The sequence below is a fragment of the Oncorhynchus tshawytscha genome, linkage group LG07 (genome assembly GCF_018296145.1).
Source record: "Oncorhynchus tshawytscha isolate Ot180627B linkage group LG07, Otsh_v2.0, whole genome shotgun sequence".
Taxonomy (NCBI): domain Eukaryota; kingdom Metazoa; phylum Chordata; class Actinopteri; order Salmoniformes; family Salmonidae; genus Oncorhynchus; species Oncorhynchus tshawytscha.
Window position 1 is genome coordinate 42,546,253 of NC_056435.1, and position 288,358 is coordinate 42,834,610.

Genomic DNA, 288,358 nt, shown 5'->3' on the forward strand with positions numbered 1-288,358 from the left:
GAAGCTGTCCCTGTTCTTCCATGGCCTGCATACTACATCAGGCAAATGGTGGTCACACCAGATACTGACTGGTTTTCTGATCCACACCCCTACCTTTTTTTAAGGTATCTGTGACCAACAGATGCATGTCTGTATTCTCAGTCATGTGAAATCCATAGATTAGGGCGAAATTAATTTATTTAAATGAACTGATTTACTTATAGGAACTGTAACTCAGTAAAATCTTTGAAATTGATGCATGTTGCGTTTATATTTTTGTTCAGTATAGCATGTGATGTCCTTTGTTAAACTTTCAAATAACTTCTGTTCTAATGAATCACTGTGAGTTTGACTCCAGTATGAGGATAAGACCCATTCACTTTCTGTAAAGAATGGATGTGTACACTCCATTCAGTATTTATTTGGAGTGAAGCAACATTTTTAAAATTTGGCTCTATAGTCCAACATTTTATATTTGTTATAAAAGGTTTCATATGATGCAACAGTACAAAAGGTCAGTTGAGAGTATTTTCATACATATATCATGACACAAGGCGAGTGAGCCATGTTTCCGTGAAGCAAAGAACGTTACAGTCTCCAGAGGGACATCAGAGACTGTAACGTTCTTTGCTTCATGGAAACATGAGAGACGCTCACTCGAGAGACGCTAACGGAATTGGTACAGCCAGCTGGTTTCTTCACGCATCGCGCCGACAGAAAGAAACATCTTTCTGGTAAGAAGAGGGGCGGGGGCGTATGCCTTATGGTTAACGAGACGTGGTATGATCACAACAACATACAGGAACTCAAGTCCCTCTGTTCACCTGATTTAGAATTCCTCACAATCAAATGTCGACCGCATTATCTACCAAGGGAATTCTCTTCGATTATAATCACAGCCGTATATATTCCCCCCCAAGCAGACACATCGATGGCCCTGAATAAACTTTATTTGACTCTTTGCAAACTGGAAACCACATATCCTGAGGCTGCATTCATTGTAGCTTGGGATTTTAACAACGCTAATCTGAAAACAAGACTCCCTAAATTGTATCAGCATATCAATTGCGCAACCAGGGCTGGTAAAACCTTGGATCATTGCTATTCTAACTTCCGCAACGCATATAACGCCCTCCTTTCGGAAAAGCTGACCACGACTCCATTTTGTTGCTCCCTGCCAACAGACAGAAACTAAAACAAGTACCTACCTCGCTCAGGTCTGTTCAACGCTGGTCCGACCTATCTGATTCCATGCTTCAAGACTGCTTCGGTCACGTGGACTGGGATATGTTCCGCATTGCTTCCAACAACAACATTGACAAATACGCTGATTCGGTGAGCGAGTTCATTAGAAAGTGCATTGAAGATGTCGTTCCCATAGCAACGATTAAAACATTCCCAAACCAGAATCTGTGGATTGATGGCAGCATTCGCATGAAACTGAAAGCGCAAACCACTGCTTTTAACCAGGTGACCTGAAACATGACCGAATACAAACAGTGTAGCTATTCCCTCCGCAAGGCAATCAAACAAGCTAAGTGTCAGTATAGAGACAAAGTAGAGTCACAATTCAACGGCTCAGACACAAGATCAGACACAAGATCACAAGACCAGGATGTCTTGCTCCCAGGCAGACTAAATAACTTTTTTGCCCGCTTTGAGGACAATACAGTACCACTGACACGGCCTGCAACCAAAACCAGCATCCCCAGCCGCGCCCTCAGAGCATGCGCAGACCAGCTGGCTGGTGTGTTTACGGACATATTCAATCAATCCTTATCCCAGTCTGCTGTTCCCACATTATTCAAGAGGGCCACCATGGTCCCTGTTCCCAAGAAAGCTAAGGTAACTGAGCTAAACGACTACCGCCGCGTAGCACTCACTTCCGTCATCATGAAGTGCTTTGAGAGACTAGTCAAGAACCATGTCACCTCCACCCTACCTGACACCCTAGACCCACTCCAATTTGTTTACCGCCCAAATAGGTCGATGCACAGACGATGCAATCTCAACCACACTCCACACTGTCCTAACCCATCTGGAAAACAGGAATAACTATGTGAGAATGCTGTCCATCGACTACAGCTCAGCATTTAACACCATAGTACCCTCCAAACTCGTCATCAAGCTCGAGACCCTGGGTCTCGACCCCGCCCTGTGCAACTGGGTACTGGACTTCCTGACGGGCCGCCCCCAGGTGGTGAGGGTAGGAAACAATATCTCCACCCTGCTGATCCTCAACACTGGGGCCCCACAAGGGTGCGTTCTGAGCCCTCTCCTGTACTCCCTGTTCACCCACGACTGCGTGCCATGCACGCCTCCAACTCAATCATCAAGTTTGCGGATGACACTACAGTGGTAGGCTTGATTACCAACAACGATGAGACGGCCTACAGGGAAGAGGTGAGGGCCCTCAGAGTGTGGTGTCAGGAAAATAACCTCACACTCAACGTCAACAAAACAAAGGAGATGATTGTGGACTTCAGGAAATAGCAGAGGGAGCACCCCCCTATCCACATCGATGGGACAGTAGTGGAGAGGGTAGTAAGTTTTAAGTTCCTCGGCATACACATCACGGACAAACTGAATTGGTCCACCCACACAGACAGCGTCGTGAAGAAGGCGCAGCAGCGCCTCTTCAACCTCAGGAGGCTGAAGAAATTCGGCTTGTCACCAAAAGCACTCACAAACTTCTACAGATGCACAATTGAGAGCATCCTGTTGGGCTGTATCACCGCCTGGTACGGCCACTGTTCCGCCCACAACCGTAAGGCTCTCCAGAGGGTAGTGAGGTCTGCACAACGCATCACCGGAGGCAAACTAGCTGCCCTCCAGGACTCCTACACCACCCGATGTCACAGGAAGGCCATAAAGATCATCAAGGACAACAACCACCCGAGCCACTGCCTGTTCACCCCGCTATCATCCAGAAGGCGAGGTCAGTACAGGTGCATTAAAGCAGGGGACGAGAGACTGAAAAACAGCTTCTATCTCAAGGCCATCAGACTGTTAAACAGCCACTACTAACATTGAGTGGCTGCTGCCAACACACTGACTCAACTCCAGACACTTTAATAATGGGAATTGATGGAAATTGATGGAAAATATATCACTAGCCACTTTAAACAATGCTACTTAATATAATGTTTACATACCCTACATTACTCATCTCATATGTATATACTGTACTCTATATCATCTACTGCATCTTTATGTAATACATGTATCACTAGCCACTTTAAACTATGCCACTTTGTTTACATACCCTACATTACTCATCTCATATTGTACTCGATACCATCTACTGCATCTTGCCTATGCCGTTCTGTACCATCACTCATTCATGTATCTTTATGTACATATTCTTTATCCCTTTACACTTGTGTGTATAAGGTAGTAGTTTTGGAATTGTTAGGTTAGATTACTTGTTGGTTATTACTGCATTGTCGGAACTAGAAGCACAAGCATTTCGCTACACTCGCATTAACATCTGCTAACCATGTGTATGTGACAAATACATTTGATTTGATTTGACCCAGAGGCAAACAGAGGAGGCAGATGGTTGGAGTCGTACAATATGTATTAATCCAGTAGGGGAAGGCAAGAGAATGGTCGTGGACAGGCAAAAGGGTCAAAACCAGTTCAGAGTCCAAAAGGTACTGAAGGGCAGGCAGAATCAACGTCAGGGCAGGCAGGATGATCAGGCAGGTGGGAAAGTAGTCCAGTAGAAGAAAAAGTACAGTAGAAGTCCTCAACTGGCAGCTTCATTAAATAGTACCCGCAAAACACCAGTCTCAACATCAACAGTGAAGAGGCGACTCCGGGATGCTGGCCTTCTAGGCAGAGTTACAAAGAAAAGGCCATATCACAGACTGGCCAATAAAAAGAAAAGATTAAGATGGGCAAAAGAACACAGCCACTGGACAGAGGAACTCTGCCTATGAGGCCAGCATCCCGGAGTCGCCTCTTCACTGTTGACGTTGAGACTGGTGTTTTGCGGGTATGATTCAGAGACTTGTCCTGAAGCCACTCCTGCATTGTCTTGGCTGTGTGTTTAGGGTTGTTGTCCCGTTGGAAGGTGAACCTTCACCCTAGTCTGAGGTTCTGAGCACTCTGGAGCAGGTTTTCATCAAGGATCTCTCTGTACGTTGCTCTGTTCATCTTTACCTCAATCCTGTCTCCCAGTCCCTGCCGCTGAAAAACAACTGACCCACTGGGCACACACGTCTTTTGGCACTCTGGTCTTCCGGTGGAAATCGTTTCCGATCGTGGCCCCCAGTTCAAATCGCGGGTATGGAAAGCCTTCATGGAGAAGCTGGGGGAGGAGGATCCATGAGAGGAACACCCTGACCTCACTTCGTCACTCTTCCACTGGGCTTGACTCCCTTCCAGTGTGTCCTGGGGTATCAGCCAGCCGTGGCCCTGTGGACCTAGAGCCAGACCAAAGACCCTTCGGTGGATGAGTAGTTCCTGAGCACAGATGAGGTTTGGAGCACTGCCCACTTGAGGCTCCACAGCATGCCGTCCACCACCAGAAGGAGCAGGCAGATCGCCACCGCAGTGAGGCTCCTGTATTACATCTCGGTGTTTGCATCTCGCTCCCCACCAGGAACCTCAAGCTCCAACTGCCGTTCCAGAAGCTGAGCCCCCAGTTTGTGGGGCCCTTTAAAGTCCTCCAGTGGATCAATGAGGTAACTTATCGCTTTCAACTCCCCACCAACTACCGGACTTTACCCTCTTTTCATGTTTCCCTCCTCAGGCCAGTGGTTCCTGGTCTCCTGGCTGGTGCCAGGGGACCAGGAACACCCCACCACCTCCCCTGGACATTGATGGGACCCCCCCACGAATGCTGTCAAGTCCCTCCTGGACTCCTGATTTCATGGGGGTCGGATCCAGTACCTGTTGGACTGGGAGGGGTACGGCCCAGAGGAGCTCTGTTGGGTCTCGGGGGGCGACATCCGGGACACCAATATCATCCGGGATTTCCATCTACACCATCCGGACCGGCCCGCTCCTCGCCCTCGGGCCATCCTCCTGGCCGGCGTCGTCCCGCGGCTGGGGGGTTTACTGTCACACCTACCCCCGCTCCGTTGCTCGACGTCGCCGGTCTACTAACCAGCAATCACCTTGATTACTCTCCCTTTATTTAGCCCTCTGTAGCCTAAGTCAAGAAGTATTGGTTTGTGTTCACGTTCAGTACGCTTCTACTATTTTGCTTAACAGTCTTTTCTTATCATTAAATATTCTGCACCTGCTTCCTGTCTCCCAGCGTCTTCGTTGCTCCCTCCTCTCAGACTGGCTGCCAGATGCAAATCAAATCAAAGTTCAGTTCAAGAAATAGAGTTAAGACAATATTTATTAAATAAACTAAAGCAAAAAATGGTTTATTTAAAAAAAAAATTTAAATGACAATATTGAGGCTCAATATGTCAATATGCGCGGGTACAGGTTAGTCGAGGTAATTTGTATAGTGAATATGCATAGATAATTAGCAGCGAGTAGCAGCAGTGTAAAAACAAAGAGGGGGGTCAATGTAGCTAGTCCTGGTGGCCATTTGATTAATTGTTCAGCAGTCTTATGGCTTGGGGTAGAAGCTGTTAAGCCGTGCGGTAGCAGAGAGAACATTCTATGACTTGGGTGACAGGAGTCTTTGACCATTTTTTGGGCCTTCCTCAAACACAGCCTAGTATATACAGTAGGTAATGGATGTCAGGAAGCTTGGCCACAGTGATGTACTGGGCCGTCCACACTACCCTCTGTAGCGGCTTACGGTCAGATGGTGAGCAGTTGCCATATGAGGCGGTGATGCAACCGGTCAGTATGCTCTCGATGGTGCAGCTGTAGAACTGTTTGAGGATCTGGGGACCCATGCCAAACCTTTTCAGTCTCCTCAGGGGAAAAAGGTGTTGTCATGTCCTCTTCACCACTGTCTTGGTGTGTTTGGACCATGATAGTTTGTTGATGATGTGGACAAATAAGGAACTTGAAACTCTCGACCCACTCCACTTCAGCCCTGTCTATGTAAATTTGGCCCTCCTTTTCCTATAGTCCACATTCAGCTCCTTTGTCTTGCTCACATTGAGGGAACGGTTGTTGACCTGGCACCACACTGCCAGGCCTCTGACCTCCTCCCTATAGGCTGTCTTATTGTTATTGGTGATCAGGCCTACCACGGTTGTGTCGTCAACAAACTTAATGATGGTGTTGGAGTCGTGCTTATCCACACAGTCGTGCGTGAACAGGGAGTAAAGTAGGGGACTAAGCACGCACCCCTGAGGGGCCCCAGTGTTGAGGACCAGCGTAGCAGATGTGTTGTTGCCTAACCTTACCACCTGGGGGAGGCCCGTCAGGAAGTCCAGGGCCCAGTTGCAGAGGGAGATGTTTAGTCCCAGGGTCCTTAGCTTAGTAATGAGCTTTGTTGGTACTATGGTGTTGAACGCTAAGCTGTAGTCCATGAACAGCGTTCTCTCATAGGTGTTCCTTTTGTCCAGGTGGGAAAGGGCAGTGAGGAGTGCGATTGAGATTGCGTCATCTGTGGATCTGTTGGGGTGGTATGCAAACTGGAGTGGGTCTAGGGTTTCCGGTATGATGGTGTTGACGTGAGCCATGGTCAGCCTTTCAAAATACTTAATGGCTACCGCCCCGAGTACTATTGGGTGGTAATCATTTAGGCAGGTTACCTGTCAGTGAAGACACTTGCCAGTTGGTCCATGCATGCTTTGAGGACATGTCCTGGTAATCCGCCTGGCCCTGCGGCTTTCTGAATGTTGACCTGTTTAAAGGTCTTGCTCACATCAGCCTGTAATCCATGGCTTCTGGTGGCATATGTACGTATGGTCACTGTGGAGATGACGTCGTTGATACACTTATTGATAAAGCCGGTGACTGAGGTGGTGTACTCCCCTCAATGCCCTTGGATGAATCCCAGAACTTATTCCAGTCTGTGCTAGCAAAACAGTCCTGTAGCGTAGCATCCACGTGATCTGACCACTTCCGTATCGAGCTAGTCACTGGTACTTCCTGCTTTAGTTTTTGCTTGTAAGCAGGAATCAGGAGGATAGAATTATGTTCAGATTTGCCAAATGGAGGGTGAGGGAGAGCTTTGTATGTGTCTCTGTGTGTGGAGTAATGGTGGTCTTAAGTTTTATTTCCTTTGGTTGCACGTGACATGCTGGTATAAATGAGGTAAAACGGACTTAAGTTTGCCTACGTTGTCACAACAGGTTAAAGCCAGCCAGCTCTATATTATCCGTGTCGTCGTTTATCCACGTTTCGGTGAAACATAAGATATTACAGTTTTTTATGTCCTGTTGGTAGGATATTCTTAATCGTAGATCATCCAGTTTGTTTACCAATGATTACATGTTGGCCATCAATGCGGAGGATAGTGGTGGTTTGCCTACTAGTCTGCGAGTTCTTACAAGGCGCCCCGCCCTCAGCCCCCTTTTTCTCCGTCTATTCTTCATGCGGATTATGGGGATTTAGGCCTTGTCTCGACGAAGTGGTATATCCTTTGCGTCGCTCAATAAATAAAACATCTTTGTCCAGTTTGAGGTGAGTAATCGCTGTTCTGATGTCCAGAAGCTCTTTTCGGTCATAAAAGATGGTAGCAGCAACATTATGTACAAAATGAGTTACAAACAATGCAAAAAAACAAACAAAATAGCACAGTTGATTAGAAGTCCGTAAAATGGCAGCCATCTCCTCCAAGACCATTAGTCCAGTAAAAAAAACTAAAAAGCAAATGATTATGCTCAGTCAGCTGTGCCACACAAGTAATACAAAAATGTATCTATTACCACTGTGATCATATACCAAACACTTTTTAAATATACTTTCAAAATGGCTGTAGAAGAACATCATTGGCAGGGCAATTCAAGCATAGCCAATATGCAGTGACAATGTATTGGGCCTATAGCCTACTGCACAAACCTCATTCCTACAGAACTGTTTTAGTTGGTTAACATTCCACTGCATTGGGCAGTAAATCAGTGTCACACAGTGTTTCTAGGTAGTCTTAAACAAATCCATTTTGAAACAAAGTATACACCTCACACACATGGTTAAGGACGGAAAAAAAGGCACCATGTCAGATATTGAGTTGAAATGTATTCAATTTTGAGTTTGCCTCCCAATATTACACTTTATATGTATCACAGAAAAATGACATATAACAAAAACGTTTGCCGTAGAAAAAAATATGTTGATTCATTATGAAATTATGAAAAATATGAATAAGATTCCATCCATGAGGCCGCTAGATGGCGATTCGGTAATTTGACTGCAAGAAAGGGTTTTAATGTTGCATAGGCTTACATTTTTAAATAATATTTGATAAAAATATGAACTTTAGATCTCGGTTTGCGTTTTGACAGTAATCTTGACTCAGAAAAGGTTGGTGACCACTGTTGTAGAGGAATGTATGTGTGTCTGTGTACGCGGTAGGGTGCGTGGGTGGTTATGTATGTGTGTGCCTGTGTATTCTGGAGGATGTGTTGCATTTAACCCAGCTCCAGCACTGTTTGATACCACACGTCTCACCTTATGATAAGCACCTCAAAATATCTCTCTTCCCCCTCTCCTCTTTCCCCTCTCTCTTCTGTTTCCATATACTCTCTTCTCCCTCTTCTCTCTTCTCCATCGCTCCAGATTGTTGAGGAGCTGTCATCTTTCCCGCGCATCTGCAGGGGCGGATCAAAGAGGGGCGGGTGGAGAGAGAGAGAGGGAGAGGAAGTGTGTCTGTTTTGGGATAAGAGAGAGGACACAGTGTCTCTCTAACACAGATTCAAATCTCAACAGCAGATGTGTATTGAAGAGTAGCTTCAGCTTCTATAAACCTGTTCCTTTGTACCTTCGTATCCCAAACTAAGGGAACACTTGATTTAAAAATGGGGTCACAAAAGAAACTAAACTAAACATTTTAAATCGTGCTTGGTTCATAGACCCTTGTTACGTCAGAAACCTCAGGTAGCCGCTAGAAGCGGTTGTAATAAACAGAGTGGTTTCTGTTTTCTTCCTACAAATATGGCTCTATCCGCTGAATGGTTTAAGCTACAAAATTGTATGACCTCATCACTGAAAGATAGGACTCTCAGGAATACGCATGTGTGTTCTGTTTCCCTTTAAAATGTCCACACGTTGCACAGGGTCTATTAGAACAGAGTGGAAAAGACCAGGCACTAAATCAGACTGATCATACAAAATGATCTTCTGAACTTCCCAAAACCTTTCTGGTTCGGATTTTGTCGTGGAAATATTCAGTCAATAATATTTCCCAAATACCGGAGTTTGTGAGTTCAAATGGACTTTATTACAAAGTAACATGAAGCAACTGCCTCTCCAGCCTCGGAACACACTTTTTATACAGTTTTCATCCTTACGTCACACACATAGTAACTCCTCTTTATGTTAATGATTCATCCCCTCTGGCATTTAGCCACCATTATCTTTTTGTCTTGCACCAATTTTTAGCTTGGTTTCACATTAGGGCATAGATTCCATTGATGGCGTAACCATAGCAACAGTAAACAGGCCATAGCAAGGGTACAAAAATAAACAGACATGCACACTCCCAAGGCAGGTGCATGTCTAATGGTGCTTAAGTAATACAAACCTATGCTCCTAATGTACGTCTAATGAACCTCACTGGACTAGGTAATGACTTCCTTAGCCCAATGACCTAGACACACATAGACTGCACTTATTCTGCTTACTACTTACTCTAAGATGTATAATGTGCACACATGTAATGGAAAATTCCCAATAATTTCAGTCATTTAAAACCATACTTCCTTCAGATTGAAATACTTTCAAAAGTATTGTCAGACTGATTTGTAATAGACTGTCATAGCTCCAATTTTAAAAAAGTATTTAAATCTGAAGGAAGTATGGTTTGAAGTGACTAAAATCAAAAGGTATTGCATAGTTATTTTTACATGGTGGGGTCAGAATTTGTTTTTAATATCAAAATGGGGTCGAGGACATAGCCAGGGGAAGTAGGGGTGCTGAGGGTGCTGCAGCACCGCCTAAATGACAATACAAAGATAAATAATATGATTTTTTTTAAATGTCACCAAATTAGTGCACTAGGCCTTTATTATTCCTGCATGAGCATGGAAAATAATAGACATCAGAGCAAAGTATCACCCCCCCACCCACCCTCCAAAAATACTCATCAGCAGAAAAATTCCCTTCAGGAGAACCAACCACATAAAGCTGTCTGTTGTTGAGTGTTCCGATTGATCCTGATTTATGACAGTGGGAAGCTAACCCATGTCCTTATGGATGTATAGAGGTTTGGGATAAAACACCGAACTCCATTTCAGCAGTTCTTTATTGATGTTACGGTTTTCTTCCGTCGAAGGAGAGTCGGACCAAAATGCAGCGTGGTTAATAATATACATCTTTAATGAATATGGAAACGAATGATACAAAAACAACAAACGGACCGTGAAAACCTATACAGCCTATCTGGTGAAATACAAAACACTGAGACAGGAACAATCACCCACAAACACACAGTGAAACCCAGGCTACCTAAATATGGTTCCCAATCAGAGACGACGATAATCACCTGACGCTGATTGAGAACGCCTCAGGCAGCCATAGACTATGCTAGACAACCCTACTCAACCACAATCCCAGTACCTACTAAAACCCCAATACAAAAACACACCACAAAATAAACCCATGTCACACCCTGGCCTGACCAAATAAATAAAGAAAACACAAAATACTAAGACCAAGGTGTGACAATTGAGAAACTTTAAATAACATTAAATAACCACACAAGTATGATCTTCGTTAAAAACAGTGTTGAGTGTTAAAAACAGAACAGCGCTTTAAAAGATAAAAGCATAATCTATAGTGAACTGGGGAAGAAGAAGGGGAATAGACAGTAGAGAGAGAGAGAGAGAGTACAGAGGGAGGAGATGGAGAGGAGGAGGACCCTTCAACTATACAGCTTTGATATATTAACGATTCAGACTAACATGAATCCTGTTAACTAAACAAACAATGCAACAGCAATCCTCAGTGGGGGGCCATCATAGATGGATGATGGATCTCGTTTCTCTCTTTTCCCCTAAATGCTGCTAATTCACCCATCCATAAATCCTACCTGCTGAGCACAAACTGGTTGAATCAACATTGATTCAATGTAATTTGTCAACAAATTGTGACATGGAATCTACTTGGAAAATAAATAAAAATAAAATAAAATGTTATTTGTCTCATGTGCCAAATACAACAGGTGAAATGCTTACTTACAAGCCCTTTACCAACAATTTTTGAAATATAACAAATAATTAAGGAGAAAAAATAAAGTAACAGTAGTGAGGCTATATACAGAGTCAATGTGCGGGGCTACCGGTTACCCGAGGTAATTGAGGTAAGATGTACATGTAGGTAGAGGTAAAGTGACTATGCATGATAATAAACAGAGAGTAACAGCAGCGAAAAAATGGGGGGACAATGCAAATAGTCCGAGGTAGCCATTTGATGAACTGTTCAAGAGTCTTATGGCTTGGGGGTAGAAGTTGTTAAAGAAAAAATCTTTGTCCAGTTCGATGTGAGTAATCTCTGTTCTGATGTCCAGAAGTTATTTTCAGGCATAAGTGACAGCAGCAGCAACATTATGTACAGAATAAGTTTAAAAATAAGTTGCAAACTATGCAAAATGTTTTACAAAATAGCACAGCTGGTTAGGAACAAGTAAAACGGCAGACATCCGTTCCGGCACCAATACATTGGATTTGTAAACATTTGTATTTTGAGGGTGAAATTTAAACCACAGGATTATGTAATCATGGTAACCAATTTTCAACATAGAGAGACCTTGTATAAAATGTTGAATTTGTACCTTTGAAGCTATGTCATATCTTCAAAATTACATCCAATATCAGAAAAAAATTATAGACTGGGCAGACCCTCCTACTGGAGAGTTGATCTATCTACAGCTATCCCTTTGGTCTCCCATTCAGGGTTTTAACCTAACACAACCCTGCTTAGCTTTGATAATTGTCACTCACTAATACCAATGTGCTGTCATAACCAATGTGCTATCACTTAACACATAAATAGTTTCACTGTTGCTATCGAAGCCATTCCAAAGGGGTGAGAAGTGGGTGCGAGGGTGGTGCTGTGGGCTTATTTAAGATACTCTTTGAAGAGGTAGGGTTTCAGATGTTTTCGGAAGATGGGCAGGGAAGGTGGTTCCACCATTGGTGTACCAGGGCAGAGAAGAGCTGGGCTCAGCGGGAGCGGACCCTCCCATATGGGTGGGATAGCTAAGAGATCAGAGGTGGCTGAACGGAGTGCACAGGTTTATTATTTTTTTAAACATTTATTTAACTGGCTGGGGTGTAGGGCTTGAGCATAACCTGAAGGTAGGGAGGGGCAGTTCCATAGGCAAGTACTATGGTCTTGTAGTGGATGCGAGCTGCAACTAGAAGCCAGTAGTGTGTGGAGGAGTGGGGTGACATCTGAGAACTTGGGAAGGTTGAACCCCAGGCGGGCTGTTTTGGATAAGCTGCGGGGGTTTGATGACACAAGCGGGGAGCCCAGCGAAAAATGAGTTGCAGTAGTCCAGACGGGAGATGACAAGTGCCTAGATTAGGACCTGCACCACTTCCTGTGTGAGATAGGGTCGTATACTATGGATGTTGTAGAGCTTGGACCTTCAGGAGTGAGTCACTGCTTTGATGTTTGCAGAGAACAACAAGGTCTTGTCCAGGGTCACGCCAAGGTTCTTTCTTACTCTGGGAGTGGGACACCATGGAGTTTTCAACCGTGATGGAGAGGCAGGCCTACCCGGGGAGGAAGAGCAGCTCCGCCTTGTCGAGGTTGAGCTTGAGGAGGTGGCCGACACCCAAGTTGAGATATCTGCCAGGCATGCGGGTCACCATCTGGGTGTCAGAAAGGGCGAACGAGAAAAGTAGTTGAGTGTCATCTGCAAAATAGTAGAGACCATGTGATGATATGACAGAGCCAAGTGATTTGGTGTATAGAGAGGAGAGGACCTAGAACCGAGCCCTGGGGGACACCAGTCATGAGAGTACGTGATACTGACACAGATCCTCTCCAAGTCACCTGGTAGCAGCGGCCTGCCAGGTAGGACGCAATCCAAGAGTGTGCTGAACATGAGACGCCCAGCTCTGAGAGGGTGGAGAGGAGGATTGGATGGTTCATTGTGTCTAAGGCAGCGAATAGATCTAGGTGGATGAGAACAGAGGAGAGAGATTTTGCTTTGGCAGTAAGGAGAGCCTCTGTGACACAGAGAAGAACAGTCACGGTTGGGTGACCCGCCTTGAAGCCTGACTGAACGGGATATGATAGTAGGTGCCAGGCGCACCGGTTTGAGTGTCTCAAGAACTGCAGTTTCCAGTGTGTATCAAGAATGGTCCACCACCCAAAGGAAATCCAGACAACTTTACACATTTGTGGGAAGCATTGGAGTCAGCATGGGCCAGCATTCCTGTGGAACGCTTTCGACACCTTGTAGTCCATGCGCCGCTGAATTGAGGCTGTTCTGAGGGTTAAAGGGTTGCAATTCAATATTAGGAAGGTGTTCCTAATGTTTTGTACACTCAGTGTATTTGGGTAGCATGTGAGATGGAGGAGGAGATGTTGTTTGTGTAGTGTAGTGGTCCCTGGTGCCACTAGGTGTCATCCTTGGAGTTGTTCACTGGAACTAAAGGATCATTACCCCTTTCTGACTGACTTGGACTGCTGTGCCTTGGTCAGGATGATTATTCAATATCTACTTAAAAGGGGATAGAGGAAGTTTTCACTGTATTAGCAAAACATAGAATAGGAAACAGATACAAAGAGGAATTAAAATCCTTTCTATAATCTGGTGTTCAGAGTTAGCCCCAAGCTCTTTCCTGGCTGACTCACTGTTCAAAGAATGAGTTAGCAAAGATGTCACATTTACCCTTACACAAACTCACACAGTTTGACAGTCAGCTACTGTAGCACACTAGAGCTAGGTTAAAAAAGATGTAAAAAGGACAGTATAACTGTCTAAATCAGTGTGTCCTATATAAGAATACTGTGTCTTATATCACTATACAGGTATGTATACCATAGCAAGCCATGGATCTGTATAGGGTGAGTGCATCCTGGCCATGCATCTGCTCACTCCTGGGGGATGAGTATGGATCCCAGACACCTACTGTATATACTGTAGGTCTCGCTCTCTCTCTCTGTATGTGTGTGTGTGTGTCTGTGTGTCTGTGTGTGTGTGTGGAGTCACACAGACTCAGATACAATCCATCTCCACTGTCCTGCAGTGTGTGTAATTATAAATGGCCTCCTCCACAGATTTCATCATCCCGTTGTGAGTTTGTGTACTTGTGTTTGTGTGTCTTAAAGAGGGTGAGGTGAGGAGGAAAGAAGAAGGGATGACTCCTCTCTCTCTCTCTCTCTCTCTCTCTCTCCTCTCTCTCTCTCTCTCTCTCTCTGCAGCTTCCTTACCCTCTGTTATTCCATTTAGCTCACCCTGCCTCTCTTGTCTTTCTTTCCCTCCCTATTCCACCCTCCCATCCCTCTCCACTTTTAATAGCTTTTTTGTTGTTGCCTAAAACAGACACTATCAGTCAGTAATGTCTAAAGAGACAGTCTGTGAGAGTGTGTGTGCCCTGTATCAAGCTGCTCTGCATGTTTACCTAGGCAGTTACACTGTCATTATGTCTCTTGCATACCTAGACTGTGTGATGGTGTGTGTGTGTGCAGGGGCATCATGCACGCCAAAATACTAAGGGGGCACAAAGTAAGTGAGGATAGCTGAGGGGTGGTTCATAGGGGGGCTATGCCCCCTGTCCGTAACTTGGAGAATTTTGCAACATCCTTTTCCTGCAATCTAGAGCCATAATCATTATGCTTAATTCTATTTAAAAAATATATGTATATTCTTCTGCATATCTAAGTATATCTACCTCTTGAGCTGTCTGTATCCTCCTGACTGGTGATCCTTTTTTTAAAAGAAACTAAATATGCTTCTCTGCATCTCTGCTGAAATCTGGGTAAAATATTCAACAGAATGTGGATCTTATTCAGTACATTTAGCTATTGCTTGCTTTTCAAAAGTCTACCAAACTTGCCAGCAGGTATTCCAGCTAAGATAATTAGACAAGCTAGCTACTTTAACTTGACTGATACCCTGAAATAGCTTCTTGGTAGCTAGTTATGAGGTTGGGAGGTTGGGAACCTATCTGGGCTGGTTAAAGACAACTTGATAAAAGTGGCTAGTAGGATTGCAGAGAAAAACAAACAATCCTCAAAAATGTAATGCCCTGTGTGTGTGTGTGTGTGTTGTGTTTAGTAGAAACACATGCAGAGACAGCACTCAAACTCTTCAGTTCACATAGATTGTATGTGGAAGGTTTGATAGTTACTCAATTGGAGAGTGTGAGGAGTGGGGAAATGTAAAAAAAAGATGAAACATTCTCATTTGCTCAATACAGAAAAAAGTCCTGTCAGAACAACTGTCATACCTTCGCTGTCACAAAATGTTTTCGTGATTATGAAGTCATGTAGGAACCAGAAGGAATTACAAGTCAACATGACACACTGTCCATCATTTAATAACGTTGAAGTCATACTTCTGCTTCAAAAGTAGGAAACGTTAATGAAGAACAAGTTCCGTCAGCTAGATACATCCATCAATGTAGCTATCAGATTCAGTTATTGCATGTTCAGTGTGCTGGAACTCACACTACAGGCATCTCTGCTTCTACTGCTTGGAGTAGTTTGAGAAATAGCAGTATTGTGTGTGTGTGTGCATGTGTGTGTGTGTGTAGCGTGCACTGAGGGAGTTTTCTCATGGAGCTAATATAGTGCAATAAAGAAAGTCTGCTTGCCTGTATTTGCATAGAGGAACAGCCCTTATTTTATCTGCAGATCTATTATAGGCAGATAGGACTCTACCGTGTAGTTCATTATAACTCTCTGTGTGTGTGTGTGTGTGTGTGTGTGTGTGTGTGTGTTTTGCTCAGAGAGTGATGTATCGAACCAATCGCTGAGTGACGTCTCATACATCATTTTTATTGCAGCATATTGCCCCCAATCCTCTCCTTCCCTCTTTCCCTTTCTCTCTCTTGTTCCCCCCTCTCTCTATTTCCCTTTTCTTTCGCTATTTATGGAGCACATTGTAGAAAATAATTTTCATGACACTTTGTAATTCTCAGAGACAAAGAGGTTCCGTGTCACTTTTTTGATAAGTCTGGAATGTGTTAGGTGGGAAAACAGTCTAGCACATCCAATTCTTTATTATTATTATTTTAACCTTTATTTAACTAGGCAAGTGAGTTAAGAACACATTCTTATTTACAATGACGGCCTACCCTGGACAAACCCGGAATACACTGGGTCAATTGCGCGCCGCCCTATGGGACTCCCAATCACGGGATTTGAGCTAGGGTGTCTGTAGTGACACCTTTAACACTGAGTTGCAGTGTCTTAGACCACTTCGCCCCTTTATACTGAGTATAAAAATATATTTTGGCAAGTCACCTCTACAGTATTGTGTTGTATGTTATAAGCTCCCACACAGACTTAGATACTGAAAGAAAAAGAGAAATCAGGAAAAGTGGATGCATTTCACTTCTGTGGTCAGAGTGAAAATCGGATACTATTTTGTTGATGTTGGAAACAGAATAATGACAGGACGTAGCTTTAGGTTCAGTATCAACCAGTTATCAATTGCTCTGCTGGCCTTGCTGAATGAGGTGAATCAGGTGAATCAGGGGAATCAAGTGCTGGATTGGAACAAAAAGTCGCCCATTGCGTAGCGCTCCAGTGCCGAGTGTTTAGAGTGTTGGACTTGTAACCGAAAGGTTGCATGATCAAATCCCCACGCTGACAAGGTAAAAATCTGTTGCTCTGCCCCTGAACAAGGCAGTTAAACCACGGTTCCTAGGCTGTCATTGAAAATAAGAATTAGTTCTTAACTGACTTGCCTATTTTTTAAAAATCAACACATAGCAGCAGCTCAGTAGCAGGTTCTCCTAAAAGCTCCAGAGTAGACTTATAAGAACTGAAATCAATTTGGACTGTAGACAGAGCCAGCTGAGACATTGATTACTGCTATTTATAACACTGACAGTATCTTAGTGGAGGGACAACCTTATCTCTCTCTTTCCCTCTTCTCTCTCAGGGAGCAAAAATAACTCACAGACAATGCTATCCCACTGGGCACAGTCTTCAATCTCTATTCCATGTTGGTTGAATGCAATTTCATTGAGATGACGCGGAAGAAAGTTGATTCAACCAGTGTGTGCTCAGTGGGATGTGATCAAGAGCACAGAAGGACACATGGAATTCCCATGTGTGTTTCTGTTATGTTGAACAGCATACACCTTAGAGTTTGAGAAAGGCATTAGAGCAGACAGAACAAAAGGCCCTCATACCCAGCTGGACATTCTTAGGGATTAGCTTCCAGATCGGTATGCCTGGACAGGTTTCACCAAGGAAAGAGGAGGCCTCAAATCTATTTCCAGGCTTCAGCCCCACTAGGCTGAGACAAGAGGGTCATTATAGCCTGCTCTAGCTCCCATAGGGTCGGAGTCGAGATAAAGAAGAGGAGAGAGAGGAATGAGGGGTGGGGTAATGAGGGGTGGAGGAATCTGCTAGCCCCGGCCCGCTAGCTTTCTGAATGCCGTGTCCACCGCTCGCCTAGTAGCAACTACCGAACGGCTCCCTGATTCACCTATTGCTGCTCATTGGACCCTATGATCAATCGGCAACACAGCTGATGCCTGCTGGACCGTTCATTAACACTGTACCTTATTTTGTTTATCTGTCGGCCCCAGCCTCAAACTCAGGTCCTGTGTGTACCTAACTGACCCTCTCTGCCCATTCATTGCCATTTACCCGTTGCTTTAGCTCTCCCAACCAACACCGGTGATTGCTTTAGGCCTCTTTCTAATGTCAAAATGCCTTGTCTACTTCTGTTTCGGTTAGTTCTTATTGTTTTATTTCACTGTAGAGCCCCCAGTCCCACTCAACATGCCTTAGATAGCTCTTTTGTCCCACCCCCACGCATGCGGAGACCTCACCTTGCTTAACTGAAGCCTCCAGAGATGCAACCTCTCTCATCGTCACTCATTGCCTAGGTTTTTCTCCACTGTACTCACAACTTACCATACCATTGTCTGTACATTATACCCTGAATCTATTCTACCACACCCAGAAATCTGCTCCATTTATTCTCTGTTCCCAATGCACTAGACGACCAGTTCTTATAGCCTTTAGCCGTACCCTTATCCTACTCCTCCTCGGTTCCTCTGGTGATTGTAACGGCTGTTGGAAGGAGAGGACCAAGGTGCAGCGTGGTATGTGTCTATTTTGGTAAATGAACACAGAAATAACAAAAACAACAAAGCGGAACCAACGAAACAGTTCTGTCTGGTGCAGACACACAAAGACAGACAGAACAGAACAAAGACAGACAGAACAGGCTACCTAAGTATGGTTCTCAATCAGAGACAACAATTGCCAGCTGCCTGGTATGGTTCTGATTGGGAACCATACCAGGCCAAACACATGGAAATACAAAACCTAGACTACAAAACATAGAATTCCCACCCCAACTCACGCCCTGACCAAACTAAAACAGAGACATAAAAAAGGAACTAAGGTCAAGACGTGACAGTGATGTAGAGGTTAATCCAGGCCCTTTAGCCACCAGGATTACACCAGGATTCCCCAGGTGCTCTCATTTGTTGACTTCTGTAACCGTAAAAGCCTTGGTTTCATGCATGTTAACTTCAGAAGCCTCCTCCCAAAGTTTTTTTTATTCACTGCTTTAGCACACTACGCCAACCCGGATGTCCTAGCCTTGTCTGAATCCTGGTTTAGGAAGGCCACCAAAAATTCGGAACTTTCCATCCCCAGCTACAACATTTTCCGTCAAGATAGAACTGCCAAAGGGGGCGGAGTTGCAATCTACCACAGAGATAGCATGCACAGTTCTGTCTTACTATCAGGTCTGTGCCCAAACAGTTCGAGCTTCTACTTTTAATAATCCACCTTTCCAGAAATAAGTCTCTCACCGTTGCCGCTTGTTATAGACCCCCCTCATCCCCCAGCTGTGCCCTGCACACCATATGTGAATTGATTTCCCCCCCATCTATCTTCAGCGTTTGTACTGTTAGGTGACCGAAACTTAACACGGAGACCATTCCTACGATCTAGGCCAGATGCCCTCAATCTCATACAAATTATCAAGGAACCTACCAGGTACAACCCCAAATCCGTAAACATGGGCACCCTCATAGATATGATCCTGACCAACATGCCCGCCAAATACACCTCTGCTGTCTTCAACCAGAATCTCAGCGATCACTGCCTCATTGTCTGCGTCCGTAATGGGTCCACGGTCAAACAACCACCCCTCATCACTGTCAAACACTCCCTAAAACACTTCAGCGAGCAGGCCTTTCTAATCGACCTAGACCAGGTATCCTGGAAGGATATTGACCTCATTCCGTCAGTAGAGGATGCCTGGTTATTCTTTAAATGTGCTTTTCTCACCATCTTTAATAAGCATGCCCCATTCAAAACATGTAGAACTAAGAACAGATATAGCCCCTGGTTCACTCCTGACTTGACTGCCCTTGACCAGCACAAAAACATCCTGTGGCGTACTGCATTAGCATTGAATAGCCCCCGCAATATGCATCTTTTCAGGGAAGTCAGGAACCAATAAACACAGTCAGTTAGGAAAGCAAAGGCTAGCTTTTTCAAACAGAAATGTGCATCCTGTAGCACTAATTCCAAAATGTTTTGGGACACTGTAAAGTCCAAAGAGAATTAGAGCACCTCCTCCCAGCTGCCCACTGCACTGAGGCTAGGAAACACTGTCACCACCGATAAATCTAAGATCATCGAGAATTTCAGTAATATTTCTACGGCCTGCCATGCTTTCCACCTGGCTACCCCTACCCTGGGCAACAGCTCTGCATGCCCCGCAGCAACTTGCTCCTCCTGTCTCAGCCTCCATTATTTATGCTGCAGTAGTTTATGTGTCGGGGGGCTAGGGTCAGTTTGTTATATCTGGAGTACTTCTCCTGTCCTATTCGGTGTCCTGTGTGAATTTAAGTGTGCTTTCTCTAATTCTATCTTTCTCTCTTTCTTTCTCTCTCTCGGAGGACCTGAGCCCTAGGACCATGCCCCAGGACTACCTGACATGATGACTCCTTTGCTGTCCCCAGTCCACCTGGCCGTGCTGCTGCTCCAGTTTCAACTGTTCTGCCTTATTATTATTCGACCATGCTGGTCATTTATGAACATTTGAACATCATGGCCATGTGCTGTTATAATCTCCACCCGGCACAGCCAGAAGAGGACTGGCCACCCCACATAGCCTGGTTCCTCTCTAGGTTTCTTCCTAGGTTTTGGCCTTTCTAGGGAGTTTTTCCTAGCCACTGTGCTTCTACACCTGCATTGCTTGCTGTTTGGGGTTTTAGGCTGGGTTTCTATACAGCACTTTGAGATATCAGCTGATGTACGAAGGGCTTCTATAAATAAATTTGATTTGACATCAATTATGTCGCTCTTGCTGCTGGTGATTCTCTGATCCACCTCTACGCAGACGACACCATTCTGTATACATCTGGCCCTTCTTTGGACACTGTGTTATCAAACCTCCAGACGAGCTTCAATGCCATGCAACACTCCTTCCGTGGCCTCCAACTGCTCGTAAATGCAAGTAAAACAAAATGCATGCTCTTCAACCGATCGCTGCCCGCACCTGCCCGCCCGCCCGACTAGCATCACTACTCTGGACGTTTCTGACTTGTGGACAACTACAAATACCTAGGTGTCTGGTTAGATTGTAAACTCTCCTTCCAGACTCACATTAAGCATCTCCAATCCAAAATTAAATCTAGAATTGGCTTCCTTTTTTACAACAAAGCCTCCTTCACTCATGTTGCCACACATACACTCATAAAACTGACTATCCTACCGATCCTTGACTTCGGCGATGTCATTTACACAATAGCCTCCAACACTCTACTCAGCAAATTGGATGTAGTCTATCACAGTGCCATCCGTTTTGTCACTAACGCCCCATACACCACCCACCACTGCGACCTGTATGCTCTTTTTTTTGTTGCTATTTTGCACCCCAGTATCTCTACTTGCACATCATCATCATCATCTGCACATCTATCACTCTAGAGTTTAATTGTTAAATTGTAATTATTTTGCCACTATGGCCTATTTATTGCCTTACCTCTCTAATCTTACTACATTTGCACACACTGTATATAGATTTTTTTATTGTGTTATTGACTGTACATTTGTTTATCCCATGTGTAACTCTGTGTTGTTGTTTTTGTCGCATTGCTTTGCTTTATCTTGGCCAGGTCACAGTTGTACATCAGAACTTGTTCTCAACTGGCCTACCTGGTTAAATAAAGGTGAAATAAAATAAATACAAATAAATACACACACAACACCACTGAGAATGGAGAAAGAGAGAAAGAGAGAGGCGGAGGAGAGTGGGAGATGGAGAGAGAGAGTGGGAAAGAGAAGAGAGAAGCACAAAGAGAGAGAGAGTGAGTAGGAGAGAGGGAGAGAGCTAAAGGGGAGAGAGAGAGAGAGAGAGAGAGTGCAAGAGAGAGAGAGAGAGAACAGGTACCTGGCATCAACCACCACTGAGGTACACTAATTGGAGACAGGGTGGCGCATCAATTACTGAACACCAAAACATCCTGAACCTTTCTATGAGAGCACTTTATTCTTTAAATAACACTGAGCATCACTTCCAATCCAGATAGGCCGTTCGCTCATTATAGTGCTTATGTTAAATTCCCCCTCCAAACCCTCTACCCCCTCTTCTATCTTATCTGGGGATAAAAATAAGTGTGGGAACAAGCCTCCATGCTGCTGATCAAGCCTCATGACAAACACACAAACGTACACACAGAGCCCCTTCATCTCAAAACCAGCACGAATCCTCCTCAAGAAGAGGTGGAGAGAGTGATGGAATGATGGAGAGACGGAGAGACAACGGCTTTATGTCTGCACTCTCACACGTCACAATCAAGGGTCACAGTGACAGATTTTTTTCTCCTCCTTTCCCTCCTCTTCCTTCCTGCTTTCACAGGCCTGCTGTGTCCCCTCTCAAATCAAATCAAATCAAATGTATTTATATAGCCCTTCGTACATCAGCTGATATCTCAAAGTGCTGTACAGAAACCCAGCCTAAAACCCCAAACAGCAAGCAATGCAGGTGTAGAAGCACGGTGGCTAGGAAAAACTCCCTAGAAAGGCCAAAACCTAGGAAGAAACCTAGAGAGGAACCAGGCTATGTGGGGTGGCCAGTCCTCTTCTGGCTGTGCCGGGTGGAGATTATAACAGAACATGGCCAAGATGTTCAAATGTTCATAAATGACCAGCATGGTCGAATAATAATAAGGCAGAACAGTTGAAACTGGAGCAGCAGCACAGTCAGGTGGAAGTTGAAACTGGAGCAGCAGCATGGCCAGGTGGACTGGGGACAGCAAGTAGTCATCATGTCAGGTAGTCCTGGGGCATGGTCCTAGGGCTCAGGTCAGTTGAAACTGGAACAGCAGCATGGCCAGGTGGACTGGGGACAGCAAGTAGTCATCATGTCAGGTAGTCCTGGGGCATGGTCCTAGGGCTCAGGTCAGTTGAAACTGGAACAGCAGCATGGCCAGGTGGACTGGGGACAGCAAGGAGTCATCATGTCAGGTAGTCCTGGGGCATGGTCCTAGGGCTCAGGTCCTCCGAGAGAGAGAAAGAAAGAGAGAAGGAGAGAATTAGAGAACGCACACTTAGATTCACACAGGACACCGAATAGGACAGGAGAAGTACTCCAGATATAACAAACTGACCCCAGCCCCCGACACATAAACTACTGCAGCATAAATACTGGAGGCTGAGACAGGAGGGGTCAGGAGACACTGTGGCCCCATCCGAGGACACCCCGGACAGGGCCAAACAGGAAGGATATAACCCCACCCACTTTGCCAAAGCACAGCCCCACACCACTAGAGGGATATCTTCAACCACCAACTTACCATCCTGAGACAAGGCTGAGTATAGCCCACAAAGATCTCCGCCACGGCACAACCCAAGGGGGGCGCCAACCCAGACAGGATGACCACAACAGTGAATCAACCCACTCAGGTGAAGCACCCCCTCCAGGGACGGCATGAGAGAGCCCCAGCAAGCCAGTGACTCAGCCCCTGTAATAGGGTTAGAGGCAGAGAATCCCAGTGGAAAGAGGGGAACCGGCCAGGCAGAGACAGCAAGGGCGGTTCGTTGCTCCAGAGCCTTTCCGTTCACCTTCCCACTCCTGGGCCAGACTACACTCAATCATATGACCCACTGAAGAGATGAGTCTTCAGTAAAGACTTAAAGGTTGAGACCGAGTTTGCGTCTCTGACATGGGTAGGCAGACCGTTCCATAAAAATGGAGCTCTATAGGAGAAAGCCCTGCCTCCAGCTGTTTGCTTAGAAATTCTAGGGACAATTAGGAGGCCTGCGTCTTGTGACCGTAGCGTACGTGTAGGTATGTATGGCAGGACCAAATCAGAGAGATAGGTAGGAGCAAGCCCATGTAATGCTTTGTAGGTTAGCAGTAAAACCTTGATATCAGCCCTTGCTTTGACAGGAAGCCAGTGTAGAGAGGCTAGCACTGGAGTAATATGATCACATTTTTTGGTTCTAGTCAGGATTCTAGCAGCCGTATTTAGCACTAACTGAAGTTTATTTAGTGCTTTATCCAGGTGGCCGGAAAATAGAGCATTGCAGTAGTCTAACCTAGAAGTGACAAAAGCATGGATTAATTTTTCTGCATCATTTTTGGACAGAAAGTTTCTGATTTTTGCAATGTTACGTAGATGGAAAAAAGCTGTCCTCGAAATGGTCTTGATATGTTCTTCAAAAGAGAGATCAGGGTCCAGAGTAACACCGAGGTCCTTCACAGTTTTATTTGAGACGACTGTACAACCATTAAGATTAATTGTCAGATTCAACAGAAGATCTCTTTGTTTCTTGGGACCTAGAACAAGCATCTCTGTTTTGTCCGAGTTTAATAGTAGAAAGTTTGCAGCCATCCACTTCCTTATGTCTGAAACACATGCTTCTAGCTAGGGCAATTTTGGGGCTTCACCATGTTTCATTGAAATGTACAGCTGTGTGTCATCCGCATAGCAGTGAAAGTTTACATTATGTTTTCGAATTACATCCCAAAGAGGTAAAATATATAGTGAAAACAATAGTGGTCCTAAAACGGAACCTTGAGGAACACCGAAATTTACAGTTGATTTGTCAGAGGACAAACCATTCACAGAGACAAACTGATATCTTTCCGACAGATAAGATCTAAACCAGGCCAGAACATGTCCGTGTAGACCAATTTGGGTTTCCAATCTCTCCAAAAGAATGTGGTGATCGATGGTATCAAAAGCAGCACTAAGGTCTAGGAGCACGAGGACAGATGCAGAGCCTCGGTCCGATGCCATTAAAATGTCATTTACCACCTTCACAAGTGCCGTCTCAGTGCTATGATGGGGTCTAAAACCAGACTGAAGCATTTCGTATACATTGTTTGTCTTCAGGAAGGCAGTGAGTTGCTGAGCAACAGCCTTCTCTAAAATTTTTGAGAGGAATGGAAGATTCGATATAGGCCGATAGTTTTTTATATTTTCTGGGTCAAGGTTTGGCTTTTTCAAGAGAGGCTTTATTACTGCCACTTTTAGTGAGTTTGGGACACATCCAGTGGATAGAGAGCCGTTTATTATGTTCAACATAGGAGGGCCAAGCACAGGAAGCAGCTCTTTCAGTAGTTTAGTTGGAATAGGGTCCAGTATGCAGCTTGAAGGTTTAGAGGCCATGATTATTTTCATCATTGTGTCAAGAGATATAGTACTAAAACACTTGAGCGTCTCTCTTGATCCTAGGTCCTGGCAGAGTTGTGCAGACTCAGGACAACTGAGGTTTGGAGGAATACGCAGGTTTAAAGAGGAGTCCGTAATTTGCTTTCTAATAATCATAATCTTTTCCTCAAAGAAGTTCATGAATTTATCACTGCTAAAGTGAAAGTCATCCTCTCTTGGGGAATGCTGCTTTTTAGTTAGCTTTGCGACAGTATCAAAAAGGAATTTCGGATTGTTCTTATTTTCCTCAATTAAGTTAGAAAAATAGGATGATCGAGCAGCAGTAAGGGCTCTTCGGTACTGCACGGTACCGTCCTTCCAAGCTAGTCGGAAGACTTCCAGTTTGGTGTGGCGCCATTTCCGTTCCAATTTTCTGGAAGCTTGCTTCAGAGCTCAGGTATTTTCTGTGTACCAGGGAGCTAGTTTCTTATGAGAAATTTTTTTAGTTTTTAGGGGTGCAACTGCATCTAGGGTATTGCGCAAGGTTAAATTGAGATCCTCCGTTAGGTGGTTAACTGATTTTTGTCCTCTGGCGTCCTTGGGTAGGCAGAGGGAGTCTGGAAGGACATCAAGGAATCTTTGTGTTGTCTGTGAATTTATAGCACGACTTTTGATGTTCCTTGGTTGGGGTCTGAGCAGATTATTTGTTGCAATTGCAAACGTAATAAAATGGTGGTCCGATAGTCCAGGATTATGAGGAAAAACATTAAGATCCACCACATTTATTCCATGGGACAAAACTAGGTCCAGCGTATGACTGTGACAGTGAGTGGGTCCAGAGACATGTTGGACAAAACCCACTGAGTCGATGATGGCTCCGAAAGCCTTTTGGAGTGGGTCTGTGGACTTTTCCATGTGAATATTAAAGTCACCAAAGATTAGAATATTATCTGCTATGACTACAAGGTCCGATAGGAATTCAGGGAACTCAGTGAGAAACGCTGTATATGGCCCAGGAGGCCTGTAAACAGTAGCTATAAAAAGTGATTGAGTAGGCTGCATAGATTTCATGACTAGAAGCTCAAAAGACGAAAACGTCATTTTTTTTTTTGTAAATTGAAATTTGCTATCGTAAATGTTAGCAACCCCTCCGCCTTTGCGGGATGCACGGGGGATATGGTCACTAGTGTAGCCAGGAGGTGAGGCCTCATTTAAAACAGTAAATTCATCAGGCTTAAGCCATGTTTCAGTCAGGCCAATCACATCAAGATTATGATCAGTGATTAGTTCATTGACTATAATTGCCTTTGAAGTAAGGGATCTAACATTAAGTAGCCCTATTTTGAGATGTGAGGTATCATGATCTCTTTCAGTAATGACAGGAATGGAGGTGGTCTTTATCCTAGTGAGATTGCTAAGGCGAACACCGCCATGTTTAGTTTTGCCCAACCTAGGTCGAGGCACAGACACGGTCTCAATGGTGATAGCTGAGCTGACTACACTGACTGTGCTAGTGGCAGACTCCACTATGCTGGCAGGCTGGCTAACAGCCTGCTGCCTGGCCTGCACCCTATTTCATTGTGGAGCTAGAGGAGTTAGAGCCCTGTCTATGTTGGTAGATAAGATGAGAGCACCCCTCCAGCTAGGATGGAGTCCGTCACTCCTCAGCAGGTCAGGCTTGGTCCTGTTTGTGGGTGAGTCCCAGAAAGAGGGCCAATTATCTACAAATTCTATCTTTTGGGAGGGGCAGAAAACAGTTTTCAACCAGCGATTGAGTTGTGAGACTCTGCTGTAGAGCTCATCACTCCCCTAACTGGGAGGGGGCCAGAGACAATTACTCGATGCCGACACATCTTTCTAGCTGATATGCACGCAGAAGCTATGTTGCGCTTGGTGATCTCTGACTGTTTCATCCTAACATCGTTGGTGCCGACGTGGATAACAATATCTCTATACTCTCTACACTCGCCAGTTTTAGCTTTAGCCAGCACCATCTTCAGATTAGCCTTAACGTCGGTAGCCCTGCCCCCGGGTAAACAGTGTATGATCGCTGGATGATTCGCTTTAAGTCTAATACTGCGGGTAATGGAGTCGCCAATGACTAGAGTTTTCAATTTGTCAGAGCTAATGGTGGGAAGCTTCGGCGTCGCAGACCCCGTAACGGGAGGAGTAGAGACCAGAGAAGACTCGGCCTCTGACTCCGACTCGCTGCTTAATGGGGAAAACCGGTTGAAAGTTTCTGTCGGCTGAATGAGCGACACCGGTTGAGCGTTCCTACAGCATTTCCTTCCAGAAACCGTGAGAAAGTTGTCCGGCTGTGGGGACTGTGCCAGGGGATTTATACTACTATCTGTACTTACTGGTGGCACAGACGCTGTTTCATCCTTTCCTACACTGAAATTACCCTTGCCTAACGATTGCGTCTGAAGCTGGGCTTGCAGCACAGCTATCCTCACCGTAAGGCGAGTACAGCGGCTGCAATTAGAAGGCATCATGTTAATGTTACTACTTAGCTTCGGCTGTTGGAGGTCCTGACGAATAGTGTCCAGATAAAGCGTCCGGAGTGAAAAAGTTGAGGAAAAAATGAATAAATATATGAACGGTAATTAAAAAGTGAAAACCGTAAAGTTGTCAGGTAGCAAAACAGGTTGGCAACAAAACACACAGCAACTTGAAAACAAGCCTCAAACTCTCCTGTGATAAGTGTGTGTTGTGTTACAATTGTGTGTTAGTGTGTATGCAAGTTAGATGAGAGGTGGGTGTGTGTGTGTATGAGTGGTGTGTCTTTGTGTGTCTGTGGGAATGTGTGTATGTCTATCTGTGCGTGTGTGTGTGTGAACAGAGAGAGTGTGAGCTGTCAAATCTGATGTTCTCTGCAGGTTCATGCTGAGGTTAGGTGTTAGAATGAAATATCATAAAACAGAGAGAGAGGAGAGGAATGGAGAGATCAACACTGCACTGGCATCCCACCCTCCCCGCAGGGTACGTACATGTGTAACCTCTTCCCTTCCAGGTAGCATTGTTCAGATACTTTCTTCTCCCATTTCAGATGTGTTATAGAGCAGTGGAGGCTGGTGGGAGGAGCTATAGGAGGATGGGCTCATTGTAATGGCTAGAATGGAATGAAAGGAATGATAACAAATGCATCAAACATATGGAAACCACATTTGACTCCGTTGTGAGAGAGAAAGCGAACTCACACACTGGCAATGGTGTATCAGAAACCCAAGGTTATTCTGAAAATAGCTTCACTACTACAGCTTTGCTATAATAGTGAGTGTTGCAATTACACCAGAGTCTGTGTGTGTGCACATGCGTGTGTCACTTAAAACTCTATTATGTGTGTGTCATTAAAGCTATAATCCTTAGTTGTTACATCATTTTTGGACTTATAAATTAATGGTATATACCCATTGATTCTTGAAGAATATAATTTATAAATATCACACTGGCATAAATTAGTCAGGAGACAGGCACAGGAATGCGTAATATGGGTCTTTATTTCACCCAAATCACAGGAACGCCATCACAGGAACGCCATCTCAGGAATGCAGTGCGAGTCGATCAGGGCCCGATGCAGCTGCCAAAGTTGCGGCGGTGTCGGATGGACCAGTTGCTGAAGTTGTGTTGTCAGATGGACCCATTGTGGCGACGTCAGACGGGCCATTCCCGCTGTCTCCCTTAATGGTCAATTATTCTGTCATGCTGGCATGAATGATTCGGGAGACAGCTGCAGGAATGCGTATCAGTTATTATTTTATTTCTTACCCAAATTACGGCATGCTGTGTAAAGGCAAGGGGACGAAGACCAAACAAACACTATACAAAACACAGGGTAGAAATCCAAGACAAAAGAGTGAGGAGTCCCTCGAATAAATAACACAAGCGCCCAATGATTAACCCACGGGAGGAGATGCAATCCACAATGGCATGAAAGCCAAAACACACAGCACAGGTACTCACACGCATCAACGGACATTGTAAATACTTCCGGCGCCGACAGAGATGGCCGCCTCGCTCCGCGTTCCTAGGAAACTATGCAGTTTTTTGTTTTTTTACGTGTTATTTCTTACACTAGTACCCCAGGTCATCTTAGGTTTCATCACATACAGCCGAGAAGAACTACTGAATATAAGATCAGCGTCAACTCACCATCAGTACGACCAAGAATATGTTTTTCGCGATGCGGATCCTGTGTTCTGCCTTACAACCAGTGTAACGGAGTGGATTACGTGCAGCGACCCGAAAAAACGACTCAGAAAAAGAGGGAAACGAAGCGGAAACGAGACGGGCACATCGTGCACCACTCCCTAGCATTCTTCTCGCCAATGTCCAGTCTCTTGACAACAAGGTTGATGAAATCCGAGCAAGGGTAGCATTCCAGAGGGACATCAGAGACTGCAACGTTCTCTGCTTCACGGAAACATGGCTAACCGGAGAGACGCTATCCGAAGCGGTGCAGCCAGCGGGTTTCTCCACGCATCGCGCCGACAGAAACAAACATCTTTCTGGTAAGAAGAGGGGCGGGGGCGTATGCCTTATGACTAACGTGACATGGTGTGATGACAGAAACATACAGGAACTCAAATCCTTCTGTTCACCTGATTTAGAATTCCTCACAATCAAATGTAGACCGCATTATCTACCAAGAGAATTCTCTTCGATTATAATCACAGCCGTATATATCCCCCCAAGCAGACACATCGATGGCTCTGAACAAACTTTATTTAACTCTCTGCAAACTGGAAACGATTTATCCGGAGGCTGCATTCATTGTAGCTGGGGATTTTAACAAGGCTAATCTGAAAACAAGACTCCCTAAATTTTATCAGCATATCGATTGCGCAACCAGGGGTGGAAAGACCCTGGATCATTGTTACTCTAACTTCCGCGACGCATATAAGGCCCTGCCCCGCCCCCTTTCGGAAAAGCTGACCACGACTCCATTTTGTTGATCCCTGCCTACAGACAGAAACTAAAACAAGAGGCTCCCACGCTGAGGTCTGTCCAACGCTGGTCCGACCAAGCTGACTCCACACTCCAAGACTGCTTCCATCACATGGACTGGGAGATGTTTCGTATTGCGTCAGACAACAACATTGACGAATACGCTGATTCGGTGTGCGAGTTCATTAGAACGTGCGTTAAAGATGTCGTTCCCATAGCAACGATTAAAACATTCCCTAACCAGAAACCTTGGATTGATGGCAGCATTCGTGTGAAACTGAAGGCACGAACCACTGCTTTTAATCAGGGCAAGGTGTCTGGTAACATGGCTGAATACAAACAGTGCAGCTATTCCCTCCGCAAGGCTATCAAACAAGCTAAGCGCCAGTACAGAGACAAAGTAGAATCTCAATTCAACGGCTCAGACACAAGAGGCATGTGGCAGGGTCTACAGTCAATCACGGACTACAGGAAGAAGCCCAGCCCAGTCACGGACCAGGATGTCTTGCTCCCAGGCAGACTAAATAACTTTTTTGCCCGCTTTGAGGACAATACAGTGCCACTGACACGGCCTGCAACGAAAACATGCGGTCTCTCCTTCACTGCAGCCGAAGTGAGTAAGACATTTAAACGTGTTAACCCTCGCAAGGCTGCAGGCCCAGACGGCATCCCCAGCCGCGCCCTCAGAGCATGCGCAGACCAGCTGGCCGGTGTGTTTACGGACATATTCAATCAATCCCTATACCAGTCTGCTGTTCCCACATGCTTCAAGAGGGCCACCATTGTTCCTGTTCCCAAGAAAGCTAAGGTAACTGAGCTAAATGACTACCGCCCCGTAGCACTCACATCCGTCATCATGAAGTGCTTTGAGAGACTAGTCAAGGACCATATCACCTCCACCCTACCTGACACCCTAGACCCACTCCAATTTGCTTACCGCCCAAATAGGTCCACAGACGATGCAATCTCAACCACACTGCACACTGCTCTAACCCATCTGGACAAGAGGAATACCTATGTGAGTATGCTGTTCATCGACTACAGCTCGGCATTCAACACCATAGTACCCTCCAAGCTCGTCATCAAGCTCGAGACCCTGGGTCTCGACCCCACCCTGTGCAACTGGGTTCTGGACTTCCTGACGGGCCGCCCCCAGGTGGTGAGGGTAGGCAACAACATCTCCTCCCCGCTGATCCTCAACACTGGGGCCCCACAAGGGTGCGTTCTGAGCCCTCTCCTGTACTCCCTGTTCACCCACGACTGCGTGGCCATGCACGCCTCCAACTCAATCATCAAGTTTGCGGACGACACAACAGTGGTAGGCTTGATTACCAACAACGACGAGACGGCCTACAGGGAGGAGGTGAGGGCCCTCGGAGTGTGGTGTCAGGAAAATAACCTCACACTCAACGTCAACAAAACTAAGGAGATGATTGTGGACTTCAGGAAACAGCAGAGGGAACACCCCCCATCCACATCGATGGAACAGTAGTGGAGAGGGTAGCAAGTTTTAAGTTCCTCGGCATACACATCACAGACAAACTGAATTGGTCCACTCACACAGACAGCATCGTGAGGAAGGCGCAGCAGCGCCTCTTCAACCTCAGGAGGCTGAAGAAATTCGGCTTGTCACCAAAAGCACTCACAAACTTCTACAGATGCACAATCGAGAGCATCCTGGCAGGCTGTATCACCGCCTGGTATGGCAACTGCACCGCCCTCAACCGTAAGGCTCTCCAGAGGGTAGTGAGGTCTGCACAACGCATCACCGGGGGCAAACTACCTGCCCTCCAGGACACCTACACCACCCGATGCTACAGGAAGGCCATAAAGATCATCAAGGACATCAACCACCCGAGCCACTGCCTGTTCACCCCGCTGTCATCCAGAAGGCGAGGTCAGTACAGGTGCATCAAAGCTGGGACCAAGAGACTGAAAAACAGCTTCTATCTCAAGCCCATCAGACTGTTAAACAGCCACCACTAACACTGAGTGGCTACTGCCAACACACTGTCAATGACACTGACTCTACTCCAGCCACTTTAATAATGGGAATTGATGGGAAATGATGTAAATATATCACTAGCCACTTTAAACAATGCTACCTTATATAATGTTACTTACCCTACATTATTCATCTCATATGCATACGTAGATACTGTACTCTATATCATCGACTGCATCCTTATGTAATACATGTATCACTAGCCACTTTAACTATGCCACTTGGTTTACATACTCATCTCATATGTATATACTGTACTCGATATCATCTACTGTATCTTGCCTATGCTGCTCTGTACCATCACTCATTCATATATCCTTATGTACATATTCTTTATCCCCTTACACTGTGTATAAGACAGTAGTTTTTTTGGAATTGTTAGTTAGATTACTTGTTCGTTATTACTGCATTGTCGGAACTAGAAGCACAAGCATTTCGCTACACTCGCATTAACATCTGCTAACCATGTGTATGTGACAAATAAAATTTGATTTGATTTGATTTGATTTTAACAATAATCGACAGCCCAATGGAAACCAAAGGGCACATTTATACAAGTACTAATCAGTGGGAATAGGGGACAGGTGTGCGTAATGAAAGTTCTGGAGGGATCTGTGACAATAAACGCCTCATGAGCTTAGTTCAACTGTCGTACCCCATCAGAACCTAAAGGGTGCATTGCAAACAACAGGCAGAATGTAGCGCTGTGCTACGCATTACCACTGGATTTCTTAAAACACCACTAACGGGAGATTACATGCACCTGCGTGTTAAAGCGAATGTGCTTGCAAACAAAAACCAACAAGAATAATCAGCAGGGCCCAGTTTCTCAAAAGCAGCTTAAGGCTGCGTTCATCTTTAGAACCTTCATAGCAGCGTTGTTACATCTCAGAGCTGTTTCCCAAATCCATAGTTGCTAAAGTTGCACTTGAAAACGCTTGTTATTTAATCAATGTCTCAGACCACTCGTAGAACATCTAAGTGCGTCTTTTGAATCTTAGAATCATGTTTATCTGTGATTGCGGATAACTTTAGAATGAAGTTGACCACAAATATAAAGTTGCCTATGTATTTGCAATTGTTACAAACAAGTGAATGATAAAAATATTAAATGAAAACCGAGATGACTGCGTTAAAAGATAAATACTACAGTATAGGATATCAATTTCATGTTCAATCATTTGAGTTGTATTTTGTTAATTTCATCCTGTCTTTTAATATTTGGCCTCAATATATTTCATGATGCGTGCACAATGATGTGAATTTTTCAGAGAGATAACTGTAGATTCAAGTCAAAATGTTTCCATTTTTGCAGGTCCCCAGGACACCAGGAGCCACTGTCAAACCCATCGACCAGGGGCAAAAACAAGAAAATATAGCCCATAGCTGGGATTGAACCCCAGTATATAGACCATGAGTTACTGCTTAGACCACTGCACCATTCATCCACAATGAAGTGACAAGGCCAGTCTTAATTAATCGTTAAACTTAACCACAGAGTTGTTTTCATGTTTTCATCCCATCCCAAACCTTAATCCTTAATTTAACCAATCAAAATGAATGCCTGCATTTAATTGACCCTATCCCGAACCTTAATCCATAGTTTAACCAATCAGAATTAATGCCTGGACATGATCCTAGAGTTGTTTCTGTTTTAACCCTATCCCAAACCTTAACTTAACCAAGTCGGAAGTAATGCCTTAATTAATTGAACTGTAGAGTTGTTTCTGTGTGCCCAAATACAAGATGTCGGGAGATGAAGTCAGTTTACTAGTAAAAAATAGACAATGCTTATAAGCATTGGAATAAGCTGCCTCAATATTTGCAGCCATAGGTGATAATATCTCTCTAGAAGCTGATCTGTTGTTGGTATTGTGGAATCATTCTATTGTTAAAACCTGTTGGGGCAAGGAGTTCCCCTCAGCTGAAAAGGTGGCGCAGGGAATTCAAAAATATTCTTTAGAAATATTTAACTTTCACACATTAGTCCAATACCTCAAATGAAAGATAAACACCTTGTTCATCTACCCATCATGTCAGATTTTTAAAATGTTTTACAGCGAAAACACAACATATATTTATGTTAGACCACCACCAAACCAAAGAAAAAACGCAGCCATTTTTTCCAGCCAAAGATAAAATCACAAAAGCAGGATTAGAAATAAAATGAATCACTAACCGCTTGAAAATCTTCATCAGATGACAGTCATATGACATGTTACACAGTACATTTATGTTTTGTTCGATAATATGCATTTTTATATCCACAAATCTCGGTTTACATTGACGCCATGTTCAGAAATTCCTCCAAAATATCCGGAGGAATTATAGAAAGCTACGCCAGATAACAGAAATACTCATCATAAACTTTGACTAAAGATACATGTTCTACATATAATTAAAGATACATTGGTTCTTAATGCAACCGCTGTGTCAGATTTTTTAAAAACGTTACGGAAAAAGCCTAACATTTCAATAATCTGAGACAGCGCTCAGACGTAACCGCCATGTTGGAGTCAACAGAAATACGAAATTACAACATAAATATTCCCTTACCTTTGATGATCTTTCATCAGAATGTAGTGCAACGAGTCCTAGTTCCACAATAAATCGTTGTTTTGTTCCATAATGTCCAATACTAGTGTCCAAGTAGCTGCATTTGCTATCACTTTCAACTCACGTGCCCAAAAACTGACTGCTGGTCCAAGATAACTCGCACGAAAACTTCCAAAAGATATATTCCAGGTCGAATAAACTGGTCAAACTAAGTAGAGAATCAATCTTCAGGATGTTATTATCATATATATCCAATAACGTTCCAACCGGATCATACGTTTTCATCTGGGGCCAAATGGAACAGCCGTAGCACCCACAGAGAAATGCGCCACAGCAAAATGGATTCTGTTGGGACACTGACTATTTTCCCTCCCATTAGGTCAAAGTTCACAGCAAATGCTCCCTTACACTTTCTACTGAATGAGGACATCTAGTGGAAGGCGTAGGAAGTGCTTCCAGATCCATATCTTGTTGGGAAAGGAGGGGGCAATGACGTCAAAGTTGCCCCAACTTTCAGAATTTCACTTCATGTTTGGAAGATTGCATGCCCTATGAGTTCTGTTATACTCACAGACATAATTCAAACAGTTTTAGAAACTTCAGAGTGTTTTCTATCCAATAGTAATAATACAATGCATATATTAGCAATCTAGGACAGAGTTTGATGCAGTTCACTATGGGCACGCAATTCATACAAAGTGAAAATACTGCCCCCTATCCCCAACAAGTTTTAAGGTAAGATTTTCATGGAAAAAGCTGATCCAAGAGTAACGCTGCTTTTCTTGTTGACTCCATGTTGACTCCAATACTTCCCACAGTTGTGTCAAGTTCAGTGGTGTAAAGTACTTAAGTAAAAATACTTTAAAGTACTACTTAAGTGTTTTTTTGGGTTACCTGTACTTTAATTGACTATTTACATTTTTTTTTACAACTTTTAGGGTTACTTCAATACATTCCTAATGAAAATAATGTACTTAAAAAATATATATATATTGTATTTCGATCTTGTCTCATCACTACAACTCTAAACGGGTTCGGGAGTCGAAGGTCAAGTCATGCATCCTCCGAAACATGACCTGCCAAACCACGCATCTTAACATTCGCCCGCTTAGCCCAGAAACCAGCCACACCAATGTGTTGGAGGAAACACCGTTCAACTGACAACCGAGATCAGCCTGTAGGTGCCCGGCCCGCCATAAGGAGGCGCTAGTGCACAATGAGCCAAGTAAAGCCCCCCCAACCGAACCTTCCTATAACCCGGACCACCCTGGGCAAATTGTGCGCCGCCCTATGGGACTCCTGATCACAGACAGTTGTGAAACAGCCTGAAATCAAACCCAGGCCAGTAGTGATGCCTCTAGCAGTGTGATGCAGTGCCTTAGACCAATACGCCACTCGGGAGGCAATAATGTACATTTTCCCTGACACCCAAAAGTACTCGTTACATTTTGAACGCTTAGCAGGACAGGAAAATGGTCCAATTCACGCACTTATCAAGAGAACATCCATGGTCATCCATCCTGCCTCTGATCTGGCGGACACACTAAACACGCTTCATTTGTAAATTATGTTTGATTGTTGGAGTGTGCCCTAAATAATTTCAATGAAATACACATTTTTAAAGATACATCAAAATGTTGCCGTCTGGTTTGCTTTAATATAAGGAATTTGAAATGATACATTTTAACAAATATTTGAGGAATTGACTTTTGATACATAAGTACATTTAAAACCAAATACTTGGACTTTTACTCAAGTAGTATTTTACTGGGTGACTTCCACTTTTACTTGAGTCATTTTCTATTAAGGTATCTTTACTTTTACTGAAGTATGACTATTGGGTACTTTTTCCACCACTGGTCAAGTTGGCTGGATGTCCTTCAGGTGGTGGATCATTCTTGATACACACGGGAAACTATTGAGCTTGAAAAACGCAGTAGCATTGCAGTTCTTGACACAATCCGGTGTGCCTGGCACCTACTATGATACCCTGTTCAAAGGCACAAATCTTTTGTCTTGTCCTTTCACCCTCTAAATGGCACACAAACACAATCTATGTCTCTATTATTTCAAGGCTTAAAAACGATTCTTTAACCTCCCCTTCATCTACACTGATTTAAGTGGATTTAATGAGAGACATCAATAAGGGATCAAATCTTTCACTTGGATTCACCTGGTCAGTCTGTGTCATGGAAAGAGCAGGTGTTCTTAATATTTTGTCCACTCAGTGTGGAAGTAGTAGTAAGCCTATATTTCATTCAAACATTTCACCTTAAATGGCTAAATAATATATGTAATTTGAAATACTTTATTAGCCTACATTGACATTTCATTAAACAAAATATAGATTATATAATCACGATTGACTTGATTTAGTCCTGGGATATATTACCCCCGATCTTGATAAGAAATGATTGTACCAGACCATTTTCTTTTAAAGACAGTTGTATTTAATTATATCAATTGGAAACAAATCAAATAATAAGAGCAGGCTATTGTACTGCAACGTTAGTTTTCCATTAATACAATGTGTAGGTTAAATTACCACAGTAGATTTGCCGTGGTAAACAAGGAAATACTGTATTTCAGTTGTACAGAATGATTGTCAAGTAGATTAATCGCCTTTAGTCTGCTCAAAAAGTAGGACTATGCTGTACAGATGATAATACCCACCAGAGGGCCAACATATCTTGAAAGACTTTGGTAGCAAGCAGGACTAAGGTAACACAAACATCAGCTTTAAGGGAGTGGTAATGAGGTGACCAATAATGGATGCAATTGAGATCAGTTGTGGAGCAGGGTTGGGCTCAATTCGAATTGAAGGCAGTCGATTCACATTGAAGGCAGTCAATTCACTAAGTGATCTGAATATACAATTCAGAAATGTAACCTTTGAATAAATAACTTATTCTTTTCAGTTTAATGAGAAGTCATTGAAAATAAATGCACTTTTTCTATTATTGAATTGTAATTTTAGTTTACTTTCTGAATTGACTGCCTTAAATTCAAATTGAGCCCAATCCTGCTTTGCAGGTGAATTTAGCACTTGATCATCTGGTGGCAATCGATGGTTGCAATGTAAGCTTGTTTTATTCCAATTTTTGACAACATTGTAAATGTGAACACTGTATAGCCTAGGCTACATTTGATATCATGGATGGTCAGTGCTTGCATCCATAGTTCTGTCTATGATTTGGATTGAGTGGTTATATTTCTCCAGCCCCATCCCTTAGCTTTTTAGCAAAACAGGGGGGCAGGCTTTATTATTGTTTCAAATAAGGATTCTAGCTTTAAAACTAATGATTACAAAACCAGTGGATTCTCCCAAATAGACATCTCTATAAGTAAACTGAAGCATCTCATCAAAGTTCTACGTTAAGAAACATGAATGTTTGAGAATAAAAGATAAAACGATGGAGAGAGCTTTAATATATAACATGTTTTTATATAGCATGCCAAAAGAAAGCCTGTAGGGACTAGAGGGGAATTACAGAAAAGACTATTGCTCACAGAACCTCCCACAGAGACAGTCAGACACCAGGGATTTAGAATAATCATCGCAACTCTAAAACATATATTCAGTATATGTGGCCCAAGAGGGATTAAAACTACCACTTTGTAGGTTTAAACACCATTCTACCAACTGAGCTATGGGAACCGAGTTTATACTTTATCTACACTTCCCATGCTCATATATGTAACTGTAAGTTCTACTCTTCATCTCCAGCGCAAAAAAGGTGCTGCAAGTATCCAATTAGCAACCAACAACCCAACAAACCAGTCAAAGTGGACTAGTTCCGACAATGCAGTAATAACCAACGAGTAATCTAGCTAACAATTCCAAAACTACTACCTTATAATCTAGCTAACAATTCCAAAACTACTACCTTATACTACCTTATACACACAAGTGTACCCCACATATACAATGATGTACTGTATTTCCCTCAGCAGAGCAGTGAATTTCAAACACAGGTTCAACCACAAAGACCAGGGAGGTAAAAAAAAAAACAGGCATTGAATATCCCTTTGAGTATGGTTATGTTATTAATTACACTTTGGATGGTGTATCAATAAACCCAGTCACTACAAAGAGACAGGCGTCCTTCCTAACTCAGTTGTCGAAGAGGAAGGAAACCGCTCAGGGATTTCACCATGAGAGAAATGGTGACTTTAAAACAGGTACCGAGTTTAATGGCTGTGATAGAAGAAAACTGAGGATGGATCAACAACATTGTGAAAAGAAGGAAGCCTCTACAGAATAAATACATTCCAAAACATGCATCCTGTTTGCAAAAAGGCACTAAAGTAATAATGCAAAAAATGTGGCAAAGCGATTAACTTCTTGTACTGAATGCAAAGAGTTATGTTTGGGGTAAATTCAGTACTACACATGAATGAGTATCACTCTCCTTATTTTCCCAAGAATAGCGGTGGCTGCATCATGTTATGGGTATGTTTATAATCGTTAAGGATTGGGGAGTTTTCCAGGACAAAAAACAAACGGAAATAGAGCTAAACACAGACAAAATCCCAGAGGAAAACCTGGTTCAGTCTGCTTTTCAACAGACACAGGGAGATTAATTCAACTTTCAGCAGGACAATAACCTAAAACCCAAGGCCACATCTACTCTGAGTTGGTTGCCAAGAAGACAGTGAATGTGGCCGAATTACAGTTTTGACTTAAATCTACTTGAAAAACTCTGGTAGGATCTGAAAAGGGTTGTTTAGCAATGATCAACAACCAATTTGATAGAGCTTGAAAAATGTAGAAAATAATAATTTGAAAATGTTGCACAATCCAGGTGTGATGCTCTTGGAGACTTACCCAGAAAGACTCACAGCTGTAATCACTGCCAAAGGTGCCTCTACAAAATATTGACTCAAGGGCATGAATATTTACACAACTTAGATATTTCTGTATTTAATTTGAAATACATTTGTAAATAAATAAATAATAATAATTGTCTTGATGGTGTATTGTGTGTAGATGAGTGAGGAAAAAACATATATTTCATCTATTTTGAATTCAGGCTGTAACAACAAAATATAGGATAATTCAAGGTGTATGAATACTTTCTGAAGGCTCTGTATGAAGCGATATAACCCTTTTTCTTATAGGGGTACAGTGATAAATACTGCCGTTCTCTCTCACATGTGTGCATGAACTCACACGCACACACACACACACACACACACACACACACACACACACACACACACACACACACACACACACACACACACACACACACACACACACACACACACACACACACACACACACACACACACACACACACTGTCAAGGGGTGCGTAACTGGTGGCATGGAAGTCAAACGCAGTAGAGCAGAACTTGGTAAATGGCCGGAGCCGTTTAATGCACGTAACTACCGGCTTACAAAAATCACAAAAAACACATGGGCACAAAACCCGTCTCGCACCAGTCACAAAAGGCACACATACTTACAATGAACAATTCCCGACAAGGACATGGGGGAAACAGAGGGAACATATACAACATGTAATTAGGGAATTGAAACCAGGTGAGTGTAACAATCAGACAAAACAAATGAAACATGAAAAATGGATCGGCGATGGCTAGAAGACCGGTGACGTCGACCGCCGAACACCGCCCGAACAAGGAGGGAAACCACACACACACACACACACACACACACACACACACACACACACACACACACACACACACACACACACACACACACACACACACACACACACACACCCTGTGCAATTAACTCTGCAACTCATCACATCACATTAAATTGCACCGCACTGAAGCCCCACTGTAGAGTGATGGGTGATGATGAACACAGATGCCTCAGCGGCTCTAATTGAGCCAAGATGGTTGCCAGGTGCCAGTCTCCAGCATGCTGAAGTGTCACGTATTGTGAAGCTGTGAGAGCTCGTTCCACAGATGGCACACAGCGTTGTTGTCTATAGTTATGTGTTAATAACGAGCAGCAATAATCATTATCTCTAATTCACCTGGAGATGCTGCCAATTTGGCACTTAGAGACTAAGATCACCAATGCTTCTCCAAAAGTACCTTTGTTATTACACTCCTATGTAAAGATTTGTGCAGTTTAAAATACCTTAAGATGAATCATCTCATTTCCAAGGGTCCCTGACAACAATGTATACATCTGATAATACAAATAATAAACAGTTATCATGTAGCTATAAAATAATAATGTATACAATGTATAGAATAAATAATGTATACATAGCGTTATAGTATCTGTTGCATTGGTGTTGTGTTGGTGGTGTGTTAACCACAGTGATGATCTAATAAGATCCCAGAGCAGCAGAGACCGTGAGACAGTCTTCACCAGCCAGCTCATCAATAATGAGGTCACACTGATTAAACAGAGAGCTGTGTTTGTGCATGTGTGTGTGTGTGTGTGTGTGTGTGTGTGTGTGTGTGTGTGTGTGTGTGTGTGGTCAGTTTAGTTGTTTTCCTGAATCAGGATAATTAAGGAGTGTTTTTCAGCCTCAAGCCTCCTCTCACAATGAGGAAACACTGTACATCTAACAGGAAAACAAAGTGGAGACTGATGTAGGCCGACTCTGTTTGGGCTTCCTAACAAGCTCATACAATATAGGCACTTTGAGAAGCAAAGCAATGCATTATTTATAATCCTCATTATGTGTTTTCTATCTAAACCTTGATCTTGTTTTAAATCAATTCTTTAGATGACATTTCAATAAAAAAGAACGGGATATCAGACAACATTTCCATATAGGACACACAGTACCAAATTATGGTAGGAGAGAGAGCTGTTATCTTGTCAAGTAGAAAACACTGGTGACTTGCCTTGACTTGTTTTGAGACCCTGAAAGTTGACAGACTGACAGAGAGTTATCCATAGAGACTGTGCCTGTGTGTGTGTGTGTGTGTGTGTGTGTGTGTGTGTGTGTGTGTGTGTGTGTGTGTGTGTGTGTGTGTGTGTGTGTGTGTGTGTGTGTGTGTGTGTGCTAGTGTGTGTGTTATAGGGAGGTTCTGGGTTGGAAGATGTGGAACTGAGGAGAGGATAATGGGAGAAAGCATGTGTCACTTTACCCTTGGGTTCCGCACTTTCGGAAATAGCAGCATTATATAATTTTTAAGGTGTTATAAAACTCCCATTTTCAACACACACACACACACACACACACACACACACGAACACACACACACACACGAACGAACACACACACACGAACGAACACACACACACACCTTTATGGGAGAATAAAGGGAGACTGAAATAGATTGCTGGATTCCCTGACAGACAATCTGTCATTAAGGAGCAATACACTGCTGAGGAGACAGCTAGGATGTACCTTTGATCTGTCTACAGGTGTAGGATCTTAGTTTGAGCCAGTTTTCTACATCAGGAAAATAATCCTGCAGCACCAGGAAATGTGAAATATTATGTGTATTATAATTCATAGGGGTTGATACATTTTTTGTTACGGCAGAAACAAGTCTGACATTTTAAAGTGGAAATTACAAACTTTAGAAGCCTTTTTAAATGTTGAATACACTACAAATTTGCATTTCCTGTTGTGCAGGAAAATTCTCAGCAACAAAAGAGTGATCAAATTAAGATCCTACATCTGTGCCTATATACCGCTCTCTCTCTCTCGGTCTCTCTCTCTCTCTCTCTTTCTCTTTCTCTAGCAGGACCCTTTATCGCTGACACTCTCCACAGAGAGAATTTAAGGGAACAGGAGCAGAGGAAGGAGAGTGCAGAGTGAGAAAGAAGATAGAAACGGAGGTGGGAGAGAGGAGGAAAGGAGGAGGATATTGGGTAAAAAGAACTGTCACTATGCTGCTGGGCTCTTTGTACTATGAGAGTAAAGCGATTCTGGAGAGAGAGGGGCGGAGGGGTGTGCAGTGAAAGCAAGTGGGGAGTAAGAGATTATGGGTAACCGTGGGAGGCTAGAAACTGGGAGTGTGGCATCATGGGAAGTGGGTTGAGAGAGAGTTCAGCCTGGTAGATCACTGTAGTATGTTCATGGGATCAGGGATGAGTCCACAGTTTGTCATTCCAGCACAGGGATAGCCACAGTCTGATAATCCACAGACTGCACGCACGCACGCACGCACACACACACACACACACACACACACACACACACACACACACACCTACTCGGACCACAGCTAGTGGGCTTATCTATCTATGTACTCATTTATCTGTTTCCTTGTTTCTCTATGAATGACAACTTTGGAGATAATGCGTCTTTTGAAAAGCAGAGGGACATAAAACACCATACACTAAAAAACTGTGTGTGGTTGGCGATGGTCCATCTGCATGGTCAACTCACTATAATGATTCAGTACTACCCAGAAAATCCTAAAACACACACACACATATACACCTGCACACATCAACACACACTGCCAAACACAAACATCTTTCCAAGCATATCAAGGTTCTAGACTAATGTTGCTAGGGTCAACTTTGCTAAAATAACATTATTACCCAGAAGCATATTCCCATTCACACTTTCATTGGACAATGTCTTTAGCAGCAAAGAGTGACGGACCATGATCATTTAACATGCTTTACCTGCTCAAATAAGGACAGCGTGACATCTTAAGTAACACACTCAAACACATCTACACATTATTTTTTGTGCATTTAGGTGCATGTGTCTGACCGTGTGTGTGAGTGTGTGTCTGTCCATGTGTACGTGTGTGTGTGTGTCTGTCCGTGAGTGTGTGTGAGCATGGCAGGAACAGTGGAGTAATGTTCCTCAGCACACAGCTGCTAACTGACAACAAAAGCCCTGTCAGTGTGATTAATAGCAGAGGAAGTCTCTGTGTGTGTTTTCTGTTCACTACTGTACAGGAGGAGAGGAGGGGAGAGGACAAGAGAGGTTTAGGAACTACAATAATACATCTGATTCAATAATCTTCCAACTAATGGGAAAAGAGTTAACTATCAGATAAGAGAGAGCGAGCAAGCGAGAGAGAGAGAGAGAGAGAGAGAGAGAGAGAGAGAGAGAGAGAAAGAAAGAAAGAAAGAAAGAAAGAAAGAAAGAAAGAAAGAAAGAAAGAAAGAAAGAAAGAAAGAAAGAAAGAAAGAAAGAAAGAAAGAAAGAAAGAAAGAAAGAAAGAAAGAAAGAAAAAAAGAAAAAAAGAAGAAAAAAAGAGAGGGGGTAGGTGGGTGAGAAGAGAGGTAATAAGAACCTAAATTAAGACCAAAATGTTCTCTCTGGCTAAACGTGCTAAATGCGTTATATAAAACCTGAATCCCGGTGACATCAGCAACCTGGGTCGTGTTCATTAGGTACAAACAGGAGAACAGAAGTTTTTGCTACCTTTTCTATCTGAATGAAAAACCCTCACTCATAAACACACACACTCATTAAATTTTTAAACAAAGGTCACAAGTCCCTGTTGGCATTACCTACGTGAGGGAGAAATAGCAGCATAATAACAGCTGTTGTTGTGAATGTGTACCAAGTGTCTGGTTGAACACAGCATGTATGTGTTACTGAGGTTGAACATGGCGTGTGTGTGTGTGTGTGTGTGTGTGTGTGTGTGTGTGTGTGTGTGTGTGTGTGTGTGTGTGTGGGGTGGAGGGGGTATTGTGGTTGAACAACGCAAGCGGATGTGTTTGTGTGTGCGTTATTTTGGTTGGTTATATTAGCTATGTTGACTATGTTACTTTAGCTAAAATGGTGAGAACGATGTAGGCTGTGTGTAGCGGTTATGATATGGTTTGGCTTGGATATTTTTTTTGTTGCCTGGTCACATACAGCTGATGTGTTGTGCATTGAAGTCCACAAGCAAAGGGAAAAGGAGAGGAGGAGAGCACATATATGCGAGAAGGAATACAACGTGGCTGCTATGAAAGTGAACTGTGTTTACATGTGACAGGTGGTATATTTATTCTGCTAATTCTGTTGAATTTGTCCAATAGAAACTCTTGTTTGCAACTGTTGGACTAATTACTACACCTAGATCAGCTAGATGCAGGCAAGAGTGTGCAAGGCGGTATTGAATGTGTCACCGTCTGTCCAAATGTTTCTCCCGACCTGCGTGCATCTACGTTGTAAACTTTGATTCATAGGCTATGTTGTAGAAACCTCATGACGGGTATAGGGAAAATTTGAATGTCATGTACTTGCCTAAACCTATCACTGTTACATTGAACTGGGTGAATGGAGTATGAATGGCAGTCATCCAATATGCTGCAACAGAAATAAGGCCATGCTCATGAAAAAATAAACCACCCTCCCTCATCTTAAACGTCACCGACTGCCACTGTTGTGTGTGTGTGTTATTGCGCGGAGGAGAAGAGCTTGGCGAGAAACACTACAGTGTCCCAGTCCCTCTCCTGCCTGCCCTGAGCACTGGGGAGACTGAGCAACAAGGTTGTTATAGTTTTGTGATTTAATATTCATTTTAATTTCTATATGCTTTTTGATTATTATTTGAAATTCAGTTTTAGTTTCAGTTATTTTTCAGACTTGATTTACTCGTTTTTACTTAGTTTAATTTTGATAAAAACATTTCTATGAAATGTTTTATATTATTTCGTTATAGTGTTAGGGACACAAAGTAACCTATGTGTCCAAGGCTAGGAGCCATTTATGTGTTGAAGTCCAATAGTTCCTTTTTTTTGGGATGTCACTTCTTGCCACTGGGGGGCAGTAATACACAAGGTATTGGTCAGGACCATAGACTTGGATAGACATAACATCTCTGTATCTGTGTCATGATGGCATCTCTGAGAGCATGTGTAGTGCCACAGAGGCCATCTCAATCTTAAAATAGTAAATGTTCTTCTTCACAAGTAACATTATTTTTTTATTTTATTTAACCTTTATTTAACTAGTAACTAGTAAAATTCATTAGCTGAGCCCTTCTGATGACCTGGCTGTCATGACTCCAACCGGGTCGTCAGGGGGATCAGCCAATAAAGTTGGAAATCCCGCCCAATTGACTAAATCAAAATGGCGAAAGTCCTCAATGGCACCACACATGCTAACACAGGCTTTTGGCCACTAGAGGACTCCATACAACTCCATGGTCAGGACATAGGTTTGGTTCGGTTTAAATTATAAATCAATCCCAATGTGACTTGGATTTAAAGGATAAGCATCTAGACTGGTGGAAAAATAATGGTGGAAAAAGTTCTCTTTCCCATGTTTACACTAATCCAACTGTTAGTAGTAGATGTAATAAGAATCAAGTACCTTTAATCTTACCTGACACCAAATGAAGTCATGGCAATTTGACATGTTATGTTTATGTAAAAAACAATCATTGACTTACACCTTCAAAAGGGTTAAAAGACTCTGCTTCCCTCATCAGCTCCATCTCTGTTGAGCGAGGTGCAGTGGCGGTTCTGGGGGGGGGGGGTGTCTGTGACAACAATTTTGGACCCCCTTGTGGCTCCCCTAAATGTGGAGTATGAAATTATTTTTACATAATTCATATTTCATTTTCGCTATTGTTCTTTTTTTACATCCGTTATTAGACAGTGGCAACGATGATGATTATGAACATGGTGACAACAACGATGACAACAATAACGTCTAATGTAACTGGCCCCTCTAACAGTACAACTGGCCCCAGCTTGGCCCCCCCAGTTGAAATGGTCTAGAACCGCCACTGGTGAGGTACCAGAGACACACTTGTGTCCATCAGGCCAGCTGCTGCAGGGGTTGGATTGAAGTTGGCTTCAGAGGATTCAGTATGTATGTGAAGCACTCATGCAGTGACTTCAGGAAGACCTGGGCCAACTATTTTGCAACAGTAGTTACAGTGCCTTGCGAAAGTATTCGGCCCCCTTGAACTTTGCGACCTTTTGCCACATTTCAGGCTTCAAACATAAAGATATAAAACTGTATTTTTTTGTGAAGAATCAACAACAAGTGGGACACAATCATGAAGTGGAACGACATTTATTGGATATTTCAAACTTTTTTTAAAAATCAAAAACTTAAAAATTGGGCGTGCAACATTATTCAGCCCCTTTACTTTCAGTGCAGCAAACTCTCTCCAGAAGTTCAGTGAGGATCTCTGAATGATCCAATGTTGACCTAAATGACTAATGATGATAAATACAATCCACCTGTGTGTAATCAATTCTCCGTATAAATGCACCTGCACTGTGATAGTCTCAGAGGTCCGTTAAAAGCGCAGAGAGCATCATGAAGAACAAGGAACACACCAGGCAGGTCCGAGATACTGTTGTGAAGAAGTTTAAAGCCGGATTTGGATACAAAAAGATTTCCCAAGCTTTAAACATCCCAAGGAGCACTGTGCAAGCAATAATATTGAAATGGAAGGAGTATCAGACCACTGCAAATCTACCAAGACCTGGCCGTCCCTCTAAACTTTCAGCTCATACAAGGAGAAGACTGATCAGAGATGCAGCCAAGAGGCCCATGATCACTCTGGATGAACTGCAGAGATCTACAGCTGAGGTGGGAGACTCTGTCCATAGGACCAGAATCAGTCGTATATTGCACAAATCTGGCCTTTATGGAAGAGTGGCAAGAAGAAAGCCATTTCTTAAAGATATCCATAAAAAGTGTTGTTTAAAGTTTGCCACAAGCCACCTGGGAGACACACCAAACATGTGGAAGAAGGTGCTCTGGTCAGATGAAACCAAAATTGAACTTTTTGGCAACAATGCAAAACGTTATGTTTGGCGTAAAAGCAACACAGCTCATCACCCTGAACACCCTATCCCCACTGTTAAACATGGTGGTGGCAGCATCATGGTTTGGGCCTGCTTTTCTTCAGCAGGGACAGGGAAGATGGTTAAAATTGATGGGAAGATGGATGGAGCCAAATACAGGACCATTCTGGAAGAAAACCTGATGGAGTCTGCAAAAGACCTGAGACTGGGACGGAGATTTGTCTTCCAACAAGACAATGATCCAAAACATAAAGCAAAATCTACAATGGAATGGTTCAAAAATAAACATATCCAGGTGTTAGAATGGCCAAGTCAAAGTCCAGACCTGAATCCAATCGAGAATCTGTGGAAAGAACTGAAAACTGCTGTTCACAAATGCTCTCCATCCAACCTCACTGAGCTCGAGCTGTTTTGCAAGGAGGAATGGGGAAAAAATTCAGTCTCTCGATGTGCAAAACTGATAGAGACATACCCCAAGCGACTTACAGCTGTAATCGCAGCAAAAGGTGGTGAAACAAAGTATTAACTTAAGGGGGCTGAATAATTTTACATGCCCAATTTTTCAGTTTTTGATTTGTTAAAAAAGTTTGAAATATCCAATAAATGTCGTTCCACTTCATGATTGTGTCCCACTTGTTGTTGATTCTTCACAAAAAAATACAGTTTTATATCTTTATGTTTGAAGCCTGAAATGTGGAAAAAGGTCGCAAAGTTCAAGGGGGCCGAATACTTTCGCAAGGCACTGTAACTGCAAGTGTGCCTCAAGGTTGAGAAGGCAAAGCACCACATCAGGCAGCGACTGGCTGTATGTTTGAAGTTGGTCAGTGTGCATTGAGAACAGCTCCACCAACTTCACAAGCTGTTCCATCTTGGCCCAGTCACTGGTCAACAAGTTGGTCAGTGTGGATTGAGAACCTCTCCAGAAACTTCACAAGCTGTTCCAGCTTGGCCCAGTCACTGGTCAACAAGTTGATCAGTGTGGATTGCAAATAGCTCCACCAACTTCACAAGCTGTTCCACACAAGCTGTTCCAGCTTGGCCCAGTCACTGGTCAACAAGTTGGTCAGTGTGGATTGCAAATAGCTCCACCAACTTCACAAGCTGTTCCACACAAGCTGTTCCAGCTTGGCCCAGTCACTGGTCAACAAGTTGGTCAGTGTGGATTGCAAATGGCTCCACCAACTTCACAAGTTGTTCTAGCTTGGCCCAGTCACGCTCCGTGGTCCCCCTTGGATTTCTTCCCTTTTAGTTAGTGACAGCTAGTGATAGTGATGCACAAACTAGGCCTATTTGAAACTATTTGAAACGAATCTACTGGCAACATTTACCCACCAGATTCAGAAGCTCAAAAACTCCATGAGAGCAAAAGCTTGAAAACCCCATTTGATTTTTGTCCAAAGATAAGAAAAAAAGAAGCATAACTTATTATGTATTTTATTTTAGTTCCTTTGCAGTCAAGATAATATTTTCGGTATAGTTTTAGTTTTTCAAATGTTTTCCATTTTTATTTTAGTTTACTAAATAGACTTTACAATTGTATTTTGTATTTTAGGTTCAGTTTTCGTTTACTATAATAACCTTGCTGAGCACAATTAAAACAACCCAGCTGCAATTATTAGAAGCCTCTTTTATTCCTTCCTTCCCTACTTCTCCTCTCTCTCCTCCTCTGTCCAAAACAGAGAGATAAAGACTAGCCCCTGATGCCTGTAATCTTAGGCCGAGTTACTTTCAGAACTGGTGAAATTACAGAAGGGAGAGAGGGAGAGAGGGACTGGGAGAGTTTGACATCCAAGCTGAAGGGAGGAGAGGAGGCTGGGTGTTCCTAATCTTAGCTGGCGGCGCGCAGTTCTGTCGATGTAACAGTGTTTAGGAGAGGCTTATCTCAAACTCCAGCTCTAACGCTACACACACCGGCCCGCCACACACACAAATGCACAAACACACACGGCAAAGGGTGCAGAGACAAAAAGCAGAAATGGAGAGAATGAAGATGAATATAAATTGTAGCTGTAAGACATCAGACAGCCAGACAGAGAAGCCATGGAGAGGAAGAGGACAGGAGGCAGTAGTCATGGTCAAGTCTATACCCTGGAGGGTGCTTGACTCTCTGCTCTACTCTCTCTCTCTCTGCTCTACCCTTCTTGCCATAGCATCTTCTTCCACGCCTCAACCCCATCTATATTCTGCTTGGTACCTCTTTCTCTTGCTCTATCTATCTATCTTTCTTTCTCTCTAGGTCAGTTACTGACAGAGCCCAGCTCCTCACAGAGTCCCTACTGACCTGCACTAACACCCAGCTCTCCTAACGCTGTCCTGCCCCCCCTCTTTCCTTTCTGCCCATCCATCATGTCAACCCTCTCCAGCCCCTAACCTACCCTTCACTCACCTTTCACCCCTTTCACTCACCCCTCACCCCTTTATCTTATCCCTCAACGTCTCATTTCACCCCTCACCCATTTCCTGCCATGTCACAGGCTCTCTCTAGGCAGCAACTGCGATTTCCACCCCAGAGTCGAAAGTTTGTGTTTCCAACATGTCCGTGTGATTCTTGCATTTGATGTGTTCATATGTCGTTTACATGCATGTTTCTATGGGTTTGACATGCATGTTTCTATGGGTTTGACATGCATGTTTCTATGGGTTTGACATGCATGTTTCTATGGGTTTGACATGCATGTTTGAGGATGGGTGACACGTGTGATTATGATCATATGGCGAGCAGCAGGGGTGTGGCAGAGAGCTCATGGATTGCCGCCCCTACCCCTTCCTTCCTGGTAGGATTGAGTACAGTTCATTAGTTCAGCTTACATAACTATGCTAATGAGTCGCTGTTTTTATTGGCCTAATTGTACCGGTGGGGATTAAAGCAGATAAAAAGTGAATTACATAAGAGAGCAGAGAGATGAGAGCTTTAACATCTGCTCTGCCACATCGTTAGCTCCGCCAGCAAAGCGGCGTGTTGCTATCACACAGACGCTATCTCAACATCACAGTGGGAGGTGTGTGTGTGGGGGTGTGTGTATGTCTGTGTGTGAATGCACACGCATGCGTAGGCCTAACTCAAGTCTTATTTGAGAGTTTTTCTAACCCATTAGAATGTGTTCAGTTTTCAGTCTGAATAAATGACAGTTGAGCTCAGTTTGTCATATAGCAGTCCTCCTGTAGACTTAAATAGATACGGTTCCTTCAGAAAGTATTCATACCCTTTGACTTATTCCACATTTTGTTGTTACAACCTACATTTAAAACATCTCACCCATCCACACACACCCCATAATGACAAAGTGAAAACATGTTTTTAGAAATGTTGGCAAAATTATAGAAAATCAAATACAGAAATATCTCATTTACATGTTATATTCACCTTTGGCAGCAATTACAGCTGTGCGTCTTTCTGGGTAAGTCTCTAAGAGCGTTACACAACTGGATTGTACAACAGTTGCATATCATTCTTTTTAAAATTATTTAAGCTATGTCAATTGCTTGTTGATCATTACTAGATAGCCATTTTCAAGTCTTGCCATAGATTTTCAAGTTGATTTAAGTCAAAGCTGTAACTTAGGCCACTCAGGAAAATTCACTATAGTCTTGGTAAGCAACTCAGGTGTATATTTGGCTTTTTGTTTTAGATTATTGTCCTGCTGAAAGGTGAATTTTTCTCCAAGTGTCTGTGGGAAAACAGACTGAACCAGGTTTTCCTCTAGGATTTTACCTGTTTTGACATTTCTTTTTATCCTAAAAACTCCCTAGTTCTTGCTGATGACAAGCATACCCATAACATGATGCAGCCACCACCATGCTTGAAAATATGAAGAGTGGTACTCAGTGATGTGTTGTGTTGGATTTGCCCCAAACATAACACTTTGTATTCAGGACATAAAGTTAATTTCTTTGTCACATGTTTTACAGTTTTACTTTAGTGCCTCATTGCAAACATGATGCATGTTATTGAATATTTTGATTCTGTACAGGCTTCCTTCTTTTCACTATGTCATTTAGGTTAGTATAGTGGAGGAACAACAATGTTGTTGATCCATCCTCAGTTTTCTCCTATCATAGCCATTCAACTATGTTACTGTTTTCAAGTCACCATTGGCCTCATGGTGAAATCCCTGAGTGGTTTTCTTCCTCTCCGGCAACTGAGTTAGGAATGATGCCTGTATCCATGTAGTGACTGGGAGTATTGTTACGCCATCCAAAATATAATCAATAACTTCACCATGCTCAAAGAGACTTTCAATGTATTTTTTAAATTCTTATTCTTTTACCAATCGGTGCATTTCTTTGCGAGGCATTACAAAACCTTCCTTATCTTTGTGGTTGAAATTCATTACTTCACTGAGGGACCTTACAGATAATTGTATGTATTTTTTAAACCTTTATTTAATTCGGCAAGCCAGTTAAGAACAAATTCTTATTTACAAATCCAGCCTACCAGGGAACAGTGGGTTAACTGCCTTAATCAGGGGAAGAACGACAGATCTTTACCTTGTCGGCTCTGGGATTTGATTTCCTTCTCAAGCCACGGACAGCTGCCCTTTAATTTACTACAATATCACCAACAAAAAATGAAATGATTGCTCTGTCTCGTATCTTGAATAAAATTTGCTTTAAACACAGAGAGAATCGATTGGATATGTTTATGAGAGGAGATTGCTAAACATATCAATTAATTGGTTACTTCATTACGGTTGGCTTTGTGTGTTTCATCTAAGACAAACCTTGGGACTGGGACAGTAATTACCTGGGATGATGGAGTCATTCATACAGCCACACTGGCAGAATAACTCCACACATACAGTTGAAATCGGAAGTATACATATACCTTAGCCAAATACATTTAAACTCAGTATTTCACAATTCTTGACATGTAATCCTAGTACAAATTCCCTGCCTTAGGACAGTTAGGATCACCACTTTACTTTAAGAATGTGAAATGTCAGAATAATAGTAGAGAGAATTATTTATTTCAGATTTGATTTCTTTCATCACATTCCCAGTGGGTCAGTAGTTTACATGCACTCAATTAGTATTTGGTAGCATTGCCTTTAAATGGTTTAACTTGGGTCAAACATGTCGAGTAGCCTTCTACAAGCTTCCCACAATAAGTTGGGTGAATTTTGGCCCATTCCTCCTGACAGAGCTGCTGTAACTGAGTCAGGTTTGTTGGCCTCCTTGCTCTCACATGCTTTTTCAGTTCTGCCCACAAATGTTCTATGGGATTGAGGTCAGGGCTTTGTGATGGCCACTCCAATACCTTGACTTTGTTGTCCTTAAGCCATTTTGCTTTGGAACTTTGGAAGTATGCTTGGGGTCATTGTCCATTTGGAAGACCCATTTGCGACCAACCTTTAACTTCCTGACTGATGTCTTGAGATGTTGCTTCAATATATCCACATCATCCACCATCTATATTGTGAAGTGCACCAGTCCCTCTTGCAGGAAAGCAGCCCCACAACATGATGCTGCCACCCCTGTGCTTCACGGTTGGGATGATGTTCTTCAGCTTGCAAGCCTCCCCATTTTTCCTCCAAATATAACGATGGTCATTATGACCAAACAGTTCTATTTCTGTTTCATCAGACCAGAGGACAATTCTCCCAAAAAGTACGAACTTTGTCCCATGTGCAGTTGCAAACCGTAATCTGGCTTTTTTATGGCGGTTTTGGAGCAGTGGCTTCTTCCTTGCTGAGCGGCCTTTCAGGTTATGTCGATATAGGACTTGTTTTACTGTGGATATAGATACTTTTGTACCTGTTTCCTCCAGCATCCTCACAAAGACGGGGCGGCCGGGTAGCCTAGTGGCTAGAGCATTGGACTAGTAACCAAAAGGTTGCAAGTTCAAATCCCCAAGCTGACAAGGTACAAAATCTGTTGTTCTGCCCCTGAACAGGCAGTTAACCCACTGTTCCTAGGCCGTTATTGAAAATAAGAATTTGTTCTTAACTGACTTGCCTGGTAAAATATATATATATTTTTTAAAAGTTCCTTTGGTGTTGTTCTGGGATTGATTTGCACTTTTCGCAGTACATTCATCTCTATGACGGCTGCGTGGTCCTATCGTGTTAATACTTACGTACTATTGTTTGAACAGATGAACATGGTACCTTCAGGCGTTTGGAAATTGCTCACAAGGATGAACCAGACTTGTGGAGGTCTACAATTTATTTTCTGATGTCTTGGCTGATTTCTTTTGATTTTCCCATGATGTCAATTAGCCTATCAGAAGCCTCTAAAGCCATGACATCATTTTCTTTAATTTTCCAAGCTGTTTAAAGTCACAGTCAACTTAGTGTATGCAAACTTCTGACCCACTGGAATCGTGATACAGTGGATTATAAGTGAAATAATCTGTCTGTAAACAATTGTTGGAAAAATTACTTGTGTCATGCACAAAGTAGATGTCCTAACTGAATTGCCAAAACTATAGTTTGTTAACATGAAATTTGTGGAGTGATTGAAAAACTAGTTTTAATGACTCCAACCTAAGTGTATGTAAACTTATGATTTCAACTGTATGTCTGTCTCTGTGTGTAATTTAAATAAGCCTTCCTTCAGGGCTATATGGGTTCCAGAACAGGGTCAATGCTTTGCTTCTATTTGGGATGTAACAATGTGTCGTTGTAGGGTTAAGGGGAGGTAGTGTGAAAGGGAGGGACAGTTATTCCTTGGCTAATTCGAGCCCTGGTCTAACGGTAACCCTAGCTTAAGATATTTTTGTGTGGATAAAAGCCTTTATGATTGCTTCATCTGTACATCTGTCCTTTAATGGTTCATATAGAATATCAAATATGGGGGCCTCCCGAGGGGCGCAGTGGTCTAAGACACTGCATAGCAGTGCTCGCTGTTCAACTAGAGATTCTGGGTTTGAATCCAGGCTCTGTCGCAGCCGGCCGCGACCGGGAGACCCACGGGGCGGCGTGCAAATTGCCCTGCGTCGTCCGGGTTAGGGAAGGGTTTGGCCAGCAGGGATGTCCTTGTCCCATCGTGCACTAGCAACTCCTGTGGCGGGCCGGGCGTGGTGCACCCTGACACGGTCGCCAGGTGTACAGTGTTTCCTCTGACACATTGGTGCGGCTGGCTTCTGGTTTAAGTGGGCATTGTGTCAAGAAGCAGTGCAGCTTGGTTGGATTGTGTTTCGGAGGACATACGACTCTCGAAATTAAAACAATTCTCTCATTGTGCCCAAAAATGTAATTGAAAAATAAGAAAAAAATGGGATGTGTGCAGGGCTTTAAAGTGTGGCCATTTTGGTCACATATGCTCCTTAATATTTTCTTGTGTGTCTTGGAATTGAAATTTGGGAGCACCTGTGCACATTGAAAAATAAATCACGCAGATAATAATTATTGTAATAATTAGGTTTCCCTGAACCTTTGTTTCCGAGTGTCTTAGAGAAAAAATCCAGCACAGATTCGTTATGGTTGCACCACGAGCTGATTGTGGTCTCTCATATGAAGGGGAGAAAGGGTGAGGATGGTTGAAAACTAGACTCTGTGTCACCGTCCGGATAAATAAACAACACAAGTTGGAAAACATTCTTACAGCCCCCTCTGGAATAGGATTCCGTAACATCTAGGCTACATTGAAAACGGATTGTTTCTAGCCCGAACAGTTCCAAAAATTAATGAATTGCCCAAGTATATCATAAGACATGAACATAATGCATCAGTTCAAGATGCATTTGCATCAGTTCAAGATGCAACGAAGGGCAATTCCGCTGTCTGTCTGTATGTGCTGAGTGCAGTTTGCGCGTATGTGTACCACTTTCTGTAGAAGTTAGCTATGATATTGATAACTGCCTTCTGGTAGATGGAAAGGCTTTCCCAAAAAACTTCTCAATTAAATGTTGACTACAAAGTAGCCTATGCCTACCTGACAGGAAGATATCGTGATTATTGGCATAAATCCACTGGGCATTTGTTTTGCAAAATCTGTGGTCTACAGAAACACTGCTAACTCAACGACAGTATATTGCTATAGGTGGATGGTGTGCACTTGAATTAAAGGGTAACTACACTCAAAAATACAAATGTCCTCAAAAGCAGTCTCCTGATTTGGTTTAAGCATTGTTTTGGACTTAGAACATCAAATTTTGTAGTTTTTCAAAAAAAAGAAAAGGTGATTTTGAGAGAACAAACCTGGAAATAAAACCTGGAGAAAATCAGAAACCGGAATTTATTTTACAGAGAAAAAAAGATTTGGCACAAAACAAAAATATATAACATTTCAATTCGCATTTTATTTGTCATATGCTTCGTAAACAACAGGTATAGACTAACAGTGAAAGAAATAGTTACTTATGGGCCCTTCCAAACAATGCGGAGAGGAAGAAAATAGAGAAATCATAGAAAAGTAAGTAGCACATAATAATAAAAGTAATAATAAATATACAATGAGTAAAGATAAGTTGGCTATATACATGGGGTACCAGTTCCGAGTCGATGTGCAGGAGCACAAGGTTATTGAGACATTGTAGATTTTAACATATAACTAGAATAGATAATAAACAGTAGTAGCAGCATATGTGATGAGTTAAAAACTATTTAGGGCCTTCCTCTGACACCGCTTCGTATAGGGGTTCTGGATGGCAGGGAGCTTGGCCCCAGTGATATACTGGGCCATATGTACAACCCTCTGTAGCACCTTGCGGTCGGATGCCAAGCAGTTGCCATTACAAGCAATGATGCAGCCAGTCAAGATGCTCTCAATGGTGCAGGTGTATATCTTTTTGAGGATCTGAGGGCCCATGCCAAATCCTTTCAGTTTCCTGAGGGGGGAAGAGGCATTGTTGTGCCTTCTTTATGACTGTGTTGGTGTGTGTGGACCATGAAAGATCCTTAATGATCTGTATACAGAGGAACTTGAAGCTCCCGACCAGCTCCACACAAATACTTATTTTCCACCATAAATTGCAAATAAATTAATAAACAATGTGATTTTCTGGATTTTTTTTCCTAATTTTGTCTGTCATAGTTGAAGTGTACCTATGATGAACATTACAGGCCTCTCTCATCTTTTTAAGTGGGAGAACTTGCACAATTGGTGGCTGACTAAATACTTTTTTGCCCCACTGTATATACAGTGCCTTGCGAAAGTATTCGGCCCCCTTGAACTTTGCGACCTTTTGCCACATTTCAGGTTTCATCTTCCATCTTCCCATCAATTTTAACCATCTTCCCTGTCCCTGCTGAAGAAAAGCAGGCCCAAACCAGGATGCTGCCACCACCATGTTTGACAGTGGGGATAGGGTATTCAGGGTGATGAGCTGTGTTGCTTTTACGCCAAACATAACGTTTTGCATTGTTGCCAAAAAGTTCAATTTTGGTTTCATCTGACCAGAGCACCTTCTTCCACATGTTTGGTGTGTCTCCCAGGTGGCTTGTGGCAAACTTTAAACAACACTTTTTATGGATATCTTTAAGAAATGGCTTTCTTCTTGCCACTCTTCCATAAAGGCCAGATTTGTGCAATCTACGACTGATTGTTGTCCTATGGACAGAGTCTCCCACCTCAGCTGTAGATCTCTGCAGTTCATCCAGAGTGATCATGGGCCTCTTGGCTGCATCTCTGATCAGTCTTCTCCTTGTATGAGCTGAAAGTTTAGAGGGACGGCCAGCTCTTGGTAGATTTGCAGTGGTCTGATACTCCTTCCATTTCAATATTATCGCTTGCACAGTGCTCCTTGGGATATTTAAAGCTTGGGAAATCTTTTTGTATCCAAATCCGGCTTTAAACTTCTTCACAACAGTATCTCGGACCTGCCTGGTGTGTTCCTTGTTCTTCATGATGCTCTCTGTGTCACACCCTGACCATAGTTTGCTTTGTATGTTTCTATGTTTGTTTGGTCAGGGTGTGATCTGAGTGGGCATTCTATGTTGTGTGTCTAGTTTGTCTGTTTCTGTGTTTGGCCTGATATGGTTCTCAATCAGAGGCATGTGTTAGTCATTGTCTCTGATTGGGAACCATATTTAGGTAGCCTGTATGTATAGTTTAATGTATAGTATCTTCATTAAAGAAACATGAATAGCACCACGCTGCGTTTTGGTCCTCCTCTCCTTCACCACAAGAGAACCGTGACAGAATCACCCACCACAACAGGACCAAGCGGCGTGGTAACGGGCAACGGCAAAAGCAGCAGCAGGAGAAGCAACAGATGCAGAAGCAACAGGAGCAGCAGCAGCAGCAGTGGGAGAGGCTGCACTACTTGGAAGAATGGACATGGGAGGACGAATTGGATGATAAAGGACCCTGGGCTCAGCCAGGAGAATATCGCCGCCCCAACGAAGAACTGGAGGCGGCGAAAGCGGAGAGGCGCTGGTATGAGGAGGCAGCGCGGCGTCGTGGATGGAAGCCTGAGAGTCAGCCCCAAAAATGTATTGGGTGGGGGGGCTCACAGGGAGTATGGCTACGCCAGGTAGGAGACCTGAGCCAACTTCCTGTGGTTACCGGGGGGCGAGAGAGACCGGGCAGGCACCGTGTTATGCTGTGAAGCGCACAGTGTCCCCAGTGCGGGAGCATAGCCCGGTGCAGTACATACCAGCTCCGCTTATCGGCCGGGCTAGAGTGGGCATCGAGCCAAGTGCCATGAAGCCGGCTCTATGCATCTGGTCTCCAGTGCGTCTCCTTGGGCCGGCTTACATGGCACCAACCTTGCGCACGGTGTCCCCGGTTCGCCTGCATAGTCCAGTGCGGGCTATTCCACCTCGCCGCACTGGCAGGGCGACCGGGACCACTCAACCGGGTAAGGTTGGGCAGGCTCGGTGCTCAAGAGCTCCAGTGCGCCTGCACAGTCCGGTCTATCCGTCACCACCTCCACACACCAGCCCTCCGGTGGCAGCCCCCCGTACCAGGCTGTCTCTCCGGTCCATCCTTACAGGGGCTCCCTCCTCTCCAGCACTGCCGGAGTCTCCCGCCTCTCCGGCGCTACCAGAGCCTTCCTCCTCTCCAGCGCTGCCGGAGTCTCCCGCCTCTCCGGCGCTACCAGAGCCTTCCTCCTCTCCGGCGCCGCCTGAGCCACCCGTCTGCCCAGGGCCACCTGAGCCACCCGTCTGCCCAGCGCCGCCAGTGCCGCCCGTCTGCCCAGCGCCGCCAGTGCCGCCCGTCTGCCCAGCGCCGCCAGTGCCGCCCGTCTGCCCAGAGCCGCCAGTGCCGCCCGTCTGCCCAGCGCCGCCAGTGCCGCCCGTCTGCCAGGGCGCCGCCAGTGCCGCCCGTCTGCCAGGGGCCGCCAGTGCCGCCCGTCTGCCAGGGGCCGCCAGTGCCGCCAGTCAGCCAGGGGCCGCCAGTGCCGCCAGTCAGCCAGGGGCCGCCAGTGCCGCCAGTCAGCCAGGGGCCGCCAGTGCCGCCAGTCAGCCAGGGGCCGCCAGTGCCGCCAGTCAGCCAGGGGCCGCCAGTGCCGCCAGTCAGCCAGGGGCCGCCAGTGCCGCCAGTCAGCCAGGGGCCGCCAGTGCCGCCAGTCAGCCAGGGGCCGCCAGACCCCCTCTGCCCAGAGGCGCCAGACCCCCTCTGCCCAGAGGCGCCAGACCCCCTCTGCCCAGAGGCGCCAGACCCCCTCTGCCCCGAGCAGCTGCCCCTCTGTCCCGAGCAGCTGCCCCTCTGTCCCGAGCAGCTGCCCCTCTGTCCAGTGGGGTCATGTAGTAGGGTCGCCGTAGTTAGGAGGCCAAGGAAGCGGACAAGGTGGCGGACTAAGACTATGGTGAAGTGGGGGCCACGTCCAGCACCAGAGCCGCCACCGCGGACAGATGCCCACCCAGACCCTCCCCAATAGGTTCAGGTTTTGCGGCCGGAGTCCGCACCTTGGAGGGGGGGGGGGTACTGTCACACCCTGACCATAGTTTGCTTTGTATGTTTCTATGTTTGTTTGGTCAGGGTGTGATCTGAGTGGGCATTCTATGTTGTGTGTCTAGTTTGTCTGTTTCTGTGTTTGGCCTGATATGGTTCTCAATCAGAGGCATGTGTTAGTCATTGTCTCTGATTGGGAACCATATTTAGGTAGCCTGGGTTTCACTGTGTGTTTGTGGGTGATTGTTCCTGTCTTTGTGTTTTGCACCAGATAAGGCTGTTTTGAGTTCTCACGTTTATTGTTTTCATTAGTTTATTCATGTATAGTGTCTTCATTAAAGAAACATGAATAACCACCACGCTGCGTTTTGGTCCTCCTCTCCTTCACCACAAGAGAACCGTGATACTCTGCGCTTTTAACGGACCTCTGAGACTATCACAGTGCAGGTGCATTTATATAGAGACTTGATTACACACAGGTGGATTGTATTTATCATCATTAGTCATTTAGGTCAACATTTTGTTGTTGATTCTTCACAAAAAAATACAGTTTTATATCTTTATGTTTGAAGCCTGAAATGTGGCAAAAGGTCGCAAAGTTCAAGGGGGCCGAATACTTTCGCAAGGCACTGTAGGCTCAATGTAGGCTATAGGCTATATCTCAATCAGTAATTTCTAAATGTTAAGTTTTGCTCTTTTTAATGTGTTCTTTTTAATTTCACTTTTTAATGTTAGGAGCACCAGTGCTACAATTATTTTTATTTGGAGTCCTGGATGTGTGGCAAGGTAATGAAATGGAGCCATTGAGTGACATTAAAGTAGATCTTTTAACAAAACCAATTGTAAAATGTGAAGTTTTAAAATAAACCATTTCTTACAGATGTTTATAGCCATTAAGCCATTGAGTTTTACTGCCATTGAGAGTAAGTAATTAGACTAGTGCAAGACTATATTTAGGGCAGAGTCAAGTACAGCGGATCCTCTAAGGATACAGCATTTACTGTAGAATACCAGTGACCTTTAAAGCATCCCAGCATGCACTATGCTATCCCCTGTGAAACAGATGTTAACGAACAGGCACCAGCCGCGCCGTCCTCTCAACTCCGCTCCACAAACTACTATATCCTCGAAAAGTCAACTTTTTAAGAAAAAGTGGGTACATCACGTGCACTGTTAGATTCACATACATTTTATGATTGCAAAATTTAGTATATTCAAAAGTAATACATTTTTGGAAAAAAAATTTAAACATTTTTCATGAGTAGCTCCTATTTGGTGACCAATGCAATGTCATCGACACAAACATAGGGACACCCTGTCACCTCTAAGAGTCGGTGAGGTGTGTGTGTCTGTGAGACTGTGTATGCTCGCGTGTCTGCGTGTTTACAGAGTAAAAACAGAATTCTACGTAGTCCTAATGAACTTCAGCCCAGTAGCCTCTCCATGACTCTGTCCTCACTGCGGGCACAGCCATTGTCCCAGTTCACTGTGCCTAAAGTCCATTATGAACGCAGCTCCCAGGCAGTCTGTCCCCATGGAACACTCACATAAACAGCATAACAACAGACAGTACAGCTGAAATGATTTCACACAAGAAGTTCACTTAGGATCTAAGGAAATCCAAGAATACATTTTTTCAAAGTTCACTATATATGGGTTATAATAGTATTTGGGGACCAAGGTTGCTGTTTTCTTAGGCTACTATGCAACTACAGTCTGACTGGGGATTGAACCTAGGTTGCTGTTTTCTTAGGCTACTATGCAACTACAATCTGACTGGGTATTGAACCTAGGTTGCTGTTTTCTTAGGCTACTATGCAACTACAATCTGACTGGGTATTGAACCTAGGTTGCCAGTCACAGTATAACAGAGAGATGGTGCAATGAACTACTTTCGCATGATGAAAAACCTTGCCTGTTTGTGTGTGCTTGTGTGTCTGCTTTGGAAGTGTGTGTGGAGATAGCTCACCCTCAATTAAAGCTTGACAACTGCAGTATCACATCATTATCTATCTTACAGTGAGAGGGAAACAGCTGCGTGTGTGTGTGTGTGTGTGTGTGTGTGTGTGTGTGTGTGTGTGTGTGCGTGCGTGCGTGCGTGTGTGTTCATCTCAGCTTGAACTCGTTAGCAGGCCGGAGAGAGATAGTACAAAATGATGATGATGAATATTCAAACTGCTGCAGCAGAAGAACTATGGTTTTGGAACTTTACTGCAGTGGTTCTCTAACTTATTTTATTATGCTTTAGCCCACTTAAGAGGCCTTTCACAAAAAGAAAAACATTGTCTTACATCACATCCTGGTGTCTAAAAAGAGTACATTCAAACAGTGGGTCACAATTCTGGCCTCAGTCTTTTAGGGCATGGCATGGCTCTATGCCATCTATAAGAAAAACAAGTGCTCTTAAGCCAGTAGAGAGGCTTCCCATTCAAGGGCAGGGACATAGCACATTAGACTAGAGTTAACGGTGAGGTAACACTGTAGTCATTCTGCAATCAGAAGACTTGATTCCTGCTTGGACAAAGGCTTTGTGTGTTACTGTGCGTGTGTGTGTGTGGCTACCTTTCTGCATATGTGTGCATGTACTGTATGTCTGAGCAGCTGAATTGTTACACAGGCCTTAATTCTTCTGTCAAACAAAAAAACAGCCCTGTCACCTGTAGTACAAGTGAGTATTTGAAGTCCATCCATGTCTGAGGACGTCTGGGGATGACGTGGAAACCGGCCGCTAGGGGCAAAAGTGAGCATTGTTACCTTCAAGTTGGTTTTGGTTTTGCTAGTGTGGTGGATGGGGAAGGTGGATGAGCGTAAGCATCTGCCTCTGATTGCAAAGATTGCAAGTTTGAATTTTTCTTTTAAGCCTATCCCAAACCTTAACCCTTACCTTAATAACCATTCGGAGTTAATGTCTAACCTTAACCATTCTGAGTTAATGTCTAACCTTAAGGATTTGGAGTTAATACCTGAACTTAACCATAACCTTATAAATTCAGAATGAATGTCTGAATTTAACCTTAAACACTTAAAAATGTGATGTCTGGAACAACTAATTCTGACGTGAGACAGTGAGAGCTGGTAGAACAAAGCACTGCTCACACACCGATAACGCATGGCACACACAAGACATATACTGATGACGAAATTAGTGACTATACAGGGACCACCAAGCTGCTTCCTTCCTACTTGGGCCACTGCACTCCAAGGCCCAGTTTTTCAAAAGTTATCTGGAATTTGCCTACTGGATAGGACTACATGTGTAGAAATGGAATGAATAGATTGGACAAATCATTGACTTGAATGGGGACCCCAGTTCTATTAATTATATTTCTATGAATTGAATCCTCTCTGAAAGGGGAAAAGCTCAAAGAAGTGTGTGTGCAGCCAGGTCGCTCAAGATTCACTTCGAAATTGGACATATGTCCCTGTCTTGAGGACGTTGAGAGATGCCTTCAAAACCCACCATTAGGGGCAACTTGAGCACTATTACCATCAAGAAGGTTGTGTGTGTGTGTGTGTGTTTGTATGTGTCTCTCTGTGTGTGTGTGTGTTTGTGTGTGTGTGTGTTTGTGTGTGTGTGTGTTTGTGTGCATGTGTGTGCCTCTCTCTCTCTCTCTGTGTGTGTGTGTGTGTGTGTGTCTGTGTGTACGTGTGTGTGTGCATGTATATGTGTGTGTGTGTGCATGTGTGTGTGCATGTCCGTGTGTGTCCGTGTCTGTGTGTGTGTGGGTCTCTGTGTGTGTGTCTGTAAGTCTGTGTGCTTGGGTATGATGTGATAGGTTGTGTTTGTATTTACAGTATGACAGTATTTGCAAGAATAAAATGCATACTGTATGTATAGCTTGTGTATGTGGGTGTGTTTGTTTTGAGATCTGGCATGTGTGTGTGATGTATTGCTAGCGTGAGTGAGCCTGTGTCCTCGTTGCTTCCGTGACTTGCCAGGGAGCCCCCTGCTGTGCTACTGAGTGCCTCCCCTTCAGATGCATTAAAATATGATGGGTGAGTGTGTGTGAGTGTGCGTGAGTGTGTGTATGTGAAAAAGAAACATTTCAAGTGCACATACAGTATATCGTGAGTTTATTTACACACACGTCTGCCAGTGTGCATGCGTGCCTCTGTGTCTGTGATCGTGTGTGTCTCAGGGCCATTAAAGTAAGATGAGAGCCATGAGGGAAAGGAGGAAGAGAGGATAGAGGAAGGGAGGAGGATTGTACTTGGTGGGTAATTGTCTCTTAAGTGCTGCACATGCCTTTACCCAAGAGTCTCTTCTCCACTGCTCTCATGGCCGCAGAAAACTCCAACCACTTATCCTCTCCACTGGCAGTCACTACAACACACACACACACACACACACACACACACACACACATAGACACATAGACACACCCACCCACAGACACACACACATAGAAACATAGACACACCCACCCACAGACACACACACACACACACAGACGCAGACACTGCTGAGACAGCCGCTGAGGGACTAGGGGAGATGCAGTGGGGCTGATAGAGAAGTCAGAGGAGGGCCATGGGAGGAGCACTTGAAGGACACTAGGGAACATTAAACTGACTGTTACTGTCTAAGCTACTAGACCTCTCCATTCATATTTATACTATCCGAAATAGGGCTGTGGCGGTCATAACATTTTGGCAGCTGGTTATTGTCATGCAAATAACTGCCGGTCTCAAGGTAATTGACCTTTGATGAACATAAACAGTTTGAGCATCTCCAGGCCTCCTGGACATCTTTGGAACATCTACATTTTATATACAGTATCACAATAAATCCATTATTTAATTTAGGCAGGTCTAAAGAAACAGTATGATATGAAGAAAATGTATTTCAGTAGAACAGAATTTGAATCGGCCTACTGTGTGTTATCTGTCAATGTGCCGTGAGATAGGCTGTAGGCTAGTTCAGTTAGTAGGCAAGACATGCTTATAACAGGGACCCAAACCGGCTGTGCGAGTGCACCATCTTGCATACATTTATTTTGCCCCCCTACAACAGACGCGATCACGACATGCAGGTTAAAATATCAAAACAAATTCTAAACCAATGACATTAATTTGGGGACCGTTCGAAATGCATTAAACATGTATGGCTAGTTAGCTTGCACTTGCTAGCTAACGTTAATTTGTCCTATTTAGCTAACATTAGCTTGCTGTTGCTAGCTAATTTGTCCTGGGATATAAACATTGAGTTGTTATTTTACCTGAAATGCGCAAGGACCTCTACTCCGCCAATTAATCAACACATGAAACAGCCAACAATCGTTTTTAGTCATCTCTCCTCCTTGCAGGCTTTTTCATCTTTGAATTTATAGGGTTATCGCATCTAAACTTTCATTGTATTACCACGGCAACTGGCAACAAAGTTCGTCTTTCAATCACCCACGTGGGTATAACCAATGAGGAGATGGCACGTGGGTACCCGCTTCTATAAACCAATGAGGAGATAGGAGAGGCAGGACTTGCAATGCAATCTGCGTCAGAAATAGGAATTACTTTTATTTTAGTCCTTGGTGTCGCAGATGCTCGTTGCCGTGCGCGAGCAGTGTGGGTTTAATAATTGAATAACATGGATTTCTAAATTTATTTTGCGACGCTCGAGCACGCGACATGTCCGGTCTGGTCAGTATGTGAGTCCAGTTCCATTATTTTATATAGTAAGAAGAATATACTTATCTGAATTATAACTTATCTGAATAAAAAGTGTGCATATGAAGAGGCTATATTGAGCTTAAAAGTGAACATTTGAAACAGGTACTACACACTAGATTTAGAGTTACTTGGCAACTTTATTTGTTTAATAATACAAACTGTCACACCAGCCTTCGCTGGTGGACAGCTGTCTATCATTGTCTCTGATTGAGAACCATACTTAGGTAGCCCTTTCCAACCTGTCTTGGTGGGAAGTTGACTTTGTTTATGGCACATAGCCTTTAGCTTCATGGTTTGTTTTGTAGTGTTTATTGATTTGTTCGGCGTCTTTTCTAAATAAAATAATATGTCCACTCACCACGCTGCACCTTGGTCCTCTTCATTCAACGGCTGTGACAGTGATGAGTGATCCATTTATTAAAGTGTCCAGTGATTGGGTCTCATAACAGTATATACATGATATACATGATATGAGTAATGTAAGATATGTAACATTATTAAAGTTGCATTATTTAAAGTGGCAATGTTTAAAGTGACTAGTGATCCATTTATTAAAGTATCCAGTGATTGGGTCTCAGTGTAGGCAGCAGCGTCGCTGAGTTAGTGATGACTATTTAACAGTCTGATGGCCTTGAGATAGAAGCTGTTTTTTAATCTCTCTGTCCCATCTTTCATGCACCCGTACTGACCTCGCCTTCTGGATGATAGGGGTGTGAACTGGCAGTGGATTGGGTGGTTGTTGTCCTTGATGATGTTTTTGGCCTTCCTGTGACATTGGGTGTTGTAGGTGTCATGGAGGGCAGGTAGTTTGCCCCCGGTGATGCGTTGTGCAGACCGCACCACCCTCTGGAGAGCCTTGCGGTTGAGGGCGGTACAGTTGCGTACCAGGATGTGATACAGCCCGACAGGATGCTCTCGATTGTGCATCTGTAAAAGTTTGTCAGGGTTTTTGGGTGACTGGCCAAATTTCTTCAGCCTCCTGAGGTTGAAGAGACGCTGTTGCGCCTTCTTTACCACACTGTCTGTGTGGGTGGACCTGTTACGGCTTTCCTCTGTCGAAGGAGAGTCGGACCAAAATGCAGCGTGGTTAGTTCGATACATGTTTAATACATGAATAAACACGACAAAATACAAAAACAAGAAACGGAACGTGAAAACCTATACAACCTATCTGGTGAATACAAACACACAGACAGGAACAATCACCCACAAAACCCACAGTGAAACCCAGGCTACCTAAATATGGTTCCCAATCAGAGACAACGAGAATCACCTGACTCTGATTGAGAACCGCCTCAGGCAGCCATAGACTATGCTAGACACCCCTACTCAGCCACAATCCCAATACCTACTAAAACCCCAATACAAAAACACAACACAAAATAAACCCATGTCACACCCTGGCCTGACCAAATAAATAGAAAACACAAAATACTAAGACCAGGGCGTGACAGAACCCCCCCCAAGGTGCGGACTCCCCGCCACACAGTAAAACCCATAGGGGAGGGTCCGGGTGGGCGTCTGTCCACGGTGGCGGCTCCGGCTCGGGACGTGGACCCCACTCCAACCAAGTCTTAGTCCCCCTGTAACGCGTCCTTTGATTGGCGACCCTCGCCGCCGACCTTGGCCTAATAACCCTCACCAAGGACCCCACTGGACTGAGGGGCAGCTCGGGACTGAGGTGGAAGCTCGGGACTGAGGGGAAGCTCGGGACTGAGGGGTAGCTCGGGACTGAGGGGTAGCTCGGGACTGAGGGGTAGCTCGGGACTGAGGGGTAGCTCGGGACTGAGGGGAAGCCCAGCACTGAGGGGAAGCCCAGTACTGAGGGGAAGCCCAGTACTGAGAGGAAGCTCAGCACTGAGAGGAAGCTCAGGCAGGTAGTTGGATCCGGCAGATCCTGGCTGACTGGCGGATCTGGAAGAGTCTGGCTGACTGGCAGATCTGGAAGAGTCTGGTTGACTGGCAGGTCTGGAAGAGTCTGGCTGACTGGCAGGTCTGGAAGAGTCTGGCTGACTGGCAGATCTGGAAGAGTCTGGCTGACTGGCAGATCTGGAAGAGTCTGGCTGACTGGCAGATCTGGAAGAGTCTGGCTGACTGGCGGATCCTGGCAGACTGACGGATCTGGCTGCTCCATGTAGACTGGCAGCTCTGGCTGCTCCATGCAGACTGACATCTCTGGCTGCTCCATGCAGACTGGCAGCCCTGGCTGCTCCATGCAGGCTGGCAGCTCAGGCTGCTCCATGCAGGCTGGCAGCTCTGGCTGCGCTGAACAGGCAGGAGACTCCAGCAGAGCTGTAGAGGAGGAAGGCTCTGGCAGCGCTGAACATGCGGGAGACTCCGGCAGCGCAGGAGAGGAGGAAGGCTCTGGCTGCGCTAAACAGGCGGGAAACTCCAGCAGCGCTGTAGAGGAGGAAGGCTCTGGCTGCGCTGAACAGGCGGGAGACTCCGGCAGCGCAGGAGAGGAGAAAGGCTCTGATAGCGCTAAACAGGCGGGAGACTCCGACAGCGCTGGAGAGGAGAAAGGCTCTGACAGTGCTAAACAGGCGAGGCGCACTGAAGGCCTGGTGCGTGGTGCTGGAACTGGTGGTACTGGACCAAGGACATGCACAGGAAGCCTGGTGCGGGGAGCTGCCACCGGAGGACTGGTGTGTGAAGGTGGCACAGGATGGACCGGACCGTGAAGGTGTACTGGAGAGCCTGAGAGCAGGGCTGGCACAGGACGTGCAAGGCTAGGTAGGTACACAGGAGGCCTAGTGCGTGAGGCTGGCACAATTTTCACCAGCCGACTAACACGCACCTCAGGACGAGTATGGAGCGCTGACCCAGGTGCCATCAAATCCCGACTCGCTCCGTCGGACGAATATCGTACCTAAAGCACCAAACTAGCAACTCCCTCATTACTCTCTCCTCCAATTTCCCCATTAACTCCTTCACAGTCTCTGCTTCGCTCACCTCTAACACCGGCTCTGGTTCTGGTCTCCTCCTTGGCTCCTCACTATAAACAGGGAGAGTTGGCTCAGGTCTGACTCCTGACTCTGCCACTCTCTCCCTGAGCCCCCCCCAATACATTTTTGGGGCTGACTCTCGGTCCTTCTCCGAACAATTCATCCTCCCATGTCCATTCCTCTCTTTGTTGCTTCTGCTGTCGCTGCCTGTCACCACGCTGCTTGGTCCAGTTGTGGTGGGTGATTCTGTTACAGCTTTCTTCCGTCGAAGGAGAGTCGGACCAAAATGCAGCGTGGTTAGTTCGACACATGTTTAATAAATGAATAAACACGACAAAATACAAAAACAAGAAACGGAACGTGAAAACCTATACAACCTATCTGGTGAATACAAACACACTGAGACAGGAACAATCACCCACAAAACCCACAGTGAAACCCAGGCTACCTAAATATGGTTCCCAATCAGAGACAACAAGAATCACCTGACTCTGATTGAGAACCGCCTCAGGCAGCCATAGACTATGCTAGACACCCCTACTCAGCCACAATCCCAATACCTACTAAAACCCCAATACAAAAACACAACACAAAATAAACCCATGTCACACCCTGGCCTGACCAAATAAATAGAAAACACAAAATACTAAGACCAGGGCGTGACAGGACCATTTCAATTTGTCTTTGATGTGTACCCTTAGGAACTTAAAACTTTCCACCTTCTCCACTGCTGTCCCTTCGATGTGGATAGGGGAGTGCTCCCTCACTGTTTCCTGAAGTCCACGATCATATCCTTTGTTTTGTAGACATTGAGTGAGAAGTTGTTTTCCTGACACCACACTCCGAGTGCCATCACCTCCTCCCTGTAGGCTGTCTCGTTGTTGTTGGTGATCAAGCCCACTACTGTTGTGTCGTCTGCAAACTTGATGATTGAGTTGGAGGTGTGCATGGACACACAGCTGTGGGTGAACAGGGAGTACAGGAGAGGGCTGAGCACACACCCTTGTGGGGCCCCAGAGTTGAGGGTCAGCTAAGTGGAGATGTTGCTTCCTACCTTCACCACCTGGTTTGGCCCGTCAGAATGTCCTGGAACCAGTTGCACAAGGAGGTGTTGAGACCCAGGGCCTCCAGCTTGATGATGAGCTTGGAGGGTACTATTGTGTTGAATGCTGAGCTGTAGTCAATGAACAGCGTTCTTACATAGGTATTATTTTTGTCCAGATGGGATAGGGCAGTGTGCAGTGTGATGGCGATTGCGTCATCTGTGGACCTGTTGGGGCGGTATGCAAACTGAAGTGGGTCCCGGGTGGCCGGTAAGGTGGTGGTGATATGATCCTTGACTAGCCTCTCAAAGCACCTCATGATGACAGAAGTGAGTGCTACTGGGCGGTAGTCATTTAGTTCAGTTATCTTTGCCTTCTTGGGAACAGGAACAATGGTAGCCATCTTGAAGCATGTGGGGACAACAGCTTGGGATAGGGAGCAATTAATTATGTCTGTAAACACACCAGCCAGCTGCTCTGAGGACACGGCTGGTGATGCCGTCTGGGCCAGCAGCCTTGTGAGGGTTAACAAGTTTAAATGATTTACTCACGTCAGCCACTGAGAAGGGGGGTGGCACAGTCTTTGTTAGCGATCCACTGTATTATCCTCAAAGCATACAAAGAAGGTGTTTAGTTTGTCTGGAAGCATGAACTGGGGTATCCGTGACGTGGCTGTTTTTGTTTTAGTATTTTGTAGTCCGTGATTTCCTGTAGACCCTGCCACATACGTCTCGTGTCTGAGCCGTTGAATTGAGACTCCACCTTGTCCCTGTACCGGCATTTCACTTGTTTGATTGCCTTGCAGAGCAAATAACTACACTGTTTATATTCAGCCATATCCCCAGACCTCTATCCATGATTAAATGGATCGCGCTTTCAGGTTTACGCGAATTCTGCCATCCATCCGTGGTTTCTGGTTAGGGTAGGTTTTAATGGTCACAGTGGGTACGACGTCTCCAATGCACTTATTTATAAACGCACTCACCGAGTCAGCGTATAGGTCAATATTGTCCTATATTGTCCTATTGCAAGATGGCGTCGTGGTAGGATATGCCGAAGGGAGGGTGGGGGAGGACTTTGAATGCATCGCAGAAGTTAGAGTAGCAGTGGTAGAGAGTATTAGCCCTACGTGTTGTGCAATCAATATGCTAATAAAATGTAGGTAGCATTGTTCTCAAATTTGTTTTGTTAAAATCCCCAGCTACGATAAATGCAGCCTCCGGACATATAGTTTCCGGTTTACATAGAATCGAATGAAGTTCATTGAGGGCCGTCTTGGTGTTCGATTGAGCGAGGATTGTAAGGAAATCTAGGTCAGGTGAGCAGAAGGACTTGAGTTCCTGTATGTTGTTATGATTACACCAAGAGTTGTTAATCATAAAGCACACACCCCGCCCTTCCTCTTCCCAGAGAGGTGTTTATCTCTGTCGGCTGAACCGATTCCAACCACATATCCTGAGAGAGCCATGTTTCTGTGAAACAGAGAACGTTACAATCTCTGATGTCTCTCTGGAAGGCAACCCTCACTCGAATTCCGTCTACCTTGTTGTCAAGAGACTGGACATTGGCGAGTAGTATGCTCTGGAGCAGAGAGCGATATGCCTGTTTTCAAAGCCTGACCAGAAGACCGCTGCCCTTCTGCGCCACCGTTGTTTTCGGTCAGCTGCTGGGATTAGATCCATTGTCCTGGGTGGTGGTCCGAAGAGAGGATCTGCTTCAGGAAGTCGTATTCCTGGTCTCAATGTTGGTAAGTTGATGCTGCTCTTATATCCAATAGTTCTTCCCGGCTGTATGTAATTAGACTTAAGATTTCCTGGCGTGACATTGTAAGAAATAATTAATTAAAAAAACAAATACTGCATAGTTTCCTAAGAATGCGAAGCGAGGCGACCATCTCTGTCGGCTCCATCAACTCCACAGGCCACAATCAACAACCTGATCAACTCTATGCGAAGGAGATGTGTTGCGTTGCATGAGGCAAATCGGGGTCATACAGATACTGACTGGTTTTCTGATCCACACCTCTACCTTTCTTTTAAGTTATCTGTGACCAACAGATGCATATCTGTATTGCAAGTCATGTGAAATCCATAGATTAGGGCCTAATTAATATATTTCAACCTACTGATTTCGTTACAGGAACAGTAACTCAGTAAAATATTTGAAATGGTTGCATGTTGCATTTATATTTTTGTGCAGTGTAGCAAAAGATATCAACAATATAAAACAAATTCCAATAATCTCTCATACAATGACCATTTATCAATATTCTACAGCAATCTTTACATTATAGCTTTAGTTTCACTACTTCCATGCACAAAATTGTGCCTCTCATGTAAAGTCCCTAGCAATAACACGCTAATGCACACACATAAGCACACACATAAGCACACACACACATACACACACACACACACACACACACACACACACACACACACACACACACACACACACACACACACACACACACACACACACACACACACACACACACACACACACACACACACACACACACACAGTCTATGCATCAAACACAATCTCTTTCTCTCTTTATGTCTCTTTCTCTCTCTTTTCACTACTGGTTGTATCTAGATTTCACCCTTGATGGGGCAGTGTCTAGAGTCACAAATGTGTGAGGAGGTGCCTTTACAAACTGTACCTTGCAGCAAGTTACCACACATGAGTCCTCCCCTTCTCCGGTCACACACACAAACACATACCCACACAAAGCCAACTCCCTACATTGGGCTCAGCAGGGGTTACACACACTCTCTCAGGCAGCACGAGACCCTTGCACGCCAGACAAGCATCAAAGTTCTATGCACTTAAAACACACACAGCCCTGCACACTTGTCAGCAAAATTGCATACACACTCATCCTGCAAACCAGACAGTAAAGTCGTCCACCCTGCAGCCTTTTAGTTAATCAGTGAAATAGGGCATGTTTAAAGTGTGTTGTCTCATCCTTAGCAAACATTCCTTTCCTTTGCACTTACATGTTATATGCCAAACCCTGTTTCATCTGAGCAGCATGGGTTATGCAATGACATGCAGACTACAGGCTTCAGGGACACGCTGCATGGAGAGGGCAAACGTAACAAGGAAACGTCTATGATAACACGCAAATGATTGTGTGTATGTGTGTGTGTGTTTGCGTGTCTGTGTCTGAGTTTCCGTGTCTCACAGTCAATAACCCCCATGCCACCCCGACAACACGACTCATGAATGATTCATGATTTAGCAGAAATCAGGTCCAACTCTGCACATGCAATCGCTTTTACTCTCCTTCAAATCTCTCTGCCTCATTCCATCTCTCCTTCCCTCCCAGACAGTAATAACAGCTTTAGACTTGACTACTTCCTTAGAATTCAATGACAGATAAGCTGCTCTAGTTTGCAGTCTGTACTGATAAATGGCTACTGGAAATTTTTCCTCAACAGTGCAGGAGAAAAGCTTGTGTTTATGATTTTTCAAAAACAAGTTTATTTCTGACCTCTCGAAAATCCTCGGAAATCCTTTCAATTAGAGAATGGGGAAGTTCTCCCATTACTGGAAACTCCAGTCTAAGGCAAGTGCAGGCAGAAGCAGGGAGTGGGAGATAATTGGCCAATAAAAATGTAAATAGGGGAGCGGAGTAAACCAGAGTGTTGTGATGTGTGTGCGTTGGGGGATTGTCGGGCTAAGCCATTTTGACAGGTTGTTGGTTGCTAATTGGATCCTAGCAGCCCCTTTTTGCACTATTTCACTAATACTGTACAGACATCATTATTGATAGGAGCCATACAGACGGAAATATGCAGGAAACCTTGATAATGTGTGTGTGTGTGTGTGTGTGTGTGTGTGTGTGTGTGTGTGTGTGTGTGTGTGTGTGTGTGTGTGTGTGTGTGTGTGTGTGCGAGCACATGTATAGGTGGGTGTTGACTCCTGTACAGTTGAAGAGTAGAACTTACAGTTACGTATATGAAGCATGGGAAGTTTAGATACAATATAAACTTGGTTTCCATAGCTCAGTTGGTAGAATGGTGTTGTCAAAACCCCAGTCTCAGGTGGAACATAATTAACCAATAAAAATTAAAATGGGGGAGTGGAGTGAACCAGCATGTTGTGATGTGTGTGTGTGCATGGATGCGTTCGGGGGCACGAGCTCTGGGTACACGTCATCTTACACCTAAGTCTAAATTGTATTTGTTTTATTTCAGTAAACAATTTTGACAGTAACTATTCTTTTTAAATGTAGCAAGTGAAGTGTAGCAAGTGAAGTGTTTGTGTTGTCCAATTTACAGTACATGGTAGTAGGTGAGTCAGACAGACAATATATAGTTGTTATACTTCTAATTGGCGTATTTTGCAGTGGTGCCGGCGCCAGCCCGCCTAGGACTCATCACCTAATTGGCTATCAAGTTGAAAAAAGTTAGGTGAATCAGGTCGTATTGTATGGAGAGTGAGTGAATCGTTCAATATGGATAAACAAAAGGCAAGACCAAATGGTGCACAAAAACACTAAAAAAAGCTTTATCAGATGAAGCTTGTGTCAAATTACAGAAGATAACCACATCAGCAAAGCAACTGCCTTGTCCTCGACAAACAAAACACCATCACAGGGGGAAGCTAGTAGACCAACTTATGCAGCAGCTAGCACCAGCAGCCTCCCAGTTCTGACAGAGACCTCACCGCATGGGTCCGACAATGACAGTGGTCTTGTTCCTCCTCTTCTTCCTCCCCTCAAATATAGTAGCAGTTCCTCGAGTGAGAGTGCCGACCGTCCTTCTCCTCCTCCTCTCCCAGAAAACCAAGATGATGACTGCCAGAGACCCAGCAGTACTCATGAGAGCAACCCCCTTCTGTGAACACTGGTAAGCCTACAAGTGATGAGACGGATAGCCCCGACAGCGTGGAGTTCCAATGTGTAATATAAATATAGATAGGCTAGTAGTCTAGACTGCATTGTCTGTATAATGAAACAATCCCTAGTAAGCTACTGTTTTGATGATGGACTGATGACTTTATTTGGCATTAATAACCTGATTTTATGCAGCACAATCGTTCTATCCAAGATGTGAGACAGCACGAGGACGGCTAAGGTAGACTATATTTTTTTTTAAATCTATTCGTTACTGATTAGTATGCGTGTGCATATTGCATCTGAAATTAATTTTACAATCTGCAATGTTTTAATTTCCCACTTTAATTACTGAAGTAAATACATTATTGCCTCCAGCTAGCATTCTAATTAGCAGCGTTGTGACACCGTAGGCCTATAGCTTCATGAAACATAAAGAATATGACCAAATAAATGACGACCAACTAAAAATAAACATGTATCAATTAATTAATGTTATGCTACTAAAATATAAAAAACATACATTTGTCTAAACTAATCCAATCTGTTACTTGGACTTATTGCACCCGTTACTGAAATGTTTTTTCCAGTTTACATGCTTGAGGTAGTCTCATATCTTATTCTTCTCAGCGATGGCAGTCATTCTGAATGCAGGTTGCGGGTGAGTACAAATTCCAATTTTTGAATATCTGTCACGACTTCCACCGAAGTCGGTCCTTCTCCTTGTTCGGGCGGTGTTCGGCGGTCAAATGTCAACGGTCTTCTAGCCATCGCTGATCCAGTTTTCATTTTCCATTTGTTTTGTCTTTGTTTTCTACATTCCTGGTTTCATTCCCCAATTACATGTTCATGTATTTAACCCTCTGTTTTTTGTGCGTGATTGTTTCTATGTTCATTCGATATGTTATGGCTGGTTTTCGACGGGTGCTGTTTTCACCCGTGCGTAATTGATTACCGTTTATTGTTGGTCAAGTGTATTGTTACCTTGTGCCTTTATGTTGAGTAAAGTACGTTGCTCAATCATTCTACTCTCCTGCGCCTGACTTCATGCACCAGCTACACCCACCTTCTGACAATATCCACATTCTGTCTGGATTCCCATAGGAATTACACATAATTTTGCAAGCCAGCATAATATGACTTTCAGTTCTGATGTGGCCGGTAAACTATGGGTTTCAGACCACTCTATTAGGGTAAAACTAGACCCTCAAAATAAGAATGAAAGTTTTAGTTGCAAGTTTTATTAGTCATATGTATGGGATATGCATGGTATGCATCGTCCAATGACAGGCTTACTTGCAGGTTCCTTCCTGATAATGCAACAACAATAATCAAATATAAGCATAAGAACATAAAGTAAATGGCTCAGTAGAATATAATAAACATTTTACCATAAGTATAATACAGGAAGGATACACTACCGGTCCAAAGTTTTAGAACACCTACTCATTCAAGGTTTTTTCTTTATTTTACTATTTTCTACATTGTAGAATAATAGTGAAGACATCTAAACTATGAAATAACAAATATGGAATTATGTAGTAAAAAAGTGTATTTGAGATTCTTCAAATAGCCACCCTTTGCCTTGATGACAGCTTTGCACACTCTTGGCATTCTCTCAACCAGCTTCACCTGGAATGCTTTTCCAACAGTCTTGAAGGAGGTCCCACAAATGCTGAGCACTTGTTGGCTGCTTTTCCTTCACTCTGCGGTCCGACTCATCCCAAACCATCTCAATTTGATTAAGGTCAAGGTGATTGTGGAGGACAGGTCATCTGATGCAGCACTCCATCACTCTCCTTACACAGCCTGGAGGTATGCTGGGTCATTTTCCTGTTGAAAAACAAATGATAGTCCCACTAAGTCCAAACCAGATGTGATGGCGTATTTCTGCAAAATGCTGTGGTAGCCATGCTGGTTAAGTGTGCCTTGAATTCTAAATAAATCCCAGGCAGTGTCACCAGCAAAGCACCCCCACACCATAACACCTCCTCCTCCATGCTTTACTGTGGGAAATACACACGTGGAGATCATCTGTTCACCCACAACGCATCTCACAAAGCCACGGCGGTTGGAAAGGACCAAAGGACAAATTTCCACCAGACTAATGTCCATTGCTCATGTTTCTTGTCCCAAGCAGGTCTCTTCTTCTTATTGGTGCCCTTTAGTAGTGGTTTATCTGCAGCAACTTGACCATGAAAGCCTGATTCACACAGTCTCCTCTGAACAGTTGATGTTGAGATGTGTCTGTTATTTGAAGTCTGTGAAGAATTTATTTGGGCTGCAATTTCTGAGGCTGGTAACTCTAACGATCTTGCATGCTGACCACACTGTCTTGTTTAACACGCTTTGTACAAAATAATAAAATGCAGTACGACAGGATATTTCTTAATGTAACTCTTTATTAGCTAGTTATAACTGGCATGTTCACGTGTCTCATACCATGATCAACTGACCATGACCTCACCACATGGGTGGTCTTAACCAATCATAGCGCAGTATGATACGACGGTAAAATGCATCCAATTATAATTCAGTATGTTCACACATATGAATTTTATATCCCCCTTCTTTTAATACCAAAATAAAAATGTTTTACATATCATAAGCTTTTGTTTTGAATACAAGCTCTGTCGTTTGAACTAAAGGTAAGTAACCATTTATACTGCACCAACTAAATCAACATAACAGACTCTGAAACAATGATTCATCATACTGTTACTTTCAGAACAAGGGATTCTCAGCAACTCAGTTTTCACTGTAGCAATGACATCTTAACATTTCAAACAAATACAATACCAAATAATTTCATGTCAACTTTTCAATAACAAGTTTACAGTCTGGAACTCTTTTAGGGCAGTGATCCATCTACACCCTTTGACATTTCACAAGTCTACGACAGCTCTGGGTGTGACCTCTCTTCCTGACCTTGTGTGATATGGTACTGAGCATGCTTCTGTGTCAGGGGAACAGTTAATCTCATCAGTGTGTTGTTCTTTTGCGTTCAGTAGGTAACTGAGGTGTGGACGTGATATGAACGTTCAGTGTCAGTTGGCTGGATGACGACTGCTGGCTTCCAGGGGCCATGCTCCTGGATTCTAACTGACTCTCCATTGATCAGTGGTGGCAGTGGTCTAGCTGACCTGTCATAGTATAGCTTTTGTTGTTGTTGTCTCTGTGCATGTTTTTCATGCATTTCCTCGTAGCTCAACCTCAGGTTGCAGCCGCTGGATGGTACTGGGAAGGATTGGGCGATGTCTGTGGCTCATCAACAGCTGGGCTGATTTAAAGTTGTCAACTGGAGTGCTGCGGTATGTCTGCTTTTGCTTTGTCCATGAGTGATTTAAGCAATCTGCACAGATTTTTCAACAAGGCCATTACTTTGAGGGTAATGTGTGAACTCCCATGCTTTTGTGAAGGGTTCAAACTCATTTGATTTGTAACAGGGGCCATTGTCAGATATTAAAGTCTATACAATGCCATGCCTGGCAAAGATTGCTTTCAGCTTGTGTATCACAGCTGCAGATGTGGTGCTGTGAAGCTTGTCGAGTTTGAAGTATCTGCTGTAGTAGTCCACTGTTACGATGTAGTCCTCGATGTTCCAGGTGAACAGATCTTTGGTGTTTTGCCAAAACAAAATGTCCCGTGCCAAAACAAAATGTCCCGTGCTCTCTGTTTGCACTTTTCCATGCCCATGTGTCCAGCATGGATCTTTGTCAAAATCTCTTCTTTGAGACATGTAGGAATGATGATTTTCTCTTATTTGAAAATGATTCCATTGATCTGTGATAGTTCATCACGATGGTTCCAGAACTCAGATACTCTGAGGGCATTTTCTTCTCTACTCAGGCCATCCGTCCTGTATGACTTTCCTCAGCTGTGTGAGTTGTGAGTCCTTTTCTGTTTCTGCTCAGATCTCTTTCAGTTTTGTGTCACTAACTGGTAAGTTGCTGTACACAGTGTGCACTTACATGCACATGCCTTCACTGAGGCTGCTGTCCTTGTAGGTAAGAAACTTCCTGGAGAGTGTGTCTGTGACAGGGATGTCTTTGCCTGGACGGTGAGTGATTGTGAAGTTGTTTTTTTGTAGTTGAAGGATCATTCTCTGTAGCCTTGGTGGGGCTGCGGCTAGCAGCTAGTTTCCTCAGGATTGACTCGAGGGGCTTGTGGTCGGATTCCGCAATGACTTGTTGTCCATATACGTACTGATGGAAACGCTTACATCCGAACAGAATGGTGTAGAGTGCCTTTTCGATTTGAGCGTAGTTGATTTCACAGTCTGTGAGAGATTTGGAAGCGTAGCCGATGGGCTTTCCTTCTTGCAGCACTGCACCTAGTCCATACTTCGAAGTGTCCACTTGTTGTCTGAGCTCTTTGTTGGGGGTCGTAGTAGGCAACGATTGGTCCTGGCTCTCTCGTGATCAAGTCTTTCACTCTCTGGAATGCAATGTTGTGTTGCTTGTCCCAGAGAAACTCACTGGACTGCTTTAGCAGCTGACGCAGGGGGCATTAGCATTGGAGAGGCTGGGTGCAAACTTGGCTAAGTAGTTGACCATGCCAAGCACTGTTTCCAGCTCTGCATGGCTATTTGGTGGCTCCATTTACTTTATGGCTGAGATCTTCTGTGGATCTGTCTTGATTCCATTTGCTGTGAGAAGATGTCCGAAGTAGCTGACCTCTGTAGCTCTGACTATGCTCTTCTCGGGGTTGAGCCAGACTCCTCTCTCGCGGGACCTTTGCAGCACCATGTGCAGGTTTCTGTCACATTCCTCTTTGGTGCAACCATAGACAAGGATGTCGTCCACAATTGCCACAACTCCGTCGAGGCCTTCGTACACTTCGTCAATCTTTCGCTTAAACTCATCTTGGGCTGAGATAATCCCAAAAGGCAGGCGATGGAACCTGTAGCGACTAAATGGTGTGTTGAACATTGTGAGCTTTGATTGCTCTTCTGTGAGCTTGGTAGACCAGTGGCCTGATCTGGCGTCAATGACACTGAAGTAGCGTGCTCTCGCTAGCTTGTGTGTGATGCCATCTAGCATTGGTAAAGGGTAATGGGGGCATTTGATAGCCTTGTTCAAGTCTCTTAGATCTCCACCACCACTAACCACTAACGCGTTTATCAAATCTGTCGGTTCTGTAACTTTGTTGATTATGTCAGATTGCTCCATGCTCTCTAACTCTTTCTTCAGACGGGCATGGAGAGCAAGGGGAATCTTTCTCGTGGGTAGACCACAGGGGTTGCATCTTGATCAAGGTGAATGGTACATTCTCCTGGGAATAGTCCTATTAATGTAAAAATATAAGCAAACTCCTCCATTACATGTTCTGTCTCTACTGGTGCTGTCACTGATAAAACTAGCTTGATGACGTCCATGTCTAAACATGCTTTAACCTCTCTAGGATCGTTCGGGACGTTAGCGTCCCACCTCGCCAACGGCCAGTGAAATTGCAGGGCGCCAAATTCAATGGTGCTGGCTAAAGCTAAAACTGCCGAGTGTAGAGAGTATAGAGATATTCTTATCCACGTCGGCACCAACAATGTTAGGATGAAACAGTCAGAGATCACCAAGCGCATAGCTTCACATAGCTTCTGCGTGTAAATCAGCTAGAAAGATGTGTCGGCATCGAGTAATTGTCTCTGGCCCCCTCCCAGTTAGGGGGAGTGATGAGCTCTACAGCAGAGTCTCACAACTCAATCGCTGGTTGAAAACTGTTTTCTGCCCCTCCCAAAAGATATAATTTGTAGATAATTGGCCCTCTTTCTGGGACTCACCCACAAACAGGATCAAGCCTGACCTGCTGAGGAGTGACGGACTCCATCCTAGCTGGAGGGGTGCTCTCATCTTATCTACCAACATAGACAGGGCTCTAACTCCTCTAGCTCCACAATGAAATAGAGTGCAGGCCAGGCAGCAGGCTGTTAGCCATCCTGCCAGCATAGTGGAGTCTGCCACTAGCACAGTCAGTGTAGTCAGCTCAGCTATCACCATTGAGACCGTGTCTGTGCCTCGACCTAGGTTGTGCAAAACTAAACATGGCGGTGTTCTCCTTAGCAATCTCACTAGGATAAAGACCTCCTCCATTCCTGTCATTATTGAAAGAGATCATGATACCTCACATCTCAAAATAGGGCTACTTAATGTTAGATCCCTTACTTCAAAGGCAATTATAGTCAATTAACTAATCACTGATCATAATCTTGATGCGATTGGCCTGACTGAAACATGGCTTAAGCCTGATGAATTTACTGTGTTAAATGAGGCCTCACCTCCTGGCTACACTAGTGACCATTTCCCCCGTGCATCCCGCAAAGGCGGAGGTGTTGCTAACATTTACGATAGCAAATTTCAATTTACAAAAAAAATTGACTTTTTCGTCTTTTGAGCTTCTAGTCATGAAATCTATGCAGCCTACTCAATCACTTTTTATAGCTACTGTTTACAGGCCTCCTGGGCCATATACAGCGTTCCTCATTGAGTTCCCTGAATTCCTATCGGACCTTGTAGTCATAGCAGATAATATTCTAATCTTTGGTGACTTTAATATTAACATGGAAAAGTCCACAGACCCACTCCAAAAGGCTTTCGGAGCCATCATCGACTCAGTGGGTTTTGTCCAACATGTCTCTGGACCCACTCACTGTCACAGTCATACTCTGGACCTAGTTTTGTCCCATGGAATAAATGTTGTGGATCTTAATGTTTTTCCTCATAATCCTGGACTATCGGACCACCATTTTATTACGTTTGCAATTGCAACAAATAATCTGCTCAGACCCCAACCAAGGAACATCAAAAGTCGTGCTATAAATTTACAGACAACACAAATATTCCTTGATGTCCTTCCAGATTCCCTCTGTCTACCCAAGGACGCCAGAGGACAAAAATCAGTTAACCACCTAACTGAGGAACTCAATTTAACCTTGCGCAATACCCTAGATGCAGTTGCACCCCTAAAAACTAAAAGCATTTCTCATAAGAAACTAGCTCCCTGGTACACAGAAAATACCCGAGCTCTGAAGCAAGCTTCCAGAAAATTGGAACGGAAATGGCGCCACACCAAACTGGAAGTCTTCCGACTAGCTTGGAAAGACAGTACCGAAGAGCCCTTACTGCTGCTCGATCATCCTATTTTTCTAACTTAATTGAGGAAAATAAGAACAATCCGAAATTCCTTTTTGATACTGTCGCAAAGCTAACTAAAAAGCAGCATTCCCCAAGAGAGGATGTCTTTCACTTTAGCAGTGATAAATTCATGAACTTCTTTGAGGAAAAGATCATGATTATTAGAAAGCAAATTACGGACTCCTCTTTAAATCTGCGTATTCCTTCAAAGCTCAGTTGTCCTGAGTCTGCACAACTCTGCCAGGACCTAGGATCAAGAGAGACGCTCAAGTGTTTTAGTACTATATCTCTTGACACAATGATGAAAATAATCATGGCCTCTAAACCTTCAAGCTGCATACTGGACCCTATTCCAACTAAACTACTGAAAGAGCTGCTTCCTGTGCTTGGCCCTCCTATGTTAAACATAATAAACGTCTCTCTATCCACCGGATGTGTACCAAACTCACTAAAAGTGGCAGTAATAAAGCCTCTCTTGAAAAAGCCAAACCTTGACCCAGAAAATATAAAAAAAACTATCAGCCTATATCGAATCTTCCATTCCTCTCAAAAATTTTAGAAAAGGCTGTTGCGCAGCAACTCACTGCCTTCCTGAAGACAAACAATGTATATGAAATGCTTCAGTCTGGTTTTAGACCCCATCATAGCACTGAGACTGCACTTGTGAAGGTGGTAAATGACCTTTTAATGGCATCAGACCGAGGCTCTGCATCTATCCTCGTGCTCCTAGACCTTATTGCTGCTTTTGATACCTTCGATCACCACATTCTTTTGGAGAGATTGGAAACCCAAATTGGTCTACACGGACAAGTTCTGGCCTGGTTTAGATCTTATCTGTCGGAAAGATATCAGTTTGTCTCTGTGAATGGTTTGACCTCTGACAAATCAACTGTAAATTTCGGTGTTCCTCAAGGTTCCGTTTTAAGACCACTATTGTTTTCACTATATATTTTACCTCTTGGGGATGTCATTCGAAAACATAATGTTAACTTTCACTGCTATGCGGATGACACACAGCTGTACATTTCAATGAAACGTGGTGAAGCCCCAAAATTGCCCTCGCTAGAAGCATGTGTTTCAGACATAAGGAAGTGGATGGCTGCAAACTTTATACTTTAAACTCGGACAAAACAGAGATGCTTGTTCTAGGTCGCAAGAAACAAAGAGATCTTCTGTTGAATCTGACAATCAATCTTAATGGTTGTACAGTCGTCTCAAATAAAACTGTGAAGGACCTCGGCGTTACTCTGGACCCTGATCTCTCTTTTGAAGAACATATCAAGACCATTTAAAGGACAGCTTTTTTCCATCTACGTAACATTGCAAAAATCAGAAACTTTCTGTCCAAATATGATGCAGAAAAATTAATCCATGCTTTTGTCACTTCTAGGTTAGACTACTGCAATGCTCTACTTTCCGGCTACCCGGATAAAGCACTAAATAAACTTCAGTTAGTGCTAAATACGGCTGCTAGAATCCTGACTAGAACCAAAAAATGTGATCATATTACTCCAGTGCTAGCCTCCCTACACTGGATTCCTGTCAAAGCAAGGGCTGATTTCAAGGTTGTACTGCTAACCTACAAAGCATTACATGGGCTTGCTCCTACCTATCTCTCTGATTTGGTCCTGCCGTACATACCTACACGTACGCTACGGTCACAAGACGCAGGCCTCCTAATTGTCCCTAGAATTTCTAAGCAAACAGCTGGAGGCAGGGCTTTCTCCTATAGAGCTCCATTTTTATGGAATGGTCTGCCTACCCATGTGAGAGACGCAAACTCGGTCATATGATTGAGTGTAGTCTGGCCCAGGAGTAGGAAGGTGAACGGAAAGGCTCTGGAGCAACTGTCTCAGTCTGGCCGGTTCCTTGCTGAACGGAAAGGCTCTGGAGCAACTGTCTCAGCCTGGCCGGTTCCCCTCTTTCCACTGGGATTCTCTGCCTCTAACCCTATTACAGGGGCTGAGTCACTGGCTTACTGGGGCTCTCTCATACCGTCCCTGGGAGGGGTGCATCACCTGAGTGGGTTGAGTCACTGATGTGATCATCCTGTCTGGGTTGGCGCCCCCCCTTGGGTTGTGCCGTGGAGGAGATCTTTGTGGGCTATACACAGCCTTGTCTCAGGATGGTAAGTTGGTGGTTGAAGATATCCCTCTAGTGGTGTGGGGGCTGTGCTTTGGCAAAGTGGGTGGGGTTATATCCTTCCTGTTTGGCCCTGTCCGGGGGTGTCCTCGGATGGGGCCACAGTGTCTCCTGACCCCTCCTGTCTCAGCCTCCAATATTTATGCTGCAGTAGTTTATGTGTCGGGGGGCTAGGGTCAGTTTGTTATATCTGGAGTACTTCTCCTGTCCTATTCGGTGTCCTGTGTGAATTTAAGTGTGCTCTCTCTAATTCTCTCTTTTTCTCTTTCTTTCTCTCTCTCGGAGGACCTGAGCCCTAGGACCATGCCTCAGGACTACCTGACATGATGACTCCTTGCTGTCCCCAGTCCACCTGGCCGTGCTGCTGCTCCAGTTTCAACTGTTCTGCCTTATTATTATTGGACCATGCTGGTCATTTATGAACATTTGAACATCTTGGCCATGTTCTGTTATAATCTCCACCCAGCACAGCCAGAAGAGGACTGGCCACCCCACATAGCCTGGTTCCTCTCTAGGTTTCTTCCTAGGTTTTGGCCTTTCTAGGGAGTTTTTCCTAGCCACCGTGCTTCTACACCTGCATTGCCTGCTGTTTGGGGTTTTAGGCTGGGTTTCTGTACAGCACTTTGAGATATCAGCTGATGTTCGAAGGGCTATATAAATACATTTGATTTGATTTTGATTTGATTCAATACAACAGAAATCTCATAATTTAAATTCCTCAACCATACAAGTATTTTACACCATTTTAAAGATACACTTCTCTTTAATCCAACCACAGTGTCCGATTTCAAAAAGGCATTTCGGCGAAAGCAGAACATATCATTATGTTACTTCAGCAACTAGTCACAGAAAGCATTCAGCCATTTTCCAACCAAAGAGAGGTGTCACAAAAAGCAGAAATATAGATAAAATTAATCACTAACCTTTGACGATCTTCATCAGATGACACTCCCAGGACTCAATGTACATGTATGTTTTGTTCGATCAAGTTCATAGTTATATCCAAAAACCTCAGTTTACATTGGCGCCATGTTCAGAAATGCCTCCAAAACATCCGGAAAAATTGCAGAGAGCCACATCAAATAACAGAAATGCTCATCATAAACTTTGATGAAAGATACATGTTGTACTTATTCAGAGGAATAAAGTTTACTCGTGCACCAGTGTCTAGTTTGAACTTTAGCTCTGTGCCTTGTGTTCCTATCTCAATGTCAGCAAAGGCTTGCTCTGTCTCTGACATTCGATTTTTCTGTGTCAATGGATCAATAAACAGTTCATCAGTATTTGACTCTTTGATTAACATTTCATCTTCACTTACTGCATGTACTGTTTTTCCAAGGTAAGCTCTGCACACTTTTGCAAAGTGATTCCATTTTCCACATGTAGTACACTGTTTGCCTTTAACTGGGCAATTTCCCTGTTTGCCATGCACTTTGTATCCAAAATATCCACATGTTTTGGGACATTTTGAGTCTGTGTCGCTCTGTTTTGGAGTTATGTTTTCAGCCTCGGAAAGTGCCCATGTGCTGTAAATATCTCTCCCTTTTTCACAGATCCAGAGGAGCAGGTAGCTGCACTTTTCCTCTTCTCCTGTTTCCTTCAGAGGACCCGTGAACATTGAACTTGCACCATGCACCGGGTAAGTTTGTAGACTCCCAGTCCATTCGAGGTGATGGAACTCCAGAAAAATCCATCTTTTAGTCCTTTTTCTCTGACACCATGTCTTGATTTGCACGCTTTGTACAAAATAATAAAATGCAGTACACCAGGATATTTATTAATGTAGCCCTTTATTAGCTAGCTATAACTGGCATGTTCACGTGTCTCATACCATGATCAACTGACCATGACCTCTCCACCTGGGTGATCTTAACCAATCATAGCACAGTATGATACGGCAGTAAAATGCATCCAATTATAATTCAGTATATGAATATTACACACACCACTCGCGTTGCAAAATGAATTTAAACATACATGTTATTCAATTATTGCACCCACACTGCTCGCCCGTGCCAACGAGCATCTGCGTTGCCAAGGGCTAAAACAGAAGTCAGTTCAATTTGTGACGCTGATCGCGGTGCAAGTCCTGCCTCTCCTATCTCCTCATTGGTTTATAGAAGCAGATACCCACGTGCCATCTCCTCATTGGCTATACCCACGTGGGTGATTGAAAGATGAGCTGAGTTCGGTCGGTTGCCGTGGTAGCTATTAGATGCCAATTGCAATATAAAGTCCAAAGAAGAACAAGCCTGGAAGGAGAAGAGATGTCTAGAAATTATTCGGTTGACCATTTTTGTGTGGATTACTTGTCGAAGTAGAGGAGCAAGTGCATTTCAGGTAAAATAACAACTCAACGTTTATTTCCCAGGACAAATTAGCTAGCAACAGCAAGCTAGCCAAATTGGACAAATTAGCTAGCAACTGCAAGCTAGCTAGCTAAATTACCATAAATGTTTAATACTTTTCGACCTGTCCCCAAATTAATAGAATTGGTTCAGAGTTTGTTTCAATATTTTAACCTGCGTGTCGTGATCACATTTAGTGTGGGGGGGGCAAAATTAAATTGCGCACGCGTGCAGCCAATTTGGGTACGGTGTTAACTTCTGCAGCACAGTTAACTCAGGTTCTTCCATTCCTGTGGCGGTCTTCATGAGAGCCAGTTTCAACATAGCGCTTGATGGTTTTTGAAACTGCACTTTAAGAAACTTTCAAAGTTCTTGAAATGTTCCGTATTGACTGACCTTCATGTCGTTTCTCTTTGCTTATTTGAGCAGTTATTTGACCTGTAAAAGACCAAGTCCATAATATTTTACCAAATAGGGCTAACTTCTGAATACCCCTCCTACCTTGTCACAACACAACTGATTGGCTCAAACGCATTAAGAAGGAAAGAAATTCCACAAATTAACTTTTAACAAGGCACACCTGTCAATTGAAATGCATTCCAGGTGACTACCTCACAATCTGGTTGAGAGAATGCCAAGAGTGTGCAAAGCTGTCATCAAGGCAAAGGGTGGCTATTTGAAGAATCTCAAATATAAAATATATTCTGATTAGTTTAACACTTTTTTGGTTACTACATGATTACATACAGTGGGGCAAAAAAGTTTAGTCAGCCACCAATTGTGCAAGTTCTCCCACTTAAAAAGATGAGAGAGCCAGAAATCTTGCTTGTTTGTAGGTGACCAAATACTTAAACTAGACTTAAATACTTATTTTGCACCATAATTTGCAAATAAATTCATTAAAAATCATACAATGTGATTTTCTGGATTTTTTTCCCTCATTTTGTCTGTCATAGTTGAAGTGTACCTATGATGAAAATTATAGGCCTCTCTCATCTTTTTAAGTGGAAGAACTTGCACAATTGGTGGCTGACTAAATACTTTTTTGCCCCACTGTATGTGCTACTTCATAGTTTTGATGTCTTCACTTTTATTCTACAATGTAGAAAATAGTCAAAATAAAGAAAAACCCTTGAATGAGTAGGTCTTCTAAAACTTTTTACCAGTAGTGTAAATTTGGGAATGGGCGATGTATAAACTGAGCAGCATAATAAGAGTCTGGTAGCAGCAAATGTGACCCCCCGCTGGAGGGCCTTGCAGACGTGGCGGAGCAATTCTCATACCAGACCGTGATGCAACCAGTCAGGATGCTCTCAATGGTGCAGTGGTAGTATTTGGAGAGTATTTTTACAGCCGCCTTAGGAGGTAGATATGTTGTTGCGTACGCTGTTGTGTACTCGAAATACAGGAAACTGCAAAAATAATGGAAATGCTTCAGTAAACGAGGGATACAACGTTTATTGAAAGCAGGTGATTCCACACAGGTGAGGTTCCTGAGTTATTTAAGCGATTAACACACGATCATGCTTAGGGTCATGTATAAAAATGCTGGGCAGGCCATTATTTTGGCCAGTATTTTGGCTACAATGGCTATGCCCCAATAGGATTTCAATGCCCCCATCGACAGGGCACGAATGGTCACTGAATGGTTTGATGAGCATGAAAACGATGTAAACCATACATATGGCATGGTCATCTCAGTCACCAGATCTCAACCCAATTATACCCTTATGGGAGATTTTAGAGAGGCGCATGGGACAGCGTTTTCCACCACCATCACAACACACCAAATTAAGGAATTTCTCATGGAAGAATAGTGTCACATCCCTCCAATAGAGTTCCAGACACTTGTAGGTTCTATGCCAAGGTGTATTGAATCTTTGCTTGCTCATGGTGGCCCAACATACTACTAAGACACTTGTTGGTGTTTCCTTTATTTTGGCAATTACCTGAATGTACTGTATTGTCTTAAAGACTATACTTTTAATGAAAAGATATTCACTTACGATCTCACTTGGTGAAGGTCACAGAACTGAATGTTTATAAATGCAACAACCCATCCCAGCAAAACAGGAACATTCCCAGAACATTAGCTAAGACTCCCATTAAGTTGTATCTAACATTAGCATGTGTCAGCGATTGGGTGCAGAGTGAAAGCGGAGTCAGGCGCAGGACACGGGTATGGAGTAATCCAACTGAGTTTACTCAAAGAATAAAGCAAAATTCCAAAAATGGAACATACAACAAAACTCTAACACAAACACAACCACTAACGACATAAACAATCACGGACAGAACAGAAATGTATGTCAGATGGTTAAATAGGGGATGTAATGAGGGAATGTAAAACAGGTGTGTATGTAATCAGACAAAACATAACGAAACAGAAAAATGGATCGGTAGTGACTAGAAAGCTGGTGACGTCGACCGCCGAACACCACCCGAACAAGGAGAAGGGCCGACTTCGGCGGAAGTCGTGACAGCATAATAACATCCCAACAACATTTAAATAAGGTTTTTGAAAACACATTTGTTTTATTCAGAAAATGTTTTCAATGAAATGTCCTTTGAATGTTCTCCTAACATTCACTAAAATCTATTGCTTAACATCCGTAACAACTACCACAGAACATTCTCCAAATATTCTCTTTAGGTTTCCAGGTAATGTTAAAACACAATGTACCAGTCATGTTTTTAGAACATTCTGCCACAACAAAATGGGAGAGCAACATTCCGGGAATGTTCTTGCAACATCAGGTGAATGTTTTATACAAACACTGGACAGTTTTCGTGTTATGATAACATTTTCCGCAACCTAACAAATGTTCTACAAAGTTTCACAGAACCAGTTTTGGTTTGCTGGGATGTGTCTGTCACTTACAAATACAGCCATGTGTGGTAAACTCTACAATTCACTCAAAAGGCAAGACAACCTGGGAAATATGCGAATAAGGCTTTACACTTAACAGGGTGTTAATTTAACACTGAAAAGTGCAGACCATTATAGACACTGGAACAGCATTAAATTTAACACTCCCAGTGTTGATTTAACACTGAATCATTTGCTGTGTACTTTCCTTGTACAGAGTGTGTGTCACTAACAGTGTAAATCTCATGGTGTCTCTGTCGCTGAGAGTGAGTGTTTCTCATAGTGTGTGAGTATCTCTAAGAGTGTGTCACTTGTCGTGTAGTACATCACACCTCTGGCCCAGCACTATGTTTAAGCTGCAGCTACCTGATAAGTGTGCCACTGACCCAGTATTTAAGAAAGGAGCAGAGGAGAGAGGGACATAAGAAAAAGTAGTTTAGAATGACTCCTGCTGAGATTACAGGAGAGAGGGGGAGGACAGGGGGGGAGAGGGGGAGGAGAGGTAGGAAGGAGGAAAGGAAGGAAAGGAAAGGAGTGGAAAGGAATGTGTTTGTCAGAATTTTACATACACCTTAGCCAAATACATTTAAACTCAGTTTTTCACAATTCCTGCCATTTAATCATAGTAAAAATCCCCTGTCTTAAATCAGTTAGGATCACCACTTTATTCTAAGAATGTGAAATGTCAGAATAATAATAGAGAGAACGATTTATTTCAGCTTTTATTTCTTTCATCACATTCCCAGTGGGTAAGAAGTTTACATATACTCAATTTATATTTGGTAGCATTGCCTTTAAATTATTTAACTTGGGTCAAACATTTTGGGTAGCCTTCCACAAGCTTCCCACAATAAGTTGGGTGAATGTTGGCCCATTCTTCCTGACAGAGCTGGTGTAACTGAATCAGATTTGTAGAGCTCCTTACTCGCACCCGCTTTTTCAGTTCTGCCCACAAATGTTCTATAGGATTGCGGTCACGGCTTTGTGATGTCCACTCCAATACCTTGACTTTGTTGTCCTTAACCTCTAGCGTCGAGCAATCCTGTATCCGGGAGCGTAATCATAGCCTCAAGCTCATTACCATAACGCAACGTTTCCTATTCATGAAAATCGCAAATGAACTGAAATAAATATATTCAAACACAAGCTTAGCCTTTTGTTAATGACTCCAACCTAAGTGTTTGTAAACTTCTGACTTCAACTGTATTTCCAAAACGATTCCTGGTGCTATGAATTTATCAGAAAAGGTCAAGGACATGCCAGTAGTCTAATAGACAACAACTTACCCTAACCCCTAAGGAAGAATGATATATTTATCAGAAAAGGTCAAGGACATGTCAGTAGTCTAATGGACAACAACTTACCCTAACCCCTAAGGAAGAATGATATATTTATCAGAAAAGGTCAAGGACATGTCAGTAGTCTAATGGGCAACAACTTACCCTAACCCCTAAGGAAGAATGATATATTTATCAGAAAAGGTCAAGGACATGTCAGTAGTCTAATAGACAACAACTTACCCTAACCCCTAAGGAAGAATGATATATTTATCAGAAAAGGTCAAGGATATGTCTGTAGTCTAATGGACAACAACTTACCCCTAAGGAAGAATGATATATTTATCAGAAAAGGTCAAGGACATGTCAGTAGTCTAATGGACAACAACTTACCCTAACCCCTAAGGAAGAATGATATATTAATGGACAACAACTTAACCTCTAAGTAAGCGGTTTGCACCATGGCAATTTTATTGAATGTTTTGAATTGAACAAAAGGCAGAGAAGAATAGTGATACATTCAGTTGGTGTGCTCTAAACACTGGTTATATTTAGCCAACAAAACACCAGCAAGCACAGAAACAAATTGACCCCTACCATCTGCCCCCCACCACACACACACCACCACACACACACACACACACACACACACACACACACACACACACACACACACACACACACACACACACACACACACACACACACATTTGTGAACAAAATTGGAGAGAAATAAGATTTTTGTGTATATAGAAAATGTATGCAATCTTTTCTTTTGTTTCAGCTCATGAACTTTACATGTTTTTTAAATATTTTTGTTCAGTATATATACACTATGTATACAAAAGTATGAGGACACAGTGGATTTATAAGTGTTAGTGGATTTGGCTATTTCAGCCACAACTGTTGCTGAGGGGTCTATAAAATCGAGCACATAGCCATGCAATCCCCATAGACAAACATTGACAGTAGAATGGCCTTGCTGAAAACGTCAGTGACTTTCAACGTGGTACCGGCATGGGATGCAATCTTTCCAACAAGTCAGTTTGTCAGATTTCTGCCCTGCTAGAGCTTCTCCGGTCAACTGTAAGTGCTGTTATTGTGAAGTGGAAACATCTAGGAGCAACAATAGCTCAGCAGCGAAGTAGTGGACAACACAAGTTCACAGAATAAGGCCGCTGATTGCTGAAGCGTGTAGCGTATAAAAATTGTCTGTCCTCGTGTACATTACTCACTCCTGAGTTCCAAACTGCCTCCGGAAGCAACATCAACCCAATAACTGTTCGTCAGGAGCTTCATGAAATGGGTTTTCATGGCCGAGCAGCTACACACAAGCCTAAGATCACAATGTTCAATGCTAAGCGTCGGTTGGAGTGGTGTAAAGCTCGCCACCATTGAACTCTGGAGCAGTGGAAACACGTTCTCTGGAGTGATGAATCACGCTTCAACATCTGGCAGTCCGATGGACTAATCTGGGTTTTGGCAGATGCCAGGAGAACGCTACCTGCCAGAATGCATAGTTCCAACTGTCAAGTTGGTGGAGGAGGAATAATGGTCTGGGGCTGCTTGTCATGGTTCAGGCTAGGCCCCTTAGGTTCAGGGAAGGGAAATCTTAACGCTACAGCATAGTGACATTCTAGACAATTCTGTGCTTCCAACTTCATGGCAACAGCTTGGGGAAGGCCATTTCCTGTTTCAGCATGACAATCCCCCATACATAAAGCGAGGTCCATACAGAAATAGTTTGCGGAAATCGGTGTGGATGAACTTCACTGGCCTGCACAGAGCTCTGACCTCAACCCCATCGAACAGCTTTGGGATGAATTGGAACGCTGGCTGCGAGCCAGGCCTAATTGCCCAACATCAGTGCCCGACCTCACTAATGCTCCTGTGGCTGAAGTCCCCTCAGCAATGTTACAACATCTAGTGGAAAGCCTTCCCAGAAGAGTAGATGCTGTTATAGCAGCAAAGGGGGACCAACTCCATATTAATACCCATGATTTTGGAAAGGATGTTTGACGAGCAGTTGTCCACATACTTTTGGTCATGTAATGTATATGTGTAGGGTACCTGTTAGATATTTGGGGCTTCGTGTGATGTGCTTTTGTATGTATGATTGCTGTGCAAGGTAGTTGGTCAGCATGTTCAAGATGCAATGGTCGCATTAGCCCCTGCTAATATGCTTCCTTGTGTGTATTGTCAGGAATAAACACCAAGAGGATGCAAGATGTGAGGGTGAAAGATGTGTTTTGCTGGTCGAATCACCCATTCGACCTTGAGAGCTGCTCACCACCAGTTGAGACTGATGCCTGTGACGTGATCATAAACTACCAATCCACCTCATATCCTCATGCTATATCAGATGACCAAGAGTCCACTGTCAAAGAAGACATACCAGTATGCAGTGCCTACCTCCACGATGACGCCGGTCATCGGGGGCAACAGCAGACGTTGTATCCGAAGAGACAGAGGTTCTTCTGGCATGGTCAGGAGAATGAGAGAGAGAGTATAATAAAGTGCTGCATGTGTTCAGTAAGGCCCCAGTGCCAGATGCCAGAGCTCCACTGAAGAACATAATCATGACTGAACCCCTCAAGTTGGTTTGTGTGGACTTCTGGTCCACACAACTGTACAACCGTACAGTCCATGAAACCACAAGCCATGTTCATTATATTGACATTATATTTACGTATTTACAGTGTGTACGAGGTCACCACCTACGGTGGTCGTAGATGAACAGGATAACTGTAATGATAGCTCAGTTAGGCCTGACAGGTCAGGGGATGGTTGGCTCATAGAGATGATGCAGACACAGAGGGTGTTTCATAATGAGTTCATTAGATTATCTGTGTGGGTATAGGATGGGAATCCAGGTTGACCTTCAGGTTATTTCTAGTCCTTTAGGTATTTTCTTTCTCTCTCACTTTCAAGAGGGCTCTACGGGGGTAATGGGTCAGAAGTCAAGTAGGTCCAGGCTTTTATTTTCTTTGTATTATGTAACAATTGTCACTGAGTGGACTTAACATGTAACAGGCATGTTTGCCTTTGGAGTCTTTAAATTCCCTAATTCTCTTTAGAGAATAGTCTTTCGACTGGAATATTTGGTGACATATATTGCAAGGTATTACATTACTCATATTTTGTTTACAGTGTGCAAGTGTAATTCATCAGGGAAGAATATGACAGGGCTAGTTATGTTTCCACTTGCCAGTGCAGAAATTTATATTGAATGTTTAGGTATTCCTATGGGTTGGTTCAAGTCAGATTTCAATAAGGTGTCATGTCATTGGCTTCACTTGCAGATAGGGGGAAATCGTAAATGTAAATTCTTCCCAGTCTGATAATTCATGCAAGTGGTAGGTCCCGTTTTGAAATAGTTCTTTATATATACAGTTGAAGTTGAAAGTTTACATATACTTAGGTTGGAGTCATTAAAACTCATTTCTCTACCGCTCCACAAATTTCTTGTTAACAAACTATAGTTTTGGCAAGTCGGTTAGGACTACTTTGTGCATGACACAGGTAATTTTTCTAACAATTGTTTACAGACAGATTATTTCACTTATAATTCACTGTATCACAATTCCAGTGGGTCAGAAGTTTACATACACTAAGTTGACTGTGCCTCTAAACAGCTTGTAAAATTCCAGAAAATTATGTCATGGCTTTAGAGGCTTCTGATAGGCTAATTGACACAATTTGAGTCAATTGGAGGTGTACCTGTGGATGTATTTCAAGGCCTACCTTAAACTCAGTGCCTCTTTGCTTGACATCATGGGAAAATCTAAAAAAATCAGCCAAGACCTCAGAAAAATAATGGTAATTTTTACAAACAATAGTATGCACGTAAAAAAACAAAAAGCATTCTTCTTGCTAATGTCCAGTCTCTTGACAACAAGGTTGATGAAATCCGAGCAAGGGTAGCATTCCAGAGGGACATCAGAGACTGTAACGTTCTCTGCTTCACGGAAACATGGCTCACTGGAGAGACGCAATCCGAAGCGGTGCAGCCAGCGGGTTTCTCCACGCATCGCGCCGACAGAAACAAACATCTTTCTGGTAAGAAGACGGGCGGGGGCGTATGCCTTATGGCCAACGTGACATGGTGTGATGAAAGAAACATACAGGAACTCAAATCCTTCTGTTCACCTGATTTAGAATTCCTCACAATCAAATGTAGACCGCATTATCTACCAAGAGAATTCTCTTCGATTATAATCACAGCCGTATATATCCCCCCAAGCAGACACATCGATGGCTCTGAACGAACTTTATTTAACTCTCTGCAAACTGGAAACGATTTATCCGGAGGCTGCATTCATTGTAGCTGGGGATTTTAACAAGGCTAATCTGAAAACAAGACTCCCTAAATTCTATCAGCATATCGATTGCGCAACCAGGGGTGGAAAGACCCTGGATCATTGTTACTCTAACTTCCGCGACGCATATAAGGCCCTGCCCCGCCCCCTTTCGGAAAAGCTGACCACGACTCCATTTTGTTGATCCCTGCCTACAGACAGAAACTAAAACAAGAAGCTCCCACGCTGAGGTCTGTCCAACGCTGGTCTGACCAAGCTGACTCCACACTCCAAGACTGCTTCCATCACGTGGACTGGGAGATGTTTCGTATTGCGTCAGACAACAACATTGACGAATATGCTGATACGGTGTGCGAGTTCATTAGAACGTGCGTTGAAGATGTCGTTCCCATAGCAACGATTAAAACATTCCCTAACCAGAAACCGTGGATTGATGGCAGCATTCGTGTGAAACTGAAGGCACGAACCACTGCTTTTAATCAGGGCAAGGTGTCTGGTAACATGACTGAATACAAACAGTGCAGCTATTCCCTCCGCAAGGCTATCAAACAAGCTAAGCGCCAGTACAGAGACAAAGTAGAATCTCAATTCAACGGCTCAGACACAAGAGGCATGTGGCAGGGTCTACAGTCAATCACGGACTACAGGAAGAAACCCAGCCCAGTCACGGACCAGGATGTCTTGCTCCCAGGCAGACTAAATAACTTTTTGCCCGCTTTGAGGACAATACAGTGCCACTGACACGGCCTGCAACGGAAACATGCGGTCTCTCCTTCACTGCAGCCGAAGTGAGTAAGACATTTAAACGTGTTAACCCTCGCAAGGCTGCAGGCCCAGACGGCATCCCCAGCCGCGCCCTCAGAGCATGCGCAGACCAGCTGGCCGGTGTGTTTACGGACATATTCAATCAATCCCTATACCAGTCTGCTGTTCCCACATGCTTCAAGAGGGCCACCATTGTTCCTGTTCCCAAGAAAGCTAAGGTAACTGAGCTAAACGACTACCGCCCCGTAGCACTCACATCCGTCATCATGAAGTGCTTTGAGAGACTAGTCAAGGACCATATCACCTCCACCCTACCTGACACCCTTGACCCACTCCAATTTGCTTACCGCCCAAATAGGTCCACAGACGATGCAATCTCAACCACACTGCACACTGCCCTAACCCATCTGGACAAGAGGAATACCTATGTGAGAATGCTGTTCATCGACTACAGCTCGGCATTCAACACCATAGTACCCTCCAAGCTCGTCATCAAGCTCGAGACCCTGGGTCTCGACCCCGCCCTGTGCAACTGGGTACTGGACTTCCTGACGGGCCGCCCCCAGGTGGTGAGGGTAGGCAACAACATCTCCTCCCCGCTGATCCTCAACACTGGGGCCCCACAAGGGTGCGTTCTGAGCCCTCTCCTGTACTCCCTGTTCACCCACGACTGCGTGGCCATGCACGCCTCCAACTCAATCATCAAGTTTGCGGACGACACAACAGTGGTAGGCTTGATTACCAACAACGACGAGACGGCCTACAGGGAGGAGGTGAGGGCCCTCGGAGTGTGGTGTCAGGAAAATAACCTCACACTCAACGTCAACAAAACTAAGGAGATGATTGTGGACTTCAGGAAACAGCAGAGGGAACACCCCCATCCACATCGATGGAACAGTATTGGAGAGGGTAGCAAGTTTTAAGTTCCTCGGCATACACATCACAGACAAACTGAATTGGTCCACTCACACAGACAGCATCGTGAGGAAGGCGCAGCAGCGCCTCTTCAACCTCAGGAGGCTGAAGAAATTCGGCTTGTCACCAAAAGCACTCACAAACTTCTACAGATGCACAATCGAGAGCATCCTGGCGGGCTGTATCACCGCCTGGTATGGCAACTGCACCGCCCTCAACCGTAAGGCTCTCCAGAGGGTAGTGAGGTCTGCACAACGCATCACCGGGGGCAAACTACCTGCCCTCCAGGACACCTACACCACCCGATGCTACAGGAAGGCCATAAAGATCATCAAGGACATCAACCACCCGAGCCACTGCCTGTTCACCCGCTGTCATCCAGAAGGCGAGGTCAGTACAGGTGCATCAAAGCTGGGACCGAGAGACTGAAAAACAGCTTCTATCTCAAGGCCATCAGACTGTTAAACAGCCACCACTAACATTGAGTGGCTACTGCCAACACACTGTCAATGACACTGACTCTACTCCAGCCACTTTAATCATGGGAATTGATGGGAAATGATGTAAATATATCACTAGCCATTTTAAACAATGCTACCTTATATAATGTTACTTACCCTACATTGTTCATCTCATATGCATACGTTGATACTGTACTCTATATCATCGACTGCATCCTTATGTAATACATGTATCACTAGCCACTTTAACTATGCCACTTGGTTTACATACTTATCTCATATGTATATACTGTACTCGATATCATCTACTGTATCTTGCCTATGCTGCTCTGTACCATCACTCATTCATATATCCTTATGTACATATTCTTTATCCCCTTACACTGTGTATAAGACAGTAGTTTTTTTGGAATTGTTAGTTAGATCACTTGTTCGTTATTACTGCATTGTCGGAACTAGAAGCACAAGCATTTCGCTACACTCGCATTAACATCTGCTAACCATGTGTATGTGACAAATAAAATTTGATTTGATTTGATATGCAAGTATAAATACCAAGGGACCACGCAGCAGTCATACCACTCAGGAAGGAGATGCCTTCTGTCTCCTAGAGATGAATGTACTTTGGTGCGAAAAGTGCAATTCAATCCCAGAACAACAGCAAAGGACCTTGTGAAGATGCTGGAGGAAACAGGTACAAAAGTATCTATATCCACAGTAAAACGAGTCATATAACGACATAACCTGAAAGGCCACTCAGCAAGGAAGATGCTCCAAAACCCCCATAAAAAAGCCAGCCTACGGTTTGCAACTGCACATTGGGACAAAGATCGTACTTTTTGGAGAAATGTCCTCTGGTCTGATGAATCTAAAATAGAACTGTTTGGCCATAATGACCATTGTTATGTTTGGAGGAAAAAGGGGGAGGCTTGCAATCTGAAGAACAGTCCTACACAGACAGAGGACTCCTACTGCAGTCCTACTGTCCTGTTGCTGTCAACACCAATGAAACACAGAATGTGGAGCATGAGGAGGAGAGAAGAAAGATGGGAGAGCTGCTCAGGGTTTTAATAAGTTAATGTATTTCGGAGCTAAAGAAAGACAGACAGACAGAGCATCACTCTGATTATAACTGACAGCACTCACACTGCTAGAAATTCCCTCACTGATATCAAACATAAGGACTCTATTTATGGTGATTTTAAGGCTTTCGTCCTGGTAAATATGGAAATATACTATACGCTCTATGGTAGACAGAGGGGTACCTTTCTAGTTTGGTGCTATGGGATTAGGGCTGTGGCGGTCAAACATTTTTGTCAGCCGGTTATTGTCATACAAAAGTTAGCATCTCCAGGCCTCCATACGTATAAGCTGCTGATGCATGCCTTTGGGACATCTGCATTTGAACAAGTCTAATAAGTCCATGTAATTTACACCATCACAATAAATCCATTATTTAATTTAGGTAGGTCTAAAGAAACATTATGATATGAAGAACATGTGTTTCAGATTAACAGATTATGAGTTGGCCTATTATGTTATCCATAGGCTGTAGGCTTGTTCATTTAGCAGACATGAAATGCTTATAAGTCCTGTGCCATTATTTTAAATTCTATGATTTTATAGTAAGACAAATATAATTGAACTGAACTGAATAACACAGAAATTAGAATTGGAAACAGGTCCTACGGGCTACGCAATATTTAGGTATTTGGCAACTTTATTTGTTAATGATACAAACCTTAGAATGTCTTAGAAATCAAAACATGCAGTATATGGGCTGCAGAGTGTGACTATAGGCTACTGATGATTTGAAAAAGTTGCAAATAAAGCTTGCGCTCTGTTCCTTGCCTCAGGCAGCACAGCTGTTCTCTCATCAAGTGATCATAGTATCACCCATTAGACTATTCTCAATGTAACAATGTCTTTACTAATATGTTCAATTAGTTATGGCCCATTATCAAATGGGTAGGAACAGGGGCAGGGAAAAAAGTACATGCCATCCGCCTATGCAGTCGAATAGGGAATGGAAGCAGGTTTCCCACTTGGTCCTTTTGGTAGGCTACTCTGGTTATTTCACTCCAGGCACCAAACACTGCTTAAGGATCACACAGCCTCTCACTGTGCAATGGGTGATATCCCGTCCCAACTCTGTATGCCATGGGCTTCACAACCCTGTTTCGGCAGCTACCAAGAGCTTAATTTTGGAAACCATGTGAAATCTTTTCGGGAACATCAAAAGTAGCATGTTTTCACAACAAAACATATTGAATTAAACTGTTGACAGCTCTTCTCTCTGCTTGAGAAAGTGAGGAGATGAGGAGATGGAAATGCACAGTGGTGAGATATTATGTAGATTAAGATAGTTTAATGTGTCATCCTATTAATTATGAAATTATAAACATTCGCTTTACTTTGCTATTCAAAATCAAATGCAAATTCACAATAATTGGAGGCTAACTCTGTCAGCCACTCGGCACATTCAATCAACCAACATGGCCTAGACGTATACGTTCTCTCTAAGACTCATGGATAGAACGTTTGGAGTGTAGCATCAGGTAACCAGTCCATCTAGTATGCAAAATAATACAGTCCACACTCTAATGTGATTACTAGAATGTGTTAACTTTTGGAATACAGGCTAGTTCAATTAGTTTCTTTTCAAATGTTTTCTGCAGTGCGTAATATGCGGTAGGATATGTATTGTATAAGGAATGGCACAATCATTATTTTAATTCTGGGTTTTTTCAGGCTTGGGCTCATATACAGTATAGGCCTATGTATAAGCTTTAATATGTGCATGGCTGTTTAGAATTAATCATCACCTTAGAAAGCGCTGCCCATTTCATTGTGTTTGGATTTGAAGCACTCAGTTTCAACCTGTTGTTGAACCTCTTCCTTCCAATTGATCAATCACAGTGAGGTGAGTTTTAAAAGCACAATACTGTTTTGATAATAAAAGTTTGATGTGATTTTCGATTGCTTTGATGTCAGAGTGGTTAGAAGGACAATAGAGCCCTGAGTACCAGGCCATTAGCGAGTTGGATACTACCAAAGCATGCCCTGAATGCATAAGAGGAGATTACTCAGACTCAACGGTCACGTGGAATGACTCATGACTGCCAGTGTTGTGGTAAAATGGTCATAGCAACAGGCCCATATCGGATGGAATACTAAGAATAGCCCTTGTGTTTCATTAAGTAATATCTTTGTACGTCTCACATCATCCCTAAAAACAAATAGAAACAGTCAAAATACACTGACTGTGTGATCTGATTACCGCACATTTCTTGTTTCAAGCAAGAATGATTTAAGCTTATCGATACAGTGAATACAGTAAGCATTATGTGAGAAAATCTAAATTTGATGAGACTGAAATTGAGGTGAAATGAAGTAGAGGTATAGATGAGATGAAAAGAGGTTGATATGAGTTTGATCAAACATCCTCCAGGGGAGCTGTCTTCCTTAAGTTGTAGCCTGCCTCCCCCTGAGAGTCGAGTCATTGCCAGGGTCAGCCATTATCAACGGTAAACCTGGAGCAATTAAGGTTAAGTGCCTCGCTCAAGGGCACATCAACAGATTTTTCACCTTGTTATCTCAGGGATTAGAATTAGCGACTTTTCGGGTACTGGCACAATGCTCTAACTGCTAGGCTACCTGCCACCCTTGCTGTGTGTGTTTATATTTGTAAGTGTCTTCCCCTCCTGTATTAAGACGCTGCACGTAGGCAACGAGGCACACTACACATGATGAGGGGGAACCATTGTACCCCCCCGTGTCCCTTTGCCTGGGGAAGGGTTTGGTAGGCTCACTACTGCCCGCATTTGGCAATGACACTCATCTCCTCCATCCCTCCCTCTCTCCATCCCTCCATCCTTCACTCAGTCTCCCTGTTCACAAGGCCAGCTGCATGCAAAACACACACACACACACACACACACACACACACACACACACACACACACACACACACACACACACACACACACACACACACCCGCACACACACACACACACACACACACACACACACACACACACACACACACACACACACACACACACACACACACACACACACACACACACAGTCTTCTAAAGCTAACCTTGCGGGGGCACACAATTCAATCCCATTCCAAATTCTATTTTCCCTAACCTCTAACCCTAAAGCTAATCCTAACCCATACTCTTACACTAACCCTAACTCAACCTTGACCCACAAATCCTAACCCCACAAGAATAGTTAAACACGACCACACACAAACACAGTTGGTGGCCTGTCGATAGTGGGGGCTAAAACAGAGAGACTACATTGCTTTCACCAAGAGCAGTGTCCTCAGAAAACTGTGCTGTGATTGATGGGAAGACAGCCAAAACCCTTGATCCAGTCAGCTTTTAGCTACAGGGAAAAAACAGTACTCATTCTGCAATCAGACAAGTTGCAGTTTGATGCCAAGTTTCTCTCCATCAGTAGGATCCATAGATGATAATTGTCCTTGATTCACACGCAGGCCCGTATGCGCACGCACGCACACATCCTTCAGTAATAATGTCATTGCCAAGTGAAGTTTCCCTTTGTCAGAAGGATCAATATCTGATCATTGTCCTTGAATCTAACACCCCCACACACTCACACTCCCACCAGGACTTCTGACTATCTGAATCAGAAATTCGCCACAGGGAACGTTTAAGATTTGGCTGTATGGAGCAACAAAAAGCACACACACACACACACACACACACACACACACACACACACACACACACACACACACACACACACACACACACACACACACACACACACACACACACACAGAGAGAGATGGACGCACCGCAAGGGTAAACACACCTCTAATTATTGATGACCTTCAGTTGATCATTCTCCTATATTCCACTGTCTCAATCTAAACAGTGTTGAAAGAAATACATTGAATTGATTTCCGTTAATATCAATAGGGAACCTTTTTCTAAAAGGTGAAAAGCTGGTGGAATATGTTCTATGTTGTGGAGTTTTCTTGATATCCAACAACAGACACAAGACTAGGACGTTTGTATGTAAAAAAGGACAGAAAATATTATGATAATTAGTTGCAAATGTTTCTTAAAGAATTTGTAGAAGAGTACAAAAAAGAAAGAGGGGGAGAGGTGGAGTTGAGAGAGTGTGTGAGTGAGTGAGGGAAAGAGGAGTAAAAGCAGAGAGGGAGGTGAGAGTAAAGGGAGAGTAAAAGAAGAGAGATTGAGATGTAGAGAGTGAAAGAGCGAGAGAGAGGCAGAGAACAGTCAAAAGTGCATGCAGGAGTGAGAGAAAAAGAAAGAGAGTGGGAGCGTCAGAGAGAGAACATGTTAGAGATTGAGAGAAAGAGTCTCTAAAGTAGGATAGGTAAAGGTGAGGTATCGTGAGAGTATGTGGTTAGTGGACCTTCAGAATCCTGCCCTCTAATTGGTTACTGAGAGTTGGAGTGACAGTCTAGTCCCTCCCCTGAGTGTGTATGTATGTGTGAGAGCAGACAGAGAGGCTGAGAGGAACAGAGGCAGTCTCTAACTCTATCCCAGCCCTCAGCCCCTCAGACACACTCTCTCTCACTCACTCACACACGCACTCTCAGTGCTGGCTCAGGCTCCACTTCAGCACTGGGACACAGAGGCAGCAAAAGTCTGAGGGAGAGAAAGAGCGAGGGAGTGAGAGAGAGGAAGAGAGAGGGAGACTGGTAGTGTGTGAGTGTGTGTGTGTGTGTGTGTGTAAGCACCATGTCTTCAGACCCAGGGCTCATAGCACTGTTTCTATGGACTATATCACTACAGACACTGGGCACCGCCGGAAACAACAACAACGACAACAATGAAGGTAAGGCAGGAGTGTGGATCTGTGTGTGTGTCTGTGTGCGCATGTCTGTGTGTGAAGGTATGAAACTGACAGCAGGGGAATACACACGGGCACTCACACTTATATTCGCGTGGACAGGTGTGAATTATTTGTGTCTCATGCCTTCAGCCAGGATTAATTTATCATGTGTGGAGCTCAGCTGAATTACGATGCACATATACACATACATACATACAAACACACACCCATGCCATCGAACCCTATCTGAACTTCCTATCTGTTAGAATGTTTATCCTGGCAAGGTGATGTGAGTCATAGGCAAGACCTTTCTGTGTGTGTGCTGATGTGAGCCTATGTGGGTGTATGCGCACATGCTGCGATTTTCAAGTTGCTTGGATATGCATGAGCTAGTATATGAGTGTGTATCTGCATGAGAGAGATTGGATATGTGTGTCTCGCATGCCATCTAAATACAGTATTTCCTTAAAGTGTTATCTTGGAAAAAGCCTGTAAACCAGTCACGCTGGGCAGTAAGGCCAGGGTTAGAAGATTACAGAGAAGTTGATTGATGTGTTCAGTGACAAAATGACACAGGGACAACATGCAGTGACAATAATCATGCCTCAAATCCACAGTAGTATTTCCCTCTGAGTCCTCTGTAGAATAGACCATGCTGATGGTCAAATCCTGTGAGTGGGATCTTTCTTGGTGTTGTTTTTCAGACAGTCTTGTGTTCATGATACAACTGAGAGATGAATCACTGTGCTTCTGAGGGGCCCCTAGACAACAACAGATGCTAGGCAAAACAATACCATCCATAAGCCTGTGAGAAATATTAGGGTTTGTTTATGTCCTTCTTCCAGTCCTCCGTCCTACGATCTGGTGACAGCATCCATTTGTTTTCACTTGTTAAGCTCGTGTCACTCATCCTCTGGGTTGTTTGTGTGCATGGGTGTGAACGTGCCCATTTGACCCAGTGTGTGTGTATATCTGGGCGTGTGTGCGTGCGTTCGTCCATGTGTGTGTGACATGACGGGTCTCTGTCCTTGTCATGGGTCCTGAGACTCAGAGCAGAGTCAACCTTGGTGTCACTGTCACACCCACGAGAGAGTGATGGAAAGGGAGGGGGAGAGATCTCATTATTTATCCCAGAAAAGAGAGAAGTAAGCACACAGGACAGAGGGATGATGGGGAAAGGGAGGATGGCAGTTTATCCTCAGTTTAGCACAGTGAAGAAAGGAGAGAGAGGGAGAGAGGAGTTCAGTGATAGGCTGTAACGAGGGTGAGACAACGGATAAAGAGCAATGTTTCAGGGCCATTTCTTTCCTCCTCACTCTTTCCATTCATATCCCTCTAGAAGCTAGCAATGATTACAAAAACATAAAAGACAAATGTGTATACAGATGTAGGATCTTAATTTGGTTACCCTGTTGCGGGTGAACCTTCCTGCAATGCAAGAAATTTGAAACTTTTAGATTTCAGACTTGATTTTCCCTTATGAAAAATATTTCAACCCTCATAAAAAATGACCATTAATTCTAATCTACATAATAATTCATATTTACCTGCGGTAGCAAACTGGCTAAAAATGAAGATCCTATATCTGTAGTTCTACGTTCCTCCTGTCGTGTCTTTACTATCATTAAACTGAAGACTTTGTTTTTATCAAAGATTCTCTGTAATTAGTTACTCGATTAAACTGAATAATCATGTAACTGTAATTAACTAGAAAGTTGGGGCACCAAGGAAAGTATTTAGATTACAAAATTATAACTTCCCAATATAACCTTTCAGATATTTTCATATCTGATCATTAGTCTTCTGATTAAATGCTTTATTTATTTTACCTCACGTTAGTCTCCTTCCGAACATCTCAAACACTGTGCATGAAATTGGGGAGAAAAGGGGGTAAGAATTTTTTTAAACAAAAAAAAACAACAACCTGAGGATTGATTTAAAAAAACGTTTGAACTTTACGGATACTATTTGGAATTTTCGTCTGCCCCATCGTGACCGCTCGAGCCTGTAGATTTCTGAACAAAATGTGCCAACCAAATGGCGGTATTTTGGATATAAAAATAATCTTTATGGAACAAAAGGAACATTTATTGTGTAACTGGGAGTCTCGTGAATGAAAACATCTGAAGATCATCAAAGGTAAACGATTAATTTGATTGCTTTTCTGACTTTCGTGACCAATCTACGTTGCTGCTAGCTGTTTGTAATGTTTGACTGCTGAGAGAGATGTCCTAACATAAACGCTTGGATAGCTTTTGCTGTAAAGCTTTTTTGAAATCTGACACGCCAGGTGGATTAACAACAAGCTAAGCTATGTTTTGCACTTGTGATTTCATGAAAATAAAATATTTTTAGTAATTTAATTTGAATTTGGTGCTCTGCAATTCAGCGGATGTTGAAGAAAATGATCCCGCTAACGGGATGGGTGCGCCAAGAAGTTAAAACACAAAGAATTGTTTGTTTTCCTATGCGTGGTGCATATGGCTAAGTCCATCTGAATGTATAGATGTGCGTGTGCTATTTAAAGTCATTGCTTTGTTTGTCACAAAATGGCCTTAGAACTTTCACCATTGATTTGCTAATGTTGGCTGTTTTAAACTAGGATTCTAATATATTTAATGTTCAAATGTGACCCGTTTCAGGAAGCTAGGCGTAACTCACGGGTCACTACTTCACAGGAGAGCCGTTTGAACATTCACTTTTTTTGTTATGGGAAGAAATGCCGTCTCGAACATGTGAACTTTCATGTGACTTAAATACAAAATGTGTATGCCATCTGTAAATACGAATACAATTGTTAAATTACGAGCCTAGCTGGTTTAGCCACAGAAAAAGGAAGCAACCCTCCCGCCAGCCATTATTGGCTGAGATAATGAGTGGGCTGGACATGCCGCGAGATGAGTTTGGATTGTTCTGCCATATAGCACGCTTCTGTCTATTTGAGCTGGTCAGTATGTCTAGGTAATCCTGTCTAACACAGTTTTAAAAACATGTATCACGTAGTAAAACTGCATAAGTGTTGCACTCCACTTTCTGGAGGACTGAGTTTTGAAATCACTGTAATTCGAGTATGATAGCCAACTAAGGGCAACCATGGCATCCGACAGGAGACACGTCCATCCATGATGTATATGGTTTAAGATTGTCTAGCTAGCTACATTTTCAGATAATACACCTTTCTAATTTTGACAGAAAGTGGTTTCATGTCAAGTTAAAGTGTACTGTTAGCTAGCTAACGTTAGCAGGCTGGCTCGCTAGCTAACGTTACGTGTATGATCTTATTATTCGTATCTCAGAGCCATTTGCTTGGCTAGTTATAGCCTAATGTTACCTAGCTAACATTGAACCTGGTTGTTTAGCTACCTGCAGATTCATGCAGGGTAGTAACGTCATGAGTAGGAATTATGGTTCATTGTTTAGTTAGTTAGCTAGCTAGCTACATGTCTTAATAAAAGACTCCATTATGCAAGTTTCCATTTCAATAGAATGTCACTGCAAAAACTGTTGATGGATGTAATAGCTTGTAAATTCGCTCTGGTTATCTACTCCGATTTCAGACCACAGGTAAGATAGTCTAGTTAGCAACATTTTCAGATATTACACATTTCTAATTTTGACATAAAGTCTTTTAATTTCAAGTTAAAGTGTACTGTTAGCTAACTAAAGCTTAAGAGGGTGTGAACAATGCTGAATGGGTGCAGAGAAAGAAGTGCTCTCAAGTCGGTACCAAAACATTCAAGGCCATTTTCTCAAAGGTGAGGTTACAAGTTTATCAATTTTCAAAGCAAAATTACTTTCCCATTGTTCCCCAAATGCAGTGTATGGTATACCCTTTTGTAGCTCTGTGTCTCTGCTATTATCCAATGTACAAAAACACAATTTCAAATTTGCTACATAAGACCGATTTGAGCCAGGCACAAATTGCTTGTGAAACCATTCTGAACTTACATTGTAATTCTCACACGTAGAATAGGCCTAAAAATGTGTTCGGTTTATGCTTGAAAAGTTGTTTTGATTTGACTTCGGTTTATGCTTGAAAAGTTGTTTTGATTTGACTTCAAGAATTGTTCTTGATTGTTTAAAAATTCTGGTTATCCATTTTCTCTCAAAGGGAGGAGAGTTTGAGAGTTTTGTCTCAAATATATTGTCTTTGAGATAGGGATCTTTGATAATATTTTATGTATATTTGACTGATTTGATAAAACTACATTTGAAGTTGCTATTGACCAATCCAATCAGATAAATAAACAATTGTATGTTCATTGAAATGTTAATTAATCTGTGATATACCTTCAGTTACGTGTTTTGCTTTTACAAAGAAAAAGTGAGAAATCCTTTCTAGCTTGCTTGCAGAAAGGTGTTACCTAAGGACATTTGCATGTCTAAAGAAGAAGACAATGCTAAGGCGCCAAAAAGGACACACCTGAAGTGATGTTGCTAGGACCATGAACTGCTGGTCTGAAGATTGTCTACAGTGACTACTACAGCACTAGCCGTCCGGTTTTGAACACTTCTCTCTGATGTAGAATCAGATAAGAACAATCTCTGTGTTTGTCTTGCCAACCTCCATTGTCACACTTCTGAGAAGCAGAGGTTACATCATGTAGGTCTGACTTCTGATTGGAGATTAACTTTACAATAATACTATTGGTCAGCAATTCAGGTTTTGAATCCAAACAACTCAGAAGCTTATAAAAGGGTCTACTGTTCATTGTTTTTTCTCTTATTTGTTCCTGAACTGCTGTGGTGATACTCTTTTATTCTCTCTCTCTCCACCCAATGGACTATTACTGTAACTCAACTATGATGTTCATGCATATTGCTAAATAATCTTTATGGAGTCAGATAAATATTTGAATAGTCTAATTGCTTAGTCTTATCACGAGTCGCATGTGATGTATTTATAATATACACATATAAAAATTACTGCCCACTACAAAACCAGGACAGTGAATCCTTCTAATAAGTTTTGTTTTAATCAAATTTAATGAAAAACAAGCAATATGTTTGTTGTTTCAACGACAATAAAATGTAATCATATCACAAAATCGCCAGGATAAAAAAAGATTTGAGGCATTGCTGTTGTGGCAGCCTTCATTATAGTAGGCCTAGGGTAAGTAAGGGTAGCCTACGGAGTGCTTGGGTTTTAAAAATATGAACCAGAAAACAAACAATTTATACAAGAAAATAACTTCTTAATATGAGGTTCACCGGTATTCATCGAGGTTCAAATCTCTTGTTTCATGATGGGCATGAACACATGTAGCCTACATCATGGAGGGGGTTTTACACACATCCAAAGCATGCCTAAAATAATGTAGGCCTTGCTAATACATAGATAAAAAGGGAACATCAACTCACTGTTTTGCTCCTCTCAAACTTGATCATTTAATAAAGCTTGGGTGATTAAGATTTATTTCCAAGTGTTCTCACGAGCCAAACACTTTATCAACGATCTTGACGAGCCAACTTGATCCCATTGGGCAGGTCAAAAAGAAAACAGCCTTCATTGAGAGGAAGGGGAGGCTATGCTTGGTTTTTAAACAAATAAAATGAAATGGGGAAAAACATTACTGTTTCATGTTTCTAAATACGAAGTTTACAGGCACCAAAAGCACATCTTATTCCATGCGCATATGGGCAGTGTGCATCACGGCTGGATAGGCTGCATTTCCACCGTCCAAATTCATGCCATAACCAACTGCGTTACCGCTAAAACCAGCTTTTGGTTGGTCTTAAATATCCATACCACCGCTGCATGAAATTAACACTTTGGATCATGTTTTTAAAGACACGTCTCAAATATTTCAACCCCTCCCTCTGAGCGCAAGCCTGCTGATGTTAGGAAGGTAAATAACCAAAGCTGGCATTAGGGCTGGAAAATGCCAGTGCGCTAGTTTTTAAATGACGAAATTGCAAACTAACGTGCGCTAACGCCACCTTAACTGCAGCTAAAAATAGAGTGTTAAGTGTTAATTACTATAACAGAGCTCCAGACTAACATGTTTCTCTGGTGTTACTAACGTTTACTATTGGTGGCACCAGCACTGGATTTGGTAGGACCCAAATCATGAGTAATCATCTCATAAAGTCATTCAGAGTTCTTTAGTAAGAGTCGATTCATCTAATTAAATCCGTCTGTTTAAGCTAGAGATATATGATTTTTTAGAAGGGCTGCATCTCAATCCACCACATCTGCCTGTCGGCCTTCCGCATCTGCAGTGGAAAGTGGCAGAGCTACAGCGCTGTTTGTCAGAGCAGGAGACATCCTGAAAATTGGTCTTCTCACAAAAATGTCTGTAGCATCAGAATGGTTTGGCCTACAAACTAATAAGGAAGCTCAGGAAATATTTTAGTTTTTTGGATGGATTTTATCCCCTAATGACTCTCTGGAAGGAGGAGACTCTCACGAACTTGATGTTGTTCTCCGTTTCGCTCTACAACTCCCACAAGTGTCACTGGTCTGACGGTGACCCAGTACTGGCCCCCAAAACTTATGGAAGTATGGAAGTAATTTTGTGCCAGCTAAATAAAGGGGTTGGATATATGTCCAATAATATTTATTGAGCTTTCGTACGTCTCTTAGATATAGTATTTAAAACCTTACTCCTTACGATTGTTTTTTCGACTGTCTGTTTTGCCATTTATGATTGTGTTATTCAATGTTTTTCTATGGGCTAGAGTAGTCAAATGGAATATTTTATCAAACATTTGTTTTTGATACATACAGGGGTCCTACAATTCAAAATCAAATAGCTAAATTATCCATGGTTTGACCATCTTAAAACAATTCATTATGTTAGCTTAGTAGAAGTGCTTATATTCCTTTGAAATGGGATCTGTTTGAATAGTCTCAAATGAACAACTTTGTATGAGTAAAATAACATGGCATGCTGGCTCCATCCGGGTGGTGCAGTGGACTAATTCCTTGGATAAAAAACAGAAGAACATGAGTTTGAATCTCACTTGCCACAATAATTTTAAAAAAGCGTTTTCATGATTAAGGCCAAAGCAACTGGATTTCCATGTGCTTGGAGTTCAAAACGGTTAACTTAAGCTAGCAGTGCTATTAAAAGTCTCATTGAAAACATGTTCTCAGGTCGTTATTTATTTACTGTGTGTGTGTGTGTGTGTGTGTGTGTGTGTGTGTGCGTGCATCCATCAAGATAAATGTAATGTTCAAAAAACTTGGGTTGGTACTACCCATGAGAGCTATAGGCCTTACAATAGCCTGTGTGCATTTCATGTGCTCGAAGCCATATCAAATAGCCTTGTTGTGAAATATATTGAACTGAATATTAAGTGTTTAGAAATAATAATTATACCTTCAGTGAGACCCTCCTCTCTTCGGCAGGGACAAAGGGAATTCCCAGATGGCCAATCCACCCCTGATTTGGAATGAATGCTTAAACTTAACCATGGGCTTGTTTTTGTTTTAACCCTGTCACAAACCGTAACTCTCATTACCTTAACCATTCAGATTGAATGTCTACATTGAATCAGTTGAACCAGTTAACCGACGATAGCAGCGGTGGAACCTGGGGTGCAGCTGCAGCAGGAGTAGTTCCAAAACACCACCAAATTTGTCAGTTGGAGCAACATAAATTTGATGTTTGGAGAGACGTAGACAAATTGGCTAAACTGGGAGATCTTGTGCGCGCACTGTTCGCCACCTCCTTATAGTACAGTAGTTTGTACCAGGCTACAAGGAACTCCTAATTGCCAGGAAAAATGTGTGTTTTATAACGTTTCTCTCAAACGTAATGTTTTTTATATAGTTTATTCTGTTCAACATTCAAATAACTCTTAGTTCATGTGTTCTGCATTTGTTCTAACTGAATTGAAACACTCCAATAAATAAGTCTTTCTGAATAAATACAGATCTGAATCAGGCCCATGATTACTGTTTTCGATCTACATGAATATTATTATTCATAGTCATATAACTGTGTTCAATTACTTTCCAGTTCTTAATGTTCAATTCAACAAATAACTTAAAAACAAATAAAACTGTAAATTGGAAATATTTAACTTGATCTTTGAGATAAAATATTCACATATATAATACATAGAATGTATTATACATGTGAAAATAGATTTTATTCGTGAAAAAAAAATCCTGTTATGTAATACAATGTTCATTTAATTCTGATAACATTGTATTAACTAATTGTAAAATGCTGAATAGAATGTTAATAATTATTTTACCAGGATAATGTTTATTTGTTATTTTATGCATCTCACTGTAATTCTGTTTAACTCCAAACCCTTATACTGTCAATTGTAATTGTGTGAAATATTATATAGATAAGTATGCCAATCTTAATTTTGTATACAATGTTGACAATGGATTTACTTATATATTTGTTTCATAAACCACATATTGAATCATTAATGTGTACATACTGTACATACAAAGAGAAAACCATAAAACACAGCAATTATCCAACAGATTAGTATTCTTAAAATTCATTCCGTAAAATATTTTCTGATTAAAATCTTAAAATGTCACCAAATCCTCATTTGGATAATTGTACATTGATAATTAAAAACAGCAATTAAGGCCTCCTGTGTGGCACAGCGGTCTAAGGCACTGCATCACAGTGCTAGAGGTGTCACTACAGACCCGGGTTCGATCCTGGGCAGTATCACAACCGGCCTTGATTGGGAGTCCAATAGGGCGGCGCACAACTGGCCCAGTGTCATCCGGGTTTGGCCGGGGGCTCATCCTGCTCTAGCGACACCTTGCCAGGATGACCTCGGTCGTCAGTTGAATGGTGTTTTCTCCAACACATTGATGCAGTTGGCTTTCGGGTTAAGCGGGCGGGTGTAAAGAAGTGCAGTTTGGTGGATCATGTTTCGGAGGACGCATGACTCGACCTTCTCCTCCCGCTCGGAGTTGCAGCGATGAGACAAGATCAAAAAGTGGGTAATTAATAAAAAAATGCAATAAATCTAAAGATATGTCCCACTGATGGCAGATTCCTTTTTAAACACTTCTGTTGGATGTCCTGAAGGTTTCAACTGAGAATTGCTTGGAAAAATGAATTTCACTTCTTGCTGAGGTTTAGCTGAAGGGCAATTACAAATATTACAAGTACACTGGAAAGCAGATAATCTTACAAATGAAAGTAAGACGAATAAAATGTAGTTTAAAGCTCTCAGGGAAGGCGGCTAACACTCAGTCAAGCGTCAATACCTTTTTCTGATGAGGAGCACAACACACACACTAATCCCAAACCCACACACACTAACAGACAAAAACACTCAGACTTCCAAGGACACCGTTATCTGAAGAAAACTGAAAGAATATCCATTGAGTCTCACACACACACACACACACACACACGCACGCACGCACGCACGCACGCACGCACGCACGCACTCACACACACACACACACACACACACACACACACACACACACACACACACACACACACACACACACACATACACACACAATGATTGATGGCAATGAATTCGCAAAACATACAGATCAACTTATTCACACAGCATTTTTTGTAAATTCGGTATCCAAAGTCAGATATGTCCATGATCCCAGGCCGAGACTTGGCTGTATTGTACCCATGTTCCATTAGATTGGTCCCATGGTTTTTTATTTTATATACATATATTTTTTATTTAACCTTTATTTAACCAGGTAGGCCAGTTGAGAACAAGTTCTCATTTACAACTGCGACCTGGCCAAGATAAAGCAAAGCAGTGCAACAAAAATAACAACACAGAGTTACACATGGGATAAACAAACGTACAGTCAAAAACACAATAGAAAAATCTATACACAATGTGTGCAAATGTAGTAACATTATGGAGGTAAGGCAATAAATAGGCCGTAGTGGTGAAATAACTACAATTTAGCATTAACACTGGAGTGATAGATGTGCAGAAGATGATGTGCAAGTAGAGATACTGGGGTGCAAAAGAGCAAAAATAAATAACAATTTAGGGAATGAGGTAGTTGGGTGGGCTATTTACAGGTGGGCTGCGTACATGTGCAGTGATCGGTAAGCTGCTCTGAGAGCTGATGCTTAAAGTTAGTGATGGAGATATGAGTCTCCAGCTTCAGTGATTTTTGCAATTCGCTCCAGTCATTGGCAGCAGAGAACTGGAAGGAAAGGCGGCCAAAGTAGGAGTTGGCTTTGGGGATGACCAGTGAAATATACCTGCTGGACCACGTGCTATGTGTGGGTGTTGCTATGGTGACCAGTGAGCAGAGATAAGGCGGGGCTTTACCTAGCAAAGACTTATAGATGACCTGGAGCCAGTGAGTTTGGCGACGAATATGTAGTGAGGTCAGCCAACGAGAGAATACAGGTCGGAGTGGTGGGTAGTTTACGGGCTTAGGTGACAAAACGGATGGCACTGTGATAGACTACATCTAATTTGCTGAGTAGAGTGTTGGAGCTATTTTGTAAATGACATCGCCAAAGTCAAGGATCGGTATGATAGTCAGTTTTACGAGGGTATGTTTAGCAGCTTGGGTGAATGAGGCTTTGTTGCGAAATAGGAAGCCAATTCTTGATTTAATTTTGGATTGGAGATACTTAATGTGAGTCTGGAAGGAGAGTTTACAGTCTAACCAGACACCTACGTATTTGTATTTGTCCACGTATTCTATGTCAGAACTGTCCAGAGTGGTGATGCTAGTTGGACGGGCGGCTTCGGGCAGCGATCGGTCGAAAAGCATGTATTTAGTTTTACTAGCATTTAAGAGCAGTTGGAGGCGACGGAAGGAGTGTTGTATGGCATTGAAGCTCGTCTGGAGGTTTGTTAACACAATGTCCAAAGAAGGGCCAGAAGAATACAGAATGGTGTCGTCTGCGTAGAGGTGGATCAGAGAATCACCACCAGCAGGAGCGACTTCATTGTTATATACAGAGAAAAGAGTCTCCCCGAGAATTGAACCCTGTGGCACCCCCATAGAGACTGCCAGAGGTCTGAACAACAGGCCCTCTGATTTGACACCCTGAACTCTATCTGAGAAGTAGTTGGTGAACCAGGTGAGGCAGTCATTTCAGAAACCAAGGCTGTTGAGTCTGCCGATAAGAATGCAGTGATTGACAGAGTCGAAAGCCTTGCCAGGTCGATGTAGACGACTGCACAGTACTGTCTTTTATGGCGGTTATGGTATCGTTTAGGACCTTGAGCGTGAGTGAGGTGCACCCATGACCAGCTAGGAAACCAGATTGCATAGCGGAGAAGGTACGGTGGGATTGAAATGGTCGGTGATCTGTTTGCTAACTTGACTTTCGAAGACTTTCTCTTTAGGGATCTCAGAAGATACGAAAGAGAGGTTGAACAGGCTAGTAATAGGTGTTGCAACAATTGCGGAGGATACTTTTAGAAAGAGGGGGTCTAGCCCAGCTGATTTGTAGGGGTCTAGATTTTGCAGCTCTTTCAGAACATCAGCTGTCTGGACACGGCTAGGACATCAGGGTTGGCGGAGTGTGCTAAAGCAGTGAATAAAACAAACTTATTGATGAGAATTCTGATGTTAACATGCATGAAACCAAGTCTTTTATGGTTACAGAAGTCAACAAATGATAGCGCCTAGGGAATAGGTGTGGTACTGGTGTCTACAGGGCCAGGGTTCCGCTCTACATCACCAGAGGAAGAGAGGAGGAGTACGATAAGGGTTCGGCTTAAGGCTATAAGAACTGGTTGTCTAGTGTGTTGGGAACAGAGAATAAAGGGAGCAGATTTCTGGGCATGGTAGAATAGATTCCGGGCATAATGTTCAGACAAGGGTATGGTAAGATGTGAGTACAGTGGAGGTGAACCTAGGCGTTGAGTGACGATGAGAGAGGTTTTGTCTCTGGTGAGACCAGTTAAGCCAGGTGAGGTCTCCGCATGTGTGGGGGGTGGGACAAAAGAGCTATCTAAGGCAAGGTGAGCGGGACTGAGGGCTCTACAGTGAAATAAAACAATAAGGACTAGCTGACAGCAGTAGAAAATGCATATTGACATTAGAGAGAGGCATAAAGCAATCACAGGTGTTGGTCAGGAGAGCTAAGACAACAACGGGTAAATGGCGATGAATGGGCAGAGCGGTCAGTTAGACACATATAGGACCTGCGTTCGAGGTTGGGGCCGACAGATAAACAAAATGAGGTACAGTGTTATTGAAACAGCACAGGGGGCATCAGCTGTGTAGCCGAGTGATCATAGGGTCTGAAGAACAGCAATAGGTGAGTCAGGGAGCCATTCAGTAGTCAGTACTACGCTAGCGAGTGGAGGACACTGCGCTTAGAAAGCTAGCGGTCACCAGACTCTTGCAATTGCCCACATAGACAATGCCAGAGGAAATGTGTTGGTATTTTATCGACATGTTACAGTGTTATTTGACAGCTAATTTGAATTTGATCAGCTATTTTGACAGGTGAATGTTTGAATTCAGCAATATTGTTTTGTATGGTATTTGCCTGGTAGCAAACATATTGTCAAACGTTTACGTGTGGGAATGCTAATATGAAGAGATCATCTACAAATGGCCTGAAAGTGCACGACAGGTACAGTGTGTTTCGGTGCACACTGATGGACTAAATGCTTTGTGCTGCATGGGTTTCTGAGCAGTCAGGCACTGTAATAAGTGTGTCCATCAAAGTCTTTAGGGTGTGTGTGTTAATGTTTTGACATCTGCTGACAGTTAACTGTGTTTCTGTTAAATCAGACACAAAGAGTGAAATCCTGAATCAAACCCCTCCTTTGCCCTGGGAGAGAAAACAGTAGTAACACCTCTATAGGATCGTAGAATATCCCTCCTTATTTTTGCATTAGCGAGAGACAAGGAATACGAGAAAGATAGAGAGATAGACAGAAAAAGGATGACGTAGGACAAGTAAAGCTTTTTGGAGGGGAGGAGAGAGGAGAGAATAAATGGAAGATGGATTCCACTACTACACGAGTGTAGAATCTCCATGCATCTATCTCTTCTGCATCTCTGCATCTCTCTCTTCCTTTGAAATCAGTCTCTGGCCAATTCCTAACTTGAGATCCCAATTTTCTTGCAAATCTCCCATGGACATAATTTCATGATTTACTAATGTCTAGGTGTACCACGGTTCTAATTTAAATGTGGTCCAGACAGGACGGGATGGGATATAATGGGACATGTGAAACTTTGCCTCGACATCAGAAGAAAATGTCGATCATGTCAGTCTTTGAGGTGTGCCTGTCTTGACAAGGTTGACTCCAACATGAGAAAAAAGAAAACGCATTGCTGCAATGCAAAATTAACTTTGATTGAATTTCTTCCCTAGTCTCTGACAATAAACCAAAACGTGAACTGGTGTCCCTAGTCTCTCTTTCTCTCTCACTCGATCGCTGGTCCCTATTTGAAGCACACTAATAGCTTTCCCTCCAGCTAGCTTCCTCTCCAGCCTGGTAAACTGCAGGACATGAAAAGCCCCACATAGAGAATGGGCCATACGCCGAATAAGGCACTGAGTAGGATTACTACAGTATTCTCTACTTCTCTACTGCAGGGAAGAGCTAACGAGAGATACATCATTATACAGAGATGCAATGTATAATGTGATGGATATCTGGTAAAGTTATGGTTTCAGCGTTCTACAGAGTTCAGAGCCACGAAATGGGAGTGCCGAAAGGTCTATTGTGACATACAGTACGTCCACGACTCAAACAGCCAATGAAACTATATGAATAAATGTGTAATAATCAGCTGCCGGACTATCACGGTTATGCGGTTGTGGAATCAGATTATATTGTTGAAAGCCTTACAAGGAAGTTAACCAGTGGATAGTCTGGGAAAGTTGTATTCTGAGGGATGCACACTAAATGTGTAATGAACTTCAGACTTGTGAGTGAGAGATACCGATGTCCACAGTGGCGACCCGTCAATCAGGGAAGATGGGGCGAACATGGTCTCTTTTTTGCTTTATTGACTAAAGCAGCTCCAAAATGCAGGTGTTTCATTCTAGCTCAGTACTTTCTGTGCTGGTGGGGCAGCCAGCAGAAAATACAGAGCATAGGGGTTGGTGATGTTCTCTATTTGCGTGTGATTGTCTCAGTGTTCTGTCACTCGTGGGGACACTACGTTACCACACAATCTACAAGTAGAGTTAGAAAGTTCAAGCCCCTTGGGTGCTGCCATAGATGTACATTTGAAGTGCCCATCCAAGATGGTTGAAGGTCATTGGCCACAGATATAATGACATCAAATCACGTGACATATTCGGTAGCTTTGATTCTGTAGCTTTGGTTGGGCGGCAGGTAGCCTTTTGGTTAGAGCGTTGAACTAGTAACCGAAAGGCTGCAAGATCAAATCCCTGAGCTGACAAGGTAAAAATCTGTTGTTCTGCCCCTGAACAAGGCAGTTAACCCACTGTTCCTAGGCCATCATTGAAAAAAGAACTTGTTCTTAATTCTTAACTGACTTGCCTAGTTAAATAAAGGTTAAAAATACTGTATATATATTTTAAAAATTGTACTGATCATGACAACATCATACTTACAAAATCTTAGCTAGACAAGCAGTCATCATCATGAATCAATTTGACAATCTACTGGCAAATCCTTTTCAATCCTTGTCATATGAAGAGAAATGATAGATAAAACGTATTGGTTTAAGTCAGGGTTTAAGGGTTTCTTTTCCAAGCTTAAAAGGATAAACATTCACATGCAACACCATGTGCCAGAAAAGGTTGAATACATTGGCCATGCTGTCAATCCAGCATGACTTCTGCCGCGTTCAAAACAACTGGAAACTCGGACCTGGGAAACTCAGAGTTCAAGACACAAAAAATTAGCTACGACTGGGAAAATACGTTATTAACGGTCATCCAACTTGGCATTCCAGGTCAGGAACTCTGGCTTCTTTCTAGAGCTCTAACCTGAAGATCACTGATGCCATGATTCAAACTTGTTTTTTTAAGAGTTCCCAGTTGTCTTGAAAGCGCCACCTTCCTTTTCAAGTGAGCACAGTACAACAAGGTGAGTCCAAAAATGTATTGTATGCTGCTGCATAAATTATGTAAATGATGTAACATAACTTCTGACTTGGTGGTGCTATAAGGACCGAGGCTGGAGTCGAGAAGCAGGTACAGCGAGTCAAACATTTAATGAGGAACAGACAAGGAACAGCATCAGCACATGGGTAACAAAACGACACATGAACCTTAATGCAGAAGCTGGGAACCGAGCTGGTGGACAGACAGATATAGGGAAGGAAATAATGATGGTGGCAGGAGTGCCTGATGCTGGGGAGCCCGGCGTCCTCGAGTGCCAGGGGGGAAGACCGGGAGCAGGCGAGATAGGTGCACATGTATCCTATAGCCTGATTTAGACAAATGGAATGTTGTAAGAGGTTTCATTATTTGCTTATATGCCCCCTTTATTTATCCTACAGTTCTGACTTGGTGTACAGGGAGAATACAGTAAGAACGGTCCATGTTCTAAATTATGTCGCTATACGTTTCAAAAGTGCTGAACAAATAGTTATATTGACTACGTTCATCACCGCCTGGTATGGCAACTTCTCGGCATCCGACCATAAGGCACTACAGAGGGTAGTGCGTATGGCCCAATACATCACTGGGGCCAAGCTTCCTGTCATCCAGGACCCGTCAGAGGAAGGCCCCAAAAATGGTCTAAGTCATAGACCGTTCTCTCTGCTACCGCACGGCAAGCGTACTGGAGCACCAAGTCTAGGTTCAAAGGGCTCCTTAACAGCTTCTACCCCCAAGCCATAAGACTGCAGAACAATTTCTCAATTGGCTATTTACATTGACCCCCCCACTGGAGAGCACTTTGTCTACACCCATTCAGCATCATTCACACCCTGTTGAGCCTTAGCCCCACCCATCTCTTTAAGGATTCACATGTGAGGCCATGAACTAAACAACCAAAGATTTCAAGATTAAAGGCTGGATTAAACTACAGTTGTGCTCTTAAATTTAATCTGAACTGCCAGAGTGTGCTCAGAATGCACACTGGGAATTCATAAAATCAGAGTGTTGTCAGTTTGTCAGGTTGGTAAATTCAGAGCGTTTCGCTCTCGGGGATTCAGAGCACACACTGGACGCTCTGGCCAAGGAGTAGGGTTGATCTTAGCGCTCTGACCTAACAACAGCAGTGAACCACCCAAGCTAACTGGCTAACGTTGGCTAGCTTGCGAGCTACTTCCAGACACAAATGAGAGAACAGCTCACTCTGACCATTTTACTTGCCCTAGCAGAGCTGGTTAGGCTGTTTTCATGTTATCCAGAGTGTTGGTGACTGCAACTGTGCTGCTGGCAACAATTTAATTACACTTTTTTGCCAATGTTTACTGACACAGGCCATATTCAACAGGTGTTGAGCATTTGCAAATTCGTCAGTTATTCTGCGCTTTGGCACACTCAGATGAGAGTGCTCTGAAATCACAGTAGAAAGCCAGAGCGGAATTACCAGATACTATACATCTACTGACAGTTTTTGCAGTGACATCATGAACATTCTTTTGAAATGGTTACTTCCATAGTGGGGTATTTTGTTTAGACATGTAGTTAGTTAGCTAAACAATGAGCCATAATCCCACCTCATAACGTTACTACCCTGCATGGATCTGCAGGTAGCTAACCAACCAGGTTCAATGTTATCTAGCTAACATTAGGCTATAGCTAGCAATGCGAATGGCTCTGAATAATATTACTCCAGAGATCATACACATAACATTAGTTAGTGAGACAGCCAGCTAATGTTAGCTAGCTAGCTAACAGCATAATTTAGCTTGAAATGAAAATGACTTTCTGACAAAATTAGAAACGTGTAATATCTGAAAATGTAGCTAGCTAGACTATCTTACCAATATACATGGATGGACACTTCTCCCTCTCTGTCACAGATGCCATGTTTGCCCTTAGTTTGAAGATGTAATCTGGAGACAGGTGTTTTATACAACAGCCTTCTCTGTGTTCTCTTTTCTACTCTGTCTGCATATTTGCAATCAAAATCAAATCTCCTTAGCTATCGTACTCTAATTCCACTGATTTCAAGACTCGGTCCTCCAAAAAGTGGAGAGCAACACTTATGCAGTTCTACTGAGTGATATCTTTTTAAAAAACAGCATTAGAAAATAATACCTACACATACTGACCAGCTCATGTTTTAGACAGTGCTAAATGACAGACCAATCCAAACTCATCTCTCGGGATGTCCAGCCCACTCAATATCTCAGCCAATCATGGCTAGCGGGAAGGTTGCTGACTTTTTCCGTGGCTAAACCAACTAGGCTCGTAATTTAACTTTTTTAAGATGGGGGCAGCATTCGGAATTTTGGATGAAAAGCGTGCCCAAAGTAAACTGCCTGTTACTCAGGCCCAGAAGCTAGGATATGCATATAATTGGTAGATTTGGATAGAAAACACTGTTAAAACTGTTAAAATAATGTCTGTGAGTATAACAGAACTGATATGGCAGGTGAAAACCTGAGGAAAATCCATCCAGGAAGTGCCATTATTTTGAAATGGCTGTTTTTCCAATGAAAGCCTATTCACCATTTAAAGGGATATGACCCAGATTCTGTTCCCTATGGCTTCCACTAGTTGTGAACAGTCTTTAGACATTGTTTCAGTCTTTTCTTCTGAAAATGAGGGAGAATGATCACATTGAGTGAGTGGACCCTGGGATGTCCCCAGAGCTGGTTACTGCGCACGACCGAGAGCGCACCTTTTTTGTTTTTCTTTTATATTGACGAAGCTGTTGTCCGATTGAAATATTATCAATTATTTAGGCTAAAAACAACCTGGGGATTGATTTTAAACATTGTTTGCCATGTTTCTACGAATTTTACGGATACTATTTTGAATTTTCGTCTGCCCGTTGTGACCGCATTTGAGCCATTGGATTACTGAACAAAACGCGCCAACAAAATTGAGGTTTTTATACATAAAGAGGGACTTTATCGAACAAAACAAACATTTATTGTGTAACAGGGAGTCTTGTGATTGCAACCACACGAAGATAATTAAAGTAAGTGATTAATTTTATTGCTATTTCTGACTTCCTTGACTAATCTACCTGGCTGCTAACTGTTTGTAATGTTTTGTGTGCTGAGCGCTGTCCTCAGATAATCGCATGGTTTGCTTTCGCCGTAAAGCCTTTTTGAAATCTGACATGGCGGCTGGATTAACAATAAATTAAGCTTTATTTTGATGTATTGTACTTGTGATTTCATAAAAGTTTAATATTTATAGTATAGTATAGTATTTATAGTATATTTATTTAATTTGAATTTGGCGCTCTGCAATTTCACCGGAAGTTGTCGAGATGGGACGCTAGTGTCCCACTGATCCATATTAAATAATATTTTTGTATTTACATATTTTGTATTTTTTGTATTTTAGCTTTATTTAATTAAATAGGCAGTTCAGTTAAGAACAAATTACTATTTTCAATGACGGCCTAGGAACAGTGGGTTAACTGCCTTGTTCAGGGGCAGTACAACAGATGGTATACAAGTTTGTTATTAAGGCACATGAAAGATCACATGTTCAAGAAGACATTTCTGCAAAAAAACGCATTTTGATTTAAACAAAGATTATGTTCAAATGACTCTCCTGTGACGTAGTGATGTGCGACACGCCTAGTTTCCTGAAACGAGACACAATTTCCACACCGCTGCTAGGCCAATAACAAATATCAGTACTGTAGGTAAAGAAAGACATGCATATTCTGATACTGGTTATAGCATGTGGGGCATCATACACTATGCTGGGTCTCTTTCATTATGTTGTTCCGGTGACGAAGCAGGTAGTATATTGCTGAAATCCCACCTTTCAGACGTCATTGGTAATCCATCAATTTGTCAATAAAGTCTCTCTCTTGGAAAACTTGCAGAGTCAATATGAGACCATATTGAAAAATATGTATAATCAAAATAGAACCGCAATGATCAGGAGACGATATTGGCTAACACAGTCTATAAAGCATGAGTCTGTAAAAAGTTTGGTCTGAAGTTGCATTGGGAGTGATGGTAACAAAACAAAACAATACACAATAGCTCTGAGTAAATGTACAGTTTTTTCCCCTCTATTTAGAATCACTGACTTTGAATTATTGAGACCCTTTATTCTGTACTTTGTTTAAGCTCCTTTGGCAGCAATTACAGCTTCGAGTCTTCTTTGATGTGACACTACAAGCTTGGCACACCAGTATTTGGGGGTTTCTCCCATTCTTCTCTGCAGATCCTCTCAAGCTCTGTCAGGTTGGATGGGGAGCGTTGCTGCACAGCTATTTTCAGGTCTCTCCATAGATTTTCAATCAGGTTCAAGTCCGGGCTCTGGCTGGGCCACTCAATGACATTCACAGACTTGTCCCAAAGCCACTCCTGTGTTGTCTTGGCTGTGTGCTTAGGGTAGTTATCCTGTTAGAAGGAGAACCAGGTTTTCATTAACCTCTCTAGGGTATGTGGGATGCTAGCGTCCCATCTGGCCAACATCCAGTGAGGTTGCAGAGCGCCAAATTCAATTACAGAAATGCTCATTATAAAAATTCAGAAAACAAAACGCCAGCTCAGGAGCAGTCCGCGGTCCTACGCGTCCATGCATCACCATGGTGACCCAAACCTGATGGCCTCCCTGGCAGCCTTCACAACCTCGTCCACATCTACCTTGTCTGCCTCAGCCACTTGACAGATGACCTCTCCTGTGGCTGGGTTGATGGTGGGGAAGGACCTCTTGCTGACGGCATCATGCCACTCGTTATTGATGAAGCACTTCGGGCTGTGCGCTTGGAAAGGGGATGGCGGCAACTGAATACTGACAATTTGAAATGCCAGAGATTCAAGGCAAGGTTCGGGACATTACAATTCGGAGCATGGTGCTTCTTCAACACAAACGTGTGTGTCAACATTTTACTTCTGTCTGGCCACTCTACCATAAAAACCTGATTGGTGGAGTGCTACAGAGATGGTTGTCCATTTGGAAGGTACTCCCATCTCCACAGAGGAACTCTAGAGCTCTGTCAGAGTGACCATTGTGTTTTGATCACCTCCCTGACCAAGGCCCTTCTCCCCCAATTGCTCATTTTGGCTGGGCGACTAGCTCTAGGAGTCTTGGTGGTTCCAAACTTCTTACATTTAAAACTGATGGAGTCCACTATGTTTTTGGGGACCTTAAATTCTGCAGAAATGTTTTGGTACCCTTCCCCAGATCTGTGCCTTGGCATAATCCTGTCTCAGAGCACTACAGACAATTCCCTCGACCTCATGGCTTGGTTTTTGCTCTGACATGTATTGTCAACTATGGGACCTTATATAGAAAGGTGTGTGCCTTTTCAAATCATGTCCAACCATTTGAATGGACATGTGGACAAGTGGACTCCAAACAATTTGTAGAAACATCTCAAGGATGATCAATGGAAACAGGATGCACCTGAGCTCAATTTCAAGTATCATAGGAAAGGGTATGAATACTTATGTAAATAAGGTATATGTGATTTTTAGGTTTTAATACATTTGCAAAAAAAAAAAAAATCTGTTTTCACTTTGTCATTATGTATATTGATGAGGATTTTTTTTATTGAATCAATTTTAGAATAAGGCTGTAACGTAGAAAAATGTGGAAGGGTTCTGAATAGTTTCCGTATGCACTGTAAAGTGGAATATGGACAAAAAATGCATTGGTCTTCACAAGTGACCTTGAATATTTTTATGACCCCTCCCACCTACGACAAAGTGAGTGGGTGACATTTAGTTTTAAAACAAGCAGTACTCAGACCTTGCCTAAATAACCTTAAAGCTCCAATGCAGTCTTTTAAATGTTATTTTTATGTCTAATAAATCACTGTGTGTGTTATTTAAAAAAATGTAAATCCAGATTTTATTGTTAATAACTTATTTCCCTTAGCCTCCTTGGGACACTGAAATGCTCAGTCCAACTTTGAAGGAGTGGGGATGCAAATTTGAATATATTTACATATACCCCGTCTCCCATATATTCATTGCAGAATGTAATGATTATAGGGCAGACTATAGGCCTGTGAGATGCAGAGGCCCATGGTATAACCCCAGTATCATCACAGAGTCTATTTCATCATTTTGCAAAATAGACTTTGTGATGATATTGGAGATTATGATGAATAAAAAAACATCTAATGAGTAAACACTCTAGAATTACACATTTTGGAATGTTTTCTGTCGTTGAAGGTAAAGAAACCAGACTGCAATGAAAGGTTGTTGTCATTCTTCGTAAATGCTCTTGTCACTTCTTTACGTAAACATAATAAACTGATCGTAAACAAGGTTATAATGAAAGTCAAAATCAAGGCATGTAAGAATCTTTTCAAGTTATTATTTTACAACTTATGCTCAACTTATGCTCTGGAAGGTATAAATCACAGTAAATAGTATTTATGTTCTGATGCTTACAAAATAAGGGACACCGGTTTAAGTGACTGATGGTCCTTAAAATGTTTTACTCTCCAGACACTTTCTTATCTGGAGAGTAAATAAAACATATATAATCTGGACCCCAAACAATTACAGAAAACATTGAGTCTTACATACGATAAGGAAATACATACACAAGTAATTGAATATGAATAAAACAATGGCTTTATTGAACAAATAAAATCAGGGGAATACATTGTTTCATTCAAACCTGAAAACAAAGTCCAAGTTACATCACTATCATAATCATCAAATCATACAGAAACGCTTGCCTTCCCATTCAGGTGCCACACAAGCAATCCTCAAGTACATTGAAGTTTCACTCTTTCTGTTCTGACAATCAGCCAAATGTTAGCTTGTTATTCGATCTGTTTGTGCTCTATGGTTAACTCCTATGTATAGCCAACTGCTATGGTAACATGGCATGACAATTATCATACATTAGGATTTAGGGTGACAGAATAAACAGATCTGGGACCAGGCCAGAGCATTTATACACCCTGCACCACCAGCTTGTAAAGCAGACCCCTCTACCAGCATTAACCTAGGAGGGTTAAGGGGGAATCAGTTCAGCTGCTTCTCTGTCAGTCAATGTTCACCTGTCTGTCCTGTGTGTGTGTGTGTGTCTCATACTCTTCGTCCTCATCTTCACCAGGTTGCTCCTCATCAAAATCATCTTCCTCCAAAAAGTCCATGACCTCATGGTCCTCCTCATCCTGCATTCCTTCCTCAGCGACGACCATAAATGGAAGGGAATTGTGTAGCTTCAAGTTATCAACCTGTTTGCAAGGTGGCAAAGTTACATTTTATAATCCTAAGGTTTTCACTAACATTTGAGGAAACATGTAACATCTTTTCATATCTGATTGTCCATATCTAATAATATGATCATGTGTATGCTTGTAGCAAAGTCAAACCAACTAGACCTCTAGCCTGAGCTTTCACAAGTCATCTTTGAAGTCTCGTAGATCGATGCATTGCACTCTGTGTTGATAAAGCCCTCCTGCATAAACCTCCGCTGTACCTTACTTCATTGTTACCATATAGACGCACAAGATACCAGACCTGGTGTCAGGGATGGCTATCTCTGGAGATTTTTTGCACCATGTGTGGCATGATCTCCAAATCACTTTAAAATTGCAGGAATTGGTGACTCCAGGGAATTTCAAAGGACTGTTAGGGGACCTTTTTAAACTGATGAATGTGTCCGCTTTTATGATTGTGTCATGCTTTTCATGTGTCGTTTTGTATAATAACGTGTATTTGGATGTGTACATTGTATTTCAATGTGTATTATTGTGCCAAACAGGGCTGATCTAGAAAAGAGACCTTGGTCTCAGAATTGTAAGGTTAAATAAAATTAAAAATCACAAGGGTTATACATCCATTCTTTCATTCAACAGCCAGAAGGCTTACTATTTTATAGGAATGATATCACAGATAACCATAAGCCTAATCAGATATATAGCTAGCTAATAATAATAAACCCTCTCTTCTCACTGGCAGTCAAGTAGCTATTAATCCAATCACAAGCCAGTTCATTTTAGTTCTAATACCTAATGACGAATAGACTTCAAATTATAAATTTAAGCATTTTATTATGTACAGTCATTAAAAAACAGCATAAAAAAGACAGGACACAGGAAAATCAAGTAGGCTACCTTGGTTGCAGCTTGAACAACAGTCAACAGGCTAGTTAGCTAGCTACCATTAGTTAGCTCACAGACTTTGGTAGCTAGCAATCTAGACAACCTTATCTGAGGAGACACTATAGTGGCCTGGAAATATGATGTCATGGCTAAAGTAAGCAAGTAATTAGTAGGTAACAACTTTGCCATCATTATCATGTATTCAAATTTACTTTAGAGAGATGGCAATTGCAATAGCTAGACAAGTTTTTTTTTTAAATAGCTAGCAATGTTTATGTTCGCAAGCTAGCTAAAATCCAGTCCTGTCAGTCAATTTTAGCCAGCTAGCTAAAGTTAGTGTCACGCCTGCACCTGCTCTCACTCTCTGGCACACGAGGGCGCCAGGTGGCCCATCATTACGCACACCTGTCACCATCATTAAGCGCATCTGCGCAATATTAGAATCACCTGGACTCCATTTCTTTGTTGATTGCCCCTCTATATCTGTCTGCTCCTGAGTTTGTTCTCTGTGTCAGCATTGATGTCCTTATGTTTTCCCTTGTCCAGACGCTGTCCTTATGTCACATGACGCTGGAGAGACAAAGCATTTAATAAAGACGGACATGGAATGAGACAGAAACAGTGTCAGCAAACTAATACTAAAGACAAAAACAATACAATGCAGCAGTGTGAAACATAGCTGGGGAACTGACAAATATAGGGGAGGAAATGAACAGGTGATAAGTGAGTCCAGGTGAGTCCAATAACGCTGATGCACGTGATGAGGGAAGGCAGATGTGCGTGATGGATGGCAGGAGTGATGTAGGGCAACCTGGCGCCCTCAAGCCCTAGGGGGAGGGAAGAGCGGGAGAAGACGTGACAGTACCCCCCCTCTTGGGGTAACACACGGCGTCCCACTTGGGTGAACCAGCCAAGACATGGGCGCTGGGTAAGCCGGGTTGGGACGTGGAAGGCCGATGAACCGGCAGGAGCATGAGAGCCTGGCGAGCCGGCTGAGGCATGGGAGCTTGACAATCCGGCTGAGGCAAGACAACTGTCGATCTCGCTGCAGTAAGATGGAGCCCGATGATCCGGTGGAGAATGACGTGGGAGGGAAAGCCAACCGAGGCAAGGAAATATCTCGAGCCAGCCAGGGCGTGGAAGCCCGACGGGCTGGCTTAGGCATCCCCGGTTCCATCGGAGGCGGAATCCACCCCGACTTCACCAACAAAACAAAAAACTCATGGACCGCCTGGGCGAACAAGAAGTGACGATCCGTCTGAGGCCCGACGTGGGATGGGCGCCATCCGAGCCAAATCTCTCGAGCCAGCTAGGGTGTGGAAGCCCGACGAGCTGGCTAGGCACCCCCGGTGGCGACCCTGAGACGATGCCCCAATACCAACCGAAACGCCAGTACTCCCCGATGCTTCGTGTGTTGGCTGCTGCATTCTGTCACATGACATGACGCTGGAGAGACGAACCAGGTACGGGGAGTAAAACATTTAGTGAAGACGGACATGGAACAAGACAGTAACAGCATCAGCAAACTAATACTAAAGACAAAAACAATACAATGTAGCACTAGTGAACAGAGCTGGGGAACTGACAAATAAAGGGGAGGAAATGAACAGGTGATAAGCGAGTCCAAGTGAGTCCAATAGCGCTGATGTGTGTTACGAGGGAAGGCAGGTGTGCGTGATGGATGGCAGGAGTGAGTGATGCAGGGTAACCTGGCGCCTTCAAGCGCCAGGGGGAGGGAAGAGCGGGAGCAGACGTGACGCCTTGTTTGTTTCTTGTAAATGATTCATTAAATGTTCACGCCCTGTACTTGCTTCTCGTCTCCTAGCGTCGGTCCTTACAGTTATACTCCATCTAAAGTCAATCTGGCGACATCACAATGATGACAAAAGGTTATCCTAGTAATGATTTGCCTCATTTAGAAATGTAATTGTTTTTACAAGTCACTATAATGCACTTTAGACTAAATCTTCATCAGCACATTGCTCAGAGAATGCCATGAGTAGTGGATTGTTCATTTGGGCATCATTCCTCAAGAAAACTTTCAAAACAATATTGTGATGCCTGAATGAAAACCATGAATAGCATGTCCTTTACTTAGAATTAAAAAATATATAATTCCTGTAGACATTTATTTAATGAATGGTTGCAGCTGCTGTCTCTTTCAAGATCCATGCGGCACAACCTTGATGGAGCTGTTTGGGAAATCCACTTGTGCACCTTGCCTGATTTTCAGTGCAGTCCGATGCGAAGTGTGCTGTGCAAATGCAGAGGTTCGGACTGATCTTCTCTGGAGGTTCACTATGAAAATTAAATCAAAGCCAAATTTAGATTATGTGATTGTTTGGATGGAAGACAGATTTTGCAGTATAGCTGTCTTAGCACTATCTTGCTTTTGGGGCACCAACACCAGAACGAGGAGGATGTATGCAAATAAACAATGAACGTTCATTGGTATTTTATAATCAGATCGCCTTGAGATATTATGGGGTGGGCCAAAAACTCCATCCCACCTGAACAGGCTGGGAATCCCATTATTATTTTTCAAACAGCTCTTACACAAAAAGAGCATCATCATAATTTTCACAATTTCAGAGTGATATTTCAACCTCATAGTGTGGAAATATATTTTTGTTTTACTGGACAATTACGCTTTTTAGCTGTGCTGGACCGTTAACATTTGGAATACATAGGACAGCCGATTTATAGTACTACTGCAAGCGAATGCATTGCATGCAACAGATTTGTGTGCAGTTTATTTAAACGGGTTAAATCATTACTGCCTTTTCACTAACATGGCACATAAAGCACAAAATATATATTGACATAGAGAGGGCATGAACTTCTCCCTCCAACAGTATTATCTATGTTTTTTTTTAAATGTAGGTTGCCTGTCTCCCGGTTCCCTTATTAAGAGATCAGCCTTGTTAGCAGCATGTCAGCTTGAATATATGAGCCAACTGATCGATACAGCCCTCCCAGTCCCCGAGAGCAATGGCCTCAGCCTGATTCTGACACGTCAAGGCCGGAGGATTCTTTATAGGGATTGATGGATGACTGAGATTGGACTGTGGAGTGAGAGCATCTCCCTGTCTCATTGCACCACAATAAGAATAAGTGGAAAATAGCCAGAGAAAGAAAGAGTGAGAGGGAGAGAGAGTGTTATTAACGAGATGGTGAAAGAAAGTAAGAATAAGAATAGGAGAAAATTACATGTATAGAGAAATGGATAGAAAATGGCACCGATAGAGGGTAGCTGTGCTTCTACTGACACATATAGGGGAGGAAATGAACAGGTGATAAGTGAGTCCAGGTGAGTCCAATAACGCAGATGCAGGTGACGAGGGAAGGCAGGTGTGCATGATGGATGGCAGGAGTGATGCAGGGCAACCTGGCGCCCTCAAGCGCTACGGGAAGGGAAGAGCGGGAGAAGACGTGAGAGTACCCCCCCTCTTGGGGCGACACCCGGCATCCCACCTGGGTGAACCAGCCGAGACATGGGTGCTGGGCAAGTCGGGTTGGAGCGTGGAAGCCCGATGAACCGACAGGAGCATGAGAGCCTGGCGAGCCGGCTGAGACATGGGAGCTTGACAATCCGGCTGAGGCAAGACGCCTGTCGATCTCGCTGCAGAGAGATGGAGCCCAATGTTCCGGCAGATCAGATCCTCTGTTCGTAACACTCAAGGCAATTGAACTGATTCAAGAGGCTGATCCAAAACATCGCCCGCATAGAAGAGGCACTTGGAATAGACTTCTAGTCTGACCCAGGAGATGTGCACACCACCCATCGCTTCCGAGTATATTACTCACTAATGTTCAGTCTCTGGATAATAAAGTTGACGAGCTCAGGGCGAGGATTTCCTTCCAGAGAGAAATCAAGGATTGTAAACATACTCTGTTTCACGGAAACATGGCTCTCTCTGGATATAATGTCTGAGTCCGTACAGCCAGCTGGATTCTCAGTTCATCACGCAGACAGGAATAAATATCTCTCAGAGAAGAAGGGCAAGGGTGTTTTTTTCATGATTATCTACTCTTGGTGTGATTGTGAACTCAAGTAATTTTGTTCACCCGACCGAGAATACCTCACAATCAAATTCTCTTCGGTTCTAGTCACAGTCGTGTATATTCCCCCTTAAGCCGTTACCACGACGTCCCTCAAAGAACTTCACTGGACTTTATGCAAACTGGCAGTATTTATTGTAGCTGGGGATTTTAACATAGCAAATTTGAGGAAAATGCTACCCAAGTTCGATAAACACACTGACTGTAGTGCTCGTGCTGCTAAAACACTCAACCAATGTTACTCCAACTTTCGGGATGCCTACAAGGCCCTCCCCCTCGGCAAATCTGACCACAAATCCATTTTGCTCCTCCCTTCCTATAGGCAGAAACTCAAACAGGAAGTCCCTGTGCTAAGGACTATTCAACGCTGTTCTGAAATCCGGATTCACGCAAGATTGTTTTGTTCACGCGGACCGGGATATGTTCCGGGTATCCTCCGATAATAACATCAGCGAATACACTGATACGGTGACTGCATTTATCAGGGAGTGTATAGGAGATGTTGTCCCCACTGTGATTATTAAAACCTACCCTAACCAGAAACCGTGGATAGATGGCAGCATTCTCTCAAAACTGAAAGTGCGAACCACCGCATTTATCCATGGCAAGGTGACTGGGAATGTGGTTAGAATACAAACCATGTATTTATTCCCTCCGTAAGGCATTCAAACAGGAAAAACGGTACAGAGACAAAGTGGAGACGTTATTCAACTGCTCAGACATGAGACGTATGTTGCAGGGTCTACAGATAATCACAGAATACAAAAGGAAAACCAGTTGCGGACACCGACATCTTGCTTCCAGACAAGCTAAACTCCTTCTTCGCCCGCTTTGAAGATAACACAGAGCCACCGACGCGGCCCGGTACCAAGGACTGTGGGCGCGTTAACCCACGCAAGGCTGTCCGGCCCAGACGGTGTCCCTAGCCGCGTCCTCAGAGCATACGCAGACCAGCTGGCTGGAGTGTTTACGGACATATTCCATCTCTCCCTATCCCAGTTTGCTGTTCCCACATGCTTCAAGATGGCCACCATTGTTCCCATACCCAGGAAAGCAAAGGTAACTGAACTAATTGACTATTACCCCATAGCACTCACTTCTGTCATCATAAAGTGCTTTGAGAGACTAGTCAAGGATCATATAACCTCCACCTTACCTACCACCCTAGACCCATTTAGATTTGCTTACCGCCCCAATAGATCCACACATGATTCAATTGCTATAGCAATGCACACAGCCCTGTCCCATCTGGACAAGAGGAATACCTATGTAAGAATGCTGTTCATTGACTACAGCTCAGCATTCAACACGATAGTACCCTCCAAGCTCATCATTAAGCTTGAGGCCCTGGGTCTCAGCCCCGCCATGTGCAACTTCCTGTTGGGCCACCCTCAGGTGGTGAATGTAGGAAATGACACCTCCACTTTGCTGACCCTCAACATTGGGGCCCCACAACGGTGTGTGCTCAGCCCCCTCCTGTACTCCCTGTTCACCCATGACTGCGTGGCCATGCACGCCTCCAACTCAATCATCAAGTTTGCAGGCGACACAGTAGTAATCTTGATTAACAAAAATTATGAGACAGCCTACAGGGAGGAGGTGAGGGATCTGGGAGTGTGGTGCAAGGAAATGAACCTTTCACTCAATGTCAACAACACAGGAGCTGATCGTGGACTTCAGGAAACAGCAGAGGGAGAACCCCCCTACCCACAACGATGGGACAAGAGTGGAGAAGGTGGAAAGCTTCAAGTTCCTCAATGTACACATCACTGACAAACTGAAATGGTCCACCCACACAGACAGTGTGGTGAAGGCACAGCAGCACCTCTTCAATCTCAGGAGGCTGAGGAAATTTAGCTTGGCACCTAAAACACAAACTTCTACAGATGCACAATTGAGATGATCCTGTCGGGCTGTATCACTGCCTGGTATGGCAACTGAACCACCCTCAACCGCAGGGCTCTCCAGAGGGTGGTGCGGTCTGCACAACGCATCACCGGGGGAAACCTACCTGCCCTCCAGGACACCTACATTAGCCGATGTTACAGAAAGGACAAAAAGATCATCATGGACAACAACCACCCGAGCCACTACTTGTTCATCCCTCTATCATCCAGAAGGCGAGGTCAGTACAGGTGCATCAAAGCTGGGACCGAGAGACTGAAAAACAGCTTTATCTCAAGTCTATCAGACTGTTAAACAGCCATCATTAGCACATTAGAGGCTGTTGCCTATAGACAGACTTGAAATCACTGGCCACTTTAATAATAGAACACTAGTCACTTTAATAAAGTTTACATATTGTAGCAGGATCAAGTGTGTAGTGTATCAACGTCACCATGTTCAATAACTAAATAGGCACTAGTAGCACAAATGCTAAGGGGAAGTTAATTAGGGATTTTTGTACACAGGGAAAGAAGGGGGACTTCACCAATCACCGCACAATCCACAAGCCATTCTCTTTGTCCGTTCCTTTTTCCAGGGGTAATCCTCACACTCTGGTTCTCAGCCAATCCGGTCCGGTACACAAGGGGGTTAGTCCGACAGTCCAGGTCACAACATGTGATCTCACAGACAGTATACTCTCTTCTCCCGATCTTCATATCACACTTGGTTCTCTCATACTCTGCCCTGTTGTGCAGGCTGCTTCCTTCCCCCTTTCATCCCCAAACCCTCCCTGGCTTAATGAGTTACAGTCTTGCTTCGTCGGGGCAGGAAGTCCATATAAGGCCTGGGGGTGGAGCCAACGGACTGCCAGGTATCTCCCCTCAATCACCACTCCCCTCACCTCTCCCTGCCGGTTGCCACAATATTTTTCATTACTCATCTCATATGTTTACACTGTATTCTATTCTACTGTATCTTAGTCTATGCCACAATGTCATTGGTCGTCCATATATTTATAGATTCTTAATTCCATTCCTTTACTTAGAATTGTGAGTATTGTGTGTATTGTTGTGAAATTGTTACATTAGGCTTGTTAGATATTACTGCACTGTCGGAGCTAGAAACACAAGAATTTTGCTACACCCGCAATTACATCTGCTAAACACGTGCATGTTACCCTCTACAATTTGATTTGATTTGAAAGGGTGAGACAGTTTAAATGAGAGAGCGGGAGAGAAAGGTGAAGAGAGAGGATGGAGGAGTGAGAGAGAGACACACATGTTCCATTCTGTCAGTATCTTCGTCAACAGCGCACGGCAGCGTTTGCCTGATAAGTCTTGACTCCCTCAATTCAGCCCAATCTATTACGGGATTTAAATGTTCATTAAGTTTAATAGAAGCCTAGCGGAGGTCTAACACCCTCTGATAAATATCTGCAAACCTGGCTACCTTCTCCAATTGCTGTGATGACAGAGATGTATGACAGTAATAAGGTCAAACAGGACAGCCGTAACCCATCTCAAACTTTCTATTTGTTTGTTGAGAGCTTTGTCCACTTATTAAGTGCTTGAATTCTCCAACAAGCAATATGTGTACTTGTTGCAACAAGCAATATGTGAAGTCAAAGCATGTGTATTGAATAGGTTTAAAGATGCTCTCTCTCTCTGGCTCGTAAGCTTACTACTCAGATATGATGTAGTGATTCACAAACCCAGTGTGATCCAGTGTGATAGATTCCTCACTGGGACTGTTTCCATGAGGAACTAATGCATTTTATGCCAGTAATCTGTCCATAAATCACCAGGCCAACATAATTAAGACACAGATAGAGGGAGGGAGGGGAGCACACACCTCTCCTCTAACAAACACAATACTATCTCTGCACAGTGATATTAATGCCTGGCACACACAACCATTACTCTTAATGTACCCAAAGCATTTATAATGCATAACCTATACACCCACACAGAGGGAGGGAGGGTAGAGAACGGGACAAAGGAGAGAGGTAGGGAGGGAAAGAGAGAGGGGGGAGAGAGAGGGGGGGGGAGAGAGAGAGAGAGAGATGAATAAATGACATGGAGGCAATTCGGGGAAAAGGGTTCAATTTCACACTATAAAGTCTATTTCACACTCTTACATCAGAGCTCGGCCCCTAAGTTACCTAGTAGCCCGGAACCCCAGAGGAAATACTTACTGACGCTCCAGCCATTTGTTACAAGAGAGGACGGTCCCTCCCTCGCTCCACTCATCTATTAGAGGAGGAGAAGATCTAGGATCTGTCTGAAAGCGGAATGAACCGAACTACAGAAGCCTATAAACGGCACTCTCCAATTAACTCTCTGAGACTGAGAAACTCAAAGAGAAACTCAGAAGAGCCATTACACTCCCTTACCACTTGTACTTTCTTTACTAGTGGTTGAAGTGAAGTGGTGCGATGCTGATCAGTATGGAGAACCAGCACCTCTAAAAAAATGGTTTTTAATACCTTACTTTCTTTTATTATATTATTTTAATTCAGTTTGTATCTTTTACACAGAATGCAGTATATTCGGAAAGTATTCAGAACCCTTAACCTTTTCCACATTTTGTTACGTAACAACCTTATTCTAAATCGGATTAAATTAAACAAATTTGCTCATCAATCTAAACACAATATCCCCGAAAATAGTTTATTTTTGACATTTTTGTATTAAATATAAAACACAGAAATATAAAACACAGAAACACCTTATTCACATAAGTACTCAAACCCTTTGCTATGAGACTTGAAATTGAGCTCAGGTACATCCTGTTTCCATTGATCTTCCTTGACATGTTACTACAAGTTGATTGGAGTCCACTTGTGGTAAATTCAATTGATTGGACTTGATTTGAAAAGGCACACACCTGTCTATATAAGATCCCACAGTTGAACATACAAGTCAGAGCAAAAATCAAGCCATGAGGTCAAAGAAATTGTCCGTAGAACTCTGAGACATGATTGTGTCGAGGCACAGATCTGGGGAAGGGTACCAAAACATTTCTGCAGCATTGAAGGTCCCCAGGAACACAGTGGCCTCCATTATTCTCAAATGGAAGAAGTTTGGAACCACCAAGTCTCTTCCTAGAGCTGTCCGCCCTGCCAAACTGAGCAGTCGAGGGAGAAGGGCCTTGGTCAGGCAGGTGACCATGAACCCAATGATCACTCTGACAGAGATCCAGAGTTCCACTGTGGAGATGGGAGAACCTTCCAGTAGGACAAGCATCTCTGCAGCACATTATGGTAGCGTGGCCAGATGGAAGCCACTCCTCAGTAAAAGGCACATGACAGCTGGCTTGGAGTTTGCCAAAAGGTACCTAAAAGGACTCTCAGACCATGAGAGACCAGATTCTCTTGGCCTGAATGCCAAGCTTTACGTCTGGAGAAAACCAGGCACCGCTCAACACCTGGCCAATAACATCACTATGGTTAAACATGGTGGTGGCAGCACCATGCTGTCAGGATGTTTTTCAGCAAGAGGGAATGGTCAGGATCGAGGGGAAAATGAAAGGAGCAAATTACAGAGAGAACCAGAGCGCTCAGGACCTCAGACTGGGGCGAAGGTTCACCTTACAACAGGACAATGATCATAAGCACACAGCCAAGACAATGTAGGAGTGACTTCGGGGCAAGTCTCTGAATGTCCTTGAGTGGCTCAGCCAGAGCCTGGACTTGAACCGGATCTAACATCTCTGGAGAGACCAGAAAATAGCTGTGCAGCGACCTGACAGAGCTTGAGAGGATCAGCAGAGAAAAATGGGAGAAACTCCCCAAATACAGTGTCAAGCTTGTAGCATCATACCCAAAAAGACTTGAGGCTGTAATCGCTGCCAAATGTATATCAAATTTGCAAAAAATTCTAAAAAGTGTGTGTAGATTGATGAAAAAAACAACAATTGAATACATTTTAGAATAAGGCTGTAACTTAACAAAATATGGAAAAAGTCAAGGGGTCTGAACACTTTCCGAATGCACTGTATATAAGCATAAGAAATGCACAAAATAAACCCTTCTATCAGATCAAATAGAAAAGACCTCAAAGCTTTCCTTTTTTAGCATTCACCAAAGCACTTATTCTTGACGCAATATTGGTCAAGTGTTTTACACTGTTTACATCTCCTCCTCCTAACAACCAAACAGCACAATAGCTCTGCATGCTTGGACAGATAATATTCATTGACCAGCACTGTATGACAACAAAACAGAGAAATACATTCTGAATTCAACTTTAAGTTCAAAACTCTTTTGTGTCTGACGAAAAACAAATGCATTATTCTGACATCATGTCAAAACAGACAGAATAAGACGTTATCCTCGGATTCACTGCCACGCATTGTTTATTCCTCCGGTTTTTACATCAGTCCTCCTACTAATGGATTGTATCTCTGTGTGTCATGGTGTCAGCACACGGACAGCTGGTGGCGGTGTGTCACATGCATGGGCTCAGTCAGGCATGCTACAGCATGACTTAATATTGCACGGATGCACACACACACATACACACACTTGCACGCACACACACACACACACACACACACACACACACACACACACACACACACACACACACACACACACACACACACACACACACACACACACACACACACACACACAACACACAATGATACAGGTCTTTAAGGGGAACAGGAATAGGCCTATAATGCATGGCACTATAGACACAGACTGAAAGCAATTATTAAGGCTCATCAGTAGACAGGAGCAGAGTGTGTTAGATATTATCTCTGGGCAGGTCGACACAATTAAAGGTCTTTGTTTGACATTTGATTAATTGAACTGATGAAAGGTTTCTATGTGAAATAGAGACATTAAAGTAGACCTTCCCAGGTCTGAACTAACCTGACAGCAGAGCCACAGGCTGAAAGGGAAAGAGAGAGAGAAAATAAATAAGAGATATTTAGTTTACTTATTGATGAGGAGAGTAGACTGTGGAGAGGAGCTGATATACAGTACAATGTTTGAAGGAGAGTCAGGGTTGTATTGATGAAAGATGGCTGGGTAAATTCAATCACTTTTTTTGACAGCATCCCTTTTGATTTATGCAAATCTTTCCATACATGTTTGTGGTCAGAAGGGGTCAGAAAGGGACTTTTTGTACCTGAATGCCAAAACATTCAGGAGATAAAGGTGCTCAAAGTTGACACATTTTTCATACCCCAGCATACTGTGAGAAATCCATGTCTTCATCACTGGAAAATATAAACAATTGAGTTTGATATAATTTAAAAGCATACTTTTGTTTTACATTGAACCTCAATTACCTAAAAACAAGTAAACTCCATTATTATTATTTTTTAAACATTTGCATATGTTGTAGCTTAGACCCTACTTTACATCATCTGAGGTTTTTGTGTTGTACCTGCCATTGTGTTGTACCTGCCACAACATGCTCTTGAATTCAGGGTGGGTGTCATTTGAAAGTAGAAATTTCAATTGTATTCCCATTTTAGTACAATTAACAGCCAAAACATGACAACCACCCTGTATTCAAGAGCGTCTAGTATCTCAACCAATGGCGGGCACAACACAAAAATATCAGATAATATAAAATAGGATCTAAATCTGTACTTAAATGTTATTAGACAGTTGATGTTAAACCCGTAAGAGTCTAAGCCCCCAAACTTTGCACAATTTTGGCATTCTCTCAACCAGATTCACTTGGAATGATTTCCAACAGTCTTGAAGGAGTTCCCTCATATGCTGAGCACTTGTTGTCTGTTTTTCCTTCTCTCTATGGTCCAACTCATCCCAAACCATCTCATTTGGGTTGAGGCCTGGGTGATTGTGGAGGCCAGGTCACCTGAAACAGCACTCCACCACTCTCCTTCTTGGTCAAATAGCCCTTATATAGCCTGGAAGTCTGTTGAGTCATTGTCCTGTTGAAAAACAAATGATAGTAGCACTAAGCGCAAACCAGATGGCGTATCACTGCAGAATGCTGTGGTAGCCATGCTGATTAAGTGTGTCTTGAATTCTAAATAAATCGCTGAGTGTCACCAGCAAAGCACACCCACACCATCACACCTCCTCCTCCATGCTTCAAGGTGGGAACCACACATGTAGAGATCATCTGTTCACCTACTCTACATCTCACAAAGACACAGCAGTTGGAACCAAAAATCCAAAAGACTCATCAGAACAAACAACATATTTTCACCAGTCTAATGTCCATTGCTCGTGTTTCTTGGCCCAAGTAAGTCTATTCTTATTATTGGTGTACTTCAGTAGTGGTTTCCTTGCAGCAATTTGACCATGGAGACCTGATTCACACAGTCTCCTCTGATCAGTTGATATTGACATGTGTCTGTTACTGGAACTCCGTGAAGCATTTATTTGGGCTAAAATTTTTGAGGCTGGTAACTCTAATGAACTTATCCTCTAAGTAATTCCACAAATTGACTTTTAAGAAGGCACACCTGTTAATTGAAATGCATTCCAGGCGACTACCTCATGAAGCTGGTTGAGAGAATGCCTAGAGTGTGCAAAGCTGTCATCAAGGCAAAGGATGGCTACTTTGAAGAATCTAGAATATATTTGGATGTTTAACACATTTTTGTTAACTGCAGGTTTCCATATATGTTATTTCATAGATTTGATGTCTTCGCTATGATTCTACAATGTAGAAAATAGTAAAAAATAAAGAAAAACCCTTGAATGAGTAGGTGAGTCCAAACTTTTGACTAGTACTGCACGTGTTCGTGACAGTCTCACCTTCATATTAGTGTGTAGCCCTAACTTTTCGGAAGCTGCAGACATAAGTTGGCAGATCGGCGGTGCCGACTTCAAACGATTACCAAGACGCTTGTGGGGGTCGTAGAACAAAGCAGAAAACACGTCAAAACAGGGGAAGACGTCGTGTTTGTGAGAGTTTCATCTTTGTAATAGTTTGTAGGCCAAAACGGTCGGATGCTACAGATGATCTTCGGGATGTCTCATGGTCTGACAGACATTCTGGCTCTGTCACCTTTCACCGCAGATGCACAAGTGTGACATAGGCAGATGTGGTGGATTGAGACGCATCCAATGCAAAAATATATATACAGTATATCTAGCTTAAACTGACAGATGTTTATGGGATTCATTATGCTAATTCGATTTCAGGCTAACCCCCTAGAGTCTATTGGTGCACTGAAGTTGCTTACCAAGACGCCATTGAATATTCCTGAGTGGCTTAGTTACAGTTTTGACTTAAAATGGCTTGAAAATCTATGGCAAGACTTGAAAATGATTGCCTAGCAATGATCAACAACCAACTTGACAGAACTTTAAGAATTTCTAAAATAATAATGTGCAAATATTGTACAATAAAGGTATGCAAAGCTCTTACAGACTTACCCAGGAAGACTCATAGCTGTAATCATTACAAAGGTGATTCTAACATGTATTGATTCAGGGGGTTGAATACTGATGGAAATGAGACATTCCTGTATTTAATTTTCAATAGATTTACAAACATTTCTAAAAACATGTTTTCACTTTGTCATTATGGAGTATTGTGTGTACATGGGTGAGAAAACAAATGCGTTTAATCCATTTTGGAATGAGACTGTAACACAACAAAATGTGGAATAAGTTACTCTTTTGAATACTTTCTGAAGGCACTGTACATGTTTTCATTAACAGGTTATGGTCAATAAAATCAAAGGCTACACTGAAATCTAACAGTACAGCTCTCACAATCGTCTTCTTGTTCATTTCTTTTCTACCAATCACCAGTCATTTGTGTCAGTGCAGTACTGCCCTTCTGTATAAAGTATGTTGTTAATTTGTTTACAGAAAAAATAGCATTGTATTTGGTCAAACAAACAGCTTGCTAAGAGCTGGCAACAAGCTGATAGGTCGGCTGCTAGAATCAGTAAAGGCCTCTTTGCAGTTCCTGGGTAGCGGACGGACTTTGGCTTCCCTCCAGGCCTGAGAACAAACACGTTCCTCTAGGCTCAGATTAAAGATATGACAGATAGGAGTGGCCATAGAGTCAGCTACCATCCTCAGTGGCTTTCCATCTAAGTTTTCAATGCCATAACTCCCATTTCTGAAATGAATACATTTGTCTGTACTAGGTTAGCTTCTGTAGCTAGCTACAGTCCTGCAGAACACTTCTAAAACTTTCACTTTTACCAACCAGCAGCCTCCTAATGTCTGTACATACCTGTATTAAGTCAACTTGTATTAAGTCAACCTGTATTATGTCAACCTGTATTATGTCAACTTGTATTATGTCAACTTGTATTATGTCAACTTGTATTAAGTCAACTTGTATTATGTCAACCTGTATTATGTCAACCTGTATTATGCCAACTTGTATTATGTCAACCTGTATTATGTCAACCTGTATTATGTCAACCTGTATTATGTCAACTTGTATTATGTCAACCTGTATTATGTCAACCTGTATTATGTCAACTTGTATTATGTCAACCTGTATTATGTCAACCTGTATTATGTCAACTTGTATTATGTCAACTTGTATTATGTCAACTTGTATTATGTCAACTTGTATTATGTCAACCTGTATTATGTCAACCTGTATTATGTCAACCTGTATTATGTCAACCTGTATTATGTCAACTTGTATTATGTCAACTTGTATTATGTCAACCTGTATTATGTCAACCTGTATTATGTCAACTTGTATTATGTCTACAATATGTGCTGTGTCTATTTGGTGCGGTTCTCTCTCTCTCTCTCTCTCTCTCTGTATTATGTCAACCTGTATTATGTCAACTTGTATTATGTCAACCTGTATTATGTCAACTGTATTATGTATTATGTCTACAATATGTGCTGTGTCTATTTGGTGCGGTTCTCTCTCTCTCTCTCTCTCTCTCCTTCCCCATTTTCTCCTTTCTGCTCACATTTCCTCTTTCTCAATCAGTACCTGGTCTATAAATAGTGTTGCATACCTCTCATCCTCTCCTCCACATCTCTGGAGGTGTTCCCTAAGGGCCCATGTCTCAATGGCAATATGCCCAACTATATGCTGCCCCCTGGGGACAGAGGAGGTCTAGCTCCCATGTAGCATCCCCCATCCTCTATCCTGCAGCAAAGCTAATGCCATGCAGCCAGGAAAAGGGAGAAACACCCATAACAGAAGCTCAGTCTTTATCTGCTATAAAAGATGATTACCACTGCTAAAACAGTAGTAGATAGAAGGGCCATATAGAGTTGCATCTGAGATAATATTTGAGTGTTTGTTTGCTTACTCACAGTGAGAGGTGAAAATATGTGTGGTTCTGGTATCCAGGTGCCTGTCATCAGCATCCTTGATGCAGCAGTCAGGTCAATAGCAGGTGAAATATTACAAGAAGACCAAAGACCAAAGACAAGTTTGGTGCGAGTCTACAAAATATAATAACATGCAGAATGATATTCACAGTTTACACAGCTTCCGGGAACTGTTTGAATTCACAGACTTTAGCACATTTTTTAATGCAGGGCTGTGAGGTAGGCTTTAGGGCTGGGGTTGTTCATTCTGTTTACAGCTTCACGCCTCCAGGGAATTGTTCTCTCACTCATGACAGAGAGGAGGAGGAGATGAAATGTTAGGGATGAAAACGACAGTTTGGGCGAATCAGAGGGGTAAAAAGTCTCCCCACAGACTCTCTCTCTGTTTTGCGGCTGTTCTAAGCTAGTGTTCCTATTCCTGAGGAGACAATGCTCGAAGGACAAACATTTATACTAGGAGAGAGGGAGAGGATGAAGAGGAGGAAGAGTTGGGGGATGACGAGATATGGAAATGGAGAGATGGGGTGAGGAGTGAGAGATAATGGGGAGGGAAAAGTAGAGGAGATGATGGGGGGTGGACAGGTAGAGGAGTGAGAGGTGGGGTAGATGGATACATTGTGGAGATGGGGTGGTGAAGTAGAGTAAGAGTCACTTGAAAGGCAGTGGTGTGATGTGGAGTTCTCATAATTGGAGAGTGGGGAATTCGATTTGGACTACAGTACAATCATAACTCTTTACAAAACAAGAGGACAAAAAACAGTTCACATTGCTAACCATAGCTCTGTGTTTGAAGTGGATGGTAGGATTCCTGTCTCTCATGTTGTGAGGAAGCTTTATCCTATCTGGTCGGAGCTCTGCTGATGATAAGTGGAGAGAGACACTTGTTAGATAGGAGGGGGGTGTTGATGAAGTCATTACGGAGATGTTGGTATCGCTTTACAATAAGGTTCCATTTGTAAAGTGTTTATAAAAGGGTTATAATTACATTATTAACGGTTATTTAAAAATGTGTGAATGCATTATAAACCCTGAAAAAACTGTTATATTGCATTGGTCAAAATAGTGCAATAAATGTTCAATGCTTGCCAAATAGTGAGCCAATACTTACCTCCAGTTATGAACCATTTATAAATGCACTTACAAGGGCTTATAAGATGAATCCTTATGTATCATCAAGAAAAATTATTTTCAATTGGTGCACAGTTGAACAAAAGTTATTTTCTCACTTTTGGGTGTGAAGCATTGGTGCTCTGTCCCAGAAACAAAAACGTTTGGTTTTTGTGGTCTTGACCCACCTTTGAAACCTTGATGCCCTGGCCGAATTTACATCTAGGACATTATTCAATCATATCATTCCTAACATATTACTACCCCTTACCAGAATATCAACACACTTACCACTTCTCTGTGATAATCCATGTATGGTGAACACTCTGGTGTGAAATGGTAACCATAATACCTTTGGTTGGTGCAACAGTGGAGGCGGTATCCTCTCACAACGTTGAATGTTTTGGTCTTCATAACCACCAATTATTGACTGAACATGATTAACAGAAGTGTTGAATCTTCTCTCATTTACGCAGTGATGAGTATCAAACTACTGCCTATATGTATATCTAAGCTCTGAGTGAACTCTCAAATCATCTGTAAATGATTTGCCAACATGTATAACTGTTAAAAGTATACCTTATTTTAAAGTGACAGACCTATGCACATTTATAACTATGTTATCAAAGTGTATAACTACTCAAATGATATCTTATTTTCAAGTGGGAATCCACTGACTAATAACAGATGAGTTACCCACATTCATAAGTGCTGAAAAATCCCTTTTATCAGTGACTCAAATCTGTAGCCTATCATTGCTAGTAGCCTAGCTGTATCAGATTAACATGGGTTGTATTTTTCTCCCCTTTTTAATAGTCAAAATAGAAATTGATAACATATTAAAGGTCATGAACAGTCAAAAATCATGTTTTTAATGAAATTGGATGATATTTGGATGAAACCAGATCAAAGTACGATGATCAAAGTATGAATAATTACTGTTGCTTCTACATTGATAAAGGTTTATCATAAAGTTACTGGTCCCCTCCCCTTATCAAACACTTGGATTCAGGAGATGTCATTATTAAGGGGATAGGGTGACATATCCCTAACTCGGATTGTTATACATAGTAACATGACACTCTCTTACCTCATTTAAATAAGTACCGCCTTGTAACCAACATCAGAGAAGGCGTGTTTGCAGAGGGACAGGGTTTAAAAAGGTAGTTAGCTGCTCTACTGGTTCCAAAATGTGACTGTATGGTGTCAGTAAATATAATTAAAAGTTTGCATCTGTGTCTGGTGTTGGGTAGTTACTGGGTAGCTAGGTCTTCAGACAGCATGGAACAAAATGGGGGAGAAGGGTTGTTCAAAACTCTGACGCAGTTATCATGTCAACACATCCATCAGTGCTGCTGTGAACCACATCATAAGAGACATGCCCAACGCGAGATGCATAAAGAAAATTGAAATCATTGATGCAATTTCAATGTTGTTTGAGTTGCTTTGAGTATCACCACATTTTCTTAAGATGATTTTATTGCAACACTGCATCCAAGTTTCTTGACATAGGTGTTTCAAAGAACTGTCAGTCAAGGCGAGCTCATGAATATAAGCTCCCCGCCCACTCAGTGTTTCTTTTCAAACTTCCTGGTACTTAGCCATGAGAGAAAAAACTATTTTCCTAAAAAAAAATGCATTTCTGTCCCAAGACAATTATGGGTCATATTTTAGTTACTCAAAATACTATTTTACATGGAAATCGGAATGACTGTTGGGACATTTAACTATTTAGAGTACAACCTAGAGTCTCATGTTCCCCTTCTGTGTCTTCATCTGTTTCTTCATGTTAAGCATTTTAACATCCTGGAGTCTGAACATAGAAGAGTAATTGATGGCAATGTAGCATACACACATTATCCTAGCTACTATCATCATTATCATGATTTATTTAATTTAGGTTCCTGGCTAGCCTTGTTGTCATAATTGTGGCTAATAGGTCATTATCAATAAAACACCACAATGCAGTACAGAGCATTCGATTTGGCTGCTGGGGGGCAAGGAGACCCCCAGCTCTGCTAAAACCATTGACAACTAAGTGACATTTTCAAACGATTGTGAAATAAATATCATATCTCCTTGGTTTTAATATCATCACCTCTTGAAGAGTATATACATTTCAGATTATTCCACATAGCTTTATCCATATTCTAGCTAGCTAGTTAACGTTTCCTAGCTAGGTTGGACAGAGGTCCTAGCAAACATTAGCTAGCTAGCTACTTAGCTAGCAGAGCAGCATGATTAATCATCCAGAATAACTTGTGTTTCCAAAAAAGAAAGTAAATGCATAGAGAAGTTTTTTGAATATTTTTTTATTTCACCTTTATTTAACCAGGTAGACTAGTTGAGAACAAGTTCTCATTTACAACTGCGACCTGGACAAGATAAAGCAAAGCAATTCGACACATAAAACAACACAGAGTTACACATGGAATAAACAAACATACAGTCAACAATACAGTAAAAAAGGTCTATATACAGTGAGTGCAAATGAGGTAAGATAAGGGAGGTAAGGCAATAAATAGGCCATGGTGGCGAAGTAATTACAATATAGCAAATTAAACACTGGAGTGATATGCAGAAGATGAATGTGCAAGTAGAGATACTGGGGTGCAAAGGAGCAAGATAAATAAATACAGTATGGGGATGAGGATGAGGTAGTTGGATGGGCTATTTACAGAGTTACCCTCTTTACGAAGTTACCCTCTTTCCTATGTCAACATTTGTATCTTGTGAACAACATTTATTTTGCCAATCTTCTGCCTGGTCTTTGCAACAAACGTGAATTTAACTTAAAAATAAACTAACCCTTTAAATGCTGTTGGGTCATTCTTGAATTACGATGGCATTTGGGCATGGCATTTTGGAGAAAGAAAAACATAATCTTTCCACATTTGTTTATTTATTTAAATGTATCGGGGTAAATCTTCCCCTTCTAAGTCAAATAATATGGTAGCTGAATGATACAAAAAGTTTTACCATTATGATAACATTGTGCCACCAGTAGGAGTAGTAACGCCAATGATGTTAACAACATTTAAAGTACCAGTCAAAAGTTTGTGTGCAAAGCTGTCATCAAGGCAAAGGGTGGCTACTTTGAAGAATTTCAAATATAAAATATATTTTACTACAAGATTTCATATGTGTTATTTCATGGTTTTGATGTCTTCGCTATTATACTACAGTGTAGAAAATAGTAAAAATAAAGAAAACCCCTGAAATGAGTAGGTGTGTCCAAGTTTTGACAGGTACTGTAGATTTTTTGAAATGGAAGCCATACATTCTCAAATCTAAGGTAAACGATCCTTTAAAAATAATTTACTAAAGTGATATGATTCATAATTTACTCACAATGTTATTGCTCTTCATTTAAATTGACTAACACCAAGTGAAACTTTGAATTTAGAGACACCAAATTTTCAATGGAATCCTTAAATCACTGGTCACCAACCGATCGACTGGTCGAACTCCAAGGCATTCCTAGTCGATCACCAACATTTCTTAAAAACAAAACAACGATAAAGCCTTGCGTTCCTATTTTTAAAAATTGTTTTGCTCTTTTGGCAGTAGGTGCACTTGATTCAGCAGCCCTAGCGCTGGGATGGCAAAGTGTTCCCATTTTGAACCATTTCATGTGTCTGAATGTCGAACTCTGAGAGAGCAATTCAAGTCCACCGATAGGCCTACCGCTGGCCAATTAGATAGCTCAGATCACCATGTATTCACAGTTTCCTCACGCCATAGACTGTGAAATGAAGCCTTGAACGCACAACAAAGTTGATCATGCAAGATTTCAAAACTTTTAAAACCATGATTGGAGAGACTCAATGAATACAACAAAGAGCTGCTGTTTGTAAGAGTAAGTTCATGTTTAGGTTGTTATTCAGCACTATCAACACCTTGTTCAACACTTTTTAAGCCATAAATTGTGTTTTCTCCCTAATTCCAATTACGCTACAACCAGCATTGCAGATGCAATGAATGAGTATAGCAACATGTTTCGATAAGCTTGCTGTGTTATTATTAGGTGCTTGTATCTTTTTTAATATCGAGGAATATTTCACTTTCTCTGGTCATAGAATTAACAACATGAATTGATGCATGAGATAGAAATAATGCAGTGCAACTTGAGTTTCGCCATCAGCTGGAAGACTGTGTCCCCCTTTAAAATCAAATCAAATTGTATTTGTCACATGTGCCAAATACAACAGGCCTTGTAGTGAAATGCTTACTTACAAGCCCTTAACCAACAATGCAGGTTTAAGAAAATACATAAAAAAGAGATGAGAATAATTTAAGAGCAGCAGTAAATAACAATAGAGGGGCTATAAACAGAGGGTATCGGTACAGAGTCAATGTGCGGGGGCACCGGCGTGCGGGGGCACCAGTTTTCTCAGCAGATTTGAGGGAGAGCGGAGGGATGGTGAGTCGGGTGAGAGGCAACCTCACTGCTGCCCCCTCCATCCCCTCAGACTGTCCATGAGATGCAGGCCATCAGTCTAGTAAAAAAATATACAGTGGGGCAAAAAAGTATTTTGTCACTCACCAATTGTGCAAGTTCTCCCACTTAAAAAGATGAGAGAGGCCTGTAATTTTCATCATAGATACACTTCAACTATGACAGACAAAATGAGAAAAAAAATCCAGAAAATCACATTGTAGGATTTTTAATGAATTTATTTGCAAATTATGGTGGAAAATAAAAATATACATCGAAATATGGTCTGCTATGGCCACTTCTTTGAATGCTGGAATCTCAATTATTAAATTAAATTGAATGTCCTCCCGTGGTATGATCGTCGGTGCCAGGCACGCCAGATCCAGAAACTCAGAAACGTCCACCTGGGCTTTTCAAGCACATCAGTGTCTAGGTATCCCGAGGATGGTGCTACAAACAAAAAACATCCAGTCAGCGGCAGTCCTGTGGGTGAAAACAGCTTGTTCATGAGACAGATCTAAGGAGAATGACAAGAATCTTGCAAGAATCTTGCAAGCTAAGAAGCGGGCCACAAAAAGACAAATAACAGCACAGCACAAAAGTGGTGTGCAGGACGGCATCTTGGAACACACAATTTGTCGATCCTTGTTACAGACGGGCTATACCACCACACCGGGTTCCAGTCCTATCAGCTAAAAACAAGAAGAAACGGTTTCAGTGGGCACACGATCACCAACAATGGACAATTGAGGAGTGTAAAAATATTGCCTGGTCTGACAAATCCTGGCTCCTGTTGCATCATGCTGATGGCAGAGTCAGGATTTGGCATAAGCAACCTGAGTCCATGGACCCATCCTGCCTGGTGGTGAAGTTTCACGTTGGTGGTGGTGATGTACCGCCGTTCAATCTGCAGAAACTGCGTGATGCCAGTGCATGGACAAATATCCCTGTGGAAAGTTTCCGACTTCATGCCGCGAGAATCCATGCCCCGAAGAATCCAGGTCCAACCCGGTACTATATAGGTGTACCTAATTAACTGGACTGTGAGTGTATATCTTTGTAATCAGTGATTATGTCATTGGCAACACCAATGACATAAAACTGAGGGACACACATTATACCAGTAAAAAAATGGATTTTAATTTCCTCCTTTGTTTTTATTGATCTATACAATATATTAAATACTTCTGCTCACTGTCTAGCATTCAAAATAATAGATAGATATCTCAAAGTCCCCAAAACATATCACTACACCTCAACACATGACCAGTGGGACATGCCAATTTACTAGCCCCCAGTAGTTTCTACAATGCATACAAATAGATGTTTTACAGTATAAAGGACTTACATATATTTTTTTATTAAAACCTCTAGTGACTCCCCATCCCGCATGCGGGAGCGTAATCATCGCCTGACACTAATTAGCATAACGCAACGGACATAAATATCCCTAAAAAATATTCCTATTCATGAAAATCACAAATGAAATATATTGAGACACAGCTTAGCCTTTTGTTAATCACCCTGTCATCTCAGATTTTCAAAATATGCTTTACAGCCAAAGCTAGACAAGCATTTGTGTAAGTTTATCGATAGCCTAGCATAGCATTTTGTCCAGCTAGCAGCAGGTAACTTGGTCAAGGAAATCAGAAAAGCAATCAAATAAAATCGTTTACCTTTGATGAGCTTCGGATGTTTTCACTCACGAGATTCCCAGTTAGATAGCAAATGTTCCTTTTTTCCAAAAATATTATTTTTGTAGGTGAAATAGCTCCGTTTGTTCTTCACGTTTGGCTGAGAAATCGCCCGGAAATTGCAGTCACGTAAACGGCTAAAAAGATTCCAAATTAGCTCCATAATATCGACAGAAACATGGCAAACGTTGTTTATAATCAATCCTCAAGGTGTTTTTCAAATATCTATTAGATAATATATCCATCGGGACAATTAGTTTTTCAGTAGGACCGATTGGAGTAATGGCTACCTCTGTATTTTACGCGAGAACCTCTCTGGGAGCATCAGGTGACCACTTGCGCAATGTAGCCGCCTACGGGTATTATTCAACATAAATGCGTAAAACTACATCACAATGCTGTAGACACCTTCGGGAATACGGAGAAAGAGTAATCTGGTTGATAGCCCATTCACTGCTCAATAGGGACGCATTGGAACGCAGCGCTTTCAAAACATGAGGCACTTCCGGATTGGATTTTTCTCAAGCTTTCGCCTGCAACATCAGTTCTGTTATACTCACAGACAATATTTTTACAGTTTTGGAAACTTTAGAGTGTTTTCTATCCTAAGCTGTCAATTATATGCATATTCTACCATCTTGTCCTGACAAAATATCCTGTTTACTACGGGAATGTTTTTTTTTCTTCCAAAAATGAAAATACTGCCCCGTAGTCACAAAAGGTTTTAAATAACAAATTAAATTAAACATTCACTATGGTGCCAAAGTAAAGGGAAAGCATTTATCACCACAACTCACAAATGACACTGTTTATTGGTGGTTATACAAACAATAAAATAGCCCATAAGGTGATGGTTGAGAAATGGTGTATTTCTGAGAGGAAAAGTTGACTTTCAAAAGTAAAAAAACACTTGCTCTCTCAGGTTATTTTTCCTTCGTGTTTATTTTCCCTGTTTGATATTAAACGTGTAGTTGTGCTGGAGACTGCGTTGCAGGCATTAAACCTAACTTCCTCTCCTTCTGCCCAGCCCATAATTCACCTGTGTTTCCTGAGACGCATGCCTGCCGTGACCAGCACTGTTAGAGAGGGAGAGAGAGAACGAGAGAGGGAGAGAGAGAGAGAGAGAGAGAACGAGAGAGGGAGAGAGAGAACGAGAGAGGGAGAGAGAGAACGAGAGAGGGAGAGAGAGAACAAGAGAGAACGAGAGGGGGAGAGAGAGAGAACGAGAGAGGGAGAGAGAGAACGAGAGAGAGGGAGAGAGAGGGAGAAAATGGAGAGACAGACGTGTGCCATAGTTCTGTGACCTGGGCTGCTTCAGGCAGTGGCCGGTCGGCATTCGCCTGCTGATTTGATAAATGCTCCTTTCCTGCTGTGTGTAGCCTGAGGACACACACACACACACACACACACACACACACACACACACACACACACACACACACACACACACACACACACACACACACACACACACACACACACACACACACACATTGTGTGTTGGGGCGAGGGAAAGTAATGGTGGAAAGAATTTGACCACTGCCCTGGGAAATATGTTTCATGTCCCTAACAAGCCAAAAGAACTTCAAAAGCTTCATAGACAGCTTTTTCATCAAGCACTTGCACTTAAGTAGAAGACTTACAGAGAGAGAGTAAATAAAGAGAGAGAGAGAGAGAGAGAGAGAGAGGGATGAGGGTTTATTTTTGTGGGTTTCTGTTATGAACAGAGAGCAGTGAAAGATGAACAAACAACATTTCAAGCTGAGAGCCCTTTAGGAGAAGCACTCTGGCCCCTCAAGCAAAATATTTAACTCTCTCATTGCCGGCACTACTGGAGTGGGTGTACTTGGAAAACAGCAATATCATAATTCGTAATACACTGTTATACTACTATCTATCTCTGCCAGTCTGTCAGTTTCAACTGTGATGACTTTGTGCAGTCATTTAGGTTTATTGTGGGTTCTTGAATGGCTCAGGAGTCAGAGTTTTGAAGCTTATACTCTGAAAAATTAAGGACACGTGCTTCTGCTGGTGTTGCTGGTCTGATTGTGTGGGAATGACACTTTGCTCTGGCTGTAGTTAGTTGTTTCTGTCCTCCTCAAAGTTGTCTACTGCTGTGAGGGGTTTGGAGTGCCAGGTGGATCAGAAGGAAGTCATGTCTGTGAGTTGGCTGGGTTGTGATTATAGATTTTCAAAGAGTGATAGTTGAGTATCTTGTTCTGAGGCTGATGCCATCCCAATAACTGGCTTGCTTTCTGGAGATGGTGCTCCCCAGATATGTGAAGTGGTCGACATTCTTGGGCTCAGATCTACTGAGGTGGATGCTGGGGCCACTGGGTTGGACAGGGGTGATAGTTGACTGAGGACTATGCTCCTGTGACCCCGTGTACTATAACCATATTGAAACTGCACCACAACTGCTACTGTCACAATTAGTGCAAGCGGTAACCTATCCACTCTTATTTACTCTCTCCATGGCAGTGATAGGTTAACAGTCTGCAGACCTGGCATTGAGTTAGGCTATGCTCCGGGGCATATCTGGGTGTCTGCACCAGTCAAGGGCTAGCTAATTCATATTACTATCTGGTCTCTATCTAATCACTCTGTGAATACCTCTCTCTTTCTCTCTATCTCTCGTTCTCTCTCCCCCATCACTTTCTCTCATATATCAGAGAAACAGACGTAAACAACAACATGCTAATTACTGTCTCACTGCCCACTTCTTCCACACTATAGTATATCACAATGAAGAGATATCTACAGCGCTGATGGTTGTGTATAAGTCCTATTCCAGACAGGCAGAGCAAATAAAATAAATTACTTACCATCCTCAAAAACAGGGGGAATTTTTTATTTGAGAGGAAATTAAATGAATACCTCTTATGTCTTCAAAGGCTTTGGCGTGATATGATGTATCAAAGTCTGCCAGAGAAACTGTTTTTTGTCCTGTATTCACAGTGGCATAGCGGTATTCCCCCAGTGCCTGGCAGAATGACTAAATCCAGTCACATTGAGCTGATATTTTCATTATGTCACTTGAGCTAACACTTAAAGGCACGTAATAGTGACATCAATTTGTGACCTTGGATTGAGAAAGGGGCTGAACGTATCATCAGTGCAAAATGGTGGGAGAGAGGCACCCTGGGGGAGGGAGAGGGGGAGAAAGATGACAGAGGGAGATGGGGGAGGGGTGGCAGTGCCATCTGTTTCAGTGTTCTGACCCACTGCCCTCCTCAGCACTAGCACACTCAAATTAGGACCTCCACAATGCCAGCTATTTACAATACGAGAGAGAGCAGGAGAAAGTGAGAGAGAGAGAGAGAGAGAGAGAGAGAGAGAGAGAGAGAGAGAAGGGTGTGAACAGTCCTGAAAAGCTCATTTTAATGTGTGGAACATCAGCTGGTGTGACTGTGAACCCTGGGGCAGACATCAATTCCTCTTGATAAGTTTGTGAGAAGTGAAGGAAGCTGGTAAACAAACAAACAAACACACACACACAGAAAGAAAGAGAGAGGGAAAGAGATGGAGAGGAAGGAAGAGAGAGAGCGAGAGAGAGAGAGAGAGCAAGAGAGAGAGATGGAGAGAAAGCAAGAGAGAGAGAGAGAGTGATAAAGGGAGGGTGATAGAGGGAGGTAGAGAGTGGTATAGCTATGCAGACCTCCCTGAGTATGAGGTGGAGGTTTGGGCTCCCAGGGCTCGGAGGGTAAACTGGGTCAAGGCAACATAACTGCGGTGATGCTCTGCTCCAGGATGCTGTGACAACGACCCCGGCCTCAGGCATCCCACCTCATCTGTCACACAGGTGTGTGTATCCCTGTATGGTGACAGCCTTTCCCTCAATGTCAGTAAGTCCAATGAGCTGATCTTAGACTACAGGAAACAAGGGAGAGAGCACATTTTCATCCACATCAACGCGGCTGTAGTGGAGCGGGTCCAGAGCTTTGTTCCTTGGCGTCCACATCACTGAGAACTTAACATGGTCCATACACACCTGCACAGTCGTGAAGAGGGCACGACAGCACCTCTTCCTCTTCTGGGGCCGAGCTCCCTGCCACTTGGACCTCTATATCAGACGGTGTCAGAGGAAGGCCTGAAAAATAGCCAAATACTCCAGCCACCCTAGCCATAGACTGTACACTCTGCGACAGTCCTGTAGACAGTACCAGAGAATCGGCAATTGGACTAACAGGCTCCGAGACAGCTTCCACCCTCAAGCCATAAGACTACTAAATATTTAATCAAGTGGTTACCCTGTCTATTATGAATTGACTCTATCTTGCACTGACTCTATGCACACTCACAAGACTATATATACACTCACTCACTCACATATACTACACTGGCTCTCTCACACACACACATACACATGAACACAAACACTACATACTGTACAAACACACAAACACACACGCACACGCACACGCACACACACTTTCACAGTCATCATATACTGCTACTTCTCTATTTTACTCTTATTATTATCTATCCTGATTCCTAGTCACTTTACCCTGCCTTTACATACTGTATCTTCCTCAAACACCTTGCACCCCTGCACAGTGATACGGTACAGGTATTGGTACTCCCTGTATACAGCTTCATTTTTGTGTACTTTACTCCTCTTGTGTTAGAGCGATTAGAGCGTTGGAACAGTAACAGAAAGGTTCTTGTTTCCATTTCCATTTCACAACACAGGTGACACATTTTGTAAGTGTAAAACTAAAATGCAAATGTGAAAAGGACAAATATAAACATTTGACCTTTTTGCATTTTTTTTTACATTTCTAACTGTGTTTCATTAGGAAAGACTCATAACTAAGCATTTCGCAGGAAATTCTACACGTGTTGTATTCGACGCATGTGACAAATAACATTTGATTTGATTTGGTGTCACAGCCCAGTACAGTTTGAGCTGCGCAACATGAAGCAGTGTGACACAGAGATACAAAACCTTCCCAAACAAGCTCACCTACATCACCACATTTCTTAGGGTCACCTTGGAGCCTGCTTTAACAACCCTTAGCATTATGTGGCTGTCAATAAACGTGGGAAGAGCCCAGGGGATGGCTGGCTGTCTGGGACCACATGTTGTCTCCATGCTGGATGGAGGGCTGAGGTTGGGGTTGGAATGGAGAAGTGTGAGTTTTGGATGGGAGTGTTTGTGTGCTAATCAACTTTATTGATCACCCAGTGAGAAACTTCAGCACTAAGGTGATTAGCAAGCCTAATAGAGTCAGACCCAGCAGCCACACAAATGCTAGCACAGACACACAGACTGTTGCCAGTGTTCTGGTAATATTGTGCTGCTGTCCATGCACTCTGTTCATTATAGTGTGTGTGACTGTGAGTACTACACACATTTCATTGACGTTTATCCTCACATATGTTCTTTCTGTTTTGCAGTGAATCTACTAGACACCTCCTCGATATCAGGCGACTGGGGCTGGCTAACATACCCATCACATGGGGTAAGATTTATTTTGTGCGTGTGCGTGTGCACATGTGCGTGTGTGTGCATGTTTGCACTTATGTTTGTGTGTGTGTAATCCATCTGAAGACTGAGGCAGAGATACAGTGGAGTGATAAAGTGCATTAACTAGAACTTGTTGTTGAAAGTTAAGGCCCTGTTATTCTCCTATCAGCTTCCTTTCTCACTATCCCATGTCAGTCTGACACGTTGTTTGATCTAGAAAAGAGGAGAGGGAAGACGTAGAGGGAGAGAGAAGGACAAGAACAAGGGGAAAGAAGGGGAGACAAGTGTAAAGCGTTTTGAGATGCAGTGACAAGTGTGAAGAAATGCATTTATATTGTTCTTGTTAAGAGCCAGAGGGGAGAGAGAGAGGAGAGAGGAAGGTAGAGGACGAGGACGAGGACGAGGGGGGAACGGTGTGGAGGTAGAGGAAAGAAGAGACCAATAGAACTGGAGGGAGGGAGGAAAAAGAGGCGAGAAGTAGAGGGAGGAGAAGGTGTAGATGGAGGAGAGGAAAGAAGAGACCAATAGTACTGGGGGAGGGAGGAAAAAGAGGCGATAAGTACAGGGAGGAGAAGGTGTAGATGGAGGAGAGGAAAGAAGAGACCAATAGAACTGGAGGGAGGGAGGAAAAAGAGGCGATAAGTACAGGGAGGAGAAGGTGTAGATGGAGGAGAGGAAAGAAGAGACCAATAGAACTGGAGGGAGGGAGGAAAAAGAGGCCATAAGTACAAGGAGGAGAAGCGGTAGATGGAGGAGAGGAAAGAAGAGACCAATAGTACTGGGGGAGGGAGGAAAAAGAGGCCATAAGTACAAGGAGGAGAAGCGGTAGATGGAGGAGAGGAAAGAGAGTAAGGCGATGACAGGGGAGGACAGAGCTACCCCCTGTTTCCTCATCTGTAAATGTGCATATTCTAACAGCAGGGGATGATGCATGGGGTATTGAATTAGCCACTCTCAGAGTGATCAGAGCATAGAGCTGTCACTGGCCTAACACACACACACACACACACACACACACACACACACACACACACACACACACACACACACACACACACACACACACACACACACACACACACACACACACACACACACACATCCATGTGTGTTAGAACTGTCACTTTATTTTCCATGCTCCATGAGATGTCGTCATGGTGATTTACCCAACATGCCTCCCTCCCCTGCTGGGACACAATTACCCAATCAACCAATCAACTCATTGTCTGGTGATGTGATTGTTAAGACACAGACATGAATGAATGGACTACTCCGGGTGCAGAGTTGGCAAACACTTTGAGATGTCAGTTTGAAGTTGGCATAAAAGTTTTAAGACGACTACCTGACATATAGGGAGTTCTAATCCGCATCACATATGTTACAGAATTCTCATACGTTCTTGTAGGTAAAAATGCCCTTAATCTAAAGTCTAAGCCTTTGGGGGAGGGGAGTTTTACTAAACTAACATATGGGATTGTTTTAAGATGGTCATACCATGGATCATTTAGCTATTTGATTTGGAATTTTAGAACCCCTGGAGGTATACAGTGCATTGGGAAAGTTTTCAGACTTTTTTCACATTACAGCCTTATTTTAAAATGGATTCAATTGTTTTTTCACCCCCTCATCAATCTATACACAATACCCCACAATGACAAAGCAAAAACGTTTTTTTTATTTTTATTTTGCAAAAAAAAAAATGAAATATGACATTTACATAAGTATTCAGTACTCAGAACTTTGTTGAACCACCTTTGCAGCGATTACAGCCTCGAGTCTTTTTGGCTATGACACTACAAGATCGGCATGCCTGTATTTGGGGAGTTTCTCCCATTCTTCTCTGCAGATCCTCTCAAACTCTGTCAGGTTGGATGGGGAGAGTCGCTGCACAGCTATTTTCAGTTCTCTCCAGAGATGTTCGATTAGGTTCAAGTACAAGCTCTGGATGGGCAACTCAAGGACATTCAGAGACTTGTCCCAAAGCCACTCCTGGGTGTCTTGGCAGTGTGCTTAAGGCCGTTGTCATGTTGGAAGGTGAAGCTTCACCCCAATCTGAGGTCCTGAGCACTCTGGAGCAGGTTTTCATAGGATCCCTTTGCCTTTATGGTAGAGTGGCCAGACGGAAGCCACTTCTCGGTAAAAGGCACATGACAGCCCCTTGGAGTTTGCCAAAAGGTACTTAAAGGACTCTCAGACCATGAAAACAAGATTCACGCCTAGAGGAAACCTGGCACCATCCCTACGGTGGAGCATGATGGTGGCAGCATCATGCTGTGTGGATGTTTTTCAGTGGCAGGGACTGGGAGACTAGTCAGGGCAGAGGGAAAGATGAACAGAGCAAACCTGCTTCAGAGCGCTCAGGACCTCAGACAAGGGGGCGAAGGTTCACCTTCCAACAGGACAATGACCCTGCCAAGTCAATGCAGGAGTAGAAATAGATGTGAACCCTTTGATCTTCATCGAAGTCACAACAATTGACAAACATAGTGTGCTTAAATTAATAACACACACATTGTTTTATTTTTATTTTCTATATTTAATACATCATGTAAACATTCACAGTGTAGATTGGAAAAAGTTTGTGAACCCCTAGGCTAATGACTTCTCCAAAAGCTAATTGAAGTCAGGAGTCAGCTAACCTGGAGTCCAATCAATGAGACAAGATTGGAGACGTTGGTTAGTGCTGCCTTGTCCTATAAAAAACACTCACAAACTTTGAGGTTGCTGTTCACAAGAAGCATTGTCTGATGTGAACCATGCCTCGAACAAATGGGATAATAGAAGACCTACATTTAAGAATTGTTGACTTGCATAAAGCTGGAAAGACTAACAAAAGTATCTCTAGAAGCCTTGATGTTCATCAGTCCACGGTAAGACCAATTGTCTGTAAATGGAGAAAGTTCAGCACTGTTGCTACTCTCCCTAGGAGTGGCCGTTCTGCAAAGATGACGGGCATGATACAACAGGATATGATGTGATGTCTAAGACAAATTTTTACTTCCAGTCATTAGTGGCCGTAGACTCTATGTTCCTTCTTCCTTTTTTGTCAGAATACAACAGGATATAATGAGGACTACATACAATATGTCTTGCATGTAATGGACATAAAAAAGGGAATCGTCTTGCGATATATTTAGGTTGTTTTCTGTTTTTTAAATTTATTTGTATTTTTATTTTTTTTTACCAACAATTGAATCCAATGAACTGAGCAGGCTGGGCTGACATGCTTATAGCCTTGCTAGAACTTTCAAATATGAGCATGCTGTTAGATTGTGCTGTTATTTATATTAATATGATCTATTATTGTTACTATATATATTGTTTCTGATTGTTTTCCATGTTATTTTGTTAGTTATCTTAGGCATCCTCATAGATAATTATGTTATCATGGGACTGCCCATATTTCCCTCTGGCCAACGCCAATTGGCGGCCAAGTGTTTGCCTTCGGACGCAAAGGTGCATCATGAGTCAGGGAGATGGTCTGATGGTCTTAGTGACAACAGACCTAGATATGGGGGGAGGTTTTAGTGGGTGGGATATTAGGACAATTGGAGGATTACAAATTTGCAGCTACAGTATGCCTAACAGTGTAAATTATGTTGGAACATTTATATGGACACTTGATCATCATGGTGCTTTTTAATGATAAGATTACAAACATTGGTTGAGGTAAGTATAATTGAAAATTGGGTAGGATTATGGTAAGTGGGGAAATAAGTATAATTGTAATATAATAATAATAATAATAATAATATAATTAGCAGATCATCAAAAAAAATACATTTTTACCTGGCTAAAAGAGAAAGAATATAATATCTATTGTTTACAGGAAACTCATTCTACAAATATAGGTGAGTTTGATTGGAAAAAGGACTGGGAGGGAGAAATATATTTTTGTCACGGTCAAAGAAACTCAAAAGGGCTGATTATAATAAGTAATACAAATTTTGATCCGATTGTGCAATCTGTGCAAAACAGATCCGCAAGGAAGATGGATTATTTTAAATATACTATTGGACCAAAAACAGATCTGGCTAATTAATCTATATGGGCCAAAGATATATATTCGAGAATATATATATATATATATATATATATACAGTGGGGCAAAAAAGCATTTAGTCAGCCACCAATTGTGCAAGTTCTTCCACTTAAAAAGATGCAAGAGGCCTGTAATTTTCATCATAGGTACACTTCAACTATGACAGACAAAAGGAGAAAAGAAATCCAGAAAATCACATTGTAGGATTTTTTATGAATTTATTTGCAAATTATGGTGGAAAATAAGTATTTGGTCACCTACAAACAAGCAAGATTTCTGGCTCTCACAGACATGTAACTTCTTCTTTAAGAGGCTCCTCTGTCCTCCACTCGTTACCTGTATTAATGGCACCTGTTTAAACTTGTTATCAGTATAAAAGACACCTGTCCACAACCTCAAACAGTCACACTCCAAACTCCACTATGGCCAAGACCAAAGAGCTGTCAAAGGACACCAGAAACAAAATTGTAGACCTGCACCAGGCTGGGAAGACTGAATCTGCAATAGGTAAGCAGCTTGGTTTGAAGAAATCAACTGTGGGAGCAATTATTAGGAAATGGAAGACATACAAGACCACTGATAATCTCCCTCGATCTGGGGCTCCACGCAAGAGCTCACCCCGTGGGGTCAAAATGATCACAAGAACGGTGAGCAAAAATCCCAGAACCACACGGGGGGACCTAGTGAATGACCTGCAGAGAGCTGGGACCAAAGTAACAAAGCCTACCATCAGTAACACACTACGCCGCAAGGGACTCAAATCCTGCAGTGCCAGACGTGTCCCCCTGCTTAAGCCAGTACATGTCCAGGCCCATCTGAAGTTTGCTAGAGAGCATTTCGATGATCCAGAAGAAGATTGGGAGAATGTCATATGGTCAGATGAAACCAATATAGAACTTTTTGGTAAAAACTCAACTCGTCGTGTTTGGAGGACAAAGAATGCTGAGTTGCATCCAAAGAACACCATACCTACTGTGAAGCATGGGGGTGGAAACATCATGCTTTGGGGCTGTTTTTCTGCAAAGGGACCAGGACGACTGATCCGTGTAAAGGAAAGAATGAATGGGGCCATGTGTCGTGAGATTTTGAGTGAAAACGTCCTTCCATCAGCAAGGGCATTGAAGATGAAACGTGGCTGGGTCTTTCAGCATGACAATGATCCCAAACACACCGCCCGGGCAACGAAGGAGTGGCTTCGTAAGAAGCATTTCAAGGTCCTGGAGTGGCCTAGCCAGTCTCCAGATCTCAACCCCATTGAAAATCTTTGGAGGGAGTTGAAAGTCTGTGTTGCCCAGCAACAGCCCCAAAACATCACTGCTCTAGAGGAGATTTGCATGGAGGAATGGGCCAAAATACCAGCAACAGTACAGCAGATCCCCTTATTGTATGGGACCCTTTCAAATGTACTTTTAGAGTCCATTCATTACAATACTCATCATTAAAACAAAATTAGTTTAGGTCAAAAGAGATTAGACTAATAGAGGAAGATACAGTGCAGGTAGATGGTAATGGAAACTGTACTATAGAGGCACAAAATAGGTTAGAGGAAAAACAAAAAGAAGTGGAGGTAGTTATTCAAGAACGATTAAGTGTATTGTATTACAAGATAAAGCAAATTGGGTGGAAAATGGGGAAGAATGCACAAAATGTTTTTGAATTTTCAACAGAAATTCTACCAAAAATAATTTACAGAAAATCGTTACAAATGGAGTCATCCATAATTCACCAAATTATATTTTGAAAGAGGAAGCAAAATATTTTAAGCATATGTTTTCTTTTCAGGCTCCTCCATTTCCACAGAATGATGTTAACTGTAAGGATTTTTTCCCCTAATAATCAAAATAATAATGTAGAATGAACAAATTTACAGAAAGACCGGTGTGAAGGCTAATTTCCAGAAGAGGAATATTTTGAGGCAATACCATATTTTCAGTCTGGAAAAACACCGGGGCTTGACGTTATACCAGTAGAGGTATATCAGACCTTTTTTATGTACTCAAATATCAATTTTTAGCATGTTTTAATTACTCTTACACAGATGGTAGACTTTCAGGTACCCAACAGGAAAGTCTGATTTCATTACTACTAAAACAGGACCCAGATGGTAGGTATATAGATCCAGTCCATTTAAAAAACTGGAGACCTCTAACGCATAAATGTTGTGATGCAAAAATCCTGGCAAAATGCATAGCATATAGAATATAAAAGGTTACACCAGATATTGTTCATCCTGATCAGACAGGTTTCTTAGGCATTTAGACAATTGAACACTATGAAACATTGACAATAACAGACCAGGTATCTTCAATGTTTCGTAATGTTCAATTGTTTCAAGTAATTGTCGTATATTATCTCCAATATATTGTTCATGTAAAAAACCTTCCTGACAGATTTTGAAAAGGCGTTTGATAATGTAGAATTAGAATATATATATAAATGCCTGGAAAACTTTCATTTTGGTGAATCTCTTATATCTACAGCAACCCCAGATATAAAATAGTAAACAATTGTTTCTTCTCAGAAAGTTTTGAGCTTTTTAAGATGAGTAAAACAAGGCTGTCCGTTGTTCCAATATCCATTTATTATGGCCATTGAAATGCTAGCTATTAAAATTAGATCCAATAACATCAAATGGTTAGAAATCCAGGGGATAAAAACAAAAGTGTCAATGTATGCTGATGACCAGTTTTTTCTTAAGTCCACAATCTGGATCCCTGTACAGTCTCATTGAAGATCTTGATCACTTTTCTAGCCTCTCTGGATTAAAACCTAATTATGACAAGTGTGTGTTCCATATTACATATTGGATCATTAAAAAATACAGTGTTTACATTACCTTGTAGTTTACCAATAAAATGGGCGGATGTTGAAGTAGACATACCACAATTAATTTCAATAGAAAGTTCGCAAAAATAGATAAGATTTTGCAACCAAGGAGAGGTAAATACTTGTCTATTTATGGACCAAATTACATTGATTAACTATTTGGTCCTATTACAGCTTACTTACTTACTAATGACATTGCCAACTCCAGATTATTATTATTTTTTAATCATATGAGCAAAAAATATTAAATTTTATTTGGAATGCTAAACTAGACTAAATTGAACATGCCGATTTATATAATAATAATCATGATAATGAATATAATGAGTTTGGGGGGCAAAAAATATTAAATATGAAAGCTTTAAAACTCTCACTTAAAGCTTCACTCATACATAAGTTATACTTAAACCCCAAATTGTTCTCCAGTAGATTATTAAGAAAAGCCTTTGTTCAAAAATTGCTATTTTGCCTTCATACAGATGACAACTTCTCATTTCTGACTGTGAAATGAAAATGAAATTTTGTTTAAAGTATTGCCCTTTCTTAAAAAAGCCATACAAGTTGGTTCAAATTGAAGTTTTATCCTCCAGAAAATATAGAACAAATGTTATAGTTAAACTCAAATATATTGATTAATAAAAAAGCATTCTTTGCGCAATTAAAGAAAATACACTTTTATGTTTATGATTGATATTTTGAATAGAAGTGGAGGAGCTATGTCATATATGCAGTTATCATTGAGCATGTTGCTCTACCAAGGAGAGGAGGTAACATCGAGATCCTACTACTGCAAAGAGAGGCTTACTGGATATCCTATCTAAAGACATTGACCCCTAGTGGTCTGAATATTGACTTTGATCTCAGGCCCATCTTATGAACACATTTTCCTTTATGAACAAGTCTTATAAATGTTACTATTATTTTTTACAGCTTATTAGCGTACACCTAATATGTTCCCCCTGTTGAGGATGTTCATTATATATTAAGGTTGAAGTCAACTTAGTGTATGGAAACTTCTGACCCACTGGAATTGTGATACAGTGAATTAATCTGTCTTTAAACAATTGTTGAAATATTACTTGTGTCATGCACAAAGTAGACATCCTAACCGACTTGCTAAAACTATAGTCTGTTAACAAGAAATTTGTGGAGTGGTTGAAAAAAGAGTTTTAATAATGACTCCAACCTAAATGTATGTAAACTTCTGACTTCAGCTGTATATGGGGCATACAACAATCTCAGCTCTGTGGATTTTGTTGCGAAGAGACAGAATCAATACATCATTTATTCTGGTATTGCCCCTATGTAGCTTGTTTCTGGTCACAGGTTCAGGAATGGTTAAAAATCACAACATACACTTAAAATTAACCTTACAAATAGCAGTGTTGGGTGACTTGGAAAGCCATGGCCATCAATAAATAATATAATAATTCTCGTAGGAAAGGTTTTTATTTTTAGCTCATAATCTTTGGATATTATACGATTAGAAAGATTAAAAACTTTGTAAAACATCATAGCACAATTGAAAAATATATGGCACATGGAAACCAAACAAGGGCGGTCTATAGTGATAGGTGGGAGGGGCTAAGAGTGGCTGAGGGGCGGGATTGAAGAGTTTGTTTGGTTATTTATTGTTGTTATATTTAAAAGTACCATGTAAATGTCAAATGTATGTCTATGTAGCAACAAATCTGTGAAAAACGAAGATATTTGTCCTCTGAAGAGTGGTTACATTTAAAAAGATACATTTTTAAAATTATGACTGCAAGAGCACAGCACAGAATGCTCAATGAGGTTAAGAAGAATCCTAGAGTGTCAGCTAAAGACTTGCAGAAATCTCTGGAACATGCTAACATCAATGTTGACGAGTCTACGATACGTAAAACACTAAACAAGAATAGTGTTCATGGGAGGACACCACGGAAGAAGCCACTGCTGTCCAAAAAAAAAGTTAGCAAAAGTGCACCGGGATGTTCCACAGCGCTACTGACAAAATATTCTGTGGACAGATGAAACTACAGTTGGGTTGTTTGGAAGGAACACTCAACACTATGTGTGGAGAAAAAAAGGCACAGCACACCAACATCAAAACCTTATCCCAGCTGTAAAGTATGGTGGAGGGAGCATTATGGTTTGGGGCTGCTTTGCTGCCTCTGGGCCTGGATATTGAGTGCCTATCATTAATGGAAAAATAAATTTCCAATTTATCAAGACATTTTGCAGGATAATGTTTGGCTATCTGTCCACCAATTGAAGCTCACACCCTTCTGGTGTGGCCCAGTCAGAGTCCTGACCTCAACCTGATTGAGCTGCTGTGGCATGACCTCAACCAAGCAGTTCACACCAGACATCCCAAGAATATTGCTGAACTGAAATAGTTTTGTAAAGAGGAATGGTCCAAAATTCCCCCTGACTGTTATTACTGATTCTGATTCGCAACTACAGAAAAAGTTTGGTTGAGGTTATTGGTGCCAAAAGCGGGTCAACCAGTTATTAAATCCAAGGGTTCACATACTTTATCCACCCTGCACTGTGTATGTTTACACGGTGTGTTCAATAAAGACATGAAAACATATCATTTTTTGCGTGTTATTAGTTTAAGCAGACTGTGTTTGTCTGTTGTGACCTAGATGAAGATCAGATCAAATTTTATAACCAATTTATGCAGAACTCCAGGTATTTCCAAAGGGTTCACATACTTTTTTTTGCCACTGTATGTAAATGTGATATTTCAGTTTGTTTGTTTTGATCAATTCCTCCATTCTTCCATTCATTAGTTTAAACTAGTAATGGGTTACCTTCAGACAGGGCTCCTACATCAAAATGAAAGAACACCATCATTTCCGCGAGAGATTCATATTGCCGTAATGTGGTCATATTAGCCAAACCGTTCTGACGTTACAGACAATTTTGTGAAAAGACAGATTTTCAGGATGTCTCATGGTCTGACAAACATCGCTGTAGCTCGACCACCTTCCACCGCAGATGAGGAAGGCCGACATAGGCAGATGTGGTGGATTCAGTCGCAGCCCATGCAAAAAACATATCTCTATCTTAAACTGGGGGATTTTGATGGGGACTTTTAAATTATGTTACTTAGACTCTTTTGCCCTTTAAAGCTATTCAGTTTTAGAAGGCTCTCAGACAGGACCATAGCAATGGTTAGCAGAGGCCTCTCTACCACACTTATCTGCACTCAAGACTTTAGAAAAGGTCTGGGTAATACAAAAATTGGAGGTATAATCAAAATGTACTGGATCATTTGCAGTGATAAATTTGACCGATGTGAGGATCTATGTTGGTATTCCTTGAATTTTCTGTGTATGTGTGACTGTGTGCACATCCCTGTAGTGACACATTTTTATTGTGAGGCCTCTCACAGTGTGTGTGGAAAATAGTCATATAAATATTAGAGGCAGACTGCCAGGATGGAGGGACAGAAAGAGAATACTGGGCAGAAAATGTATGGTATGGGAATGTGTGTGTGTGTGCACGTGGTGTGTGTTAGCAGTAGTGGAAAGCAGCCAGGTCAGTCTAGATCCACTTCAAAATCCTGCATCTGTCCAGGTACACAGGACATCGGGAGATGCCTTGAAAACCAGCCACTAGCGGCAACAGTGAGCGCTATTACCATCAAGTAGGCTGGGGTTTTGCTAGGGCATGTGGACGAGGATGGTGGATGGGCGTAAGCCGCAAGGGCCTGCTCCGAGGGTCAAGTGTTCAATCCCAGTCTTTTATTTTTTACCCTATCCCAAACCTTAACCCTTAACCATTCTGAATTAATGCCTAAATGTCACTGTGGGTGTTTTTTTTAACCCTATCCCAAACCTTCAGTTAACTAATTAATGCCTAAATTTAACCAGCCACGAGGTGCCAGCAACAGCAGCAGAGCAACCAGAGTGTCCAAAACACCTAGAAATGTGAAACATGGACAAAAGTCATAATCTAAACTCAAATTGGTGAAAGCGTGAGATCTTGGTACGGTGAGTGGCTGAGCTCTGGTAGCAGTGCCCTTGTGGAGGAAAGGCTCTCCCCTATGGGGTCTGTGATAAACGGGTGTCATGACAGTTTCTGTCATGAGAAGCAGACTGATAGGTCCCTACACACACACACACACACACACACACACACACACACACACACACACACACGCTCACATACAGACAACACTGGTCATTTTGCCACTCTGACAGTTTGCAGTGTATGAAATGTGCCACCCCAGCAACACCAGTTTTCTATAATGTCTTTTCTTTGCTTCAGAAACTGTCACGCCCTGACCATAGAGAGCCCTCGGGGTTCTCTATGGTGTTTTAGGTCAGGGCGTGACTCGGGTGTTCTAGTCATTTTATTTCTATGTGGGTGTTTTAGTGTGGTTCCCAAGTAGAGGCAGCTGATTATCGTTGTCTCTAATTAGGGATCATACTTAAGGTGTCCCTGTTCCCACCTGCATTGTGGGATATTGTTTTGTGTTAGTGCTTTGTGCACTACGTTACTTCACGTTCATTGTATGTTTATTGTTTTTTGAAGTTTCACTGCAAATAAATATGTGGAACCCAACTCGCGTTCCTTCCGACGATCATGACAGAAACCCTCTGATGTTACAAGAACCTTCCTAGAACACATTTAATTTGTTAATTTCTTCCTGCTGCTCATCAAGTGTGAAATCCTGGACAGGCCTAGCGATCATACTGATGTGTGTGTGTGTGTGTGCATCAGCTTGAGATGAAGGGAAGGAAAGGGGGAGTATGGAGAGGGGATGGAGAAGACGTTTAGGTGTCTTGTGAATGTCCCAAAGCTTATGGCTGACTGTGTCCAGGAAATATAGCATAGAATATGTATAGAACAGGCAAAGTGTGAACACTGTCTTACACTTCTGCAGAGAGAGGAAGGGAATGGTTGATGTTCAGTATAGGCTACATACATGTACCTGTGGAAAGAGGATAGCCATAGATATTCTCAGAATGGAGATATCAAATCATTTGCAGACTGGGCATAACATCTATTGACAAGAGAGTGGTGTTGAAATAATTTTTTATGGACTGACCGATGAGACATATGAAATAGACTGCTAATTAGCCCTGTGTGTGGTGAGTGTGTGTGTGTGTGTATAACAGATTAAGAGGTCTTTATTAGCACCCCTAGCTCTCCCCACTGTCTGCGGCTCGTTTATATGACATGACGGATCACGTCTCCCCATCAGGGGGCCTCCTTCCTTCCAATTTAGTCAGGCAGCACTGAGGATGCCCGTGGGCAGCTCTTGGAACCCCATAGAGCTGCAAAACTCTCACTCACACACACACACACACACACACACACAGAGATGTCAGGAGCCATCAGACAGAGTAGAAAGACTTCATTATCCTGCCGTCCGCCCCTTGTTGGCCATGACAGGTTCATCCACCAGTAGCCCCGAGATGCGATCGATACCACTGACAGGACCGTGTGTGTGCGTGTGTTTGTGTGTTTGTTTTTGTGTGTGAAAGGGGGGTGATAAACGCAGACAGTAGAAACCATGATTTGGATGAGATAATGATGAAACCAAGTGTCAAAAACCCACCCGCACCCCCTGTCATCACACATGCTGTCAGACACACATACACGAACACGCACGCATGCACACACATAACCCCCCAAGGGCCTTAAGCAGGTGCAGTTGTCACCCATAACGTTGGGTGATTGATAGGACAGTACAGATGGATCCTGTCGGAAAAACAGCTCTGACACAGTCGCAGGACGGACTAGATTTCAGAGAGAGATAAAGGTGGAGTGAGAGGGATAGAGACCTGAGAGATAAAGGTGGAGTGAGAGGGATAGAGACCTGAGAGATAAAGGTGGAGTGAGAGGGATAGAGACCTGAGAGATAAAGTTTTTATTCAATCATCATGTCTGTTTTATAAACCATATAGACTCCATAGAGCAAGATACAGGGTTGGATCATGAGAGCACCACGGCATAGATTAGTTGATCCATATCTATAGAATGCGCACGCACGCACACACACACACACACACACACACACACACACACACACACACACACACACACACACACACACACACACACACACACACACACACACACACACACACACACACACACACACACAGTTGAAATTGGATCTCAGAATAGACAACAATTACACCTTATAACCCATTGATACCAGACCTGTGCAATTAGCACTCATATTCCTGAAAGGTTATCGCTGTCACCACACTCACCCACATAGACACACAAACGCAGACACACTGTTGGGCATCCAGATTATTAAGAGTTGCTGGATTCATATCCTGATTGTGTGGTAGAGAGTGACTGGGTAATGGGTGATATTTCCACCATGATTATTATAAATTTTTTGGGGGGGTAGATCAACTTTAATATTGCAGATTGTCCAATCCCCCATTAATTGTTTCGTAAATATACAGTGCACTCGGAAAGTATTCAGACCCCTTGACTTTTTCACATTTTGTTACTTTAGTCTTATTCTAAACAGATTAAATTGTTTGTTTTCCTCATCAATCTATACACAATACCCAATAATTACAAAGCAAAAACAGGTTTTTATGAATTTTTGCAAATGTATAAATTAGAAGAAACTGAAATATCACATTTACATAAGTATTCAGACCCTTTGCTATGAGACTCAAAATATAGCTCAGGTGCATCCTGAGATGTTTTTACAACTTGATTGGAGTCCACATGTGGTAAATTCAATTTATTGGACTTGATTTGGAAAGGCACGCGCCTGCCTATATAAGGTCCCACAGTTGACAGGGCATGTCATAGCAAAAACCTAGCCATGAGATTGAAGGAATTGTCCGTAGAGCTCAAAGATAGGATTGTGTCGAGGCACAGATCTGGGGAAGGGTACCAAAAAATGTCTGCAGCATTGAAGGTGTCGTGGAATATTCTAATCAAGTGAGAGAGATTGTCATTTCTTTAAACAATCATCTTTATTCAATATTGATTAATTATTGCAATAATGAAGCTGTTGACCCCACACTCTTGTGTGTTGCCGAGAGCTTAACCTTTACAGACAATGCAGAGATCTTATATAGCTGACACTAAAATGCATAGTGAATCAACCATAGTCATGCTGGGTCCATCCTGTGGTCATCAAGTAGCCTCGTGGTTAGAGCGTTGGGCCAGTAACCGATAAATTGCTGGATCGAATCCCTGAGCTGACTAGGTAAAATCTGCCGTTCTGCTCCTGAACAAGGCAGTTAACCCACTGTTCCCTGCTAGGCCATAATTTTTAATAAGAATTTGTTCTTAACTGTCTTGCCTAGTTAAATAAAGGTTACATTTAAAAAATGAATAAATAAAATCTGCACAATAACGGTTTTGTTCTATTCCTCCAGGCTATCTCAGTTATACCCACCACATCTTGTTATGGAATGCCAGCTTTAAGGTTTTTATCACCAAGTCATGAATCTATTGTCAGCTCAAGCCATCTCAAGTAAAACCATATTAGGGTGTAGACCATAAAAACACAGCATGAGTTGAACAGAAATGTTGTTAAGTATACAATTGTTACATGTCAAACATATCAGGTAAATATGTAATTTTTCTCTCACAAAAGTCCCCAAGAACACAGTGGTCTTCATCACTCTTAAATGGACTCTTCCCAGAGCTGGCCGCCCAGCCAAACTGAGCAATTGGGGGAGAAGGGCCTTGGTCAGGGAGGTTACCAAGAACCCAATAGTCACTCTGACAGAGCTCTAGAGTTCCTCTGTTGATATGGGAGAACCTTTCAGAAGGACAGTCATCACTGCAGTACTCCACCAATCAGGCCTTTAGGGTAGAGTGGCCAGACGGAAGCCACTCCTCAGTAAAAGGCACAAGACAGCCCGCTTGGAGTTAGCCAGAAGGCAACTAAAGGAGTCTCAGACCATGAGAAACAAGATTCTCTGGTCTGATGAAACAAAGATTGAACTCTTTGGTCTGAATGCCATGCGTCACGTCTGAAGGAAAACTGGCACCATCCCATCGGTGAAGCACGGTGGCAGCTTCATGCTGTGGGGATATTTCTGAGAGTCTGAGATCTTCAGTTTCTTGCCAATTTCTTGCATGGAATAGCCTTCATTTCTCAGAGCAAGCATAGACTGACAGGTTTCAGAAGAAAGTTCTTTGTTTCTGGTCATTTTGAGCCTGCAATCGAACCCACAAATGCTGATGCTCCAGATACTCTACTAGTCTAAAGGCGTCCAGTTGTATTACTTCTTTAATCAGAACAACAGTTTTCATCTGTGCTAACATAATTGCAAAAGGGTTTTCTAATGATCAGTTATCCTTTTAAAATTATAAACTTGGATTAGCTAACATAAAGTGCCATTGGAACATTGCTGATAATTGACCTCTGTAGATATTCCAATAAAAATCAGCCGTTTCCAGCTACAATAGTCATTTACAACATTAACAATGTCTGTACTGTATTTCTGATGAATTTGATTTTTAATGGATTTAAAAATATATATATATTTCAAAAACAAGGGCATTTCTAAGTGACCCCAAAACCTTTGAACGACAGTGTACATTTTTTGGGAAAAAAATATATTTTACAATAGTTATTTAATTAATTTTTTTCTCCTATCCTTCAACTCCTCCCATCTAGTTCTGATATCGATCCAGCTTGATTTCTACTTGCCACATATTTTGAACTGTGCTGTTTCAAAAGATCTGAACCGATATACAGTGGGGAGAACAAGCATTTGATACACTACCGATTTTGCAGGTTTTCCTACTTAAAAAGCATGTAGAGGTCTGTAATTTTTTTAATCATAGGTACACTTCAACTGTGAGAGACAGAATCTAAAACAAAAATCCAGAAAATCACATTGTATGATTCTTAAGTAATTAATTAGCATTTTAATGCATTACATAAGTATTTGATTCATCAGAAAAGCAGAACTTAATATTTGGTACAGAAACCTTAACACCAGTTAACACCAGTCTGTTAACACCAGTCTGTAAACACCAGTCTGTGTTTACAATTACAGAGATCATACGTTTCCTGTAGTTCTTGACCAGGTTTGCACACACTGCAGCAGGGATTTCTTCAGATCCTTCAGGTTTCGGGGCTGTCGCTGGGCAATACAGACTTTCAGCTCCCTCCAAAGATGTTCTATTGGGTTCAGGTCTGGAGACTGGCTAGGCCACTCCAGGACCTTGAGATGCTTCTTACCAAGCCACTCCTTAGTTGCCCTGGCTGTGTGTTTCGGGTCCTTGTCATGCTGGAAGACCCAGCCACGACCCGTATTCAATGCTCTTACTGAGGGAAGGAGGTTGTTGGCCAAGATCTTGCGATACATGGCCCCATCCATCCTCCCCTCAATACGGTCCAGTAGTCCTGTCCCCTTTGCAGAAAAGCATCCCCAAAGAATGACGTTTCCACCTCCATGCTTCACGTTGGGATGGTGTTCTTGGGGTTGTACTCATCCTTCTTCTTCCTCCAAACACAGCGAGTGGAGTTTAGACCAAAAAGCTCTATTTTTTGTCTCATCAGACCACATGACCTTCTCCCATTCCTCCTCTGGATCATCCAGATGGTCATTGGCAAACTTCAGATGGGCCAGAACATGTGTTGGCTTGAGCAGGGGGACCTTGCGTGCGCTGCAGGATTTTAATCCATGACAGCGTAGTGTGTTACTAATGGTTTTCTTTGAGACTGTGGTCCCAGCTCTCTTCAGGTCATTGACCAGGTCCTGCCGTGTAGTTCTGGGCTGATCCCTCACCTTCCTCATGATCATTGATGCCCCACGAGGTGAGATCTTGCATGGAGCCCCAGACCGAGGGTGATTGACCATCATCTTGAACTTCTTCCATTTTCTAATAATTGCGCCAACAGTTGTTGCCTTCTTACCAAGCTGCTTTCCTATTGTCCTGTAGCCCATCCCAGCCTTGTGCAGGTCTACAATTTAACCCTGATGTCCTTACACAGCTCTCTGGTCTTGGCCATTGTGGAGAGGTTGGAGTCTGTTTGATTGAGTGTGTGGACAGGTGTCTTTTATACAGGTAACGAGTTCAAACAGGTGCAGTTAATACAGGTAATGAGTGGAGAACAGGAGGGCTTCTTAAAGAAAAACTAACAGGTCTGTGAGAGCCGGAATTCTTACTGGTTGGTAGGTGATCAAATACTTATGTCATGCAATAACATGCAAATTAATTACTTCAAAATCATGCAATGTGATTTTCTGGATTTTTGTTTTAGATTCCGTCTCTCACAGTTGAAGTGTACCTATGATAAAAATGACAGACCTCTACATGCTTTGTAAGTAGGAAAACCTGCAAAATCGGCAGTGTATCAAATACTTGTTCTCCCCACTGTACGTTTTACGGACACAGTATATTTTACTTTAGTTATCTTGTTGTTATTATAGTCCCACCCTTCAGCTCCATACAACCCCTCCCATCTATCTCTTAACACCATCCACATTGGATTTATATTTGCCATATATTTTTCAACTGTGCTGTGGTGTTTCACAAAAGTTCTGAACCTTTCTGTTCTCATAGTTTCTACAGATTGTAATTTAAAGGTAAACAGTTTTGCTTAAAGTATTATTATATTATTGATCGATTGACTGACTTTTCAAATCACCCAGTAGTGCTATTTGCATTTAGCTGCACGTACCAGGTTGCAATTCTTCAGTCATTCCTGGACCTGCGATCAAAAACAAGCTCCATACGGACAGTAACAAACAAAAAAAATCGCAATAAAATCTGCAAAATATTTCCACCAATATTAATATGCAGGACTTCATATAGACACCATCACCACCACCGCAAATTCCACAGCACAGCACAGCACAGCATGCCCTAGTCTCAGTCAGTTTACCACTTTCTTTCTGTCTTGCTACCTCCCTCTTCTCTCACTTTCTCTCTATCGGTATTTCTGTCTCTCTGTCTATCTATCCTACTCTTTTTCTCTTTCTACATTCAAACTACTCAAAGGGTTCTTCCATGCCATACACTAATCTGAAATGAAATCTCTCTCAGACCAGAGAGTATTTTTCTCTGTGGTTTCCTTCCTCTATTATGGAATGGATGAGTTTCTGCATGCTGTGGGAGCTTTGATGGGACTGAGCAGGATTGTGTTAGGAATGGTCTCTGGGTGACATAGGTACTAAATCTGACTCCACACTGTCAACAATCTCATGTTGTTTGGTAACTTACTGGCAGCCAGGTACCTGCAAGTTACTATAAATAAAGGTACAGTATGTTATCGTAAATTCCAAAGAATCTTTATTTTAACATTACATTACTGTAAACTTGCTTTGGAATTTATTTATATGGAATTCATAGTTACCATGAATACAGTAGTTTACAGGTAACTAAATGGCTGACAATAAATTACGTTAAAAACAACAGGATTATTTTGCAGGGTACTCCTGCCTCGTCCCGTATGAGGGAAGAGGGGTGTTATAGACAGCCAGAAATTGTTGTGTGAAACTTATGCACCACATTCACTCTCTTTCTGACAGTGTATGTAGGTGCTCATTGTCCTTCTGACAATCTGTATTGCTCTCTGTCGCTCTGTCTCCCATTCTTCTTGGTGCATACTATGTACCTCTACCAGTACTGGTGGTCTGTTAGGCAGAGGATGTATTAGATCTCATCAGGGCTTTGTATGCGTTGGTTACCGCTCATCTCTTTATCTCAGCCACATAGACAACACAAGCCCGGCTCTTTGTACTTAAAGGGATTCTTTCACTTCAATGGAAATGTTAAATGACTTGGAAATTGAATAAAACGGTAACACTTTACTTGACACCCAGTGTCAAAACACGTTGTGACAGGGTCATGAAGGTGTCATAATATGTCATAACAGCTGACATAACTTGTCAAAACCCAAGCCTTAAACAGCTTGGAAAATTCCAGAAAATGATGTCATGGCTTTAGAAGCTTCTGATAGGCTAATTGACATTATTTGAGACAATTGGAGGTGTACCTGTGGATGTATTTCGAGGCCTACCTTCAAACTCAGTGCCTCTAAGCTTGACATCATGGGGAAATCTAAAAACAATCAGCCAAGAACTCAGAAAAACAATTGTAGACCTCCACAAGTCTTGTTCATCCTTGGGAGCAATTTCCAAATGCCTGAATGTACCAGGTTCATCTGTACAAACAAAAGTACGCAAGTATTAACACCATGGGACCAAGCAGCCGTCATACCGCTCAGGATGGAGACGCGTTCTGTCTCCTAAAGATGAACGTACTTTGGTGCAAAAAGTGCAAATCAATCACAGAACAACAGCAAAGGACCCTGTGAAGAAGCTGGAGGAAACAGGTACAAAAGTACCTATATCCATAGTAAAATGAGTCCTATATTGACATAACCTGAAAGGTGCTCAGCAAGGAAGAAGCCACTGCTCCAAAACCGCCATAAAATAGTCAGACTACGGTTTGCAACTGCACATGGGGACAAAGATTGTAATTTTTGGTCTGATGAAACAAAAATATAACTATTTGGTCATAATGACCATCGTTATGTTTGGAGGAAAAAGGTGGATGCTTGCAAGCCGAAGAACACCATCCCAACCGTGAAGCACGGGGGTGGCAGCATCATGTTGTGGGGGTGCTTTGCTGCAGGAGGGACTGGTGCACTTCACAAAATAGATGGCATCATGATGAAGAAAAATTATGTGGATAAATTGAGACCACATCTCAAGACATCAGTCAGGAAGTTAATGCTTGGTCGCACATTGGCTCTTCCAAATGGACAATGACCCCATTAATACTTCCAAAGTTGTGGCAAAATGGCTTAAGGACAACAAAGTCAAGATATTGGAATGGCCATCACAAAGTCCTGACCTTAATCCCATAGACAATTTGTGGGCAGAACTGAAATAGCGTGTGCGAGCAAGGAGGTCTACAAACCTACAAACCTGACTCAGTTACACCAGCTCTGTCAGGAGGAGTGGGTCAAAATTTACCCAACTTATTTTGAGAAGCTTGTGGAAGGCTACCTGAAACGTTTGACCCAAGTTAAACAATTTAAAAGCAATGCTACCGAATACTAATTGAGTGTATGCAAACTTCTGACCAACTTGGAATGTGATGAAAGAAATTAAAGCTGAAATAAATCATTCTCTCTGCTATTATTCTGACATTTCACATTCTTAAAATAAAGTGGTGATCCTAACTGACCTAAGACAGGGAATTTTTACTTGAATTAAATGTCAGGAATTGTGAAAAGCTGGGGTTAAATGTATTTGGTTAAGGTGTATGTAAACCTCCGACTTCAACTGTATATGTATATCTGTGGCCTCGTTCATATTTTGTGTGTGTGCGTGTGTGTGTGTGTGCGTGCATACTTGAGTGTGTGAATGGGATAACTGTGTTGTCTGTGATTGCCACATCTGATGAATCCTGATTGGAGATGGTCTGTGTTGGCAGGCAGGAAACAGATGTGCAATGTACAGCCCAATTAATTCCTCGCTCTTGCTCTCTCTCACTCACTCACTCACTCACTCACTCACTCACTCACTCACTCACTCACACACAGACAGACACACACAGCCACATATCTCTGTGGCCGTTTATATGTGTTGTCGGGGCGATAGAGTCATCATCTCCATGTCATCCAGGCATACAAAGAAACACTCCTTGGATCCCTCAGTAGAGCTGACAGCAGCCAGTCAATCACTTTAACCTTTTATCCTACTGTCACAACACATTGAAATGCCATCTCATATACCATACGGATCATAATCTAGTCAAGTCACCAGCTCTCAAGTCTCACAAAAGTGCAGAGGAACCGCATCAGGTGTGCCTGATTCATTATGTGAAAATTTCCTATCTAACAGGAATATTACTGGAGAAAAATGTTAGTTTCCCATTAAAGATGAGAGTGGAAAAGAAGATGTTGATGGGAAGATGGGATAATGAGAAAGGCTAATTAAAGCAGGGCTTCATGAGTTCAAGGACAATTTCAATTTAGCAGATAAAGATGAGAGGATGAGCGGTTGACACGGGTGAGACGTCCAAGATCTTAATTACTACACTGTTTCTGTCTCATGGGGAGGTGGGGATGGGGAGGGGTGAGGAGAGGAGGGGTGGTGGGTCTCTTTGTGAAGCCTCGTCTTAGCTGGGGCCAAGTTCAGTTGGCTCTGGCCAAAAGCTCTTCCCAGGTCATCTCTTTCCATTTCAATAACTCAGACACTCACATAATGCATTTAGCTCTAAGCCCCAAGGATGGATACATACAGGTATACACACACACCTGCACCTCATTGCCAATTACTCTATTTGACCTGAATTCAACATCCGTAGAATCACTTGAAAGTTGTGGAGCTTTAATACATTTAAATGTGGACTAGGAATAGTACTTTTTGTCTAGCACTGAGTGTGTAACTGTTTGTCTGCGGTTACGTGTGTGAGTCGACTATTCCTGATCACAGCTGGATGTGTGTGTGTGTGTGGGGGGGGGTGTCATATAAAGGTTATCTATAGAAGTGAAGACTTCTTCCTCAAGGAATACGTTTAAGTGTAGCCATTGCTTGTATTCCCTCTAGACAGCTGGGCTAATCACAGCGCACTCATATAGTTCTCAGCATTACATCAAGACAGCAGTAACACAAACACACACCTTAAACAGCACTGAAGAGAGAATGATGCAATGCTTCAGATACACAATGAAACACAGCACTGCTTTTAGAAGGAACACAGAATGGCATACGGCAAGTAATGGGAATCGAGTCCGTTTGAACAGATTTTCAATTGATATGCCTGTCGTGTAGAGGTCTGTCTCCAGACACGTGTATACTTGGCAGAATGAATGAAGGCTTTAGGCCTGACACATTGAGGAAGTGTGTAACCATACGAAGAGACTAATTAAAGCAGTATTCTGTTGTGGAAGGGGTTATGATCATGTGTATCAGTGGTTATTAATGGGTGTTGTGAATGTAATCCTGCTGTTACTGTAGCAGATCTGTATGACTAACCCTATGATATTACTTAGCCTGTACTGTTTTCTCGAATTAGACAAACATTCTGTCAGAGCAGTCAAAACATTTGTGACACCAAATGTATTTTGGAAACCTTGGATATTCAGGACCGTCTCTTTCCCCCTTCCTGACTAACTTTATTCTCTTAACCCTTTCCCTCATTCCATTTTCTCTCTCTCTTTTCCCCTTATCCTCCTCCCTCTATCTCTCCATCTCCTGCAGTGGGATGCTATAAATGAGATGGATGAGTATTTCAGTCCCATCCACACGTACCAGGTGTGTAACGTGATGAGTCCCAGTCAGAACAACTGGCTGAGGACAGGCTGGATCCCTCGTGACGGAGCCAGGAGGATCTATATCGAGGTCAAGTTCACCCTCCGGGACTGTAACAGCATGCCTGGAGTCCTGGGAACCTGCAAGGTACAAGGGATCAGAGATAGTGGTTGAGAATGTGGGGTGAGGGAGGACGGGAGGGAGAAAGAGATGAAGATAAGTACGTGTTTTGCTTCAAAGATCAACACAGACTGTTGACAGCTCTGTCTTTGATCATTTTTTTGTGTGTGTTATGATGAGCAGGAGACATTTAACCTGTACTACTATGAGTCGGACCGAGCTGTAGGCACGGCCATCAGAGAGACCCAGTTCACCAAGATCGATACCATCGCTGCTGATGAGAGCTTTACTGGAGTGGACCTGGGAGTCAGGAGACTCAAACTCAACACAGAAGTATGCTAACTTATTTGACTTTCATGTTTTGAGTGAGCAGTGTTTCAGCGCTGTGCTTCTCCTGCACGAAGGTGTCCATGGTGCTGAAATGGGTGCCTTTCACAGTGCCACCCCTGAATTTGCTCCCATTCTACATTTACTGAAACGTTTTGAGATGGATTGTTGTGTTGTATTGTCCTTTGTCTCCTCCCAGGTTCGAGGTGTGGGCCCCCTCACTAGACGAGGCTTCTACCTGGCCTTCCAGGACATCGGGGCGTGCATCGCCCTGACCTCTGTCAGGGTGTACTACAAGCGCTGCTCAGGCGTGGGCCGCAACCTGGCCGTGTTCACTGAAGTGGTGACGGGCGCTGACTCCTCCTCCCTGGTGGAGGTCAGGGGTCAGTGTGTGGACCACGCCGAAGAGAGAGACACGCCCAAGATGTACTGCAGCGCTGAGGGGGAGTGGCTGGTGCCCATCGGGAGGTGTATATGCAGCGCTGGGTTCGAGGAGCACAGGGAGTCCTGCATTGGTGAGTCACACTCTGAATTAGGGATGTATTTGGCTCTCTTGTTTTACATTATGTTACTGTCCTGCTTTTTTTTTATCGTACTTTACTTTACCTGTGCCAATCTGTGTTTTTATGGTCAATGTTCAGCCTTGGACATTTTCTGTGTGGTTCAAGTTCTTTCAAACCTATAATACTAGTCCAGCTATCGCTAGGTTGAATAGCTCGTAGTCCTGAATAATTTTTACATTTTTATGATGATAAGCTGTGGTGAGTCATGAAAGATACTCAAGCATTTTTTTTCATTCCTTGTCTCGCTTAAATTTTTGTTTTGTTTATTTTCTCTGATGGACTGACATGTGCATATTTTAGGTTGCCAGGGTTGTGGTAATTAAAAACTATTAATCACAGGTGCTGGATAATTAAACACCTTTTGTCTGCATAATGTGCCAAACAAACGAGGCACGGAACACTGGTTCACCTGTCTTGTTTCACACACACACATCTCCACTCATCTACATACCAGTTTACTGTACCTGTTTACTGTACCTGTTTACAGTACCTGTTTACTGCCTGAAGGAAACACACTCACCTGCGAACAAGGCATTGACGGCTCCTGGCACACCCACACACCACACACACACAAACGCACACAGTTTTGTTATGTTTTAGATGCTTATCTCATGAATCTCTCCATTTGTCTATAGTCAAGACATCATCTTAGTGCTTTGTAGTAGCAGTAGTGGCTGTAGTAGAGAGCTGACGTGTGTGGAAGACTCGTGTCTCTGTGACCAAACTGGGTCACTGTGCTAATTCACCTCTCTCCAGTCACGCACATCCCAGGACACGAACGAAACGAGACGAGTCGTTACCATGCAGACAACCATGAGCCCGAGAGAGAGAACGACAGAGCGAGATGGGTTAAGTGGATAAGCAGTATGTATGCAAGAGAAAATGAGTGTGTGTGTGTGTGTGTGTGTGTGTTTAAGGGGTTCTTCCCTAAGGCTCAATAGAGCCCCTGGGTTTCACTGTAAGCGTGATATCATCTGTCTGAATGATTGCATGATGTCGCATTAAAGGTGTCACAGAAAGGAAAGAGTGGAAGTAGAAAAGAGTGAAGAGAAAGATAGAGGGAGGACAATGGGAGAGGATAGACAGATCCCTCTCTTTGATATAGGAGGCCGGTTGACAGCTCTCTTGTCACGGTTAAAGTGACATTCGAAATAGCGCTGTGAGTGTGTGTGTTTGTGTGTAAGCCCACACCAGGGCTTTTGACTGCCGGGGGAGAATGGAGTAAAATGGCCCATACAGAGAGATAGAGATAAGGCGAGAGCAACTGAGGACACACTGATATGGGCACACACACTTAGCCTGATCACATCCACTCAAGTCAACCAGCCTATCTGACCTTGTTACATAGAAAGAGGTGGACACACACACATAGACAAGCAGAGAGCGAGAGAGCGAGACAGAGAAAAAGCGAGAGAGACAGAGAGTAAGAGAAACAGCGAGACAGACGGTGAGAGAGACAGACGGCGAGAGAGACAGACGGTGAGAGAGACAGACGGCGAGAGAGACAGACGGTGAGAGAGACAGACGGCGAGAGAGACAGACGGCGAGAGAGACAGACGGCGAGAGAGACAGACGGCGAGAGAGATAGATGGCGAGAGAGATAGATGGCGAGAGAGACAGACGGCGAGAGAGATAGATGGCGAGAGAGACAGATGGCGAGAGAGACAGACGGCGAGAGAGACAGACGGTGAGAGAGACATACGGCGAGAGAGATAGATGGCGAGAGAGATAGATGGCGAGAGAGACAGACGGCGAGAGAGATAGATGGCGAGAGAGATAGATGGCGAGAGAGACAGACGGCGAGAGAGATAGATGGCGAGAGAGATAGATGGCGAGAGAGACAGACGGCGAGAGAGATAGATGGCGAGAGAGATAGATGGCGAGAGAGACAGACGGCGAGAGAGACAGACGGCGAGAGAGACAGACGGCGAGAGAGATAGATGGCGAGAGAGACAGACGGCGAGAGAGATAGAGACAGCGACAGAGAGACAGAGATAAGAGAAACAGAGAGACAGACGGCGAGAGAGACAGACGGCGAGAGAGAGACAGACGGCGAGAGAGATAGATGGCGAGAGAGAGAGAGACAGACGGCAGAGAGAGACAGACGGCGAGAGAGATAGATAGAGAGACAGACGGCGAGAGAGACAGACGGCGAGAGAGACAGACGGCGAGAGAGACAGACGAGAGAGATAGACGGCGAGAGAGACAGACGGCGAGAGAGACAGACGGCGAGAGAGACAGACGGCGAGAGAGATAGATGGCGAGAGAGACAGACGGCGAGAGAGTGAGAGAGACAGCGACAGAGAGACAGCGACAGAGAGACAGAGAGACAGCGATACAGAGACACAGAGAGACAGCGATACAGAGAGACAGCGATACAGAGAGAGAGTGATACAGAGAGACAGAGAAACAGCTATACAGAGAGACAGCTAGAGAGACAGCAAGAGAGACAGAGCGACAGCGAGAGAGACAGAGCGAGAGAGACAGCGACACAGCGACAGAAAGAGAGTGAGACCGAGAGAGAGAGCGAGACAACGAGACAGCAAGAGACAGCGATACAGAGAGACAGCGATACAGAGAGACAGCGATACAGAGAGACAGAGAGACAGAGAGACAGCTATACAGAGAGACAGAGAGACAGCTATACAGAGAGACAGCTATAAAGAGAGACAGATAGACAGCTATACAGAGAGACAGAGAGAAAGTGATACAGAGAGAGAGACAGCGAGACAGAGAGACAGTGAGAGACAGCGATACAGAGAGACAGAGAGACAGCTAAACAGAGTTACAGAGAGACAGCTATACAGAGAGACAGATATACAGCGATGCAGAGAGACAGTGATACAGAGAGACAGCTATACAGAGAGACAGCTATACAGCGAGACAGAGAGACAGAGAGGCAGAGAGAGAGACAGCTATACAGAGAGACAGAGAGAGAGACAGCTATAAATAGAGACAGCAATTCAGAGAGACAGCGAGACAGCTATACAGAGAGACAGAGAGAGCGACAGAGATACAGAGAGACAGCTATACAGAGAGGCAGCTATACAGAGAGACAGAGAGGCAGAGAGAGAGAGACAGCTATACAGAGAGACAGAGAGAGAGACAGCTATACATAGAGACAGCAATACAGAGAGACAGAGAGACAGCTATACAGAGAGACAGAGATACAGAGAGACAGCGAGACAGCTATACAGAGAGACAGAGAGAGCGACAGAGATCCAGAGAGACAGCTATACAGAGAAACAGTGATACGGAGAGACAGAGAGACAGCGATACAGAGAGACAGAGAGACAGAGAGACAGAGTTACAGAGAGACAGCTATACAGAGAGGCAGAGACACAGCGATACAGAGAGACAGAGAGAAAGCGATACAGAGAGAGAGAAAGCGAGACAGAGAGACAGTGAGAGACAGCAATAAAGAGAGACAGCGATACAGAGAGACAGAGAGACAGCTATACAGAGAGACAGCTATACAGAGAGACAGAAAGACAGAGAGAGACAGCTATACAGAGAGACAGCGGTACAGAGAGCCATCGATACAGAGAGACTGAGAGACAGCTATACAGAGAGACAGCGATACAGAGAGACAGCGATAGAGAGACGGAGAGACCACTATACAGAGAGACAGCTATACAGAGAGACAGCTATACAGAGTTACAGAGATATAGCTATAAAGAGAGACAGCTATACAGAGAGACAGCTATACAGAGAGACAGAGAGGCAGCGATACAGAGAGATAGAGAGACAGCTATACAGAGAGACAGCTATCCAGAGAGACAGCGATATAGAGAGACAGCTATACAGAGTTACATAGAGACAGCTATAAAGAGACAACTATACAGAGAGACAGCTATACAGAGAGACAGTTATACAGAGAGACAGCGATATAGAGAGAAAGCCATACAGAGTTACAGAGAGACAGCTATAAAGAGAGACAGCTATACAGAGAGACAGCTATACAGAGAGACAGAGACAGCTATACAGAGAGACAGCGATACAGAGAGACAGCGAGACAGCTATACAGAGAGACAGAGAGAGCGACAGCGATACAGAGAGACAGCTATACAGAGAGACAGAGAGGCAGCGATACAGAGAGAAAGAGAGACAGCGGTACAGAGAGACAGAGAGACAGCTATACAGAGAGACTGCTATACAGAGAGACAGCTATACAGAGAGACAGCTATAAAGAGAGACAGATAGACAGCTATACAGAGAGACAGAGAGACCTCTATACAGAGAGACAGCTATACAGAGACAGTGATACAGAGAGACAGACAGAGAGAGAGACAGCTATACAGAGAGACAGCAATACAGAGAGACAGACAGAGCGACAGCGATACAAGACAGCTATACAGAGAGACAGAGATAGCGACAGCGATACAGAGACAGCTATACAGAGAGACAGAGAGGCAGCGATACAGAGAAACAGAGACAGCGGTACAGAGAGACAGAGACAGCTAAACAGAGAGACAGCTAAACAGAGAGACAGCAATACAGAGAGACAGAGAGACAGCGATACAGAGAGACAGCGATACAGAGAGACAGCTATACAGAGAGACAGAGAGAGAGACAGCTATACAGAGACAACGATACAGAGAGACAGAGAGACAGAGAGACAGCTATACAGAGAGACAGCGATACAGAGAGACAGCGATACAGAGAGACAGAGAGAGCGACAGCGATACAGCGAGACAGCTATACAGAGAGAGACAGCGATACAGAGACAGCTATACAGAGAGACAGAGAGACAGCGATACAGAGACAGCTATACAGAGAGACAGAGAGGCAGCGATACAGAGAAACAGAGACAGCGGTACAGAGAGACAGCTATACAGAGAGACAGCAATACAGAGAGACAGAGACAGCGATACAGAGACAGCGAGACAGCGAGACAGAGATCGAAAAAAAAGAGAGAGACAGAGACAGAGAGCGACAGCAACAGAGACAGAGAGACAGTGACAGATAGACAGAGACAGTGACACAGCGACAGAGGGCGAGACCGAGAGAGAGAGCGAGACAGCGATACAGAGAGACAGAGAGACAGCTATACAGAGAGACAGCTATACAGAGAGACAGCTATACAGAGAGACAGCGATACAGAGAGACAGAGAGACAGCTATACAGAGAGACAGCTATACAGAGAGACAGAGAGACAGCTATAAAGAGTTACACAGAGACAGCTATACAGAGAGACAGCGATACAGAGAGACAGCGATACAGAGAGACAGCGATACAGAGAGACAGCTATATAGAGAGACAGAGAGACAGCTATACAGAGAGACAGCTATAAAGAGAGACAGCTATACAGAGAGACAGCTATACAGAGAGACAGAGAGAGAGACAGCTATACAGAGACAGCGATACAGAGAGACAGAGACAGAGAGACAGCTATACAGAGAGACAGCTATACAGAGAGACAGCTATACAGAGAGACAGCGATACAGAGAGACAGAGAGAGCGACAGCGATACAGCGAGACAGCTATACAGAGAGACAGAGAGAGCGACAGCGATACAGAGACAGCTATACAGAGAGACAGAGAGACAGCGATACAGAGACAGCGATACAGAGAGACAGAGAGACAGCTATACAGAGAGACAGCTATACAGAGAGACAGCTATACAGAGAGACAGCGATACAGAGAGACAGAGAGAGCGACAGCGATACAGCGAGACAGCTATACAGAGAGACAGAGAGAGCGACAGCGATACAGAGACAGCTATACAGAGAGACAGGGAGACAGCGATACAGAGACAGCTATACAGAGAGACAGAGAGGCAGCGATACAGAGAAACAGCTATACAGAGAGACAGCAATACAGAGAGACAGAGAGACAGCGATACAGAGACAGCGAGACAGCGAGCGACAGAGATCGAAAAAGAGAGAGACAGAGACAGAGAGCGACAGCAACAGAGACAGAGAGACAGTGACAGATAGACAGAGACAGCGACACAGCGACAGAGAGAGGGCGAGACCGAGAGAGAGAGCGAGACAGCGATACAGAGAGACAGAGAGACAGCTATACAAAGAGACAGCTATACAGAAAGACAGCTATACAGAGAGACAGAGAGACAGCTATAAAGAGAGACAGAGACAGCTATACAGAGAGACAGCGATACAGAGAGACAGCGATACAGAGAGACAGCTATAAAGAGAGACAGAGAGACAGCTATACAGAGAGACAGCGATACAGAGAGACAGCGATACAGAGAGACACCTATACAGAGAGACAGAGAGAGAGACAGCTATACAGAGAGACAGCTATACAGAGAGACAGCTATACAGAGAGACAGCTATACAGAGAGACAGAGAGAGCGACAGCAATACAGAGAGACAGAGAGGCAGCGATACAGAGAGACAGCTATACAGAGAGACAGAGACAGCTATACAGAGAGACAGCTATACAGAGAGACAGCGATAAAGAGAGACAGCGATACAGAGACACAGCTATACAGAGAGACAGAGAGACAGCTATACAGAGACAGCGATACAGAGAGACAGAGAGACAGAGAGACAGCTATACAGAGAGACAGCGATACAGAGAGACAGAGAGAGCGACAGCGATACAGCGAGACAGCTATACAGAGAGACAGAGAGAGCGACAGCGATACAGAGACAGCTATACAGAGAGACAGAGAGACAGCGGTACAGAGAGACAGAGACAGCTATACAGAGAGACAGCGATAGAGAGAGACAGCGATACAGAGAGACAGCTATACAGAGTTACAGAGAGACAGCTATACAGAGAGACAGCTATACAGAGAGACAGCTATGCAGAGAGACACTATACATAGAGACAGCGATACAGAGAGACAGATAGACAGCTATACAGATAGACAGCTATACAGAGAGACAGCGATACAGAGAGACAGCGAGACTGCTATACAGAGAGACAGAGAGAGAGACAGTGAGAGAAAGAGGCAGCGACAGAGAGTAAGAGAAAAAGCGAGAGAGACAGCGAGACAGCGAGCGACAGAGAGCGAAAAAGAGAGAGATAGAGACAGAGAGCGACAGCAACAGCAACAGAGACAGAGACAGTGACAGATAGACAGAGAGACAGCTATACAGAGTTACAGAGAGACAGCTATACAGATTGACAGCTATACAGAGAGACAGCTATACAGAGAGGCAGAGAGACAGCTATACAGAGAGACAGCGATACAGAGAGACAGCTATACAGCGAGACAGAGAGAGAGACAGCTATACAGAGAGACAGCTATACAGAGAGACAGAGAGAGAGACAGCTTTACAGAGAGACAGCGATACAGAGAGACAGAGAGACAGCTATACAGATATACAGCGATACAGAGAGACAGCGATACAGAGAGACAGAGAGTAGGAGAAAAATCGAGAAAGACAGCGAGACAGCGAGAGAGACAGCTATACAGAGATACAGAGAGAGAGGGCGAGTTGGAGTAAAAGCGAGAGAGACAGAGAGACAGCGAGACAGAGAGACAGCGACTAAGCGACAAAGAGACAGCAACAGAGTGACAAAGAGACAGCGAGAGAGAGACAAAGAGACAGCGAGAGAGACAAAGAGACAGCGAGAGAGACAGACAGCGAGAGAGACAAAGAGACAGCGAGAGAGACAAAGAGACAGCGAGATAGACAAAGAGAAAGCTATACAGAGCGACAGAGAGACAGCGATACAGAGAGAGCAATACAGAGAGACAGAGAAACAGCGAGACAGCTATACAGAGAGACAGAGACACAGTGATATAGAGAGACAGAGAGACAGCTATACAAAGAGACAGAGAGACAGCGATACAGAGAGACAGAGAGACAGCTATACAGAGAAACAGAGAGAGAGACAGAGAGAGAGAGACAGCTATACAGAGAGACAGAGATACAGAGAGACAGCTATACAGAGAGACAGCGATACAGCGATACAGAGAGACAGAGAGACAGCTATACAGAGAGACAGTGATACAGAGAGACAGGGAGACAGCTATAGAGAGAGACAGAGAGACAGCTATACAGAGAGACAGCGATACAGCGATACAGAGAGACAAAGAGACAGCTATACAGAGTGACAGAGAGACAGCTATACAGAGAGACAGAGAGTCAGCTATACAGAGAGACAGAGAGACAGCGATACAGAGAGACAAAGAGACAGCTATACAGACTGACAGAGAGACAGCGATACAGAGAGACAGCGATACAGAGAGACAGTCTCTCTCGCTGTCTCTTTGTCTCTCTCGCTGTCTCTTTGTCTCTCTCGCTGTCTCTTTGTCACTCTGTTGCTGTCTCTTTGTCTCTTAGTCGCTGTCTCTCTGTCGCTGTCTCTGTCTCGCTGTCAAGAGAGACAAAGAGACAGCGAGAGAGACAAAGAGACAGCGAGAGAGACAAAGAGACAGCGAGAGAGACAGAGATACACAGACAAAGAGACAACGAGAGAGACAGAGAGACAGAGATACACAGACAAAGAGACAGCGAGAGAGACAGAGATACAGAGATAGAGAGACAGACAGAGAGAGACAGCGAGACAGCGAGAGAAACATAGAGAGAGAAACAGAGATTCAGGGAGACAGCTATACAGAGAGACAGAGAGACAGCTATAGAGAGAGACAGAGAGACAGCTAAACAGAGAGACAGCGATACAGAGAGACAGCTATACAGAGAGACAGCGATACAGAGAGACAAAGAGACAGCTATACAGAGTGACAGAGAGACAGCGATACAGAGAGACAGAGAGACAGCTATACAGAGAGACAGTGATACAGAGAGACAGGGAGACAGCTATACAGAGAGACAGAGAGACAGCTATAGAGAGAGACAGAGAGACAGCTAAACAGAGAGACAGCGATACAGAGAGACAGAGAGACAGCTATACAGAGAGACAGCGATACAGCGATACAGAGAGACAAAGAGACAGCTATACAGAGTGACAGAGAGACAGCTATACAGAGAGACAAAGAGACAGCTATACAGACTGACAGAGAGACAGCGATACAGAGACAGCGATACAGAGAGACAGTCTCTCTCGCTGTCTCTTTGTCTCTCTCGCTGTCTCTTTGTCTCTCTCGCTGTCTCTTTGTCACTCTGTTGCTGTCTCTTTGTCTCTTAGTCGCTGTCTCTTAGTCGCTGTCTCTCTGTCGCTGTCTCTGTTTCGCTGTCAAGAGAGACAAAGAGACAGCGAGAGAGACAAAGAGACAGCGAGAGAGACAAAGAGACAGCGAGAGAGACAGAGATACACAGACAAAGAGACAACGAGAGAGACAGAGAGACAGAGATACACAGACAAAGAGACAGCGAGAGAGACAGAGATACAGAGATAGAGAGACAGACAGAGAGAGACAGCGTCAGGGAGACAGTGAGACAGCGAGACAGCGAGAGAAACATAGAGAGAGAAACAGAGATTACGCGAAAGACAGAGACAGCGAGACAGGGCGACAGAGACAGAGAGGGCGACAGAGACAGAGAGTGCGACAGAGACAGAGAGGGTGACAGAGAGACTGAGAGACCACCCACCTATCTCAGTGGTTTAGCTCACTGCAATAGTAAACACCTTGTGAGTGTGTTTGTGTTTAACGCCGAAACGTAAGTTCTAAGGTTTGGGATAGGCGTAAAACAAAATCTCAAACAACTTTCTATCCAGAGGTAGATGCTTATGCCCATCTACTATCCTGTCCAAAACTCTCTCGCAAAACCCAAACCTACTTGGGGGTAACAGCGCGCACTGTTGCCGTTAGTGGCCGGTTTCCACCTGATCTCCCGACGTCCTCAGACATGGATGGACGTCTAATACTGACATATCATGGGTGACCTGGATGCAGAAAACATAGTGAAAATGTGATTATGTCTGCAACGATGTTATGATAATTTCAAAGACAAACAAAAATATTTTCAAATATTTTAAGTGAGTATTATTGGTGAGGTCTTTTATTTTTTTTAAATACAGGTTCCTCTTTAAATGAAGTTCAGCTTATAAAGGCTTAATAAAGCCCTTCATTGTGCCTTCATAAGCACTATGTGAATGTTTTATAAAGCATCTATAACAGTATTTCATGAATTATAAAGGGTTCATACATTTGGAATAACTGTGTGACACAATTGCAAATGTCAAATGTGACATAAACCACTATGTTGGATATGATATAAACATGTGCTTTATAAAGGATGACCTGTTGTGCTGAAGGACGGCTTAGGCTCTTAAGTGATGTCATGTTAGTCACATTACACCTAATCTCAGACACTTCCGCCCAAGTGCACGGAATATCTGGTGAACCAATGCATCAAACTTGGACTTCATTAGTTAGGGTTAGGTTTAAAATCAAATTTTAAGAAGATAAATGATGGAAATGGGCAGGGTTAAGCAATAATTATGACTTTTTGACTGTGTTAAGTAGTGACGATGAGAAATACTTTATTCAGTAATGTCACTCCTATAGAATTCTATGGTCACTCCCACTAAGGCCAACTTTGAATGGTTGATATCCCAGGCTTATATGTACTGTGTGTGCAATAGCCTGGGGACAATGTTACAACAAAAAACACTTACCTTAATGAAAGCCCCCAACCTAAAGTCATTGAAAGTGTCTTTCATCTGGAGCCAAGTTCGATGTTGCTCAGTACACAAACATGCACACAACAAATAGAGCCATATCGTGCGGTTTTGGTCCCAGTCAGGTCTTTGACACATTCACCCACTCCTCCGCTGAAAGATCAGCCACAAAATGTTGGCACCATGTAACAGGTTGTAATCAAGCCCTGGTCTCCAGCATGGGAACAGAAGAGGAATACCTGATGCAGTAGTCTCAGGTTGACCTTCTCCAAATCAACTTGGTTCTGACACACACACAAACGCAAGCTTTGCAGGTCCATCGAGCCATTTAAATATCTCTCCCACCCTACATTAAACTGTGGATCATGAGAGAACCTTCATAAGTCAGGAGAACGTTAATAACCTATTTGAGACACCTTCGGTCATTCATAACAGGTATATTTTCTGGGTGATTAAATATTGACTGGCTTTCATCAAGCCGCTCATTCAAGAAAAAGCTTCAAACTGCAACATGGTTCAGGTTATCAGTCAACCTACCAGGGTACTTACAAACAGCACAGGAATTAAATCATCAACATCTATTGATCATGTCTTTACTAATGCTGCAGAAATTAGCTTGAAGGCAGTATTCAGATCCATTGGATGTAGTGATCACAATATAGTGCCCATATCTAGGAAAACCAACATTCCAAAAGCTGGGCCTAATATAGTGTATAAGAGGTCATACAATACGTTTTGTAGTGATTCCTATGTTGTAGATGTAAAGAATATTTATTGGTCTGTGGTGTGTAATGAGGAGCAACCAGACATTGCACTTGATGCATTTATGAAATTGCTTTTTCAAATCAAATCAAATGTTATTGATCTCATACACATATTTAGCAGATGTTATTGTGGGTGTTGCGAAGTGCTTGTGTTCCTGGCTCCACAACAGTACAATAATATCTAACAATTCACAACAATACACACAAGTCTAAAATTTAATGAATGGAATTAAGAAATATATAAATATTAGGACGAGCAATGTCAGAGTGGCATTGACTAAAATACAGTAGAATAGAATACAGTATATACATATGAGATGAGTAAAGCAGTATGTAAACATTAATTAAAGTGATTAGTGTTCCATTATTAAAGTGGCTAGTGATTCCATGTCTATGTACAGTGGCTTGCAAAAGTGTTCACTCCATTGGCATTTTTCCAATTTTGTTGCCTTACAACCTGGAATTAAAATAGATTTTTGGGGGGGAGTATGTATAATTTGATTTACACCACATGCAAAACACGTTGATGATGCAAAAAAATGTTTGTGAAACAAACAAGAAATAAGTAACTTAGTACAGCACATTTTGCAGCAATTACAGCTGCAAGTCTCTTGGGGTATGTCTCTATAAGCTTGGCACATCTATTCACTGGGATTTTTGCCCATTCTTCAAGGCAAAATCTGCAACAGCTCCTTCAAGTTGGATGGGTTCCACTGGTGTACAGCAATCTTTAAGTCATACCACAGATTCTCAATTGGATTGAGGTCTGGGCTTTGACTAGGCCATTCCGAGACATTTAAATGTTTCGCCTTAAACCACTCAAGTGTTGCTTTAGCAGTTTGCACAGGGTCATTGTCCTGCTGGAAGGTGAACCTCCGTCCCAGTCTCAAATCTCTGGAAGACTGAAACAGGTTTCCCTCAAGAATTTCCCTGTATTTAGCGCCATCCATCATTCCTTCAATTCTGACCAGTTTCCCAGTCCCTGCCGATGAAAAACATCCCCACAGCATGATGCTGCCACCACCATGCTTCACTGTGGGGATGGTGTTCTCTGGGTGATGGGAGGTGTTGGGTTTGCACCAGACATAGCGTTTTCCGTGATGGCCAAAAAGCTCAATTTTAGTCTCATCTGACCAGAGTACCTTCTTCCATATGTTTGGGGAGTCTCCCACATGCCTTTTGGTGAACACCAAACGTGTTTGCTTATTTTTTTCTTTAAGCAATGGCTTTTTTCTGTCCACTCTTCGGTAAAGCCCAGCTCTGTGGAGTGTATGGCTTAAAGTGACAGATACTCCAATCTCCGCTGAGGAGCTTTACAACTCCTTCAGGGTTATCTTTGGTCTCTTTGTTACCTCTCTGATTAATGTCCTCCTTGCCTGGTCTGTGAGTTTTAGTGGGCAGCCCTCTATTGGCAGGTTTGCTGTGGAGTCATATTCTTTCCATTTTTTGATAATGGATTTTAATGGTGCTCCGTTGGATGTTCAAAGTTTCTGATATTTTTTTATAACCCAACACTGATCTGTACTTCTCCACAACTTTGTCCCTGACCTGTTTGGAGAGCTCCTTGGTCTTCATGGTGTCGCTTGCTAGTGGAGCCCCTTGCTCAGTGGTGTTGCAGACTCTGGGGCCTTTCAGGACAGGTGTATATATTGTTGCACCAGATCTTTTTTAGGGGCTTCATAGCAAAGGGGGTGAATACATATGCACGCACCCCTTTTACATTTACACATAAAATAAACATTGGAAAAATGTTATTTTTTTCCACTTCACCAATTTGGACTATTTTGTGTATGTCCATTACATGAAATCCAAATAAAAATATATTTAAATTACAGGTTGTAATGCAACAAAATAGGAAAAATGGCAAGGGGAGTGAATACTTTTGCAAGGCACTGTATATGGGGCAGCAGCCTCTAAAGTGCAGGGTTGAGTAACCTGATGGTAGCCAGCTAGTGATGACTATTTAACAGTCTGATGGCCTTGAGACAGAAGCTTTTTTTCAGTCTCTCAGTCCCAGCTTTGATGCACCTGTACTGACCTCGCTTTCTGGATGATAGCGGGGTGAACAGGCCGTAGCTCGGGTGGTTGATGTCCTTGTGGATCTTTTTGGCCTTCCTGTTACATCGGGTGCTGTAGGTGTCCTGAAGGGCAGGCAGTGTGGACCAGATGGATTGCCAGATGAATGAATAAATATGAATTTAATGTTTTCTAAACTCAGTCTGAAAGGTTAAGGACAATCCCAAGAAGATTAGATTTATGTCAAAATTCTGAATGTAAAGCATTTTTTTATTTAAATGATGAGCCCGCTGACATGTCTATTTCAGGGTTTAGTATAGCAACATTATGAGATTTTACAAACATTTTATATTTATAATAATTGAATTAGTTTGGAGGGAACATGAGCATTGGGTAAATTTACCAAGTATCTTTTATAATCATATTCAGACAACTTCCATATTGTCCGTGATAGGATTGAAGAGAAATGGTGTCCAAATCAGACATTAATGGACAAAAGCGTTAAATAAAAGCGTTTTAATGCCTGAGGTGGGAAATGAAGGTTTCATGAAGGTTTAATATTTAATTAATGTTGTGTTCAGAAAATGCATTCATTCTATTAAAAAATATATATTTTATTAAATATTACAGCATCCCAAAAGAATGATCCATATATGAAAAATGATTGCCTAAACATTAACAATGATTCATATTTGTTCATATTTCAGGGACATTTGCATTACACATGTCCAAAGGTCAAACAAATATCTCCAATGCAAATTACTGTATATGGAATACATATTGGCTTAGAGCTATTCTGGGTGAAACAGTAAAAGTATTGTCAGGAATATTCAGGAGGATCTATGGAATGTATATTATATGGTGTTATTTCATGAGGTTCTGGTTAATACTGAGTTTTGCTGTCCTTTTACTCCACTCAATTCCATTGGACTCCGAATCACGTCACATATGGCTTAATGCACGACAGAAAACCACAGTGCAGGGCATGCTCACTGAATTAAAGGGAAACTACAGTTTGAAAAATCAAAGTTTCTTAGATTTTTCCCAGACCTCAAAAGTTATCCCCTGATGTGGTTTAAGCATTGTTGTGACAAACAGAAAATCCAATGTTTTTTATAAAAAATGTGTGATTTTTTTTGTTGTTGTTGAAAAAAACTGAGGTAGATGCAAACAATAAATACGGATTTTAAAAGGCCCTACCAAAGTTTATTTTGTTGCTTTTTACACTTTAGAGTGGGTGCATCCTGCAGCACAGCATTTTGGGGGAAATTGAGGTCAGGTCCAATATTCACTATTCACCCAAGAGGGAAAGAGGTTGGGCCATCCTAGAAATGTTTTATTGATATATAATATAATATATACAATTTAGCAGAGACTTTTATCCAAAGCGACTTACAGTCATGCATGAATACATTTTTCCATATGGGTGGTCCCATGAATCGAACCCAATATAATGGAGTTGCAATGCTCTACCAAGATGCATGACAGGGTTAAATGCTTTGTGAAGCCTCAATTTAATATGATTTATAAGGTCATATTGACATAGTGGGTTGTCATATTTGACATTGGTGGTTAAGTCAAACAGTTATGCCACATTTATGAACCCTTTATAAAGCATTACATACTGTTATAGATGATGTGTAACACATTTATGTAGTCTCTATGAAGGCTTTATGAAGTCTTCCAGTACCATCATTGGGTCGCTAGTGTGAAAGATTCAGCAGACTGCTGGCAATACACATCTGGTTAAAAGTCTACTGTAGCTCTGCTGGAGTCACTTTTATAGATAACTTTGACACCTTCTGGAAACAGAAGATACCATACAGGGATGACAGAGTCCATCCAAATCATCTTGGCTCCTGGACTCTGTCCACGCATTTCAAGGCTGCATTGAAACAATGACTGGTAAATGATCCAAGACCAGCTCAGTTAATCCCTACCATTGTGACAATGAGTTGTCATAATGCTGCATCAAATGTACATCATCTTAGGGTCATTGGCAAACACAATGTACCCCTAATTGAACCGAATACATCTGTTTATCTTACAGCTATTGTAAGAAGTAATCATGAGACTATAAACTAGAGTTACACTGTTAGCACTGAGGTGGTGTGCAATAGTAGGAAGACCACTTTATGCAGCTCCCCCTGTACTATCAGCTCCAATGTAAATAACATGAGTAAGTCTACCTCTGATAACCTTCCCAGTAAAGCATTAAAAACAATCAAGCAACCCAGAAAAGTGATAAAATACTCCATATTAAAACCTCTTGCAGCTCCCCCCCTACTTTGTGCAATTTCCGCCTGAAGACATACCCGAATCTAAAGTCCCTCAGTCCCTCAGTCCTCTATCAAATCTAAAGTCCCTCTATCCCTCAGTCCTCTATATGAAGTCCCTCAGTCCTCTATCAAATCAAATCAATTTATATAGCCCCAGCCTAAAACCCCAAACAGCAAGCAATGCAGGTGTAGGAGCACAGTGGCTAGGAAAAACTCCCTAGAGAGGCACAAACCTAGGAAGAAACCTAGAGAGGAACCAGGCTATGAGGGGTGGCCAGTCCTCTTCTGGCTGTGCCGGGTGGAGATCACAGTGGTTGTAGAGGGTGCAACAGGACAGCACCTCAAGAGTAAAAATGAACAGTTTAGGGTTCCATAGCCGCAGGCAGAACAGTTGAAACTGGAACAGCGGCAAGGCCAGGTGGACTGGGGACAGCAAGTAGTCATCATGCCAGGTAGTCCTGACGCATGGTCCTAGGGCTCAGGTCCTCCGAGAGAGAGAAAGAGAGAATTAGATAGAGCATACTTAAATTCACACAGGACACCGGATAAGACTCCCATTCGGAGTCAGTGTCACTGTGAAAGAAAATGTTCAGTTAGAATAGTTTCACATATGAGCCCTGTATCAACAGGTATAATAAACAGATATATATAGAGAGTTGAAGGTTGAATATATTATTATATTATTATTACCTGCTAGATCTACTGTCTCTTTTATATTATGACATTTCAGCTAGATCTACTGTCTCTATTATAGAGACAGTAGATCGTCAAAGGTAAATTATTTATTTTATTGCAGTTTGTGATTTTGTTGCACCTGTGCTGGTTGAAATAGTTGTTTTTTATGGGGCTCTATGCTCAGATAATCGCATCGTATTCTTTCACAGTAAATACTTTTTTGAATCTGACAACGCAGTTGGATTAGCAAGATTCTAGGCTTTCGATACATGTGAGACACTTGTATTTTCATGAATGTTTAATATGACTATTTATGTAGCGATCACCGTATGTTGTGGAATTTCAGCCCGCTAGCGGGTTCCGTGCACAGAGAGGTTAACATATGTAGCCTAAGAAACAAGGTCCATGAAGTCAATAACTTGCTTGTAACAGATGACATTCATATTCTGACTATCTCTGAAGCTCACATCGATAATACCTTTGATGAGACAGTGGTAGCAATACATGGTTATAACATCTACCGAAAAGACAGAAATGCCAACGGAGGCGATGTTGTGGTCTATATTCAGAACCACATTCCTGTAAAGCTTAGAGACGATCTAATGTTAAATACTGTTGAAGTAATATGGCTACAGGTTCATCAGCCTCACCTAAAGCCCATTCTTGTGGGACGCTGCTATAGACCACCAAGTGCTAACAGTCAGTATCTGGACAATATTTGTGAAATGCTTGATAATGTATGTGATATCAACAGGGAAGTATATTTTCTGAGTGATTTAAATATTGACTGGCTGTCATCAAGCTGCCCACTCAGGAAAAAAAGTTGCACTGTAACCAGTGCCTGCAACCTGGATCCGTTGTCAGTCAACCTACCAGGATAGTTACAAACAGCACAGTAATTAAATCATCAACATGTATTGATCACGTCTTTACTAACGCTGCAGATATTTGCTCTGAAGCAGTATCCAAATCCATAGGAGGTAGTGATCACAATATAATAGCCATATCTAGGAAAACCAACGTTCCAAAGGTTGGGCCTAATATAGTGTATAAGAGGTCATACGAGAAGTTTTGTAGTAATTCATATGATGATGATGTAAAGAATATTTGCTGGTCTGTGGTGTGTAATGAAGAGCAAGCAGACGCTGCACTTGACACATTTATGAAACTACTTATTCCAGTTCCTAATAAGCACTCACCCATTCAGAAAATGACTGTAAAAACTGTTAAATCCACTTGGATTGATGAGGAACTGAAAAATGGTAAGGTTGAGAGGGATGAGGCAAAAGGTATGGCAATTAAGTCTGGCAGCCCAAATGATTGTCAAACATTCTCCAAATTAAGAAATCATGTGACAAAAGTAAATAAAAATAAAAAGAAACTACACTATGAAACAAAGGTAAATTATATAAAGAATGATAGTAAAAAGGTTTGGGGCACCTTAAAACTTCTTTGGGGTACTCCCCCTTCTTCTCAATTTCCACCTAAAGACACACCCTAATATAACTGCCTGTAGCTCAGGCCCAGAAGCAAGGATGTGCATATTCTTGGTATCATTTGAAAGGAAACACGCTGAATTTTGTGGAAATGTGAATTGAATGTAGGAGAATATAACACAATAGATCTGGTAGAAGAAAATACAAGGAAATAAACACAAGTTTTCTGTTTTTTATTGTTGCTGCATCATCTTTCAAATGACCAAGAACAGCCAAACATACAGATACGATGCTGGGGATGGTTTGAATGAAGAACATAAGATGGCAACAATATCCGAGCAAAGTTTTAGACAGATAACTTTAAAAATGAGCGAGCTACATGACATTGAGCATGAAGTCACCCAGGTGTCCCACACAAATGTACCCAAATGTACCCAAGTGGCCAAATTGGTACAGTGATACATTTTGAAGAAAAGATCTATAGACAAAAAATATATAAAAAATATTAAAATAATAATAATAATAATAATAATTCAACATAAACAAATAACAAGGGTAACTATTTACACATTTTAAATTTACAATATTGTGAAGACCCTCAGTCCTCTAAACAATATTCTGCTGCTGGTGCCATGGCCCATAGCAGTCTCTTTCTACTGTAAAGCAGAGGCTTACTTGAACAGGTGGTGCCGGTGATGGGGCATTTCCTGTGACAAAGGGCACAACGACGTCTCTCTACTGTGCCCTTTTTGCCCTGAGGCACATTCATGCCTGCAGAGATGAATCTGAGGGAAGGGACAGAGGTAGAGGGGACAGAAGGTGCTGCAGTGGACTTGCTGTAGCTAGCAATCTCCTGGATGAGCAGCTCCCTGAAGGCTAGCAGTGAGATGGGGGGCTGTCCACAGCTCTTGGCCATTTCCTTCTGGAGGATGAAGGCATTCACCACAGCAATGTCAATGAAATTATAGAAAAATGTCTTGTACCATTTCATGGTCTTGTGGAGAACATTGTAGTATCCTATCAGTGCATCTGACAGGTCCACACCTCCCATGCCCTTATTGTAGTCCTTCACAGCAGCTGGAATGGGGAATTTGTTTGTGGTCCATGCCCCGCTACCGTCCTTCACACACCTGACGACGTGATCGCCACTGAAGGACTTGTAGATAGTTGTGCACATGACCACCTCTCTGGTATCCATTCACTTTACGAAGAGCAGACCATCTTCACGAATCCATCGTATGGTACCCGCTCAGCCCGCTTAGGCATGTCGTTCACCTTTGTTTTTGGAAAGCCCACTCTGTTGGTCCGAATGGTGCCACAAGCCCACACATCCCACTTCCTCACCTCTGTAAACAGGGTAGGGCTAGTGTAGAAGTTGTCCACAAACAGTTTGTAGCCCTTCCCCAGCAGTTGAAAATCCAATAACTCCATAACGGAATCATAACTCAGTCCATTACCAGTAGCAAAACTGAAAGATTAATCTTCCTGAAGCAACTCGGTCTCGCTTTCTCTATCAATTTCCTCTATAATTTGTGTTAAATCTGTATACCTAGACTTTGTTTTAGCTTTTCCTGATTTATTCGCAATAATTTAAATATATAAACTTGCTGAAAATGCTATTGACTATGTACTGCTATGCGTTACACTCGTGGCTCCGTCAAGTAGGATTTGCAATGGCGAATGAACCTCTTTTACGCCAGAGTTTACGACAAAGGCTGGTCTTTGAACGTATAACCATTACATATTGCCGTTTACCTCAGCTCATTGGCTATCTTCCAAGCTAGATTTCAAGATGATCAGTGGTCATTGAACCAAAATACAGTCAATCAACGATAGACCAGTCCTACCAATGGTGCGCAATGAGGTCATTGATTGGTGTCTTCAAATCAGTTTGTTTCGGTCAATACATCCCGGGAAAAGAACCATCAAGTATGGTTGTGTTAGTAACAACCAGAGGATTGCATTGAAACCAACCATGACTGGATAAACTTTTGTTTAGTGTGTGTAATTACCACGAACTCTTCGTCCAAAGTTGAATGAGACGGAAATCACGACGCAAGCGGTTTACAAATGTTTCTTGTTAGGCTATAAAAATGGATGTTATCAAACAAAACGAACATTCACTGTGTAGTTAGGACACTTGGCATTGCCACCCGAGGAAGATCTTCAAAGGTAAGCAATTTATTTTATTCTTATTTCTGACTTTGGTTGGAAAATGCTAGTAATACTTGTGTGTGTGGGGCGCTGTCTTCAGAAAATTGTATGGTTTGCTTTCGCAGTAAAGCCCTTTTGAAATCTGACACAGCGCCTGGATTAATAAGACGTTCATCTTTTAAATGATGTACGATACATGTATTTACAAGAATGTTTAATATAACGAATGGTGTATTTAGAATGTTAGCGCTCTGCAGTTTCACCAGATGTTGGCCTGGTGGGACGTAGCGTCTCACCTACCCTAGAGAGGTTAAATGACATTTTTGGGAAAAAGGTCAACTCGGCTCCTTCATTCATTGAATCAGATGGATAATTCATTACAAAGCCCACTGACATTGCAACTACTTTAATGACTTTTTCATTGGCAAGATAAGCAAACTTAGGGATGACATGCCAGCAACAAACACTGACACTACACATCCAAGTAGATTGGACCAAATTATGAAAGACAAGAATTGTACTTTTGAATGCCGTAGTGGAAGAAAAATATTGTTGTCTATCAACAATGACAAGTTACGGGGTCTGACAATCTGGATAGAACATTAATAGCAGACGATATTAATGGATAATAGCAGACGATATTGTCACTCCTATTTGCCACAATTTAAGCCTACTAGAGAGTGTGTGCCCTCAGGCCTGGAGGGAAGCTAAAGTCATTCCGCTACCCAAGAATAGTAAAGCCCCCTTTACTGGCTCAAATGGCCGACCAATCAGCTTGTTACCAACCCTTAGTAAACTTCTGGAAAATGGTATTTGACCAGATACAATGCTATTTCACAGTAAACAAATTGACAACAGACTTTCAGCATGCTTATAGGGAAGGACACTCAACAAGCACAGCACTTACACAAATGACTGATTGGCTGAGAGAAATTGATGATGAAATGATTGCGGGGGCTGTCTTGTTCGACTTCAGTGCAGCTTTTGACATTATCGATCATAGTCTGTTGCTGTAAAAACTTGTGTTATGACATTACACCCCCTGCTATTATGTGGATAAAGAGTTACTTGTCTAACAGAACACAGAGGGTGATCTTTAATGGAAGCCTCTCAAATATAATCCAGTTAGAATCAGGAATTCCCAGGGTAGCCTTTTATGCCCTTTGTTTTTTTCCATTTTTACTAACGACATGCCACGGACGATAAACTGGCTTAATTTTGCTGGACCCCAGGAAGAGTAGGTGCTGCTTTGGCAGCAGCTAATGCGATTCAATAATAAATATACATATAAATATAAATAAGCTGAAAGTAATTTTAAGCGGGACCATTTGGGTCAGTTATGCCGTTACCCTTGATTTTATTCAGGTACTAGACTGTGTCAAATATGTCTTGAATAAACTATGCTTTCCAAGCGACCAAAAAATATCAGAGTGAAATATTTTGTTTTTCATATTTACATAAATTGTCAGGCAATTCCGACAGTTCCTCTATAAGACTCCCCAAAGCTGTCTGTTTTTGAATTGCATTTTCCCAGCTGTGTGTGTGTGTGTGTGTGTGTGTGTGTGTGTGTGTGTGTGTGTGTGTGTGTGTGTGTGTGTGTGTGTGTGTGTGTGTGTGTGTGTGTGTGTGTGTGTGTGTGTGTGCGCGTGTGCGTGTGTGCGCGTGTGCATGCATGCGTGTTTCGCAACGGCTGGCAGCTCTTGTAATTTGTCACTTTTCCCTCTTAGACAACAATTATTGGCTCTTCCAGACACTGAGGGATTGTGGGTTTGTTTGGGGCCTCTTTGACTCTCTGGTAAGCGCACATTCATCCCTGTCACTCAGGGAGAAAGAGAGAGAGAGGGTAGAGAGATGGAGGGGGGTTGAGAGGGAGAGAGAGATGGGGTAGAGAGGGAGAGATCGAAAGAGTGGTAGAAAGAAAAGGGAAAGAGAAAGGAGAGAAAGAGTTACCACTTTACCAAGTAATGTGATCATTATCTGTCAATGTGCCGCTGTATAAAATATCACAGAGAGGCGCAGCGAGTCAACAACGAGTATTTAATACGCATTTCTTATTTATTAAATACGTAGTCACTTTACAACTACCTACATGTACATATTACCTCTATTACTTCGACAAACCTGTACCCCCGCACATTGACTCTGTATATAGCCTCGCTACTGTTGTTTTACTGCGGCTCTTTAATTATTTGTTATTTGTCTATTTTTCTATTTAAATGTTTTATTTTTTACTAATATAATTTTTTTACTTAGCACTTATTTTTCTTAAGGGCTTGTAAATAATCGTTTCACTTTAAGGTCTACCACTGTTGTATTCGGTGCATGTGACAAAGACAAAATGTGATTTGATTTGAGATGAGGTAAAATATAAAAATACAAATAATTAGGTGAGAACGTCATTACTCTCTGGCTCAGGTCCACTTCATCAAATTTACTTATAAAGCCCCTTTAACATCAGCAGATGTCACAAAGTGCTTATACAGAAACCCAACCTAAAACCCCAAACAGCAAGCAATACAGATGTAGAAGGCTAGGAAAAACCTAGGTAGGGGGGTTGCTGTGGGTTTATTTAAGATGATACTCATTGAAGAGGTAGGGTTTCCGATGTTTTCAGAGAGTGGGCAGGGACGGATGTCCTAGCTTCAGGGGGAACTGGTTCCACCATTGGGGTGCCAGGACAGAGATGGGCTTGGACTGGGCTGAGCGGGAGCTGCACTCCCGTAGAGGTAGGAGGGCCAAGAGACCAGAGGTGGCAAAACTGAGTGCTCGGGTTTGTAACGCCCAGCACAGGAGATGAGAAGCAGGTACAAGGAGTGATCCGTTTAATACAGACGGACATGCAACGGAACAGGAACTGCGTCTGGACATAAAGACGACAAGACAAACAATACTACTACAGGGAACAACACAGAGGAGCAGACATATACATAGGGGTAATCAACACAGTGAGGGAGTCCAGGTGAGTCCAATGAGCGCAGCTGTGTAATGATGTTAACAGGTGAGTATAATGACAGGTAGCCTGGCGCTCCCTCGAGCGCCAGGGAGGGGGAGCGGGAGCAGGAGTGACAGGGTTGGGGTGTAGGGTTTGAGCATAGCCTGAAGATAGAGATACACACACATACACACAGAATGATCTCCTTTTCTCAAGTGGCTGTCAACATCTCCACCTTAATGTGAACTCCCACGAAGGAAATTATTTTTTCATCAATTCTTTGTCATTGTTCAATCATAAACTGATCAAATATCATTAGTTTGTTTGGAACTGTTCAACTCTCAACACTAAACTCACTCAAGCAAAAACACAGTTAAGCAAACACTCACCTTCTCTCACACTCAGACACACACACACACACACACACACACACACACACACACACACACACACACACACACACACACACACACACTGACTTACACACACAATCATAGACATGCCAATAACAATTTGTGCTGTGCCCCATCGGCCAGTTTGGGTTGTGCAAAACAGCAACAAAACAAAAAACAACAACAACAACAATCACTATCGTAACTGATAACCGCAGCAGCTGCTGGCAGCGAGAGGAGAGAAGAGGGCATTGGGAGGGTACGTTTGTGTGTGTTGTGGTGGGGAATGTTGTTATTTTGCTAGGACTAATTAGCCGTCTTTGTTTGTTGGTCTGGTCCTGACGCTTTCTTCTGGCCAACATAATAAACTGGGATTAGAGGAGAGGAGAGGCCATTATTAAAAGCCTTCTATCACTTCTGGGCCATTATAACATAGGCAGTGTAAGTGAGGTGGGGGGAGGAGGAGAGAAGAGGGAAAGGGAGAGAGAGAGCAGCGAATAGAATGAATCATATCTGGACCAGACGAGGCAGCATTGTGTCACTCAAACTTTCCCCCAATCTCCACTCTGATTGGTCAGACGGATATCTCCACAGCAGGTACGGACGGCTAGAATTCACATCATGGCACAAAGCAACAGAGCATACTCAGAGTGCTGACACACACACACACACACACACACACACACACACACACACACACACACACACACACAAACACACAAAGCCCCAGCAATTCTCTGACAGTGAAATCCATATTATTTATGTTAAATACTCTGTCAGTCTGGGACTGATATACAGTATCAATATTGGTGTGTTTGTCTGTATGGATTCAATATATATTGTTTTAAAGGATGGACACACCCACACACACACACCCCCCCACACACACACAAACACACACACACACGCGCACGCACACACACACACACAGGTTGTAAAAAAGTGGCTGGTAGTGGGTGAATTATTAATGAAGTGTGTGCCACCTCTTGCCTACACAACACTGTCCACCTATGACCACGTCCAGGCCTGAGCTTAACAACTACAGTGTAAAGACATGAAATCACTGATACACTGAGGCACTGCCAGCCAGCCTGGGTCTGGGGGGAGTTAGAGGACTTTACTAAATTATTTCCTGCTCTGACTTTAGCGTTTTGAGTTAAACTGATGGGAGCACAGGAGCTGTCTCTTCTTTCAGACCCCTGCCTGCTGAAATGGCATGCGTGAGTGTGTGCTGAAATATAATCACACAAATGGAGGGTGACATTTTGACAACCACTGTCACCATATCACTTTGAATATTCCCTGTAGCCATTTTCAAAACAAGGTTGGGTTGCAACAGGTACACATTGCCCTTCATGGACAATGAAAGAAGTATTGAGTTGAGTTAATTATTGTCATGCAGTAACATGTTTTGAAAGACATGGTTGTGCTGTACTGCACGTACTCCTGTAGCAGCTAGATGGTCTTTACCATTCGGCCATCAGATTTGCCACAAATGCTCCTTATAGGCACATCACTGCACTCTATACTCCTCTGTAAACTGGTCATCTCTGTATACCCGTCACAAGACCCACTGGTTGATGCTTATTTATAAAACCCTCTTAGGCCTCACTCCCCCCTATCTGAGATACCTACTGCAGCCCTCATCCTCCACATACAACACCCGTTCTGCCAGTCACATTCTGTTAAAGGTCTCTAAAGCACACACATCCCTGGGCTGCTCCTCTTTTCAGTTTGCTGCAGCTAGCGACTGAGACGAGCGGCAACAAACACTCAAACTGGACCGTTTTCTCTCCATCTCTTCATTCAAAGACTCAACCATGGACACTCTTACTGACAGTTGTGGTTGCTTCACATGATGTATTGTTGTCTCTACCTTTTTGCCCCTTGTTCTGTTGCCTGTGCCCAATAATGTTTGTACCATGTTTTGTGCTGCTACCATGTTGTGCTGCTGCCATGTTGTATTGCTACCATGTTGATGTCATGTTGTGTTGCTACTATGCTGTTTTGTCATGTGTTGCTGCCATGCTATGTTGTTGTCTTAGGTCTCTTTTTATGTAGTGTTGTCTCTCTTGTCGTGATGTGTGTTTTGTTCTATATATGGACACACCCACACACACACACTACATATATATATATATATATATATATGTAGTCCCAGACCCTGTCCCCACAGGAGGCCTGTGTGGGTAACTAGCCATTTTTATTTAACCTTTAGTTAAATAACGGTTAAATAAAAATTCTAAATCAAATACTTGGAGTTATACAGTCATTTTTGAGCTGTCAAATTTATGTAAGGAGAGTAGTTGTGTCAAATAAATAGATACTATAGCTAGATCATTTGATACAGCATGCATTTCTCTTTGAATGTCTACTTAGACTGGACTTCTCTGGACTCAGACCAGAGATACCTATCAATGATGCCAGTGCTTTTAGAGACTGTCCAATTAATATGAATTAATAAATATAACTTGTTATGCTCAGTAGAGGCAGTTGTGATAGGTACAGGATTCTTGTCTTTGTACCATCTCTCACAGCCCACTTTGTCCTTTTGAATTAAATAAATAAAAACACTTGATTAATTTCCTCTCTGATACTTCACAGTGAATCATGAAACAGACTCAAAAGTGGAGACAAGGCTCCTCTCTCACGTTCTCTCTCACTCCCTCTCCTATTTGCCTGCTGTGTGCTTTACACACATTCGTCAACTCTTTCTCCCTACATTTCTTTGAAGGTCTCCTTTTTTGTGCAGTATTTTCCTCTCTCTCTCTCTCCGTCTCACCCTTTCTTTCTGACTGTCCTCAGCTCTTACTCTTTCTTCGTATCACTCTCTCACTCCTCTAACCTCTTTTCCCTTTTTCTCTTTCTTCCTCTCCTTTTGACCCCCCCCCACCCCCTGTCTCTCCGCTCTGTTCCATCTGACACGGTTAGATGGTGACAGCCATTCAATTGGATAATTAACACCAATTTAATGCTCGTTACCCTCAATGCATTTGTCTCGTTTGATTTGTAATCATGAGGCGTTTTCAAAGGTTAACATGTTTATATCTGTGTAGCGCTCTCTTTGTGGTGGCTTTATCAGTGCCATTGATTTAAACCTACAGGGAAAGCAGGAGTTATATGACAGTCTATTATCATAAATGACTGTACTCTACTTGCCTGTGCATCAGATTATGTCTGTTCATTTCCTCAAATAGAATACAATCTATTGTATTTGCACATCTTCCTTTTGGAGGTTTGCGTTGTCATTTAGTCTCTTTCCTTTTTTTCCAAGCTGTTTCTTTAAATATGTTCCTGGCTGTTTGTTATACTTAGGTCATTTAATTAGCCGGTAAAGTGACTATAAAGACATATTACGGTCAAATTCCAGCCTCTGGGATAAATAAATATGTTCTACTTGTACAACTTCAGATGTGGCATTTGTCTCCAGGGGAATGCAAAGCACTTGGTGAAATGAAGTCATGCTCTGGTGTCAGAGTACTGCTGCCCCGATCTCTTCTAAAACTGTTTTAATAGGGTTGGTTTTGTTTTGTTTTCCATCCACAATGCAATTTCACCACCTGAAATGTAATTTCACCACCTGCATGTACAGGTAACTGTCAAAATAACGGAAACACCCAGAAAAAGTGTTTAATAGGGTGTTGAGACACCAAGAGCTGCCAGAACAGCTTCAATGCACCTTGGCATAGATTCTACAAATTCTACTCTATTGGAAGGATGCGAATTCTATTATTGTTGTTAATGGTGGTGGAAAACAGTTACATAATTAAATTATATCTGGTCTAAGGTCTAACGTTTATATCCAATGATAAACCACTGAATTAATTAGCCTACTGTCTAATATCAGGACAAAGTTGGTGTGAATGTTTTAAATTTAAATAAGGAGATTTAGTTCAAGTTAGACACACAGTTGACTTTTTATCCAGAATACCTTCAGAATTCTCATGTGCTGTCTCCAGTTACATTCATATTTTAATTAAATGGTCACAGCTTCTTCATCCTTTACTTGACCCCTGTTGAGAAAAAACAATCCCATCCACCCATTCTCTATCACTCCTCAGCAATCCATCCTTCCATCCACCCATTCTCTATCACTCCTCAGCAACCCATCCTTCCATCCACCCATTCTCTATCACTCCTCAGCAACCCATCCCTCCATCCACCCATTCTCTATCACTCCTCAGCAACCCATCCCTCCATCCACCCATTCTCTATCACTCCTCAGCAACCCATCCCTCCATCCACCCATTCTCTATCACTCCTCAGCAACCCATCCCTCCATCCACCCATTCTCTATCACTCCTCAGCAACCCATCCCTCCATCCACCCATTCTCTATCACTCCTCAGCAACCCATCCCTCCATCCACCCATTCTCTATCACTCCTCAGCAACCCATCCTTCCATCCACCCATTCTCTATCACTCCTCAGCAACCCATCCTTCCATCCACCCATTCTCTATCACTCCTCAGCAACCCATCCCTCCATCCACCGCTCTGTCCACAGTCTTCCAGCTCTGAGCTCATGTACATAGACACAGTCAGTCAGTCAATCAAAGACGTATCTAAATTGAAAGCAGAACATCTCATTTGACAACGACTGTGTTTCAAATGACTCAATCTATTCCATACAGTGGAATACAGTACTTATGGCAAGAGCCGTAGAGGGTGTAGTGTATCACGCCAATGCCTCAAGCATTGGGTCAGATTAGTAACTCAGATAGTAGGACACAACCTTGTCTAGGAGTTTGGAGAGATTCACACCTGAGTTTCACACCTGAGTTTGAAGAGATTCACACCACACTAACCCTAACCCATTTCCACTTGACTTTACTAACAACGTTATCCATCACTCTTACCAGAATGGCAGTTCTACCTGCTTATTATTGACCGTTGTTTTGTCCCTGTAGAGAACTATAAAAGTGTGTGTGCCTGTGCCTGGCTAGATTTCTTTGAGTTTGGCTAACTCAATGCTGTCTATGGCTATGTATGTTAGTATAGTCCAGGTGATATGTGCCAAATTTTAGATGCTGTTCATTTTTTAAAATAAAAGCATGGTACACTTGTGTAGTTTGGGGTCCTGAACATTTTCAGAAAGGGAGCCATTGCAAAAACGCCTCCTGGTGGCTGTGGTGGACAATTTCTATTCCTGATGTTTGACAATCAAAGATTACAATGGCGCCATGTACAACATCATAAACTATTCAGGTTATTATATAATGGTGGACCGCCATGGTAACCATGGAAAGAAATGTCTGTCTGTGGCATAGAGAGCAATAGAGTGGTCTGCTACTGTCTTCTTGCCCCTGGTTGTGAAAGTGGATACTGTGTGTAAATTCACAGAACACAGGAAGGGCATTTGATTTCTCTGGACCCAGGGACTTCAAGGGGTGATTTCATTTGCAAGTATGTACCTCAAGTGCTTGCTGGTCCCAAATGCCACCCACCACTCCTCAAATTATATTTCAGAAGGGAACATTTTCAGTTTCGAGCAATTCACAATTCTCTTTTATGATTGCACTAGCAGTCAATAAAACAGAAATCAAACTCATTTTGCATCACATCAAAATCAATGACTACAAATTGCATTTATTTAGTGCTTTTCACAACAACAATTGTCAGAAAGTGCTTTACATTAACCTGGCGTAAACCCCCAAAGAGCAATCAGCAGCTGCACTATGTGGCAAGATAAAGAAAAGACGGAAGGAGCCTTCTTGAGCTGAACAGAGAAGATGGTTGGAGTGCAAGCTGTGACACACTGTCAATTTTGGCAAGAAAGTACAGTAGAGTATATCTGACAACCAGACATTTAGACAAGACAAGTCATAATAAGTTAATGGCATGGATGAACAACAAAGTCATAGTAGATCAAAGTGTACAAGACCCTAGTCTGAGAGTTGTCCACATATGCGGACATAGATCTAATATTCTATATACTTATTCAATCCAAGTCATCCCAAAATTAGTCTATATGTGGGCATTCTGAGAATGTGGCCAAAACATCAGTCATTCCCTTGATGTGTTGTGTGACATTTTTGCAAACGGTTTTCTTGTACTGCTCACTGTTATGTATTTTGTTCAGCCAGAAGATGCAGCATATTCTCCTGAGACATCCACTGCTGAAAGACTTAATCCGTCTCATGTCGTTCTTGACAACACGCCAGTAATCCAAACCATACAATAGAACCGATTTGACATTGCTGTTATGTAGGTGGATATTTGTTTTGAGGCTGCTCTGCTCAGACCTCCAGATGGGATGAGTTGGGCAAATGCACAATGTGGGGTTTTTGGCTAAATTTTAGAGATCTTCCATCTGGGAGAACAGGTTCCACTGAATACCTCTGGGTTTATATGATGTGGTTTTGGTCATGATGCAGTCAATGGTAATAAGGAAGAGTATCTGAGGGATGAAGGAACACTGTGATCTGAACTGTTTATTGTGTTGTACTTGGCGTTATTGTAATCCTTTACCATCAAAACATAGCTGTAGACATCACCTTTTCTGTGTTATCATGTTTGGTTCAGCAGATATGAAGGAAAATATACATCGCTATATGGTGGAAAATAAAAATGGTCGCCACAACCGCCAAGAGGCCGTTTAAGCGATGGCTCCCTTTCTGTGTGTGTACAGGACCCATAACTGTTATGAATAAGTTAACAGAATTTTCAAACATCACCTGGACTAGTAAGAAAATAGCAATATGTGTCCTTTTGCCAGCAGACCAGGTTGCACTCAAGACTCTCCTCCACTCCTGTTCCCCCTCAGTCTCCTCACGTGTGTAGGAATGATTTGCTTTTCCAACTCCTCTTTCTATACCATGTCGTTTATTTACCCACTTATTCTGAGAATAAATCAAGGTCAGCACACAAAGCCAACACATAGCCACTAAGATTCATTGTAATGCAAATACTCCTGCATCTGGAACACTAGGCTGACAGACACTGACATGCCAAACAATACACAATACAAACACACACAAACACACACATAGAGTGCGCTGTCTGGTCTCTCCATTCTCGTTCTCCCGCTCTTCTCTCTCTCATTTCCTCTCCCTATTCAGTGTGTCAGACCAGAGTGAAACAGGATTGAAAGATCATCCATCAGGGGTTATCTAAGGCACTGCATCTAAGTGCAAGAGGCATCACTACAGTCCCTGGTTCAAATCCAGGCTGTGATTAGGAGTCCCATAGGGCGGCCCACAATTGGCCCAGCATCATCCGGGTTTGGCCGGGGTAGGCCGACATTGTAAATAAAATTTTGTTATTAACTGACTTGCCTACTAGTTAAATACAGGTTAAATAAAAAACAAAAATAAAAATCTCTACACCAGCCCTCCTTTCAATTCTCCCACATCTGTGTGTATGTGGGTGTTACTAAGTTTATAGTTTTACTGCTTCCATTATCTGTGTGCGTGTGTGTGTTCTTGAGTGCATGTGGTGTGTGACATATGTATAGTATTATCGTTATTTCGAACTGTGTGTAAATGCGTGCATGCTCCTGGTAAATCTGTCAGAGACTTCAAAGCGCAAGCCGCCTCCCTCCTTGATGAGCGAGCTATTCCAATGTTTATCATGACCAGCTTTTCAACTCAGGAGCCTCACAAAAAACATCAAGGGATGGAGGGATTAACATGATAAAAAGGAAGAGAGAAAACAGTGTGGGAATAATATTGCAAATAGAAATAGTTTCCGGTTTCCTGGGGGACACTGACGTGAGAGAGAGGTGCCGTATCAGCCCTGTCTGTTAATCTGTTTGTGATCCAAACTGTCTGTCTGTGTCTGTGTTCCAGATGGTACATTCAGCATCAGTATGCTACTGGCACTCTTACTGTCAGGGTTCATTGTTAATGTAGCCCTTTCCTGTGATCAAATGACCTAGTGGCCTCATGGGTGGAATGTTATTAATATTTTTCAGAATTTCAGAATGAATAAACTTTTATTATTTTTACGCCTAAAATCTGGAGTTTCTATGTCAAACAATTTTGTTATATTTCAGTCTTCTGTGATGTATGCAAAGATTAATATTGGGATGCACAATCAAAATGTAATACATCTCAACTCTATATCTGACATGGTACAGGTGTCTTCTTTTTTTAAGACAATAACCATGTGAGGTGTATACTTTTGTTTCAAAGTACATTTGTTTAAGACTACCAAGGAGCACTCTGTGTGACCCCGATTTATTTATTTTTGTTACATTCTTTTATTAAAGTTAACTAGGCGAGTCAGTTAAGAACAAATTGTTATTTACAATGACGGCCTACCAAAAGGCAAAAGGCCTCCTGCGGGGACGGGGGTTGGGATATTTTTTTATATATATACATATATATATATAAATATATGAACATAACACACATCACAACAAGAGAGACAACACTACATAAATGGAGACCTAAGACAACAACATAGCAAGAGCACAACACACCATGGTAGCAACACAACATGACATCAACATGGTAGCAACACAACATGACATCAACATGGTAGCAACACAACATGGCAGCAGCACAAAACATGGTACAAACATTATTGGGCACAGGCAGCACAAAGAGCAAGAAGGTAGAGACAACAATACACCATGTAAAGCAGCCACAACAGTCAGTAAGAGTGTCCATGATTGAGTCTTTGAATGAAGAAATTGAGTTAAAACTGTCCAGTTTAAGTGTTTGTTGCAGCTCGTTCCAGTCACTAGCTGCAGTAAACTGAAAAGAGGAGCGACCCAGAGATGTGTGTGCTTTGGGCACCTTTAACAGAATGTGACTGGCAGAACAGGTGTTGTATGTGGAGGATGAGGGCTACAGTAGATATCTCAGATAGGGGGGAGTGAGGCCTAAGAGGGTTTTATAAATAAGCATCACTTTTTTTAGCACACTGCAGTAAAATTAAGAGGTATTGAGAGACTTAAGTAAATTACGGAAAGGTATAAAGAAATATAATCAACAACATTGAGTGCTGTACAATACAGTAATACAATATAGTAACACACACGTTTTTTGTGAATCATATTATGTATTTTTTTTTTAAATAATGGTCTAAATTTTAGGATGTTCATCCTTCTGGCAGATCGCTCGAGATTGACTTCGTAATTGGACGTCTGCCCATGTCGTGAGGACTTCGGGAAATGCCTTTAAAGCAGCCCACTTGGGGCAACAGCGAGCACTATTACCATCAAGTGGACAGAGGTGGTGGATGGGTTTAATCCCATGACTTCGGATCTGAAGTGGTAGACACAAATGTTTTATTTCTTTGTTTTTAACCCTATCCCAAACCTTAACTCTTACCTTAGATATTTGGAATAAATGCCTAAATGTATCCCATTACACTTGTACCCATATACGGATTGAAAATATCAGATTTGGGCAGTGATAAGCTCCTAAATTGGAATGCAGTGGCTGTACAGTAACATGCTATAAATGATGTCAGGCTCTGCACTTCACAATGCTGTATGGGTTTTGACGGCTGCTCTGAACTTGAGCACCGCACGCTACAAGAAGTTGCCCCTATTCACTCATGCTATTTGGGCATCTTTTGGTAATGTTTTGTTGTCAAGTGAGGGAAATGCTATAAATTAAGAAGATTCTGTGTATTTTTAAGGATGAAACGTTGAGTATAATAAATATAGTTTTGATGTCATACAAGCAAGCCAAACACCCATGAGTCCAAATTTCCATATCATAAAACAATGTCAAATACATTTTCAACAATTATGATCACTATGTTTAATGTACAGTTACAAGATGTCATGATGTCATACCCTGGGTTGTTCTGAAAAGAATGATCCTATGTTTGTCTATTTCAGGTATTCCCAAACTGGGGTACACGCAATGATATCGGGGGTACGCCAAATAAAAATGTGATTAACATAAATAAAACATTTTTACATTTATATACATTTTAAAATATTTTTTAAATGTTTTATTCTTGACATTTTCCAACGGGGCTATACATCTGGGTGAGGTTTCTTTCTCGCCTGAGTGGCTCCGCTTCACTGCTAAACATAAAATTAAACCATCTAGTGTTCAGCAAAATAACAACACAATGTCAAATACAGGTAGCCTAATCAAATAATTAACATCCAATCACATTAACCGTTAGTCTCTCGCGGGAATTCCACTATCGGTCCATATGTAGCCAAACATAGCTGCTGCTCATGTTGGTATCTGTACTGATGGCGCAAAAGCCATGACAGGGAGAGTGGAGTAATAACGCTCGTGCAAGCATTTGCTCCCAACGCAACATGGATACACTGCAGCATCCACCGAGAGGCCCTTGCTGGCAAGGGAATGCCTGACAGCTTGAAAGACGTTTTGGACACTACAGTGAAAATTGTTAAATTTGTTAAAGCAAGGCCCCTGAACTCTCCTGTATTTTCTGCGCTATGCAATGACATGGGTAGTGACCATGTAAAGCTTTTACAACATACAGAAGTGCGCTGGTTATCAAGGGGCAAACTATTGACACATTCTTTTCTTTACTGACTATAATCTTCACCTATCTGGGTGATGTTTTTCTCTCCTGAATGATCTGAATCTAGGATTGCAGGAACTCTCCGCAACTATATTCAATACTGGGGACAGAATTGAGGTTATGATTAAGAAGTGTGAGCTCTTCTCAGTCTGCATTAACAACACACAGGTCTTTCCATCATTGTATGATTTCTTTGTGTGCAAATGAACTCAAGCTTACGGACAATGTCAAATGTGATATAGCGATGCACCTGAGTGAGTTGGGTGTGCAATAACGCAGGTACTTTCCTCAAACGGATTACACAAAAAAAAAGATTCATTATCCCTTTCATGCCCTGCCTCCAGTCCACTTACCGATATCTGAAGAAGAGAGCCACTGCGAAAATGCAGAAAGCGGTTCTGTGTAAATTGAGTTTAATCAGAAACCACTCCTGTCCAGAAGCTAAGATATGCATATTATTAGTAGATTTGGATAGAAAACAATCTGACATTTCTAAAACTGTTTGAATGATGTCTGTGAGTATAACAGAACTCATATGGCAGTCAAAAACCTGAGAAAAAAATCCAACCAGGAAGTGGGAAATCTGAGGTTTGTAGGTTTTCAAGTGTTTGCCTATCCAATATACAGTGTAAAATTTGGTCCGATTGCACTTCCTAAGGCTTCCACCAGATGTCAACCGTCTTTAGAACCTTGTTTCAGGCTTCTACTGTGAAGGGGGAGTGAATAAGAGCTGTCTGAATCAGGGGTCTGGCAGAATGCCATGAGCTAAGTCAAGCGTGCGCCCGTGAGAGTGAGCTGCGTTCCTTTTAATTTCTAAAGACAAAGGAATTGTCCGGTTGAAACATTTTTGAAGATTTATATTAAAAACATCCTAAAGATTGATTCTACATATCGTTTGACATGTTTCTACGAACTGTATATAACTTTTTTGACTTTTCGTCTGGACAAAGTGCCTGCGCCTCTTGAATTTGGATTAGTGAACTAAACGCGCAAACAAAAAAGAGGTATTTGGACATAAATTATGGGCTTTATCGAACAAAACAAACATTTATTGTGGAATTGGGATTCCTGGGAGTGCATTCCGATGAAGATCATCAAAGGTAAGTGAAAATTTATAACGCTATTTCTGACTTCTGTTGACTCCACAACATGGCGGGTATCTGTATGGCTTATTTTGGTGCCTGAGCGCTGAAATCTGACACAGCGGTTGCATTAAGGAGAAGAATATATTTAAGACACTGATGCCCTTTGCAACCACGTACCTACAGTTGAAGTCGGAAGTTTAGATACACCTTAGCCAAATACTTTTAAACTCAGTTTTTCACAATTCCTGACGTTTAGTCCTAGTAAGAATACCCTGTTTTAGGTCAGTTAGGATCACCTCTTTATTTTAAGAATGTGAAATGTCAGAATAATAGTAGAGAGAATTATTTATTTCAGCTTTTATTTCTTTCATCACATTCCCAGTAGGTCAGAGGTTTACATACACTCAATTGGTATTTGGTAGCATTGCCTTTAAATTGTTTAACTTGGGTCAAACGTTTCAGGTAGCCTTCTACAAGCTTCCCACAATAAATTGGGTGAATTTTGGCCCATTCCTCCTGACAGAGCTACTGTAACTGAGTCAGGTTTGTAGGCCTCCTTGCTCGCACACGCTTTTTCAGTTCTGCCCACACATTTTCTATAGAATTGAGGTCAGGGCTCAGTGATTGCCACTCCAATACCTTGACTTTGTTGTCCTTAAGCCATTTTGCCACATCTTTGGAAGTATGCTTCGGGTCATTGTCCATTTGAAATACCCATTTGCGACCAAGCTTCAACTTCCTGACTGATGTCTTGAGATGTTGCTTCAATATATCCACATACTTTTTCTTCCTCATGAAGCTATCTATTTTGTGAAGTGCACCAGACCCTCCTGCAGCAAAGCACCCCCACAAAATGATGCTGCCACCCCTGTGCTTTACGGTTGGGAGGGTGTTCTTCGGCTTGCAAGCCTCCCCTTTTTCCTCCAAGCATAACGATGGTCATTATGGCAGTTCTATTTTTGTTTCATCAGACCAGAAGACCTTTCTCCAAAAAGTACGATCTTTGTCCCCATGTGCAGTTGCAAACCATAGTCTGGCTTTTTTATTGTAACGGTTTTCTTTAGGTGAAGTAGAGGCGGACCAAAATGCAGCGGGATTGTTATTCATGTTTTTTTAATGAAGAAAACTATACATCAATAAACTAACAAAAACAATAAATGTGAGAAAACCTAAACAGCCTATCTGGTGACAACAAACACAAAGACAGGAACAGTCACCCACGAAACACTCAAAGAATATGGCTGCCTAAATATGGTTCCCAATCAGAGACAACGATAAACACCTACCTCTGATTGAGAACCACTCCAGACAGCCATAGACTTACCTAGAAAACCCCATTAAGCCACAATCCCAATACGTACAAAAAAAAAACAAGACAAAACACACCACATACAAAACCCATGTCACACCCTGGCCTGACCAAATTAATAAAGAAAACACAAAATACTAAGACCAGGGCGTGAAATGTATGGCGGTTTTGGAGCAGTGGTTTCTTCTTTGCTGATCGGCCTTTCAGGTTATGTCGATATAGGACTAGTTTAACTGTGGATAAAAAATACTTTTGTACCTCTTTCCTCCAGCATCTTCACAAGGTCCTTTGTTGTTGTTCTGGGATTGATTTACACTTTTTGCACCAAAGTACGTTCATCTCTAGGATACAGAACGCGTCTCCTTCCTGAGCGGTATGACGGCTGCGTGGTCCCATGGTGTTTATACTTGTGTACTATTGTTTTTTTCCCCTTTTTTGTTTCTTAGAGGGTGGATCAGCTTAATATTGCGGAAAGAATGTTGCTTCCAATGTAATTGTCTGCATCATTTCCAATCCCGCATATTTTTGGGGTAAATATATATATATCCATACACGCATGCATATATATATACATATATATACATACACATACCTATATAGACATACATACTTTTTTAAAGAATATACCTTTATTATTATTCCCGCAAACCCTACCGCCGATCCCCCAATTGAAGTAAACTAATAAACACTTATGCTTCTACCTTCAATCCATACATCTTATACACATTCTACAGAGACAGTCTACTTTACAATAGTTCTCTCTTGTTTGTTCTTAGTCCTTCCTCTATTTCTGATGTCCATCCAGTTTGATTTCTATCATATCATATTTTAGAACAGCTAGTTATGTTGGCAATAGACCAAGCTTTAAAATGATGCCACCTGACCCAGATTGCGGTTTATAATGGGCCGTAAACAACAACAGTAATTGTGGGATGGCGGGGATGCAAAACAAGAGTGCTTCCTCTAGTCCCTCAATGGCACAGCTAGGAGGGTTCAATGAAGCACCTTATTGTTGACGACTTCTTTATGTCATTACTTAGGAACTCCTTGGAGAGGTGTGGCCACTTGGAGACACAACTTACTCCTCTCATTCAGACCCTTGTCATTTTTTTAGTCTTATGTTGCATGTACCCCAAATTTTCCAGGAATGTTATTATTATGCTACTAAGTGTATCCAGAATATTGTCCGTTTTTGTTATCAACAAACGCAGCAAAAAGTATAGTAAATAGAACATGCACATAAAATCAACAGTGTAGTGTCCTCATTTTTGGTCCACTATTTCGAAACTGTTCCATTTCAATTGCTATCATGCTTATGCATATGCATTTCATATGCATTTCTTCTGTAAGAAACATTTCCATTCATCCCAGTCCATATAGGCCAATTCCCACCAGTGTAAAGGGTTAATGTTAACCCTATCCAAAACTTTAACCTTTCATTTCTAAATTTAACATTTGGAGCAACTTTACATTTGAGGTTGGGGAAATGTAATGATGCTGAGCAGGGGCAGTCAACCCAGGGTGTCAAAAACACCAAAAAATCTGACGTTTGGAGCAACTTTGAAATTTGGAGAAATGTGGAAAAACAGCCGAATCTGAAGTCAAATTGGTAAATCCATGAGATCTTGTTGCATTCTTAACAGAGCAGAGACATGTTGGTAAGCTTTTTATTTTTTTTACTGAGGAGGCACGATGAAACCATGATGTTGCCAGATATTTCCGATTCCCCTGCCACATAACCCACATTTATCAGTGGAGCCTGTATTATTGAAAGTTAATATGTAGTATGTGTACTGAATATGGTTGAAACGTGGTCTACATTTAGATTTTCCTACGGGAGTATGAACAGTGCACTGACTCTTTGGCCCAAATGTGTGTGTAAAAGTCTAACTTTGTTCTCCCTCCTCTCCAGTCAGTGAGTCTATGCAGGGTTCCAATTACATATTGACTGTTGGAGTTTCCCTAGAAATAATGGGGTGGACCAAAGAATAATATTTTCCAAGATTATTATGCGTGTTCATATACATTTTTGTCTCTCTCTCCCTTTCCACTATCTCCCTTCCCTTCTCAATTTCAATTTTCAAATTCAATTTAGGGCTTTATTGGCATGGGAAACATATGTTTACATTGCCAAAGCAAGTGAAATAGATAATAAACAAAAGTGAAATAAACAATAAAAAATTAACAGTGAGCATTACACAAACATGTAATATTATAGTGTTGTAATGATGTGCAAATAGTCGCTCTCTCTCTCTCTCCCCCCTCTCTCCCCCCTCTCTCCCTTTCTTTCCCTCTCTCCCCTTTGCTCTCTCCCTCTCTCTCTTCCCACCTCTCTCTTCCCCCCATCTCTCTCCAACCCTCTCTTTCCCATACAGCGTGTGAGGTGGGTTTCTATAAGCCAATGGCAGGTGATGGGTTGTGTGGGAGGTGTCCTCTACAAAGCCACTCAGAGACCAGAGCTGCCCTCTACTGCCCCTGTGACTCCAGCCACTACAGGGCCCCTACAGACCCCCCTGCCGCACCCTGCACAAGTACATAACTCACAAATGCACACAAGCATGCACACGCACAGACCGAATAATCCACAACACATGTAGGTCCACCTCTCTTACACATGGCGTGGGTGACCTGGGTGATTTGGTTAATTGGGCATATGCTACTTTTCTATGATTATTTATTTGAATTTCCCCTTTAGAGGGCCTCTCTAAACACTAGATGAACATAAACATCTTTCTGGTAAGAAGAGGGGCGGGGGCGTATGCCTTATGGCTAACGAGACGTGGTGTGGTCACAAAAGCATACAGGAACTCAAGTCCTTCTGTTCACCTGATTTAGAATTCCTCACAATCAAATGTCGACCGCATTATCTCCCAAGGGAATTCTCTTCGATTATAATCACAGCCGTATATATTCCCCTCCAAGCAGACACATCGATGGCTCTGAACGAACTTTATTTGACTCTTTGCAAACTGGAATCCATACATCCTGAGGCTGCATTCATTGTAGCTGGGGATTTTAACAAGGCTAATCTGAAAACAAGACTCCCTAAATTGTATCAGCATATCGATTGCGCAACCAGGGCTGGCAAAACCTTGGATCACTGCTATTCTAACTTCCGCGACGCATATAAGGCCCTGCCCCGCCCTCCTTTCGTAAAAAAGCTGACCACGACTCCATTTTGTTGATCCCTGCCTACAGACAGAAACTAAAACAAGAAGCTCCCACGCTGAGGTCTGTTCAACGCTGGTCCGACCAATCTGATTCCACACTCCAAGACTGCTTCCATCACGTGGACTGGGATATGTTTCGTATTGCGTCAGACAACAACATTGACGAATACGCTGATTCGGTGTGCGAGTTCATTAGAACTTGCGTTGAAGATGTCGTTCCCATAGCAACGATTAAAACATTCCCAAACCAGAAAGCGTGGATTGATGGCAGCATTCGCGTGAAACTGAAAGCACGAACCACTGCTTTTAATCAGGGCAAGGTGACCGGAAACATGACCGAATACAAATAGGGTAGCTATTCCCTCCGCAAGGCAATCAAACAAGCTAAGTGTCAGTATAGAGACAAAGTAGAATCTCAATTCAACGGCTCAGACACAAGAGGTATGTGGCAGGGTCTACAGTCAATCACGGATTACAAAAATAAAACCAGCCCAGTCACGGACCAGGATGTCTTGCTCCCAGGCAGACTAAATAACTTATTTGCCCGCTTTGAGGACAATACAGTGCCACTGACACGGCCTGCAACCAAAACATGCGGCCTCTCCTTCACTGCAGCCGAGGTGAGTAAAACATTTAAACGTGTTAACCCTCGCAAGGCTGCAGGCCCAGACGGCATCCCCAGCCGCGCCCTCAGAGCATGCGCAGACCAGCTGGTTGGTGTGTTTACGGACATATTCAACCAATCCCTTATCCCAGTCTGCTGCTCCCACATGCTTCAAGAGGGCCACCATTGTTCCTGTTCCCAAGAAAGCTAAGGTAACTGAGCTAAACGACTACCGCCCCGTAGCACTCACTTCCGTCATCATGAAGTGCTTTGAGAGACTAGTCAAGGACCATATCACCTCCACCCTACCTGACACCCTAGACCCACTCCAATTTGCTTACCGCCCAAATAGGTCCACAGACGATGCAATCTCAACCACACTGCACACTGCCCTAACCCATCTGGACAAGAGGAATACCTATGTGAGAATGCTGTTCATCGACTACAGCTCGGCATTCAACACCATAGTACCCTCCAAGCTCGTCATCAAGCTCGAGACCCTGGGTCTCGACCCCGCCCTGTGCAACTGGGTACTGGACTTCCTGACGGGTGCGTTCTGAGCCCTCTCCTGTACTCCCTGTTCACCCACGACTGCGTGGCCACGCACGCCTCCAAATCAATCATCAAGTTTGCGGACGACACAACAGTGGTAGGCTTGATTACCAACAACGACGAGACGGTCTACAGGGAGGGGGTGAGGGCCCTCGGAGTGTGGTGTCAGGAAAATAACCTCACACTCAACGTCAACAAAACTAAGGAGATGATTGTGGACTTCAGGAAACAGCAGAGGGAACACCCCCCTATCCACATCGATGGAACAGTAGTGGAGAGGGTAGCAAGTTTTAAGTTCCTCGGCATACACATCACAGACAAACTGAATTGGTCCACCCACACAGACAGCATCGTGAAGAAGGCGCAGCAGCGCCTCTTCAACCTCAGGAGGCTGAAGAAATTCGGCTTGTCACCAAAAGCACTCACAAACTGTATCACCGCCTGGTACGGCAACTGCTCCGCCCACAACCGTAAGGCTCTCCAGAGGGTAGTGAGGTCTGCACAACGCATCACCGGGGGCAAACTACCTTTCCTCCAGGACACCTACACCAGCCGATGTTACAGGAAGGCCATAAAGATCATCAAGGACAACAACCAACCGAGCCACTGCCTGTTCACCCCGCTATCATCCAGAAGGCGAGTACAGGTGCATCAAAGCTGGGACCGAGAGACTGAAAAACAGCTTCTATCTCAAGGCCATCAGACTGTTAAACAGCCACCACTAACATTGAGTGGCTGCTGCCAACACACTGACTCAACTCCAGCCACTTTAATAATGGGAATTGATGGGAAATGATGTAAAATATATCACTAGCCACTTTAAACAATGCTACATAATAGGTTTACATACCCTACATTATTCATCTCATATGTATACGTATATACTGTACTCTATATCATCTACTGCATCTTTATGTAATACATGTATCACTATGCCACTTTGTTTACATACTCATCTCATATGTATACACTGTACTCGACACCATCTACTGTATCTTGCCTATGCCGCTCTGTACCATCACTCATTCATATATCTTTATGTACATATTCTTTATCCCCTTACACTTGTATGTATAAGACAGTCGTTTTGGAATTGTTAGTTAGATTACTTGTTGGTTATTACTGCATTGTCGGAACTAGAAGCACAAGCATTTCGCTACACTCACATTAACATCTGCTAACCATGTGTATGTGACAAATAAAATTTGATTTGATTTGATTTGAACATCTGAAAGAGAAAATAGAAGCACATTCCACTGGTTCAGGTGCTAATCATGAAGAAAAACATGCAAATATACACCACTTTCTCTCTCTTCTCCTTTCAAATTGTTCTCCTCCATCTCTTTTTCTCTCTCTCCTCTCCTTAGGCCCCCCAACAGCTCCAGTAAACATGATATCGTCGGTTAACGGTACGTCAGTGAATCTGGAGTGGGGTCGACCGATGGACTCGGGGGGTCGCAGTGACCTGCTGTACAGCGTGCTCTGTCAGAAGTGCTCTGGGGAAGGGGGGCAGTGTGAGGACTGTACAGCAGGGATGGGGTCAACCAGTGTGGGAGAGGGGATGGGAGGAGAGGGTGGAGGGACGGTGGACCGCTCTGGGGTGGTCCCGGTGCGGTTTGTTCCCCAGCAGAGCTTGCTGACCGAACCCTGGGTTACCGTTCTAAACCTGGTTGCCCACGCCAACTATACCTTCCGTATCCTAGCGATGAATGCGGTGACTCACCTAAGCAATGAGCCGGCGCCCTTCATATCTGTCAACATCACCACGAACCAGGCAGGTAGGGGACACCTGTATCGATTTAAAACATATAAATGTATGCATGTAGGTTGTTTTACCTGTGGATCAAACACATACAGTTTACATATTAAAAATAACATCTCAACAGCTAGGCTGCATGATACATAGAGTGCATTCAGAAAGTATTCAGACCACTTGACTTTTTCAACATTTTGTTATGTTACAGCCTTATTCTAAAATGGATTAAACAAAACATTTTCCTCATCTACTTGCAACCAATAACCGATAATGGCAAAGAGAAAAATGTATTACGAATAAAAAACAGAAATACCTTATTTACATAAGCATTCCTACCCTTTGCTATGAGACTCGAAACAGGTGCATCCTGTTTCCATTGATCATTCTTCTGTTATGACTTCTATGAATGGTGAGTGGAGGAGTCAAGCGCAGAGAGCAGGTAATTCAGTACGTGGATCTTTTATTTCAAAGACAGCGGAGACACGGACATGCAAAACACAAGGGCGCATGAAACAACCCGTCCAAAATACACAGGACTAAAACTGTCCGGAAAAATAGAGATCACACTAATACACCAACACCAATAAACAGAGAACAAGCCCGCACAATACCCAGCGGGCCTAGTGCCCTTAAATAGCCTACAAACAAAACGAACTCAAAACAGGTGTAACCAATTAGACCCAAAGAACAAAAGGAAAGGGAATCGATGGCAGCTAATAGGCTGGCGACGACGACCGCCGAGCGCCGCCCGAACAGGAAGAGGCACCATCTTCGGCGGGATTTGTGACATCTTCAGATGTTTCTACAACTTGATTGGAGTCTACCTGTGGTAAATTTTATTATTTGGACATGACGTGGAAAGGTACACACCTGTCTATATAAAGTCCCACAGTTGTCAGTCCATGTTAGAGCAAAACCAAGCCATGAGGTCGAAGGACCTGTCAGTAGAGCTCCGAGACAGGATTGTGTCGAGGCACAGATCTGGGGAAGGGTACCAAAACATTTCTGCAGCATTGAACGTCCCCAAGAACACAGTAGCCTCCACCATTCTTAAATGGAAAAGTCTTCCGAGAGCTGGCAATTGGGTAAAAGGGTCTTGGTCAGGGAGGTGACCAAGAACCCGATGGTCACGCTCCTTCTGGGAAAATCTTTCAGAACTTGAAAGGATCTGGAACTCCCCAAATACAGGTGTGCCAAGCTTGTAGCGTCATACCCAACAAGACTTGAGGCTGTAAAGTTGCTTCAACAAAGTACTGAGTAAAGGGTCTGAAGGGGGACAACGTAATCCATTTTAGAATAAGACTGTAATGTAACAAAATGTCTAGAAAGTCAAGGGGTCTGAATACTTTCTAATTGCACCATGTTTTGACATATATTGTCACGTTCTGACCTTAGTTCTTTTGTTATGTCTTTGTTTTAGTATGGTCAGGGCGTGAGTTGGGTGGGTTGTCTATGTTCGTTTTTCTATGATTTGCTATTTCTGTGTTTGGCCTGGTATGGTTCTCAATCAGGCAGCTGTCAATCGTGATTGAGAACCATATTTAGGTAGCCTGTTTTCTATTGTGTTTCGTGGGTGATTGTTTTCTGTTTTCTGTGGTGTGTCTGCACCAGCCAGAACTGTTTTCGGTTGTCGGTTAATCGTTTTTGTTCAGTGTTCAAGTTCTTTATTAAAAGATATGGACACATACCACGCTGCACCTTGGTCCTCTTCTTCTTCCACCGACGACGACCGTTACATATATTGACGTTTTGTAGTTGGGCTGCCACCTTGTGCTCCAAGGAACAATGATGTATGTATGTTCTGGTTCAGCCCCTTCCCAGGTGATTGCCATTCGCCAGGAGAACACCAGTCAGAACAGCGTCACTCTCCAGTGGCACGAGCCTGACCAGCCCAATGGAGTCATACTAGAGTATGACATCAAATACTATGAGAAGGTAGAGTAGATACATACATACATACATACATACATACATACATACATACATACATACATACATACATACATACATACATACATACATACATACATACATACATACATACATACATACATACATACATACAAACGTACATACGTGCATACATACATACGTACATACGTGCATACATACATACGTACATACATACATACAGTAGATACATATAGGCGTGTATGTGTCTCTCTGTCTGTGTTTATGTATGCTGATTGATTCATGAAAGTGACAGCCTAGCAGCAAAGACAAGTTAATTGCTTTGTGGTTCTGCATGCTCTGACACACAGCTAATGAGGTAAGAGAGATCTGAGCAACACACACACAGACCAGGATCCCCACAGTGGGGGTGGTCACTGGAGACTTGAGGTTGTGTGTATAGAGTGAATAGTGTCATACACACACACACACACACGCCTGGATAGTACAGACAGATTAGTGTGGCTGCTGTGTTGTTATCTTAATCTGTGCAAACTCCTGGGGTTACTACTGGATAAATCTGCAATATAAACACTGCTTGGGCAGCAGACTGTCTTTATCACAGCTCTCCTCCACCAGGATAAGGAGCAGCAGAGTTACTCCACCCTGAAGGCCAAGGGGACCATGGCCCGGGTGTCTGGCCTGAAGCCTGGTACCAGGTACATTTTTCAGGTCCGGGCCAGAACCTCGGCAGGCTGCGGACGCTTCAGCCAGAATGTGGAGATCCAGACCGGGAAAGCAAGTAAGAGAATGAGAGTAGCACTATTTTCATTTGTAAAATCTCTCACTAGGTTTAGAAGTGCTTTGTATTCTATTGGTGTCTATTGGTGCCAACCTATCTGTAGAGTTTTTACAGACTTTACTGTAATATTTATTGTAGTGTTTTTGCAGACTACTGTAGTATGCTATAGTATTCACTATAGTACTATAGAAAAAACACTACAATAAATACTAACGTATTTTCCACAAAAACAATACTATAGTATACTACGGTCATGTCTGCAAAACACTACAATGAGTACCATAGCATACTACAGTTATGTACGCAAAAACACTACAGTAAATACTACGGTATACTACAGTAATGTCTTCAAACAGACTGCTGTGAACACTACAGTAATGTCTGCAAAAACACTACAGTGAATACTATAGTATATAAATATAGTAATACTAGAGTATTTATACCATAACATATTATAATATATTTTCATGAGGGACAGAATGGTGCTGGGTTGAAGAGCCACGAATGTCAGTGGGACCAGGAAGCCTTCAGACAATCCCTTAATGGTATAGATCTGTGCTTTGTGTGAAGGCCACCCCTGTCAGGAAAGCTGCTGCAGCAGACCTAATCCTCAAAGAGCACTGAACACACACACACACACACACACACACACACACACACACACACACACACACACACACACACAAACTAGTTGTGTTGTTGTGTGTCCAGTTCCTCTGCGCTACGACACTATGACCATCATCTGGATCTGTATGGCGCTGGTCTCTGGCCTCGTCACCTTCCTGGCCATCGTCATCTGCAGGAAACGGCAAGGCAACCCTTTCTTACACTACACCACTACCCGTGATGTGGACGAGTCCTCTCTGACTCTACGTCACTCATATACGTATGTGGAATATTTTTTACTCTACCTTAACAAGGGTTCAAGTAAATTATACCATTGTCTCCATAGGATTCATTTATTTTATAATCAACATTCATATTAGTATTTTCTTTTTTTATCCATAATCTGTCTCTGATGTTGTATACCCATATGCATTGATATCCATAGGATGACCTCTAATCCCCTCTTGAGGTAATCTGAAGCTCAGTTGGTAGGGCATGGCTCTTGCCATTCCAGAGATAGTGGGTTTGATTCCTGGGACCACCCATCCATAAATAACGTATGCAAACATGACTGTAAGGTGCATTTGATAAAAGAGTCTGATAAATGGATTTAAAAAATGTACCCCCATAGGCTCCAGTGCTACAGTAACTGTCTATTTTCAGTCCAACAGTCCCACAATCCCACAGCACAGGAAACCAAGGAGATGGTCTCTAACTTTGTTCCACTAATGCTTTTAACCCAGAGTAGTTCTCACTCTAGAGTATGGCATGTGTTTGTTAGCAGTGGAAAGTCAGGTCATCTCCCAGATTCTCTGCATGGGTAATGTTCAGACCCAGTTTTGTACTTCTAAACAGTCAGTTTAATTATAACGGCTGTTCATGTTAGTTAAATAACAATGCTAATGTTTTCACTTATCCCTCTCCTTCTCTCTTTTGATGTCTAGAATTTACATCTTCCACAAATCATTTGTGGATTTATTTCCAACTTCAATGCATGTTAGCGTTTTCAAGCGGAGTCTGAAAGATAGAATGAGAGGAAAACCGTGAGAAGTGTGGTGTATCCCCGTGTGACTCTAAACTATTCTAAACTACTGTTTGATATACAGACACTGTGGCTATAGCAAGGCCTTCCAGGACTCTGATGAGGAGAAGATGCACTACCAGAATGGCCATGGTATGTTTGTATTATTATTATTGGTATATTTTTATTGCCATGTTTTATTATGCCCCCCCCCCCCAGCCTTCACTCCAGTAACTTGCCTGTTTAAATAAAGGTTAAATAAAATAAAATAATTTTCATCCTCAGTGTACACAGTTCACTTCCCGTTTCATTCAGATTTATTGTGGTACAAAATCTCAGGACTGCAGTCTCTCTCTCCCTCCTCTCCCTCTGTCTCTCTCTCTCCCACCCTCCCTTTTCTCTCGCTGTCTCTCTCTGTATCCCCCTCTCTCTCTCTCTCTCTCTCTCTCTCTTTCTCTCTCTGTGTCTCTCTCCCCCTCTATCTCTTTCTCCCTCGCTTTCCTGTGACAGTCTCATGTAGCATATTGTTTCCATCCAGTGGTATGTGACCAGATGCTAATGTTGTTTATTTTAGTGTCATTCCCCGACGTGCGATTCTACATCGACCCACACACCTACGAGGACCCCTGCCAGGCCGTCCACGAGTTTGCCCGAGAAATTGAAGCTTCCAGGATCAGAATAGAGAAAATCATTGGGTCAGGTAAACTGAAAATCATTGGCTGAAGTAAAGGCTGCGGTGTGCAGCGGAGAGAAATGGCACAGTGGAATCAGAGCGTTGCATGGGGCTGTCAATCAAACACAGAGACACACAGGGAATAATAACATCACACTGGCAAAGCAGGACATGGTAGGCGTTATAATCATGGCTGTTAACAATGACCTTTAGGGTTGTAGTTGTTGATAAGACACATTAGACAGAAAGGGGAAGGAATGTAATGATGTGTTCTGTGACATTTCAAAGCACAAAGCAGGAGATTAGGAAACAATTTATTTTTGTTCGAATGAATCTATCACTCAATGAATAGATTAGTCTATATTGTGGTCGTTGGGGAGGAGTACACCTAAACGTGTGTGTGTGTGCAGGTGAGTTTGGGGAGGTGTGTTACGGGCGGATGCGTCTCCCAGGGAAGAGAGACATTCCAGTGGCTTTGAAGACACTGAAGGCAGGATACAGTGACAAGCAGAGGAGGGACTTCCTGGCTGAGGCATCAATCATGGCCCAGTTTGACCACCCTAACATCATTCACCTGGAGGGAGTGGTCACACGCAGTAAGATTCCATTTGATTTGATTCAACTCCATTTTCAGTTTGATGCAATTCAATGTCTTTCCTGCGTATGGATTCAATTCAAGAAGAAAGTACATACGCCCATAGAAATAAGAATTAATGGAATGGGATACCCCCCTCCCCCCCTTACTCCCTTACACCCCTCCATCCCTTACTTTCCCTTACCCCCTCCACCACTTACTCTCTTACCCCCTCTATCCCTTCCCTTACCCCCTCCTTCCCTCATTCACCCTACCTTACCCCCCCCAGGTAAACCAGTCATGATCATCACTGAGTACATGGAGAATGGATCTCTGGACTCTTTCCTGAGGGTTTGTTGCTTTTATAAGGATTTCATATTTTTTTCCCATACCCTCTCACTCTCCCAATCTCCCTCTCTCCCACTCGCTCTCTCTCTTTCTTTCTCTTGTAGAGAAATTATTTTTGAAGCACTTGACATCTGAAATCTCAATCAATATGCCTCTAACTAACACTACAATCTCTCTCAATCTCAATTCCCGTTCTTCTCCTCCTCATCTCCTCCTCTCAGAGACATGATGGTCAGTTCACTATAATCCAGTTGGTGGGTGTGATGCGTGGCATCGCGGCGGGTATGACCTACCTGGCAGACCTAGGCTACATCCACCGCGACCTGGCAGCTCGTAACATCCTGGTCAACAGCAACATGGTGTGTAAGGTGTCTGACTTCGGCCTGTCCAGAGTCCTGGAGGACGATCCTGATGCAGCATACACCACCAGCGTGAGTTCACACGTTAATGATACATTCTAAAACTCTAATATGTACTAGATTATAATACTGTTGTAGCCCGAGTTCTCTAGTTCTAGTTCTGTTTTATATTCAGTGGTGATGCCAGTGGTTGTTCTAGTTCTGGTTCTAGTGCGTTTCTGTTCCCTTCAGGGTGGTAAGATTCCAATCCGCTGGACAGCGCCGGAGGCCATCGCCTACAGGAAGTTCTCCTCTTCCAGTGACGTGTGGAGCTATGGCGTGGTCATGTGGGAGGTCATGTCATATGGGGAGAGGCCATACTGGAACCTCACCAACAGAGATGTGAGTGGATTTGAGAGGACACGCACACACACATACAGTATATAGTACATGCAAATCACACATACACTCATAAGAAAACCTGTGTGTAATGATACCTGCATATCTCTCTCTCTCGCTCTTTCTGTGTGTGTGTGTGTGTGTTTGTGTGTGTGTGTGTGTATAGGTGATAAAGTCAGTAGAGGAGGGCTACAGGCTACCTGCTCCTATGGGCTGTTCAGGTGCTCTACACACTCTCATGCTGGACTGCTGGCAGAAGGACCGCAACGAGAGGCCCCGCTTCTGCCAGATTGTTACAGTTTTAGACAAGCTGATCCGGAACCCGGAGAACCTCAAGTCCATGGACACGCTGTGCAGGTGAACAGGCTGCTAGACAACCATCGCCGGGGCAAACATTGCTTGGGCAATGCATTGTCTGGACAACGCACTGCAAATCCACTCTCAACTCATCTTGTCAAACATGAGCTGTGGGATAAAGTTACAGCCCAAAGTTTCACTCAAACTTCCCCGGCTGACGCAAGGGAGACAGGTTGCCTTAAGAGAGCAAGGAACGGCCTTGTTCATTTTCCAATAAGCTCAACTCTGATAGACATGCGCTCTGTTAAATAAGAGCCTAGCTGTGATATTGACATTGATAGTCCGGGAATCAGAGAGCAGAGGGAAGAGCGGCTCGAGTTAGACTTGGACCTGTGTTAAATTGCTTATTTCAGATCCATGGTCCCATAGAGCTACTGGTGCATGTCGGGGAGATGGAGGGATGAGGAGAAGAGGAGGAGAGGAGGAGGAGGGGGTGTTAAGGATTTTTCTCCGTATTAATCTAGCCAAACCAGCCATCCTGCAATCAGAGCAGCCACCCCTTCTCTATCATTTTAACAGCTATTGATTTTCTGCCTTAGCTGCTAGTGCATTTCAACACCTATTTTCCTCTCCACCTCTTTTTTTCCACATCTCTCCCTTCTGTCTGTGTGTTTGTCCTATCTCCTTTTCTTCCTCTTTTCTCTCTTTCTCACTCTTTCTCTCAGGTTAGGCACACCTCCCATGATGGACAGTATCCCAGACTTCAGCAGCTGTAGTTCTGTGGATGAGTGGCTGGACATCATCAAGATGGGCCGATACAAGGACCATTTTGCTGCAGGAGGCTACCTGACCCTAGGCCACGTCATAGGCATGAACCAAGGGTGAGAGGCAAGGCCATAGCATCATTCTCCAATCACATCATCCACATGTCATTGATGCTTAAGAGTAATTTAGGCTGTTTGATGAGTGTGTTCATGTGTGACTCTGCCCCATCTCTGTGTGTCCTACAGGGATATCCACAGGCTAGGGGTGACACTGATGGGCCACCAGAAGAAGATCATGACCAGTGTACAGCTGATGCGTGTCCAGGTGCTCAACAGAAGTGTGCCCTCGGTGCACGTATAACTTCAGCCTCAAGGCTTCTCCAGCCAGCCGATTTTCAAATCTAGCCCCAGGCTTCTGAGGCCTAGTCGGAACTCATGGGAATTGATCTATGACTATCAGAGAAACTACAATGTCCGGGTGACATTTTGGTTAACTTTTCAAGACCTCTTCTTTGAGAGATTGAAACTTCAAGAGTACAGATATGAAGGGACTTGAGTACCATAGCCTTTGTTTTTCCTATTCAGATATGTTTCATGTCTTGTTTGGCAAAAATCTTTGGACTGCCTTAATCTCCACAAATGATTTAAATGTTGTTGTATACAAAGAGAGATTCTATTCATATTAATGTATCAGTTAAGTATACCTCACAATGGATCTGAGTGATAGCCTAGCATACAGTAAGCGAGAGACTGGCAGGGGCTGGAGCACTGAGCTGTGTCCCGCAGCACACAGCTTCTCCTATGGTTCCCCTGAGAACTGGCCCCAGGCCCCTGTCTACTTGGCACAAGAAGACCCTGGACCTGAACCTGACAGTGGACAAACAGCAACAACCTACTCGACTCACCAGAAATTCCAAGTCTCCTCCACTAAGAAGGAGGCCAGTTCCAATTTGGCCATGAAAGACTGTACGGAGTCACAATCTCACACAGTAAACTTTCGAAGGACCCTAGGAGAGAAGCACTGTGTTCTCTCCCTGGTTCAGCTGTGTAGCGCACAACTACTGTAGAACAGATGTATGGATGATGACTCATTGTGATTATAGTGTTTTGACTCTGTGGTGGTAAGGACAAAAGAAGGAATAGGGAAAGTGCTATATGTGGAATGTTTTTATCTAAATACTCTGAAAACAATATTATTGACGGTCCTAGTTCCACTGTGCAATCAAGAGAATGGTTTTCTAATGCACCTATGTTTGATTTCTAGTGGTCTATGTCTCTTTTTATTAGAGAAGAAGCTCATTATATTCCCTGAATATGCATTGTATAACTATGGTGACATTTCAATAATGTTTCCACATTTTTCTCCTGAGATACTTTTTTTTTAAACACTGGAGTTCAATATAAATTCCATATTTTATGAAAGTATGTTTTATTAGATCTATCAATTGACAAACAGCCTTCTGTTTTCTATACCAGTACATACCTACGGTCACTACAACAGGATGTACTAACCTCTGTCTGAAATTAGGGGATCTATTCAATCAGTATCGGTGAATCGTTACAGATTGCTCAATAGATATTTTAAGTTAATTTCCGATTAAGTCGAAATATGCAGGGTTTAACGTGAATGCTGTCTCCACTAACGCAGGAACATTGCCTTTAAATTTCAATCACGCTGTAACGTTGAACATCCGCAATACGGATTGAATAGAGCCCCAGGTCTATTTGCTCTCAAACAAAATTCAAAAGACAAAAGCTTTTTGCAAAGATTGATGGATCATCCGTGTTTCTCATGTTGAATCATATAATAAAAATAGTGACTGAAAAAGCAATACCCCTCTGTCTGCACGACTCAGTGCTGAGTCCACTGCCCATGATTCACCTGGGAATAAATCAAATGGGTTTAACACAACTGACCTGTCTCACTTGGGATGTTGCAGAATGTTTCACATTCCAATTCGGAACACAACACAGTGACTAATGTAGGAATGAATAGAAATTGAACAAAACAGGGTTAGGGTTACAGTAATGAATTTCGGTTTGGTCAGGGTGTGATTTGGGTGGGCATTCTATGTTCTTTATTTCTTTGTTTCTGGCCGAGTGTGGTTCCCAATCAGAGGTAGCTCGTTGTCTCTGATTGGGGATCATACTTAGGCAGCCCTTTTCCCTCCTTCTGTGTGGGACCTTGTCTTTGTTTGTGTGCAGGTAGTTTGCACAACGAAGCTAATCGGGTCGTTGTATTCTTTATTGTTTTGTCTTTTCCAAAGTTTCACTTCATTAATAAATTATGTGGAACTCAAAGTACGCTGCGCCTTGGTCTCATCCTTCATCCGACGACACCCGGGACATAGGGCCTATGTGTGTGGACATGAAGCGTGGGTTAGGGTTGTGGTTAGGGTCTATCCAGGATGTGGGCATGTAGTTTGGGTTACGGTTGGGTTTAGGGTTAGGGTTGATCCGGAGTGTGACCTATACCTTCCATCCCTGGATTTAGGTATGTTTTAAACCATTTCACCAGAAGTTCATTGAAGCTGGGGTTAAGGTTAGGGTTAGTGTTCGGGTTGATCCATGTTGTGGCCTTGGAGCTACACATTCCGTCGATGGATTGAGGTAAGTTTTAATACATTTCACTTGAAGTTCACCGAGGCTAGGGTTAAGGTTAGGGTTAAAAAAAGATATTTGATGAAAAATTGTATTTGGCCTTACTGCTATTAGCCGATACAAACACATTGAATAACATATTCACTACATGGAACAACAGATAGTCCCAAAAAACAAATCTAAAGAAGTTTGTTCCGAAGTGTCTGTCCTACTATATCCGAGAGATATAAGAAAGATCAGGATATATATATATTTATTTATTTATTTTCCCCACTGGTACCAGGAGAACCTCAGACGAGACGTGAGGCCTGTGGGTGTCTAAGGGCAAAACAACCCACATGTACAGTACGTGTTCGTGAGACACTTACATTTCCACAAACTGTTCAGATGCTCCAGACAGAAGTTGGAAGATCGGCAGTACTGACTTCAAACCGGTCACAAGACACTTGTGGGGGTCATAGAGCAAAAGAGATCTTCTCTTTCCATAGAGGGATCATAATATCTTTCCTAGGCCAAACCGTTCGGAGGGTACTTTACACCACTGTGTGCTTGTAATAGTTTGTAGGCGAGACCGTTCCAACAGATCAGAGGCAGTAGGGATGACGAGTTATATTGATAGGTGCGTGATTTGGACCATATTGCTGTCCTGCCTGAGCATTCTAAAGTAACATGTATTTTTATGTGTCAGGAAAAATGTATCTCAAGGCCATCAGACTGTTAAACAGCCACCACTAACATTGAATGGCTGCTGCCAACACACTGACTCAACTCCAGCCACTTTAATAATGGGAATTGATGGGAATTGATGTAAAATATATCACTAGCCACTTTAAACAATGCTACTTAATATAATGTTTACATACCCTACATTATTCATCTCATATGTATACGTATATACTGTACTCTATATCATCTACTGCATCTTTATGTAATACATGTATCACAAGCCACTTTAAACTACGCCACTTTGTTTACATACCCTACATTACTCATCTCATATGTATATACTGTACTCGATACCATCTACTGCATCTTGCCTATGCCGCTCTGTACCATCACTCATTCATACATCTTTATGTACATATTCTTTATCCCTTACACTTGTGTGTATAAGGTAGTAGTTTTGGAATTGTTAGTTAGATTACTCGTTGGTTATTACTGCATTGTCGGAACTAGAAGAACAAGCATTTCGCTACACTCGCATTAACATCTGCTAACCATGTGCATGTGACCAATAATTGTGATTTGATTAGATTTTTTATTTGATTTTGAATAAAAAGTACATGTTTTATTTAGGAATGTAGTGGAGTAAAAGTACAAATTATTTTAAAACATATGATTTTTTTTCCCACCTTGATTTAACCAGGTAAGCTAGTTGATTACAAGTTCTCATTTACAACTGCGACCTGGTCAAGATAAAGCAAAGCAGTGCGACACAAACAACAACACAGGGTTACAAGCGTACAGTCAATAACACAATAGAAAAAAATAAAAGTCTATATACAGTGTGTGCAAATGAGAAGAGAAGGTAAGGCAATAAATAGGCCATAGTAGCAAAGTAATTACAATTTAGCTAATTAACACTGGGGTGATAGATGAGCAGATGGTGATGTGCAAGTAGAACTGTAGTACTGGTGTGCAAAAGAGCAAAAATGTAAATAAAAACAATTTGGGGATGAGGTAGGTAGATTGGGTGTGCTATTTACAGATGGGCTATGAACAGCTGCAGCAATCGGTTAGTTGCTCAGTTAGCTGATGCTTAAAGTTAGTGAGGGAAATATAAGTCTCCAGCTTCAGCGATTTTTGCAATTTGTCCCAGTCATTGGCACCAGAGAACTGGAAGGAAAGGCAGCCAAAGGGGGTGTTGGCTTTGGGAATGACCAGTGAGATATACCTGCTGGAGCATGTGCTACGGGTGGGTGTTGTTATCGTGACCAGTGAGCTGAGATAAGGTGGGGCTTTACCTAGCATGGACTTACGAATATGTAGCAAGGGCCAGCCGACTAGAGCATACATGTCGCAGTGGTGGGTGGTATAAGGGGCTTTGGTGACAAAACGGATGGCACTGTGATAGACTGCATCCAGTTTGCTGAGTAGAGTATTGGAAGCTATGTTGTTAATGACATCGCCGAAGTCGAAGATCGGTAGGATAGTCAGTTTTACAAGGGTATGTTTGGCGGAGAGTGAAAGATGCTTTGTTGCAAAATAGGAAACCATTTCTAGATTTAATTTTGTATTGGAGATGTTTATTATGAATATGTAAGGAGAGTTTACAGTCTAGCCAGACGCCTAGGTATTTGTAGTTGTCCACATATTCTATGTAAGAACCGTCCAGAGTAGTGATGCTAGGTGGGCGGATGCGGGCAGCGAATGGTTGAAAAGCATGCTTTTGGTTTTACTAGCATTGAAGAGCAGTTGGAGGCCACGGAAGGAATAGTAAGGTAAAGTACAGATGCCCCCAAAAAAGTATTTTTACTTAAGTACACCACTGTGTGCTTGTAATAGTTTGTATGCCAAACCTTTCGGACGCTACAGACGATTTTGTGAGAAGACTGATTTTCGGGATGTCTCATGGTCTCATATGATATGAGTTGTGGACAAGAAGCTAGGGTTAGGGTTAGGTTTAGTGCTAGGGCTGATCTGAGTTGTGGACAAGAAGCTAGGGTTAGGGTTAGGTTTAGTGCTATGGCTGATCTGAGTTGTGGACAAGAAGCTAGGGTTAGGGTAAGGTTTAGTGCTAGGGCTGATCTGAGTTGTGGACAAGAAGCTAGGGTTAGGGTTAGGTTTAGTGCTAGGGCTGATCTGAGTTGTGGACAAGAAGCTAGGGTTAGGGTTAGGTTTAGTGCTGGGATTGATCTGAGTTGTGGACAAGAAGCTAGAGTTAGGGTTAGGTTTAGTGCTGGCTTTGATCTGAGTTGTGGACAAGAACCTAGGGTTAGGTTTAGTGCTGGGGTTGATCTGAGTTGTGGACAAGAAGCTAGGGTTAGGGTTGCAAAATCCCAACATTGTGGTTCTGAATGCTTTGATCTGACTGGGACTACTGGAACAAAACCCGATTGCAAGGCTGTCACAGGTCGGAAACAATGGACTTTGACTGCTTGACTTATTGTTGCTGAGTGCCTCTGTGCTTCTCTGTGCTATTAAACTTCATTTCAACCACAGAAACTAAACAAAAAAATCAGTGTTGAATCTTGGTCAGGGTGTCTGAGTAATTGGCCTCTCATTCACCTTTAAGAGAGCTAGAGCTAATCCTCTCCTCGGCGAAAGGGAAACGAGACAGAAAGAACACTATTAATCTCATTATGGCCATGTGCTTTGTTACCATGGAATCCCACACCAAATTATCAGTTGCTGACCCATCCCCATGACGACACTGTACCCCTCCTACCCATTATTACTGTGAGTGTTCTAGACTGTCCTCTGGTTGACTTGTCGCTGGGCGACACAGAGTGGGTCATGATGAGTCAGGACAGGAGTGTGTTTGCTATTCGTTATCCCTAATACTCAGGTCCTCATTGCAAAAGAAACTGTCAACATTAGAGATACATGAAATGCTTAAGGATTATAATGAAAAACTCCCCATCAAAAATACACATTCATTAAAATGCTTGAGCATTCAATGTACATTTCATCTCCAATATATAATGAAGTATTTTGAACAAGCATGGAACAATGCAACACTCAATTTAAATAGTTGTGTATCCTAATGTGCTGCTGTCAATTCATCACATTCAATAAATAATTCAGTTTGCCCTTGACACAGTGCCAGAAGGGACTGTCCAATACTCTGTATTGTTTCCTGGTTGTTTCAGACATTGCCATGGTATGTGTCCGTGGCAGCAGGGTGTGATTGTGGGTTGGCTGTTGTGTTAATTGGACACAGTAGCCTCGTCTGACATCTGAAGAAAGAGATGGGTTGATTGAGACCGCTCAAGCAGTACATGATAGAGTGCTGGGAGCCATAGGGTTGTATGAGGTCAGGGTGTGAATCTCCTACCAGTTTAATAACTGCACACAAACTTAGCTCTTACTGATGCCTCCATCTCTCTGTCTTATTCTGAAAATAGGAATCATATGTATTCTATTTTTACACTAGCTAACTGACTACAAGAGACTTCGCTGGCTGCATCAGTGTCACTGTTAAAATACTAGAGACGCATTTGCTAGATTGAACAGTAATTACCACCACATTGATACACTAGCAGGGCAGAGGGAAGATATAAAAAGAACCCACATACTGTTAAAGCCCTCCGCCAATTATAAAAGGTGCAGCAAAATGCTTATGTGCTAGCTGCCTCAACAATGCAGTACATTAATCAATATCAATAATAATAATGAAAAGTCAAAAATAACAAGTAGTAGAAGTAATAGAAGAGGTAGTATGCATAGTAATAAATAATCTATTTAGAAATATAAAGATGGTAGTGGAATCAATGGTATATATTCGAACAGCAGAGTTGACTGTGCGTGTGTGTAGGAGTTCTGAGAGTGTGTGTGCTTGCAGTGGTAGAAAAAGTACTCAATTATCGTACTTGAGTAAAAGTAAAGATACATTAATAGAAAATCACTCACTTAAAAGTCACCCAGTAAAATACTACTTGAGAAAAAGTCCTAAAGTATCTGGTTTTAAATCTCTTTAAGTACAGTTGTGGAAAAAGTACAAAATTGTCATACTTTAGTAAAAGTATAAACTTAAAGTAAATGCTATACATAAAATGTCTGATATTAAAGCTGCAATGTGTAACTTTTTGGGCGACTTAACCAAATTCACAGAGACATGAGAGTTATAGATTTGTAATTCTCAATGAAAGCAAGTCTAAGAAGCGGTAGATCTGTTCTATGTGAGCTATTTCTATGCTTCCAGTTCTTACTTTTGGTTTTGTACACCAGCTTCAAACAGCTGAAAATACAATATTTTTGGTTATGGAAAATATATTTTGCAGCAGTTTAGATGGTACAATGATTCTCTACACTATACTTACTGGTTTTGTCACATAAACTGAAATTAGGCGAACTATTAGAATTTTAGCAACCAGTAAATGCATACTGCATCTCAAATCAAATCAAATCAAAATCAAATCAAATTTATTTGTCACATACACATGGTTAGCAGATGTTAATGCGAGTGTAGCGAAATGCTTGTGCTTCTAGTTCCGACAATGCAGTAATAACCAACAAGTAATCTAACTAACAATTCCAAAACTACTGTCTTATGCACAGTGTAAGGGGATAAGAATATGTACATAGAGATATATGAATGATTGATGGTACAGAACAGCATAGGCAAGATACAGTAGATGGTATCGAGTACAGTATATACATATGAGATGAGTATGTAAACAAAGTGGCATAGTTAAAGTGGCTAGTGATACATGTAATTACATAAGGATGCATCTTTAAGCAAACCAGATTGCACAATTTTCCTTTATTTTTTAATTGACTTACGGACAGACGGGGTCACACTCCTGCCCTCAGACATCATTTACTAATGCAGTATTTGTGTTTAGTGAGTCCGCCAGATCAGAGGTAGTAGGGATGACAACGCGTTATTTTGATAGGTGCGTGAATTGGACTACATTGCTCTCCTGTCTAAGCATTCTAAATGTAACTAGTACTTTTAGGTGTCACGGAAGTTGTATGGGAGTAAAAAGCACATACAGTGCATTCGGAAAGTATTCAGGCCCCTCGACTTTTCCACATTTAGTTACGTTACAGCCTTTTAAAAAATGGATGAATTAAATGTGTCACGCCCTGACCTTAGAGATTCTTCTTATTCTCTATGTTTAGTTAGGTCAGGGTGTGACTCGGGTGGGAAAATCTGTTTTCTATTTCTTTGTGTTTTTGGCTGAGTATGGTTCCCAATCAGAGGCAACTGTCTATCGTTGTCTCTGATTGGGGATCATATATAAGTTGCCATTTTCCTTTTGGGTTTTGTGGCATCTTGTTTTCTGTATAGTTTATTTTCCCTTACAGAACTGTGCACTTTCATTTTTGTCGTTGTTATTTTGCTTTTGGTGTCATCAATAAAAAGTACGATGTACGCCTACAACGCTGCACCTTGGTCCGGTCATTCCAAAAAACGAGAGCCATAACAAAATGATTGTTTTTCCTCATAAATCTACACACAATACCCCATAATGGGAAAGCGAACAGTTCTTTGAAATGTTTGCAAATGTATTAAAAAGGAACAACAGAAACACCTTCTTATATAAGTATTCAGACCCTTTGCTATGAGACTCAACATTTTGCACTGGTGCATGCTGTTTTCATTGATCATCCTTGAGATGTTTCCACAACTTGATTTAAGTCCACCTGTGGTAAATTCAAATGATTGGACATGATTTGGAAAGGCACACACCTGTCTATATAAGGTCCCACAGTTGACAGTGCATGTCAGAGCAAAAACCAAGCCATGAGATCAAAAGAATTGTTCGTAGTGCTCTGAGACAGGGTTGTGTCAAGGCACAGATCTGGGAAGGGTAGCAAAATATTTCAGCAGCATTGAAGGTCCCCAAGAACACAGTGGCTTCTATTATTCTTAAATGAAAGAAGTTTAGAATCACCAAGACTCTTCCTAGAGCTGGCCGCCCAGCCAAACTGAGCAATAGGGGGAGAAGGGCCTAGGTCAGGGTGATGACAGAGCTCCAGAGTTCCTCTGTGGAGATGGGAGAGCCTTCCAGAAGGACAACCATCTCTGCAGCACTTCAACAATCAAGCCTTTATGGTATAGGGGTCAGACGGAAGCCACTCCTCATTAAAAGGCACACGACCGCCTGCTTAGAGTTTGCCAAAAGGCACCTTAAGGACTCTCAGACCACGAGAAACAACCAGGTATCAAGGTAAGACCCTAGTGCAGACGGTGAGAAGTAACAATGTTTATAGTAACAACAGAGGCACGCAAACGACAGTTCAAGGCAGGCAGGGGTCGATAATCCAGAGTAGGAGCAAAGGCACAGGATGGCAGGCAGGCTCAGGGTCAGGGACAGGCCGAGTGGTCAGGCGGGCAGGTACAGGGTCAGGACAGGCAAGGGTCAAAAACCAGGACAACGAGGAAAAGAGAAGCTGGGAAAAGACAGGAGCTGACAGGACAAACACTGGTAAGCTTGGCAAACAAGACAAACTTGCACAGACAGACAGAAAACACAGGTATTTTTGCTCTCTAAATACCCAGAGGATAAGTGGGGAAGATGGGCGACACCAGGAGGGGGTGGAGACAAACACACGGACAGATGAAACAGATCAGGGCGTGACAGAAACAAGATTCTCTGGTCTGATGAAATCAATATTGAACTCTTTGGCCTGAATGCCAAGCTTCACATCTAGAGAAACGTGGCACTATCCCTACGGTGAAGCATGGTAGTGGCAGCATCATGATGTGGGGCTGTGTTTCTGCGGTAGGGACTGGGAGACTAGTCAGGATCGAGGGGAAAGATGAACGCAGCAAAGTACAGCCTGGCTCCCCCGTCCTCCATCCTGCAGCCAAGCTAATGCCATGCATCCAGGGAAAGGGAGAAACACCCAGAACAAAAGCTCAGTCTTTATCTGCTCTTTGTATGCTTAACACTGCTAAAATAGTAGCTGATAGAAGGGGCGTATAGAGTTGCATCTGAGTGTTTCTTTGTTTACTCACAATGAGAGGTGAAAAAATATGTGTGGTTCTGGTGTCCAGGTGCCCTCTGACAATTAACTAAGATCAGTTTTGCAGATCTCCAGGCATAATGGTTAAGGTTAGTGATATGGGAAGGTACACTGATCCTAGATCTGTGTCCCCTAGCAGGACTAACAGGAAAACAGATAAATCAAACATGGTTGATATGCACTATTATACACAAACCTTATTATGCATTCATGACCTCATGCTATAGTTGGGTAAATATGGCATGTATTATGCATGAGGTACACATAGCCTGACAGTGTAAATATAAATATATAAATCAACATTTAAATATAAATGTGAACACATTAACTTTAGTATGTGCACAATGCTGATCGTTTGGATTTCCTGACAGTGTCCTAGGTAAAGTATGTAGATGTCAGGGTTGTAGTACAGTATCAGTCAATACCATATAGAAGATCACAGAGAAGGGGGATTGAAAGGAGACTTTGTACTGTCAATATTAGAGCTGCAAGGACTTTTTCAAGACAAACCCCATTCTTTTTAGCCCCACGTTCCATAAACAAAGACGTTCTGTCACTCATCCTCTCTGTAAGAGCCTATACTGTAAACACGGTCTCGACAGCTAGGATATAAGCTGTAGGCTACTATATCTATCTAGTACAGGATGTTTTCCATGAAATGAATAGTAATTGCTCTCTAAATGTTTACTCTATGATAAGTGACCAAATGTTAACCCATTGGCCATGTCCAATCTTTCTAATATTTGTGCGGAACAAATCACATGAACTCGTTCAGATTACCATTAAGCTTATTATGACACTCTACACTGTTTTCTCAGTTGGTCAAATGCCACTGATGATTTGCTCACGTTGGTGCTGTCAATTCTAGCAGTGGGCATTGAGTCTAAAGGGGTAATTTGCTATAAGGTATTCTATTTTACTCTGTTCTAATCTAGCCGTAGCCTTCTGCATTCATGCGTATTAGAGAGAAATGGTATTAACCTTCTTGACCGGAAAAAATTATATACAAAAAATATGTTTGAGGCTTTAGGCCAGAAGCACTATCAGTAAGACTTTAAGATGACTTTCTATAAATCTCTGAATTGCTGTGAATTGCCCATAAGGTTAGACAAGAGTATGGCACAAGACAATTTCCTCTTTTGATTTACTTACTTACTTATTCATCTATTTATATAAGTATTTGTGCTGAATGAACCCCCCGGAGAGGAATCCTGATTTCCAAGTCCCTTATCAAACATATTACAGAATTATTAAAATGGCAATAAGCCATCTCCTTAATGGCTTAATTCAAAGCAAATTAAATCAAAGGACGAAGCATCTACTAAATGTATGATTGCTTTGATAGCATAATGTGTTGTTTTTGTCACAGCAGACCATAGACAAAACAAACTATTCTTCACAGACATTAAAGAAGATAAATGATCTGGTCAAAAGCAGCATTGTTTCAAATAAACTATTAATATAACTTTGGAGTGTGACTCTGAACATTTCATAATTCATGTCCCAGTTGCAAAGGTTTTAGAAGAGACATCACATTAAAATGTTGACAGGGTAATGATGTGCTTTCAAACACATCGATGAACCGGCCAAGGTGCTAAGACATCCAAGACATCATTCATATCACTGTTAACACCGACACTAGCAGAAAATCAACTGTGTGTGTGTGAGTGTGTGCCTTCCTGCCTGCCTGCATGCAGGTGCGTGTGCCTACAGTACGTACATGCATGCACTTTAGTATGTGTAAATCAATGACTTAAAGAAGATTCAGCAATGTGTCTGTTTGTGTGTATCCATTTCCCTGACCCTCTCCCGTGTGGACCTTCCTCCCTAAGCATGCAGTCAAACATCATGATTTAATAACAACACTCTCTGTTAATCAGGATTCATTTCCATAAATGTAACTGCTGCGTGGTTGTGAGCAGCCACCTCTCCCCTCGTGCCCGCTGTATGCACTCAGCCTGGGTTCAGTGTGTGTGTTTGTGTGTGCCCGCTGTGTGCACCCAACTTTCCATTCTGGGGGGGGAATTATCGCTTTGATGTTCCCCCGCGCTGCCTGCCACCGGTGCCCCTGTAAGCTAGCACTAGGCTGACGCAAGATATGCTACCCTACACTCAGCATAGTTCAGAGCAACACTGGGCTGACGCAAGCTAACGCTACATAACACAAGCTAGCGTTGCTCTACTTACATTGATCACACCCCGGGGATATGAGCACACAGAACAAAACACACTCTTTATTTAAGGAGATACGAGTCTAAAATTAACATGATGATAATGATGATGATTAACCAGGCTTCCAACAGTATAGCCAAGGGGGAATGTTGAATCAAAGAGAGAGGGGGAGGAGAAATGGAGAGGAGGGATTGGAGGTAAGAGATGAGTGGTGTTGGGAAGAGAAGGACAGGGAGAGGGGTGGGACAATTGGGTAGTAGGAGAAGCAGGATGGAAAAGTGGTGGATGAGAAGGGGAGAAAGAAAGAGAAAGCTCCTGTTTGTGGATTATTGCGTTCAACACACACACACACACACACACACACACACACACACACACACACACACACACACACACACACACACACACACATTCACACACACACATACATCCTGAACTCAGATTCAACTTCACGGGGCTTAATCAGAAACCTGATTCTCTTTCAGGCGTGTGGGCGTCACCATAACAGTCACAGAGAGAGACGGGTGAGAAGGGGGCGGTAGATGCTTTTTGGGCTAATGTTCTACCTTCCTCCGTTCTAATTTCCTCTCTTCTCCTCTCCTCCTCTCCTCTCCTCTATTCTCCCATCTACTCCTCTCTTCTCTCGTCCTCTTCTTTCCTTTCTTCTCCTATCCCATTCACGCCTCTGTTCTCCTCCGTTCCTCTCCTCTCCCATCCTCTTCCCCTCATCTCCTCTCCCATCATCTCCTCTTCTCTCCTCCTGAAACTTTAGGCACATGCTCGTAACTCAGCCTTTCACATACATCATGTTTTAATGTAAATTGGAGATTTGCAAATGATGTACAGATTTAGAGTTAGGATTTGTCCCCTACTGAATGCATTAGATAGGGACTGTTCATGTGCACAGAATAGTGTCACTAAGCTACAATTAGAGATGAAGGAAGGAGGGGACAGGAGCTTAAATAGAAACAGGCCATGGTGCTGCAGTATGGTAGATAAAGAGTATTGTGTAGGTGGCTGTTGACAAGGAGCAGCAAACCTCTGACTTCCACCTCCGTGACTTGAAGAACACGTCAAAGAGCATGAAGAAGAAGCGTGACAAAATTCCTGTCTGGCTCTAAGTCACTGAGCTATTAATGAGGAGGGGGAAAAAACACATGTTCTTTATCTCTCTACCAACCCCTTTACATGAAAACTGGCACATTTGGGCAGAAACTATCTAATGAAAGAAAACGAAAGCAGAGCAATCAACAACAACAAAATACACCTGGACGAATCAGATCTTTTTCCTCAGTGTGTCAGAGAAAGTGTTGTGTGTGTGAATGCGTGTGTATGTTTATGGAATGTTCCAGTTTAACGGTAGATCTTGCCAATGGTTAGTGTTCCCAGCATGCAATTGCTCCCCTGTTGCTATATTAAGAGATAAGGAGAGAGCTTGATATTAACTGTACTTTTGTTGTCAACAATCTACACAAAATACTCTGTGGATGGAAAATTCTAAAATTTAAAAAAATACAGTATGTCTGGTAAAATAAACACTAATATACTGTATCTTGACTTGATAAGAATTCAACCACCTGAGTCAAAACATGTTAGAATCACCTTTGGCAGAAATTACAGCTGTGAGTCTACCTGGGTAAGTCTCTAAGAGCTTTGCACACCTAGATTGTACAATATTTGCCCATTATTCTTTAAAAAATTCTTCAAGCTCTGTCTGTCAAGTTGGTTGATGATCATTGTTCGACAGCCATTGTCAAGTCTTGCCATATAAACCTATTTAAGTAAAAACTGTAAGTAGGCCACTCAGGAACATTCAATGTCCTCTTGATAAGCAACTCCAGTGTATATTTGACCTTGTGTTTTAGGCTATTGTGCTGCGGAAAGGTGCTTTTTTCTCCCAGTCTATGTTGGAAATCAGACTGAACCAGGCTTTCCTCTAGGATTTTGCCTTTCCTAGATTTTATAGATGCTGTCTGTCTGGTAGAAGCAATACAAGTCTGTCAATCTGGTAGATGCTATACAAATCTGTCTGTCTGGTAGATGCTATACATGTCTGTCTGTCTGTCTGTCTGTCTGTCTGTCTGTCTGTCTGTCTGTCTGTCTGTCTGTCTGTCTGTCTGTCTGTCTGTCTGTCTGTCTGTCTGTCTGTCTGTCTGTCTGTCTGTCTGTCTGTCTGTCTGGTAGATGCAATACAAGTCTGTCAATCTGGTAGGTGCTATACAAATCTGTCTGTCTGGTAGATGCTATACATGTCTGTCTGTCTGTCTGGTAGATGCAATATAAGTCTGTCTGTCTGGTAGATACTATACATGTCTGTCTGTCTGTCTGTCTGGCTGATGCATTACAAGTCAGTCTATCTGGTAGATGTTATAAAGGCAGTCTGTCTGGTAGATGCTATACATGTCTGTCTGTCTATCTGGTAGATGCTATACATGTCTGTCTGTCTATCTGGTAGATGCTATACAATTCTGTCCATCTGGTAGATGCTATACATGTCTGTCTGTCTGAAAGATGCTATACAATTCTGTCTGTCTGGTAGATGCATGTCTGTCTGTCTATCTGGTAGATGCTATAAATATCTGTCTGTCTGGTAGATGCTATATAAGTCTGTCAATCTGACAGATGCTATACAAATCTGTCTGTCTGGTAGATGCTATACAAGTCTGTCTGTCTGGTAGATGTTATACAAGTCTGTCTGTCTGGTAGATGCTATACATGTATGTCTGTCTGTCTGTCTGTCTGTCTGTCTGTCTGTCTGTCTGTCTGTCTGGTAGATGTTATACAAGTCTGTCTGTCTGGTAGATGTTATACAAGTCTGTCTATCTGGTAGATGCTATAAATATCTGTCTGTCTGGTAGATGCTATATAAGTCTGTCAATCTGACAGATGCTATACAAATCTGTCTGTCTGGTAGATGCTATACAAATCTGTCTGTCTGGTAGATGCTGTACAAGTCTATCTGTTTGGTAGATGTTATACAAGTCTGTCTGTCTGGTAGATGCTATACATGTATGTCTGTCTGTCTGTCTGGTAGATGTTATACAAGTCTATCTGTCTGGTAGATGTTATACAAGTCTGTCTGTCTGGTAGATGCTGTACAAGTCTGTCTGTCTGGTAGATGCTGTACAAGTCTGTCTGTCTGGTAGATGCTATACATGTATGTCTGTCTGTCTGTCTGGCTGATGCATTACAAGTCAGTCTATCTGGTAGATGCTATACATGTCTGTCTATCTGGTAGATGCTATACATGTCTGTCTGTCTGTCTGTCTGTCTGTCTGTCTGTCTGTCTGTCTGTCTGTCTGTCTGTCTGTCTGTCTGTCTGTCTGTCTGTCTGTCTGTCTGTCTGTCTGTCTGTCTGTCTGTCTGTCTGTCTGTCTGTCTGTCTGGTAGATGCTGTACAAGTCAGTCTATCTGGTAGATGCTATACATGTCTGTCTATCTGGTAGATGCTATACATGTCTGTCTGTCTATCTGGTAGATGCTATAAATATCTTTCTGTCTGAAAGATGCTATACAATTCTGTCTGTCTGGTAGATGCTATACAAGTCTGTCTGTCTGGTAGATGTTATACAAGTCTGTCTGTCTGGTAGATGCTATAAAAGTATGTCTCTGGTAGATGCTATACAAGTATGTCTGTCTAGTAGATGCTATAGAAGTCTGTCTGTCTGGTAGATGCTATACAAGTCTGTTTGTCTGGTGGAATGTATACAAGTATTTCTGTCTGGTAGATGCTATACAAGTCTGTCTGTCTGGTAGATGCTTTACAAGTCTGTCTGTCTGTCTGTCTGTCTGTCTGGTAGATGCTATACAAGTCTGTCTGTCCGGTAGATGCTATACAAGTCTGTCTGTAAGGTAGATGCTATACAGGTCTGCCTGTCTGGTAGCTGGTTTCCCCTGTGTGTGAGTATGTCTGTAAGCCTGTGGGTTTTTTATTCAAGTCTATCTGTTTTGTAGCTGCTTATCTCTGTATGTCTGCGTTGCTGTGTTTGATGAGTAGGTGTGTGTGTCGATTAGATGGGTCTGTCTGGAGATAGCTGTACTCGATGTCCCCTATCCCCTGTCTCTTCTCTATGTGCTTCAATCTCCGGACGTAGGCACGGCCAATCTTGTTAAGTGAGACTCAGTGGCTCTAAATATTTGCTAAACACTAACTTTTCAGGGGCTGATAGGCTGTCAAAGGTTCAGTCGTATCAAACTACTACACAATTAAATGTTCTATGCTGTGCATCCACCTTACAGATCCTTCTCGATGAGTCATGAAGCCAGGATCCCAGCCACCACATTCAGCAATGTGTGTGTGTATGTGTGTGTGTGTGTGTGTGTGTGTGTGTGTGTGTGTGTGTGTGTGTGTGTGTGTGTGTGTGTGTGTGTGTGTGTGTGTGTGTGTGTGTGTGTGTGGCCTCACATTTTAGCCTGGGGTGTCTCCAGGGTGTTGGGTTGTAGAGCGCTGCACGCATACCTAGACCCAGCCTCACACACTCTCACAGAACACTTTACCTGACTGCTAGTACCACATAGACACAATGACCCAGCATCACTATTTAAGAACCCTACCAGTCTCGTGACAACTATAAATGGATCCTTGTGTATGTGTATGTGTATGTGTGTGTGTATGTGTGTGTGTGTGTGTGTGTGTGTGTGTGTGTGTGTGTGTGTGTGTGTGTGTGTATGTGTGTGTGTGTGTGTGTGTGTGTGTGTGTGTGTGTGTGTGTGTGTGTGTGTGTGTGTGTGTGTGTGTGTGTGTGTGTGTGTGTGTGTGTGTGTGTGTGTGTGTGTGTGTTTGTGAGCGTGTGTGTGTGTTTGAGTGAGCGTGTGTGTGTGTTTGAGTGAGCGTGTCTGTGTGTTTGAGTGAGCGTGTCTGTGTGTTTATGTGTGTGTGTGTTTTGGTTCTGGTCGTGTCTGGCGTGATTGGCTGGTGTATCATTCCGTGACTGGGCCTTGCATCAGACCAGCAGAGAGCGAGGAGTGAGAGGGAGAGAGAGGGGGGAGAGAGCTGGGTTAACGGGTGAGGCAGGGAGAGAGCACTCATGAATGAAACATTGAGGGTAATGAAACGTGTAGCTTAACACTCAGACTCACACACACACACTATCAGACTCAGCCCAAACACCAACACATGCAAATATACTGACAGAATTCTCACAGCAGAATCAAATGGACGATGGTAGAGAGTAGAAATATCAAGAAAGTACTAGGATTGCCACCCCTCCCCCATTAGAATATATGGCGCATAATGTCTGCCAATGACAACCATTAAAGAGTCAAGGAGTGCATACTGTGTAGGTCATAGGGCCATGGGCAGTGGTGCAGAGGTGACATGGCAGGTTATAGCAGGTTGTAGTCTAATTCTAATTAGGTCTGTTTATTGGGTAAATAAGCTAACACTAATTGGAGGTCAGGGACATTTCAGGAAATCTCAACCACTGGCATCTGCTGCACACACACACACACACACACACACACCCTCTCTCTCTTTCTCTCAAAACAAAATCAACCACACACACCCTCTCTTTCTCTCAAAACAAAATCAACCACACAAGCACACAAACACAGACAATTGGATACAACCCCCCCCCACACACACACACACACACACACACACACACACACACACACACACACACACACACACACACACACACACACACACACACACACACACACACACACACACACAGTCTGTAGACAATAGCAAGGATTGTCTAGGATGGATTGTTTCATGACAAGGATTCTGCTGCATAAATGAAGTGGCCACATTACTGGGAGTGTTATCATGATTTTAACAGTACTGCATTTAGGTAAATGTTCAACTTGCCATTTTGTGTTGACATCACAAACACAGTTATAACGGTCACCCATCTTTGAGTGTGTGTTTGTGTGTCTGTGTGTGTGCATGCATCCACATGTGGCATGTCTGTCTATAAAGAGTCCCTCCGGTCACTCTCCCTACTACGGACTAGACGCTGACCGGGAGGGAAACATGCAGACAGATGTTCGAAGGGGAAAATCATCAAGCACAGAGAAGCCCAGCAGGATAAAAAGACACAATAGCTTTCACTTTTCTCCCGGCTGCTAAGAGCAGGATTAGGGCTTCTTACCACAGAACAATGGGCAGACTGTTGTGCTGATAACGAGGTGTTAATCAGCAATGCTTTCTCCCTCTCTTTCTCCTTCCCCTTCCGGACACTGGAGGCTCAAATCTGCTTTGTGCTCCTCTTAACTCCTAAAATAGGAGAATGGATGATGGATTTGGTCCCTTTATTGAATGTCCTAACTGTCAAAACAAAATGTAATAGCGGTAATCAGGAATTCAGCACCACTGAAGTGGACAGCGACACAATTCGGTTCAGCACAAGTTCAGGGCCTGGACATTGTGTGGACAGTGACCGTCTCACAAGACTGGACAGGGAGTACACTGCAACTAAAATATAACTCTTCATTGTATCTACAGTCACAACATGTCTGTATCATGACTTTCTTGTGATAGATGTCTGTATAATTGTTTCAGCAGCAGTATGTAATGTGTATCCGGATGTGTGTGTTATGGCTTTTTTTGGTAATTAGGTGAAGTCCAGTATAACAGTAGACCAAGCTGCTCTCATCTCCTCCTTCTATCTTCATGCCTCACTGGTCTAACACTGTCTGGAGCACTTCAAGTGTGTGTATATGTGCATGTGCGTGTGTGCGTGCGTGCGTGCGTGTGTGTGTGCTGAAGGTGGGTAGGTAGGTAGGTGTGATAACCAACACTCAGAAATGATAGTTTAGCCCTAGAGAGGACTTGACACGCAATATCTCCCTCCTCAGAGCGACAGGCACACACACAACCACACACACAGCTGCCATGATGAAGGGTAGGCAACCACCGCCAAGGGCTTTGAGAGACGCCAGAGAAGGAGATAGATCTGTGTGTGTATGTGTGTATGTGTCTGAAACACACAGACGTCTTACCATAGCTTGATTAGAGTATAGGAGGAGTATACAAAGAAGACACATACTCTAAATAGTTAACGAGGTGCAGACTTACTGATCAGGGTTTTTTTTCACCACACACAGCTGGGAACAACAGGATGTCAACTCAGCAAGAGAGACGAGATGAAGACAAATGCACTTTTACTGAAGACAATATGCTTTACTTTTCCAGGGTGCCAGTCTGTCTCTGAAACTGAATTGTCATATGATTTAATACGGAGACCAGGTATGCTCAGTAACATCAATGACGTGGCAGAGAGAAGTAGAAACCAGCAGGGCTGCAGCGGTAGGGGAGTGGGATTGGTCTATGGGACGTTTTCACAGTAGTTTTGATATCCTAGAACTTTAAAGATCAACTCACTCTGTCTACCACTCATCCATCCCCATGCCCATCACCATCCCCATGCCCATCACCATCCCCATGACAATCACCATCCCCATGCCCATCCCCATGCCCATCCCCATCACTATCCTCATCACCATCCCCATCCCCATGCCCATCCCCATCACCATCCAGATGCCCATCACCATCCCCATGCCCATCACCATCCCCATGCCCATCCCCATCACTATCCTCATCACCATCCCCATCCCCATGCCCATCCCCATCACCATCCCCATCCCCATGCCCATCCCCATCACCATCCAGATGCCCATCACCATCCCCATGCCCATCACCATCCCCATGCCCATCACCATCCCCATCCCCATCCTAGAACTTTAAAGATCAACTCACTCTGTCTACCACTCATCCATCCCCATGCCCAACACTATCCCCATGCCCATCACCATCCCCATACCCATCACCATCCCCATGCCTATCCCCATCACTATCCCCATGCCCATCACCATCCCCACGCCCATGCCCATGCCCACACCCATACCCATCACCATCCCCATGCCCATCACCATCCCCATGCCCATCACCATGCCCATCCCCATGCCCATCACCATCCCCATACCATTCCCCATCCCAATCACTATCCCCACTCCCATGCCCATCCCCATATGCCCATCACCCCCATGCCCATCACCATCCCCATGCCCATCACCATCACCATCCCCACGCCCATGCCCACACCCATACCCATCACCATCCCCATGCCCATCACCATCCCCATGCCCATCCCCATGCCATCACCATCCCCATACCCATCCCCATCCCCATCACTATCCCCAATCCCATGCCCATACCCATACCCATACCCATCACCATCACCATGCCCATCCCAACCACCATGCCCATCATCATGCCCATCCCCATCACCATGCCCATCACTATGCCCATCACCATGCCCATCCACATGCCCATCCCCATGCCCATCCCCATCCCCATGCCCATCACCATCCCCATGCCTATCCCCATCACTATCCCCATGCCATTTCACCATCCCCTTGCCTATCCCCATCACCATGCCCATCCCAACCACCATGCCCATCAACATGCCTGTCACCATGCCCATCCCCATCAACATGCCCATCCCCATCACCATGCCCATCACCATGCCTATCACCATCACCATGCCCATCACCATGCCCATCACCATGCCCATCACCATGCCCAATACCATCACCATCCCTCCCCATCACCATGTCCATCCCCATGCCCATCCCCATCACCATGCTTATCACCATCACCATGCCAATCGCCATGCCCATCACCATGCCCATCACCATGCCCAAAACACATCACCATCACCATGCCCATCACCATGCCCATCACCATGCATATCCCCATGCCCAATACCATCACCATCCCCTCCCCATCACCATCACAGTGCCCATCACCATGCCCATCACCATGCCCATCCCCATGCCCATCACCATCCCCATGCACATCACCATCCCCATGCCTATCCCCACTCCCATGCCCATACCCATCACCATCCCCATGCCCATCACCATCCCTATGCCCATCCCCATGCCCATGCCCATCACCATCCCCATGCCCATCATGCCCATCCCCATGCCGATCACCATCCCCATGCCCATCACCATCCCCATGCCCATCACCATGCCCATCACCATGCATATCCCCATGCCCAATACCATCACCATCCCATCCCCATCACCATCACAGTACCAATCACCATGCCCATCACCAGGCCCAATACCCATCAACATCCCCATGCCCATGCCCATCACCATGCCCATCACCATCAGCATGCCTATCCCTATCCCCATCCCCATGCCCATCCCCATCACCATGCCCATCACCATGCATATCCCCATGCACAATACCATCACCATCCCCTCCCCATCACCATGCCCATCACCATGCCCATCCCCATCACCATGCCCATTACCATCACCATGCCCATCACCATCCCCATCACCATCCCCATGCCCATCACCATCCCCATACAATCACAATCCCATCACTATCCCCATGCCCATCCCCATCACCATGACCATTACCATCCCCATGCCATCACCATCCCCATGCCTATCCCCATCACTATCCCCATGCCCATCATCACCATCACCATGTCCATCACCATGTCCATCACCATTACCATCCCCATGCCATCACCATCCCCATGCCTATCCCCATCACTATCCCCATGCCCATCACCATGACCATCACCATGTCCATCCCCATCACCATGCCCATCACCATCACCATGCCCATCACCATGCCCTTCACCATCCCCATACCGATCACCATCCCCATGCCCATCCCCATGCCCATCAACATCCCCATACCCATCACCATCCCATCACTATCCCCATGCCCATCACCATGCCCATGCCATCACCATCCCCATGCCCATCACCATCCCCTTGCCTATCCCCATCACCATCCCCATGCCCATCACCATCCCCATACAATCCAATCCCATCACTATCCCCATGCCCATCCCCATCACCATGACCATTACCATCCCCATGCCATCACCATCCCCATGCCTATCCCCATCACTATCCCCATGCCCATCACCATCACCATCACCATGTCCATCACCATGTCCATCACCATTACCATCCCCATGCCATCACCATCCCCATGCCTATCCCCATCACTATCCCCATGCCCATCACCATGACCATCACCATGTCCATCCCCATCACCATGCCCATCACCATCACCATGCCCATCACCATGCCCTTCACCATCCCCATACCGATCACCATCCCCATGCCCATCCCCATGCCCATCAACATCCCCATACCCATCACCATCCCATCACTATCCCCATGCCCATCACCATGCCCATGCCATCACCATCCCCATGCCCATCACCATCCCCCTATCCCCATCACCATGCCCATCCCCACCACCATCCCCACCAAAATCATAGTGCCCATCACCATGCCCATCACCATGCCCAATACCCATCAACATCCCCATGCCCATCCCCATCACCATGCCTATCACCATCACCATGCATATCACCATGCCCATCACCATGCCCATCACCATCAGCATGCCTATCCCCATCCCCATGCCCATCCCCATCACCATGCATATCCCCATGCACAATCCCCATCCCATCACCCTCCCCATCACCATGCCCATCACCATCACCATGCCCATCACCATCCCCATACCCATCACCATCCCCATGCCCATCCCCATGCCATCACCATCCCCATCCCATGACCCATCACAATCCCATCACTATCCCCATGCCCTGCCCATCACCATCACCATGCCCATCACCATGCCCATGCCCATCCCCATGCCCTTCACCATCCCCATACCCATCACCATCCCCATGCCCATCCCCATGCCCATCAACATCCCCATACCCATCACCATCCCATCACTATCCCCATGCCCATCACCATGCCCATGCCATCACCATCCCCATGCCTATCCCCATCACTATCCCCATGCCCATCACCATCCCCTTGCCTACCCCCATCACCATGCCCATCCCCACAACCATGCCTGTCACCATGCCCATTACCATCAGCATGCCTATCCCTAAACCCATCCCCATGCCCATCCCCATCACCATGCCTATCACCATCACCATGCCTATCACCATCCCCATCCCCATGCCTATCACCATCACCATGCCTATCATCTTGCCCATCACCATGCCCATCACCATCCCCATGCCCATCACCATGTCCATCCCCATCAACATGTCTTTCACCATCACCATGCCCATCACCATGCCCAATACCCATCACCATGCCCATCACCATGCCCATCACCATGCCCAATACCATCACCATCCCTTCCCCATCACCATAACAGTGCCCATCACCATGCCCATCACCATGCCTATCCCCATCCCCACCACCATGTCCATCGCCATGCCCATCACCATTCCCATCATCATCCCCATGCCATCACCATCCCCATCACCATGCCTATCACCATCACCATTCCTATCACCATGCCCATCACCATGGCCAATACCATCACCATCCCCTCCCCATCACCATCACCATGCCCAATACCCATCAACATCCCCATGCCCATGCCCATCCCCATCGCCATGCCTATCACCATCACCATGCCTATCACAATGCCCTTCACCATGCCCATCACCATCAGCATGCCTATCCCTATCCCCATCCCCATGCCCATCACCATCACCATGCCCATCACATGCCCAATATCATCACCATCACCATCACCATCCCCATGCCCATCCCCATGCCCATCACCATCCCCATGCCTAGCCCCATCACTATTCCCAAGCCTATCCCCATCACTATCCCCATGCCCATCACAATTCTCATGCCCATCACCATCCCCTTGCCTATCCCCATCACCATGCCCATCCCCACCACCATGCCCATCACCATCACCATGCCCATCACCATGCCCATCCCCATGCCCATTCCCATCACCATGCCCATCACCATGCCCATCCCCATCACCATGCCCAACCCCATCACCATGCCCATCACCATCCCCATACCCATCACCATCCCCATCACCATCCCCATCACTATCCCCATGCCCATCCCCATCCCCATGCCCATCCCCATCCCCTTGCCTATCCCCATCACCATGCCCATGCCCATCCCCATCACCATGCCCATCCCCATCACCATGCCCATCCCCATCACCATGTCCATCACCATCACCATGCCCATCACCATGCCCACCATACCCATCACCATGCCTATCCCCATCCCCATCACCATGCCATCACCATGCCCATCACCATCACCATGCCTATCACCATCACCATTCCAGCATGCCCATCACCATGCCCATCACCATGCCCATCACCATGCCCATCCCCATGCCCATCCCCATCACCATGCCCAACCCCATTACCATGCCCATCATCCCCATCCCATCACCATCCCCATCACCATCCCCATCACTATCCTCATGCCCATCCCCATCACCATGCCCATCACCATGCCCATCCCCATCACCATGCCCATCACCATCCCCATGCCCATCACCATGCCCATCACCATGGCCATCCCCATCACCATCCCCTCCCCATCACCATCACCATGCCCAATGCCCATCAACATCCCCATGCCCATGCCCATCCCCATCACCATGCCTATCACCATCACCATGCCTATCACAATGCCCTTCACCATGCCCATCCCCATCAGCATGCCTATCCCTATCCCCATCCCCATGCCCATCACCATCACCATGCCCATCCCCATCCCCTTGCCTATCCCCATCACCATGTCCATGCCATCCCCATCACCATTCCCATCATGCCCATCCCCATGCCATCACCATCCCCTATCACCATGTCCTATCACCATCACCATTCCCCATCATGCCCATGCCCATCACCATGCCTATCACCATCACCATGCCTCCCCATCACCTTCACCATGCCCATCAACATCAGCATGCCATGCCCTATCCCATCCCCATCCCCATGCCCATCACCATCACCATGCCCATCACCATGCCCATCACCATGCCCATCACCATGCCCATCACCATGCATATCCCCATCACCATCACCATCACCATCCCCATGCCCATCCCCTATCCCATCCCCATGCCCATCACCATCCCCATGCCTATCCCCATCAATATTCATCACCTATCCCCATCACCATCCCCATGCCCATCCCCATGCCCATCACCATCCCTTGCCTATCCCCATCACCATGCCCATCCCCACCACCATCACCATCCCCATCACTATCCCCATGCCCATCCCCATCCCCATGCCCATCCCCATCCCCATCACCATCACCATGCCTATCACCATGCCCATCCCCATCCCCATTCCCATCACCATGCCCATCACCATCACCAACCCCATCACCATGCCCATCACCATCACCATCCCCATCACTATCCCCATGCCCATCCCCATCCCCATGCCCATCCCCATCCCCATCACCATCCCCATGCCTATCCCCATCACTATCCCCATGCCCGTCACCATCCCCATGCCCATCAACATCCCCTTGCCTATCCCCATCACCATGCCCATCCCCATCACCATGTCCATCCCCATGCCCATCCCCATCACCATGCCCATCCCTATCACCATGTCCATCACCATCACCATGCCTATCCCCATCCCCACCACCATGCCCATCACCATACCTATCCCCATCCCCACCACCATGTCCATCGCCATGCCCATCACCATCACCATGCCTATCACCATCACCATTCCTATCGCCATGCCCATCACCATGCCCATCACCATGCCCAATACCATCACCATCCCCTCCCCAACACTATAACCATGCCCAATACCCATCAACATCCCCATGCCCATCCCCATCCCCATGCCCATCCCCATCACCATGCCCATCACCATCACCATCCCTATCCCCATGCCCGTCACCATTCCCATGCCCATCACCATCCCCTTGCCAATCCCCACCACCATGCCTATCACCATCACCATCACCACCATCTTAATGTTTTTCCTCATAATCCTGGACTATCGGACCACCATTTTATTACGTTTGCAATTGCAACAAATAATCTGCTCAGACCCCAACCAAGGAACATCAAAAGTCGTGCTATAAATTCACAGACTACACAAAGATTCCTTGATGTCCTTCCAGATTCCATCTGTCTACCCAAGGATGCCAGAGGACAAAAATCAGTTAACCACCTAACTGAGAAACTCAATTTAACCTTGCGCAATACCCTAGATGCAGTTGCACCCCTAAAAACTAAAAACATTTCTCATAAGAAACTAGCTCCCTGGTACACAGAAAATACCCGAGCTCTGAAGCAAGCTTCCAGAAAATTGGAACAGAAATGGCGCCACACCAAACTGGAAGTCTTCCGACTAGCTTGGAAAGACAGTACCGTGCAGTACCGAAGAGCCCTTACTGCTGCTCGATCATCCTATCTTTCAAACTTAATTGAGGAAAATAAGAACAATCCGAAATTCCTTTTTGATACTGTCGCAAAGCTAAAAAGCAGCATTCCCCAAGAGAGGATGACTTTCACTTTAGCAGTGATAAATTCATGAACTTCTTTGAGGAAAAGATTATGATTATTAGAAAGCAAATTACGGACTCCTCTTTAAATCTGCGTATTCCTTCGAAGCTCAGTTGTCCTGAGTCTGCACAACTCTCCCAGGACCTAGGATCAAGAGAGACGCTCAAGTGTTTTAGTAATATATCTCTTGACACAATGATGAAAATAATCATGGCCTCTAAACCTTCAAGCTGCATACTGGACCCTATTCCAACTAAACTACTGAAAGAGCTGCTTCCTGTGCTTGGCCCTCCTATGTTGAACATAATAAACGGCTCTCTATCCACCGGATGTGTACCAAACTCACTAAAAGTGGCAGTAATAAAGCCTCTCTTGAAAAAGCCAAACCTTGATCCAGAAAATATAAAAACTATCGGCCTATATCGAATCTTCCATTCCTCTCAAAATTTTAGAAAAGGCTGTTGCGCAGCAACTTACTGCCTTCCCGAAGACAAACAATGTATACGAAATGCTTCAGTCTGGTTTTAGACCCCATCATAGCACTGAGACGGCACTTGTGAAGGTGGTAAATGACATTTTAATGGCATCGGACCGAGGCTCTGCATCTGTCCTCGTGCTCCTAGACCTTAGTGCTGCTTTTGATACCATCGATCACCACATTCTTTTGGAGAGATTGGAAACCCAAATTGGTCTACACGGACAAGTTCTGGCCTGGTTTAGATCTTATCTGTCGGAAAGATATCAGTTTGTCTCTGTGAATGGTTTGTCCTCTGACAAATCAACTGTAAATTTTGGTGTTCCTCAAGGTTCCGTTTTAGGACCACTATTGTTTTCACTATATATTTTACCTCTTGGGGATGTTATTCGAAAACATAATGTTAACTTTCACTGCTATGCGGATGACACACAGCTGTAAATTTCAATGAAACATAGTGAAGCCCCAAAATTGCCCTTGCTAGAAGCATGTGTTTCAGACATAAGGAAGTGGATGGCTGCAAACTTTCTACTTTTAAACTCGGACAAAACAGAGATGCTTGTTCTAGGTCCCAAGAAACAAAGAGATCTTCTGTTGAATCTGACAATTAATCTTAATGGTTGTACAGTCGTCTCAAATAAAACTGTGAAGGACCTCGGCATTACTCTGGACCCTGATCTCTCTTTTGAAGAACATATCAAGACCATTTCAAGGACAGCTTTTTTCCATCTACGTAACATTGCAAAAATCAGAAACTTTCTGTCCAAAAATGATGCAGAAAAATTAATCCATGCTTTTGTCACTTCTAGGTTAGACTACTGCAATGCTCTACTTTCCGGCTACCCGGATAACGCACTAAATAAACTTCAGTTGGTGCTAAATACGGCTGCTAGAATCCTGACTAGAACCCAAAAATTTTTTCATATTACTCCAGTGCTAGCCTCTCTACATTGGCTTCCTGTCAAAGCAAGGGCTGATTTCAAGGTTTTACTGCTAACCTACAAAGCATTACATGGGCTTGCTCCTACCTATCTCTCTGATTTGGTCCTGCCGTACATACCTACACGTACGCTACGGTCACAAGACGCAGGCCTCCTAATTGTCCCTAGAATTTCTAAGCAAACAGCTGGAGGCAGGGCTTTCTCCTATAGAGCTCCATTTTTATGGAATGGTCTGCCTACCCATGTCAGAGACGCAAACTCGGTCTCAACCTTTAAGTCTTTACTGAAGACTCATCTCTTCAGTGGGTCATATGATTGAGTGTAGTCTGGCCCAGGAGTGGGAAGGTGAACGGAAAGGCTCTGGAGCAACGAACCGCCCTTGCTGTCTCTGTCTGGCCGGTTCCCCTCTTTCCACTGGGATTCTCTGCCTCTAACCCTATTACAGGGGCTGAGTCACTGGCTTACTGGGGCTCTCACATGCCGTCCCTGGAAGGGGTGCGTCACCTGAGTGGGTTGATTCACTGATGTGGTCATCCTGTCTGGGTTGGCGCCCCCCCCTTGGGTTGTGCCATGGCGGAGATCTTTGTGGGCTATACTCGGCCCTGTCTCAGGATGGTAAATTGGTGGTTGAAGATATCCCTCTAGTGGTGTGGGGGCTGTGCTTTGGCAAAGTGGGTGGGGTTATATCCTTCCTGTTTGGCCCTGTCTGGGGGTGTCCTCGGATGGGTCCACAGTGTCTCCTGACCCCTCCTGTCTCAGCCTCCAGTATTTATGCTGCAGTAGTTTATGTTTCGGGGGGCTAGGGTCAGTTTGTTATATCTGGAGTACTTCTCCTGTCCTATTCGGTGTCCTGTGTGAATCTAAGTGTGCGTTCTCTAATTCTCTCCTTCTCTCTCTCGGAGGACCTGAGCCCTAGGACCATGCCCCAGGATTACATGACATGATGACTCCTTGCTGTCCCCAGTCCACCTGGCCGTGCTGCTGCTCCAGTTTCAACTGTTCTGCCTTCTTATTATTCGAACATGCTGATCATTTATGAACATTTGAACATCTTGGCCATGTTCTGTTATAATCTCCACCCGGCACAGCCAGAAGAGGACTGGCCACCCCACATAGCCTGGTTCCTCTCTAGGTTTCTTCCTAGGTTTTGGCCTTTCTAGGGAGTTTTTCCTAGCCACCGTGCTTCTACACCTGCATTGCTTGCTGTTTGGGGGTTTTAGGCTGGGTTTCTGTACAGCACTTTGAGATATCAGCTGATGTACGAAGGGCTATATAAATAAATGTGATTTGATTTGATTTGATTTGATATCAACATGCCCATCACCATCAGCATGCCTATCCCTATTCCCATGCCTATCACCATCACCATGCCCATCACCATGCCCATCCACACCACCATGTCCATCCCCATGCCCATCACCATCACCATGCCCATCACCATGCCCATCACATGCCCATCACCATGCCCATCACCATGCCCATCACCATACCTAATGCCATCACCATCCCCTCCCCCATCACCATCACCATCACCATGTCCATCCCCATGCCCATCCCCATCACCATGACTATCACCATCACCATGCCAATGGCCATGCCCATCACCATGCCCAATACCCATCACCTCACCATGCCCATCACCATGCCCATCACCATGCATATCCCCATGCCCAATACCATCACCATCCCCTCCCCATCACCATCACAGTGCCCATCACCATGCCCATCACCATGCCCAATACCCATCAACATCACCAAGCCCATCACCATCACCATCACCATCCCCATGCCTATCCCCATCACTATCCCCATGCCCATCACCATCCCCATGCCCATCAACATCCCCTTGCCTATCCCCATCACCATGCCCATCCCCACCACCATGCCCATCACCATGCCCGTCACCATGCCCAGCCCCATCACCATGCCCATCACCATGCCCACCCCCATGCCCATCCCCATGCCCAGCCCCATCACCATGCCCATCACCATGCCCATCACCATGCCCATCCCCATCCCCATCACCATGCCCATCCCTATCACCATGTCCATCACCATCACCATGCCTATCCCCATCCCCACCACCATGCCCATCACCATGCCTATCCCCATCCCCACCACCATGTCCATCGCCATGCCCATCACCATCACCATGCCTATCACCATCACCATGCCAATGGCCATGCCCATCACCATGCCCATTACCATGCCCAATACCCATCACCATCACAGTGCCCATCACCATGCCCATCACCATGCCCAATACCATCAACATCCCGATGCCCATGCCCATCCCCATCACCATGCCTATCACCATCACCATGCCCATCCCCATGCCCATCACCATCCCATGCCCATCACCATCCCCATGCCTATCCCCATCACTATCCCCAAGCCCATCACCATTCCCATGCCCATCACCATCCCCTTACCTATCCCCATCACCATGCCCATCCCCACCACCATGCCCATCACCACCACCATGCCCATCCCCATGCCCATCCCCATCACCATGCCCATCACCATGTCCATCCCCATCACCATGCCCATCCCCATCACCATGCCCATCACCATCCCCATCCCATCACTATCCCCATGCCCATCCCCATCCCCATGCCCATCCCCATCCCCATCACTATCGCCATGCCCGTCACCATCCCCATGCCCATCAACATCCCCTTGCCTATCCCCATCACCATGCCCATTCCCACCACCATGCCCATCACCATGCCCGTCACCATGCCCATCCCCATCACCATGCCCATCACCATCCCCACCCCATCACCATGCCCATCACCATCACCATGTCCATCACCATCACCATGCCTATCCCCATCCCCACCACCATGCCCATCACCATGCCTATCCCCATCCCCATCACCATGCCCATCCCCACCACCATGCCCATCACCATGCCTATCCCCATCCCCATCACCATGCCCATCCCCACCACCATGCCCATCACCATGCCCGTCACCATGCCCAGCCCCATCACCATGCCCATCACCATGCCCATCCCCATGCCCATCCCCATGCCCAGCCCCATGCCCATCACCATGCCCATCACCATGCCCATCACCATGCCCATCCCCATCCCCATCACCATGCCCATCCCTATCACCATGTCCATCACCATCACCATGCCTATCCCCATCCCCACCACCATGCCCATCACCATGCCTATCCCCATCCCCACCACCATGTCCATCGCCATGCCCATCACCATCACCATGCCTATCACCATCACCATGCCAATGGCCATGCCCATCACCATGCCCATTACCATGCCCAATACCCATCACCATCACAGTGCCCATCACCATGCCCATCACCATGCCCAATACCCATCAACATCCCGATGCCCATGCCCATCCCCATCACCATGCCTATCACCATCACCATGCCCATCCCCATGCCCATCACCATCCCATGCCCATCACCATCCCCATGCCTATCCCCATCACTATCCCCAAGCCTGTCACCATTCCCATGCCCATCACCATCCCTTGCCTATCCCCATCACCATGCCCATCCCCACCACCATGCCCATCACCACCACCATGCCCATCCCCATGCCCATCCCCATCACCATGCCCATCACCATGTCCATCCCCATCACCATGCCCATCCCCATCCCCATCACCATGCCCATCACCATCCCCATACCCATCACCATCCCCATCACTATCCCCATGCCCATCCCCATCCCCATGCCCATCCCCATCCCATCACTATCGCCATGCCCGTGCACCATCCCCATGCCCATCAACATCCCCTTGCCTATCCCCATCACCATGCCCATCCCCACCACCATGCCTATCCCCATGCCCCTCACCATGCCCATCCCCATCACCATGCCCATCACCATGCCCATCCCCATCACCATGCCCATCACCATCACCATGTCCATCACCATCACCATGCCTATCCCCATCCCCACCACCATGCCCATCACCATGCCTATCCCCATCCCCACCACCATGTCCATCGCCATGCCCATCACCATGCCTATCACCATGGCCAATACCATCACCATCCTCCCCATCACCATCACCATGCCCAATACCCATCAACGTCCCCATCACCATGCCCATCACCATGCCCATCCCCATCACCATGCCCATCACCATCACCATCCCGATCTCCATGCCCATCACCATGCCCATCCCCATGCCCATCCCCATCACCATGCCCATCCCCATCACCATCCCCATCACCATCACCATGCCTATCCCCATCCCCACCACCATGCCCATCACCATGCCTCCCATCCCCACCAACATGTCCATCGCCATGCCCATCACCATCACCATACCTATCACCATCACCATTCCTTTCGCCATGCCCATCACCATGCCCATCAGCATGCCCATCACCATGCCCATCACCATGGCCAATACCATCACCATCCCTCCCCAACACCATAACCATGCCCAATACCCATCAACATCCCCATGCCCATCCCCATCACCATGCCCATCCCCATCACCATGCCCATCACCATCACCATCCCCATCCCCATGCCCATCACCATCCCCATGCCCATCACCATCCCCATGCCTATCCCCACCACCATGCCTATCACCATCACCATGCCCATCCCCATCACCATGCCCATCCCCATCACCATCCCCATCCTCATGCCCGTCACCATTCCCATACCCATCACCATCCCCTTGCCAATCCCACCACCATGCCTATCACAATCACCATGCCTATCACCATGCCCATCACCATGCCCATCACCATCAGAAAGCCTATCCCTATCCCCATGCCTATCACCATCACCATGCCCATCACCATCCCCATGCCTATCCCCATCCACACCACCATGTCCATCCCCATGCCCATCCCCATCACCATGCCTATCACCATCACCATGCCAATGGCCATGCCCATCACCATGCCCATCACCATGCCCAATACCCATCACCATCACCATGCCCATCACCATGCATATCCCCATGCCCAATACCATCACCATCCCCTCCCCATCACCATCACAGTGCCCATCACCATGCCCATCACCATGCCCAATACCCATCACCATCCCCATGCCCATCACCATCCCCATGCCTATCCCCATCACTATCCCCATGCCCGTCACCATTCCCATGCCCATCACCATCCCCTTGCCCCCTCCCCATCACCATGCCCATCCCCACCACCATGCCCATCACCATCACCATGCCCATACCCATGCCCATCCCCATCACCATGCCCATCACCATGCCCATCCCCATCCCCATGCCCATCACCATCCCTAAAACCCATCACCATTCCCATCACTATCCCCATCCCCATCACCATCCCCATGCCTATCCCCATCACTATCCCCATGCCCGTCACCATCCCCATGCCCATCAACATCCTCTTGCCTATCCCATCACCATGCCCATCCCCACCACCATGCCCATCACCATGCCCGTCACAATGCCCATCCCCATCACCATGCCCATCACCATGCCCATCCCCATCACCATGTCCATCACCATCACCATGCCCATCCCCATCACCATGCCCATCACCATGCCCCACAATGCCCATCCCCATCACCATCCCCACCACCATGCCCATCACCATGCCTATCCCCATCCCCACCACCATGTCCATCGCCATGCCCATCACCATCACCATGCCTATCACCATCACCATGCCTAATGGCCATGCCCATCACCATGCCCATCACCATGCCCAATACCCATCACCATCACCATGCCCATCACCATGCCCATCACCATGCATATCCCCATGCCCAATACCATCACCATCCCCTCCCCATCACCATCACAGTGCCCATCACCATGCCCATCACCATGCCCAATACCCATCAACATCCCCATGCCCATCCCCATCACCATGCCTATCACCATCACCATGCCCACCCCCATGCCCATCACCATCCCCATGCCCATCACCATCCCCATGCCTATCCCCATCACTATCCCCATGCCCGTCACCATTCCCATGCCCATCACCATCCCCTTGCCCCTCCCCATCACCATGCCCCATCCCCACCACCATGCCCATCACAATCACCATGCCCATACCCATGCCCATCCCCATCACCATGCCCATCACCATGCCCATCCCCATCCCCATGCCCATCACCATCCCTAAAACCCATCACCATTCCCATCACTATCCCCATCCCCATCACCATCCCCATGCCTATCCCCATCACTATCCCCATGCCCGTCACCATCCCCATGCCCATCAACATCCTCTTGCCTATCCCCATCACCATGCCCATCCCTATCACCATGCCCGTCACAATGCCCATCCCCATCACCATGCCCATCACCATGCCCATCCCCATCACCATGTCCATCACCATCACCATGCCCATCCCCATCACCATGCCCATCACCATGCCCGTCACAATGCCCATCCCCATCACCATCCCCACCACCATGCCCATCACCATGCCTATCCCCATCCCCACCACCATGTCCATCGCCATGCCCATCACCATCACCATGCCTATCACCATGGGCAATACCATCACCATCCCCTCCCCATCACCATCACCATGTCCAATACCCATCAACATCCCCATGCCCATCCCCATCACCATGCCCATCCCCATCACCATGCCCATCACCATCACCATCCGATCCCCATGCCCATCACCATGCCCATCCCCATGCCCATCCCCATCACCATGTCCATCACCATCACCATGTCTATCCCCATCCCCACCACCATGCCCATCACCATGCCTATCCCCATCCCCACCACCATGTCCATCGCCATGCCCATCACCATCACCATGCCTATCACCATGGGCAATACCATCACCATCCTCCCCATCACCATCACCATGTCCAATACCCATCAACATCCCCATGCCCATCCCCATCACCATGCCCATCCCATCACCATGCCCATCACCATCACCATCCCGATCCCCATGCCCATCACCATGCCCATCCCCATGCCCATCCCCATCACCATGTCCATCACCATCACCATGTCTATCCCCATCCCCACCACCATGCCCATCACCATGCCTATCCCCATCCCCACCACCATGTCCATCGCCATGCCCTGCCCATCACCATCACCATGCCTATCACCATCACCATTCCTATCGCCATGCCCATCACCATGCCCATCACCATGCCCATCACCATGGCCAATACCATCACCATCCCATCCCCATCACCATACCCATCCCCATCACCATGCCCATCACCATCACCATCCCCATCCCCATGCCCATCACCATCCCCATGCCCATCACCATCCCCATGCCTATCCCCATGACTATCCCCATGCCCGTCACCATTCCCATGCCCATCACCATCCACTTGCTAATCCCCACCACCATGCCTATCACCATCACCATGCCTATCCCCATCCCCACCACCATGTCCATCGCCATGCCCATAACCATCACCATGGCCAATACCATCACCATCTCCTCCCCATCACCATCACCATGCCCAATACCCATCAACATCCCCATGCCCATCCCAATCACCATGCCCATCCCCATCACCATGCCCATCACCATCACCATCCCGATCCCCATGCCCATCACCATCCCCATGCCCATCACCATCCCATGCCTATCCCCATCACTATCCCCATGCCGCTCACCATTCCCATGCCCATCACCATCCCTTGCCCATCCCCACCACCATGCCTTTCACCATCACCATGCCTATCACCATGCCCATCACCATGCCCATCACCATGCCCATCACCATCAGCATGCCTATCCCTATCCCCATGCCTATCTCCATCACCATGCCCATCACCATGCCCATGCCTATCCCCATCCACACCACCATGTCCATCCCCATGCCCATCACCATCAGCATGCCCATCACCATGCCCATCACCATGCCTAATACCATCACCATCCCTTCCCCATCACCATCACCATGTCCATCCCCATGCCCATTACCATCACCATGCCTATCAGCATCACCATGCCAATGGCTATGCCCATCACCATGCCCATCACCATGCCTATCACCATCAGCATGCCTATTCCTATCCCCATGCCTATCTCCATCACCATGCCCATCACCATGCCCATGCCTATCCCCATCCACACCACCATGTCCATCCCCACCCCATCACCATGCCTATCAGCATCACCATGCTAATGGCCATGCCCATCACCATGCCCATCACCATGCCCAATACCCATCACCTTCACCATGCCCATCACCATGCCCATCACCATACATATCCCCATGCCCAATACCATCACCATCCCCTCCCCATCACCATCACAGTGCCCATCACCATGCCCATCACCATGCCCAATACCCATCAACATCCCCATGCCCATCCCCATCACCATGCCTATCACCATCACCATGCCATTCACCATGCCCATCACCATGCCCATCATCATCAGCATGCCTATCCCTATCCCAATCCCCATGCCGATCCCCATCACCAAGCCCATCACCATTCCCATCCCCATCACCATGTCCATCACCATGCCCAATACCCATCACCATCCCCATACCCCATCACCATGCCTATCACCATTCCTATCGCCATGCCCATCACCATGCCCATCACCATGCCCATCACCATGCCCATCACCATGGCCAATACCATCACCATCCCTCCCGACACCATAACCATGCCCAATACCCATCAACATCCCCATGCCCATCCCCATCACCATGCCCATCCCCATCACCATGCCCATCACCATCACCATCCCCATGCCCATCACCATCCCCATGCCCATCACCATCCCCATGCCTATCCCCATCACTATCCCCATGCCCGTCACCATTCCCATGCCCATCACCATCCCCTTGCCAATCCCCACCACCATGCCTATCACCATCACCATGCCTATCACCATGCCCATCACCATGCCCATCACCATCAGCATGCCTATCCCTAACCCCATGCCTAACACCATCCCCATGCCTATCCCCATCCACACCACCATGTCCATCCCCATGCCCATCACCATCACCATGCCCATCACCATGCCCATCACATGCCCATCACCATGCCCATCACCATGCCCATCACCATGCCTAATACCATCACCATCCCTTCCCCATCACCATGTCTATCCCCATGCCCATCCCCATCACCATGCCTATCACCATCACCATTCCAACGGCCATCCCCATCACCATGCCCATCCCCATGCCCATCCCCATCACCATGCCCATCACCATTCCCATCCCCATCACCATGTCCATCACCATCACCATGCCTATCCCCATCCCCACCACCATGCCCATCACCATGCCTATCCCCATCCCACCACCATGTCCATGCCATGCCCATCACCATCACCATGCCCATCACCATGCCTATCCCCATCCCCACCACCATGTCCATCGCCATGCCCATCACCATCACCATGCCTATCACCATCACCATCCCGATCCCCATGCCCATCACCATCCCCATGCCCATCACATGCCCATCAACATCCCCATGCCTATCCCCATCCACACCACCATGTCCATCCCCATGCCATCCCCATCACCATGCTATCATCATCACCATGCCTATCGCCATGCCCATCACCATGCCCGTCACCATGCCCATCACCATGCCCATCACCATGCCTAATACCATCACCATCCCCTCCCCATCACCATCACCATGTCCATCCCCATGCCCATCCCCATCACCATGCCTATAACCATCACCATGCCCATCACCATGCCCATCCCATGCCCATCCCCATCACCATCACCATCCCCATCCCCATGCCCATCCCCATCACCATGCCTATCACCAACACCATCCCTATCGCCATGCCCATCACCATGCCCATCACCATGCCTAATACCATCACCATCACCCCTCCCCATCACCATCACCATGTCCATCCCCATGCCCATCCCCATCACCATGCCTATCACCATCACCATGCCTATCGCCATGCCCATCACCATGCCCATCCCATCCCCTAAGCCCATCCCCATCACCATGCCTATCACCATCCATGCCAATCACCATGCCCATCACCATGCCCATCACCATCAGCATGCCTATCCCTATCCCCACCCCCATGCCCATCCCCATCACCAAGCCCATCACCATGCCCATCACCATGCCCATCACCATGCATATCCCCATGCCCAATACCCATCAACATCCCCATGCCCATCATCCCCATGCCTATCCCCATCCACACCACCATGTCCATCACTATGCCCATCACCATGCCCATCCCCATGCCCACCCCCATCACCATCACCATGTCCATCCCCATGCCCATCCCCATCACCATGCCTATCACCATCACCATGCCTATCGCCATGCCCATCGCCATGCCCATCTCCATGCCCTTCACCATGCCCAATACCATCACCATCCCTCCCCATCACCATCACAGTGCCCATCACCATGCCCATCCCCATGCCCAATACCATCACCATCCCCATGCCCATCACCAGCCCCATCCCCATGCCCATCACCATCCCCATGCCGTCCCCATCATTATTCCCACGGCCATGCCCATCACCATCCCCATGCACATCACCATTGCCTATCCCCATGCCCAATACCATCACCATCCCCTCCTCATCACCATCACAGTGCCCATCACCATGCCCATCCCCATGCCCAATACCCATCACCATCCCCATGCCCATCACCAGCCCCATCCCCATGCCCATCATCACCATGCCCATCACCATCACTATTCCCATCCTGCCCATCACCATCCCCATGCCCATCACCATTGCCACCATCCCCATGCCCATCCCCATCACCATGCCTATCACCATCACCATGCCTATCACCATGCCCATCACCATGCCCATCACCATCAGCATGCCTATCCTATCCCCATCCCCATGCCCATCCCCATCACCATGCCCATCACAGTGCCCATCACCATGCCCATCACCATGCCCAATACCCATCAACATCCCCATGCCCATCCCCATGCCTATCCCCATCCACACCACCATGTCCATCACCATGCACATCACCATGCCCATCACCATGCCCATCACCATGCCCATCACCATGTCCATCCCCATCCCCATCACCATGCCTATCACCATCACCATGCCCATCACCATGCCCATCACCATGCCCAATACCATCACCACCAGCAACAGTAAGCCAGTGACTCAGCCCCTGTAATAGGGTTAGAGGCAGAGAATCCCAGTGGAGAGAGGGGAACCGACCAGGCAAAGACAGCAAGGGCTGTTCGTTGCTCCAGAGCCTTTCCGTTCACCTTCCCACTCCTGGGCCAGACTACACTCAATCATATGACCCACTGAAGAGATGAGTCTTCAGTAAAGACTTAAAGGTTGAGACAGAGTCTACGTCTCTCACATGGGTAGGCAGACCATTCCATAAAAATGAGAACTCTATAGGAGAAAGCCCTGCCTCCAGCTGTTTGCTTAGAAATTCTAGGGGCAGTAAGGAGGCCTGCGTCTTGTGACCGTAGCGTACGTGTAGGTATGTACAGCAGGACAAAATCGTAGAGATAGGTAAGAGCAAGCCCATGTAATGCTTTGTAGGTTAGCAGTAAAACCTTGAGATCAGCCCTTGCCTTAACAGGAAGCCAATGTAGAGGCTAGCACTGGAGTAATATGATCAAATGTTTTGGTTCTAGTCAAGATTCTAGCAGCCGTGTTTAGCACTAACTGAAGTTTATCTGGGTAGCCAGAAAGTAGAGCATTGCAGTAGTCTAACCTAGAAGTGACAAAAGCATGGATACATTTTTTCTGCATCATTTTTGGACAGAAAGTTTCTGATTTTTGTAATGTTACGTAGATGGAAAAAAAGCTGTCCCTGAAACAGTCTTGATATGTTCGTCAAAAGAGAGATCAGGGTCCAGAGTGACGCCGAGGTCCTTCACAGTTTTATTTGAGACGACTGTAAAGCCATCAAGATGAATTGCCAGATTCAACAGAATATCTCTTTGTTTCTTGGGACCTAAAACAAGCATCTTTGTTTTGTCTGAGTTTAAAAGTAGGTCATTTGCCACCATCCACTTCCATTTTTGTGAAACACCATGTTTCATCAAAATGTACAGCTGTGTGTCATCCGCATAGCAGTGAAAGTTAACATTATGTTTCCGAATGACACCCCCACGAGGTAAAATATATAGAGAAAACAATGGTCCTAAAACAGAGCCTTGAAGAACACTGAAATTTACAGTTGATCTGTCAGAGGACAAACCCTCCACAGAGACGAACTGATATCTTTCCAACAGAAAATATCTAAACCAGGCGAGAACTTGTCCATTTAGACCAATTTGGGTTTCCAATCTCTCCAAAGAATGTGGTGATCGATGGTATCAAAAGCAGCACTAAGGTTTAGGAGCACAAGGACAGATGCAGAGCCTCAGTCTGATACCTTCACAAGTGCAGTCTCAGTGCTATGATGGGGTCTAAAACCAGACTGAAGCTTTTCATATACATTGTTTGTCTTCAGGAAGGCAATGAGTTGCTGCGCAACAGCTTTTTCCAACATTTTTGAGAGGAATGGGAGATTCGATATAGGCCGATAGTTTTTAAAATATTTTCTGGGTCAAGGTTTGGCTTTTTCAAGAGAGTTTTTATTACTGCCACTTTTAGTGAGTTTGGTACACATCCGGTGGATAGAGAGACGTTTATTATGTTCAACATAGGAGGGCCAAGCACAGGAAGCAGCTCTTTCAGTAGTTTAGTTGGAATAGGGTCCAGTATGCAGCTTGAAGGTTTAGAGGCCATGATTATTTTCATCAATGTGTCAAGAGTTATAATACTAAAAAACTTGAGTGTCTACCTTGATCCTCGGTCCTGGCAGAGTTGTGCAGACTCAGGACAACTGAGCTTTGGAGGAATACGCAAATTTAAAGAGGAGTCTGTAATTTGCTTTCTAATGATCATGATCTTTTCCTCAAAGAAGTTCATAAATTTATCACTGCTGAAGTGAAAGCCATCCTCTCTTGGGGAATGCTGCTTTTTAGTTAGCTTTGCGACAGTATCAACAATACATTTTGGTTTGTTCTTATTTTCCTCAATTAAGTTGGGAAAATAGGATGATCGAGCAGCAGTGAGGGCTCTTCGATACTGCACGGTACTGCTAGTTGGAAGACTTCCAGTTTGATGTAGCGCCATTTCCGTTCCAATTTTCTGGAAGTTTGGGAGCCTATCGAGGCATGTTGATCCCGCTGCGGTATGGAAACCCGTCGGGGTAGCTGAGGCAGGGGCCTCCTAGGTAGCTCCGGTTCGGACACCCGGACCTGACATGTCACCAACATATAAAGGGCAGGTAATCAAGGAGGTGATGGAGTCCAGGCGAGTGTCATTATGCGTGTAACGCTGGTGACAGGTGTGTGCCATAATGAGCAGCCTGGTGACCTAGAGGCTGGAGAGGGAGCACACATGACACACTTAGTCAGGCTTTCAGTGTGTAACAGTAGAGATTATGAGAATCCTCTCCGCTGGCTCAATCTGAGGGACAATTTCAACAACACTAAAATATGGTGCTAGATTATAAAATAGCATTGTCTATATTTGTTAGGAAATGTATACCTACTCCAAAACTGTGATGTCAGTGTATTGATGATTTATGCCGGTTGAGAATGTACAATAGCAGCATGGATATAAGGTTGAGTCACATACTGTTGTATCTTATGTTATTTCAAGAAAATAGATCTAAGAAACAGAAACTACACAGGACAGTGAGACAGAGACATACACTCACATACACCCATGCATGACACACACACACTTTGTGACTGAACAGACCCATAGACATCCACCCAGACCCCAGGGCTACAAATGACCCTGTCATCCACCAAGCAGAGCATCATCAATGTTACCACATAAAACACGTGAGCTGTGAAGAAGGGACTGAAGAGGTTCTGTACGGTGCAGGCCAGCCAGTGTGGGTGAATACCAGTGTGGGTGAATACCAGTGTGGGTGAATACAAGTGTGGGTGAATACCAGTGTGGGTGAATACCAGTGTGAGTGAATACCAGTGTGAGTGAATACCAGTGTGAGTGAATACCAGTGTGGGTGAATACCAGTGTGGGTGAATACCAGTGTGAGTGAATACCAGTGTGAGTGAATACCAGTGTGGGTGAATACAAGTGTGGGTGAATACCAGTGTGGGTGAATACCAGTGTGAGTGAATACCAGTGTGGGTGAATACCAGTGTGGGTGAATACCAGTGTGAGTGAATACCAGTGTGAGTGAATACCAGTGTGAGTGAATACCAGTGTGGGTGAATACCAGTGTGGGTGAATACCAGTGTGAGTGAATACCAGTGTGAGTGAATACCAGTGTGGGTGAATACCAGTGTGGGTGAATACAAGTGTGGGTGAATACCAGTGTGGGTGAATACCAGTGTGAGTGAATACCAGTGTGGGTGAATACCAGTGTGGGTGAATACCAGTGTGAGTGAATACCAGTGTGGGTGAATACCAGTGTGGGTAAATACCAGTGTGAGTGAATACCAGTGTGAGTGAATACCAGTGTGAGTGAATACCAGTGTGAGTGAATACTCGTCCTGTGACTATATATTATGAATGGGGAACATTATGAACTCCTTACAGGCCATAAGATGACAGGCCAATCTGCTGAGTATGCAACACAGAAAAATCAGAGAGAGGAGCAGAAACTCTGGTGTTGACACGCACACACACACACAGCCCTCAGCTAGTGTCTCCCAATGGAAAAACAAGTAGGTTTTTACTTCCGATTTTTTACTGGGCCTGTTATTTGTCAGACCACATCCTGAGGCAAAGGATAAAAAATGAGCTTTTCTTTGAAAACTATGCACAGACCCCCACATGCACGCGCACACAAATACATAAACACACACAAATACACACACACACACACACACACACACACACACACACACACACACACACACATACTACACACACTGGTATTATTCTTCAACTTTTCTAACGCGTAATTGGAATGAATTTGCATACATTCTACTTTCTAAATGTAAGCACTGAACTTTTTAATTATAGGAAACCTTGAGTCTGTGTGAGTCAATGAGTTAATGTGTGTAAGGAGATGTGTTTAGGGGAAGGGAGAGCACCTTTGCCAAACGCAGCCCATAGGCAGCTGTCCAACAGATGTGGACACACACATACACACACCATACATAAACACAGACACACAGCTACTACAGACCCATTGGGACAGTACATTTCTTTTGGTATTTCCGTGACACAGGCGATCATAACTAAACTCATTAGCGTAAGGCAAACAGATGCCCTGGCGCATCTGATACACACAGAGAAACAGGATGACACTCTATGGGTTTACAGGGAGTTCATCACATCCTCAAACACCCTCAGCTACAGAAACTTCCTGATGATAGTTACTACATGGTAGCCATATCGTCGAGAGAGGAGAGGACAAAAGAAGAGCTGGATGGTCACCTTGGCCAGAGGCTTCGATTAAGGGCACCATTAGTAATAATACATAACAATCTGCTCCATAACCCCTCCTGCCCAGGCTCACAGTTGCCAAGGGCATGGATTACCATAGAAACCAATTTGAAGGGAGCATGTCACCAAAGCAGCAATTTCAGACTGGAGGGAAATGAGACCTCAAGTCATTATTCTGCCTGACATTTGTCTGGATGTGCTCAAACAGTGGTCCCCCAGGTCGCTCCTGTGGTATTAGACTGATATATGTAGATATGCATCTCAAGGAAATATTAGAGCATCACAGGCCTGGATATAGCAACATGATCCAATTATTGATGGTCTGATCTGTAATTAAAACACTCAACGGGTGGTGCCCAGACAGTCCTGAATGACTGAGGGGCAGTTTACATCTCCGCAAAACCAAAGAAGATTTTTTTTTTTGTCACATTGTGACATTTCAGGTCAAAAGTGCTTGCACATATTTGTTGTCTCACGAGAGAACCAATGGGTTGCAACTTTAACTATGCTACAGTTATTTACAAAACTGTAGAAATTAGTGATTGGCAAGCCCACAGCATTGTCACCGGACCCAAAAACAAGTAACAAGGCTGTAGACAAGACTCTGCTTAATATCCCCCATCACCCAGTGCTTCTACATAGAAATATAGGTTTGATCCTAAAGGCAGCCAAATTGATTTCCCTTAAAACGCAACTTAAAAGATACAGTTTTGTTTGCTATTTCAAAGTATGTTGTACAGCAGCATTATCAAACACTCCATTGTAATGGTCACGCAGTAAAGAGGACCAACACGCACTAAGTTGAAAAAGTAACAATTACATAAAAAATAGAGAACCCTCTGCACAGCTCTCTCGTTCACTCCATTCTCCTCTGAGTTAAAGCACAGAGATCAATCATCTGCTGTGAAGTGGAGAGGGCACCTTGAAAACCCGGTATTTATTTGTTTGAAACATTCCCTCTCTTTCTTGTCCTCTTGCTAGCCACGGGGGATCCGGCCATTAAATTTTACTTCAATGCGTTGGCCTTTAACCCATGGGGGACGTGGCGTCCATCTCACTGCCGTTCCCAGTCAGGTGCAACTGGGGGAAACTGCCAGCACTCTCACCCACACAGAGTCATTTACATATTTTAAAAGAGAAAATATATGTATTTTTTAATCCAACTTCTGGGAAAAACTTGTTGAGCTGAACTATTGATTAGCTGAATTCTCTCCATGCCCAGAATTAGTTGAACTCTTGTAATATTGTATGTGTGCAAAGGTTCAGCTGTGTTTAGGGCGAGCTAGGGCAACTATCTGACTGTCAAATAACATGACAAGTTCTCTCCATTTCTTGTGCACGAGAATGTGTTGCGTGAGAGATATCAAGGGCTCTGTACTGTTTGCAGACGGACTGCTTTGCTGTAATTAAGCCAGAGCCTCCCATGGTGGCACTGTCAAACAATGCAGTTTGTCAGCAGGACACCAGTCTCTCTGTGCATTAAAACGTGCCTTAGGACAGATAACTTCAGATAGATACTGCCTTTTAATTGTATTGTCCCATATTTACTGTGCAAAATACACTGCTGTGTACGGGCATTTTAAGCAAGGATCATGTATACCATGAATCATGTTATCATCTGGATAGCTGGAGCTACAATAAATAAACATACACAGCTATAATATCACTGTAATTGAAATCCCTCTCCTTCTCTGCTCCATCCTGCTTCCTGTGAATGACATAAACTCACGCCAGAATGTGGCAGATGGGTGCAACACAGGTGTCGTGGAAACCATTGGTAACTAGGCTACAGCCTCCCCTGACTGTCCTTAGCAACATCAGAAAGTAAAAGTGGATCATAAGTTTCCATCTGCACCGCCAGTGGCATCTTAACCAGAGCACTAATCTGTTTGACATTCAGGATTTTAATAGGAGCCTTGGTGGCATCAGAACTTCCAAGACCCTGACATTCTAGCGAGAATGCAAATTAGAATGTTATTGTTGTGTAATGTTTCGTGAAAATATGGAGGAGAGCCGAACTAATATCCCTTTTAGACATATGGAATGTGGTGCCTTGAAAGCACCTCGGCTACTACATGTTTGTTTGTCTGAAAGGGTACATTACGGATTTTTAAATGCTGCCACGAAACCTTCTCTGAAGATAGTTTAGAAGCGCCACTGAACAGGCATTTAAATTGTCTGTGAAGGAATAGGGGCTAACGTCCATCACTAGGCAACCAGAACTGTCAATCAAAATATATCGAGCTGCCTATGCGCAGCCTGCCTCTGCACAGACCACTCACTCCTAAGAAAAACACATCTACCCGACCATAAAAAACTGCAGGAAAACAATACGAAAATACATCAACGTTTATTATTATCAGGGAAACAGTACCAAACACTCTATGCCGGAGCAGAATTCCACTGTTTGAAAAGGTACAGACGCTGCTGATGTGACACTTTGTTTATTGTCTGAAAGGTTATCAATTGTCGCTAATCAACCCTTTACTGTTGTGGCTTCCTATGTATGAAAAGGGTCAAGTAAACTCACCCCATTCTGTACAAATGTGCAACTATTTCTGTCTTACAATCTCTCTCCGCCAGGTGTAGCTCTTCTCTCATCCTTTAAAAACAAGAAATAGACAGTGACGGGGTAAGGGGGGGGGATACCTAGTCATTTTTTGCGTCCTCACTGCTTGTGATCATCATTCTCAAATCCGCTGTTTACTTCTAAGATCACTTTATCACCGCCCTAAAAATCCCATTCAAATTCGACACAAACCGTCAAATAGGTATGTATTGGCACATTATAGAAACTCTTTATAGTGTCCTATTTACATTATAGAGGCGATAAGGTGATTAGTTGGACAGATCGAGTGAAAAAAAGCAATTTTCCCACACAACATCTCTCCTTCTCACTATCACGCATTTGTTTCGTTTCCCCACCCGTCATTTTTAAAAAGACCCGACGGGGCTCATTGCCTTCTTGAATCATGCACAAATGGGCAGCATGGGGGTCATGTAATTGATTGACAGTTGATCTGGAAGTATTACGTTTTTGGGGCGCTAAAATAAGGTCAATTGTACAGACCAAGGCGATGTACAAAAGTGAGTGAGTTTACGTTAGGATAATAATGTTTCTGGGCCAATGTTGTTTACAATCAGATGCTACAGTAGCTTAGTTATTAGTTACTGTAGAGTTCTGTAGATACATAGATATAGTTCTGTAGATATTATGTTGAATAATAAACTACATTCATTAATTTGACTCCATTATTATGTGAATAAATGCAACAGGCACTGTGCACCAGTAATGTAATGTTCCTGATAGCCAGTCAACCAACATACAATTTCAATCATCCTGCCACTTTAAAATGCATTAACCAGAAATCATATAATGCTATAAGACATTTTTACAGCTCTTTAAACAATCACAACAATTTATTTAACTAGGCAACTCAGTTAAGAACAAATTATTATTTACATTGACAGCCTAGGAACAGTGGGTTGGGTTAGCTGCCTTGTTCAGGGGTAGAACGACAGATTTTTACCTTGTCAGCTCCTGGATTTGATCTTGCAACCTTTCATGTTACTAGTCCAACGCTCTAACCACTAGGCTACCTGCCTTCCCATAGTAACTTCCATTTAATCGACTCCAACTTTTCATCTGTGTTCACACCTCCAACTGTGTCTGTGCTCCCAGGTTTCAGTGGGAATGTCCAGGAGTTTTCCACAGCAAAGGTTTGTTTGACCCATATGATAGCCCACAGATGGTTAGCCATCCAAACAATGTAATAAATCGCAAGATGCATCTTCATTACTGGCCTTCATCATCATTCACATTTGTTCACTCGTTTTTTTGACTAAAGTTCCATGTAATTACAGTATTCTATGTCAGCCTTTTTCCCGAAGTGGGTCGCGACGTGTCAGAGTAAAAGTATCAATTTCATTAATTACTGGAATTGATTTGGCAAAGTGCATCTTTTGTTATTCTTATCTCTTACTTTTATTTTAAATGTTTTACTTTTCTAGGTATTTTCTTAACTGCATTGTTGGTTAAGGGCCTGTAAGTAAGCATTTCACTGTTGTATTCTGCGCATGTGACAAATACATTTGATTTGGCCAAGTGCATCTGCGTTCTCTGTTCAATGCGGTCTCTGCTTGCTTTTTTCTGCAGTTTCCTTGAAGATCACTCTGCGGCATACACGATGCAGCACTGTCAGCCATTGACTTGTCATTCCCACTCGCAATCACTCACCGATGTCATCATATGGACTCATGCTAGCCACAAGTTCTGACTGATTTCAATTGTCATGAAACGCAAATAAAGCGATGTATGAAAGAGAGAGAAACTCAAACTTTGAGAAATAACGAGGAGAGCCCACAATGTCTTTTGTGCGGGGAAGTGCTTAGTAATGAGTCTCTCAAAACAAACAAATTAATAAAACGACACATCCTGACCAAACATCCACAGCATGATGGTAAACCCAGGGAGTTCTTTCAGAACAGGGCAGACTGCTTCAGGAAACAGTGCTTCAGGTAACAGTGCTTCAGGAAACTGCTTTGACAGTGGAAAAGTAAGTCAGCTAGCAAGGCATTGTTGTCATTTTATTACAGGTGATGATAAGCAGAAATAAGGGAGTACTAACTCTCATAGTAGTATATGTGAGTTTCTCTTTCCAACAATCCCCTGGTATTGTACACAGCTAGTTAACATTAGCCAAAGCTAAAAGCTAGCTACAGTAACAGCACAGATGAAGATGAAAAATTATCAGGCCCACTGTACATCTTACTGTGGAAATGATTGTTAAACTAGTCTAGGTTGGAACTGTTGCTGTTAAAATACAAGTAATAATATTTATTCTGAACTGGAATAGACTGATTGAAGCCAGATGCTTTTTCAGGCGAACAAACACACAGTTCTGAGTTGCTCATCTACAGCAGGAACCGGTCTCCTGCCTGACTGAGAAAGCAGTAGATGTTCAGATGCAGTTTGACACCACATACCTATGTGAGTAAGGGTTCTCAACTCTGACATACTTTATGAAACAAGTACAGAAACAGTTTCAATGCTGAGCATGACCTCAGTGTTGCACTGAGCCCAGAATAGACATGCTTGTTGAAAACTTCAACCAGCCACACACCTCTCATTAGGACTGTGTGTGTGTGTTTTCTGCTCTACACCTGTGTGATGTTATCAATCAGTTTATTCCAGTCCCGAATAAAAATGATTACTTGTATTTTAACAGCAACAGTTCCAACCTAGACTAGTTTAACAATCATTTCTACAGTAAGATATACAATATATCATGACTCAGGTTATGACCCCCATGCAGACACAGTAGGCGGATAGTACAGTTCTCAGATGATTTATTGTAAACATGGGGCAGGCAAAGGGCAGGTCGAGGACAGGCATGGGGTCGTGATCAGGTCAGAGTCAGGCAGGTGGGTACAAGATGACAGGCAGGCTCGGGGTCAGGGCAGGCAGAGGTTTGTAAACAGGTCAGAGTCAGGCAGGTACAGGATGGCAGGTAGGCTTGGGGTCAGGGCAGGTAGAAAAGTCAGACACAAGGAAAACTAGGAAACAGAACTCGAGAAACAGGAAAGCACACTGGTAAGACCTGACAAGACAAGACAAACTGGCAACAGAGAACACAGGTATAAATACACACGGGATAAAGGGGAAGATGGGCGACACCTGGATGAGGATGGCGACAAGCACAAAGACAGGTGAAACAGATCAGGTTGTGACAGAGTAGGCCTGATCATTTTTCATCTGTACTGTTACAGTTTATTCCAGTTCAGAATGAAAATGATTTATTGTATTTTAACAGCAACAGTTCGAACCTAGACAGATATGTAAGAGTGTTTTTAATGGAGGAAAATAAACATTAATAGATATTTATATGGATATTTAATTTAATTGTTATTTGTTTTTGTCTATATTGCATTTGTTTCAGGCATAAGGGCAATGAAATATTTACAATATTTACGTATAGTTGCATATTTTCTTAAGCTTGGGTCCCAGGAAAACACAACACGTCTAATTTGGGTCCCAGGCTGAAAAAGTTTAAGAGCCCCTGTTCTATGTAACTACATGGACTAGAAATGACAGAGTGGGTGCTTCTGTGATTTCATAAAACAGCATATAACCAGCCCAATTGTAGTGGCGTGAATACTTTGGCCTGTTTGGACATTGGGTGAAATATAACAACGCTAAATAACATGAGCAGTATCCAAAGGGTTATCCGAAACAATGCCATGGCCAGTTGATGCGTCTGTTACAGCTTGGCTGATACCCTAATTTGCTCTCCTGTCCTTTCTGATTGTCTGCAGACAAAAGCGACCCAGTGTAGACATGGTTAGACATGGGTGTGTGTTATTTCAGTGTGACACACAGACACCTGCTAGTGTCCTTCTGGAGAACCCCCCTGGTCTGGCTCAACCACAACCTGGCTCTGGCCCATCCGGCTGCTAAAGACAACATTTACTGAGCAGGAAAATCACACTGGGCTAAGACTACTGCCTGCCTTACCCTGTGACTAGTCACATCTCTAAATTATAGTACAGCAACGGTCCACAAAATCATCTATCATCTATTCTGGAAATGTGCTATTAACTCTTTTGTCTCCACCCCCTCCAGGTGTCGCTTATTTTCCCCAGTGTATTTATCCCTGTGTTTCCTGTCTCTCTGTGCCAGATCGTCTTGTATGTTTCCAAGTCAACCAGCGTTTTCCCCGTTCTCCTGCCTGACCATTCTGCCTGCCTTGACCACGAGCCTGTCTGCCACTCTGTACCTCCTGGAATCTGATCAGGAATTGACCTTTTGCCTGTCCACGGCCATTCTCTTACCTATTCCTTTTGGATGAATAAACATTGTAAGACTCCAACCATCTGCCTCATGTGTCTGCATCTGGGTCTCGCCTTGTGTCCTGATACATACACCCTAACTGAATAAATATGATACGATTAGAGCTTATTGGAAATAATTAGAGATAGTTAGAGATGAGTGATCTCCTCAGACATGGCCACGACTGAGCAGCAGAAGGTCTCAGGTCAGGTGGATGGAACTGAAACTACACGTAGCTTAATCACCCAAACACTCTCACCACTAACATACGGCCATGAGTGGCCTAATGGACTGAGTGACTGGCTTCTCTCTCCCGAACCCCCTTCCCTCTCACTCCCCTCTCTCTCAACTCAAAATTCATCTCTGTTGGAGTGAGTCAGGACATGGGCAGAACAGACAATTTAAGCACTTGAAATCACACACCCTCACATACACACACACACACACACAGGAAATGGAAGCACTAATCATCACAGCAGGTTGGCTGCTCAGAGACAGGCAGAGAGTGCCATGTTCGTCTATCAGAGGAGATGAGAGGGTGGACAGTGTCAGTCTGGACATGAGTGGAAGTGACACGGTCATGACATAGCCCGCACTTTCCTATCAAACCCCGCTAAACCCAATCAGGACTTGAAGTGTCAGTCACCTCTCACCTAAACACCTTTCACCCCATCTACCCTGAGAACACCACTTCTTTCTCATGTGTTTTAACTTGGGGGAAATTAATAAAGGGAGAAGTGAAAATATGAAAGGTTGTACGTGTGTGTGTGTGTGTGTGTGCGTGTGTGCGTGTGCGCGCGTGTCTCTGTGTTTGTGTGCGTGCATCCTGGAGTGCGTGTGAGAGAGTTTGACAGAAGGCCCTGTGGCATGCTGCCCCAAGGCTCTGACCTGATCATAGCACAGTCTGTCAGTCTGCAGGTACACAAACACAACACACAACACTGCACCCTGAGAACATATACACACACACACATATTCACATCCAACATCCAGCACTGCATTCTGACAACAGAGGGAGAGGAGAGAAGACAGAGAGATACAGAGATCAGACAGTAGCTGTCTGACTATGAACAGGGGTTATGTGGAGGGCATAGGGCCATGTGGAGCACTCCACTTCCCTTTTACGACAAAAGGAGAGGTTTTAAAATATATATATTTTTTATTTTACCTTTATTTAACCAGGTAGGCCAGTTGAGAACAAGTTCTTATTTGCAACTGCGACCTGGCCAAGATAAAGCATATCAATTTGACACATACAACAACACAGAGTTACACATGGAATAAACAAAACATACAGTCAATAATACAATAGAACAAAAGGTTCTAGTCTGTTTCACAGTGGAAGTGCCAGTTAAGCAAAGCAGGCCAGTGTACACATCACACTAAATCAGAGTAATGCCACTGACCCACTCTAAGGTCTAACCTGTCCCTGTTTCATTAATAACATTTTCATGCGTGAGTTCCAAATATCTCTAACAGTCGTCCTAGCGTGAGTTTTTTTATGTGCATGATTGCAGAATGCACTCAAAACAAAGACTGTTCCAAAATGTGATAACCCGCACTGACCCCAAACCAAGTCATGCTGCCGGCTAATTATCTATAGGCTATGTTTCAATTAGTAAATTTTTTCTAACAACAGTTTGAATTGAGGTGTGTTCCGCCTTCTCATTAATTCACATAAGAAGTAACCCATTTCACTGCTGCGGACAATTTATGTTGATACTGAACTTCTCTTTTCAACAAGAGCCCAAGCACTTCCTCAGTGTTTCCCCGGATCAAGTATGCAGACATTTGCACATCTCTAGTCAGAACAGGCCTTGAAAGAACTGTTTCCCCATGACATATTTTCTGGTTGGCACCCGCGTTGCCTTCATTGTTGTTTTCCTTACAAATAATAACTTTGGACAAGCGTGCGTTCCTATCAAAGTAAGTACCTCATTTTCTATATATAGTGTGGTCGTTTCTACTGTAGCATTCCATATGTATGTTACATATTACTCCTTTTATTCACATATTTTTAAGTATTGATGACAAATCATGCATTCTGATTCTTGCATAGTTTGTAATGGACACATGATGTGTGTCACGTCTACTCCCGCTCCTCCTCTCTGGCGCTCGTTGTTGCCAGGTTACTCATTATTACGCACACCTGTCACCATCGTTACGAGCAGCTGTGCCTCATGAGACTCACCTGGACTCCACCACCTTCCTGATTACGTCCCCTATATCTGTCACTCCCTTTGGTTCTTTCTTCAGGCGTTATTGACTGTTTCTGTTAATATTTCATGTCTGTACACTACTCGTGTTTCTTGTTTTGTTCCATGTTTGCTTATCTATTAAATTCACTCCCTGTACTTGCTTCCCGATTATTAGCGTACACGTTACACAATAATGTATCACCAAAGGGAAGCAACATGGATTAAAAAATATATTTTATTTTATTTTTATAATATTTTACTGGTGACGTCAGTTCCAAGGGCGGCTGCCGAAGCAACCAGGGATGCCTCAGCTGGCTCGACAGGTTTCCATGCCTCAGCTGGCTCGACAGATTTCCATGCCTCAGCTGGCTCATCAGGTTTCCATGCCTCAGCCGGCTCGACAGGTTTCCATGCCTCAGCTGGCTCATCAGGTTTCCATGCCTCAGCTGGCTCATCAAGCTTCCATGCCTCAGCTGGCTCGACAGGTTCTCAAGCCTCGGTTGGCTCGTCGTGTTTCCATGCCTCAGCTGGCTCGGCAGGTTTCCATGCCTCAGCTGGCTCGACAGGTTTCCATGCCTCAGCTGGCTCGACAGGTTTCCATGCCTCAGCTGGCTCGACAGGTTTCCATGCTTCAGCTGGCTCATCAGGTTTCCATGCCTCAGCTGGCTCGACAGGTTTCCATGCCTCAGCTGGCTCGACAGGTTTCCATGCCTCAGCTGGCTCATCAGGTTTCCATGCCTCAGCTGGCTCATCAGGTTTCCATGCCTCAGCTGGCTCGACAGGTTCTCAAGCCTCGGTTGGCTCGTCGTGTTTCCATGCCTCAGCTGGCTCGACAGGTTTCCATGCCTCAGCTGGCTCGACAGGTTTCCATGCCTCAGCTGGCTCGACAGGTTTCCATGCCTCAGCTGGCTCGACAGGTTTCCATGCTTCAGCTGGCTCATCAGGTTTCCATGCCTCAGCTGGCTCGACAGGTTTCCATGCCTCAGCTGGCTCATCAGGTTTCCTTGCCTCAGCTGGCTCATCAGGTTTCCATGCCTCAGCTGGCTCGACAGGTTCTCAAGCCTCGGTTGGCTCGTCGGGATCCTGTGCCTCAACCGGCTCGTCAGGATCCCGTGCCTCAACCGGCTCGTCAGGATCCCGTGCCTCAATTGATAAATTGGGAATTTATTTTTCCGTCAATGAGAGCAAGCTGTCCAGGCCCTTAGGCAGCAAAGCAGCCCCAAACCAGGATTGGATCCCAGCCTGCGACCCAAAACAAAGACATCGTAAAAGAGGGAAACAAAGCGGTCTTCTGGTCAGGCTCCGGAGACGGGCACATTGCGCACCACTCCCTAGCATTTTTCTCGCCAATGTACAGTCTCTTGACAACAAGGTTGATGAAATCCTAGCAAGGGTAGCATTCCAGAGGGACATCAGAGACTGTAACGTTCTTTGCTTCACGGAAACATGGTTCACTCGAGAGACCCTAACGGAATCGGTGCAGCCAGCTGGTTTCTCCACGCGTCGCACCGACAGAAACAAACATCTTTCTGGTAAGAAGAGGGGCGGGGGCGTATGCCTTATGGTTAACGAGACGTGGTGTGGTCACAACAACATACAGGAACTCATGTCCTTCTGTTCACCTGATTTAGAACTCCTCACAATCAAATGTCGACCGCATTATCTACCAAGGGAATTCTCTTCGATTATAATCACAGCCGTATGTATTCTTCCCCCAAGCAGACACATCGATGGCTCTGAATGAACTTTGTTTGACTCTTTGCAAACTAGAAACCACATATCCTGAGGCTGCATTCATTGTAGCTGGGGATTTTAACAAGGCTAATCTGAAAACAAGACTCCCTAAATTGTATCAGCATATCGATTGCGCAACCAGGGCTGGTAAAACCTTGGATCATTGCTATTCTAACTTCCGCAATGCATATAAGACCCTCCCCGCCCTCCTTTCGGAAAAGCTGACCACGACTCCATTTTGTTGCTCCCTGCCTACAGACAGAAGCTAAAACAAGAAGCTCCCACGCTGAGCTCTGTTCAACGCTGGTCCGACCAATCTGATTCCACGCTCCAAGAGTGCTTCCATCACGCGGACTGGGATATGTTCCGCTTTATGGCGAACAACAACATTGACGAATACACTGATTCGGTGTGAGAGTTCATTAGAATGTGCATTGAAGATGTCGTTCCCATAGCAACGATTAAAACATTCCCAAACCAGAAACCGTGGATTGATGGCAGCATTCGCGTGAAACTGAAAGCACGAACCACTGCTTTTAATCAGGGCAAGGTGACCGGAAACATGACCGAATACAAACAGTGTAACTATTCCCTCCGCAAGGCGTCAGTATAGAGACAAAGTAGAGTCACAATTCAACAGCTCAGACACAAGAGGTATGTGGCAGGGTCTACAGTCAGTCACGGATTACAAAAAGAAAACCAGCCCCGTCACAGACCAGGATGTCTTGCTCCCAGGCAGACTAAATAACTTTTTTTGCCCGCATTGAAGACAATACAGTGCCACTGACACGGCCCGCTACCAAAACTTGCGGACTCTCCTTCACTGCAGCCGACATTTAAATGTGTTAACCCTCGCAAGGCTGCAGGCCCAGGCGGCATCCCCAGCCGCGCCCTCAGAGCATGCGTAGACCAGCTGGCTGGTGTGTTTACGGACATATTCAATCAATGCATATCCCAGTCTGCTGTTCCCACATGCTTCAAGAGGGCCACCATTGTTCCTGTTCCCAAGAAAGCTAAGGTAACTGAGCTAAATGACTACCGCCCCGTAGCACTCACTTCCGTCATCATGAAGTGCTTTGAGAGACTAGTCAAGGACCATATCACCTCCACCCTACCTGACACCCTAGACCCACTCCAATTTGCTTACCACCCAGCTTTATGCAAGTCAACAATTCTTAATCTTAGGTCTTCTGTGATCTCTTTTGTTTGAGGCATGGTTCACATCCGGCAATGCTTCTTGTGAATAGCAAACTCAAATTGTGTGAATGTTTTTTATAGGGCAAGGCAGCTCTAACCAACGTCTCCAATCTTCTTCTCATTGATTGGACTCCAGGTTAGCTGACTCCTGACTCTAATTAACTTTGGAGTCATTAGCCTTGGGGTTCATATACTTTTTCCAACCTACACTGTGAATGTTTAAATTATGTATTCAAAATAGACAAGAAAAATACAATAATTTGTGTGTTATTAGTTTAAGCACACTATGTTTGTCTATTGTTGTGATCTGAAGATCAGATCAAATTTGATGACCAATTTATGTAGGAATCAAGGTAATTCCTAAGGGTTCACATACTTTTTCTTGCCACTGTATGTGTATCTCCATGTTTGTTGACATCATACAATGCATTCAGGTTGTCACGTAAGCATCTGTCAGACCAAAGATGTCATAACAAAACGAGGTGAAGGGATGCTTCATTCGACTGACGTATGGTGCTTTCAAAACAGCTGGGAATTAGGGAAAAAAAATCTCTCCAAATCTGGCAACCCTGATTAGCTTTTGTGCTACGGTTAGGTTAGGCAATAGGCTTGTATTTGCGGTGATGATCTGTTTGCTTTGTGATTCGTCAAACTGTAAACGACTTGTCAAGTCATGTGCTCCAGTTCTTGTATACACTGTAACAAGTGCATCGAAGATTTGTAAAGGGCATTCTGGGATTAGGGAGTTTTCGCTTGTCAAACATAAACAAATATGGCTGCCATCATAAAGAAAATTGCTGCTGTTAGCTTAGCTGACACGCATCTCTTTTCTAAACCATATTATATTTCTTCCCTGTGCTCACCAGGGATGTGGTACATTGTAAACAAGTCTAGTTGTTGGGTCAATAACTTATGTTTTGTTATTTGCCTGTGCAATTTTTTATTTTGATTGATTAATGGAATGAGTTTGGCTATGGATGTGTTCCGTGTGATGCTTCGATGATGAAGTTCGAATTTATTGTTTACAATAAAAGGTGAAATTGAGAAATCAAGTTGTGAAAACCTTTATTTCCCATCTGTACAAAGCATTGTTTAGATGCTTTACAGAGATAAATACTGTTTAGATGCATGTGTTCCATCATACGTTCTGTTACAACTGTTCCAATCACATATCTGCAATGGTACGCTGCAGGGACCACTCATCAATGATCACAAATACACAATATACAGTGGGGAGAAAAAGTATTTGATACACTGCCGACTTTGCAGGTTTTCCTACTTACAAAGCATGTAGAGGTCTGTAATTTTTATCATACGTACATTTCAACTGTGAGAGACGGAATCTAAAACAAAAATCCAGAAAATCACCTACCAACCAGTAAGAATTCCGGCTCTCACAGACCTGTTAGTTTTTATTTAAGAAGCCCTCCTGTTCTCCACTCATTACCTGTATTAACTGCACCTGTTTGAACTCGTTACCTGTATAAAAGACACCTGTCCACACACTCAATCAAACAGACTCCAACCTCTCCACAATGGCCAAGACCAGAGAGCTGTGTAAGGACAGGCTGGGATGGGCTACAGGACAGTAGGCAAGCAGCTTGGTGAGAAGGCAACAATTATTAGAAAATGGAAGAAGTTCATGTGATTCATGTAGTGTATGTGATTGTACGCGTCAAAGAGTTAATAATTTATACACATGCCAGGACTATCCAGATCTCCAGAATCATCACTCTGAGTTAGGTCAGCATGTGGAGGTGACCTTGGTGAGCTAGATTTAACTAAATCAGCCATCACAATGTGACCACGTCCCTTCTCCCTAACAGAGCCTGACCACATTAAACAGACTAATGGTTTGGAAAGTACATTTGTGTACTGTACCTCCATTTAGTATGATATGTTATGTAACAGTAAGTAAGAAGGTTGGTGTATACCGCGACAGTCTAGCAATCCAGAAGTTGCGCGTTCAAATCGTGGCAGGGACATTGAAGCATTTGACCTAACCCTTCCCCTAAGCCTTTTCCTAACCTTAACCTAATTCTCCAAACATATTATATAAATTCCCCTAACCTTTGTCATTACCACAAATGCTAACGACCCAACAACCAGCCTGGTCTCAGAACATGATTTATATTACTATCCAAGATACATTACTTATACATTCTCACATAGGTTTTACTGGAAGTCAGCTCCATCAAAGTTCTAAAAGACCTCACAAACATCTCATTTGAATGTTGTTTTGGCCATGGTATGTCTTTAATGTCATGTAAAGCGAAAATGTAAAAAAGGGTCCGATCCGATGTCTGTGTTTCTACTCAGAGACTCATATCTATCTAGCGTTTGATTCAGTGAAAGGGTAAAAAGGCTAAGCAGTTGAAACATCACATGATGTATTCCAGACGTGTTTCAAAATGCTGTGTCCCTCTAAAAGTTTAGGAGCCAGGGGGAGAACCATAAAGAACATCAATTGACTGGGAAAATGAGAAAGTTGGTCACTGTCGCTCCTGTCGGAATAAACTATTAAGATATCTAATATGATATTTAAAGCTGTAGGGCAGGCAGGCTGATAGCAGGCTGATAAGCTTCTCTCCCTTGCTCATTCTTGCACGTTAATTCATTTCTAGCCTGGTTTTGTTTTATCCATTTAAGGCTTTGAAGGAAAAGAAAGACACCTGCATCAATCATAATTATTTTACTGATGCTAAAATTAGCGGGAGAGAGGAAGAACACGGTCTCCTTCACACACACACAGAGAGAGAGAGACAGAGAGAGAGAGAGAGATGGAAGGTGGGAGTGAGGAAGACAAAGGGTGGATGAGAGGGAGAGGAGGGAGGTGAGAGAAAGAAGAGGGAGGTGAATCGATAAATATCATTCCAGCTGATTGGACCAAATTAGAGACATAGAGAGGCATTCTGGGAGAAGCTGAGTGGAATTCAGTTGGCCAGGTTGTCAGAGCCAATTAGACGGCTGTATTATTGCAATAGAAAAAACCCATAGATTGCATTAAGTGTGCTGTGCTTGTGCTGTGCTTATTGAGTGTTTGTTTGTGTATTTGTGTTGTAAATAATGTCAGACCTCCCTGTAGGAAGATGAGGACCGGTAGGTACAGGTCATTCACTAGGTCCCCCCGTGTGGTTCTGGGATATTTGCTCACCGTTCTTGTGATCATTTTGACCCCACGGGGTGACATCTTGCGTGGAGCCCCAGATCGAGGGAGATTATCTGCGGTCTTGTATGTCTTCCATTTCCTAATAATTGCTCCCACAGTTGATTTCTTCCAACCAAGCTGCTTACCTATTGCAGATTCAGTCTTCCCAGCCTGGTGCAGGTCTACCATTTTGTTTCTGATGTCCTTTGACAGCTCTTTGGTCTTGGTCATAGTGGAGTGTGGAGTGTGACTGTTTGAGGTTGTGGACAGGTGTCTTTTATACTGATAACAAGTACAAACAGGTGCCATTAATACAGGTAACGAGTGGAGAACAGAGGAGCCTCTTAAAGAAGAAGTTACAGGTCTGTGAGAGCCAGAAATCTTGTTTGTTTGTAGGTGACCAAATACTTATTTTCCACCATAATTTGCAAATAAATTCATAAGAAATCCTACAATGTGATTTTCTGGATTTCTTTTCCCTAATTTTGTCTGTCATAGTTGAAGTGTACCTATGATGAAAATTACAGGCCTCTCTCATCTTTTTAAGTGGGAGAACTTGCACAATTGGTGGCTGACTAAATACTTTTTTGCCCCACTGTATCTCTGACAAATAAAATTGTTGGAGTTTTTCTGACAAAAAAAAACAGGAATGCAAAAAGTACAGTATGCTTTAGACCTATGGCCTAAGGAGCTCTGATTACAACCCCCAGATGATATACAGCCTGAAGCTCTCATCAGTTCAGCTACAGTGGTCAGTTCCCTCAGGTCTTAAGGAAGGTGACACCACTGCATGAAGATGAACATGTGTCTGCGTGTGATTATACATGTATGTGTGTGCTGTGTTGGCAGTGCCTGTGGATCGCCAGTGAATGTTTTTAGCGTCATCTTTGTGAGCTGTGGTGTGAGGTTATGTAGTGTCTCCTTGTATACAGCCTCAGACAGCAAAGATATGGCTGCTCCAGTGTCCACTTGCATCCGTGCTGCTTTTCCCTCCAGTAGCTGTGTCAACCAGTATCTGTGCTCAAGAAAAAACAATATGTTGACTCACCCTACTTGTTGACTAGTTGAACGCCAATGCAATCCTCCTCTCTCTCTCTCTCATGTTGGCAAAACGGTCTATGGCTCTTTCGTAGAGTATGCTTTTAGTTTTTGTTGCCAAGGCTACCTGGCTAAAATGCTTGCTAGCCTAACTTCCTCGCATTGGAACAATGCACAATCGAAGTTAGCTAGTTAACGTGAGCTTACTAGGCTACATATAGGACAGGGTTTCCCAACGTCTGTCCTGGGGAAAATGTTGTTTTTTGCCCTAGCACCACTGTTACAGGAATTAAATTGCTCTATGTTTTAATACCCAATTAAAATTAAACACTGTCAATTCATAAGGATTTGTAAGACCCTTATTCTATAATAATGGACAGAGCCCAGTCTTAAAGTCAATCAGCAGAGTTTATTCACGAGAGTACTGAACACGATACAGGTTACCACAGGTTATAAAATGAAAATGACGTCATTAGTTCCAGTACCAACCCGTCTCTTCTCCCACCCTGGTACAAAGGCAGTATCTCAAGTCTTCCCACATCGTCTCCCTACCAATGTAATATAATTTATGGCTGAGCCAAGGTTTTCCGGTGTAGATAAGCATTCTAGCCAGTCTGAAGATTTAGTTAATTCATTTCTACCCAGGAACAGACCGTCATTGTTCTAATCCTTGATTCATTCACAAACATTATATTCAGTACTAAGATTAAGAAAGAAAATTCATACATATACAGTAACATAATAGTATTCTGATTAGTACATATACAGTAACATAATAGTATTCTGATTAGTACATCCTGATTGAAATGTATACATAATTAGTCATCATTGATAAAAATTCCCTTAACAACTATGCAGCTGATTCAAATAATCAAAGCTTGATGATGAGTTGTGTAGTGCTAGGGTAGTGCTAGGGTAGTGCTGTGTAGTGCTGATGGGTAGTGCTGTGTAGTGCTAGGGTAGTGCTGTGTAGTGCTAGGGTAGTGCTGTGTAGTGCTGTGTAGTGCTTGGGCAAAAATAATAATAATATGCTCCAGGACAGAGTTTAGCAATTTAGCAAGCTAGCCACTGCAGGACATCAACATAAGCAGACCAGAAACAGACATGTTTCTCTGACAATGACATTTTGCTTTGGTTGTGATTTGAATGGTGTGAAGCCAAATCCAAACTGGCCTCCCTTGGGAGGCATTTTGCTGAGCCAGGACAACTCACAGTTGAGCTCAGCTCAACGTTGACTGGCCAATTATTTTATATTTTTTTATTATTTTTTTAATGCTTTTTGGCATCAATCAATGAAATGCTACGGCGGCAAGATGTCATCATCTTTTGGTCCAGACAGCGTCAGATACATAGGATACACATACTGAGCCACAGGGGCTATTAAGCCACTAGCAAATTGAACAAAAATCATGGAAACACAGAGAGACGAAATATAATTATTTTTGTTTTCTTTATTGATAAAATATTTGGGGAACCCTGGCTTCCCTTAGCAGCCATGGATAAACGCCACTGCATCTCCATGACATATTGGTGGACTATGGGCCATCATGTTACACTGGTTACAGCACAACACCACATCCTATGTGTGTAAAAGACACTGTTGTGACACTGACTTGTTTGGTAGTAATGTCTTTCCACACCCACCCTCATTGATGGTGATTCAGAACGCTGGAGAGCGTCCCCAGTCCAGAACCTCCAGCAACGGTCCCCAGTCCGGAGCCTCCAGCGATGATCCCCAGTCCGGAGTCTCCGGCGATGATCCCCAGTCCGGAGTCTCCGGCGACGGTCCGCAGTCCGGAGTCTCCGGCGACGGTCCCCAGTCCGGAGTCTCCGGCGACGGTCCCCAGTCCGGAGTCTCCGGCGACGGTCCCCAGTCCGGAGCCTCCGGCGACGATCCCCAGTCCGGAGCCTCTGGCGACGTTCCCCAGTCCGGAGTCTCCGGCGACGGTCCCCAGTCCGGAGTCCCCAGTCCGGAGTCTCCGGCGACGTTCCGGAGCCCCAGTCCCGTCCGGTCTCCGGCGACAATTCACGGTCCGGTTCCCCAGTCCGGAGTCTCCGCCGCGAGTGTAGATGCCCACCCGGACCCTCCCCAGTCCGGAGTCTCCGCCCTGACCGGTCCCCTTTATTTTAGTTTGTATATCTATGTTTTCTTTTTCTTTGTTGTCCTAGTATGGTTCCCAATCAGAGGCAGCTGTCTATTGTTGTCTCTGATTGGGGATCATACTTAGGCAGCCTTTTTTCCCACCTTCAGTTGTGGGATATCTTTGTTTGGTTGCATGTATTTTTGCATGACAAAGCTTTTCGTTCGTTGTATTGTTTATAATTTTTTTGCTGGTTCACGTTTTAATAAAATATAATGAACTCAAATCACGCTGCGCCTTGGGAACAGAGGGTTAATTAATAAACAAGTGATTGTGAGATTGAAAACAGGTGTGAAATACACAGTCAAAACAAATAGAAAAATTAAAAGTGGATCGGCTGTAGCTAGAAAGCCGGTGACGTCGACTGCCGAACGCCGCCCGAACAAGGAGAGGGACCGACTTCAGCGGAAGTCATGACAGTATGAATCAACAAATTGATCGCTTGAGGGACGAACCCAGGTGCCTGTCACACCAGGTGAAACGTGACATTGCAACGTTACGGGGTGAATTTAAAAACATGCAGCCCCGGACATCGCAGAGACTGCCGATGAAAAGGACTGAATGGAAGACACAGCCAGGTGAAGATGACCGCCCCGTGGGAACTTACCCTCTAGTGATAAAGACCTAACCATGGAGTTTTGAGGACTTGGACACAGCAGCAACACAATTGCCCCACATCACTGGAAAAAGATGAAGACTGAAGAAAAGGCTGGACTTGACACACATCTCAAGAAGGCCCAGCTGGCCCAGCTGGACAAAGGGAAGGGAAGACCAGCAATCTAATAGTGACTGTAACTCCAGCTGCTCTGTAGCAGCCTCCTCCACCACCTGCTCCACAGTTTACCCAAGCACCTGCTACTCAGTTCCCTCCTCACCCATATGTGAACCCACAACCATACCTACCACAACTGAGACAACTGCTGGTGTGCTGGTACTGTGATGTGGTAGGCCATATGAGAAACATGTGCCCTCACCAACCACAACAGCAGCAGCAAATTTGGCAGTGTGGTAGAGGTGGAAGACCAGCCTACACTGGACAGCCTCAACCTATTTTTTTCCCAGACTCAACCAATGAATGGTCGACAATATGGATGGCCCCAACAGCCTCCTGCTACAAACCAGGCGTGGTTCCCACCACAGAGTAATCAACGATAGGGATGCCGTGACCCCCTTCTTCAGTGTCACCCGTACATATTTCCGGATGGTACCAAAGAACCAATCATTACTCTGTAGGTCAACAATCAATAGGTACCATTTTTTAATCGACACTGGAGCTCACACCTCCTGC

General features: G+C 43.6%; 1 protein-coding gene across 1 annotated transcript; it reads left to right on the forward strand.

Moving 5' to 3' along the window:
- Positions 1-101,077: 101,077 nt before the first annotated feature.
- On the forward strand, positions 101,078-227,553 carry LOC112254541 (ephrin type-A receptor 8-like). The gene is made up of 19 exons (XM_024427217.2): positions 101,078-101,368; positions 152,280-152,344; positions 174,382-174,579; positions 174,736-174,885; positions 175,079-175,394; positions 213,831-213,986; positions 217,149-217,559; positions 219,348-219,472; positions 220,067-220,229; positions 220,941-221,115; positions 221,942-222,009; positions 222,431-222,556; positions 222,940-223,125; positions 223,393-223,454; positions 223,673-223,882; positions 224,042-224,191; positions 224,355-224,545; positions 225,211-225,366; positions 225,496-227,553. Exons 1-19 carry the CDS (start codon positions 101,272-101,274, stop codon positions 225,608-225,610), a joined length of 3,120 nt encoding a protein of 1,039 aa, XP_024282985.2. The 5' UTR covers positions 101,078-101,271; the 3' UTR covers positions 225,611-227,553.
- The last annotated feature ends 60,805 nt before the right edge of the window (positions 227,554-288,358 follow it).

What these genes read in the sequence shown, in the direction of transcription:
- LOC112254541 (XM_024427217.2), top strand. Translation starts at nt 101,272, where the DNA reads ATGTCTTCAGACCCAGGGCTCATAGCACTGTTTCTATGGACTATATCA. An exon ending in CCCTGCCGCACCCTGCACAA is followed by an intron (nt 213,987 to 217,148) that starts GTACATAACTCA and finishes TCCTCTCCTTAG; the next exon opens with GCCCCCCAACAGCTCCAGTA. An exon ending in CTCTGGACTCTTTCCTGAGG is followed by an intron (nt 223,455 to 223,672) that starts GTTTGTTGCTTT and finishes TCCTCCTCTCAG; the next exon opens with AGACATGATGGTCAGTTCAC.